Genomic DNA, 263,750 nt, shown 5'->3' on the forward strand with positions numbered 1-263,750 from the left:
GTAAACTTCTACTCTGCAAGGTGAAGTGTTGGCAACACTGATAAATACCTCAAATCAGGCTCCTGGAATGGGAAGCATTTGGCAAGCTTGTAAGAGGCAAAACCAACCCACAACACTTGAGAATAGAGCTTGTCCCTATAAATAATAAAAAGGAGTAGCTGCTATCTAAAAGTCAGGCCATGATGCAAAAATGTCCTCCAGGGTATTTATATACACTTGAAGGAACTGGAGTACAGCTGGAGCGAGTGTACAAAACGCCTGTCTGAGGCTAGTTAAAGCTTACCTGTGCTTTAACATGAGGGTGGCTGGGCTTCCACAGGCAGCGCGGAAGGCTGTATCCCTCCAGCACTCCTCCTTCCAGAGAAGGGGGTGCAGAAGTGCACAGCTTAAGCCTGTTATCCCATTTTCAGAAGTGATTCAGGCATCTGTGTCCCTTAGATTCAAAATCCAGGTGACTAGGCTTCTACATCACTGTGGTAGGTCTGGTTCTTCTACTTCAACTCTCAGCTGAAGCTATAAAAGTGATGTAAGTAAAAATTCCAAAATTTTGGGAAAATTTGGGTTTGGGTTCCAGCATGTGTTAAATGTGATGTGCTTAGTACTCAGCATCTGGGAAAAACAGGATGTCAGTTTTTGTGCTTCACTGTTGGTTCCTGGCTGAGGATGTTTGCCCTGAACATCCCTTTCTGCAGCTGTTGTCAACACCAACAAGGAATTACTCCTTCCTTTAGACATTTGGGAGAATATTGAGGGGAAGAAAAAAGACACAGATCATATCAGCTGTAACCAGTGAAGTCCAATTATATTCCTCAGACCTCCTGCCTCCAGGGTTTGAAAGTCTTGTATTCAGGTGAGGGTCTTCTCCCACTTTGCTCGGCCAGTCTGACAGAGAGACAGGCTTGCAGAAAAATGGTTCTGGGGACCCATGGTAAGGGGCAGACATCACATTTTAGAGTGCTGTTTTCCAGTTGTTTGGGACTTGATTGAAGTTGATCTTTACTACAAGAAAAACTCTTGCTATTCCCTTTTATGCACTGTCTTTATTTTTTTTGTTGTTGTTGCCTTTCTTTTCTTCCTTTCCTTATTGCCTTTGTTTTTTCCTTCCACACCATAGTCACCACATCCTTGAAGTGGGAGGAGAGAAATTAAAAGAAAACATTTAATATCTCAAGTGTTTTTAAGTCACCAGCAATTGGTAGAAGCCTGAAGAGGTCATCCCTGGAAATAATCCAGCTGGTGAACTCCTTATGGATGTCACCTTTCCAAGAGCAGTGCCATTTCCTCATGGTGTGGGTGTACTTATTTATTATGTCATTAAAGCTGTTTTCTTTCAGGCAGCCTTTAAAGATCTTCCCTGGGGATTCACCGGGCTGGGCAGCAAGCCAAGTGGAACCCCCTAAAGTTAAGTGCTCAGCTCTGTTGGACATAAACCACTTAATATATCAAAGACAACAAAAGTGGTACAGATCCAATTTGTTTCCAGTTGAAAAGAAATAACCGACAAGTAACACACTGAGCCCACCACAACGGACAAGCAATGCCATGGCAGCTCCCCCTTCTTCAGGCAAGAGCAGGGTGGTGCTCTGTGTTCATAACTACAAGTTGTGATTATGGGGACCCTTCACTCTGCTTGCCATGGCTTCAGGGAGGCCAAGACCAATGCTCTAAAATCCCACATTTTGTCGCTCTGATGTGCTCTTACTGTTGCTAATTACCATCATTGTTGCAAACCTTCCCTCTGCCCTGCTCACAGTGCTCAAATTTTGATGCTGTATTTCTTAAATGCAGTTGTCAGAGCTCACAGGATAGTGCAGGCCATAATTCACTGTCCCCAAGCCATGGGACAGCAGAGTCACACCTGGCACAGGTTCTTCCTCCTCTTCTGAGGTACTCAGCTTGCTTTCATAGAGGGATGCCACCATGGGTTTTGAAATTTTCTTTCAGCTGAGTTAAACTCAGTTGCTGGCAGGTTAGCAGAGTGCAACACACGGGGTCATCTGCAAAGCCTCTTAAGGGACAGGAAGAGACTCCCTGGATTTCAGCTGGTCATAGATCTAGCCTAAAGGAGGGACATCAGCAAATTGTGTACCCTGGCTCTCCCAGGAGAACCGCACTGAATGCCTGGGTGATGTTCTTCATCCCCATCTGAAGCCAAGTGCTTCAGGACCTCATGGTCTCAAGTACAAAGGATGTATCTCTTAGACTTCCTACAGGTTAGCTCTTCTTGGTCCTGGATTAGGTTTAATTCCTGGTCCATCTTTTGGTGTAATCTGCTTTGGTCTGTCCAATAAACTTCAGTCCTGAAGGCTGCCAGCTTCCCAGGAGCATTATTCCTGCAGTGCCTCTTGGATAGCAATGGAGTTACTCCAGATTTGGACTGGTAGAGGGCAGATCAGGATCTGATGCCTCAAGACAATAAAACCCCCCATTACCACCCCCATCTCTATTGGATGGGACCTCTGGTGCCTGGCGCTCCCTCTCAGCTGGTTGGGACAATAAAGGATACGCCCTACTTTGGCAATCCCAGTTTGCCTGGCTTCATTCCTCGCATGCTGGGACCCAGCAATACAGAGTAGCTGGTTGAGAACACCCGCAGAGGGAAGGGAGGCTGACCCCCTACACTGGCCAGCTTGGCCAGTGAGCCAGATCCTAATGAGAGCCGCCACCCAGAGAAGCAGAGGAGGATGCACATAAAGAGGCAAGACCAGAAACGTAATTGTCTGTGTTTTCGGTGAATAAAACATGGCTGTCCTTGCAGAGGGTGAGGTAATAAGGACCTCACTATCAAATATGTGTTTGCTCTCTGTTTCTTCTGGGCTTTGGGGGCTCATTTTGCAAAAGGGTATTTGTATAGCTGGAGCTGCCACGTCATAGCTCATGCTGCTCAGGATAACGTCCTGCTTTTCTTTCTGCCTGGGTTTTTCAAGTGTTCATGACTCAGCTGTAAATACATGCTCTGAAAATGAGCTGGAGTAGCAAGGATCCTTCCCAGGGGCCAGGTCCAGTGCTGGTTGGCTCCAATGGGGCTAACATATTCTTTTAGGATCCAGCACCAAAGGGCTGCTGTCTGTCCATCTTAACCTGCCTGGGGAGGACCAAGGGAAGACTTAGACTCCAGCAAAAATCCTGTGGCCACCCCAGTAAAACTGTACCACCAACCTGGCACTGGCAGAGTGGCCACATCGTGTCCAGCCAGTTCTGCCGGTGCTCCTAGAGTGGTAAAAAAAAGATCCAAAAGGGCTGAGCTGGCCACAGATTAGACCTGCACCCAGAGCACTCTGTGAGTACAGAAATGCCAGCGGGCGCCCCTCAAACAGGCAAGCACAGCAACGGCAAGCAAGGGGCAGCAGCTACCCTGCTCCCCGGCTCCACTGCGGGCACGCACTCTTTGGGCATCCCCACTCAGGTGTGGGATCTTGGTAAAGATGCAGCCTGAAATAAATGCAGTGTAAGCCTCCTTTTTCCCCCATTTTTCTCTAGCAACAGAAAAACAGAGGTGGGGAGCAACAGCTGGAAAAGTCATCCTGACGATGGTATTAGAAAGTCCTCAGAGACGGCAGGGAGGGGTGTATGAGCGGGGCACCTGCCTGCCCCTGCATCTGAGCAACTGTTGCCAGATAGTTTCAGTGCCAAACTGTAGTAGGTTTCCGTGTAACTTGCACATTAAGAAATCCTGATAAAAGTAAATATGTGAGTGTTAAAACAGAAACAATATTCTACCTGCACATAATCTGTGCGACTGGCACTGGCAGAGTACTGCAACACCTCTTTTAGTCCCTGTCCTATGATCAAGGCAAGAAGCATGCACTGATTTTAAAAAAGAAAAAGCCTGGCTAGGAAGAGCAGTGATGGCAGGTATGCAAAATAAATGTTAGATTAGGAGAAACAAAAAGGCGATGAATACAAATATGAATTACAAGTTAAGAAAAATTATGATAAAAGACAAAGAAATTTTTTCCTGTATCCACGGTAGAACTGAAGGGCATGAAGGAGAGGGGGTTTACATTAAGAGCAAAAGGTATTAATGTTTTCTAAGCGGTACTTAGTAACACTCTGGGAAGGTAGGTATGGTCAATAATTTTTTCATGATACCAGGGGTGAGGGGAAGGATGACCGTAAAATACTTGTTATGACCCAGAAACAAGAAAATGTTAACAAAAATCTACTGAAAAAAGTATTTTTGAACACCAGATAGGGACTACTTACATCCAAGGTTTTGTGGTGGTGTGGTGGCTATGCTATGTCCTATGGATCTTTATGGGGAGGTTTCCCAAAGACTCGGAGAAAATTAGTGTTCTATTAGACTTGCAGAGGGGTCCACTAGACAGGCAGGACAATTACAGATTTTCAGCTCACAACAATGGGCAGCAGGAACTGACTGGGACAGGAAACGCTTAGCAAAGAATTGAGGAGTAGTGTTACAATTTAGTAGCAGACCTGCTGAAAGGGACCTCAGGGTTGCACTGAATGCCAACCTCCTTGAGAGCTGACGGTGCGCTGCTCTCATTGCTCTGGGCTGCATTCAGAGGTGCAGGGCCAGTTGACTAAGAGGAGTTATTCCCTTGTGTCCAGCACTGGTGAGGGCAGATGTTGAATACTGCATCCCATATTGGGTCTCCCAGTTCAACAGGGGTGTGAAGAAACTGGGACAAGTTCAGTGAGGGGGCATGAAGATGGTCAGGACTGAGGGAACATGCTCTGCAAGAAGGGCCTGGGGGGCTGGGCTTGCTTTGTGCAGTGTGGGGGCTGATCTTATAGCTGCCTATAACTATGTAAAAGATGATTACAAAGGTAGTACTGCCAGATGACATAGCAAAGGGCAGTGGACAGAAAATGTTGCTTGAGAGGAGCTAGAGTGGGACATTAAGAAAAACCTCTTAATTGGAGGAGGGGTAGGGCAGCCCTGGAGGTGCTGGGGAGGTCTTCAAGCTTTGATGACAAAGCCATGCCTGACTGACCTGGCATTGGTGAAGTCTTTCTTCAAGCAGGAAACCCAACTACATGATCTCCTACCAACATTTCCTATGATTTTTATGATTTCAGGTGAAGAAATTTGCTAAACTAATCAGGTAATTTTTTTCAATGGGATTGCTGGTGTGACCAGTAGGGTCAGGAGCTTAGTCTACTACTGTATACTTCAGCACCCACATGGCTTCCCACTTGATAGTTTACAATATTTTGGTTAAGAAATGTGAGCAGTGAAGAAAATCGATGTGAACACTTACTGACTGACTTGGAAGGGGGGTAAATGAGAGATCTTGAAATGAAATAGTGGATGGGGAAGTGTAAGCATGCACAGCATTACAAAATGGTGTGCTTCGACAAGTTTCCTTGCAAAGAGTGGCAGGGGGATTTTTTAATATTTCTATGAATGAACTGGAAGATACACCACTGGGAAAGCCTGCAGGTGATCAAAAGATAGAGATAAGCATTAAATTAGGTGTGTTAGTGGTCTGGAGTGATTTGGTTCCCTGGGAACGCAACCCCAGCAAACAAGACATGGGTTTTACAGTGGGGTCAGAGAGTGCAGGCATGTAGGGGGATCAGGTCCTTTCTGAAACTGCAGGAAAGCAGGCAGAGATCCAGCCATGTGGTCATTGGAAAGGCAGATCTGAGCGTCATGCCGCAGCTGGGGAGGTCAGCGTGTCCCTGGGTTGCAGACAGCGCAGCCCTGGGGAGCTACAAGTGAGGGGGGAATCACTGCCCCAGCCCCTGCAGGAGCACCGTGCCCACTCCTGGGGTCTCTGAGTCAGCAAGGATGCTCAAACATTGGGCAGGATTCAGTGAAAATCCATGGGAATTACTGGACTGTTACATTTAACATCTGCTTTAGTGTCGGCAAGACTAGAGCCCAAAAAAGTAAAATGCAGAATTAATGCTAAGACGCAAGCAGTGGAGTATGAAAATCCTTTAACTTTAATAACTTAGAGCTGACAGGAGAGAAAAAAAAACAGAACCTCTTAATTTCATCCCTCCCCCACCAATTCTGCAGCTACTGATTGTTCTGCTTGAGCAAAACCTGATTAAGACTTATTTTTCCAGTCATTTGTGATCATTTGTTGAGGTTTTCTATAAATACAAAAATTCGTGAGTATACAGGGCAGGGAAATGCTTTCTAAAACCTGCAGTTTTCAAAAGAAATTAAAGCAAATATTGAAAACTAATCCTTGTAGCTTTTCCTGTGCCCACTTCTTTTGAAAAAAAAAAAAAAAAAAAAAAAAAAAAGCCAATGCATTTTATTTCAAAATAAAGAAATCAATAATTGCCAACATACAGGCTTTTTCTACACCCCACCTTTCTACCCAGAAAGAGTTTAAGTGACTGAATACAGCATGCTTTCCACAAAAAAGTCGTATTTTAGCAGGGCCATTAATAGACATTTGGATTTAACCAGTGCCAATATAAACATTTTTCCAAAATTCACCAGGGAATCAGGATTTTATCACCTTAGGAGCACTGCACGGTTCTGTGATACACTATGATGCCGGATAATGATCTAATAGGCCTCACTGACAACAAGCTGGCACCCTGCCATGGCTACACAAACCACCCTACAGCTGGGAGCATGAGAAAACCTGCAAAATAATACCTCCTGATTTCTCAGCTAATAGAACAGCATGGACTAATGCAGTTGCAGCAGTCTCATACAAATAAGGCATAAGGTGAGGTGCCTGAGCCTGGGCTTTACTACTGATGATTAATTTTTTTAATTTCAATTGACCAGAAATGTAATTGGGAAGTTGCTTCATTGTGCCACCTTCAAAATGAATGAAGGTTCACTTAAAAAGAAAACAGAATCATGCATTTTGAAATGGACTGGTTTAATACTGGTTTTTTGTTGCCTTTTGATTATTAATATTTCCTATTTGCAAAAATACAAGCAGAAGTCTGAAGGAATGTTATAGGTAGTAACAGGTTTTTTCTTCATGAAGAGAGGATATTTTAATTCACTATTTTTTAAGACATTTCATCCAGCTCATGAAAGTCTTCTATGTCACAGTAGGTTAATAGGGGAAGAACACTATTAACTGAATTTGTCATCATTTTACTCTTGCTCTGAGGTCTGTAAGGCTCTGCAAGACTTGCTTGTCTTCATTTCCAGGGCTTCTCATGGAAATTTCCCTTACGTTGAAAGTGGGTCATATCAGTAGCGATAGATATTCTTACTTGTCACTTGGAGTTTCAGATTCAAACTGAAACAACAAAGAATTTTTGCTTGAAATTTCTCAAGAAAAATACAATGTAACCTTACTCTGTTACAAAGCCATGTTGCTAATTTTACAGGTTTTGGATGCAAACCCACAGCTTTGTTGATTTTTTCCTGGAAAATTAGTCCCTCAAATCAGTGAATGTAGGCATGCAAGAGGAGACCAAGTAAGTGCTGCATAGGTTTTGTTTCCAGAACCAATCTTTCTCAGGGTCTGGCATCAGGTTGCTAGTATTTTTAGATGATTTACCCACATCTCCTTGTATATCTATTGTAATTAACCAGATGTAAATTAAAGAAAACCTTCCGTAGCACTTCTCACCTACTCTGTCCACAGCTAGACAGAGAGAATATCCCTTTCTATCCACCACTGAAAACGGTGCTGATTTTGAAGACGGTTGGGAAAGGCTGAAGCCCACTACCGAGGCACCCGCTATGGCACCGGGTGGGCAGCTGAAATGATCTCTCCCTTCCACCCTCACACACACAGCACCCACCCACCCCCACCCCCGGTGCTTCACAAACTCACTCCAGAGGCAGAAATTTCCAAATTGCTAGCTGTGCACTAATACTCAAAACTCTTCAGAAGGAGCCATCTGTGTTCTCCTGCTCTCCCAGGATGGCCTGGTAACACCAAACTCTTTTTTTTTTCTAGTCAAGAGGGACAGCAGGAACCTGGCTTCGGTCTTGCCAATCATGCTAGTAAAACCAAGCAAAACCATAGTCTGACCCATGAATTTAGGCAGCCAGCTCTATGGACACAAAAGGAGAAGACAATTTCTTTCAAAGAGGGATCATTCTGATTGCTTGCAACACACATTTTTTATATGGTTTGTAGTTTTTCCCTAATGTTGCTAAAAATAGCATCACATAAGGCTTCTTTCTAATACATTTATTTGTAAATCAAATAAACTCAAAACAAAAAAGAAATAAAAAATTAAGTCAGCAACCAGTTAGGGATGTAGAAAGAAGAAATCCAAATAGACGTATTTACCTGAGAGCTAAAAAAGAGAAAGATAATTGACAGTTTTCATTTATTAATAAAATAAGATTTCTGAATATGAAACAAGAAACCTCTGGCTATTGTAGTACAGATGTAATTTTCAAGGCTAAAAGCATCCTTTTGCCTTTTGGCTCACATGGTTTGGGTGTTAAAATTTAACAAAATCTGTTGAAATACTTCTCTAGCCAGTGGGCAGACACTCACCAGATGAATTTTTCCAGTAACTATGCCGGATGGGTTAGTCTCATAGCGGGCAGACTAGCCCTAATCATTCTCTCTACCTCTCTGAGCTTACCTTTTCCACTTGAAAGAATATAATAACCCTTCCATTCTTCTCTTATATCATCCCACAGTGACTCTTCAGTCACTTAACCACCTGGATTATTTTTTATTTTTAGTAAATAATAAGGATCAGAATAAGCAGGCATGTAAGGTTTCAATTAAATGTTTAAAAGGCCAGTGTTGTGTCTGATGTGTACTATACCCACTTCCCATAGTCCTTTAATGACAGTTTTAATTCACAGAAGATAAGCACCAGAATATATATGACATTGCCCTGACTCTTTAACAAACCCTCTATGTTAATCCCTAGGTAAGCCTGAGATTTTTATCAGGCAAACTTAAGAAATTGATAGGAAGGTTCCTACAGCAACATCCAGTCACTCACCCACCTACTCAGCACTTAAATTGTAATAGGTTCTTTCATGACAAGTGGTAATCTTCCTCTCCCCATGGCATCTCTGTCAGACCTCATCACTGGAGAACACAGGCACTGATTTTGCATGGAAAAAAAAAAATAGTGGAATGTATTTTATTAAACCATTTTTTCTAGACTTCAACAAAGGACAGGAGGTTCATACCTCAGAAGTCAGCAGTTAGAGAAAAATTTGACTAAGAGGGAACTTCCCTTCCCCCATGGCCCTGAGAGAAGAGGTGCAACCCTTCAGTGCAGAGTGGTGTGTGTGCAGCCTGTGAGAGTCCTGCAAGCCCCTTGGCTGAGAGCCTTGTGCTCACCCTGTCCCTGGCACAGCCCCCATTGCCCCTGGGGGGTATTTCGCCCAGGAATGGAGGAACTCACCCCAACAGTGGTATAAGAATCCCCATTGCCTCCAGGGCTTGGCTGAGGAGCAGTGCCTTTCCTGTGTCTTAGCTTGTTGTTTCAGACAAAAAGTCCTGCTGGGAAAGAATAACCTAAGAGCATTTCTCCTGAGGGAGGTATCAGGCCTGAGGATCATTATGAAGACATCAAATGGCAATGTTTTAGGTACCATAGCTGCTAGTAAGCAACAGGAGCCCTGTGATTAGTCTAATGCTGCTATTATAGGTGTTTCACTGTTTTCTGTCATCTCAAATGCAGTGTGCAAGTTCTGTGTGATGGGGAGCATTTTCGGCTTACAACCATGGGCAGCAGCTGCAGTGATACAGACAGCAAACAAAGGAAGAGAGAATGACAGCAATCTTTAATAAGATTTTTTGTGGTTAAATTTTCTGTGGTCTAACAAAATCTATAACCAAAGAGAATGAAGAATCAGATGAGTCAGGTCGTCCCAGGGCATCTGATGCTACCACAAGCCATTTGAGCTTTGCTTATATAATTTCATTGTCAAGCACAGCATGATGTTAGGCATGCACATATGTAATGCTGAGGCTCTCAGTTCCCAGGTTCCTTGCTCCATTGACCAGTGACATCAATTCATACGTTAAGGGAGAAAAATAACCTATTAAGGATTACTAAGGATTAGAGCTGGGTGAAAGAGAAATTTCAGCTCAAAATCCATTTCAAGCCTGCAGTTCAAACCTCTCTCTCTCTCTCCCTGGTCAAGTCTGAGTGCCTCAGGTTTTGACAACTGCCATATCTGGCTGCAGAAGGTAACTACTAAGTTTGGGAGGATCTGTGGTTATATGGGTGGTTTGCCCCTGTCTGAAATGAAATATCTATCCAGGGCTATAGTGGAGCCCTGTTCTCCACTTTTGACAATTTAAGACACCCAAGCACACTCATGATTTTGAAAAGCATTGCTCAGCTCTCCCACAAGCAGAGGCAGGCTGTAATTTCAAGTAACAGCTCATCAGATTCCCAGCCGTCACCTACTAATTAATCCACTGCAGAGCTCTTGCTTGGAGTCTCACTTTCAGAAATGGGCTGCCAGCTTTTCTGCCTTTTTTGTTATACTTCCCTGAGGAGCAATCTAACCTGAGAAAGCATTTTTCAGACCCACCAATATAAGCATCTTCAGTGGGGAAATACGAACCAGTGACCTCAGCCGTATTCCAAAATGGTCTTCATCTTCAGAGTTAAAGGGTTGAATAGTTTGATTGCATTAGATCCCTACCCCTGGCTGTCTTTCTGTCCAGAAGGCAAGAAGAAGACCAAGCAGCCTAGACTTTGTTCAGCCCTGGAGCCAAAAAAATCTACAACAAAACTCCCATGAAGACGTCCACAGCACAGTTGTCTGTGGGAAAGTAGCTGGGGAGTGATGGAGCAATGCAGGACTAGAGAACATTGCGCTCAACAAGATGCAAGGGTTGCCAGAGGTAACGTGGGAGAGCTTGGGGGAAAGCATGGTGCCGTGGGGAGGTGTGGGAATCATCTGGAGAGTCAGGAGGAGGAACCTGCCTTGTCCTGCTGCAGGGGACAGTGGTGGCAAGAGCAGCAGGGGTGGCTGCAGGGACCTCCTGGGACTGGTCAGCAGGGGAAAACCTGGAGCATCCCACCGCCCTGCCATGCCAGCCACGATGCTGGGGAGACCCTCCCACCCTGCCAGTGAGGGTGCTGTGCCAGAGCAGCAAACACCCCCACAGCGGCTGCACTGCTGGAGCGTGACATCTCGGTCCCCTGCCCTGTCTGAGGTGGCCTCCCACCTGAGCCAGCACTGCCCCAGGGGCTCCCAGCCCTCCTCCAACCAGTTCCTCTCTGAAGTCTCAGGATGGGCCAGCTGCCCTGGGCAGCTGCTGCCAGGAAAACCATCCCACCCGGGGGACTATCTGCCACCACCGAGATCCAGGGAAAAGCAGGCTAGCAGGCATCCTGCACACAGAGGGGTAACCCCATCACAAGCGGTTTGGAATTGGGATGCCCGCTGGGATCAGGATGCCCCCCCTCAGTACCCCGTTTTGAGTAGCTGCCCTAAAATCCTGCTGCAAATACAGCCTGCTGTCAGCAGGAGAGCTATTTACCCTCACAGCTCATTTATAATCAGAAAGACATATGGTCGCTTGTGCCATGCTGAATGAAGCATGAGGACCTGCCGGGGTCCACATAAGCACCCCCTGCTTACTTTGCTAGCTGGGGGGGTGCCTGGCATTGTGCACTGCTGGGGATGGATGCGGAACAAGGATTGGGGGATGATGCGGAATAGGGAGCCGCTGAGTGGAGACCTCATTTCTGATCACTGGGGAATTTCATGCTCCATTGGTACCACAACTTCGTGCAGAGATGAAATACTATGCAGAGCAAGAACCCCTTCGCCACATAAATCAAGTTGAGGAAGCATGAACAAAGCCCTTTCTGTACTCTTTCCCAACAGCCCTGCTGCTTTGCAGAGTGAATGCCACAAACCAAACTTCATGACTGAAACCTTTTGCTAAGAAAAGATGAATTTCATGCTTTTCCCAGCCTGGCTGTGGACTAATTCATGGGGCTGTCAGAGAGCTAACCTTTCCCTGTTAATCTGTCCTCCATCTTAATAAGGGTACAACAAAGCGAAAGTATTCTTAGACTTAAAAACAAGAATGCATTAAACGGCAGAGTATAAACCACCTTTCTATGGAGGGGGTGAACAACCAGTACCAATAACAATATTGAAAGTAGGGATTAAGCAGCAAAGCACTGAGGGAGCCAGCATATGGCAGCCTATTGACCAGTCCCATATGCAGCAACTATTGTTTCCTCCCCACTGTACCGCAGCAGCCTGCTCCCTTCCCTCCGCCCCTCACGCTCCCGCTTGCTTGCTTTTTTTTTGTTGGCATGAGGTCCCGGGCTGGGATCTGCTAAAACTTGACATTTACACATGAATTGTGCAACGGTGAGGCAGGGAGAACCAGGGTGACCTGGGCCACTAAGCAGTGTCTTGGTAATTAGGCTCAGAATTAAAGACCAGAAGCAGCTATTGGAGAAGATGCTCTGGGTGTGATGGTGGAGATGACTCTATGACAGCAAATCCTGACTTCTTGCTTTCTTGAGCAGGGTGGGGTTGGGTAAAATCTGATGTAACTGCTGAAATGCTATTTTTTCACATGGTGGCAAAGCTTGTCGGGAATGCATTTCCAGACCTACAGGCTTTTTCACCAAGCAGTAGCAGAAGAATGCAGAAATCTTCACCCTCCAAAATAAGCAGAGTATCTTCTGGTATGGGCTTGTCCACAGCTGGGGAGATCCTACTGGGAACCAGTCACAGGTGTTTCTTCGGCTCCTGGATGGATGGCGAGAGGATCAATCCAAACTGTGGATTGTGTTCACATAGAAGATGTTGGTTGCAAAGCCTGAGCCAGATATTCACCTGGGACCTACTGGCCTGGAGTGGCTGACGTGGAGCTGTGAGATACTTGTGCACTGTGAGGAGTTACCTGGCTGAGTCCTGCCCCATCTGCCCTCACTGGGGCATTGCTGCGATGCCACGTGGTCCTGGGCTGGGCCTGGCCATGCGATTCGGTCCAGATCCTCCTCTGCCTTTCCAAAGCGTGGCCTCTCCCCTTGTCCCCACAGCTCATATCCCTCAGCACAGGGAGGTCTGAGGTGTGGGGAGCTGCACCACTCAGCTGACTGTGTTGCGGGCTGCTCCAGGCATGGGGTAGACCTCCAGCTGCCTTGGCTGCCCCTGCAAACACAGCACTGGGGCTCCCCGGCAGCCACCAAAGGGCAGGACTGGAGGTGACAACATCAGAGGAACAAAGTCCAAACCCAGATGAAACCCAAGGTCAGGCACCCGTCTTTCCTTAGGGACTTGATTCCTCTTACTCAGCTGACTGACTTGAAGAGACATCATGGACAGAACTGGATCCCACGTAATCCTCTGTGAAAAAGTTATTTGTATGTCCTGCTGCTTGCAGCAGTTCTTGGCAGCTTTCACAATATAGGACCACCAAAGGACTCCCAAATTAATTAAAATGATACAGATATTTTTAAATCCTACAAGCCATTAATCCTAAACATGTTTCTTAGCCAGAATTCTACATTTATTTGATTTCTATCTAAACCCACAAAGTAAGCCTCATTCATCGATGAGATTTCAAGCTTCCTGAGCCAAGCTTGAGCTACAAGGCCTTTTATGAGCTTTTGGAGCATGTTTTTTATTCCCCACAGAACCACCTTTGCCTGCACTTTCCAGGCAGCCCTGCACACGTATTGAGAACCCCACTTTCCCTTCTGTGCACGCACAGCAGTTAAGCCAATATTGCTGCAAGTACAAGGGCATGTATATCAAGGAAAGAAAAGGTGCCCTTCCTGTCATAAGATTAGTCATCACAACCAGAATTATTCTATGAGACAATGGATATTAGGAAAAACTTCTTCACTATCCTTGTGGCCAAGCACAGGAGCTTATTGCCAGGACGGTTGGGCAATCTCCATCCTCGGAGAAATTCAAACCCCAACTGGACATTTCCCTAGGCAAGCTGGTCTCATTGGCCCTACTTTGAACCATTTCATCAGCTGCAGGTTGGCTCCCATCCTGGAAAAGTCTTCTTTCCCACTGGAGATGGAGAGCACGGGGATGCCACTTGCTTGCACGGAGTGGAGATGGCATCGCGTGCGCTGCACAAGCCCTGCCGAGGGGCAGCACGGGCTGGCTGGGCCAATGGCTATGCTCATGGTGTCACACAGATTAAGCCAGAGCTTGTTCGTGTCGCTCCTGGTCTGAGCAAGCCAGTGTTTGCCTGCAGCGTACCATGTGGATATGGCTTCCCTTGGTGGGGCCAGTCAAAATGCAACATGGGAACAGAAACAAGATGTGATTTTCTTAGTGCATTCCAGATCAAATGGGCTCAGAAAATTTTGGAGAGAGCAAGAATAAAGATTTAGCCACCACTCCCCTACTTTCTATTCTGGCTGCCTCCAAACCATCCCCTCTCTCTGAGTCACACACTATGCCCTCTTAAACCATAATCCCCCACTTTCACTGCCTGACCTGTTTTTCCACCCCTTATCTTCCAAACAGAAATCACACCTGATTTAATCCAAATGGAGCCCCCAGCCTCCAGCCCAAGACATGGGGTGAAGGGGCAGAGCAAGCCTGTCCCCAGTGCTCTCCCTCCTACCGACCATGCCCTATGGTGCACACAGTGATGCTCAGGTACCACTGAGGATCCGTGACACCGATACCACGGGACAGGAGGGGGCTGCACTGCGCAGGAGCAGGAGCTGCAGGCAACAGAAGCCACCCAGCAATGAGCAGAGGAGGAAACTGAGAACAAGGAAACCTAGCAAAACCAGTAGGAAAGAGACTCAAGACTTCAAGGAAAGGAAAAGCTACAAACTACGGCCTGTGAAATAACCTCCTTTAAAGCTTGGGGGTGAAATACTGCAAAGGCTGCTCAGGCTCCCCCAGTGCTGTACTTCCCAGTGGGGGCAAGCACAGGGAGCAAAGCCTCTGTGTGATTTATCCATTGCACACTGAATTAAGCTGAAGGCCAGCACGTCCTGTGAGCGCCGAGGACCTGTCAGCGGCTGAATGGGAGCATTGTGCCTCAGCTGCTGCTGTCAGCAGCCGGCTCCGCAGTCAGCAACCGTCTGCAGGAGCTCTTTTCTAGCGAGGATAGCTTTAATTGCTCACTCACTTGGTGGCATCCACGCAGGCTCTCATACCTTTGTGCTCCCCTTGCAGGGAGGGTTTTTCACCAGGATCTGTGCCACAGGAGACAAGAGGCAAGATCCCAGAGGCGGAATGAGAGCAAGCAGGGCAGGGAAGCCTTGCCTACACTACATGGCCTTAGAGAATGGATGTGAAAGCAAGAAAACCAAACCTGTGTTACAAATCCCGGACTTAGACCGACCCAGGCCTTTGAAGGGGTCATGCAAAGGTTTGCAAAACATCTGATCCCTTGAAAACTTTTTCTTTAGAAACAGGTGTGGTGGAGTTGTCACATTTCTTCAGTTTTTGAATAGAGGGACAGCAGATGAACATGTTTGAGCCCCCAAAACAATATACTGGGGGTGGGTTTGATGGGTAGAAACTCCATGATTTTGCCTTTCTTTCACCTCGTGTTTTATGTTATCTTAATTCAGCTGATTCATATAAAGCCTGACAAGCACTACAAGAACTACAAGAAGAACCAGATCCTTGGGGAGTCTTTGCCGGTGTCCTCTCTGCAGCTAATGGACTTGATGCAACAGGCTGCACTCAAAGGGAAGAGCCCTGTCTAGAAGAAGAGTTTAGTAGGGTGCCTTTATTCTGGCTGTAACTCCTCTGAAGTATCAGGAGTCACACCACAGATTAATTTGGACGAGGGTTTTGACTTGACCATCATTAGAAAGGAAGGTTGGTCAGGTCTGAGGCACTGCACTGAGACGCAAAGACACTGCATCCTTTGTAATGCAAATGTGTTTTCTGCTTCAATAGGCTTCAGAGAATGATGGACAAAAAAACATTGTACAGAGATGTCTGTGGCTTTGCTCTTATTCTCCTGCGATGTGTAACTTCAAAAGAAGGCACTTTAATTTGACAGATGGACATTTAATCATAAATAATAATGTATATTGGTTCTTAAGTCACAAGTGCACGGTGCCTCTGCACCTGTAGCCACTCTCCCTTACAAAGGAAACCTCCCCTCTTCCAGATCATCCAGCCCATTTTTTTTTTTCCATTTCCACAGAAAACCTGTCTGCCCTTCCAGGCAGATCCACCCAGCTGAGCTCTGCAAACGCCTGTCACTGCTTGCACAACAGGGTGCAGGGTGATTGAGAGATGGACTTATCAGTGTGGGGTCCACTTCAGCAGCGTTGAAACTGCCCTGAAAACCGTGTGAACGCATCTTGCCTCCTAATTGTTACAGATGGAGCAGGAGGTGTTACTTTGGGTGTTAGGTGGATGAATGGGTGGCTGTCCAGACTGAAAAGGCTTGTCCTGGGTGCAAATATTGTGACTTTCAGGCTACAGCTGGTTTTAGCCTGTTTCCCTAAGACAACAGGGCTTATAGGATCAGGCTTTGTGAGTTCATCTGCCACGATCTGCTGCCATTAACTTTTCAACTTATTGGCCAGTTTCAATCATTTTGACAGGATGTTGGAATTCTAAAAGTCATCTTTTTTTCTTCCAGGTTGTGAAAATAAACTATGAAGCAATGGAAAAAAATCCTGCCAATGTTCCCTCAGGTGAAAGATTGATAAACTCAGCTCTAACAGACACCAGATAACTGCTAGGAAGGATGGAAAGGAGAGGATGAAAGAGACTGTGAAGCACACAACTGCGTGGCAGTTGCTCCTTGAACTGCTCCAAACACTTTCCATTCTGATTCGCCTCTGCAAGAAATGATTTGCAAAAAATTTAATCTCTTCCCACTACAGTCTCAAAACTAGCAGCTAGGTTTTTGAAAGGGCACTCATGTTGCCTAAAACGTGGACCAGAAGCAGCATCTCAGGAGCCACTGGATGCCAAGTGCTCTTACCATGTTCATGTTCACCTCCTAGGGTAACAGGGCTTCCCTGAAACTCCCCAGTTGGGCAGGACGAAGCATCCCTGGAGCACTTGTCCCTGGCCAGCCAGAGTGCCCCACAATGCTTGCAACTGCCCTGTTGTGATATAGGGTCTGTTGGAGAAGAAAGTAGTATGGGGATGCTTTAAAGGGACTGCAAGATTTGGCTTGTTACGAAGTCTCAGAGAGATTTATCTTTCTTTTGGAGCACTTGCCTGCTAGTCACGGCCGTCTCGTGAGGAGAGCGGTGAAAGCCCCTGTCCTCCACTCACCCCTCTGCTCCAGCTGGCCAGAAACTCATTCACCTTACGGAGAAAAAGCAAACATGTCGTGATGCCAAATATGGGGAGCTGCAGACTGGTCATTTCCCACAGCTCTGCTGAATTCCCCAGCAAAGGAGATAACTCCTCTTCCCTCCTCGTCAAAAGCCTTTATTCCTTCTCGTGCCTCAGCCACCTTTGCAGGAGGCGTGGGTCAGCAGGCGCGTGGGCACCCTCTCCTGTGGTAGCACTGGGATGCTGGTGGGGATGCGGGCACCTCAGCACTGGACTTACACACTTGATGAAAACAGGGAACACAAAACTCCTTTGTGCTCTGTCCCTCATTTCCAGCACACTCTGCACTGGTTTCTGTTGCTAAAAACTATAAGGCAGTGTATTTTCACCCACTGTTGTGAAAAGTTTGAACAGAACATCACTGCCAGGCCATTGGCTGGGAAATGGCATGTCAAGTGCGCAGAGACCACAAGCCAGTGTTTGCTCATGTCCACCTGCCCGTGGCCGTCTGCTGCCTCTTGTCTCCCATTTGAATAATGAGGCTCCCTGGGGCAGAAACAACCTTCTTAGGCTGCCCTTGGTACAATAGAGCCAGAGTCGGGATTATTGACAATAATAAAGAATACAGTGATGCTAAATTCAGTTCAGGTGGACATGACAAACAGAAGAAGAATGGGACTAAGACACAGACTAGTATCTGTGTGTCTGTATTAGGAAAAAAAAGTGATTATCTTATATCAAGTTCTGTCTGGACCTGTGTGCATGGGCTCTATCCTGATCCTATCCTTCCCTTCATAAGTCACCAAGCATCATGACAGTTTCCACAGATGGACAACATGTGCTTTAAAAGGTTGAATTTACAGTCAAACAGTGAGGCAATGACATCCAAAGAAATTTAGGCTGCAGACTGGGAATGTTGTGTAAGGCCACCTCCAGCCTAGAGCTGAGATTCATTTTGGAAGGCACTAAAAACCACATGATTTGTGCTTGCAAGAAGCGTTGTTTCTGGTTTGAAAGGATTTAATTCAAGTCTGGGTCATGTTTTCTAGGCAGTCTGGAGATATTCCAGGGGATTCAATTTGTGATATTAGTGCTTGCTTAATACTGGGGGTATGTGTCCAACAGACAGGAAGCACTCTGTAACATGTCAGCTCTGTGTTTAGAAATAGGCTGAGGAGATTTAGAAATTTCATGGATTTGCCTGCTTTTGAAGTCAAATCAGCCTGAGCCAAAAAACTTTGAATGCGAGTTGGAAAGCCATTTCAGGGCTTTGTGTTACTGTCATGGGTTTAAGGGAAGCCCAGGAACAGCACCTCCACAATGCAACAGGCTGCTTCAGGCAGCGTTTGGCTCCAAAAATGTCCTAACTGAGCACCCACATTTCTGTAACTGTAGGAAAAAATTGGATTTGCCTCCTGATAGAGACCCAGTTCAACACAGTCTGACAATCTCTGTAAACTCTGCTCCTGAGCTGAGACCAGCAACACTCAGCACTACCTCTGCTCCCTCCCCTGCTGCAGCCCCAAGGGTGAAAGCACATTTTACCTGTTCCCCTTGCAGATACGGACAACACATCCATAGCAGGCGTGGCAACTTGGTGACAAATAATATTCTAGGTGGAGCACCACACCTACGTGCATGATGCTTCAACGACTGTAGGGACATTTGCTCCGGTTACTGCCCACACAAGCCTGCAAGCCCAGGCATGGGGCTGGTGGGCACACACGCCGCGGGGCTCTGCGAGAGGAGGATCAGTGGGGGCTCAGAGGAAAGCCAGCCCATGGGGCTAGGGCTGTGGTGGTGTTTTTAACATATCTCTCCTCCACAGGGGGAAAGGCCCCTACCACAACCGGGATAGCCCTTGACCAGAGTGAAGGACCACAAGGAGCCCCCCTGCCTATACATAGCCCATGTGTCTCCCACCACGGGGTGACACCACCATCCTCCAGGACACCAGCAAGGACAGGGCCCCTCAGCAGTGCTCTTTCACAGCTGGACCATGCTCCCAAGGGCCACTTACACCCCTCCAGCACCTCTAGGTTGGACAGAAAGAGGAGGTTCTTATTTGTCTCCCTTTTTACAGAGGCGGTACATTTTGTGGCACAAACCTCATATTATGTTGCTCCAAATTCAGACTCTTGTCCTAAGGGCAGGGGGGGAAGCACCAGGAATAACACAGGGGAGGCAATGAAGCATGCAACGTGGTCCTTGTCAACCAGCTCCCTCTTGTCTCTCTTTCTCCTTCCTTCTCTCTCTCACGAATGCACAAAGAGGTTAATATTTGGTTTAAAATAAAGCAGAGTAATTTAAAACACACACTTTGCAGGCAAACCAGTGTTCAGTGTAAACAAAGCATTAAACTGAAAAGATCCATATGCACTCGTTATCAGTTATTGCATTTTTTTTTAAAAGGAAATCTAATACATTTAAAATAAACCCATAGCATGAAACAAAATAAACTATGGTCTTGGTTAGTTTGGTTTGATTTTTTTATTTAATGAGGAAAAGAGCTCTGTGATAAAATAATCCTTTCAGAGAGAAAGGCCTGGGCAATGGTGAACACATCAGCCATATGTCGAGGGAAGATTAAAGTCTAACAAAAGTCTCTTTCCCACAGTTTTTGCATCATTGCAGTATTTCTGTACTTAGGATAGCCCAGAAAATCCTTCTGACAGAGGCCCCCCAGAGCCCCTGAAGCTCTTTGCAAAGAGGCAGAGAAGTTCTTTAAAGACCCACTGAGAAGTCCATCATTTTCCAATACTTAGGAGTCAAGGGAATCTGGTACAAACAGCCCACATTAAGCCTTTAGAAGGGGATCCAGACTTTTGGGGATTTGATACAACAAAATTTTGTGTGAAGCTTTATAAAGGAGCCAACTGCAGCTAACATCATAGCTCCCACAGAGGGCTGGGAGTGGGAGGAAGGCATTTACCTTCCAAAGTCTGACCATTTCTCATCTAAAAAGTTCCTTAATGTTGTGGCTGGCACCAGCATGTTACCCCTTTATCCCTTTTATCCAGGCCACAACCTGCTTGGGAGAGGAGAGAGTTAATTATACATGTATATTAGTTATCAGCCTTAGATAAATCAGAAAATTTGCCACTTGTTTTTTGTTTTGTTTTTTTGTTTGTTTTGTGGGTTTTTTTGTTTTTTGTTTGTTTGTTTGTTTTTTTTCACAACCTTCTCTTCTGATCAGAGTTAGCTCAAGTACTTTATGTCCTCATGTGAAGCCTCCCAGTTTATCCAGAGGAAGAGAATCCCCACTACAGGGCAACCCAGGGCCAGGCTGGGGTGTCTGCACCAGCCGCCGGAGCAGCCAAGCCCCAGGGCTCCCCAGCCTCCGACGCTGGAAATGCACCCAGAAGGGCACCTGGCTCTGCTAACCGGGCCAGGCTTCATTGCTGCTCCGTTTGTCAGAGCTTCCAGCATGGGGCATATGTTGGCTTTACAGCAGAAATCACTGAGGACCCAGGAGAGAAAAGCTGTCCCTGCGGAGCAGGGTGCAGCACGGCACTGGGCCCCTCAGGACTGGGCACACCTATCCCAGCGGTGAGTTACTCATGGTCAAAGAAACCACTTCTAACCCACTGCTCATATATATGTTGGGCAGCAGGCAGAGAAGAGCCCCTTTAAATCTAGCAGCAATGGCCTGGTGTCCAGAACCAGTTCCCGATATTTGATTTATGGTTCTGAATTTAGCGTGCACTATTACGTAAAGTCTAGGCTGAGAAATTTCCAAAGATACTGATTTGCTCTAATGAGCACTAATTTTTGCTCTCTGATGAGAGGCCAAGGACAGACTGACAATCCATAAAGTTCAGTCCCAATTCTTGCCTGCCTTGAAGCTCAGCTAGATTTCTGCTTGGCTCAGACCATCACCATAGGTGATGCACAGGTCCAGCTCTTACCTGAGTTATATGGGGTGGAGATGTCCTCTCTCCTGTGTGAATAACCAGGGAAGGCTGAGGGCACAGTCAAGTGCTGCTCTGCCAGAATTGGACCACTCTTGTCTAAGTATTTTTGGCTAGATGAAGTTCAGGAAGCAGTAGGTGTATAGACAATACAGATACAGATACAGATACAGATACAGATACAGATACAGATACAGATACAGATACAGATACAGATACAGATACAAGGGCAGTTCAGACACAGTAGCAATCAACAAGGTGAAAAAACTCTGAGAGACAGGAATAGTTGGGATGGGACAGATTTTTAACCCAGACTGTCACATCACATGAGCCTTTAAATCTTCCTCTTTATTTTATGAGTGTGCAGACAGAGCCAGTCATGACAACTGTGACTGAGCTGCTGGGAGCACGGCTCCCTTTTGAACAAAAACCACTCTGTGTTTTGTGCAAGATAGGAGCAATGGGGAAGATTGAAAGCAGGGAAGTGGAAGGTTTCAATATTGTCATGGAGTTAAATATTTTGACTTCGCAGGAACAGCCTTTAATGTGACTGCTTTACAAGGGTTATTATCTCTACTGTAACATGTTACTAACTAAAAAGCCAAAATTGACACGAAATGCTTCAGTCAAACTAAAATATTTTTTGGTATCTTTTATGGAGAACCGTGGGATTTTTTTGGTTAGGTTTGGTTGGTTTTGGTTTTTTGTTTTTTTTTTTTTTGTTTGTTTGTTTTTTTTTGTGTGTGTGTGTGTGTGTGGTTTTTTTGTTTGTTCGTTTGTTTTTCTTTTTGTTTTCCTCTCATTCCTATCTGGAACAAAAGGAAATGCTGATGTTCCGAATCCAAGGCAAAGTGAAACATTGCTCCCTTTTGCAACTCTCTGCAAACGACGCCGTACTCCGGGGATGTCTGTTTTACTGCCATTTGTATTTTAAGAGCTGGCTTATATCACCTCCAGCCCTGCCCACGGAGCTCTGCAAGCCTCTGGAGCAAGGAAAGCAGTAACTGGGAAGGTAACAGTGGATGTCCCAGTGTGATTGTTTGGTGGAGGTTAAGTGGGAAGAGAAAGGGAATCTGCACCAGACTGAGAGCCAGGGGAAGGGAATCCTGTTTCTGTCTTTACTGTGGGCAGCTGCCTGACTCTTTGTGCCTGCTTTCCCCTGCCCGCAGAGGCAGCAACGCTCACTTTCCATAATTAAGTGCTTCATGAGGCACAAGTGAAGGGCTACAGAATAACACAGTGGGGTAGATTTTGCCACCACCACCAGACATCAGTGCTCTCCCAGCGCTGCAAAAAGCAGCAGTAAGAGTGGGAGCTTCTGGCTTAATACCTGGGGGTGGAGGTTTGCACTTGCCTTCAGCATGGAAAATGCCCAGTTCTGTAGAGCAGAAACCTGGTGCAAGTGGACAAAGCTCCTGCTTCTGCTGTCTGCAAATCCTGTGTGTGAATGCAAGGAGGGAGTGGAAACACAGACTCCCACCCCCTGTAATAATTAAGTGAGAGAAGAGGGTAATTTCCTCTTGTCCTGGTGAGTGGTGGGGCTGTCTGGCCCTGCAACATCTGCATGTTCTTACAGTTCAGGGAAGTGTATAATCCCATCCTGAAAGAAAGTGGTTTCTTATGGAAAACCTAAAGATAACCCACCCTGGATTTTGCAGGCAGCTGAAATTGTTGTCCTGACAGATGCTAGCAATTAGCTGCAGAGAGGAGGCCTGCTTTGGGGGCTGAGGGCTGCAAGAGCTACCCTGAAACTTTGGGGTACTTGGACCATGGGGATCAGCTGCACTGCAGCTCTGAAGGGTGCTGGCTTAGACCCAGAGCTGTCTGAGAGTGGGGCTGGGGGAGGCAGAGGGAACCTTCTCCTCCAACACCTCAGAGAGAAATCTGGATGACCAGTGCCCAACCAAAACCCCCAATTCCCCTCCTCCTCCCCTTCTGACCCACATGTTGCCCTCGGGGATGGGATAATAAGAATGCAAGGCTAGAAACCCTGCATGGCAAGGGCATGATCATCCCATGCTGGTGAGGGCATCCCCTGTCAGGTGCCCACACTGGTAGTAGCTGGGACCTGGGGGCTCTGTAAGACCCAAATGTGGGGCTCTTCCCCAACCTCCTGCCTTGTCTCCCTTTTTAGAGGATGAAGGGGAAAGAGGAGAGGCTGATCCTCATGAATTCATGGTTTCAGGCTTTTCTGCCACAACGGATATTCCCTGTGTGCTTTGGTGACTCCAGAAATCATGGGTTTTTGAAAATAATAAAAGCAGAGAAAGACATTGTTGGGCAGGGGGAGTATTTCCTGGCTCGCCATATGCCCAGCTCCTCCGTGGGCACCAGGAGCTCCCACAGGCAGGGGATAGCAGAGCTGGTCTCACAGAGGATGGCTAGCAGCCACAAACCAAGCCTGAAACACGTCACTGGTCCCCTGCCTTCCATCTGCCAGGTCAACTCTCTTCTACTCTGCTGTCAATTAAAAAAGGCTAGTAAAGAAATATAGATTAACTCCTCCCCTGGTCAATGGTTTCAAGAATACTGGAAGGGGACTGAAAGACCCACAGTCAGGCTGTGGCCGGGTAATGTCACCAGGTCTCGCTGTCCCTTTGGGGAGGCAGCTCGTCCTGTCCCAGGCAGAATTTCACTTGGAAAGAGAAGAAATTAAAGTCAGTCTACAAAGTTCACCAGGGACCTCATTATTGTTAATTACTTTAAATGGAAGATGTTGGACACTCTGGTGGTGGGCAAAATGCACAGAGAGAGAAAGAAGAAAACACGATAAGGCTTAAAACCTGCTGGAAGAGATGCAGATTTCCCAGCAGGGTTGTTTGAAGGGATCTCATCTGGAAACCCCCTTTCAGCCCCTCGGCAGGGGAAGGAGAGGGAGAGGCTGGGGGAGAGGGGAGCCCACTGTGTCCCCCTTCACCCAGCTCCCTCTGGCCCTGGGGTACTGCCAGCAGCCCCACCGCCCCTCAAAACCCTGCTGCCTTCCCACTTTCTCTTGCACGATGACTCTTGTCTGAGACAGATTGCAACCTCCGTTATCTTTGGCATCATGCGGAAACTTGCTTTTCCTGACTTAGTTGCAAATTGTGAACAAAGGAGGGCACTTTTGGAGGGAAATGCTTCAGTAATCCCTCCGCCTACTGAAGGTATTCCAAAGAAGAGATAGTAAAAGCCTCATCTCCTCTGCAATTTGCAATTAGTCACACCAAAGCCCTGGAGAGGAATATGCCTGAAGGTGTGCTATGGGGGAGGATGCAGGCACAGTGACCCTAGAGCATCCTTCTGTCTCCCACTTCAGTGAATGGGAACCTGCCTCTTTTTATGGACCCATTTGCAGATGCTAAGTGTATTTGCATAGCCTGGGCAGGACATTTGTCATCTGCAGGAAAACTAAATGTCTCTGAGATTGCAGAAAATTAACAGGCATGAGTGAGGTATTTGATATATAATTTGCATGGATTTCACAATAATTAAGTTTTAGCTAGTGGTTAAGTTAAAACTCTAAAGTTAAAGGGAATTAGATGTACACTCCATTCCCACCAAGAGTGTGAGAATCTCTGAAAACCACCTTGAAAAATCAGGGAGGAATATTCCTCCCACACACACACACACACACACGTGTACTTAACTTTGATATGTGCGTATGGGCCTCCCAAACGAAAGCAGGGTGATACTGCAGTGGGGCTTGGGACTGGGAAATGCAAGCTGCAATATTCTGATGATGACAGTTCCCAAAGAGTCAAGACGCAGAGATGCTCATGATAGGCAGAGGTGACGTGGGTTTAACTGAGGCTCCTCCATGAAACAAAGGCACAGGTCTGCATTACAAACGTTGCCCCTAACCACAGGGGAGAGAGGAGCTAATTTCAGCCTATTAATATTTATTTAATGAAGGATGGTAACCAGATAGGCCCACTTTAAAAAGTAGTTCAGGGCACCTTCTGGTTCACACACATTCCTCTCCAAATCAGCTGCCAGAGCTGTGTTTTGTGGATCATAACTGGAGGTGTCACATGGATTTCTAAAAGCCTGATGCCCGGAAAGGGACAACTGAGAGATGCAAACAGAAATTCTGGCTGCAGAGCTGTCAGAAGGATCTCATGCAAGACAGCTTTTAAAAACTAATGCTGCAGGATGCAGATATACCTTTGCATCACCTATTGACAATACTAACCCTACAGAGAGTTACAGGCAGTGACAGGCAAAAGCTGTCAGGGAACATCTTGTTGTGATCTCTGATGGAAACAGAGAGATAAACTCACATTAGTTTCACATGCCAGTTGAAAAAAAGAACTGAAAGTAAGAAATAGAGGCTTGTACTATGAACTTAATTCAATAGGTAATCTGATGTTAAATACATTAAGACGATGCTGAACCAATTTGCAGACTATGAGAAGTTTTGTTATTATACAAAAAGAGACCTATATCTAGGAGGTAAAAAAAATCATTATTATAACATTAAAAAAGCTATGTACAACCTTATCTTTGATTTTTTTTTTTTTTTTTGAGGATTGGTTGTATCTAGAAAGAAGACAGTTGTTTCTGAAGGAAGTTTACTTCTGAAGGGTGATGGAGAATTGTAATTGAACTTGCTCAGCTGTTTGCAGAAGCTCCTAGCACATGGGAATATGAGGCAGCTCCTAGAGACTGTAACTCTGACAGTTGTAAAATGATTGCTTTTGAGAATAACCAGATAGATAAAGTCAACGAGCCACCTACCTAAGCCATCTCACTTCTATACTACCTACCTGTTTCTTCCCTCTCATTTTATGTTCCTGAAAAAGTAAGGCCAAGAAATTCTCCTGGAAAAAAAGCATTGTAATAGGATGCAGCTTTTGCCCATTCTAGCACTTGGAAATTGTGTTTTGATTTATTATGTGTGGTTTGGCAAATCTGCTTTTGCAAGCTGCAGGCAATTGTCTGTAGAAACCATGCTTGCTCTGAATGCAACAAGCACAGAGGCCTCTGATGGGCACCTTAGAGACCACCATGAATGGAGCCAATAAAACAGAAAGCCAGAGGAAACATTTGTGTTACAGTCCAGGAGGAACCAGACCTTGGTTTTATCAGTCTCCTCAGTTTTCTGTGATGGAAATATTCTTTAAATGTGCTTGTCATTAAGTCAAGGCAAACACATTCTGCATCCCCAGTCCAGAAAATACAAACTGTAGGCTGGCACATCTACACCCCTGGACTGTCAGTGTCCCTGATACAAGGCTCAGCCTCTTCTCCAGAGGAGAGGAAAGCTGATGTCGGGTGCTCGGTGGCTCATGCTGCACATGCTGGGGCAGGCAGTGCCCAGGAGAGCAGACACTTGGTGCCCCTCACATAAACATCGTGGGGTTTAGTACAGCTGGGGTCCAGGGTGCCTGAAAATCCTTATGCATGTAGTGAACTCTGCAAAATCAGTCCATGGTCTCAGCCTGGTCATGTACATCAGGTGTTCATGGGCCCTACAACCACCCTTCCTCCTAGAATCATTTCTGCCTGCCCGTTGAGGCTGGACCGACAGAGGCAACAGCCCTGGGTGTGAGCTCAGGAAACACATGCGATGTTTTTTGATCTGCTGCTTCTCTGGAAATTATTGGAGAGCTTATGCGCAGGGTGGTCCATGTGCACCAGCAAGCCAGGTGTGAGCAAACCCCACGCACCCACATTAGAAATGCTGTGGCTGGATAATTCTTCCCAAGCTCCAGACAGCCTTGGAGAGCAGGACCTGCCAGGACACAGCATATTTATGGAAGGGTAAAATTCCTCTCTCTGCAGGTCAAGGCCCATACAACATCCAAATCCCACTGAAGTGTATCCTGATCAAAGACCCTGGGACAGCATTTCAGCTCACTGTGGTTACATATACTGAGAAAATCCATGCAACAGGTCTCATACTGAGATGCCCATAGATGATGATGCTGACACAGGAATCTGTCCTTGATCCTACTGAGCTCCAGGGTGATTATTCCCATGGGTGCAGTTGCTCACGTGCATAAGTATGTGTGGGAAAAGGGCCTTTGGCTGGTGCCACTTAACAGAGTTTTTCTCACAGCCTCGACTAGGGTTTTACTCCTAAATCTCCTTAATCATCTCAAGGCACTCCCACATTCATTCCCTGCTTAACAGGGCTAAGCAGAGCAATAAAGAAGCCAGAAATGCAGGATGCTCAGCAAGGCACCCCAAGCACTGGACTACAGTCCTAAGTAGCAGTTATGACTTTTTCTGCTGGCTTATTTGCTGTCCTCACAGTTAAAGGTTATGGTTGCACTTTTTGGCTAAGAAATGCCTGGATTTTCTTTCTGACTCTGCACTGTTATGTATTGCCTGCTTCCAGCACAGTGTTCAGCTGTTGGTCACCACCTCCTTCACAGCGCAGCCATGGGGAAGGCTCTCAGTCCAAAATTTGGGTTCCTTGTTTGTAGCATCTTGATTTTTGAGGAAAGCAATCACTGTAGAGTCCTTCCAGAAGAGCCTCCCCTTCACTGTTGTTGGGAGGAGGAAAGGGCTTCCCTGTACTCCTTAAGGGAAGGACTCCGCCTCTGGATGCTCTGTTAGTGTTGGTGCTTTTGACTTGTGCCTGGACACAAAATTCAGCAAGAGTCCTCATTATCTAACCAACCCAAGAACACCTGGATCCTGTATTTGAGGGATTTACCCTGGTGATCTTTCCCCAGTGGGCTTGAGACATTACGGAGGAGCTGCACAGCTGGTTGCTTTTCCAAAGCAGCCAGCATCACTATGCCTAGAAGCTTCTCTCCCAGGAATGATATTTCTGCTGTGATGGTACTCGATAAGCAGACACGTACCTCCTTTCCTTGGCCAAGCCCGTGGAGACAGCAACCCTCCATGCAGTAAACAAACAGAAAAAGCTGATCTTTCCTACTCAGCACTGAGGTATTTACTCCATGCATAAGGGTCCTTCCAGAAACCCAGTGACCCCTGTGCCAAAGCACCTTACCACCTTTCCTCTGACAGATCCAAATGGCCCTGGGAAGAAGCATCACGCGCGTTTCACAGACTCTGTGGTCCCCATCAATCACTGATGTCAGTCACTCCCAATGTCAGGACATGCGTTTCGGCAACTCGCACAAGATCTGGCACACAAAGTCTGCACACAGAATGGCACAGCCATGGCGCTGGGGCAGAGCTAGCAGCTGAATTTGAGTCTCAGCAGTCCCTGTGAAGTGCTTGAAATGGGGGTGTCTGGATGCTCGATGTTACCAGTGACACTCAACATGGAGCTGTACCCTGCCACATGGGCAAAATCAAGAGGAGACATCATGCTAAGTGTGCAGCAGCTAAGAGTGCCCATCCACACCACTACCGCTGCAGGCCACCAGAACCACTGCAAGCAAAAGGTCTTCATGACAAACCCCCTTCACCCCCCACCCCCCCCCCCCCCCAAAAAAATCACTTTAAGCAGGCCACAAAGTCCCAAAAAGGCCACAAAAATGTTATCTGAAACACACAGGCACATCTGAACTCTCTTTTTCAGAAAGTCCATGTGAATAACTTTACCTGTAGAAAGGGAATTACTGCTGAGCAGACATATTCTCAGGACGTAGCCCCCGCTGCAGCTCTCTGACGTGTGGATTGTGTGAGGGTGAAGGAGGAAGCTGCTCGCACGCCCCCGGCAATCTGTCATCCCTGGGTTCAGGCTGCAGTGAACAAGTGCCAGCACCACGCACCATTTAATTAACCTTTCTACAAGTTGTAAGATGAGCCATCTCTGTTCACCATGAGATTTATTTTCAGCACTACGTGATGGCAATAGAAAATAGATACTGCTATTTAATGGGAAAGGGAGTGTAATAGGGGCAATACAGTTCCATTAGGGAAATTGGTTTAGCACAGTGTAGCGTTCTGATTCTTTTATGGTCTCCTCTAGCAAATTCATTCCGTTTCTCCTACGTCAAGGTTTCTGAAAAATACTCATGTCATATTCGTTTCTCCTTAGCATGCATGGGAAAAGCACCCTGGGCCCGTGAAGCAGAACTGCAGCGTCAGAGATTCACAGATGTTTCGCCTGCACCATATGGTGTGTTAGGCACCCTTCCCTGCGGAGCAGCTTCTCGCCCTGAAAGTCAATGTTTTTCCCACACATGGGAAAACCAAACGGAGTGGCTATAAAAGGGAATAAGGAAGAACAAAACAATAACCAATGAATCAGAGAAGACTGCTCTGAAAAAACAACCCAGAAAGAGAGTAAGTAGTCTTAGATGACATTGTGCACAGTGGTGTAAAAAGCTGGCTGCACACTCCAATGTATACTGTGAATTTAAAGCATGAGTGAAGAGTACATTAGACAATATGCTAAGCTGTATCCCAGCCATATCTACTATCGTCAGCTCAGTGCTCCAGCATTCAGGCACTTAACTACAGAGGGCTCTGGAGAAACAACTTTTTATAACTGTCTGTGTTTTGTCAGAGGGATGGAATATTGTCAGCACAGCTTGCAGATATCATTACTGGAAAACGTAGAGCATTTCTACAGCACCTTTCATTTAAATATTCCCAGTGCAGCAATGATTAATTAATTTTAAATTGTCAAAAAAAAAAAACCAAACCAAAACCAGAAAGCAAAAGTATTGAAGTAATATATGACTTCCCAAGTCCTCAGCCTATGTGACCTAACTCTGTCAATCATATAGACATGTTAAAAAAGATTTTCTAAGGCACTAATGTCAATAAGACATCTATGGTAAATCCTGTTTGACCTTTCTGGGGGCAATGTACCTAGCTCCCAGCTACAGCTGTGCAAGTCTTCCCCAGGAGACATATCCAGCCTCTCTTTGCTCATCGCTTTGGGCCATGGTTTAACAGCTTTCATAAATGTATTCCTGCTGTAGAAATAGCCCTTTAGGGCAGGACACAAAGAGCATCAGCTCTAGTCAGAGCTATAAGCTGAGCATAAAAAGCAGCCCACGCCATTTCCTCCAGACCCTGGGTTTTCATTCAAGAACCTGCCATCCAAAAACTGATGTAATCATCAGTCAGCCCAAATATCTCAAGTGGAGAAGACTGACCAGGAACAAGAGACATATCCCCATCTGAAAGCCTGTGGAGCTGCAACTGTGCCATACAATGTGAGATTGTGAGGTGGGATTTTTTTGGGGGGTGATAAAGCTCTTCAGATCCCAACAAGCTTTGGACCTGACCAAATCACAGTTGCTTCATGCATCTCCCATTAATGTGGCAAAATATCCAGGATTAAGGAAAAGAAAACACCCCCAATTGAAAGCTGTACCTGTATATAGTAAAATATATATATATATATGGTTCTCCAGCCCATGTAAATAGGAAATCCTCTGATCTTCATTGTACATATAGACCCTGATCTCGAGAGCCTTTGTCTATGGGCACATTGTTTTTTACACAGGGCGTTCCACAGACTTCAGAGGAACAAGTCATTCAGGTCTGAAATGGGCCTGCTGGTGTGACCAAGTCAAAGGCAGCAAATGACGATTTCAAGCCATCTTTCGGACATCCCAGGCTGAAGTGAATGCCTGAATCATCTCATCTCACGTTTTCACCATTGTTGGCCTCCAGCCCTCACAGCAGAGCCAATGGAGTGACTCTGGTGCAAAAGCGGAGTGACAGCTGAGCCCCCAGGCCCCCCACGCACACGCTGTCGGAGGGAACTGGTACCAAGCTCCACTGTGTAAACAACCAGGGCAAAGGAGAAGGAGTTGGTGGTGGGGTTAAATATCTGCTCTCTTTTACGAGACCACCTACAGAATGTTGCAAAGACCCCGCAACAAAAATAATCTGCCATGATTCCAGTGTTAGGCAAAATATAAACAAGTTAAGTGCTCTGTTAAAGAGAACATCTGGGAAGTTGCGGGCTGCACAGATGTTTTCACAAGTTGTTTTTTACGGAAAAGTAACCCTGCTAAGCTTCCTGCCTCTTCCATCTTGTCTCTCTTGGCTGTGTTTATCAAGCCAAGATATAAACACATTAAAAAACCTTTAGAGGCCCATCTCGCATTGTATTATTAATTTGGGATTGACTGAAGGTTGACAGCTGGTTTCAGTCTGACCCCTGGCTCTTTTAAAATCACTCCATACAAATAATTAACCAGTATTATGTTGATTGGATTTTACATGCATACATATATGTATGCAGTAGTTTGCCAGAAATGAGCATTAGACTAAGCACCTGGATTGCACAGGGTGCCCTGGGACCCTTGGAAGCTGGGAAAGGGGGCCACGATTTTGGGAGTCCTGGGAGGAAGAAGGGGCTGGATGTATTATCTGAAGCATCATTAGGTGAGGAATATTTATTGCCTGGGGTGGTACAAGGGGTCTGGTGCTTAGGGGAGCTTTTATTTTAGCATCAGGCTCCTACAGAATAGAAATAATTTAGAATTTTTATATTAAAATAACAATCAGAATTTTTAGAAGATAATTTGTCTTTTCTTAATTCTATATAAAAAAAAAAGTCTTCTGTCATTAAAATATAAGAAGTAAACTAGAGAGGCTAATTGGAAGAGCAAATACCAAGACCATCATAAAAGACAAGCATCCCTATTCCTTGAAATACATGGGGAAATAAATTTGTCCACTGGGTCACTAGGAAGCAGAGCAATTAAACAGAGCGCTCTTCTTATGGCAGAATAGGTATTTGATCCCTTTAAATGCTCATCTTTTCTGCAGAGGGTGCTGGAGAGGCTTACTACACTCAATTAATAAAAAAAAAAATGCACCAGAAGAACCCGAAGTGTTGAAAGAGGAGGTGCTGAAGCAAATTAGTAAGTACTGTGAGTCACTGGACCCAGATGGTAAATACTAACAAGACCTAAATGAAGTGTTGGAGACCTCAGTGACTGAACCAACAAAAATGTGCTCTCTCACTAAAACCGGTCCGTCTCTCAGAGGACTAGCAAGCAGTAGAGGCTGGGCCAATGTCTTCAAGTCAGCCCAAATCTGCAATTGGTGAAGGTCTTTGTCAGGGAACTCTACCTCAGACCTGCTAAACTGGTTGAAATCCAAACGAAAAAATAAAATTTGGAGGCACTTGAACGGTGATGATGGGTGCAGTGGGGTCTGCTGATGGAAGACCAAGTCTCTCTGCTCTTGTCAAACAGCCAGTCAGCAGCACGCATCCAAGGATGGTGGAAATGGTGGTCACAGGCAGTGTAGGTCTCAGTGCCATGGTCTCACTGGCCCCACCATCCCTGGCAGCAGCCTGAAGAAAACCAGGGAATTATTCTTGCCAAGCCAGATGTGTAGCCAGGACCTCAGGGTTGGTGGCTGCATTGGGTGCAGGTTGATACCACCAGGGATATGGTCACCACCATGGGGTGGTGGGACCACAGCCAAACGTGAAATTGGCTGGCAGTGACTCTGGCCAGACTGGGAGGTAGGAAAAACACAGGAAGATTAAAAAACCACAACAACTGTGAAAACCATTTGAGAAGCTTTATGGTATTTCACGACTGGTGGTGTAAGAGTGTTACTAGGAACACTACCAAGAGGTTCCTCTGCTTCATTTAATGCTTAATTTTTTCCTTTTTTTTGTGCTTTATAGTGTTGCTTCAAAAAACAACATGTGACCAGAGCATTGCTGTTGGGACTGTTTGGTGAAACCTGGGAGCTAGTGTTGAGGAAGAGCAAAAGAGCTGCATGATGATGAGATGATTAGTGTAACTTGGAAAAATGAAACAAATAAACTCAGAATAAGCAAGACAGCGGCTAGCTTCATACTAAATTATTTGCTGTCCTCCTCCTTGGTCAAGAGCTTTCTAGGCTGTCATCTTGGTGGGGTTTTTTGTCAGTTGCTGGGGAATGGGGAAGCCTCTACCGCATGGCCAACTTGAGGTGCCTTAAAATAAGTCTGATTTTCTGCCTGTGCTAAACACAGACTTCTTTTAGGATATAAGCTGTTTCCTCTGGAGAATTAAGGCATTAAAGTAAATTAATTCATAAACAAATATTCATATAAATGTATTTATTAAAAATATTATATATGAATGTTTTATATACACGGTATAATAAAATAATCTTTTTTTACAGCCTCAGATTACCTTCCTCTGTGATCAGAAGATATCCTCTGCAGCTTGGGCTCCGCTTCAGTCTAAATGAAGATGCAACAGCTATTCAGCCATTGACACGTGCCCTGTTATAAGCTGGATCTTGAGGAATTCCCAAGTTGTCTGGGTGGCCGTGGCCATGGGAAAGCTCTTGCTGGGCAGCAGCACCGTGTCCCAGTCAGCTCCTCACATTTTGGCAAACGGCTCCTAGCACCGCAGGCTGCAGGGCTGGAAATTCAAGCTGTGGGGCAACTTCCAGCCCCCCATTTTACTGTGCCTGGCAAGAGACAAGAGACACGTTGGGGCACGAAGCTCTCGGTCTCCAAAGGCCGCGTAGCTCACACCTCACGGCCGAGCGAAGCCCCAGCCGCTGGTAATGAAGTGGCAGTGATTAACCACGGCCCGGCAGGACGTAGAGAGGAGTGGGAAGGCAGCTGCCAGCACACGTGGGAGGGGGCAATGCCTGTGCCTTAGCCCCCGGCCACCACGGGGATGTGGTCCCGCAGGGGTGTTGTGCAGACGGGCTGTGCCTGTTGCATGCCCACCACGGGCACCTGGAACCAGAAGATGGGCTGGGATGTAGAAGTGAAGCTCCTTGGTAGCATCTTCCCAGCGTAACTTCTGTTTAAACACGGCCCTCGAAATAAATCCCTTGTGGTTTCACGCTGCAGAGTGCACAGAGCCTGAGGCCTGTGCTCCTGCTTGCTGGGGACAAAGACAGTTAATAGGAGAAGGTAAAGGAAAACTTGAAACTGCTTTGCTTCTGTTTGATGAACGACTTGTCACAACAGCAAGGAACCTCTAAAACCTGTGTATTTCCCTCATGATTTTCTCTCCTGTGGCAAAAATCGGGAGCAATCAGAGCAAGTCGGAAATTTAGGGGGTGGTGGTCACTTGTCAGCTCTCCATCATGGCCTGGTGACAAAGGGATTTGGCCATCTGTGCCAGTCTCATGACATTTTAAAAAGTCACAGCACTGTTTTTCTCCCAAAGGGACAAGCAAGAATCAATTCAATTTGCAATCTGAAAAGACAAATATCCCTTTCTCTCCAATGTAGGTGTAAGAAGAAAATATTGAATTCTGCCTTATTGACTGCAGAAGGAAAATAAATATTTTTTTATTTCTCTCTCTCTCTTCTTTTTAATTTTATTCTGAGGTGTGTTAGGCAGTTTTGGATTTACCCTGGTGCAAAGCAAAGTATGATCAGAGGCTAAAGCAGAAAATTTATTTACGGTTGTGAACATCATTTATCCCCAGAGATACTAAGCAGTGGGACCTTTGGTTTGCAGAGACATGTGGCACTCCTGGCTCTGTTTCAGACCACATGTCTCACTGTCTGCTGAGTCCCATGTTTGAATAAATCCCCAAAACTCCAAGACAAATTCAAACAAAGCCTCACAGTTTGATCAGGTTTCATCATGCATCTTGGAGTTGTGCTCTGGATGTTCAAAGAAATCACTAAATGGTGTGGACCTCCTTGCTGTCAGGGTCCCTTGCATATTTTATATAGCTGGGTTTGTCTACATTCGTCTTTTTTATCAGCCTTATGCCCAGAGAGCAGGTCTTGGCATTGGTGGCCATGGGCTGTCACATTTCTTCTGCAAAATCTGGATGAGTTCAGTTCAGTTTAGTTTTGCACCAGGAACAGACGTGCGGACTTTGCAGTAAACCTCACTGAATGGTGTTACGAACTCAGAGGTTTTGGTCTGGAGATTGAGGGACAGATTTACCCCAATGCAGCCAAGGGAGCAATACCCTTTTTCACGTGAGGGATCACGGTGTGCTTGGTCTGGGCCACGTGCTATAACAAGGGGTGATGGTTGTTCCCTCTCTGCCCCCCATCTCCAGGGTGGCTGCAGCCAGCCTGTGGACTTCTGTGTTCCTGGGGCCTGTGGGAAAAATGCAGAGAAAAGTGTTTCTCTCTTTAAATTGCAGCCATCTACAGAAAGGGACCATGCAATTGTTTGTGCCATGTTGAGTACAAAAAGGGCCCAGAGCTGAGGGCTGGTGCTGGGGGCTGCTGCCACCATTGGAACAATAACCAGTGGCAGCAAACAATAGCTTTTGTCTGCTAACAACAGTTAGTGACAGGGATGGGGGTGAGCAGCTCGTACTTCTTGTCTCAGTCTCATTTTAGGGACATAGAGCAAAAGAGATCCTTTTGAGGAAGCTGGAAGGACAAAATAACTTGGGAAATAAAGTGATTCAAAACTGTCAATGTCACTCCTTCATTTTGCTTTTTAAGGGTATAAGTAAACTCACGGTAAAGCCCAAGATTTCCACCAGAGCCCTCAGCTTGTTGCTTCCAGGCAGCTCTGTCTGTCATCTCCCAAAAAGCAGGTATATTTTCTAGTCTGGAGCACGTCCATGAACCAGTTCATATGTTGTCTCCACACAAATTTCTTGGGGAAGAAGTCAAGGTGGCTTCTTCAGGTGGCTTTGCCAGTGCAGCAGTCTCCTCAGCCACCAGCACTGGATACATTAGCATGTTTGTGGAAGGTGACTGGAGCTTTGTTAAAAATCCCTTTTAAAATCCATTTGTGCTCCCAAGTCTGTGAGAAATCGTGGCTCTGACCTCTGGGAAGCTGCACAGTGGGTGAGATGGGAGGCAATAACTAATGGTGGAGAAAGGTGACATTTGCACTAACATCCTACTGCTGCTATTTTGGGCAATGCAGGAGCTCGCTGGTAGCAAAAAGACCTGATTTGCATAATAATCTGTGTGCCTCCACACTTCCACCAGAATCATTTCTTGCTTAATTGGATGTAGTAAAAATGGAGATATCAGCAGGTCGCATCATTAGCCTTCCGGCCACTTACTCCCCGTGGTGCCAGTCACAGCCCTTGCTGTCCTGCAACGAGAAAATGCCAATGTGAAATGGTTACATGCAGGGGACAGCCCCAGAATGACTTAATTCAAGCCAGTTCATTCAGAATGACAGGGGTGCAGTGGAAGGGGGTAAACAAGAGCCACCCTGAACCTTGCTCAATACTCATCCCTGGCATCAGGTCTGATTCTCCCTCTTTTTATAGAGCTTGTGCGTGCACTTTACCTCTCTTGCACCTCTTATGGGGCTGAATAGATGGACAGACACCAGGAAATATAAAATAGCTTCTCTAAAAAGCTTCTTGACAACTATTCCCACTCTGTTTTTATGAGTACTGGGAGATGGACAGCTTTGTTCATAAGTAGACCTGCTAAAGCTGGGAGTCAGTTCAGATCCTGGCTGTGCCCAATACTTTCTCTACAACCTTAGGAAATCCTTTAAGCTAGTCAGGTCTCTTCCTCCCATCTCTAACCCGTGGAAGCCACAGTATTTTACCATGTTCACTTTGATAAAGAGCCATGAAATCTACAAATGGAAGCTGCTAAGGGTGTATAATTTTGAGGTCGGCCCAGCCCTAAATCACAGGAAAACTTTAAATCTGTTTCTCCAAATGAAAAGTAATCCATGCTATTGTTTTTTTGGATTCGTCTTTCTTTTTAAAACACAGCCACAAAACTTCATGTGAATTTGAACCTAATCCTCAAAGAAAAAGCATGTTTGCACAGCTGAGCAGAGACCCCACTGAAGATTAGTGGTGTGTTTCAAGCCGACTACAAGCACTGACCGGGGACTTGTCTCATCCATGAAAAACACCTGCCTCTTTGAGGTTCCTCTGCCTGCTGTGAGAACAGGGGTAGGCAGCAACTCTGCATAGAAAAGGATGACTCAGGAAGGCTTTTTCTGCTCCTGTAGCTGATTTTCACATGTGTTGTATATTAAAAAGGATATGAGTTAGATGCTTTCTAGTTCCTGATATAAAATGAAATTTTTATGTATTATTTTTATTGGACTCAGCAGATCCTCATTTTTTAGCCAGGGTCCTGTTGCATTAGGCACGGTACAAGCACAGGGCTCAAGAGATTACTGCGACCATAAGAGGAATGAATGAAGGATACCAATTTGATTTCAGCACAGGTTTTAATGCTCTGCTAAGGAGCAAAGTAAAGATTTGTAGCTGGGAAAACCATACACGTGAGGCTTAACCCAACAAAAAGGAGAGGTTGTCTGATGCAGTCCAGGAATTGTTTTCCACAACGTTTTCAGCAGGTGGCATGTCAAAGAAAAGTAGCAACTTCAGGCAGTGCCTGGCAGGAAGTTTTAGGGCAAAGATGGGCTGAAAAAGTGTGGTCAGATCAGTTAAATTCCTGAGGCACCAGCATTTTTAGTTTCCATAAATCATGCTCTTGTTGCTGTAACTGCAGAGAGCATTCACCTGCTCTCACAGGCTCAGGACCTTTGGGTGCTCACTGCCTCACAGGCTTCAGGGTGTCAGGGGCTATGAGGGTTGTGCTGCCGTGACAGTGGGATTTGCCTACAGGCACCATGAGAAATAAAGAAGTGGGATAACTCCACTGTTTGGGCTGTGTGAGAGGTGGGCACACTCCCTAAAGCCCAAATTAAAAAAAAAAAAAAAAAAAAAAGTTTCAGCTGCACATGCTCCTGGGTGTAAGGGGCACAGAGTCAGCAAGGACCAGCATGAGCGGGTGAGGTTTTGGTGGTACCATGGAAGGTTGGGAAACCTCTAGGCAGGGCCTGGCGTGGGGTGAGGGTGGGACAGGGCTGGGGTCCTGGTGCAGGGTGTCCCTAGCACCTCGAGTGTTGGCCCCAGCTGCCAGTGCTGGGAAGGAGCTGGCCGGGCATCAAGAGCTCGTTGGCCCTGCTGTGGCGAGGCTGATCCCCGCAGCACTTTTGGGGCAGGTAATGCCCTGGATGCACCTGTGGCCAGGCTATTGACTATGTTACCGGCCCTGGCATGAGGTCCTTGCTCCTTGTTTTGGCTTGAAGCACCAGAGGGAAGCGGGTCTGCCCACCAGGAAGGTGGGGGCCTTGAAGGGTGCTGCACTGCAGATCTACCCCCTGCAAGCACCAGCAAGCCTAGGGCAAGCTGGCGGTGCTCTGGCAAGCAAATCATGTGCATAAGGGAATTAATTTACCCCCTTCCTTGAGTCAGGGGAATCCTTCTACACCACCACACCCACGGTCCCTACACCCTTCCCTGACTCGAGCCCTGGGTGATCAGCACACCCTGCTAGAAAGCGGGGGACAGAGCCAGGGCTGCAGCAGAGACTGCCGTCCCCCAGCCTGCCTGCGGCCATCACCTCTCCTCGGGCGTCGCCTGGGCCAGGCAGACACTGTGCTCTGAGGACAGGCTGTGTTAACCAAGTGCTTTATTGACTTCTGAGGCCGGCGTAGCTCCTCGAGGAGGAAACCTCTGACCAATGAATCCCCAAAGCCTGCTTTTTTCAGTGATAAGCGCATACTGTTTTCTTCAGCAGTTAATGCCCGCGAGGTGCTTGAGAGGGCTGGTGACTGCTGTGGCTGCCAAACAGGACCAGGAGGTTAGGAAGTCTGCATGTAAGGTACAGCGTGTTTCACGTACCATTTCTTGCATTTATTTCAGGGGCTCAGAGAGTTTGGTTGCCGGCTGTTGCTACTGCGTCTGTGATCAGCTGGTGCATCTCCAGTCTCCTGGGAAAAGATTTCTAATGAGGATGGAGGCCCTGGGGCTACGACATGAACCAGAGACTGCTGTAGCGCAGCAGAGTAGATAAGATCAATAGGAAATGCAGATTTGCAACATGTTAGAAATATGACAGCTTCCACACACACCCTGGAGAAAGGATTTTTAAATCTTTTAAAGGAGTGGCAGAAAGACTACGTCTCATATAAGTATATATGTATTTATATATGTAGGTATGTACATAGCAGTAAGAAGCAGTCTGCCACCTCACCTCTGAAATATTTGCTGACGATCGTGGAAATCTTTATCGGGTTGGTCAAGTTACCGAAACAACTTTGTTTTCCAGCAGGAGACCAAAGCTGTAGGGATCCACACCAAAAGCAGCCCTGGTGCGGGGTGGGAAGCGGCTCCCAGCCGGTGCAGTCCTGCAGAGCCCACCGCAGCCCACGTGGCAGGTCTCCGTGTCCCGGCTCGCTCACCTGGGGCAGCGGCGGCTGCTGTGGCTCCTGATGGCTGCTGGAGTGGTCAGAGGTGAGCGTTTGGGTCTTCCTGGCCACTTTTAATTCCCCATCAGGTTACGGAGCACTTGACAAGCCAGAAGCTGTAAACTGAAATAGCAAAGTATGACCGAGAAGCGAAGTGCAAGCTTTTAACAGCCGGGAAAAATGACTGCTGAAAACATTCGCTGAAGGATGGCATGAAGTGATTGCCATCACTTGAAGCCTGTAGAATTCAAGAGTAGATCTTCTAAATCATCACTGAAATTCAGCCACACATTACTGAAGCTGGCGGAGTGAAAACTGAAGCTGAGTTCCTGGGTGGCATTATACAGATGGATTGACTAGGTCATTGTGACAGTCTCTCCTGGGCTTTAAGATCTTGAGTCTTTTGCTGTAATGTACCAGAAACACTGTGAGGAGCAATTCAGGTGTTGACATCTTATCACCTGGTCTATCAGCACCTGCTTTCTGGCTGCCTGCTGTGTTAAAGGTACAAGAAATACCACGGCCTACTTCAAATGTATTTAAAGTCTTGTTCGTGCTTTCTGTCACCTCCTGCCATGAGTTCGTTCCTGCTGGGAGGGGGGAAGATGCAATCTGCCTGAAGGCTGAATGCAAGAAATAACTGCCACCCATAAAAGTCTCCTTAGGAAAGTTGTCCCCCTTCCCACCACTGTGCCACAGGAGGAGGGCCTGAGATGCTGTAAACTCCCACCTGACTGCAGCTCCAGCCTACTAACACGTGCACAAGTATGGGTGGTTATCCATTTGGAGATACTCCCCCAGAAAAACAGGTTCAGGGAAACATGCAGTCATTTGCACTGAAAAAAGTCCTCTTGCACTGAGAGCAGAGCATGCCCCTCCAGAAGTGCGGGTTTCGGTTCTGTGTGGGGTGAGAGGGACGGACCAAGTGATTTAGTATCTTTCCATGATGTGAGCTGCAGATAAGCTGGTACTTCTCAAGGCCAGTGGCCACCTTCCCTCTCCCTTGGTCACCACATCACTGGGTGAACAGTCCGTGCTTCCGTGGCTGTAGCTGAAGTCACGGTGTTAGCCTGAATACCCTGTCAGAGGGTGATGGACTGTACCCCATCATGGTCACCTGTGCCTACAAGGAAGGGCTGGGGCAGCTCAGCTCTGCAAGGAGCCTGAGCCACTCTTGTGTTTGGTTTGGGGTTGGAAAGGTTTGTTCTGTGATTAACAGCAGCTGACGTCTTTTTCATGATTATGTTCTTGCCAGCAAAGGATCTAATGATTTGTCCTGTAACACGTGCATAACCAGCTCCTATGTGGGGACAAGAGCTGCCAGCCTGCCTGGCACGGTTCTCTGCTCCCGGAGCTGAGAGCAGTGTTCCCGGCAGTGCCAAGCTCCTCGGCAGCTCCTGGCCAGCCACCTGAGTGGGGAACTCACAGTTGGCAAGTACCCTACACATGTCTGTCACTTTTCCTAGCAGGAGCTGCGGTGATGTGTCCTGCGGCCCTGCAAGCCGAATACTAAATGCATCAGACAGTGAATTTGCAGCTAAAAATATCACCGAGCAATTTGCCTGAGAAAGCAGCCTGTACCCCCTGGTTGGCAGCCAGACGACTTTGTCTCGATCATCCCAGCTAGAGATGCCTTGTGCAGTCCTTGTGTAAAACCATTTCAAATATTATAGTGTGATAAAGTTGGTGGCAGACTTTAATCTCCTGGAGAATGGAAGTTGTGGGTGCTAAATCCTGGCACAGGGAAATGAGTCCAAAGCGTGTTCCTTCAGCAGGATGACAAAAGTGTGACCGCCAGCCCAGCTTTACACATTTACGTCAAAGTTTACGGTATTAAGCAGGTTGTCATACTGCAATCTCTGTTCACTGAGAATGTTTATGATTAAGAGAATAGCAAGTGAAATCCCCATTCATTCGTCAGATAACTGTATGGTCATCAATTGTCTCCTAAATATGTAATAATTATAATACATAACACTTGGGCAGTATTTTTCATCCCGGAATTTCAAAGCACTTCAATTAAACCTCCTAATGCAGCTGAGAAGTAGGGCCAGGAATACACCCTCTCAGTTAATCATTAATGAGTTTGGAGTACATGATACAGAGAGGTTAAAAATAACATTTTGTGAGTATAATGCATGATCTTGATAGTACGTGTAGAAATAATCTTGTTCACCGTTGGGCAAAGACCCAATGTTAGAACAAGTGCAAGGATGCCTCCTGCAACCTCAGTTTCCCACCTCTCAAAACCAACAGGACTGAAGTTGCATAAGCATCTCAGAAGAATTAGGGAAAAACTTGTTACTTTTATAACCTTTCAGGCACCAGGTGAATTTTGAGGGAGAGTGGAGTTTTCTACCCGCAGGCCACCTCCAGTGAGCCCCACTGACTTGCCCTGTTGTTCAGCTGCTTCTTCCACCCCTGTTTGGCCGGGCAGGAGTGGGCAGCCCTGTGGGGCTGGATGGCCCAAGCGCCTTGGAGACTTTCTGACTCCCAGAGGATTTTAGCTAACATGTGGAGGCAAGGAGGACAGGACAGCTTGCACTGCCAGCACAGCACCGTCAGCTCTCATCATGAGTCATATCCCATTTTCCTGCAAGCCCTGCTTTACCCAGGGAGCAGGTTATCCGAGACTCTTCTTGATCCTAGGAGCAGCAGAACAGATCTAACTCGCCCTGCAAAATAAGATGGAAATCACAAACTCCTAGTACCTCCAGGACCAGAAAGCCAATTAAAAGGACACCTTGCTGTATGATTTTCAAGCTAGTCTTGTGATTGTTTAGGATCGTGACTTACGTTTTTTTAAATACATGGCATTGGCAATCCAGCTTTCATTACCAAGATGAAGGCAGATTTAATGTACAAATTAACTCACAGATGCACTGAAACTATTTTTCTTTACCCTGACCCTCAGTCCCCAGCTAGATATAAATCCCCAACCATGAATCAATGGTACTTAGTGTTCTCCCGTAATTGGGCTGGAGCTTATCTCCTTCTGCAAGAGCAGCGGCATGCAGGGTGCAGTGGTTTGCATTTGTCACAAGAAAAATTACCTGTACGGGAAGCAGTGAGCCGAGGGACTGGGTAAGTGTGCTCTTGGTGGAGTGAGTTAATATTTGATGGACAGGTGATGGAGTAGGCTAATATTTGAACCTCTGGAGATTTAACTTCAAACACCCGCTGGGATTTGAGTCAGCTCTGATCTGTTACGGCCACTTGCCACGTCAAAGGACCTCTACACAACCGAGCAGACTTCAGTCAGGCTGGCAGTCTCACTAGCCATCCCCACCTGGCTTGCAGAGGGCACCGTGTCCCTGGTGACCTCACAGCCCTGTTCCTAAAAACCACAAATTGTCCCAGGACTGCTGTGACAGAGAAAGTGAAAGCAAATTGACTCCAACTTGTGGGAAAGAGGCAGATCCAGCTATGTTGAGAATGAGCTGGCGGGTCCTGGAGTTCCTGCTTCAGTTTCCAGAGTTCCTATTTCTAAACTACTCTTTTTCTCTGGTCAAAGGAGATGGTTAAAAGTAACAGTTCAGATGCATCCCCCAAGGTAGGAATTAGTAGAACTATACAGGGAAGTCTGCAAAGTGCTAGGCAGTGTTGCTCAAAGCAGAAAGGGCTTTGGGATGGCAGTATTACATTTGCTTTTCTCATGCTTTGTTTTTTTGAGGAAAAAAGATGCTTTTAAACAAAGATTTCTAGGGTACCTGTCTCTCCTTGAATTTGCTTTTCTTTGATCTGTATTCTTCTGCTTCAGCACAAAGCCAATCTAGTTTATTCCATGCTCTGCACACCTATCTCTCTAGCTTTGATGAATTTCAGTCAGAATTAGCAACCAAAGCTCCAACTCACAGAGATCTGTTTACTCAGCCCAAATGATCATAAAACGGGGACATGCCTTCTGGGCTTTAGCATCTTCTGGCCATTCTGTACTAGGAGAGCGTGCCAACCCTCCAGCTCCTTACTCTGCTATCAATACTCTCCTTGCATGGAGAGAACCCATGCATGAACAGAGGGTCACTGGAGGGACCTTTTGCACAGCTCCCAGAGGGGAACACTGCTGGAAAAGAGTCCAGAAAGGAAGCCAGGATGTGGAGTGGTTTGCACTGGGATGAAAAGGATGGGTTTGGGGTTTTACTGCTCTTATTGCAATGCTGCACTTCAAATGTGGCTTACTTAGCGAGCAGCATATGACCCATGTGTACCTTGTCACATCCAATAGATCTCACGTGAAAAGCTGAAAGCTCTCAATAGCAGCTGAGCCCCAGGGACTGTCACAAGGCTGAGCTACGTGAATTAAATAACCAAGAGCAAAACACACAGCTCCTCTGACAGAGCCAAGAGTGTGAGGCTGCTCCAACACTGCCCTTCTCTTTTGGCACCCACGGGATCAGACCTTCCCAATACACTCTCATTGCTCCAATGACTCCAGAGAAACTACAATAGTTTAAATCAACACTGTGTCTGGCTCTTTGTCTTAAATCTCCCACCCAGACTTGATTTTACAGACGCTCGGGGTCGCGGCAGAGTCCTCATCTATCACAGTCAGGTTGCTCCCCTCCTACCCTAAATCAAACAAGCCCAACTGAGGGCAGCTCTTTTGTGGAAGGCTTTCTGGGCTGGTCCCCCCCTTTTCCCTCCCTAATTGTTCGTTAATGTACGTAAATGATTTAACCAAATAGAGGCTGGATTTTCCCTTTCCCGTAGGAAGAGTACGTTGTTGGAGAAAGGGACAATAGTACAGATGGATTTATGTATATCTGATTCTGGGTAAATATTTACTCTCCTTTCCCTTTTCCGCACACTTCTCACCCACAGGAACAATGACAGATCCTCCCCAGCCACAAGGCAGCAGGGAAATATTATTATTCCCATTTTACAGATACACAACTGGGGCAAAGGTGACTTAATCTCAAGCTGGGGAAAGTCAGCAGTGCTTTTGTCACTGAGTCCAAGGGACTTTGGACAGGAGCAGCCGGAGTAAACAGCCAGAGCCAGGCCGGCTGTGGGCAGGAGCTGAGGTCCCTGGCTGTATCACCAGGCATCCCCAGGAATGCCACCATCCTCCCTCGGAGGCTCAGCCACCACCAGCCCGAGCCACGGTTCCTGTCCCCAGCACAGCTCCTGCAGAGGCTGACTTCAGCCCCTCTGACTTACCTTGGGAAGGTGCTGGGGAGTTTCATTAATTCGCATTTGCAAAGCAGGTTTAGAGCGCTGCCTACAACAAAGTCTTTGTAGCAAGAGCTACAGCATTGAGCAAGATGCAGGGTGCAAAACACTGATGTGCCTTTTTTTTTTTTTTAATCTTTGCAAAAAGGAAAAATCTATGTTAGGCTTTTATTACACAAAAACAGACTACAGCCACCCTTTTTTTCCCAGAATAACAATAATGCATTACGTCAAGTTAGTCAGTAGTTTTCACTAATCCGCAAGACATGCACTGCTGACCTCTGAGGTAATTTTGGATCATGCTCAAGCCAAATAAAGTCAGATTTGTGGTTGCAGGTGAGAGATCCTCTGAAAAACCATAAATGTAACCACAGTGTCCTCTGGTTTGATCTGAACTCAGCCTGGCCTTCATCAGATTTTCTGGCGCTAATCCAGAAGTAAAACAGATTAAGGATTTAGTCATTACACTAGGATATGATGTAACTCAGCACAGGTCGGTGGCTTTGTGAGGATAGTTAGCAGTCAGTTAGCAGTAAGTACCCAGGGCAGCAAACCATGGGCTACTCCCCTGGATGGTGCCTTGCTCCTTGGAGGATATTATGGGATTGACTGGAACCATTCGTGGCATGAATGTGTCCAGTGATCATGGGGCCATATGAATGTGCTCTTCTACAGGGCAGAAAATACCTCTGTGAAATGGTACACCTCATCTTCTGCCTCCTGAAGAGACAGCGAAGCGATATGTAGCTTCGGTGGGTGATGAATGAAGTCAAGGGAGAGGAAGACAAGCCTGTGAGGGCAGTGGCAGTGCGTGTGCCCGTGACATGATATGATGCCCAGAGAGTTGCTTGGAGCTCTGGCAGCAGTGACCCTAACGCCTGGGCTCTGCATGGTGTCTTCTGTCATATCCCCAGCCACTGCTTTTTGGGCTCATTAGATATATCTAACAGGGGTCCACTTACCCGCACTGTAATGTCTGAGTAAGGTCTGAACCTGTGTTAATCTTGAGCCTGTACAGAAAATATTCCCCAGCCTTTTATGACTACAGGTCTGCCTGAGAGCTAATAAATCAGCGTGGCTCCAGTGGAGTAACACAGAGCTTGAGGGAGCGCTGGGTGGGGAAATGTATATAAAAGGCAGTCCCAATCTTCCTTTAGCAGCCATTAATTACAGCCAGTGATGGGAATAGGAAACAGCAGTCCTGCTGGGAAACTGCTGCTTGCAACTCAGTCAGGGGAAGGCTGAAACCTGAAGATAGAAATGATAGGCACTGCGTAGTGGACTGGGGAGATATGTGAAATTTAAAAACAACCTCACCTTGAAATTAAAGGTTAATGCTTGTTTAAGCATTTGGTCTATGAGGTGACCTCAGTAGGGTGAGGCACAAGCCTCATCACTATAAGTCAGAGGCACAGGGAGAGAAAAGTGGCACGCATGGGAGCCCACCAGCAAATGGTGCCAGCCACAAGGAGAAATATATTGATATCAGCCAAGCAACATCCCACCTCCTCCTCCTCCACTTGAAGAGGCACTTGTGTTAAACAGCAGTCAGCAGGGACTTTGCTAAGGAAAGCAGGTTTCCTGGCCTTCCAGTCGGGCCAAGGCACTCAGAGAGGACCAGGGTGCTGAGCCGAGGAAGGTGTTGGGTCAGGGAGCTGGGAGGCACTGAGGACTTGGGCTGCTCTGCAGCTGCCCTTTAGAAACACTTGGGAAAGATCTTTTTCTATTTATCAAACAGGTTGCAAAGAAGTTTAGCCAGTGCCTCCACAGCCATTTGACACCAGTGACACTGTAATTATTAACAGGGAAGGAGAAGTGAGCAGTGTGGCAGGTTTGAATAGCGTTCTTATGAAAGCACATTCAAATCGGTGGTCAAATCATAGCCCCCCCTGCTTCACCTAAGCAACTGTTGCCAATGCATTTCCTCCTTCGGCAAACAACTTTCTTCTCACCAAGGTCTAAGATGAAGCACCTTCACCAGCCAGCTGGAACAAGCCAGGAGCACAGGTACAGCCTGTCCCGATGGCTCGGCGGCAGCTCCTTGCTGTGCCACGACGCCTTCTTTGCCGCCTTCCTCCCACCAGGGTCACCCTGCTCCTGCTGGTACTGAAACAAAGCTGTGAGGCAGCAGAAGCAGACATCCAGCTCCAAAAACTGGCATCATCCCATGTTTGCTTTTCCTGACATTTGTTCAGGCCAGCCATGGAGGCTCATCTGGGCAATATGCGTTATCGGTTCAAGGCAACTTAGTACTTTCTCTGGTGTGGAGGATTTGGCTCTCCCCCTCTCTCTGCTCAGTAAATTTCTACATTGGCTTAATCTGGTGTGACTCCATGATGGCTGGATTGGTCCCACTGCCTTTGGACCTCCTTTCTGACCGCTTCTGTGTTTGCACAGAACGGGAGAGTTTGGAGCCTGGAACCTCGTGAGGTCTCTTAGCAGATTTATGCTTAAAATATTTCTGGGCTAAGAAGGTGTTAGGCCCTCTCAGAAGTGTTCCCTCTCCCATCTGCTTTTTCATGTAAAAACCGGAGGTGCCAAAATCTGCTGAGAGAACTGTAGAGGAATGGCCAGAAAAGATGCCTGCAGTTGTCCCTCAGGTTCCTGCTCAGACAGTGTTTCACAGATGTGAAGACATGAGTACAGCCATAAACATTTTAAGACACACCTGCCAAATAGTTCTGGAGATTTCTAGTGAGAACAAACCTTGGATAAATGTCAAGGGAAAAAAAATCAGGAAGATCCTCATTTTTGGGTGGATCCAGTGAATTTGCTTTCTCTGCCTGTCTGTGATGAGCGCCCTCTCCTATAAGCTCACTAACATTTATTTAGCACTGTAAAGCATGAATTACAGGAATATTAAAAAGTATGTTTCTGTTGCACATGCTCTACCATTCTTTTTTTCAATGTCTCTTCCTATCACTCAAATGGGAGTTAAAACAGATGCAGACGGACTTCCATGCTCTAATTTCCCCATTTCTAGGTCCCGTTATGGTACCTGCATACCCTCACTGAGTAACCACCATGTCAATGGTGGCTGGAGGGAATAGGACTCCTTACTATTCCTGGGCTTTGGTTTGCTCATCTGTGAAACAGGGACAGTTCCTCCCGGGAGCATCTTCCTGGTGCCCTTCCCCTGGGCAAGCTCACGCTGTGCTAAGGGCCAGCGTAGGGCTCAGGATCAGGGGGAGCCCATCCGTGGGGATTTAAGTGTCACCGAAGCCTTCTGCCAACTAAATGCCTTTCATTATAACCTTGGCAAAAAAGCCCTGAGATGCTTTAACCACATCCAAGTGTTCACAACCTGCTGGGCAGAGAAATGGGAAAATACAAGGTACGCTGCAGCAGGGGCAGTGTTAGCACTGTAATTAAAAGGTAAGTCAGTATAGCTACATCAGTTATGGGAATAAGAAAAAAACATATTACCTCCCTAACCTACATTCGTCTTAGTGTTAGTGTAGCTATACAGGCAACTACATCTTGCTGCTGTTACAGCTTATCCTTGTCAAGGAATGGGTTTTGACTACACCAGCAGGACAGTCTGGATTTTATTTGCCAGGATGAGGCTGTGGTTTCACTGGGATAGCCCAGCAAGCCCTTTTCACCACAGACAAGCCCTAAAGCTGCTGGCTCTCACCTTGTAAGGGTGAATAGCCTTAATATATAACTTCTCCCTTCCTCTTGCACGAGGCCGTGCTGCGGAGAGGGGGACGGGAAAGAAGGGGGGTGTGAACCATTTCCAGCACCGAGCGCCCAGTCTGAGGTTAAAGATTTTCCCTTCTACAGCTGAGGGTTAGTTTTTTTCAGCCTTTTTGCTGTAGCCTGGCCAGGTCTCAATGCTCATTTCTCCAAGGGGTGCCCTTCAGGGAGTCTTGGAGATAGTCCAGCCTTGGTGGGCAGTCTGACCTGCTGCAGCCCCACCAGCTGTGCCCATCCAGGCTGCCCCCTTCTCAGAGGGGCTTGGAGTCCCAAGCAGTGAGTGCCCAGTTGTCCCCGCCTTGTTCTGGCGGAGAGGGAGCCGACCCAGGCACTGTTGCCCAGGTGCCCCAGGCCGAGGCAGGCAGAGTGCTTTGTGAAAACTCAGCTGCAGGTGCAGGGAAGTGGGTCCACAATCCTCTGGACAGCATCCCCCTGCTCCACCTCCGACCTGGCTGCCTGGTCTCAGGCAGGGGCTGAACCCCTTTTGGTCATTGCCTCCTTTCCTCGCCCATGGGTGAACCTCAGCGTGAGCCTGGTGCTGTGGCAGTACATACCTCTTGCTCCTCGCCCTCACTCAAACCCAGGCAGCCCCCACAGTGGTCCTGCTCTGACAAGGAAGCAGCGTCTAGACACAGATTAGGCAAACAGCTAAAGCACAAGACCAGAAACTGAAAAGCCAAGGGAAAAAAAATAGAGCTCCCCAGCTCTGTCCGCCACTGATTCCTATGAGATTTGGAACAAGGAAGGGAACTTCTTTATGTCTTTGTCTTCCTCACCTGTCTAGTATGGGATAATATTTCCCTTTCTGGCAAGGCTACGGTCAGAGTTAATTAGCATTTGAAAAGTGCTTTGAAATGGAAGATGCATTTGGAAAACTGAAGTATTATTACTGGAATTGAGTGAGTGGCTCCCAGGGTAGGGAAGCATTTCACTTCTTTTTCCCTGTGGGTGGAATAGCCTGAAGAATACTGGGATTTCTTCAGATTTATTCACTGTTCAAGCATCTAGTATGTATCAAGTATCTAAAACAGAACTCGGTTTGGATATTTATTCTATGAAATATTGGATTGCAGATACATGAAATCCAAGCTACGTTGTCCAGACAAATAAATCACATGACACTGGGGCTCTTCCCCTGCTGGCACCAGGTCTCCTGGCGCGACTGCCCGGGGACGGGCATTTAAAATCTGTTTTCCATGACTCCTCACACAGGATTTTTAAATGTACTCTAGGTTTGCCAGTAAAACAAGCTCTTGCAAGAGTCTCCAGCAAGCAAAGCAAGGGCCTTGAAACAAGTACATGTAAAAAAAAATCAAATGAATGTGCTTTGTTTGCTTGGGCTATGATTCTGCAGGATGTTTTAAAGTATTCATTTGTAGTCTCGTGATTAATCCTACTGAAGTGAGTGGAACTATTTCTGGGCAGAATCAAGCAGACGCTTAAATACCCTGCTGAATACAGCTTCCAATTATTATTTCATCAGCCCACATGCTCTTGTACTGTATTTTAAAGACTTCCTGTGTATTGTTTCAATGTCTTCCCCTGTACGCTTTAATGCCAATTGCTGCTGAGCCTAGGTTGGAAACACACCACCTCTGTTACCCATGAAACACACATTAGTCTGTAAAAAAATGTGGTTTCCATTCCAAGAAACCTTCACTAAATTAAAAAAAAAAAAAAAAAAGTTATGGGGCACATTTTCAAAGCCGTGCTGGGTTATGGGGGTAGCAGTTCTTACCTCCATGTCTCTCATTAACTTCAGCTGAAATTGCCTGTCTACCCATACAGTTGTGGCACAACACTAAAAATCCACTCTGAAAGAGTTGCCTTTTGGAAACAGAGTTGTCAAGTTCCTGTGTAGACACAGGAGCCGGGATTGATGCAGAGCTCATGCATCCTGAGCCAAGCTTATTTTGATTTCATGGAGTTGAACAGTGCTACCCCAAGTGACTCCTGCACGTACACAGGCAAATCATGCCTATTTTAAATGAATAAGGATGCGATGTAACTATCTAGTGGATCTCACTTGGAGATGAGAATTCAGGTTAAATCAACCCACTAATCCAAACCCAGGGGTTTCTTTCCTTTGGCTGACCCATAAAAAAATCAGTCACCGGCGAGTCTTCACTGGATCAACAGCCTCCACCTCAGCTAAAAGAGGTGCTGAACATGGGATAATCCCAAGATATTTAGACTAACTGCAGGTCCCCTCCCTGGATGAGTGTGTGTCTTTTTTGAGTCCTGGGGCAAGGCCCTCACCATAACCAGACATGGGTGAAGCCACCAGCCCACAGCCACAGCCGACAGCCTGCGCATGTGCTGCGCAGGGAAGAGGCCAGGAGGAAGATGATGGTCAGGGCTCTGGACTAGTTAGCGTGGTGGTTTGCAGAGTCACTACCTCAGATTTCAATTTCTGATGTATTGATTGCAAAGGGGGCTTCAAAGGCATGCCCAGATGTAAGGCTGCATGCTCAAGGGAAGGTGACAGTCATGGGCACTGTGCCACAGCTACCTGCGGTATCTGCCCACGTTCATGGGTTATATCATAGCACAGGCAGATGGGAGGCTCCTTAGCGGGCTGAGCTACTTACTTCCTCAGCAAGTGGGTGCCCATGGGCATTCACCACAAAATAGTGCCCAATGTGGCAAATCCAGCTCGGGACGCTCATGTCTACAGGACAAAGCAATGTTAGCTGCTGTGAGTGGTAGCCTGGGAGGTGCCCAGGCTGGCGGTGGCCCCCTCCTGCACTGGCCCTGCCACGGGAAGGCATCTGCACCAGCCCGAATCTGCTTGGAGCAGCTAGCACAGCACAGGGGTGCCACATGGCTCCCGTTGCAAGTGTCGTCAATGAAATCCCTCTTTTGTATTTTGCTTTCTGCTGCCTGAGGTTGAGCCCGAGCCCCTGTGAAATGTCCTCTCTGCCAAAGTCTCTGCTTCCCCTAACGATGCTGCAGTGCTCAGCTGGATGGAAAGCAATGTGAGCACTGGAACGGCTGCATCTGAGGCAGCTGCACCCCCGTTCAACTCAGCCTCTCATCTTGGGGACACTGCCTCCCACTTCAGCCCCAGAGGCAAAGATAGGTAGTCCCAGTTTAAACCCACTGCCCCTTTGTTCCTCTAACTCACAGTTTGGGTTGTACATGCCAGGGTGTGTTTTCTTCCCTCTCCTTACGAAGCTTGCTCCTGCTAGCAGTGACAGAAGTGCAAGCCTCTCTTATCCATGGGAGACCCAGCTGCTCGCTGTTAATGTTTAATGACAGCTCTTCAAGCTGGAGATATTCTCAGACTATTTCAGCTGGTCAGGTTTCATACAAACTGTTTTCAGAAAACATTGTAAATCTACAGAGCATTAAGTTATTTAGTAACACTGGGCCAGATTCAGAGGAGACTAAAGAAAACTTGATGTGACTTAGCTCTTCCAAAGGCTTTCTTACATCCACACTTAATATTTTTCACATATGCAAAACTCACCATCTCTTGCTGTGGTGCTTGTGCAGTAACAAATGTGTATGCAAGAGCCTGCACCAAGGGGTCAGTGCTGAACGGGACATGGACGCCCTCCCTGTCTCCCAGACAGGTTACTATTCTGTCAGCATAGTCCTGCACAAGGAGTGGCGTCAGATGGTTTCCTAGAGTAAATTAATGCAGCTCCATTATGTTAGGCCAACTGATATCAGCAGAGAATTCAGACAGCTAATTTTTAACCTTCTCCAATTTCCCTTTGGCTCATGAAACCATTTCCTGCCCCAGTCCTTCTGACAGTCCCCTGGTTCTCCTCCAACCACCTATCCAGTGGAGAGAGAAAGCTAAATGTGAAGTGTAGGAAGCTCAGAGCTTAAGGTCATGCGAATAGGATCTAAGGGACTCTAAGGAACCTAAACTGGTATTACTTATATGCCCACCCTTCCAGGAGAAAGGGTAGGTCAGATCAGCTCGGCTAGGAGTTTGAACCCTTAGACTGAAGTCTGCCTTCATTTAAATCTCATCATGGTTATAGAGGTATTACAGCTCAGGGAGAATGTGATGCCTCCGCTCTCCACTCCCACGTTGACCAAGGACTGCTCTGAGGTCCACATATTTTCTGCAGATATTATAGTCAACTCACATCCAAGAAAGACAATTGTAACTGAGAGCAGCTGCGTGGAAATTTCAAAGTGTGGGATAAGGCCCTGGCTGCCTTGATGTTCTGTGAAGACCCTGAAAAACCTTGAAAAAGTCATTGCTTTGACTTCATGAAGAAGGTGAGCTTGTACAAAGATTTAGGAAACTGTGTGCACGCAGTAGTGGGTTCACCGCAAGGGAGATCTGGGTTTGCCAGCCGTGAATGTGGGCACAGTGAGGGGGTCAGGTCTGTGCCTTTTCAGTGCAAGGACAAAATGGAGCAAAGGCTGTCCGAGCCATGAAGACAAGTTTAAAACCATTCCTCTCTTCTACATTCCCTCCTTAAAACCCTAAAGGCCATCAAATGTCTGCCAAGGCGTGTTCCATCCCTAACCGGGGAGTGGATTGAATGGTGACAATCTGAATATCATGGAGCAAAGGGCAGTGCCAAACTCCACCCTGGCAAGCTGTCTGCAACCACAAGTACTCCAGGCCCTACGTTTCTTGGAGACCCAGGGCCTTTGGTGTGGTCCTCATCATCACTAACAGGTCCAGGGTGGTCCTCCCCACACCCCCCCATGGAGCTGCTTCCAGTGGTGGGAAGACAGAGGTCCTCTCCTCTGTGCATGTAGAGCGTCCAGCTGCCAGATGCTCACATGGGCAAACCCACATTGTGTTATTGCAGGAACAAGCTGTGCCTGGAGATCGCTGCTCCTGCTTGCTCCGGGACATGCTGGAAGCACACAAGACAGCCTCATCCCTGCTCCTTATAGAGAACAGGCAGCAAGCTTCAAAGGTGGATTTCCATCTACCTGGAGCTGAACCCTTCAAAAGCCTGGCGTTGTTTGGACATAGAGTTCATAGTTTCAAACCTATGCCTGGTGTTGACTTTAGGTCACAGCAAGGGAGAGGCGAGCAAGCACAGTGCAGGAGGCAGGACCTGGCCAGAGTGGGCAGTGGGAGGCTGGTGCTGTGGGGCAGCTTCTGTGGACAACGGTTTTGAGACTGACTTTTGGCCCCAGGTGAAGTTGCCAGTCTCTGCTGAGGATGCAGAGGATATGCCCAAAGTGCTCTGCTACTCCCAGCCTTCTTTTTCCTTCCCTCATTCCTGCCTAAAAGCATCCCTTTTGTAGCAACAAGACACTCTGTTAAACCAGGAGTGTTGTCAGCGGCTACTGTAAGTAACCATAATAATCTGTAAGGCAATGTGCAGCTCTGATGTGCAAATGGGATTTAGGGGAGCCTTGCTAACGGGATAACACAGACAGCGTTTAAGCTGAGTTTCAAACTGATCGTAACGCTTCACTTGACAAATGTCTGGTTTTGAACTTTTTTAAGCCTTCAGGGCTTTAAGCAGAGAATGTCAGTCTCCTGCAGAATAAATCCTTAATGTTTTGGGCTTTCACTAAAGGAAAGGAAAAAAGCTCTAAGCAGAGAAGAAGCCAAAAAGAATATCTGATTTCATTGCTTTCATCATACACCACTACGTACCATTTATTTTCTCTCAGAAGCCAGGGGCATATCTTCTTTAAATATTTACCTACTTTCTTTCCAAGGGCATGTCTGTGGTACAGTCATCACACTGGTTTGTATTGTAGACATACCTGCCTCATTTTTGATCTAATACATCTAATACACCCAGGCTCTAATAGTAGCCTAATAAAACCAAGGTCTAATAGTTACAGTGTGAGGTCAGGGTAGCCTGCAACATCTGCTGGGAAGATCTTCAAGCCATTGCTCCGTGCCAAGCCAGCTACCCTAAAGCTGCACCGCACTACACCGTGGCTCTTGCAGTCAAACTGGGGACAAGTCAGCTTTACTGGGCATAGAAGTTTGGCTACAGGAAATCCTTCAGCCTCGTGGCTCAGTAATGCCTTTCTCAAATGGAGCCACATCTGCCAGGTTTCTCTCTGTCTCCACGTTGACCTGCCAATCAACCCAGACAAGCAGAGTCTGTGCTGTCTCCATTCCTGGAGGCTTTCAAGCCCCATCTGGATCAAGCCCTGAGCAACCTGGCCTGACCTCAAGGCTGGCCCAACTTTGAGCAGAGGTTGGTCTAAAGACTCCCGAAGTGTCCCTCCCAACCAGAATTATTCTGTGATCCCATGATCCTAACCCAGAGATGCCCTTCTTGACTTCTTGAAGGGCTCTGTCCACCTCTGTCCCAGCAACAACTACTCTGAGCATTTTCCACCTCAGTATCAGAAAACTAAAGGTGTGATTATATCAGAGACATTGTTTTTCCTCCCCTCACTTTCCCACAGGCAAGCAGTATTGATTTCTCCATCCTAGAAAGGAAACCAAGGCACACTCAGGTGCCATAAGATGGATCTCATTGAGGAAGTATAAAAAGTCAAAGTTAATGTATCATTGCAAGGCTCTATCTAGTTTGATTCATACTGTGAGCAGCCTTTACCACATCTTAATTGAAACCAGATTCCTGTTCAAAAGGACACTTTCACATTGTGACTGCAAACCCTGGTGCACAGCCCACTTGTCCTCATAATTGCTGATCACCTCAGCAATCTTCCTGCTGCTCTGGACAAATAATATTTTAAAATGTTTCTTTCAATTTTTGATCCTCATGTCTTCCTTAAGTTCTATCTGTCTTGCTGTGCATGATGCTATGTAGGTAGTCTGAAAGCCCCAGTCTTCCAGTATATGTGGCACAACCTGCAAACCAAGTAGAGGGTCAGGGCTTGGAAGCTATAGCTCTGTTCCAAATATTGCCATTGCCTTGCTTTGTGCAAGCTCACTTACAACCACCCCTCTTTCCACTTCCCTCTGCAGAGGTGGAAACAAGTAGCAGCCCATGGTGACACGAGGGTGTGAACATCTACATGCCGTCAGCTGGAAGGATGCAGGAGAAGAGCAAAGCGCTCTCTACATTATAAAGGCCCTTTTTCCTAGGGGAAGTGTTTCAGAAGCCTTAGGAGCCCCAATTTCAGTGGTTTCCATGAAATTTAAGAACGTATTCACTTAGCTCTTTGTAAAATGGGGCTTGGGTACTCTTGGGAAATTTGCCTGCGGCCTCTTCCCAGATTTTGCACTAGATTCACCTAAAATATCTTTACATGTGAGTGACATCTACACGTGAGCCAGACACCCTGGGCTCAGTTAACAGAGATAAAACAGGCATTTACAGGAAACAATTCATCTTCTCCTATGGTAGATACCTAAAATAGCCCACAGCAATCACAAAATGATTGCTTTCCTCCATAAACTATAAATTTAATCTGGAAAAGCAGCTCAGCCCTCAACATGTGTCGGAGGATTCAGTTGTCTGGCGCTTTTTGAGCTACCCTACCTTATCTTAGACATTCACACAGGCAGGCAGATATATACATATATGTACAGGATCCCACAGGAGCCAAAAGCCCTTCAGCAGGACACCCAGACATCAGGCAAAGGATCCTGGATTCATTGTCCTGTTACCAACAAGATGAGGGTTGCTACTTTTGGGGTAGTTGGAATAATTTTCCCCCATTGCACCCCCCCATTTATATCCTATAAGTTAACATAAATGGTCTGTGCTGAAACAGCTGAAAAACAAAAGTTTGGCCCACAGTGCTACATAACAAAGCAATGGCTAGTAAAATAATAATTGATTTTATGAAAAAGAAAATAAACCAACTGAATTTCATGGCATCATGGCAACTAACAGAGCAATGTGTGGGGCTATCACTCTGGTTCTGCAGATATCTACACCAACCAGGAAATGTATGCAAGATGTCACATTACAAGTGTTACATCATCAGGAAAAAATCTCAATGGTTGATCATGGCCTGAGGGGGATGTCAGTGTTCCCAGCTTCTGTGCAGATAGAAGTCTTATAGGAATTAACTCTTTCCTAGGTTACACACACTGCTAGATTTTACCAGTATTTCCTCCACCTTGTTTCCCTAAAATGAATCATCATTCTCTTACTTTCCATTTCTGTCTTTCACTCAGGTCATAAATGCTGTTAATTTGCAGCAACAGCTGTCTATCACAACTGCTGTGTGACTGAGGATTTTTCCTCCTCCACCTCACTAGCCGATTTCTGCTGAACACTGGATGTTCACTACACACGCCATTCCCATAGAAGGCGATAAATGCTATCTGGTAAACTCACCCCAGGCAGCCTCCCTGTTGTCTGGAGAGCATCCCTTTGTCTTATATGAAGAAACTCTCCCTATGCAACACCAAAATGCCTCACCCTGTGCTAATATCCAAAGCAGTGTGAACATAAGTCTGTTTTCCCTGAAACACATTCTGGGGGATGCAATGACAAAATGGGATTTTACCAACTCAGAGATCACACGCTATGGCTGGTTACTGCTGATGTTAAGGGACCAGTGCTGCAGGGATTGATGTCCACCAAAGCCCCATGCTTGGGCAGGGCAGACCCCTCCCAGCAACAAAATCGCTCCTCATTCAGAGGAGATGAATGTGGCAGTGCATTTCCCCAAGTTTCCACAGATTCCATGCAATACCCGGCCCCATAAAAGTGTCCTTTCTAAGTCAGGGGAACAATGGATAGAATATATTTCCTTCTCCTCCTTGACATTTTGTACATAGAGACACTGTTCTCAGTCTTCATCAGGTGTCAAGCCATCTGAGCTGTTCTTCCTGCTGGCTTACCGTGCCTTGAAACTGGAGTCCAAACAGTTCCTGCTATTAATGCAGTCTCCATCCTGTTGAAAGTTCACCTTTATGCCCTGGCCCAGGCTCATGCAGGACAGGAGGTGTCCTGTGAGAGAGAAGTGCCTGTAACCTCTTCCCTCCCATCTGCATCTGTTCTCAGGTATTTTGCATCCCTCTTGCTCTCTTGGTCAAGTAGGACACAAATTCCTAAGTACCTTGTTTCATTTTACTCCTTTTTTCTCTGATGAACTACGGTGCTACCCAGGCTTTCCAAGGTGTCTGTTGCATGGCCAGCATAGTCCACCTCCCCACTTCCATGTAATACTGAGTCTTACTTCTAGAGTTTTACTTCCGTGCTTACTTCTAGAGGTGTTCCGCACTTTTTTCCTCTTCATCACATCCCTTTCTGCACATCAGCTCCTGAAGAGACCATGTTCATATCGCCCTGATTTTTTTCTTCCTTGTGCACCCAAACACTATTTTTCTCCTCAGCCCTCACATGCCTCCCCCCTCTCAGCTCCTCAGCTGCTATCTCCTTTCAAGCTATGCCATGTTGCCTCCCTCCCTCCCTCCCTCCCTCCCTCCCTCCCTCCCTCCCTCCCTTTCTCTCTTCCTCTCTTCCTCTCTTCCTCTCTTCCTCTCTCTCTCTCTCTCTTTCTCTCTTGCTCTTTCTTTCTCTCTTTCTTTCTTTCTCTTTCTTTCTTTCTCTTTCTCTCTTTCTTCCCCTCTTCCCCCTTTCCTTTCCTTTCCTTTCCTTTCCTTTCCTTTCCTTTCCTTTCCTTTCCTTTCCTTTCCTTTCCTTTCCTTTCCTTTCCTTTCCTTTCCTTTCCTTTCCTTTCCTTTCCTTTCCTTTCCTTTCCTTTCCTTTCCTTTCCTTTCCTTTCCTTTCCTTTCCTTTCCTTTCCTTTCCTTTCCTTTCCTTTCCTTTCCTTTCCTTTCCTTTCCTTTCCTTTCCTTTCCTTTCCTTTCCTTTCCTTTCCTTTCCTTTCCTTTCCTTTCCTTTCCTTTCCTTTCCTTTCCTTTCCTTTCCTTTCCTTTCCTTTCCTTTCCTTCTTTCTCTCAAATTCAATTCTTCTATTCTCTCTAATACTGTGCAAGCTCTAAGTCTCCAAACAAGTGACTGACTTTACCCCAAAGGAACTGAAGTCCCCCCAGCACAAAGTATATACTGCACTGCCTCTGAATGTCTCAATTCAGGAAGCTTTGAGCTCCCATTGTTTGCAGTTCACAGAGTTCACCTGCGTTTTAGTCTCTTCATCTATTAAAGAAAACAAAGTGGAGAGGAGAGAGAAGGAAAAATACGGCTGTAAAAGCAGCAGTCGGTCAGAGAGCCCTCATGTTCCTGGTACCAGTTGTGGTCCAATCAATCAGTCTCGAACAGCCCACTGGAGAATAACTGCCCAACTTACCCAAATTTATTTTCTTTAATAACAGAATCCTCCTGTGACCCTGCGGTTATTGCCGACACAAAGCAAGGCCTGCTTGAGCCCGATATCTGTTCCCTTGCTCCCTGCTGTGTGCAGAGCAATGGAGCCATCGTCCCCTTGTTTTCTGCAGACAGCAGCTTTAAATCACCGGTGGCCAGTTCTGCCTGCGAGGGCTGGGAGGCACTTTCCTGCACAGGTCACTCACTTGTGACTTGTGTGTTCGCCCATGCATGCTCAGGGAGACGTCAGATTTTTCTCCTTGCTCAACAAATTAAAGGCCAAAATGCCTGCTTTATGGTTTGAGTGCTTGGCTCTACAAGGGCTGTGGACACTATTCAGGTGATGCAGGGACTGGGCAATCACATAGATACTTAGCTACAAAGGGAAAAGTGCTGTAAAATCTCTACACTCATGCTCTGGCCAAGTGGTGTTGCTAGCCAGGAGGCTGCTGTGCCCCAAACAGCCAGACATCAAGATTAAACAAAGGAAAATTGAAACTTTGGGATTATAAGGCAGGTCTACATCGTGGGCAGACCCTCAGGGCACATTATCTTGTGTTACGCATTTATTGCAAACTGTGATCCTTCTTTGGGGGGTGTTCAAATTCCTTGTGAGAAATGCAGAAGCATGTTTTGGGGGAATTCTGGAAGAGAAATCCTGCTCAGCCCTCCAGGTTCAGCTATGAGGTAGGTTTTTGGAAGGTAAATTAAAGTTCTTTAAAGGGTAAATGAAGATTTCTTAGAGCTGCCATAAAACCCAAATTGCTCTTTATGTTAAAAAATAAGTGACTGTAGGATAGGAGGAAAAAAATACTTAAAGAATGAAACCCATCTTTTTTCAAAGGCAGATTTTTCTCCATGTTTTAGAAACTTGGAGAAGATGCTCCTACAGATTTTATGCCAGGTTTGAACCCTGCAGTGCAACATCAGCACAAGAGCCCAAGTGCTGCACTACCTTCTTGCAAAGATTTGGTTACCCTGGAGGAATCTTCTACCGCTAGCTGCAGGGCTAAAGGCAGTCTAACAAAGCAGCACCCATCAGCTTTTCCTTGAGGAATCCCAGATGCTGGGTATAGGGCACACACACTGCCTCAGCCATTGCTGAGGAAAGGGCAGGACTCCCTCTGCAACGCTGCTTGGATGTACGGCTCCCCCCAGCTCCTGCCTCTCTGCCAAATGCCTCTCCCTGTGGAAACCAAAGCCTGTGTTTTCATCGACTGTACACATGGTCTCAGTGGGATGAGTTAGGGCAGGGGCTGCTGGAGCAGTGGTGCTGCCTGTCACTGAAAGGGAAAATTCACATGTTGCTCATATGACTGGTCTTTCTGCTGGACAGAACTTCAAGGTTATACTCCAGAATAATCTTTGATTTAAGCTCCCATCTCGGAGAACAGGCCTGCTGCCCAAAGATGGAGAGAGAACATTTCACCCACTGAGGAAAAGAGAGGTTTCTGATGCTTGTCTCGTTCAGTGAGAGGGAAGGCCTGGGTTACATTTTCTAGGCATGTAGGGTTAAACCAAATCCCATGTTACGGTCCATTGGAAGCAGGATTTGACCCTGTCGAGACAGTAAAACCAAAATGCAAATCAGTTTGGATACAACACTTCAGTGAGAGTTTAAAAATCCTTCCCCTTTAAAAAGCTGCATTTTTTCTAAAGCTGAAAGACTAATTATAGGAGGAAATATCTGCACTACACCTGTACTGGAGAACAAATTCTGAGAAAGTATAATCCACTCCAGAACTGTAGGAATGGCCCCACAAGGCAAAGTTTCAATTCAAACCCAAACCCTTGCATGGTCCAGGAGAGGACGTGCTTTCCCTGGGAGGGGAGGACAGAGCCGAGCCCCTGCCCTGCCAAAGTTAGGCAAGACCAGAAGTGAGGAGGCAGAGATGAAAAGCTGGAGCGCAGGGAGGGAAGGTCATGGTGGGGTGGAGAGGGGGTGCTCTGTAAGCCTGTAGTGAGGGAGCACGTGTGGCCTACAGGTATTTCAGGTATTTCCAGGTGAGGCAATGCAGTCATTCTCTCCTGGGCTGCATGGAGAGGGTGTGTGGTGCAGCATGCCTGGGGGGGTCCCGGGTCACATAGTGCTGCAGGGACTGGATGTAGCTGGGGCAGCACTTGGACCAGGGAGCTTGGGTCCGCATCCCCTGGGTAGCCATAACCCAGGGATCCAGGCAATTTAGGCTGGGCACATCCTGCTAACGGGTAAATATCCACAGCTGCTCCTGAACTCAGCAGGACGAGGGTCTTCTTGCCGGACGCATGAGTGGGCAGGATTGCTGTTGCTCACCTAGCGCTCTGCGAGCGGAGACCTGCAAGTCTGTCTGTGGGGACATCCTATCATCCCGTAACGCATGAAATAATTAATGGAGTTCAAGCTAAAAAGTTGGCACAGGCTGCAGACAAATGTGTTTTTTCCAGTCATTATCATGTTTGCACTTGGATGCAAGCCAAAGTGTATAAACCTTCCTGGGGACATTAATTGGCTTCTTATTGCCTGTCCCTCAATATGGCAGGGGGCGCGGGGCTGATGCTGTTTGGCTTTTCATAGGTTTGCTCAGTCCCCTAATCTTATGTGAAAATGATCTGGCATGAGTTCTGCAAGTCAGAATGACAAAAGTATAATTAATTCCCTGTGTGAAGTGAAAACAGCCAATTTTCCACAGCGTCAGCTTGAACATCAACAGGTCATGGAAGTAGTATGCAAAAAACAGAAAAAATTTGGACACAGACAGCAGATACACCAAATTTTTATAGGGAAGCAGTGCTTTATATGCCACTGGATAAAAATGTCAATACAGATCTGAAGTGCTCTTCATTCCCTGTATGTATTCAGCTGAAAGGCTGAAACAGCCTATAAAGACAGCCTCCTTTTCTGATCAGTAACTATCTCAGTGCAAGGAATCTGTTGAGAATGCATGTTCATGTGATATTTTTTTCGAGACACTACTATCTTGCAGACAGGTTCCCCACAGATATCTCAGCATAGAATGGAAATTATTTCTCTCTAACCAGGGATAGAGATGTAAAAGTAAAACATTTCTGAAGCCCAAACCCAACTCTTCCACTATCTAAGGCTTTCTCTCCCGATAGCAGACTCTTATGAACTTATGTGCTGTCTTCCTTCCCACCTTGTGTTTGTTCCCACCTTGCTGGTCAAGGTCTGGGTCCCTGGACCATCAGAAGTTCATATGCACAATCTGCGCCTGACTTAACAAACTCCGACAGCTCTCACAGGGGTCTTTATTCCTCTTTGATCCCCCAAAACTCATAGCAGTCATCACAGTCTGGCTGGCCCAGATACCCGCTGGCATGTCTGAAAGCCAGCTAAAATGGTCCCTGCTGGCTAATGCTGACCCTCCGACCACTGGCCGCTCTGCATGACCGATAACTTGATTTGGAGAGGATGGGTCTCCAACAGAAAACCCGAGCTGTTGATGAGCTGGGGAAGCTACGCTGCATTGCTTCTCATAACAAGTGGTGTTGAAAAGCACCTTTCAAGTCTCCATCCCGTTGTTTTGCTACAGGTGATTTGCAAAGCAAAGAAGAAAAGCCAGTTATGCTCAGATAGCGTTAAATACAACTTATTAACTGGGCCCTGGTGAGTATCCGGAACAGATGTTACAGATATACATCTCACCTCTCCAAAACCCTCTTGACACTTCCTGTTACATTTTGAGACAGTGGTAAAATTAAATATTAGCACCAATGTCACAAAAGTCGGCATGTGCAAACAGTGAACTAAGATGTCTTACTTTTTTTTTTTTTTTTACCGCTATACTTAGAATAATGACGAGGTAGCGCAGGTATAGGGTATATGTTGGCAAATGTGAATTCTTGGGTGCAACTATTCCACTATGTATTACAATGTCAGTGTTGGTGTTCTCAATGCCATTCTCCGTGACACTGCAAACCAACAACTTCAAGTTAAAAAATCTAATCAAGGGGCCATGTATTCACTATTTTCATTTCCTCTACCTGCATATAGCCTTGTTAGTGGGAATAACAGAGGGAGAAACCCATCTTCTTCCTTCACCCATTTCTACTTTACCCTTCACACATCCCAGAAGCTTCCCCATCATCACAGGGACCACTTCCTATGCCTCTCACTGAACAATTCCTAGCAAAAGGCCACGATAGCTCTTCATGTACATAAAATGTAGCAGAAATATTAAACCAAAGATCAAAGGCAGTTCTGTTCCTCAGATATTTTCCCTGACCCTTTAAACTGCTTAGGTGCAGAATGAATAATAAGGACCAGACTCTGCCATCAATTATGTGGAGTTAAATACAGAGTGGACTGTTGTAAATCAAGTTACTTTAGAGTTACACAGTGTAACTGGGAGCAGATTTGGGACCTGAGCCTGCAGGCCAAACAACCAGACCGCAAGGGGAAAATCCCATTCCTCTCCCTCTTCGTTTCACCTAAGCTCTCTGGCTCTTCACACAAGCAGCCCCATCTGCCTGCTTAGGAAAACACAAAAAGCTAAGGTCTTCCTAAGCCACCTAGCCAGAGCAATCCCACCTTCAAGCACAGCCAAATGGATCAAAGATAAATGAGTTTAAATTTAACTGTTGTGGCAACAAGCAGACCAAAAGGAGCAAGCAACATCTAATTTTTATCAGCAGCTATAAAAGGTGCAGGGGAAAGGCTTGAATTGCCCGGGTGCAATGCTTACTGGAGGAGAAATAAAACTGAAAGACTTATGTGTGGTGTAAAAGATGTTTGGGAGCATATTTATACAACAAATTCTGTCTCTTCTCTTTCTCTTCCCATTACGTGGTGTATCTCCTCGCCCTCACACAAGCCTAATGCTTTAATCTAGCTAAATATTTGCAAATTGGCACCACATCAGATTGAAACAATCAAGGGGAATAAGCAAAGTGATGCAAGTCATGATATACTTCTTATTACAGCGATAGCGTTTCACAAGATTACAAGGGATTTTCTGGGCAATGGAGACAAATCCAGCGCCAGCTTTATTGAGCAAACCTCGCAGATGCTTCACCCATTAACATGTGGTAGTGCAAACAAAGGAGATTATCTCCTTTTCCAAATGAGCACCATCAATGCTGCTATTCCATTTATTACACATTTTCCCACTCAAGTGTTCCCTCTTGAAAGTGTGTTGACTCCAGGGTCCTGGGTGGGTATTTGAGCAGAAGTCCCAGCCTGATTGCAGCACCCATGGAAGTTATCAGCTGGCAACACCACCCTTGGGAGTAACACCGCCAGCCAGGATGAGAAAAGGAGAAGGGGAAAAAAAGCAACCCCCAGCCCTTCCATCTAGGGGATTTTATGGACCACATGTCCTGAGAATCTCCACTCTGGCCCACCCACTGAGACAAAGCTATTTGTAAACACCAGATTGTGCTATCTTTTTGCCACCTTGATTGCTAATGAATCAGAAACAGAAGTGCCTGGGTGAGAAATACAAAGTGTCAGGGAAAACGAACTGCACAGCAACTTCTGTCTTCACTGTGGAAACACCCCTCTGAAGCCCATAGACTGTACTACAAAACAAATGGGGGCTTGCATTAAACCAGGACCCTGAGATCTAGCACTCTTCAGCGCCAAACACCTTTTTATCCTGTTTATTACAGAAATTACAACTGTCATGACTGCGAAGAGCCCCAGCAGCCCCAGGGCACTGCTCAGTTGCAGCCCTGACCCTGACTGCTGCCACTTCCATTTCTCTCTCTGTGACCTCTCTCCTCCTTTGGTCTTCCGTGTCCAGAGCGTAGGTCAAAATTTCAAGCCTCGTAAATGTTAAGACTCTCAGCTGTACAGTAAAGTGATGCAAAGGACCCATAAGAAAGCTCATGTGACATGTCAACTCACTTTGAACTGTCGCAGATTGATGAGGATCTGAGGCTGCTTCCTGATCAATCAGCCCTGGTTCACGTCGGAAAGCTTTACCAGCAAATGCAGCCCCCAGTCAGCACAACCTGGTCCCAATTAGGACCAATCTGTGGCACTTTGAAGGCATTTAGTGACTCCTTTGACTGACCATTCAGATGAAGAACTCAAAAAATCTGGACTGGATCCCAAACAATAACAGTGCTTATCAAGGCATCCTTCTGTCATCAGGCTTGCCAAGTGCCTCCTGTCTGTTTGTCATAATTTTTTTGATGTTGCTGCTCCCAAAAACATTGAATGTAACAGTTGCTTCTCTGGTTTCATAGGGGTAAAATACCTGATCATCTCTACAGTCTGCACCTTGCATCCTGACAGCTCCCAGTGCAACAAGGGGGAGTTTCACCTCTTTAAAAATTAGGTTAGAGTCCAACCTGCTTGTTTCTGTTGCATTTTCCTGCTAAGGGTAGCAGTTATAATATCATACTCCATTTTTTTCCTATCCTGGAGTAACAGTATATCCAGTGTCCCCATCACCTGAAGTCAAGAAAGAGCAGATGCATATTGCTGAAAGCCTGGGATTACAGTCGCCCAGAAAATTAGGAATATTTTAAGATTACTTGGCCAAATCTCCTCTCTGTGACCCCACTTCAAACATTACATTTGCACAAGTGCCTTTCACAACCAAATTTATTATGGGAACATTTTCAATTTCATTTTGATAAAATGTACTTAATTTCCATTCTAACTGGGTAAATGACACATTCTATGCAAAATATTTCTCCATTGAGTCAAAATCAGTTTTAAGTTATACTTTAAAGAAGAACACCCCTCTCTCAAAGCACTTTGGCAGGAGAATATTATTTTGTGCTGCTGCTCTGCCTCTGACCTCGGGCACCTCAAGCATTTGTGCCCTCCTAAGGGCAAAATGCAACTGGGGATTTGTGCAATCAGACCTGGAATAATGATAAGGGGACTTGCTTTTCACTGGGTCAATGATCCACAAACCTGTTGAACAATCCCTGGTGAACCACCCACCGAAGTGGCCAAAAACTTGTGTCACACCTGAAAATCTTGGCCTAGCATACTGGAGCCTTATAGTACTCCAGTGCAATAGGAAATTTTCACCATCCGTGTCCTCCGGATGGAGGGGATGATGTAGAAAATGGCTGCTTGACTTTCTTCCTTAGTAAGATCATAGATCCATAGAAAAATTTGGATCAGAAGAACCCCTGGGCAATTTCTCCTTCTCAGTCCTGTACTGCTCTCACAAGACTATTTCCCGTATGTTCACATGGAGGGTAGATGCTACAATAAAGAGTAACAATATGGCTTGTTGAGAAAGTGCCAGTCTGCCTTCTCTGAAGGGAAATCCTGCTGGAAAACTGCTGCAGTTGTAAGGCGTGAAGGCAAGCTTGGGCGTAACGGGGGTCCCAGGGACATGATATGGCTGGATTTCCAGAAAGTTTTTGACAAGATTCAACACCAAAGTTTGTTGAAACACCATCAGTAAAATGCTGGGCATTACCAGGAAGAGTTCTGAAGAACAAAGCATGGGACATAGACTTTGCCTGTGGCTCTGCTTTCTGCCCCTCAGGAGAGAGAAAGTGGGGTTAGGGGAGAGCTAGAGCAATGGCAACTGAAATGATTGAGAGGATGGAGTGACTGCCTAGGAGAAGACACTAAAAAAGGCTGCAATTCTTCAGCTGGGGAGGAAATAAGTAAATAAGATGGTGGTTTACAAAACAGAGGAGGCAGTAGATCAAGTCACACTCTCATTTACCTGGTCACCTGGCTATCTATTTACCTATAAACTGCTCTTCACCACCCCCTACAGTGCTGGAGTTAGGGGGGCACTTGATGGAATGAACAGGAACTCAGTTTAAAACAGAGAAAAACAAATGCTTCCTTATGCAACGGGTGTGGGACCTCTGGGGCTGGCTGTCCTGGGCAGCTGCGTGGGCAGACAGCATTGGCGAGGGAGAAGGTAAAGTCACGAATAAAAAGCTCCAAGCAGATACTGAAATGACCATGCAGGGATGTACGCATTGATGTCTGCCTTGTACAACTGCAGGCCTGAGTTAGATGCTAGAAAACTGATTGATTTAAACTTTAAAAACCCAAGGTTTCACATTACTTTGCATTTTCTGCTTGAATCCCTGCATATCTTCTCGGGTGTCAGCAGCCCAGGTTCTGGCCTCCTTCTGGGTTACCCAGCCTAGATAAACATACATGCTGCTGAAACTGTTTCCAGGAACACCTTCCTCTCCCTGCAATCTCTTATCTTCCAGAGGAGATTGTCAGAGGGTACTTCAAAGCCCTTTGAAAATGGCCAGGGCTCTGCCTGTAGCCCAGCAGATACAGGCGCCCTCGCCCCAAGATGTCAACAGCCGCCCCGCACGCAGGCAATCGGTGCCGCCTTATCACCACCGCAACAACGAGCAGCGGGAGAGACTTTACCCCCTTGCTATCACCACTCAATCTTCAGTCTTTGCTCTGAGATACGCTGCCTGTCTTCTCCCCAGAGTCCCCCAGGTGAGCTGTGGCAGATTATGAAAATGAGAGGAAAGAAAAAGAAGTGGTTTTGCTCAGCCCTGAGGAACAGGGAAGTCTGAGGCCTGCTGAGCTTGTAATTAAAATGTGGAAAGGCCATGACAGAGCTCAAAAGATGGAAGAATGGGATAGAGGGAGCAGAAAAATGCTGAACATCAGGCTTCAGGCAACACATCGTTTTGAATTAAAAATAAATGAGAAAATTGCCTATAGAGAGGGGAATGCAGGAGGAGAGGCAGCCATGGAAAGAGATCATGATGGGGAGGGGGGCTATTGTTCAAGCACTGCCCTCAGATAAATCTTATTCAGTGTCCCTCTGCCAAAAGCCTAAGAAGTGTAGTGAGGCAGAGGAAAGCGGGGCAGTTGTTTCACGGTGCTATTACCCCCACTGAACCATGGAAGACCACGTGCCTTCCAGGACAAAAGACAGGACTCTGTGCATGCAGCTTTCACTCCATCAGCAACTTGAAAATGGAAATGTGAAACACGAAAGTCACATTTCTGCCTGGAACTTGTTTTCTGCCATCATTAACAAGTAGTACCACCACAGGGGCTGGCATCAGGGACATAGGTGAGGTGGCCACAGAGGGCCCATGTCACACATGTGGCCAGGGACATCCCACTGTGGTAGAGAAAAGTAGCAGCTGTCTGGACCAGGACTCTGATTTATTCCATGTCATATTTATCCCATCCATATTTACCCCATTAGGCCCCAGCTACTAAAATTAGCATCCCAGAGAGAAGGATTTTAAGAGTTTGGAGTTAACTGAATAAATTGTGGACTAGGAGTCAGAAAAATCAGATTGGTACATGAGGAGATAGGTGATGACAACACACTTTTTAGACAGGCTGAGCAAAATAATTTGCAAGAGGTGTTGGGTTGGGATTGAATAAACCAAGTGGTTAAACCTGTCCTCTGATGAACAATAACCAAAGGACTCCTACGGGACTCTGAGGCAGACACTGAAACTAGCTCGTTTGGGTAATTAATGCTTATGCACAGAAATGGCAGGCTAAAATTTAGAGACACCTACTGAAGTAGGTGGGCTGGACGTAGTGGACCACCAAGAGCAGCAAAACTTTCAGGAGCAGTAGAGGATCAACATTCATCCCTCCCAGTGGAGTTAGGGGGAAAGAGCCATGTAGAGGCAGTGCCATTACAAGCACACCTGCATCTCCAGAACCTTAATAGCGACCCCTGCTTGAGTCTTTTTCAGAGTATATAAAGCTTTACAGGTCTGCAACTCTTCTGACCTTGGTGAAATGATTCCTCTTTTGCCTCCAAGTACTAAGATCAGGATCCAACCCAAATGCACAGACCTAAAGAACAACAGATGCCTGGGAACGCTCCTGCACCCACCACTAGCATCTGAATGGGTGTCTGCTGCAGGTCTCCTTGCTCTGTGCTGAAGAGCCAGAGCAGAACCTCAGGAGATTGGTGTGGTCCTCTGAAGACCAGCAGGGATGATCCTCACACTTCCTCCTCGAGACCTGTTTCTTTTGCTGAATTAAAAAAAAAAAAAAAAAAAAAAAAACAGCAACAAAACAAACCTGAGGCTGAATTTTAAAAGCTGTTTTTTCATACACATCACTGATTTAGCCATCCTGCTAAAACAGCGTGGGGAAATAAATTGATAATACTGAAGAATACTCTGCCTCAGATGGTAAAATTCATTAAATTACACAACTTCTTGTTCCCCAGGTTATACCACAGAGGACTACACCAAATGGGTAATGAACCCTCATCACATTACATCCTCCCACTGGCTGCCAGCAACATGGGAAGCTAAAGCTTCAGAAGGTCCTGTTGGATCTTGGGGCCCTGCTGTTGGCCTGAAACCCATCCTGCTCTTTCAAAAACATTAAAAACATTAGGACGACCGTGCTGGTTGATGCCAAAAGTCCACCTCATCCCATATCCTGTCCCTAGCCAGCACAGATGCTTGGGGAGAGAGTATAAGAACTGAGCAAACACAGAGTAATTTTTCCCTATAGTGTGCAGTGATATTTCCTCCCAGCTTCCAGCTATCTTCAGCTTTGAAACTTCCTAAAGAAAAGGCTGTATTTTTGTACCTAACAGCCCTCCTTGGGGCTTTTAATCTGCTTACGCCTGAAGTAGGTGAAAGTAGTTTCTATTACTCCTCATTTCCCAGGAGTTCCTTTGCCAGTTCTTCTGAGGTTTATGTCTCACTCTTTCCCAAGTAGTTTTTCCCCCTCTCCACCTTGTTGCATGGCAGGGCAACACTAAAAGCAGAAGTTGACAGAGGTCTCTTCTGTACAAACCTCCAAGCACATCGATTATCTACTAGAGCTCAGAAAGCTTGCTCAACTGTAAGGGCACTCACGTGCTGCAGCAAGGTTCAGTGTTTAAGCATAATACATATGGCAATATTTGGTCAGCTGCATGTGGTCATACAAAAAGGCCATCTTCTGTAGCAGTGTCTCCCTCTCTGTGGTCAGTAACTGATGTCTAGGAAGAAAATAAAAAGCAAAGTAAGAGTGTAGTGAAGTTTCCTTAGAGACACACTCTCCCAAAACTGACACATTTGTCAATGTCCCAACTCTAGTCAATGCTCAGTCATACCCTAGAGGTACATTCAATGCACAAAATACATGGGGAAAAATGGTAAAGGTGACATTTTTTTTCCATTAAAAAAAAAAATAATCATGTTTTCATGGAGCACTTTAATTTGATATGAAAACAAAATCCTTTCTTGGGAACTTCCATCCATCACAAAGCAGCAGTGATTTTAGCATTCCTGGAAAACCTTATGTACAGCAGGCTTACTACAGTATGCTCTTATCAGCTACAGCTGCCAGCCTATCCAGCATCTGAGGCAGGACAGCTGAAGGAACCTTTTGATCACAGCAGCACACACATGCCCGAATTTACCCTGGCACAAAGGATGACCTGAACCGCCTCAGCCCCATCCAGATGTTGGGATGTGTAGGACAGCAGCCCACCTCAGCAGAAAAGCAACATCCCACAGGTAGACAAGGGATTTTTGAGCCGGGATTTGGAGATGGTGGGTTCTGGGCTCTCAGTGAGAGCAGCCCCTTTTCCTACAAATTCAGCATGTAAAGGTGGGGTGACACAATCTCTAGCGAGCACACACCACCTTCACGCTGCCCAGTGCACAACCACAGTGGAAGTGGTTCTTCAAAGGCACCAGCAACAGCAGTGGTGATTCACCACGAGGTACTCACCAGAAAGGAGCCTGCTGGTGGGCCAAGCACTCGGGCAGGTTGCTGGGCTGCAGGCAGGACCAGGTGAACAAGCCTCCCAGCAGCCCCCAGCACATCAGTTAACAACGCAGAAAAGAATCCAAGACTTTGTTTCGGTGAGGAACCGACCGTGGGAAAAAAGAACAGAGTATCAATCTTCTTCCTTTACTTCGTGCAAGTTGCATGTGTTTCGATGGTTGGAAAATCCACCAGCCTTACAACCCGAGAGACAGGCAGCACAGGAGGGCATCCTGATATGCCACCCCGCTGTGCCTGCGACTTTCAGCTCCCAGAAAAACAAATGCAACAGTGACAGTTTACAAACCTTGGTCCACAGCAAAGATCCTTCTCCAGAGCATTTTCAGAGCAGGACCACTGGCTTCACAGGGATGTCCAAGGGTCTAAATGCTGCTCCCCACTGGGCTAACACAGCCCCAGGGCAGTCGTCACTGCACTGAAGGGTGGAAGGCCCTTGTGTCATGGCCACCTGGGGACTGGGCACAACCAACCTCAACCCTCTCATGTCTTGGCCCTAGCATGAGAGACAAGACCCTCGGTGCCAAGAGGGAACAGGCTCTGCTCTTCCAAAAATGCCCCCTGGCTCCCCAAGGGGCACGTGTGGCCCAACGTGGGGCAGGTGAAGCACCACCACTGGTCTTGGTGACCTCCCAGTTGCCCCCGGCTGAGCTGTGCTCCTCCTGCCACTCACCCCGCTTTCGGGGGCCAGGCACAGTGAGCTTACCCGTGCCCCACAGGGCCACATCAAGAGGCTGCCAGGGAGGCAGAAAGCTCACCATCGCACCCTCCCCACCCAGCCCAGCTTCCTGGGGACGGGGGCAGCATGGGGAAAAGTCTGTATTTTTTAACCAGAGGCCTTTTGCCAGGGCACTGGGTGCGCAACCCCAGGCTGGCAGTGCGGCTGCCTCCTCCCTGCTGGCTATCGGAGCGGTGCATGGCCAGGCACTGCCCTCCAGCCTCCCCGAGCAGGCAGCAGAGGCAGACACGTACACAGGTCAGAATTTATTTCCAAATATCTCATTTATATCATTTTCACATGAAATACTTCTTTCGGAATATAGCCTACACTTAGAAAACAGAAGAGAGGTTTTTTTTATAAGGCACATCAGATTATAGACTACATAGAGACATCTCCCCCTCACTTGCGCTTGTAAAATACTGGTGATTTAAAAGTAATATTTCTAAAACCTAGACCCTGTGTAGCCCCTTGTAGAGCAGTATTCGTAAAGTTATTAGACCTCAGTTTACACACACCTAGTTAAGGGCTATAACAAGTTGTATATACATCACATTTTCAGAAACAGTCACAGCTGGCTACATTTAAAAGTAATGCTGCTCCAGACTATGAAACAGGCTGCTTATAAAATATAACCCACTGCTTCCAGTATGGCGTGATACAAAGCAGTATGATCTTGCAGAAGAAACGCTGTTATTTTTGCAAATGGAAGCTGCTCAGATTCAAGCCTATCTCCTCCCCAAACCCACATTTTTGAACAACCAAGACCGTTTTACAGAGAAACAAAGCACCCAAGAGAAATCTGGCTTTATGTTTTTCTCCAGGATGACGGTATGACTGCATATCTGAAATCCTGTCAAAGCATTAGAGTAAGTAATATAAAGGCTCAGATGTTAACTTCATGACCAGTAAACATTAAACCATTACCAACCAGATGCAACCCAGTTAAATGCATCCAGCTTCTGTGCTATGGAAACTGTTTTTCCAGTCTGTTCCAGTGCAAAAGCCAACATATTTTTATTGAATCAGGCCCTAGGTAAAGATTTCCATCCCATTTTCAAGTTTTCAGCGATGGAACATTACCCATTCTGCACTCATTTCGCTGTAGAGGAGTAAAAAATACTGCCTGTGGAGCCTATGCCAATACAGCCCAGAATCCACTTACATACTGTCATTTTCTTTAATGGGCCAGGAGGTAAACTGTGGTCAGCTTTATCAATTCAAATGGCTTCCACAGTTGTTCTTTGTATCAGGCATTGATTCATTTCTGGTGAAAAAAAGGTTCCTGCTTTCTGCCACTGCAATTTAGTTTAAGACTATGAAAAAGGTCACTTCAAGGCTATGGCTGAAAGGGGAAAAAAAAAGTGATCATGAAATATCTAGGGGAAAAAGAAGTAGTCATGGCCATAAAAAGTCAGACAGACAGCACAAACTAAATGTCCTCTGCAGAATAAGTTAAAATACTGATTCTTGCAGAGTCACGTTATCCCTCTGGTCTCTCAAACTCTCTGGGGCTGGAATTAGGTTTAGTTTAGTAGGAACCATATCTAGTCAGAGAATAGGTCACACTCAACTCTGTACAGTGTTGATCACTCAGCTACACATTAGGCACATTTCAGTTAATCTGCTGGACTGGTCTGAGAGAGAAAAATTATCAGTTAAATTTCTGGGATGGCCTCAGCAAATCTCATGAGGATGAGCTTGAATAAGATTCAACCACAAGTGACTGTTGCCTTTAGAAGGGAAACGTTAACTTGGTTGAAAACAGCATCGAGAAGAGGACACAGCAGCCTCGGTTTCTAGAGTCCAGTTTGCTATAGATCTTGATCTGCCTGATTTGTTATTTGTTTAGCAGCCTTAAAAGGTAAGGAGGGGCATCCTGAAATTCTTGGCTGTAGACTTAAAACCAGGTGCAGTTTACATGGTGCTGCACGGATATTTGTTACATCTCTTTAAAAAAAAAATAAAAAAAAAACAAAACAAAACAACACAACATAATTTGCATTCCTTTCAGCTGAAATAGATGATGAACTGCCATCATGTCTGCAAAAATACAGAGGAAATCACCACTGCTCAAGGTAGCGAGTTAAAGCTTGGTCATGTTCTTGGGCTTCCGCTCGGCTTCCTGGGATGGGCAGGGGAAGGAGGACAGAAAGGACTTTCACAAAGTCAGGAGGTGACAAACGAGATCTCAGCTCCGTAAGGGATTAAGTTCCCTCACCACATGCTGAAAGTATTTTCATGACCTTTCCAACCGTGGCATTTGTGTATAGATTACACCTCTTGCATACCCTTTTTAAAGCAATCCCCAAGAGCGTTGGCTTGGGAAGACATGGAGAAGAGACCAGGAGTGGGGTTTTAAAGCTACAAATGTCAGTTAGGAGGCACAGTGTTATTTTCCCTTTGATCGTCCATGTACAGAGCTCTACGTTTCCACCGTTGCTTGCGCGTTCCTCCTGCGAAGCCCTGGCAGCAAAGGCCTCCGGTGTGGTCCTCTCCGTCACATACACCTTACAACACAAGAAGTTGAATCCTTTGGGCAAATCCTTCTACCTTTACAGACACGTGGTGCTCTTCTTCCTTAATGAGAGGTTTTAAGTCACGAAACTGGATGCTAGACCTGATTTATAGCAATTATTTAACTAAGAATCCTTCTGCCACCCTCAAAAGGGCAACTGAGATATCCAGTAGCAACATATACACATACATACAGATCTATACTATACACTCGTTACAACACAGAATGAGATTTCAGCTAATATAGCCTCTATTCGATGTCCTCAGAGCAGCACTCAGGTCCTTGCAATCCCTATACAAAACAGCAGTATTTTTTCCACCATGATTTGGAGAGGTTTTTCATCTTGTCTGGAGTCCTACACTTGGATTTCTTTGGTTGCTGCTGGGTATCCGAGTACTGAATACCAGCCACAATGGCCGCATCAAAGACCTCCTTGAGGTTTTTCTGAGTCAAAGCAGAGCACTCAATGTAGGACGTGGCTTTTATTTCCTCGGCACAGAGCTTTGCAGCCTCCTCCGAGACCGGCTTTTCTTTGCACTTGTCCAGCTCAATAAGAACTTTGACATCCTCCCGGAGGTCTGACTGTGTCCCAACCAGGATAATGGGCGCCTTGGGACAGTGGCATCGGATTTCAGGAACCCACTTCTCACTCACGTTCTGGAAGGATGAGGGGCTCACCACGCTGAAGCACAGCAAGAAGATGTCCGTGTTGGTGTAGCACAGAGGCCTGAGCTTGTCGAATTCATCCTGCATGGAATGAAATTGTGTTAGCACCCCATGGAAAGAGCACATCAGCCCCAGAGAGTGCCCTGATAAGCTCCCAGCTCTAGACTGCCACTGACCTTTGGGGAAGCTGAGGACCACCTACTGCTGCCCTCGAGAGGCACCCTGACATTGGCACCCAGACCACCCAACATTAGGAGCAGAAGTTGCCCGCACCCAGCCCAAGGTCTCACCCTGCATGGCTGCTAGCCGGCAGGCACCCTGCCACTGTCTGACACGCAGGACAAAGGCAGTGGCTTCGCCACATCGCTGAGATTTTCTGATTAACATCACAGCTTGTTTTGAGTGGTTAAATATTTACAATATTCCCTTCGCTCTTTGTACATGGACCCTCTGCTCTATTTCAGCAAAGGAGCAACAGCACGGGAATAAGTTATGGCACACGAGCAATAAAGCCAAAAATCAAGCATGGCGGGGAAAAGGTACTTTCCACAGGTCCACTTCTTACAGGGGTGAGTCAGTGAGCTGCTCTGATGCAGAGCGCCCGCATACCTCAAAACTGCTCTGCCGACACCCCTACCTCCCACATCCCTACCTCCAGATATGGGCAAGAGGGGAGCATACAAGTGGCAGCAAGAGCACCTTTTAAACTAGTCTGGTCTTTTCAACTAGTGACTGCTTAACAACATCCTACAGGATATGGGAATAATTTCCCTGCCATTGTGCCCAGGGATTTAAATCTGATGGCAGCAATAATGGCTCTCAATGTGCAGGCTTAACATGCCAATAGCATAGAGTAAGAGCTTTACCTTTCCCTCCCACCCATGCCACATCAAACAAACTGCAAACAGGCCTCCCGGTGCTGCCTTTCTCTCTTTTTTTTTTTTTTTTCCCCCCCCCCCATCTCCTTCCTTTTAGTGCAAACTCCAGCAAAGCAAGGCCCTTTTTCAGATTCAGGAACTAGCCACGAAAAAGTCAAACACCTCATGGTAACAAAGGCTGCTGATCCTCAGCAAAGAATGCAGCAAGAAGCAAGGGTTAACTCCAGGCAGGCTGCTTTTATGCTGACAGCAGGATAAAAGCAGGGTAACACTAGCAGTCTGAACAGGTAGGATTTGCCTCAGCAGCAGTGACATTTTAATTAAAACTGACTATGTTCTCAAAAGCTCTGAATTGAGAGTGCAAAGAACACACACAGCTGAAAACATCTCTCCGGTACCAGCAGCTTACTGCTGAATTGCAAGTTCCATGTTAATTTTCGAGATGTGAAATTTTGCTTTAAAGCCTCTGGAGGCCCAGGATATGCAGTTTAAAGCCCCTTGGAAGCCTCAGAAGTCTTGTTCCGCTCGAATGAATTTCTTCCAGCAGTATCTCTGAGAGAGACAGCGATTTATAAAACACGAGTCGAGAAAGCAAGCTTCATTAGTTCTCTTGATTCTCAGATTAAGCCTCAGAGGAAGCCAGAAACCCCGCATTTGCTGAGAGATGCTGCTCTGAACGACTGGGCCGTTTACAGAAAGGCACCTTGCCATGTAACTGTCTCCTTTTGCTACTAGGAAACCTCAAAAAGGCTCAATTCAATGGGTTTAAAAGCCAAACCCAGATCTTAAGGGTTTCTACAGAGATGAAATAGTGCCCTTTATATCCCACATACACTCCTGAAGTTTTAGCGGTAGGCACCTGACCTGCCAGGACTCTACACCCTTGTGGGCTGGTGATGTTGAAATACAATTTCCCTCTGCCTGGAATGCTTTTTTAACTGCAGACTTCAGCAGCCAGCTCACAGCAACAATTTTACCAAAGTATCCAACTAGGTATCTTCTATTCAAGACAACTTCTGTTGGTTTAGATAGCCCCTTTGTTTTTAAGTCAGTGACTCTACCCATTCCAGCTGCACTCGGGCAGCCTGAGCAAACACCTTAACTATGAACCCCAGTGCAGACTGAGCCTGCCCGTCCCTCCTGCACCTTGCAGCCACATTTCCACAGGTGCTGCCAGTCCACAGGCTGTCACCCGATGGCAATTTCACGTGCCACACTCTGCATATGAACACACGCAGCGAAGGTTGTGGCGGCACCAGCCTCTCTCTTCAGCAGGACACGAAATCATGGGACATTTCTGCTGCTTTACTTCCTATCATGACCCACAAAAGGCTGCTTGCAGGATTTCAGCTTTGGTTTGTAGCATTTCAGCTTTGGTTTGTAGGACACATGGGAGTCGGAGTCCTACACTGACGTCCAGGACTGCACAGCCCTTCAAACCCCTTTCCTAAGTAGGGCGCCCAGTTACAGCTCCTCTAAATAGGTTTGTATGTTAAGGCCACTGAGATTTTTCAGCCCAGCCTTATTGAAGACACAGATCCACAAAGCTGCACAGGAACCTAACTCCCACCGCCGTCAAACACTAGCAAGGTAGCAAAATACTTTTGGCTGCTCTCGACCATCCAGACTCAACCCTTGGCAAGCAGCGCTGCATGCTGCTCAGGGGGGTACAAGCCAGGGACTTGCAGAAAATACAGGTCAGTAAGAAATGGGCTTTGTTTATGTATCAGGTAAACCAAGAACTGATGAGCCATCCTCAACTCTTCAGGACTTAGATTACAGCAAACCTCAGCTTTGGTGCAGCAGCACTTTTTAAGGGGGTGGGAATGGCAAATATGAAGTCTCCATGGATAACACCCAATAGGACCTTTTTCTCCCTTCAGCTTCTGCCCCTCCAGAAACACAGTCTCAGTCTCTGGACACCTACAGCTGTGGATGCTTTGCATGCGTATATCCCAAACACTGTAACTCTTAAACCCGTAGTTATTTAGCAAAAATAAAGGCAGTAACAACCACTCAAAGAGGAAACCAGGTGGCCCTTGAATCCCCAGCATGTTCAGCCTTTCTAGTCAGGCTAAGCAGAGCAGCAGCGTGAGCCAGCAGAGCAGCAGCCTGTGCCCAGCCCCTATTCGGAGGCACAGTACATCCCCCACCCTTCAGGAGACACCAGGCAAAGCAGTGGGTTAAGCGGCAGTGAAAACGATAGCAGTTTAATAAAATGATCAAACACTGGGAATCCTTTCAAATCCATGCAGTCATTAGCAGGACTACTTTGCGCAACAACTTCTCCCCTCCCGAAACAACTTCTCCCCTCCCGCTGTCACTTAAATCAAATAAGTGGCTTCACTGACCTGACCAGCTGTGTCGCAGAGCTGAAGTCTCACTGGCTTGCCATCGACAGACACGACAGCTTTAGAGAGAGAAAGGAGGAGGGAGGGGGAAAAGCGTGGTGAGTCCGACTTTACACGTTTTTGATTAAAGAAAAAAAAAAAAGGAAATAAAAAGAATATTTACCACCCCTCGGCTCTTATAATCTTATCTTCAATTAGTTTAGATTTAACAACTTAAGAGAGGTGGAAGGGAGTCCATCGCTCACACTCGGGCACACACAAGCCCTTCAGGGCTTTCTGCTACATTTCGCTGCAAGATGAAGCGGGCAGGGACTGCGCTACCCTCAGCTGGCAGCGGGGAGAGAGAGCCAAGCGGCCCGGGCACTTTTTCTGCTACAAAGGGTTTACTTTATTAACCTCTTCAACACGCCCGGGACACAAAAAGCTCACCGCTGAACCTAAGAGAAACCCCAGAACGCCCGCCTTTGCCATGGCGAGACACGGCAAGTAGTCCAGCTTTCCTCTGAGGCGCTTCCCTCCGGCCGAGAGCTGGACGCTCCAGAGCGCAGAGTTCACAGTTAAAGCCCGGGTTTGGCCGCACGGCCGGGCGCGACACCAGCTGCCAGCCCGGCTCCGTTACACGCGTGATCCGCCGGTGCCGCGGGTTGCGGTGGCAGTCTAAGAAGCTCCGGTCGTGCCGGAGTAGGGTATAAATACATAACGAAATAACCGAAGCTAGAACCTCCCCCGCGGCCCCCAACAGCCCCGCCACGGCCCCGGCAGGAGGCACAGGCGGGACGCGCCGCTCCCCGCGGCGGCCGTCCCCCGTTCCCGCCGCCCCGGTCCCCGCGGCCGTCCCCGGCCCTTACCGGAGAAGTTGTCGAAGGCGGTGGGGATGTACTCGGTGGGGTACCCGTTGGTGGTGTAGCTCACCACCAGGCTGGTCTTCCCCACGGCGCCGTCGCCCACCAGCACGCATTTGATGCTGCGCCGCGGCTCGGCCCCCGCTCCGACTACGGCTCCGGCCCCGGCTCCCGCCGCGGCCCCGGCCCCGGCCCCGGCCCCCGCCGCCCGGCAGCGGCCGCCCAGCGCCGCCCCCAGCGCCGCCGCCGCCCGACCGCTGCGCACCCTGCGCGGGGGCACCGGCGGCACCTCGCAGCCGCCAGGCACCGGCTTGCCGATGTAGCCCGCCTCGCCCTCCTGCTGCGGCGGCATCCGCGCGGCCACGCAGAGCCCCGCCGGCCGGGGGGCGGCGCGCAGCCCGGGGCCGCCGGCCGAGGGGCGGCGGGGCGCGGCGGCGGGCGGGCGGTGCGGGGCCCCGGCGGGCCGGCAGGAGCGGCGCGACCGCCGCGAAGCCAGCCCCGGCGCCGCTGGCTCTTCCCGGAGGGCGGGCGGCGGCGGCGGCTCCCGGAGCGGGCGGCAACAGCGGCGGCGGGATCCCGGCGGCGCTGCGCTCGCCTCGCCGCGCGCTACCGAGTCCCAACCGCCGGCCCCGCGCCTCCGCGTGACATAGCGCCGCGCGGGGAGGAGCCGGCGCCGCACGGCCCGGCCCGGCCCGGCCCGGCCCGGCAGGCGGCGCCACAGCGCTCCGCGCCGCCCGCCCCGACGGCCGCGGGCAGGAGGCGCGCCGCCGCCGCGCGGGCGCGCTTCTCATTGGCCCGCTCGCCCCGCCGCTCAGCGCGGCCACTAGCCGCGCGCCGTCCCATTGGCTGATGCTGCGGGGGGGCGTGCCGCCTGACCCGTCGGGGCCCCGCCCCCTCCCCGCGCCGCCGTGAGGGAGCGGGGTGGCCGCGCTATAGCGGGGCGCCGCGGGCCCGGGGTGGGGGGGGACTCGCCTGCGGGCCCTCAGGCTCCCCGGTGCCGGTCTGGGCGCTCCGCCGGGAGCCGCCCCCCCCCCCCCTTGCTGCCTGCGGGGCGCCGTGGGGGGCCGCACCCCTCGCCCGCCTCCGAGATGGTGAAGCCGGTAGGAGTTAGCAGGGCGGGATCGCACTTAAGTTGGGACGGACGGGTGCTCTCGGCGTGTTTGCCGTGGCAGCTCCGTAAGTAGGCGCGCTCAACTCTCACCTGCAGGCCCGCGGAGCAATAAACTGGGCCACGTGCCGTGGGAAAGGGGGAAACTACATTTTTAGCACCGTTGAAATAAGTTGGCTAGGGAAAGTTTTGGAGTTGAGCACAGAAAATAAAAGGCTGCTGGAAAGTTTGGCTCTGCCCAGAATTGGGAATGTGATCAACACGTTTCTTCCGGGGACCTTAACAGCACTGTACACACGCGAACGATGCCACCTGGAGAATCTGGGATATAGATGTTACCATCCTCAATTTGCAGACAGCAAGTACAGGTGTCTTAAACAATTTACCCAAATCAGTGCTAGTAAGCCTGCGGCAGACTCGGGATCTCCCTTCACCATTTTGAGCATCGTTGAGTTCCTAGTGTGACCCGGAGTGCTGTTTCCCAATTTCCCTCACGGAAATGGAAACCCCCGTGATGCAGCTGGTTTGGTGCCGCAGTGCGTGTTACAGCTGCCCATCATGCCCCAGCTGCCTGTCCCATGCTCGCTGGGGGAGCTGGAAATGTCGGGCCTGCAGGGCTCTCGTCTTCCTGCTTCTATAAACCCTGGAGCTGTGTGGTCTGACCACCAAAAGCCCTGCCAAGGCTCCTACCTCGTGGAAATAAGCACTCGGCACAGCTGATCTTGGTTTTCTATGTGCCTTGGCCTCATCCGTGGGAACAGCCACTGTGGCTCTCGGTGGGGTCGTAGTGCTCATGCACTTAGACAACATTTTGGGCACTCCAAAGCAACGCCAGAGCCAAGGTCCTTCCTGACTACAGGCAGCTGGGAAGACCCCAGGTTGGATGCCCTGTGCAGGCAGTTGGAGGAGTGGGGAAGGAACAGCTCCCTGGAGCCCTGAGCCAGGGCGGCAGCACTCACCCATTCCCTGCTGGGAGCACAGCCGGGCAGGGATGGAGCACAGCAGCCAGCAGAGCAGAGGGGCTCAGTGTGACCCTCATGCCCATTACCCACAGGGGCCACTGATCCTCCTGTGGGACTCCCCAGTCCTGCAGAATTACATTCCCCTAAATGAACAAGGATGCTGCTTTCACGTATGGGAGTTAGCACCGGAGAGGGACATCACAGGGTACCCAGCTACAACCAAGAAGTGTTTCCCCATCGGGTGCTTTCATATATTGATCCCCTTGCCATGAAGCCTGACGAGATCACCCAGGCAGATGAGCTTTCGACAGCCAGAAGGATTAGAGCAGGAGCCTGCCTGTGCTCAGGCATGTACTAAAATAACAGAAATGGCTTAATTCATACCTTTGGTAATTTTGGTGCAAGTCCTCGTGGGGATGCCTAGGTTAGAACAAAAGCATTCTATTTTAATTTAGTGTAATTATAGCCTGTCTACCTAGAAAAGCTGAATTACTTTAACAATAGTGTTGCAGCTAACTTCCCAGAGTATGGATGCAGTTGTGCCAGGATAATGCTAATGTGGGGAAAAGGAGAAACATTATGTGTGTAGGTGCAGGCTCGCTTTGCAAACAGCTGCACCTGTAAGAAAGGTTACCACCACGGCAGCCTGTTGTCACGCTTGGTCCTGGGGTTGCTTTCTCCATAGCAAAGCCCTAAAGCCTACAGGCTCCACAGCCACCTGGCTGCAAAGTCACAGCATTTAATTCAGTATTAGGCAGCTTCAGCCCAGCAGATTTTTCACTGAAAGGGGTGAGATGCTTTTGAATGGCTACTCTGCTGTCATGGTTGAGGGTGGACAGAGCTACCTGTAACAGAGCTACCTGTTACCTGTGGTAACATCTTGAGCAAGGATCCTGTTTCCATAGTGGACGGCATGGCTTGGTGTGGGTATGATGCAGGTGACAAATCACACTTTTAATTAAAATCAGGTACCAATCCCAATACCAAAAATTGTTGTAGGTCCTTTTCCTTCAACTGAGCCAAGAGGAAAATGGGTGAATTGCACAGAGACTTGTGTCTCTTCTTCTGAATTGGAAACAATTTGCTTCAGTGACACTTAAAAGGTAGTCATGACCTACGTGTGACAAGGAATAACATCTTCAGTTATTTCTAAAGAACTGCCTGGAGCATGGAGTCTAGATGCTGTTATCTCTGATGCATCTGGTCCCTGCTGCTCTGTGCAGGGGGCAGAGCCACATTTACAGTCCATTGTCTCATTTTTATTCTCCATGGTTCTGAGTGTATACATAGCTGCATCTCTACAGAAGACACGACTATGCTAATGAAAGGCAGGTACGATGGGAAAAGGTATGGCTTTTAAGGTTCTAGTTCCCTTTGAGGGTTTATTCTTCAGGCTCTGAGCAGTGCCCAAGAAAGTTGTCTCCCACACACATGAGCTTTGATAGAAAGACTCGTTGTGCCTGAGGAGCAAAGCTGTCAAGAGGAGTCTCCATCTCCATGCCCAGATGTTTGTTTCCCTTCTCCTGCCAGAGCCCAGCAGTCGGTAGTTTTCCATCTCTAGAAATCCAGAGGAACTTTCCACCTCAGGGAACAAAAAATTGGAGAAAAGTCAATAGACCAGACTAGGTTCATAGCACATTTATGCAAGGAAAGAAATAAAAGGAGTACTGTAATTAAATTTTAACTGTATTTCACTCTCAGCAGCATCCCGTAAATCATGTACCTTGTTAGTACTGTAGAACAGCATGTGATCCTGGAATTCAGCATATAGTAAATATGCTGACGGTAAATATGGTAAATACCATATGCTGGTCAGCTTTGTCCATCTTGGGCAGCGTGTCATGGCATGCTGGAGTCATGACAGCAGAAGAATTTCTGTCCATTTTGGACAGTGTGCCAAGTGAAGGTGAACAGAGGTACTGCCATCTCTGACACTAGGGTGGAATATGACCTGAGGGCACCAGGATGCCTGAGCAATGTCACCTCTTATCTGCAGTGACAAATGGCACATCCACGGCCCATATCAATGCTGCGATGAGAACTCATTAAGAGAAAAGATGTACGATCACAAGGAAAACTCCTGTAGGTGGGAGGTGAGAGGGTGGGCAACATGCACTGGGTGACAATCCGTTTGAAGGGCGTTGAAGGATGATGTGAGAAAGTTCTTCATGCAAATGCTGCGAGCGAAAAATGCCACGTGCACATTTTTAAAGACCTTCCGTATGCAAACACAGTCAATGCATTGAGCTAAGTGGGCTCCAGTGAGATAGCTATAACAGTCTGCATTGTTTCTGCACTCGGGGAGGGGGGCGTGAGTGGATTCGGAGCTGTATGGTTGCCCTATACTGTAATGTACGCTACCAAATACAGTAGCCTTTTGTGTAAGAGGATGAGCTAACCGGTTGTTTTGCAGCAGGGGGGCCCGTTTGCACCACAGCAGCAAGTCAGAGCAGCTCCCAGGCAGCCGTGCTGGCGGTGGGCTGAGGGTGCATTGATGGAGGGATGCTGTAACAGACAGTCGTTGTCTCTGAAGCTTTCGGCCTCAACCCTATCGCACACACACATCTTACAGGTTTGAACCCAATTGTTTTCAGAGCTCTGAGCTGGGGGATAAACAGGCTTAACTCCACGTAGGTCAACAGGGTGGCAGTTGTCTGTCTCAGGGCTGAATTTGGTGCATTATCAGCCAGCTCACAGAAAAGCTCTTGCTCTATCTTACATGCTCACATTAGTAAAATATTATTCTTTGAGAAAAATGACAGAGAGAGGAAATTATTTTATCAAGACGTGAAGTAGGTCATTGTTATATCCTGGCTTATCATTTTCCCTGCGATATAAAAAATATGAACTGGATGCTAGCCTTGTAGAATGAAAGCTTTCTTTTTTTTTTTCTTGTAGGAACTTGAAAAGCCTGACACGGAGAGAGGCAAGGGAGTGAGGCAGCGCGCTCCGAGCATGACGTGATGCACTGCTGCTTGTCTAAGGGAAGGGTACAGCCTGCTCTGCAGGGCTGTCACCAAAATCCTGTTCTTTGTTGAGAAGAGCAACCCCAAGGTCTGCAAAAAAAAAAACATCTGTGATCCATCCCTTCAATTTCCAACGAGCAGGATCACAGTGAAACAGCTGAGCTGGCTGGTGGCAGGGGCGGTGGGGAGAAAAGAAAGGGGAAGTATGAGGGAGCAAAGAAAGGGCAACAACCTGGGAAAGAAAAAGGAGCTTGTATAAAGGACGACTCTGACCTGCTCTGACTCCAGAGAAGTACTTTTGAGGCTGTTCTTTGAGAATGAGGAGGGAAAAGTGCCTAAGAAATACAAGATATTGCTGCTTTTATTGTATATTTGATTTGTAATGTAAAATACATATACATATATATATATATATATATATATATATGTATTTGCCAAGAATTTTTTTAAAGAACATTTTCATCACACAAGATATCGATCTCAGGGAAGTTTTCACTACCTGGGGAAAGGGATCAGTAAGCAGCACACATTATTAACACAATAAACTCTCCCCACCCCTCCAGCTAAGTTCTGATTGAGAAGAGCTACCAAAAACTCACAGGCAAAAAGGATTGTTGAGATAAACCTTAAAAACAAAACAGAGTACAATTGCTTCAAGCCTCCCAAATTCCTAGTTAATTCAGAAAACAAATTAACCCTAACCTCCTATCTGCAGGGGAGCCACAGTGGGAGGTTATCCCTTTATCTCGCTTTCAAAATCCTTTTCAGCTGATCTGGGGTCACAGCTGCTGAAAAGTGCTGCATGTCCTGTATTTTGTGTGATGGTCACCAATTTGCCTGCTTGTTCTGGAGCCCCTCGCTGCCCTAGGGCTGTCCCACACCCCTCTGGGTGCACCAGAGGTGGGAGCTCTGCTCTGGACCGACCGCTCTTCCCAGTTTTCTCCCAGCTGGGTCTGAGCAGGGACTGAGATGTGGCCCCAGCAGGTTGCCTGGGCACTGCTGGGAACACAGTGGGTGCGATCTCAGTGGTGGCAGGTAAATATTTCGATGAGAAAAATAACAAAGATGCTGGTTTTGCCAAACATCTCAGTGAAGGAACTGCCCCTGCCCTGTACCACACTGCATTTCATTGTCCTGCTTACTGCAACTTATAACCTGCCATGCTATTCCTGCCCCAGGACCCCCAATTTACAGAGGCAATCTGGAAAGAGGAAAGTAAATCGAAGGACTGAGCTGGAGGAGAAGAAAACATGATTGGGCAATGTGCTGCATGTTAGTGGGCCTGGTGAGAGTAGCAGAGAGAGCTGAGCAGAGAAGCAGTTTGGACACACGTCTCTGAGGAGCCAGGGGCAGAGCAGCTAGCACTTGAAACAGGCGTGGTATCTGCAGCACAGATGCTCTTTGCCACACTGCCCACCAGCCCATATGGGAATCCCCTTACTAGTTTTTCTTGGCTGCCACAACCCCACCAGTTCCCCAGGTGAACTCCCAAAACAGCTGTCAAAATCCTAGTCCACCACACTCCTGATCTCTAGGGGCTCTTTCCAGCAGCTGGGAGAAACTTTCCTCCCTACTACACAACTCCATCCCTGTCAGGACAGACTGGTGGGTAACTTTTCTGCCACAGCCTTCCCAACATTTGTAGCACTCCTGGGAAGAAACTCTGCTGGCTGCCTCTGCCAGTTCCTGCTCCGGCCCTGAGGCAGGTGGAAGGAGGCAGGTTTTGCACATCTTAAACCCAAATGCAAACATTGCGAGAGGGAAGGGAATGCAAGGCAGCGGACAGTCCATGTCTCCCCTAGCCACAGAGATCCAGGACACTGAACAGCCTCATAATGCTGAGCAATGTCTTATGATGCTTCTAAAATATGCTGGGATCAGGCTGAAATGGTCAGTAGCCAGGATGAACAGATCAGTAGTCCCTGTAGAGCTCCACCACCTCCACACCGCTGTGAGATATCCCCAGGGGGCCACACATGTCCTTGCATGAGCCCACGTTTCATGGAGGGTGAAAGCAGCTTCCTAATGGGGGATTTGACTTCTGTCACCAGTGCTGGGAGGTGAGGGGGGCAGAGAGACGTGTCTGCTCTGCAGGGATGCTCCTACGCTTGCTTCTGCACCCACCCTCTACAGAGAAGCTTGCCCCAGTGAGTGGATCTGCACTGACCTACTTCTGCGGATGGTTTGGCCCGTGCGTTTTCAGTTGGTTACTTTTAAAGACTGAAAAACAATGACTGGTCCCAGTGTTATCTCTTTTGGAGCTGGCCGCTTCCTCTTGGTATCAAACTTGGAAGAACCCCATGGCCGCTGCTGAAAAGCCTTTTCCCTTTTCACATTTAAAGATCTTTTCTGAAAGCAGTTTCTGGGATTTTCTTGGTGAGGATTAAAAGGCTTGGAACAAGCCAGCGCAAGTGTCAGTTTTATTGAAAGTGAACAGGCTGTTCTTTCTTGATAGCTGCCTGACTTTGAGGGCGGGCATCGCAGGACAGCATCCACAGCCAGCTCTGGGACTGCTTAGCAGAGGGGGAAAAGCCACTGCTTTTGCTGTGCTGCATGGTAACATAGAGGCAGGAAAGCAACTAAGGTGATTCACTTGGTGCAGAGCAAACTCTGCTGTCCAAATCCCACTGTCCTGTCTCAAGTGTTGGTACATGGAGGCTCCCAGGTGCCTCCCTGATCCCCAGCTCAGCGCTCCGTCCAGCTCACCTCCCTGGCGTTGGCAGCCGCAGCCGGGGAGGAGCAGGTACTTCTCAGCATGCTGTGTTTCACTCCACCAGAAATCTGCTTTGGCAGAGGAACTGAAAGCAGGTTTGGGATACTGGAAAGCAGTTACCCAGGCATGATGTTCCTTTTCTTTTTCAGGTACAGAATGAAAATTTCAGTTCCTGGGTTTTCACACTAGAACTTTTCAGCCATAATAGGTATACATAATCAGACATAGAAGCCAGCGACAATGTAAGTTATTTTTTCCCTTTCAAGCATCCCATCCCGTCTCTACATGTGAGTCCCTTGCTAACTATTTTGTTAGCAGCCAGAGTGTTGCCTGGCCAGTGTACAAGGCCATGCTCAGGAAATTGCCATTCTAGTCCCAGCTTTCTTGCTCACAAACCTCCCTCTCCCTGAGGGTTTAGCTGGATTTAGAAAGAGTTGCCAGAACAGTACTACCAACACAGCTCTACAACCCTTCCAGGGTGGTTTATTTTCACTAGCCAGCCTAATTTAAAACGATTTTCTGAACAGAATGACATTCAAAGGACCCCTTTGCTAGATAATCTTGCCAGACTAGTGTCCTCTATTAGCTGGGGAGGGAGAAGACAGAATTCACATGCCTAAAAACATAGCTCTACAGCAAAACTTCTGTAGAGTGAAAACTGAGCCTCGGTTTATCAGTATATGAGAAGATACTTCTTATATGTCTTGAAGTCCTGAGATTAAAGATGTGAACAAGGGCAAAGCATTACTGGTAGATAATGTGATCCTGGCTTCAGACCTACTTCTTCTGCCGCTTTACAATTCTCCATACCTTTGACAGAGACTGCCAGAGCAAGATGGATGAAAATGCTCACACACACACGGCTCCAATGGTTAAGGAGAGAGGTTTTCACGGACGGGTGACCTCCAGGCTTTGAGTGCCAGCCTCTGTTACCTACAAATACAAACCACTGAAAGGCACCAGAGCTTTCCTGCCGAAGTAAAGGCATCGGGAGCGGGAGATTAATAGGTTGCCAGCCGTGTCGGCATGATAAGCCAAGCGAGGACCCGGGTGCTTTCAGTCAAAACTGGATTGAGACCTCAGCAGGGACACATGGCAAATCAGCCAGAAGCCACACATGGAAAACTGAGTGAGGCAGCACAGGCAAACATTTCTTATCTCTGCTTTATGTCAATAGAAATGGCATTGTAAAAGAGGCAGCAAAGTATTTGCTAGAGAGGAGGAGGGAAAAGTCCACAAGCTTTTTTGGCTGCACATGTGGGTTTTTAAATGCTACTGTTTTCCTTGGAAACTGTAATTGAAAATGAACAGGCAAAACATCACCCAGCGAGTTCTTCCAGAAGGCTGGTTGGTTGCTTGTTTTGGTGGATTTAGCTGGGCTGTGCTGGCAGGAATGCTGCCTACCACTGCTGTTGCACTCCAAAGGCAGCCGGGAAAGTACAACCTCTTAAACCAGCCCAAAACACAGCTGTGATAATTACCCCATCTTCTCTGATTTGCCACGAAATGGGGCTCAGGGGAGAGGCAGCCCTCAGAAATCTGGGGCTGTCTGCAAGGTGATGCTTTCTTTCCGCAGCCATTTCCCCGTTTCCCACAGCTTCTGCTTCTCCAGCAGCTCGGCCCAGTTACCTCCGATGGCTTTTGCTTTACTTTCTGCTTTCATTGTTTTCTTTAAAGCTAATTAACAGAAGAGTGGATAAGGCCCTGATTTCTTGTGTGGATCTTTTTTGTTGATGGTAATTTTTGTTTTGCTGAGTATTCTTTTTGCTTTTAAGCTGGGTTGATAATGCAAGAAAAACATCTTTCCTACCAGAGGCAGTACCAAGCAAGGAGAAGACTCAACGAGAAGAATAATAGTTAGGGAAAGGCCATGAGCAGGTTTCACCTCCTTGGTGGGGTCCAATTTTGCAGCCCCACCCTGTGTGGGTAATGGGCCCTCACTGCACCTCTGCTGTCAGTGCCCTGGAGCAGGAAAAGGCACAAATATTCCCACCACGCAAGAGTTGTGCAGGTGTCAGGGAGAGGTGAGCTGGGAAGAACAAAAGGCTGGGATAAATACAGCTGAAGCCTCACAGCCTGGATCCATATGGCCCCCAGATCCATCCCTGCCCCATGGAGCCTCAGGCCGGCCACTGGCCAGAGCAAAGCTCATCACCAGGTTGTGTCTAGGGGTGGGCTCGCTGCAGCTGGGTGGCTTGGGGCAGGGCCACCCGTCACAACGCCCGCAGTGAGCTGCAGCTCCCGACACCTCCCTCCTCCTGCCACAGATCCTCACCCCAGGTGCCCAGGGCTCTGCAGGGGCATTAAACTTGTGCCTGGAAACCCAAAGGTGCTCTGTCAAAAGGTCCAGTTGTGACTGTTCAGGTAGCAAAATAATGATATTGCTTATTAAAAAAATTCTCAAAATAGGATTGTAGATACAACATTGCTTTTTTATATAATGCCTTGATCAATGAACAACACAGATTCTCTGTGTTTGCAGTCCCTGACACCATGGGGATGGACATGATCGAAGAGCAGACACAGATGACCCAATAGCTAAAAGGCTGATCATCTCCCTGTTAACACCGGCATGAGGGAAATGAACATGGAAAATTCATGATGCTGAACTGCTTTCTGTTTTTCTCAGCGGAGGAACTTCAAGCAATGCAACTGCAAAGCACTGAGCACCCTCCGCTCTTCCTGACCTCACCAATTTCCTCTGCACAAACTGTCCATATGGATTTGATACGTGATCTCTGAGAGGCCCTGAGGCCTCGTATGTCCTGGTAAGGCAAAGTGTACAGGGTGGAGGCGCCAGGTCCCTGCCTAAGCTTTTGTAAGTCCCTAAGGGTCAAGTTAAGTGCAAGCCTGACCCTGTTCTCAGGACCAGACTTGCCCAGCGCGTGCTTTACGCTGCCCGTCCTCACCAGGCTGGGTTTTGTCTCAGCCACATTGCTCAGAGGAGGTAGCCCTGTCTCGCCCTATGTGGTCCCGGGCAGCTCAGCATCCCCACCAGACTTGGGACACATCTCCTTGGCTGGCTCATTCTCAGCAGCCCAAGGGGCTTCAAGCCCTGTGGCTGGGGCAGGAGGCTGGGAAACAAGCAGGCTGAAGGACCTGAAGGCTTCTCTGGAGCCACGTTGCCCTTTCAGTGTCCTCATGGGTCTGTTTTTCCCCTCAGACCCAGGGGCTGAGCAGCACTTCCCTGCCCTGCAGGGATGCTGGGATGAGCAAATCCATTAAAAGCTGTGCAGTACCCAGTCATCAAGGCTACAGCTACATAAATTAATAAGACAGGACAGGGAATATTTTATGCCCCCAAGACCCGTCAGCAAGCCCAGCCATCCCCAGAGGGATGAGCTCTTGTTCCCCTGGAGCAGGAGAGCTGTGCCCAAACCACCTGCCAGGAACCCTCCCTGGCCCACTCCAGCTCCTGAAACATGCCTGGGCATCGGCTGTGGGAATATTTCCTTGGTCTGGGACAAACTCATGCAAGGACAATGCCAACCATTTAACTGTACAGGCAACTGCCTGGGCCTGTGCCCTGCCTCCACTTTGTTTATTAGTTTATTAGTACCTTGCTGCTAGCCTACACTAGTACAGACAGAGAGCCTGCCATTAACAAGGGTAATAAAGGGCCTATGAGGGAAAAATCCAAAACGTTTCATCTGGTTTTATAAGAAAAAGGTGCTTTCCCATCTGGTGCTCAATCTCTTTTGTCCTGGTCACTGCGGAGCTGGGTTTGGTTGATGCAGGTAGTGTGATTTTTGCAGGGTTCCTAGCAGAGGGAGCCCTGGCTGCCGTGCATCGCTGCCATCCCAGCGGATGCTGCTGCTGTTACAAATAATAATACAGCCAGGTTTAAGACAGGCCTGCCTTGCAGAGATGTAATGCTCCGAGTAGCCAGCTTACTGAAGGGAACAAAGAAATGATTATAGGGTCAGGGAAAAAATAACAAAGAAAAAGCTAAAAGGAAACAAAGAGCCATTGACAAGAGGCACAAATTAGTTAGATCTCGAGTGTCATTCCCCATCTGATAAAACAAAAATGTCCAGAGCAACAATTAACAAAAAAATATGAGAGGTAGAATATCTCTGTTTAGCTCCAGGTACTGACTAAACACAGAGCTCCTTTTTTTTCCCTTGTGCTTTGGGTTATCTTAGGTCTTGGTTAATGTGGAGCTGCTTTCATGTGTGTGTGTGTGTGTGTGTGTGTGTGTGTGTGTGGTGCAGTCCCCATGGGTTTGGGAGCTGCCTTTTGTGAAGGGAAGCAAAGGAGCAAAGCGGAAGCAGAGGGAAGAGGAATGTACTTTGGCTGCTCCTGGGAAATACAGCTCAGGGGTAGGAATGAGCGCTTGAAAAGGGCTCAAAACTAGAGGCAAATCCAGCAGGTGGTTAGGGTCAGCTGATTTTATTTCTAGGCAGCTGGGATGTGCTGGTGTTTCCTGACAGTTGCTCTTCCAACCACACTTTTGGAAAACAATCCAAGGACTGTCAAGTTCAATGGCTCTGTGGTGATTTTCACTGACAACAGAAAGGAAACCAGACAAAGCCTAGGATACATTTCAGTGCTCTTGCTCCCTCACCGTAATATTATTTACATGTGTGGGAGTAGATGTGCCTGTTCCACTCACTTTTTCTCCATCCCCTTCACTGACCACCTCCTCTTGTCCTGTGGATCACCAGCGTGTCCCTGAAGCTCAGCCTGAAAACCACAGGACTGGATACCCTCGTGGGAGCCCTTTTGAGCCCCTTCCCCGTGCAAGGGTGGGCAGGTGCCCGGCGCTGGGCCCTGCCTGCGGCCAGGGCCGGCTCCTCTCGGCGGGTGAGGCACACACGGGTGTTGGGTGCTGAGCAGAGCCCTGTCCCGCTCGCGCTGCCGGCCGCTGCCCAGCAGCCTGTGAGAAGACATACTTGAGAGCTGTCAGGTAAACAGCAAGATCCTGCTAAATGCTGTTTGTCTTGGATTTCAGATTGCTCTCTATCAGAGAAAGATCGCAGAAACAACAAATGACACTTGCCTCTTACAGTTTAGTGTTTGGAAGCAGCAGTTGTTCTTACCTATATTATAACATTTACCTCTATCACAGCATTTCTGTATGGTCTCGCTGGAAAAGTCTCCATTTGGCTTTAAGTGATTCCTCTTTCCTTCCTTGATGGATCGACAGACTCAGCTGATGCCCTCAAAATTGGTCTGAATTCCTTCTACTTTTCACAGCAGCTAGTGGCATCATAGGTTATTCAGCTGAAGTTTGCCCAACAATCTTGTTGCCATGGCATGAAGCAGAAGGGAGAAGCCCTATCTATACCTTTACTGTGTTAGCTTTTGTAGTTCAAATAATTAAAATATCTTTTGTCAGTACACTGAGGAAACATGAACTGAAGGTGAACAAATAAAAATATAATTTTTTTTCTTGATGCAATAAGGACTGGATTCTGCAAACGCTTGCGCAGATTTCTTCCCCATTAACCTGAGCGCAAATGTTCCTGCGTTCAAGACCTCTCTCCCCCGACTGGAGCTCTTCTGCATGGCTTGTCCTTCAGAAGCTAAATGGCAATAATAAATTGTCCTACTTAAACAAGGGACCTATTTCACCTTTTCATCACACTCATAAAAAAACAACAGTGCTAAATACACCAAAGGCCTGGTATGCAAAACAGGTCCTGTGCACCAGACTGACAGGCTTCTTAGGGTTCTGTTGCTACGGTGTTATTGCCTTGACAAGTTAAAATATCCCTCAGCAGCCTCTGTGGGAGCCCAGATGGAAAAGTAACCATCAAAAAATAAGCAAATATTGTCTTTGACTACAGTCACTGAGCAGTTAAATTTTTTTTAAGCTTTAATCACCCTTGACTTCACGTTTGGCTGTTAACCCACCAACTGATCATTAACTGTACAGACTAAATGACTGATTTCCAGAGGATTGGTCCAAATCTGCACTGGTTTTTATTTTTTTTTTTTTTTTCCGAAGGACTTTAGTATCTTCCACCAGCACAAAGACAACCTATTGAATCCCTCGTAAGACTCCGGGGCTGAGCAGGGAGGTACTTGCAGGTTATCTGCCTAGAAACACGCTGCTCAGAGCTGATAAACACTGAAGCTCTATCCTGCTTTCCATTTAACACAAGCCTTGCTCAGCAGCAGGAGTAACCTGACTGAATTGTTGGGGCTCAAGGCTTGAGGTCTTTAATTGACATTCCCAGCTTAATCAACAGGAGTTCAGCTAGCCTGAAACCCAAAGCAGGATATTTCTGATATTTAGCCTGGTGCTTGTCCTTTTCCTATCAGGACAATTGCTTATGGATAAACGTAATATTGCTGCAGAAATGATCAAACGTCAATTTGACTTCCTTTTTTTTCACCCCCTCCAGCTTTAAAATGCCTATAGCTGAAATCTTCTAGCGGCAACTTGCTTAGACTGGTTAAAGACATCTGCTAATAAATGAAAGCAGAATTTTTTTTTTTTTTCATGAATAAACTCTTCTGACTCACAGTCTTTATCCTAAGCCACAAGACCATCCTTCCCTCCTGACTTAAGATCTGTAAGACCTAAGAAGCTGACTCTGACTCACAGGAGGAGGGCTGGGTTTGCACTGTATCTTCTAGGTGCATCTTTCTTCCAAGCACAACACAGACAGAAATAAGATGGGAGAAAGCCTCTGGTATACTGGCCTTGATTTCTCTCTGGGAATCACTGGGGTTTTGGTTGCTCCCTTCAGTATGAGAATTAATTAAGCTCAGATTTGTAAACAGTGTTCTAACCACCCCTGAGCTGACAGGCACAAACGTCAGGAAATATGTAGTTAGTTCCACCGGTACTGCATCTTTGAAGTTTAATTGTAAGTACCTCTGTCATACCAGGGGAAGTAGAACAACACATCTGGAACTGAAAGCTTCCTGCTAGACTTTTCACACTAACTATTTCCAGATTTTTTCCAGATAGGAGTTTTCAACAAAATATTTTCTAATTGAAAAATACAGATTCCTTAAAACTGTTGTTTTTCTTGTGGGAGCTACAAAACAAAACATGCCAAATACATTTCTCAAGTAAAAGTAATAAGGAAAAAGCTATGAATATCAAAGCATCATGTTTTTTCCATTGTTGACATTTAGAATAGTGTTTTCTTTATTCAAATGTCTTCTACAATTTGAATAATTTTACTCTTACAATGATAAAAAAAAATCAGCTTGAAAGGACTGAAATTAAATATTTCTGTTGACTCAAACTGCATTTTTACTGTTTCACTGCAAATATTTTCCATGGCTTGATTTTCTATCCCATTTTGTGACTTGAGGGACTTTTTCCATTTCAAGTACTGTCTCTCCACTGAAAATAGTAACCAGATATTCTGTGCCTGAATGAAAAATAGGATGAAGTTCCAGCTAAGACAGCCCACACGTGCCTTTGGAATATGTTCGCAGAGGAGCAGCACACCCGTGCCATCGCTTTGGGCATACAGCAAGGCTCTGCTGTAAGTCAGGCAGGAGAGGAGCACTCCGTCAGATCAAACACGCCACCAGCCTCCTGCAAGGAGTTGACAGCATGAGGCTCAGAATGACAAGAAAGTGGGCAGGAATCGATAAAAAACTGGGGCAGAATATTTTCCTGCATGTATTTATTGATTTTTCCAGTTGCAGAAATGCAATCATGTCAATGCACAGTCAGCAGGACGGATGTCCCAGTGTAACAAAATCACCAGGTTTCCAGTATTCATTTCTAATGCTAAAATCCTGCAGAAAAATCTGTTGCTGTGCACAGGGGGAGCCTGTTCCTGATGGAGACAAAGCTCACAGTGAAGTACCAGGCTGTAGCACTGGAGCCAAACAGTTGCAGGGGCAGCTGCTGCTGCTGCCTTGCTTTACCCACATTGCATGCCTGCCTCCAGCCCTGCGCAGCGGTGGGACCAGGGGGGCACCACTGACTCTGGCTGCATCCTGCGTGTCTGTAAAGCTGCCTCCTCAAGGCTGTGGCAAGCCCACACCGGAAAGATTTTTCCAGCTCCCAGGGATTGAAATAGCACCTTTGCCAGTGCAGTTTATAACAGGGCCTCAGGCCAAAAAGCCCCGGTATAACTACAACCACCTCCATGGTCACAGCTGTCATTGCCCCCGAGGGCAGAAACCACAATAAAACCTAGAACCTCCAAGGGCGGCAGCAGCAATGTGCCCTGGGCTGGAGGGCTGAGCTGCTGGGTGTGGGGCTGTGGGGGTTCTGAGCTGCAGAGCATTGGGGCTGCTATACGGCTTGAATGTTGCACTGGATGGTGGGCTGCGGGGCTGCAGGACTCCTGGGCTGTAGGGCTGCAGGGATGCTGGGCTGTGGGGACGCTGGGATTCAGGGTTTTGGGGCTGGATGCCAGGCTGTGGGTCCGCAGGGTGCAGAACTGGACATTTGGATGCAGGTCTGCTGCTGTGCTTGGCCGTGGGACTGCTGGGACACTGAGCTGGGGGGAATGTGAGGCTGCTGGGTGGTGGGCACATGGAAATGTTGGGCTTATAGGGCTGTGGGCTGGGTCCAAGGCTGGAGGGGTGCCGGTTGGAGGGGCTGCGGGGCGGGATGCTGGGCTGTGAGGCTGCTGGGCGGAGGGTGGGGAGTGTGGGGCTGCGGAGTTGCTAGGCTGGGTGAGGGGTGGCAGAGCTGCCGGGATGGGTGCAGGGTGGTGGAGCTGCCAGAATGAGGGGTTGGGTGCGGGGCTGGGTGCGGGGCCAGCGGGGGCCAGCCTGGCCTCCGGGGGAGCATCTCCCCAGCCACATCGCGGGGTGCGGAGCCAGGGTGAAGGGCTGGGGCCGCCGCAGGCCCCTGGGAGCTGCCCCGGTCCTGCTGCCTGTGTGAGGTGCTAGTGGGACCCCTCTGCTTTGGGGCCCAGGGGCTGCAGGGCGGCATCCTCTCCCCCTGCCCTGGCGATGGCCGCTGCCCTGCACGCCCGTCCCCTGTTGTGGCCGTAGCAGCGGCCTGGATTTGCAAGATCCCGACATATCGTAGTGGGTTTTTTTCCCCTTTCCCTTTGTGTCTAAGGCTGGAAACAAAGGAGCCTGCGTTTTCCACGGGAGATGTCCTGCGGTGCCATCAGGTTACTGATTTATACCATTAGTCACAGCTTAGAGATCACAGCATCACACGCGGGGGCTGTTTGTCCACTAGCTGGAGTCACTCACAGGACACCAAACCTTGGCACCATCCCTGTTTTCGGCTTGCTGTGGCTGCGTGCGTAGCAGAGCTGTGAGCAGGAACTGCACCCGGTGTCCTCAGCACCCCTCTTTTCCAAACATCAAGGCCTCCCCATTAAGCAGCACAACAAAATTGTGTTCAGCGGATCCAAGTTTCCTTTCCCCAGGGACCGCCAGGACACTTAATACAAGCACTACAAGGTCCCTAGCCACCCAGGGTGAAGCTATTTTTTATTCTCTTATCATACTTTTGCTTTTTACCCTAAAAACCCTCTATTATCAGAAATGTCCTGGTAAAAGTACAAATAGGCTGTGCTGCACTAATTTCTTAATCTTCTCGTGGATGAACTAAATAATTACTTAGCTGGTTAACTACTTCTCATCAAATATAGACGGTATCAGCCCCTAGGACACTGCATGCAGTACAGTGAGTTTCCCAGAGCTGTCCTGTGCCACTTCTGCCGTGTGAGCAGCACAGACAGAGCTCAGGGGGGTGAGATCCAGTACAGCACGTTTCATGCTCTGCAGACTACTTTTGGAGTCTTTTCAAGCAGCCAAGACCTGATGCTTGAACTGCTCACAAACAGCAGGAGGAAAACACACCATTTTTTACCCAATTTTAATTCACAGACCCAAATATTTTCCAGCGGAGGTGCAGACCATCTGTCATGAATTTAAGGCAACTGGCAACAGTGTTGATTTTCTTAGCTCCCTCTCCCCCTACAGATAACCCACAGATCCCCTCGGGGCCCGCAGACAATAAGTTGCAAACTGTTGGCATTGATAGATGAGCTTCCTCCCCTTCACACAGCCTGGAAAAGTGCTTGCTTGTCTCTTATTTAAACAAATTAAATATTCCAACCCCAAACAATGCTAGAGCTAATAATGGAAACAGGGACTGGTTTAGGATTTGAGTCTGCTACCTTCTGATCCTCTTCATCCCCACCCTTCTGCTCTGGCATTCGCTTCTTGGATTTTCATTTAATAACAAAGTGCACAGACGTGTGGATGAGTGTGTGCGTGCAGACTCGCAGTGTTAACCAGAACATGAGTGAGGCAAGGGACAAAAAATCATTCCAGAGGTATCAGTGTTTCAAACTGTGGCCTTGATGCAGGGTTTGAGCTGGCAAGGTGGGGAATTACAGTCTTTTCTACATCAGCAACAACAAAAAAATCACTTTCTGCCTTTCCTATTCCCAAGAGGCTCTTCTGCCTCAGCCAACCGATATTCTCTGTATCAGCTCCCAGGGATGGGAGCTGGTCACAGCAGAACCAAACATGTATAGCTGCAGCGCCAGCATGAATACGGGTATGCAGAAGCAAGGACACATTTAGTGCAGCAGCTCCTGGAGGCAAGCTTGGCTTGTGGCTCCCATATATGTGTGCCAAAGTACTTGTATGCACTGCAGTACAGACGTGTTCAAACCCTTGCACCACAAGATACTGGAACTATTTTAAGGGTGGGAAAGCATCTGGCTAGCAAACAAGCTTTGTGTGTTTGGGCCTGGCTCATTTCAAAACCTTGTTTCTTCCAGAATATTGGTAGTAATGAAAGTGCCTGCAGTAAAATACCCAGTAAGCCTCTCCTCCTCTATAGAAAGCGTAAATGCATGTCATTTTCCAATTAGCTCTTGCTCTGAGCAATTATGTTGATCAAATAATTGAATAAGTGACAGGAATGTGAATTCTGGAGACAGTTAATTTCATTCATCTGCCAGTTTATAGCTTGACTTGCATGAACACATAAACCAGGCTAATGTGTTATTTATAACTTTGAAAATACAATTATAATAGTCAAACATGAAGAGTTGTGTGTGCAGAGAGGAAGGTTTCTGCTAGTAAATTATAATAATAGCATAATGAGGGAGTTTGTCATTTCTAGGCAGCATGTAGGACAGGAAGCATGTGTGGCTTGTGTTTGAAAAAGCAAACAAGGTTAGTATCAGCGTTAGCAGGGGGGGAAACAGCCCTGACCCAAATGTGGGGCAGAGGGACAGCTGAAGCCTTACCCTCCTGTTTTGTGAGACATTGTGTATGTGCTACCCCAGGGGCTGTCAGTGAGGGCTAAACATCCCCCCTAGCTCTCCCTGCCCTGGTTACACGGGCACCTCTCTCAAAGTGAAGCTGAGCATTGTTTCTGAGGGAGAACCAGGACTGTGATCCTTTGCATGGAGGTGGGTGCAAAAGAGACAAACTAGGTGTTTCCTACTTTGGACGGGTCTTGGGTGAGCATCAGGGTGCTCTGGAAAAAGCTCCAATCGAGCGTGCTTGACATTATGGTATTGGAACAACCCCTGCAAACCTGGTCCTGTCTTCCATCAAAAGCATGAATCCTGCTTGTGAGTTTTCTTCAGAAATAGTAACAATAATTAAAAAAGAGCTCAGCAGGAAAACAACGCATTTGTTTTTCTTCTTAAAATTATCTTTAGATTGTCTTAACTGATTGTGTCTTTTATCTGAACCCCCTGTAGCAACATGGCCTACCTTCCAACAGGAACTAATTAGCAGAGATATACAGTAATAAAAGTAGTGCACAGGCATGAGCCATCGCCTCACAGGGAGTATTACCTGGATGAGAGCTATGCTGACTGCAAGGAGGAAATTTGTGCAATTAATTGCTTCCTGATTAAAGGTATTTTCAGTCTGGGCCTTAAATCTTCAAGGCCTAAAAACACATGCTGAGTTAAATACAGAATTTGCCCACAGTAGTCAAAAACATTGCCCCAGACAGCAGGATTCAGTGCAGTAATTTTGTTTGGGAATAAACACTTACCTGTCTAAGTGTATTATAACCTAAGCCAAGTACGTAGAAAGTGCTCCAGTCAAAATTAAGGGGACACAGAAGGTCTTGCGTGGGTTTTAAACAGTTTCTAAACCAGTTTAGTTGAACCCATACCATTTTCCTGTGAGGACACGATCTTACGGGAATTAATTTCATAGAGCGTGAGGCAACAGAGCCAGAAACCCCACAGGATGTCTCGGGCTGGAAGGCTATTTAAATGGTAATAAACTTCAGGGGAAAACAAAAAACGGTGAGTGATTAGAGGCACACCAGGAGAGGGGCTATTTGGTGTGAAGAGGCCAGGCGGCACCTTCTGCCTACTGCACACATCGCCAAGCAAACAAGACGGAGTTTAATCCTGCCGGGAGGGAGGAGACCTGTTTCGGGCTGGGTGGACAGCAGGAGGGAAGCACTGGCGGAGGGGGGGGTGCTGGGTTTGGGCAAAGCGAGGGAGGACGGAGGTGCGGGCAGGAGGCTGGCACTGCCACCCCTGCTGCCAGCCAGCACCTGTGCCGGGCTCAGGTGGAGCCACATCCCAGAACAGCAGCTGATCTGCCCTCGCTGCCCACGCACCCTTCGTCAAGCCTCACAGCTGTCCCCAAGGGCATTTCCTCCACCCCAACGCGGTGCCGGGTATCCCACCCGGTCAGATGAAGCAACTTTATTTTAGCTCGTCCAACTCCATTATTGCTGCCTCCCGGAAAGTTGTAATACTGGTGATTTATGGAGCCTACTGCCCCTGCTGAAGAAGGGGAAGGCTTTGTTTGGGACTACGATTTGTCACGCTAGAGTTGAGGTGTCACAGAAACACACGCTTTCTTTGCTCGTGCGCTGCCGTTGCTCTAGTATCGCCCCCCTATCGCTTCTTTGCCAGTTGGCTTGTGAAATTCAACAGAAATTTACTGATGCTCCACACATGAAAAGCACTTTAACATCTAATTAGCTCTGAGTATAGGAGTGGGCCTCTCAAATTCAGGGGGACATACTATGCTCTTCAGTGTGTGCTTAAATACCTTGCTCGATGGAAGTCTGAAGAACAAAGATCATAGATCTTTCCTTGCAGCTCTCCCAAACCCCTTCTCCCCACATACATTGTCATTAGCGAGAGCAGGCGGGGAGGTCTATGGCCCAAATTATGTTAAGGCAGATGCACGGACAGTTAACATGCACTTTGTTTTCCTTCCCTCACAAAGCCAATCTGGCACCTCTGCTGGATAAGTTACATTGCAGAGTGGGAAAACAAACAATCCTGCCAATTGTTAGTGAGGGGGAAAAAAAAGCAGAACAGGAGCTGCTTATCAGAGACCCATGTTTTGAAAGGAAAATTCACTGAATCCTGAGGAAGGAAGGATTCTTTGCAGAGCTTCAAGTACTTTTCTGACAACCCCATCCTGCTGGAGCTGGGGCAGGCAGCTGGCCCCTTCCTATCGTGAAAACTGGGTCTGGAGAACTGAAAATGAACATAACAACAGGAGTCCCCAGACTGAAGCAGTGCTGTAAAGCTGAAATTAAGAAAAAAACAAAACATGCTAGCCTTAACAAATCTGACTGGCACAGGCAGTTGTCAACGGATTGTGATTTTAGAAACAGTAGGAGTGACTCAAAGCCCAGAGAACTTTAAGTCTGGAAGTGTTTGAGGTAAAGTTTTCCCTCGGCCCACAGTTGTGCTCAGGGGTGTCTGAAGTTCAGATCTCAATTTTGTCCAAGTCTGCAGGTGTTTAGATTCACATGCACTGTATCGCAAAGGATCTGGCTAAGTGTATCTCACCTTCATGAGAATTTTGATTTTGACTGGATCAGTTTTCTGTGAGGACAGAGAAAGAACTGTGTGTGTTGGTACAACTAGATGAAGAGCTGCATGATTTTTTTTTTTTATTTTTTTAAAATAAATTGCAATCATCATTAATCCAAGCATCTATACGGACTTCCCAAGCAGCAGTGAAGTTAATGCTACCTGCTCTTCTCCCTGGTCCACCTCCCTAGCACACTACATTCAATAATAACATGCCAACCTATTAGCACATCTTCTCAACAGCTGCAGGGCCAAATTATATTTTGGGAAATCTAAGCCAATGCCTCGGAGTCCAGCTCCTGCCATGACATGAAGAGATTAATAGCTCAGCTTTCATACCTCCTTTTAGCTCTTGTACTGGTCTGTAAGAACAAATTGAATGCAATCGCACCTGCTCACGTACACAGCGGATGTTTTTTCCCTGCGCCGAGGTGATGCTCTCCAATGCAGAGCTCTTGTGGGACCCCCACTGGCAACCATGCGCCATCACAGCCCTCTTCGAGTAATTCGGGGAGCAGGTTATCTCTCCATCCTCACGTATAATCTTCTGCCCGGGTGAGAAGCGGGATGCTTAGGCCACCAAAAGGAATGCAGCCGTGATCCAGCTACTGCATGGGGTGGGAGGGAGGATAAATACCACAGGGTCACAGAAGGGTGATCTAAAATTGCCTTAAAGCTGCCCTGATCAGTCACGTAAACCACCGGGAAGGGGAATACTGCTCAGTGGTCAGCACAGGCGGGGCCTCTTGCTAGTGCTTGCTCTCTGCTGTGTCAAACGAGCACATCTGTCACAGAGACTCTGGTTCAGCCTGGAACCCTGAAGTTGAGAACTGTATAACAGGGCACGCTGAGGCCACTGAAGTTGTATTAGCAAAGTTTCCTAATTACTCAAGAGGTAATTACTCAATCAAAGTAATGGTGGCTCAATCAAATTCTGATCTATTAGTCAAATCTAGTCAGCATCCCTTGTAATTACAAAGGGCGTAAATCTATTTTCACAAAACCAGTATACTACATTCTTTCCACAGTTTGTTGTTTCTCTTTCCACTACTTTTCAGTTTGTGAGGACTGAATGCATATTACAGCTCTTGAACCTCCAAGGAAAAAGATGTGTCTACAGGCTACGCTCACAAAGCTCCTGGACAGGTAAGCCCCATTCTGGATTTTATTTTCTTCAGAGAAAACAAGACAGAATTTACAGAACTGCTAGTATTTTGAAGAGGAAGATAACACAATTAAAACTAAGAGTTGTGTAGCAAAGGGAACGTAAAGAGTGTGTAAGTTATGAAGATTGAGTGGTGAGGACCTTCTGCATTATTGTGCTGGAGTGCAAAACTGCCTTGTGAGCATGAGCTCTCATTGCAATTTCAGTCTGATATTGAAGTAAAATGACAAGAGGTCACAGAAACTCGGCTTTGAGAAGTCATTAAGATGAACACTGAACACCTTACAGGAGATGGCTGAAGCTGGGACAAGCAACTTTTCACATCTCTGCAGGGCCTTGCAGTCTAGCAGAGTGTCTCTCAGGTAGAACAGAAGTCACATGTTGGTACGTACCTTTAGAAAAAGTAGAAAGATGAGATCATCTGCAGGATGCCTGCCGATCATACAGAAACACAGCAGGAAAACATGAAGAATTAAATCAACACTACAAAAATTAGAAAACGCGGAAGAAAAGCACTACCAAAGAAGCAAAGAGTTGATCCTAACATCTGAATCTTTCAGTGCAGCATCTTCAATCCCCAATGTGCTACAAAAACATCCCAAGCCCCGCTGCGAGGCAGCACAGCTTTAATGCCTGTGCCTGCCCACAGCACACTGAGGTTTCTGTGGGCAAAACTCCACCTAGTGAGGAGATGGGCTGTACTGCACATTCGGCGTTCAAATTTGGTACGAATGTACGCCGGTGACAAAACAACTTCTGGGAGGCAACAAACCCTACTGCGTTACGCAGCCCTGGTGTTGATAAGGCCTCACATACCTACACAAAGTCCCATTAGAGTAGAGTACAGCCTCTCCTGATTTAAATCGGATACAGTGTCGAAAAACATTTCCTTCCAACTTCACCTTGTTAAGCCACAGGCTGACGTCCTAAGAATGTTACTGCAGTGACAACATTTGGCTTTCATCACCTGGCTGCCCCTTACACTCCGTCAACAAAAGGCTGACTTGAAGCTCTTCGACTTCACTGGAAATTTATTAGTAGACCTGAACTTTGAACCAACATCTTCCTTCTGATGATGATGCAATAAAAACAGAAATACACTACTAGTGTTGTATGCCCCAAAGTTTTAATACGTGACCCTCACTGTTCAGAAAAGTTATTGCATTAAATTCTAATACATAAATTCATCTGAATTAAGAAAAAAAAAATCTTCATTTTGCACATCACAATTTTGTCATAGCAGCTAAAGGAAAGCAGATTTTATACCCAATTTCTCAAATCAGGAAAAAAAAAAAAAAACAAAAAACCAAACAACTAGTTCTTCCCCAAATCAACAAAATTGCTATTGTATTATTGTATTATTCAGTAGTTACTGCAAATCCCTACTTGAACAACACTATCCTGCAAGTGTACAGCTCAGGAAAAGTGCCATTCCAAACTTCCGTCTGCACATATGAAATTTATTAATCCATGACTCTCATCTTATGTTGACTTCTTCTGTTAACTCAAGTAAGATACAAAACATGTTTAATTGCACACCATTCTTCTTAAGTTACTGTTTTTCTTTTATTATGACTTGGATAGATTCACAAGTTACAAACTATCAATGCTACCCATAGCAGTTTATACAAATTGACATGTGTGTTTGACTTGTGACAGGCATACAAACATGGTATTTGATCACCCAAACAAAAGGCCAGATTCCCTGATCCATTAAAACCGACATCCATGTAAGCCCACTGCTCCATGGATGATGGCAGAGGCAAAATCAGAAGGCCCTGCGTGCTGTAAACAGATCGATGAAGGGAGCGAGGACAGAGGCATAGCAGAGCACGTGGCAGAATTACAGTCTACATTTCACCCTCTGATGAGGATAAGATGTGCTACAGCAGCTTGCAACAGAAGCATCAGTAGGGCTCTCCTCCTATTCAATTTTATGCCAGAGCTGGAAATAGAGAAACTACAATTCAGCTTCTTACACAAAATCCTCAAGCATCACAATAATCAGTCTCGAGCTGCGGTTCTACAGCTTATCCTTCCCTTGCACAGGAAAAAAAAAAAAAAAAAAAAGTACTTAAGGCTCATCTGTATTTATTCTGCTGTAAAGAAAACAATAAAATATGCCTGTCTTCAGAGAAAAAAAGCCCTCCCTTCTCCTTCTCCTCCGAAATACCCGTCATCAAGGTGAGGGCTCACTTATAATCCACTTGAAAATATTTCTCAAGTTAAGTAAGGCCAGGTTGCTAGCTTTGCCCACTTTAAATGATGACAGAGAATATATTTTTTCTATGTACTTCACTAGGTTCTGGTATCAAAGATATTTCATTAGTGAAATAACACCTGTGTAGCTCTCTTGGAGATAACACGTTCACAGGAGTTCTAACTCCCAGTGTCCCTGTACCTTAAAATAAAACTATAGCTATTTCAGTGGTTTTCAACCAGTTTTAGCCAAGAGCACCAAGTTACCCTTTGAAACCGTTTTGTACATTTCTTTGTGATTTGCTAGCAAAAGGCCCAAACACTGGAAAGCAAGTGAGCAGAGACAGTAGGGCACGTTGCAAAATCTGACAGTTCAAAAGGCATCCAAACAGCAAGAAAACAAAAACTAGCCACTAAAGTAAAAACTGCACTGAACTAGCACTGTGATTAACAGGGAGAAATTAAGAAGCTCCAGTATGAGCAGTTACACAGAATGTTTTCCCATCAGTCTTTTGTTTGTTCAGGCAGTCACAAGGCATTCATTACCACGACACAAATTGCAAAAGCTTTCATTTGAAAGCATAAGAGGAATAGGATACTCAGTTACTCCAGTTAAGAATGCTTACTGAGAGTCTAATACAAGGTTACTTAGCTGTAACATGATTTTCTCACAACTAAGAAAGTCTGCACTAATGGAGAAGTTTACACAGGTTAGGAGATGACGCTGACAGCTTTCTAAAGCCCGCTTTTATACAAGACCTGGCTTATTTTAGTTTTAGAGACACATACTGAACAGGATAGCCATCATCATCCAATCCAAGCATACATGCATTTGCATAAACTTCCACCGATCTACATTAGAATTCCAAATCACATACAGTCCTTGTGTTTTCTGCAAAAAAAGACAGTTGTTCTTGGTTATTGCTGTATTACAGGAAACGAATACTAATAGTTGCAGGAGAGACAGAGTGTATTTTGAAGACCACATCATTTACAAAAACTCTCACACCCAGTTTCTTCATCCTGTGCTGCTTCTGTACAGCAAAACTAGCATTCTGCTTCTTACAGATGAAACAGTACTTTCAGACCCTCCACCTGCCCTGCACATCTCGAGAGCATTTATGCCTCTTCACTATAGTTTCTACCAGTAGGTAATGGCACATAATGCATTTATGACAGGCACCTCAACCAAGAGTGCATACTTCACCAAACAGACTTGACCCCAATGAAGTCCATGAGAAAACAAGGAAGGGAAACACAAAACGGAGGGTAAGAAATTTATTCTCACTTCTCTGAAGGGAACAAATGTTTCTGACAGCAGAAGGTTTGTTTTCAGGGCGCTGTAATTTAGGCCAACAGGCCAGCTTATTAAATAAAAGCAGACCCTTCAACCAAACACAAAAAAGCCTGCACAAAACCCCATTTTTTAATTTAAATCTGCCTCTGAAACAAATTAAGAAAATCTGAATGCTGGAGAAACTGAAGAGTCTGCATTGCTACCAAACAAATCTGACTGTGCAAATCCATGTTGTTTATCTGCAGTGCTGAGTCACATCTGGATGGTGGACATGCCTCACAGAATACCACACCCTGGGAGCATTTCAGCACTTCCCCTCCCAGCAGAACAGTGCCTTAAAAAATAATTCCTACAGTGACATGACGAGAAGTGATCTTTTCCTGCCATATGGTGTACGTATGTTTAAGACTTTCACAAACATATGGCCAAAAATTGTATATCATAGTATTTTCCAAGTCATAAACGCTACACAAGCCATTCTTACAGGAAATACTGTCCAAGGACATGTGACCTCGACCTTACTTCTTGCTCCCCTACACCCGCCCCCCCCCCCAATCCACCAACAAAAGCATTGCATCCTTACATGCTTTGATTGTTTGATTGTAAGTCTTCAGCTTCTGGAACGCAGCAGTTAGACATCTGCGTTTTCCAGGGACTCAGAAAACCCTATTTAGTTCACATATTCAATGTACAACATTTTCAGTAAGCACTTCCACACTCTGTTCCTATGAAGTTAGGTCACTTCACACCACAGAGGTGGTACTTTCTGGATTTACACGCATCAATCTTGAAGCATTTCTCAGATCCTGTAACTGCTTGGCTGGCTTTCCAACTCCTTCCTCAAATCTTTTTTCCACAACAGGAAGGACAGTTTCATACAGGAAGGATGCATTCTGCCTAATGAATGCTTTCTTCTCAGGGTCCTGTTCACACCGTAAACTGTAATCAACATGCTGGACAGCCACCAGGATGATTTCCACGAGACTCTCCAAAAGAACCATATGCAGCTCTGGAAAGTAAAGCTTTAACGCTTCCTCCAAGAAGGCCATAGTCTGCTTAGTGAAAGCTACTACAGTATAGCTAAGGTTGACCCAGCAGTCATCACCCGTGTATTGGTCGAAATTGCCTACCCCGCAGCTCCTCATCTCCTCCCTGAGTTTCCCCAGCGCCTCTGGAGTCATTAGGTTCATCCTTCTCCACATCTCCTCAGAGTTGCGGTGCTTGGTGGCCTCGATGATGATATCCTTGTAGCTCTGTAAAGCACCTTTGATATCCTTTACCAGAAGGGCATGAATGATGAAGGTGAGATCCAGTCCAATCTCGCTAAGCTGCTTGCAGTGCTCCTTAGCTACCTTGGGTATTAACAAAAAGTGAAGGGTGTTACTAGTGTGCAGGCTCCCTTTACATTTCACGCATTTACCAAATCTATCAGTCTCAGAAAACAGGGAAGCATTAGTCATACTTCACTTATTGCTCCTGCTTTAAGAAATTCCCTATCAATGACAAATTAATAACTGGAGGATAAATCCTGGCTGTCAAAAATGCTCTGGACAATTACATTATAACCCCAACACATGCACTTTTTTTTTTTTTTTTTCTCCCCTATTAGCAGCTGAAAGAAACCATAACCTTAGAAAGCTAGTCTTGCAAAAAATGATGGAAATGTAGTCCAGGACATGCTTGGAAAACAAACAAGAAGTCTTCAAACACTCATCATTCAGATGTAGCTTATGAAAATTTTAGGACCTCCTACTGGTTAAAGGCAAATTAAGAATAAAAGCATTTTGCATTTCTGATAAAGGCAGGGTTTTTTTTGCCACGTATTTTCATCTTAATGCTTTCCTCTGCTAAACTTGAAAAAAACCAAAACCAACCCCAAGTGAATATTAACCTTTCAACGCAGAAAACGTCTCTGGACATCTGCTCAAGAGTCAACCACTAAACTAGGGTTAGACAAGAGGATTTACAAGCTTTGCAGCCTCTGTGTCGGCTACCACGTCACACCACCCTCTTACCTTGACGCACTCTGCTGCAGTCGACAAGCTCTCTTTACTATCAAATACTTGCTTACTGAAGGCATCTACAAACATCCTCATGGAAGAGCGGGCCCAGACAACGAAGGCCGAGTAGCAGCCGTTGTTGCCAGCAAAGTCCGTCTCAAACTCTCTGGCCGTCTCCAGAAGGCTGGTGAAGAAGACGTGGCAGAGCTTGTGGATGTAGAGCAGCGTGGCGCCCTCGATGCGCAGCTGCCGGATGGCCGTCTGCACGGCGGCCGCCCGGTTCTTCAGGAAGAGCTCGCACGCCTTGGTGGACTGGCCCAAGCGAATGAGCTGGGACACGGCTCGGCGGGTGGCCCGCGGCCCTCCCCGCAGCGAGCGGTCTGGAGAGAGCTCAAACACCAGCACGTCTGTAAGCTGCCGGACCCGCTCATCCACCTTGGCCCGCAGCTCCTTCACGGGCTGGCTCACAGGCTTGTCCCCCAGGTACTCGTTGAGTTTATCCAAGAGGTCCACCGCCCCCTCGAAGTCCCGCTGAGCGATGCAGACGTCCAGGTCCTCAGGCAGCTCCTGGATCCACTCGAGGGAGAGGTCGACCACCTCCTCCTCAGCAGAGGGCTCTTCCTCCTCCTCCTCCTCAAAGGGGTTGGTGGATTCAGGGGGTGTCGGAGTAGGCCGGGGCAGGGCCTCCTGCTCCAGGCGTCGCTTCTCGCTGAGGGCCCGGTTGCGCTTGGTCTCCTCCAGCACCTCCAGCCACTCCTTCTTGATCTTGGCGTTCTCAGCCTGGAAGATGCGGCTCTCGGGGAACATGAGCAGCTTGAACATGTCCTTCATGGGGGGGTTGTCCTTGACGTTGACCACAGCCAGGCCGTCGAGGGGGTAGAGGGCATCGTAGCGGTAAGCGCCGCGGCGGTTGGGCAGGGCGGTGGCCACCAGCAGGCAGTCGTTCATGAGGAAGGCGTGCACCCGCTGGATCTGCGCCATGTGGTCAGCGTCGTACTCCACCAGGTCGCCGTTGTAGACCAGGTACTTGCCGGGGCTCTCGGGCAGGAGGTCGCGGCAGCCCTCCACCTTCTCCAGGAGGGTGGTGAGCGTGCGCTGCCGCCCCTCCTCGCTGGCCACCGCCTCCTTGGCGGACAGCGGCAGGAAGGGGTCGGCGGCGGCGCGGCGGGCGCCCAGGGCGGGGTCGTCGCGGTCAGCCTGGAGGAGCAGGGCCTGGGTGACGGCCTCCATGATGCCCTTCTGCTCGGTGAGGATGTGGCTGAGCTGGTACATCTCGCTCTCCAGGTAGCTGATCTCCCGCGCCGTCTCGATGAACTGCCGGTAGTTCTGGTAGACGTTGCGCTTCAGGCTCTGCGCCGTCTCCTCGCTCAGCGCCTGGATGCGCTGACGGTGCTCCTGCAGGTCGCGGTCCCCGTCCGACTGCTGCGACAGCTGCTTCACATACTCCCCCGCCGCGAAGCCCCCCGACTCCAGCTGCCGCCGCAGCCGGCTCCCGCCGCCGCCTTCCCCCAGCGACAGCGCCATTGCCGCCCCACCGCCCGGTGCCCCCCCCGCCGCCGCCGCCGCCGCCGGGGAAACGGCCGCCGCGCCTGCGCATAGCGGCACGTACGCCGCCTGCGCCAGCATCGCCGCGCCGACTGCGCATGCGCAGGCGCCCCGCCGGGAAGCGACGCGAGGCCGCAGCGCGGGAGGAGCCATGGGGGCGGAGTCACGCACAGATCCCCGACGCGCGCATGCGCCGGAGGACGGGGGTGGGGGGGGAAGGGCGTGAAAAGCGCATGGGGAGGGTGCCGGGCGCATGCGCGGTTGGGCAGAGAGGGTGCGTGTGGCACTCCGTGTGGCGCTGTGCGCGTGCGCTCGGGGGCCTGCCGAGGCGCCGCTCCCGGTCGGCGGTTGGGGCGGGATGGAGCGGGACTTTGTGCTGGCGCTGCAGCTCCAGGAGCTGTGGGAGGCGGAGGAGGCGGCGGCGGCAGCGGCAGCAGCAAGCCCTGAGGCCCCGCCGCAGCGCTCGCCCCCCCGCCCGCTGTCGGTGGTGGATGAGGCCTGGGAGCTGCTGGACCCCAGCCCCGACGTGCACGGCCTCTTCGTGCAGTTCAACGAGGCGCTTTTCTGGGGGCGCCTGGCGGCGGTCGAGGTGTCGTGGAGCCCGCGCATGACCCTGTACGCGGTCGCGGTGAGGGGGCCGGGTGGGCTCGCAGGGTAGCCCTGCGTGGGGAGGGGGCCGGGGTGCGTGGAGCGGGGGGAGGGCTCGGTAGGGTCGGGACGCTGGCTGTGCTGTGCTGCGTCAGGGCTGTCGGGAGCGGCCGTGACCCATCAAATAAGTGGCAGCTCAGCTCAACGTATAGCTGTGGGTTTTGAGGGAGGGGGGGAAGCTGTCATGTGTCCCTGTATGCTGCTCCTAACTGGCTTTGTAGGCACGACGTACTAGTGCCACAGCTTCTCTTCCAGACATTTGAATGTCCGGCTTTTCTAACTTAGTTTGTGCCCCAGGACACAGGTGGGTCGCTATCATTGGCCGTTCTGTCCTTCATTTGTTGCCTTTGGCAGTCATAAATGGCTTTTCCCATGGTGCAGGCAAAGCTGGAGAGATGTTAAAGTGGAATAAATAACTTGATCTTAAACTGTGTATGTTGAAACTTAAAAGGATATACTTAAATTGCTGTCGTTTTTCTTGTTCTCCGTTTTTAATCATAGCTTTTACAGCATGGCAAAGGGAAATATAATAGTATATTAACAAGACTTAGAATAGACTAGGAAGGGGAATATACAGGAGATCTGAGAATATATAAAAAAGGGGCTTTGAAGTGCAGGCTGCGGTTCTGCAGCTGATTAGCTGATGCAATTGCTGGCTGCTGGAGTCCTGCCTGCTTTTGTCCTCTGCTGGTTGCAGTACTCTTTAGACACTTGAAAATATCTGAATATTGAACTGGTAGAGGACTAACTCAGTAACAAAAAAAAAAAAAAAACCTAAGTGTTTTCTGCTGGTTTGGCCCACAGAAGTGATGATATGTGAAGGTTCAGTAAGAGTAAAAAGTTGGGGGGAGCTGAGGGGTGACATTGCAGCAACCAGCAGTTAAATCGGTGTTGCCTGCTGTGAACCTCCAGTCTCGGTTTTAAGTATTTCACTCCACCAGGAGTTCTAATGAAAACAGTCCTTTGCATCCTAAACAGGTTAGCTTGGAACTGTCCATTGTGATTTTTTTTTTTTTTTTTTTTTTTAGGATTGCTAGCTTTGAATTAAGTGATTGCAAGAGATGTAATAAATTATAATTTCACTTTTGCTAGATCAGTCACTGTCACAACTCATTCTAAGGAACTTCAGAGCTGCTTTTTTATTATTATTGCTTGATGATGTTGAGCTTTTCAAGTAACTACTAAAAAGTATTTTTTCATGTTCTCGGTTACTTAGCATGTGTTGGAAGAAGGATGATGTTTTAACTCCAATTCTCAGTTTTCTTCACGTACTACAGAAACAAACAGCTTTTAACATTTTCTTTCTGTGTCTCTTTCAGCTGTGCTGGAGTATGTAGATATGAAGGAAGAGGTGGAATGTGTTCCATTCGTCTAAGTGAGCCGCTCTTAAAGTTAAGACCAAGGAAGGATCTTGTTGAGGTATTTGAAGATTGCTCATGAACCTGTGCATAAAATGTATTGTGCCTCCCTGCCCCGCCATACAAACATTTTACATTTCATAGTGTGATTCTTGTATGCAGTGACTTATTATAGTAAAATAGTGGTGGATTTATTATTACATTTGTGTTGCTTGTGTTGCAATATCATGGTAATCTTTCAGTTTTATGTTTCTAAATGGACAGCTCTAAGTAGGAGTGTAAATTCACTTGTTTATTTTACTGACTTTACAAAGAAAAAAACCCCAACTTTCTTACTCCTAAATTATCCTCTAATATCAAAACCAAACACGGACTGAAAGCACAATCAAAAAATGGTTGTAGTTTCATCTTTTAGGTGAAAAGCCAACAGCAGAAAATAAGGATATAGGATATGACTGTAAACATAACTTTGTGTTGCTTCTTGTGCCTCTGTCAGGGCTGCTGCTTTGAGTTCACTCAACATTCAGATTTACTTAATGAACAGAAATGTTGTAGAGTTTCAGCTTTCTCATAAGTGACACTTGGGTTGTAGAGGGGATGATCTCAAAGATCTGACTTAAGTTTGAGCATTATTTCTCCTTTTTTGGAATATCATTTATTGTAGTAATATTCTCCATCATGTTTTGGTGATATGGGAATAGAGGTAATTTGGTTTGACAGGTAGATTAAGTATTACGTTTTTATGACCCAGGTTGAACACGCAAATGCATGAAAATAAGATCTGTACCAAAATAAATGTAGGCGAGTAAAATACTTCGTTTAATTTTGAAACCATACGTAATGCTTTTCAGTAAATAGCTAGTGATTTGCATTGTTTCAGACACTGTTGCATGAAATGATCCACGCTCTGCTGTTTGTTACGAATAATGACAAAGATCGTGAATCTCATGGACCAGAGTTCCGCAAACACATGTGCCGCATTAATCGCTTGACTGGAGCCAATGTCACAGTAAGCATAATCCACTTAACCTAATTTAACAGAAGTTTCTTCCTGATTTGGTTTTTTAGTATGCCTGATGTGATATGAGTAATATAGTCGTTCTTGTTAGACACTGCACAGTTGATACCAGGACAAACTTGCATCCAAGTGTATGCCAGTTCCATACTTACTTTGTTGGGGATGATGGTGGGATGTGAGGATGACAGTTGAGGAAGACATAGTGAGTTCTTAGTTGTGTAACTTTCAAGTATACTCTCTATAAGTACTTTACTTTAAACTTTTGTTTTAAGCTTGAAACAACTTGATACCAGGGACATAATAGATCCATGTTCAGAACAATATTTGGGACAGAGCAGTCTGTTTTAGTTACAATTTTATCAGTAGATGCTAATGGGTTGATAATATTTAAAAATAATGGATGTGATAAGATCAATTAAGATAACAGCTAGAGGGAGGATGCAATACTGGTAATGTTTACAATACATTCTAAACAGTACATCATTGAGGGTGAAATTCTAGATAGATTTTCAGAATGATTTTGTTGCAGTTCAAACAAGATAGCCAGGTCATATTCCTACACATCCTGTCTTTATTTTTTAAAGTTTTGTTTTAATGATAGCCAAACATTGACCAAATTTTGCCCAGGTTCAGCCCTTTTAACTGGCAGTGTAAAAATCACAGCAGTAATGGAAGGACTGGAACGGTAATGCGTTTTTTAAAAGATATTGTAGAGTTAGTGATACAAAATTAGAAACTTTCTGAATGACTGCTTTTTTTTTTTTTTTTTTTTTTTTTTTTTTTTTTTAAACCTAGATCTATCATACTTTTCATGATGAGGTGGATTTGTACCGCCAGCACTGGTGGCGATGCAATGGCCCCTGTCAAAATAGAAAACCTTACTTTGGGTATGTGAAACGTTCAATGAATAGAGCCCCCTCTGCGCGAGACTTCTGGTGGGTTGAGCATCAAGAGACGTGTGGGGGCACGTTCACAAAAGTAAAGGAGCCAGAGAACTTCTCTAAGAAATCCAAGGAGAAAACTCAGCCAGTAAAACTTCCAAATTCCGAGTCAACTAACAAAGGTACTCAAAATAATTATTTTCTTATTTTTCAAGCTGTTTTTGTCTATACAGTACCTTGAACAAATACAGAACACCGACTAAATGAGCTTTGTTTAGATATTACTGTTACTTATCCAACAGGGCCTGTTTTATTTGTGCATTTGTAGTTTCTTCTCCACTTAATTGTTTGCAAAAGGTTTAGTTTGCTGCACTGTTTTTCAAGCAGCAGATTTTTCAGGTGAAGGACATAAAATACAAAGCCCGTGATTTTTATAGGAAAAAGTTACTAACTTTTCTTATTTTATTCTTTTCTTATTTTGCAGGCAAGACACAAATGCGTGATACTCAAGATCTGATGCCTTTTAGTGGAAAGGGATATCGGCTTGGAGGAGGAGACAGTGGACTCTCAGAAAAATGCACAAATTCCAGCATCAGTATTAGAAACAGTGAAACACCTGTTTCACAGCAGCGTTCAGCAGTAAGGACAATACCAATCCCTAAAAATGAGATAAAATTTGAAAAATCACCCCATAGTGGCATCTTCTTTCCACTTTATACTGATGATGCCAGTGAGAAAATCAACTTAGCTTCAAATGATGACTTTCCTAAACCCTCTGTTGCTAATACAAAAGCTTACAAGAATGTTAGCAGATCGCCTGTTAAAATTGCTCATGTTAGGGAAGAAAAATCAAATCAGGGTTCTGCAAATGGCAAGAGGGTTATGCCACCTTATAACAGGCCACTGAAACAAATTCGTTTTGAGCAGACAACAGCAGCTCAGGTTGCATCTGAGAAAAAAAGTTCAGCATGTACTAATGCACTGCAGCAATGGCCAAAAATTGAAGACAAAAATGCCTTTGAAAACTATTTTGTTAAAAAAGGGAGTACTGATGTCACTTCAAGCATAAATACACCTGTGAAAACCAAAGCTGAAACTGTAGTGTCCTCTGCAAGTTCCAGCACTGCTGTAAGGCAGGATAAAAAAGTCAGTTGTCCTGTTTGTCAGGCTGAGGTTTTGGAGTCTAAAATAAATGAACACCTTGATTCTTGTCTTGCATAAAACCTTTCAGAAAGCTGTCTCAAAAAGATAAACCAGGGCTGAAAGCATTGCTTGAAAACTACTTTGCTCGGGGTTTCCTTAGCTGTGGTTACTTCCCCGTGTGCCTGTTCTGAACCGGAACTTAAACTACTGTCAGCACACTGAACAGGTTTTGTGGGGTTGCAGATCAGCACTCAGTGGGAAGCTAGCTACTGCTAGGTTGTGTTCCAAAGGATCAAATACTCAGGTTTTAGTAGGTGGATGTTTGTGCCAGTGTTCTTGCTGCAGAATCTGGGTGATTCAAGAGAAGGTAGATACTTGCTAAACTACGTATTTTCAAGACAGTTTTTAAAATTAAGACTTCAATCCTGCTAATTCATCTTAAGACTCCTTTGTGTTGCTTTAGGTTTTTTTAAGTGTTTCTGGCCATTCTTAAAGTTAACCACCTATAGCAGATAAGAATTCTTCTGTTCTCTGCAATGTAATTAAGTGGCATGTATTTTTTGAATAGTATATATTTTGCATAAGCCACAATTACACTCTCAGGTGGTCCTTCTCATCTTGACATTTTTGAAAAGATAGACGAGAGTGAGAATCTCAAATACAGTCTTTTGTCAAAGATGGGAGAGGCACAGGTATCAAAAGCACAGCAAAGCATCCATTTAGGGTTAATGGGTGGATTGTAGCAGGAAAAGAGAAAATCCAGAAGGACAATAAAGGTGCTAGAAAATTAAGCACAAGATATGTAGTAGATGAGGAGAAGGCCCTACACTTAAGGGCTCAATTAAGAAAACTGTCTTGAGGCGCTTGTTTTTGAAAAAGGATTTAAAAATGAGCTATAGTGTTAAAAGTTGGTGTGGTCAAATGGAAGCTAATGAACTTCAGTTTTATGTGTGTCTCTTGGTCCAGGATCCCAGCTGGATTGTCCACCCACTTTTTCTGATAGTTCGCACAAACTGTGTTGAAAGTTCACTAGTTTTTTAGGATGTCAGTATTCTGTGCGTGGTTAACTGAACATCATATCCTGACAGTAGTAAAAGTTGCGAGGAATATTGGTAGCAATACTGGTAAAGACTGTTTCTGGCCATGTCATAAAAGTGTCCACAATTTTTCAGTTTAACTTCCAGTGCTTTACAGGTCAAAATAGCATTAAATTAACATTAGCCGACAGTCTGTATTTTGCTGCTTCTGGAAGCCAGCCAGCTTGGTGGTTAGTATCCAACAAGCCACTTGGTTGAGTACTAAAACCATTGTGCTGTGAAAAGTTACGAATGCTAAGCAGATGTGGTTTTTATGTAAACTTTCTGAAATGTTAACAGTTCTCTTTCTGCACTGAAAGTATTTAACTAGTTGAACAGTTAACAGCTTGATTACTTGCAAAACTGATTATAAATATTTTTGTTTAAAAAAAAAAAAACTATGCTGTTTCAGATATTGTTGCTATAACTTTAAATGGCTGTATTAGCCTTGAATGCACGTTTGCCTTATATAATCAGTTACTTGATGCTCCCTTTTTCAACTGGGAAATAAACTGATGTGCAATGGAACTTGGCAAATGATACTTTAACTCTTTTTAAACATTGGTGTATTTTTTTAAATACTGATGCTACAGATGTTTAATGTGAATCAGATTGTTCTTGTTTATTCTGAATAAATTGGTATTTGAATTTTAAATTTTCATGAAGCCCGGGTTTCACATGGCAGTTGTGGCCACCTTGTGTTACTCACCAGTGAGCTCACCTGTATATCTAATAACAGTCCGGTTTAATAGATCCTTTCTGTATTAACACTTCTCCTTCTTAAATTTCCCTGTAAAACCAGGTGTTGATGAATATAGACTGCATCAACTTCTGCCTTCTCCATCGTATTTTTAGTGCAGTTTCACTTTTATTGCATTTCTGTGGAAAATTTTTACAAATACTGATTCTAAAACTTGATTTGACATGTTAATTTTCCATACTTCCTTCTTAAAACTGCAGTATCTGTCAGTATTCCCAGTGAAACTTGATGTTTACAAGGACAGTACTACTCAGAAGTATTTGTGCTATCATGTGTTTTTAAGATGAGGACTAGATTCACATTGTGAAGCACTTTTTCAGAGATATTTCCCTTACTATTGTTCTTATCAGTTTCCTGGTTTGTCTTTCCCACTGCAACTGATAAGAGTAAAGGAGAAGGGAGGATTGCAGGTATTGTTAAATGGATTGTTTTTTTTTTTTTTGATGTCGTCTTTTACATCAGGGGTGTTCATTTGAACAACAAATAGAAAACAGATGTGAGAATTGACCTGTAGAATTCAGTGAATAGTATAGCCTGTCCCAGTGGGGGGAAACTTAATCTACAGGCAAGTCCTGTCTCAAATACACAAATGGCCTGAAATAGATCTGTTTTCAAAACAGTCAAGCAATTATGGACTAGCTGTAGAAAAATACCACCTCTGTCCATGCATGTTTTTACAATGAAGTATTACAATGCCAAGATATATACAGAGATATAGGTGACAAAGAGCTGGGTGGATAGGTTTTGCAGTTGCTACCTAATGCAGGCTATTATAAACAGGTCATGGCCTTGTTTTTAGGGTATGTTACTGTGAATGCTGTTTCTGTAAGATTTTGCTCTTGAATATAGAATCCTTCCCACAATTCTAACAATGGTCACCAGTATGTTTTAAAAATATGCTGGTAAATTTGGGTCAAATATGAGAAATTTCATCTTCTGTATCAGTTGACTTTGTCCTGAGTGAGTTTAGATACTGTCTATAACAACACCAACTAGTAATGAATCTTGAACAAATGTACTTCACTAAACTGCAAAATAAGTTGCCTGACTGGAAATCTGAGAAACGAGTTAATTTACTTCATTTCTGAGACAAATCAGGTATGAGGGAGGTCAAACGTGTGTGTGCTACTTGTCAACAAACGGTTCTGCAAATTAAAGGCAAAAGCAATCTAATTCTGTAGTGATCTACCGCAATTGCTCAGAACGATTCAGATAACATTTCTAGAGGTTAAACTGCTGAAGTAGGGGTTTCTTAACTATTTATTATAACAAAGAGGCTGTTCCTAAGTTGCCTTGAAACTGGTTATCAGGCAAGAAATCTTGACGGTCGAATATTTTCAAGTATTTTTTACTTTATGGAAATGTTATCTAGAAAGTTTTCAAAATACTTTGTGAGTTCTGAGGAAGGAGTGGGAAGTAGAATTTTTTCACAGGGCTAATAAAAATTAATATCTTGCAAGAAGATACATAATAGAAATAGTCTGCTTTATAACATGTTTTAAAAGCAGTAACGTATATTCCTCTATACATTACTGTTTCCAGTAGTCCAATCACTACTTGTTTTCACTGGGGATACCTGGGTCGCATGGGAAGTGTATTCTTGCAGCAAGTTCAACCCTAATGCCTGTGTGTAAACTGATGAGCAGGCTGTTTAGGTGGAAGTACACTTCGCGGGCAGGGCAGGTGCTGCAGCTCAAACTGTGTAGGAATGAAGTTACCTGAGCCTCCTTTCTAGGAATGTTTTTCCAGAGTACAGCTAAATGTTTGGAACCTGCCACAGGACCAGTGTTAGCAATACAGAATACCAGGTAATAATATTTTACAAAATTGAAAACTAGAGAGGGCTTAGTTGTATCTGGTCAACATGTGTGATAGAGGAAATGGCTCGTAAGGACTTTCTTCTTCCTCGTGTTCTTCTGGAGCCCCTCGGTTCTGTTGTATTTCCCATACACACAGTATCAGTATACATTGTTAAGGTAAAGCAAGTTACACTGTAGTGAAGGATAATAGCAAAAAAAAAAACAACAAACGGTGAGTTTCTGAGCAGCGACACAGACCTCTAACGTGGTTGGAGCCATTTGTGGTGGTGATGGAATGATGCAGAGCGCTCTGGCTGAAAAATGTTAAGCAGCTGCTACTCCAGCTGTTTGCTTCATCACTGCTGGATCCAGCCATCCTTGAACACCGTGTCCGTGCATCAGCTGTTGCATTTTACTGCCTTAAATTGAAAAGTCACTGCCAGGTTGGACTGAGGTAATTAATACCTGAGCTCCATTCCCTCACGAGCGTGTGACTGTTGCTGCCTGGCCCGGCAGTGTCAGCAGTCAAACAGCTGCTCTCCAGCAGCTGCTCCTTACCTGCTAGCCAGCATTCGTGAATTTTACACTCTGGAGTAAAATACCCAACTTCTCACTTGCATCTGGATTATTACAGCTGTTTTGAAGTCATGATCGTAAAGAAACAATTGTTTGCATATGAACATAAAGACTCTACATTAAATTACCCTTAAGCATAGTTTAGGGGTAGACAGATGATGGAGGAGAGTTGTGTTCCAGTATGTGTGTGAAAATACACTGTGTATGTGTTTTTATATTACTTGTGTATATGGAAAAAAATACCAAGACAGTAGGCTGTGTGGAGCTTTGGGATTCTTCAACAGGCCATTAGGTGGCACTCCTTGCACTGAAGGAGTATTTCTTTCTTCCTCTCCAACCAGTACAGGGAAAGAACAGAAAGTGCAGAACCAGCAGGCTCCTATTTCACCTAGGCCTGCACTCAGGGCTGAGGATGGATCAGCAAGAACTCTGACTGGGCCACAAACAAGTTGATGGAGCCGGAATGGGGGAGAGGTCTGCAACTAGCTGAGAGGTGAGAAGTGAGTGTACAACTAACGGGGTTTTCTGTATTTCTTTTAGCTTTGCTGCAGGAGGGACTTATAAAGGCAGTAGCTCCTTTTTCTAGTTCAGAGCTCAGTGAATAACCCAAAAGGCATTCTTTTGTGGTCTACGTGTACCGCGTCCATTGCAGTGAAAAATCTATTTTTCTGTCCCTATTTGGCATCAACCCAGCTCCGCAAGAGAGGCAGGATGGAGCTGTAGGAAGTCAGAGGGGTTTATAAAACTTAACTCCTGTGCCACGGTTAAGCCAAGGAGGTGGAGCGGTGTGACAGGCCAAGGGAAGGGTAGCGTACTATAGGTGTGAAAGCTAAAAAAGGGAGATGGCCATGGCCTTAATCCCTCCATTACCTTTTAGCTTCTGCCAGGCCAGGCTGCTTTAAGACTAGATTAGGTTTCTAAGAACGTGCAGCAGCTTGGCCTGACTAGCTCACCCTGATGCTGTCTCATCCATCCTCTATTGTTCACATCACTTCATCTGCTTTTTTGTCCTAATAACTCTTAGACCTGACATTTCTTAAACTGCATAACAAGGCATGTTTGAAGGAGCAAAACCCAACAAGCCAAATAGTTGGCTCCCCCATTGCTTAATTTATAAGCCATAATTACTTTGTTTTGCTTTAAATGACATCAACCTCTGGACCATAGTTTCTGTGTTCACTGCAAGTACCTGCTCTTCAGAAATCTATTACTAGTCACATAAAAAGTCTGAGGTAAGATGTGGACTAGAGCTCAATGAAGCCCTGGTACAGTATCTTCGCTATAGGAATATGATTTAGTTGGGGGTTTTAATTCTTGTAGCTTCATTCAGCAACTTACTGATGGGAGGAACAGCCATGGGGCCTCTCTGCTCCTGCTCCACTCCCTCCCCACTGCATCGCTCCCCTGCCTTTGCCCTCCCGCTGACCACCCTGGTCTCCGCCCAGAAGCATCTCAGTAATTATCTGCTTTCCCAGAAGGATCCACTTGGTGGGTGTGCTGCCGCCCATATTTCTAAGTGGTTTTTGATTCACCGGGAGGGTGTGGGTTGTGTTTTTTAGATAGGCACAAAGCAAAAAAACCTGTGCAAATCGCTTGCTCAGAGGGTGCCAACCTGCCGATGCCGGCGCAGCCTGGGCAGCCCTCGCCTGCAGCCGGTGCGCGGTGGGACGCAGCCTGCCTGCAGCACCCACACGTGGCTTGAGGAAGCACCGGCCATTTTGTTCAACTCAAGGGCAGCACTCCTCAGAAGTAAGAAACAGCAGTTTGTTTTTTACCAATTTAAACGTCCCTTTATTTTGCACACAGTGTACCAGGTCCAATGGTCTTGGCCTGTTTAATGTGTAACCCCGCACACACTTGCTCTTTTACAGGCACTACTCCCAAGGCTCTTAGGGGCCGTGCTATTTATAGTGCACAGCACATCTTACACTAGCTGTTTTTCAACCAACAGCAAGACAAACTCGCTGGTGTGTGACAGGACCACACAACTTGGCACAGGCTGCTCCAGATAATGTGGCAGTGGAAGGATACTGTACAAAGTCTGGGCTGTTCTGGCAGATAGCAGAAACACATCCAAAGGGAAGAGTTGTCCTGAGGATAAAACACCCCAGGGGCTTCAAGAGGATGGCACCTCTACCAGGTGGGGTATGGAAAGCTGTGAGTGAGAGACTTCAGTCTTAAATCTCCTGTCTTCTGTGGGATATGCTGCTAAGAATTATTTGGGTTATTCCTTTGATTTGCATTTAGCGGTACCTATATAGGAAATTTAATTTAAACATAAGAAACAATTCTATTATTCATCCTTGAAGATACTCAAACCTCAACTGAACATGGTCCTGGGCAGCCAGCTCTGGGTGACCGTGCTTGAGGGCAGGGGAGCTGGACCAGACCAGACCAGACCATCTCCAGGAACCCCTTCGCACCTCGGTAGCCCTGAGTTTCTGCCTAACAACCCCAGGAGCACTTCAGGACAGAGTGAAATTACAGCTGAAGGTAGTTAAGATCCACCTTAGTTCTGGCACAGCCCAGGAGTGCTCACACCATCTCTAACCATCAGTTTATTGCCAGCTGCATGTTTCTCCTGCCCCCTGAAAGGTTTGGCATGGGCAGCTCCCATCACTGCCACCACCTGGACCATGTCCACGAGGGGTAGATCCCCCATCCCACACATCAGAGACTGGGGGACATCAGGCAGGAGCTGGGCATGTGCCAGGACACACAGACAGGTATGTGGAAGCTCTGCCCTGCCAAGCTGGGTGGCACTGCAAAACCCTAAAAGACTACTCAAGCTAGCTGGCAACATTTCCCAGGCAATTTGGCAGAGTTAAGAGGACACCACCCAAGAGTTCTTACTGCTAACAGCTGGGCTGACACTTGGGTCTTGAAATGCGGTTTTATTGAAGCAGACACACATCCCAGGCAGCAAGCGATGCCATGACTTTGGAACAATTTGCAAGGCGTTACAGACACAAGCATCCTCTCAGGGAATGAGACCTCCGTTTGGTGGAGAACTGCTGAAAAGTTGCCTTAAGGAGGCCCTCCTCTTAATCCCTTTATGGGGTCCAAAAATGTTACCTTCCCCCAAGACTTCTGCAGCGGAGCACTCCCACACTGAGTCAATGCTTTGCACCGTTAGCAGCTCAGGTACTGAGGGAAATGCTGCCTTAACTTCTTCAGGAAGAGAGGGATTGGAGGTTTCTGCTGCCGAGCAAGCATCCTCACTCAGCTTTGAGTTTTTACATGATGGGTTGATCCCAGCCCCGAGCATATGTTCACATGTAGCTGTGGATTTGTGTTGAAGTGATACCATTTTCAGGAGATTGGCAAGTAGATGTCCTGTTTGTGAATCCTGCAGCAATTTTCTGTCTCCTTGTGTCTCCCCCTTTCTTCTATAAAAAGACTAGCCAAGTTTGGCGAGCAAATGCTCCTGGATGATGCTAGCGTGGTTATATACACTGAATTCAATGCCAGCTGAAGGGTATGTCCCATGAACTGCCACCGTTCAGCTGTGTCATGTAAAATCCCACCACCTCTACTAAGAGAGGAGGAACACCCTCAGCAATTCAAGAGTAGCTTGCTTCTCTAAGATGGTCAGCAGCTTGCCACACTGAGCTTTTGTCAAGCAGAACCAACTCAGGGCAGGTAGCAGCAGCAGCCAGAGACTACACTACTGGCCACTACTCCTACCTGGTAGCCAGCCCTCCCTGGGCATTTTTTTGCAACTCCCAGCCAAGGGCTCGAGTAGCACCTGACCACCTGGAAAGGCAGGCACCAGGCTGCTACCAGCCTTCGTCCCAGAGAAAAAAAAAAAAAAAAAAAAAAAAACAAACCCACAACGTTTTCCTCAGCCATGTATTTCATAGTTTAATCCAACACCCACACAAGGGGTGTAGCACAAAAGCCTGTAGCATGGCTGACAGCATGTGGGACAACACTTGGGGAGCCAACGCAGCCTGGAAGGGTGTGAAAGCGCTGGGTTAGTGAGGGGCAGGAGAGGCCCCCACGCAGGTGCGGGAGCAGAAATAGCTCCCCAGCACACTGCTTGCCAGGAAGCAGAGCTGCTGCTCTCTGTATGCTCACGCCTGAGGAAAACGGAGCAAATTTGCAAACCTACCGTAAATGCTAGAGGTGTAACCAACCACCTCCTACTTCCCTACTCCGTCCCTGCACCAGTGGATGTTTAGTGGTAGATGAAGGTAACTTGTGAGTATCTGAACAAGACCTTACACCTTCATAATCAACAACAAAAAAGCCTCCCAACCAACCACGCATCCTTCGATTGCTACAAGCTAAAATAGTTTTGTGTAGCATAACATAGTCCACCTAAAATAAAGCAACTCGCGTCTTTGTCGTCTCCAGGACACCAAGAACATGTTTTCCTGCTGAGATGGAGAGGCCCTGTCACAGCTGGGATACCACTCACCGGCTCTTGCTTCCAGCTGTCCCTGGGAACAGGTTCCTGGAGCATTTCTGTACCCCTAGTTTTGGCCACACCAAGGGCAGCTTCCCCAAGTCACAGGCAGCCTGCACCCCCTGCAACCGGCCTGTTTCCCTGGATTTGTACAAGCCTGCTTTTTTACTGTGAAATACATGACCTCCTCGGTTGTGTCACTGCATGGTCAGGAAGTTGCAGCAGCTCTTTACTATATATAGTTGTTTTCTACTTGTGCTATATTAAAGGGGTTCTTTCAATCTAGAATGTTCTCATAGTGCAGGTGGGGAAAAATAGAAGTAATCAAAGAAGTTTAGAAATTGCTACCTATATCACATTAAAGAGTTCTACTTATAATAAAAATTTAGGACCAAAGAGAGTTAACTTAGAACACATGCCCAGCACCACATTACTTATTAATGTCGTGGCTAAGGAAGGGAAAGCGAAGGGAAAATAAATATGCCCAATCTGACAGCTCAACTCTTGCTCTTTGGTATCAGGAAATCCATCAACTAGACTCTAATCTCAGAAAACAGTTTTTGTTATTACCCAGGGCCCCAGTGTCCTTTGCAAAATGTTAGTGGTGTCCACAGTCACATTTTCCTTGGAGAAGCATCTTCTCCTTGATGTCCAAAGATGGTGCCAGGTGCTCAAATAAAAACTGTTCTTCTGAAGTATCTTTCAGTTCTAATAACCCAAGGTACTGCACTCATCAACAGCCAAGATTTTCAGGTTTAGGGGTGGTGGCATTTAGTTTGTTGCTGGCTGATGGTTTGTTGGGTTTTTTCAACACATTCACTCTCATCTTCACTGGATGGAAACACTTCTCAGGACTGCAAGAGCAGTTAATCAAGCTCCAAAATTCTGTTTTCCTTGTGTTTCTTAGCGTTGCCACTATGCCCTCTGCTATAATGCAATCTTTATTAATAGCTTTATAAAGCTTGCTTTCATACAGTAGTGTAAGCAAGATACATTTACAACCTAAGCAAGGGTCATGCCTTAAGATAGTTCTGATAATTTTTTTCTTGTTTTGTTTTTTTTTTTTTTTTTTCAACCCTTGCTTTCTTTAGGTAGTGAAATACCAGCTCACAACCCAATATAACATTCAGGTATTAGGGGTTGTGTTTGTGAGTAGGAGTCAAATCTCTGCATTTTAATAATTCTGGATTCATCTTTTATTTAAATGCAAAACCAAAATTGAACCACACCAGCCCTTGAAACAAGCCCAGGAGAGGAACTGGTTCCACCCTGGCAAACCACACTGACACACAGACAGGCCCACAAGGAGCACTAGCTCCACATGGTGAATATTCAGTGATGAAATTTTACTTCCCATCTCCAACAGCAGTTGAAAGAAATGATGGGTTTCCAGTTTAGACACTGCCCTGAAGCAGTGAGTCAGCTCTGTGTGATACTGGCAAGTTGTTAAGTCCATCTGTGCATTTTGCAGCCTTCCTCACTCACATGTGAGGCATGACACTGGTACTGGGCTTACAGGCTAAATGAACTGGTCACTTTTTTCCAGCATTTATCACCACATTATATACAAGGTAGTTGCAGTAAATTCTCCAGAAGAACCCATAAGCTATGACCAATAGAAGTTTAATCCCGAGCAGCACATTTAAGTAAGAGGGAAAAAAAATCCCCAAAGTCCAACAACTTACAGCTTGGAAGACAACCAAGGAAAGCAACTCCTAGTTCAAGCAAAAAGTTATGAACCTCTCATCTTCAGAGACAGAAATATACTCTTTTGCAATACACATCCATGAAGAAAAAGGATGGACAGAATGCATCAACAACTGTCTTTCCTGAGACAAGCACACTGTGTATTCTTTCTCTTCACAGTTCACGTTCCACCCCAAAGCAGCCACCCATAGCACATTCTTACTTGGCATGTGCCGTATTCCTCATACCCACCACACACACGCTTTATCTTGGTCTCATGCATTAGTCTCTTCCCATCCTACTTTACCATTTCTATTAAACTCCTTCCTTTCTTCCTGTCCTGCTAAGGACTTGAGCCTATCCCCAGTGGGGCGTTGCTGATTTGCATCTCATCTGCCCCTTCCACTTTTAGAGCCAAGTCTTATCCATCTGGGAGATACGGGACTTTTTTTCCACCCCCCCTTATTCCAGGAAAGGGATAAATGTGCTGTATATTCACTCAACTTCAAAGCTATGGGGAAAAGCTTGATGGAAATGAGTAAGTGGCAGCAAATGTCAACAGAGTGAATTCTCTGGAACTGTTTTTGTCTGGAAAGGCAGACAACCTTGAGCCTGCATCTGTCAGCTGCTATCCACTCCCACCAGACAGGGCCAAGCAACTCAGATTCAGCAAATGTTCCAAAGTGAACAGAGCTCCTGCAGCAGTGTAATAGCACACACAGACTTCAATGTATTTACAGTAATTACTTACATTCAAGCTTTACTTTATATCTGAAAAAAAAAATATAAAAAATTAAGTATTTTATATGAAAGCTGACAGTGAAAGACTAAAGTTTCTGCAGATCCATACCTACAACCCCACCCAAAAAAGCAGATGAGATCCAAATCCAGTTAAGTCCCATGAATTTCCTCAAAGTCTTGGTTTCTCAGTACTCATAAATTCCCGCTGCGTTTTTGCAAGTGCATGCAGCTATCTGCATATCTGCAGGCAAGGTACACGTGCTAGACTTCTGAGACTGAGCAAACTCAGTCTCAGAAGTCACTTGGCGCTCTCCCCTCTTCTTCAAAGCATTCAGCAAGCACAAAAATGGTACTTTCCCGTCTGACTGTACTTACCAGTAAGTATGACTTAGAGATGTGATCTTTCCACCCCCGACCTTAAAGTGATCAGCACAGCCAGATGTTTTAAGTAAGGTACGGGCTGTCAGCTAGCTTCCTCTCTGATTTGCAAGCATCCTTCTTTTGAGAAACACCCAAGAGCCTTCCTCTTTCCCTGGTGCAGCGTGTGACTTTACTATGCAAAACAATGCCCCTGCATATTGTGCTCAACAATGTGATAATTATAAAGAATCAGGTCCATACACAGGATGGTTGCAAGTGCTAGAAAGGCTTCTTCCTTGTTCAGTGTAAAACAAGGATGGGAAGGAGGCTATTTCAAGAGAACATGTAAGAAGTTATACAGCACTGAAGCATGGAAAAAGCCTCAAAGGACTTTGGGATCAGCTCGGTGCTCCTGGACTCAGGTTTCAGCCTAACACACTGGCAAGAACCATCACCTTAGAGCAGAACTGAGCACAACAGGTACCCAAGTGCCACGAAAGGTGCACTAAGGCTGGTGGGCTCCTCCGGAGACCTGGGTAACTCCTCCTGAACCAGCACGAGACAGACAAGCACACGCAGGGGGGCTCCACAGGTTATAGCAATGGCAGAAGCACAGCCAGCCAGGTATTTCCTTGATTACCACACAGTCATTATGAAGCTCATCAGACAGCTTAGGGAAGTTGTGTGGCCTCTAGTATGGGCTGGCATTGGTAGACTTTATTATTTTTCTGCCATCTTCAAAGTTATCATACTTCACTGGGAGCCACTTAAAACTGAAGAGCTCCCATTAAACTTTACAAATCCTGTTTGAAGGGGACTTTAATTTTGCACCTCACATACCTGTCAGAAAGTGGTAAAAAAATTAGAGCCACCTCTAATGTCCATTAGCACTCTCCAGCCAGCCTACACTGGGTGCTGTTTTTGAGGGAGAAAATTATCAGGAAGATTATCACCACACCCAGGTAACTGTAGGCAGAAAAAAACAAAAACCAAAAAAACAAATCAAACCCAATCCTTCTCCAGAGAAGAAACAGCTTTGATTAAAAAAAAGAAAAAAAAAAAAAAATCCAAACAACCCCCCCCCCCAAACTCTCAAAAATCACAACAAAACAAAACACCCCCCCCCCGGCAAAATCACCAAAAATCCACATGACCCCTCTATCAGAGGGCATTTATAAATTAGTCGCTACAGAGTAGTTTCGAAAGTTACAAATATTAAAAATAACCACAGTTTTCAAGAACCTTTATACATCATCTTTTTTAATTAGATTAGCTTTACAAGCAACTTGAGAGCTCTTTCATAATGAACACTGCTTTTCAAATTACACGACTTTATAGGCAACCTGTAAATGAATCCTGAATTTCTTTGCCTGCTATAGATAAAGGTCTCATATTTCACAGCCAGCTAACATCATGAATAAAAATAGCATTATGAAGCTTTATCCTTAACCAGGACTAGACACATACAGATCATAAGACAGTTTTAAAAAATAGTTTTAAAACAAGGACCTGCTTGGTGATGCTCAAGACTGAATATTCAACCGACATGAAATGAACAGTTTCTAAAGAACATGGAAGAAATGGCTGACCCGATTTGTTGACCCTATTGTAATGACTTACATGGAGTGAAAAATTAAGCACTTTTTAAACCTGTCTGGCAAGCACAAACCTACAGTGTGATTAGAATTTGATACGCCATGTAACTGCAGAAGTTTGAATTACAGAGGGACTGAAATGAGTTTAAAGGCTTACGCTTACATTTCTAAAACAAAACCAACCAAACCTCTGTTAAAGTAGTACTAAAGAGGATGAAGTATAAAGAGGTGGCTTTTTTTGCTTATTTCATCGGTAGTCTAAATGCACTGCAGACCAGACAGTAATGAAGATTTGCACTCCTTGGCCAGGTTGGCAGAGGCACTTACAGTAAAGGTATCCTGTCTGTTTTTCTGGGAAGAGGAAAGAGGGACAGAACTGTAAAGGGCAAGAACTTACTAAAAATAAAAAAGAAAAGTGAAATCAAAGCAAAACTGGGATTTCTGTTGGTTCTCCTAAATGATATACCAATACTGAATTTTTTTCCCCTTCTGTCAGTTTGTTACTAAACAATTAGCTTTTTCATGTTTTACATGAACAATAGTAATCTTTTTAATAAAAAATTACTGAGCTTTCCATAGAAAAGGTCTCTAATTGAATACAAACTATACAGATGCTAAAATTGTCACAAGTTGTAATATATACAGAAATATTTCTGTACACTCACATTGTTTTGGCTAAGTAAGGAAATAAGGGACAGATAGAAAACTGCAGTGGGTAAGTTGATCAACCCCTAAACTCCTGTAAATATGAATGCTGTCTTTTATAGGCTTGCTTGTGTTTTCTCAAGCTTTTAAAGCTCAGGACAAAAAAGAAAGAAGGAAAAAAAAAAAAAAAGCGTTCAAAACATCCATTTCTTAAAAATAAGAATATCAAAGCTTCCTCACATCTCACTTTTATTCTGTGATGTCCCCTCTCCTTGATAAAATGAAAACAATGTAAAAGAAAGTAAATGTCTTCTTACTAAACATATACCTCAGTATTGACCAAAGGGCAGTGCCTTTTTGGGGAAATCCTTCAGCACAGAGAAAACCTAAAAGTGTATTGCACAAAGAGCCTACAGTGATGCACTTCAGCTTCAGTGTGCTGACCATCTCCTTGATACTATATAATAGATCAAGGTGTCAACTTACAGACTGCACGGACACCAACATTTGAAAAGGAAATAAAAAAGTGAATTTTAGATATTCTATTAACTTATATACAAAGGAAAGGGGGTTGGCAAGTATTCTTTAGAAAACGGAGAAAGCTCAAAATTTTGTCAAGTATGTAAGGAGGTTCTGGGTACCTCTAATAGCCTAGGAAAGCCCTTGTATATTCTTGTAACTTGATGGTATTTACCAGGTCCCCAAAGCCAATGACAGCAACCGATAGTGTCAAGTTCACTTAGTGCCAGTCACTTAAAACAAAATAAAAAACCAAAACACACACACACCCCCCCCAAAAAAACAAAACAAAACAAAAGAAGAGACAGAAACTTCCCCTCTGTGGATTCAACATACAAAACCACAAACTGAATGTTACTAATAGCGAGATACTGATTTGCTTCTGTTAATAAGGTTCAAGAGGACATAGTCAAAAAAACAATACAGCAGCAATCTTTAAAAGTTAAGATTAGTGTGAGATATGATATAAAACAATCAGGTTTTTAGCTGGTAATTAAAGTGCTCCTTTTCCGACTTAAGGTGTAAAGAAAATTAAAGTGATTATCAGTTACTGGCAACCCTTACATTAAATTAGGTCTTTCATGGCAGAGGAGAACAGTATGAACAGTTTTACAAAAATAGATCCATGTTATTTTGGAGAAGACTGTAATTTTTTTTCTTTTTTTTTTTTTTTTTCAGTTTTTCTTTTTTTTTTTTTTTTTTTTTTTTTAAGACTCAATTTTGATAAACTGTACCTGATCGTACAAAAATTACCCAAAATTCAAACTTTTACCATATAAAAAAAGGGAGAGATGAATTGGATTCAGCTGGATGACAGGTCTGGCAAAATATAAGGATGGACAAATTCTATGTAGGGCACTTATTTATGTCCAGATGCATATGCTGTTTCTTACTGATTGCTTATCTTCTTCACATAAGCAGTCACAGGCCTGGAGTCACAATCACATAGTACAATGCTTCAGCAGTCAAAGAACCTTCTATTTGATGCAACATTGAAACACTGTTTGCTTCTTTATTAAAATGTTGGTTTGTTGTTGGTTTTCCTTTATCTTGTTATTCACATTCAAAAGTTAATAGATAGCATCAAGATTTATCAGGGAGAATAGCAAGGGGAGTTGCTAAATCAAAGGCTTATAAAACGTCTTTCCCAACTGAGTCAGAAGGTTTATTAAGTTCAACCCTCACACCTTTTTCACCTGCAGAAATATGAAAAGGAAATTGATATTATTTTTCAGCATTTATCGAAGTACACAGAATTGCTACATCACTTTCCAGACTAGTTTTAAGAGAGTGCTTTGAAGATTGTCTAGTGCATATGATCTAGCAAGATAAGTTATTTTTGTATACATGCTCTGTATCCTGTTCTTTGTAAAGTTAACAAGCCATGGCTAATCATCATCTCTGAAAGCGGGCACGTGTTTGGCTGCCCAAGTAGAAAACTGGATATTTCACATCATACGTGCAGTTCTGAAGCTCATCATCTCAGCCTTTATAAAAGTAAGCTTTAAGAACGGCCAGCTGAGAATCTAAAGATATTGTCCATTATTCTGTATCAGAATGTCTGAAGTTTCTGGGTGTTTACTTTTGTAAAGAAACTCCGAGGGATTTTTAAAATGCAATGTTCCATTTGATTTGCTGCTAAAAAAATAAACAAAACAAAACCACCGACCAACCCATACCTCTTCTGTCCTTTTTTCTAAAAATTGACCTAGATAACTTCAGGTACCCCCAAATAAAAGTTTGACTATCAAAACATTAACAGACACAGCATCCCACATTCCAGAAAAATTCACAAATAATCTGCATGGCTTTCGTTAGACTGACATTAAGCCAAAAACGAATAGTTTTCTGGTTTATGACATTTTATTCTAGAATTTTATTATTTGATTGCCAGTAGAAAAGAAAAAGCATTTTGCAAAATTCTTACTGCAGATACAGAGCGAAGAAGGCAACTTTAATTGCAAACGAAAACTGAAATCACAACGGTAGGATAATATAAATCAAGTACCGGGCAACCGATACTGAAATTTAAACAGCCCCCTCCAACCCAGCCTTCCTTCCTTCAGTGCCTGCAGCTTAGGGGGACCCTGGAGAGGAGCGGGGTGGGGAGAAGCACCTTCCCTGCAGACAGGAGCCCACCAGAACCACTTCCCTGCACGGGCAGCAGCTGCAGCTGCACGGAGAGACCCGGCACAGCTCTGAGCCGGCACGGCTGGCCCCAGGAGCTGCGCGGTCACGCGCGCCTGCCGCGAAGCCCGGCCTGGGGACAGACAGACGGCCTTCCTGCGGAGACCGGGCGGGCGTTATTCGGCAATTCCTGACCGCCTGGGAAGTCACGGTGCCTCGGCGAGCCGCGGGGCAGCCCGCCCGGCCGCAGCCGGGGGCACCCTCGGCGCTTCCTCGCAAGCCAGGCAGGAGCGGCATCGCCCTCACCGCTCCCCAGACACACCGTGGCACTGAGGGGCACCGAACGAAACCGCAGCTTCGCTGCCACCAGGCAGCTCTGGGGCTACTGGGGAGCTTCAGATGCCTAACCGCAGTGGGTGGAAATGTCATTTGGAAACGGCTGGCATGGGTCTTGAACATCGCCAGCTTCAGCGCTCAGGACAAAACCGCGGAGAAAGCGGCCCTGTTCATGCGTGTGCTTGCGGCACACCCAATTTTGCCTTATTTTTTAATCTACTGTGACGAACACAAAATCGCGATGGCAATTACAAGCGTGACAGAAGTACTAGGCCACTTCTCCTTATAATGCTAATTTGAACAGGAAAATTAGATCAACTTCCTCTTGAGGGAGAAGCCAGAAAAGAAAAACAGATGCTAGATATGTGGAATTGGAAATGGAGGAAGTAACTCCATTCTTTGATTCCAGATTTTAATTTTAGGCTTTTGTTTTTCCAATATAAAGATTCTAGTCAAGTTATATTCACTTGTTGAACCACTATATTCAATCAAAGCTATTTTCAGGGCTCTCAGTTCTGCAGTGCCTCAGAGTCTCTGGTGTATTTACCCTCCACACCTCAGGGAGAAGCTGTATCCCCCATACAAAAATACTGAGCGGTCTCAGAGGAAGTAAGTGTGAGCAGGACACAGGGCTGACCTCGTTTCCCACGTCACTGCCTAGCAGCTCAACCACTGGGTCACCTTCCCTGTAAAACCTGACTCTTGAGTTACACTGGTTTTCTCCCTCTTTTTGTGCACATGGTGGGCCAAGGAGATGAGGCTAGACTACTTAGCTATTCTTCCAGGAAAAAAAGAACACAGAAGATATTAAGAAGAGATTACCTGTTAGATATTTTACTTTAGCTCGTGCTCTTTCATCTGCATCAAAATACCACACTGTTATTGCGTACCTAGTGAAATGGATGAAAAAAGAACTCCTGAACTATGAAGTAAAAACACAGTGAAGCACTTGACACAACACACAACCTAAATGACATGATACTTCTGCAGTCTGACAGAAGAAAGATTTCATAAAGCACAACAAAGCAGGCAGGGTTTCTTTTCAGTTAATAGGTGTAGTCTGAACAGTCACTGGAAGGGTGACACTGACAGTTGTAAGTTTACACTTCTTGTTCCTGATGAGTTGCTATTATGGTTCTTGCCCAGAACCTGTAATATAGCATCTGTCCGTATCACCTTGCCTTGTGACCTCATATTTTACTTTACTCTGTCAAGTCCATCATGAGTAACACTGCAAGAACCTCTTTTTTTGGACATTCACCGTAAGGGAAAAATAGCTACCCCCTTCTTACACAGCTTCTCTGGTTTTCCACTGCCCATAAAGGATTTTAGTATAAAATGCCAGCTACTGAGAAAAGACTTTAAGGAGGTTTAAGTAAATGGCATTTCACCCTCTGACTCTGCTAGGAGCACAAAGCGGGAGGGGATAGCTGTCCAGGCTCCCAAAAGGCTGCAAGAGGACAGATGACCTGCTGATGGCAGTTTCAAGTTGCTTCTTGCAAAGGTACTTGTGTTATCTTACAGCCCCAGACAATGCTCAGTGCTCTGGCCATCAAAATGTGTTGCAACATGGGCAGCAGGAAGTCTGGATCAAGGACTCTAAAGATTTACCTGTTAACACTATCTGGAAAGGCCACTCAAGACATGGGGGCAGTGAATGCAGGTACCTTTAGCATCATCCACTGCCCTACACTGATAACAAAGGGACAAAGGAGATACCAAGTTTCCCTGTGACTCAGGCTGGGAGCAAGTCCAGAGAAAGAAAAGATCTGTGCATCGATGGTCCTTTCTGCCCAGTAGCCCCCTCCCAATTCCCAAACTAGTATGTGGTGGCTTAGTTTGAAAATTACTATTTTCTAACAACTCCCTCACAACAAGAGGGGAGGTAAAACTGAAGTACTGATTCAATCTTCCAGTAACACAGTAAGGTGCTAAGGACAAAGGGAAGGGAGGAGAGTGTAAAGCCCTTACAGGGACACAATGAAGACAGCAGCTCTTGGCTAAGGTGGGGTCTGCTTATGGCTCTGTGTGCTTCTACCCAGTTCTGTCAAGTACATGCTTAGAAACTTCTGGTGTTTCCAGTCCTCCCTCCTACCCACCCAAGAGGATGTTTTCTCCAAAATAAGAGCTCAGACATCAGTACAAACTCAGCAGCACAGCAGCAGTCTAATCAATCAGTAGGGAAAAAAAAAAAAAAACCAAACACCTTCTGGTCATAGTGCAACTAGAACTGTACACAGAAAGACCTGGGATCAGGTCATAATTCACAGTGTCACTCCTTTCTCAGTCGGATTCGCTCATTTCTTGATAAAAGAGGCATCATGCAACACACAGAGTGTGCATCAGTCCTACCTTGTAGCAAACGCTGGCTGTACTTCATGAGGGTTGCGGCGATCAGACCAGAAGAATAGCAGTCTATCGAATTTGGGTTCAATATCAGCGAATTGAGCTTTACCTTCTGGAAATATCCGAAGGATGCCTCCACTCACCTACAAATTAAATATTTTAAAACAGTGCTTGAAAACAATGTCTCATTGTATTTAAAAGCACTGAATATCACTTTTGAAAATATTTCAGACATTTGGAACTGAAATAAAAGCCTTTACCAGATTCTACAGAAATTATGAATCTACAGCTTTTCTGTTGGTACATTCCATTCAACAAAACTTTTTATATATTTTTCACTGAGTGATTTCAGAATGCTTGCCAACATTAACCTTCATTCATGTTTAAGCAAAAAGCTGTGGTTTCAGATTGGTGACGAAGAATATGCCAATACAGATGAGACAAACATTGTATTTCACATCCAAGTTTCACCCTTTCCCATTAAAGAGATCGTTTCATTTAACATCATTAGAAGTTTATGGCATGTTTCTGTAGTTAAGGTGAGGAAGGACTAGGAAACATCAAGCTAAAGCTTGAATCTGTGCTACTCCTGGTCAATTTAGACCTCTTCCAGGCTGTGAAAAGCAGCCTAAGTAAGCGGGGTTAATTATTTTTAAGTTGCATTAACTTCTTCCTACTGATGGTATCGATGATGTTAAATCTTACTACAGATAGTCACCACAGGCTGTCATGTCATACAGTGCAAGCACTAACAAGGTAAATTGATATAAATGACTGGTTTTTAATTGTGATTTAAATCGGAGAATAAGAAGTGACGATTTAGATCAATTTGTTCTCCTAAAGAAAGTTTGAGGTTCTTTCTTTGCTAACCAATACACTTGGAAATATATTAATTTGTAATTAAAATAGATTTTGCAGGAAATTAAATAACTTTGTTCATAAATTAAATATCCAGTTAGTAAATTTTTCAGTTATTGTGAAAATGGAATTTGCTTGACTTCTACACTCTGGTATTACTTTTTTTCCAGAAGAGAAACCAAAAATCAACTAAAAATGCCCCAAAGCTACAGTTTAAGACGTTCAGTCCAGCAGAGATGCTATCATGGCAAAAAAAGGCTAGTAATTTATTTTCTAATTGAAGGATCAAATTTGATATTTCAAAGAGCAAGTCAGGAACAGAAAGCGTCAAGTGCATCCATTTCTGACTCAGGTTTCCGATCTACCAATTTTATGGGAGTTTGTTATCAGCCTCATTATCTCATCCAGCTCTTAAAAGCAACGGACAGCATTCAAGAAAATAAAAATTAAAACAAACAAAAAAATCTCTCAGCTGCAACCTCTGCTATCCATATCTGGTGTACCCAATTCACAGAAACTGATTGCTTACATGCTCTTCCACATGTTACTTCCTAAGGACAATAGAAGTATCAGTAGTTTTATCTTTTTTTTTATATATACAAGAGAGAATAAACTTCTCCATAGCCAACTGCACAGCAATCAAGGAATAAACAAAGCTATCTTTGCATTACTCTTTCATGCTTTCACTATAGCCAGCTAGCTACATCCATTCTTCATATCTACCTAGTCACACTGAATTGCTAGGAAAATCCTTATTAAAAAGATACTTTATCATGGTCACTACACCTATGGAGAGTTTAGAGTCACTGGTAGTAAATGACTAGACAACCTGAACTGTGTTATAAATCCTTATCTATTCTACATCCTGTATCTATGATGATGGAAAGACCTGTGCTGCTTTGAACTATACTGATATAGTAATAACCATAACACTTGGCTTATTTAAAACTGCTCCCAAGATACAGCATCTTTCTTCCTATAAGCATACTCAATTAAGTAATCTAGTCACACAAACAATAAACTCAAGATTCAAGAGGAATATAAGGAGAAATAAACTAAAAGCAACTAACTTTCAAATATTCTTTATTTACTCTTTGTGTATGTGTACAATAAGTTGCATAATTAGGTATTTATGAAACTTGGATACTAGTAGATACTTACACATATAATTAAGAAACATACATGAAAAAAATGCAACTTTCCTTCAGTCTCATTGTCAAGGAGGTCCTTCTGGCATCATTCTAACCATTGAAAATAAATGCCTCATCTCCAGCAGCTCTTACCAACAGCAGAATCAGGGGGGGAATGATACCCACAGTTAACGTCATGTAAGAACACAACCAAGGGACAGATATAGGATGTGAACAGAGACCTGTAGCAAAGGTGCATTAGCAAGTATAGGTAAAAAAAAGTTATAGAAAAAAAATCATTGCATACCTTGGCATCCCAGTCTTTATTAAGATAATATATACATGTAACACATCTTCCGTCTCCATTTGGATTATCAACATGGCGCACGTATCCTGTCCCATTGCCTGGATAACAAGCCACCATAGCCTAGAGTCAAAGAATCAAATACAGTAATTAATTTTATCTGTAATAATTCCTAAGTAATTGATACATAAGCAACAGAAAAAATACATTAGAAATAATGGGGAAAATAATTTTTAAGTCTGTGTTTTCTCTCTAGTTAAAAACTACTTTGGAATACAAAGAGATGTCTACAACAAAGGTATGAAATACATTGAGAGGAATACTGTTAATTAAGGTACAGAAGGTGGGTCTGCTCCCATGTTGTGACTAATCCTTCAGATTTCCCTCCCTTGAGTGAAATACAAGAGAGGAAAAATGTCTTGTGTGTAATTAAGTAGCATGATCTTCTCCTTGTGATGTGAATACTTGTTTTCCAGACTCAAGTTCACAGACAGCTTCCCCCCCCACCGTGTTTCCAATGCAAATTCTTCCTTGAAAAGTAGTGTCAAACTTTATTTTTAAGAGACTTTGTAGACACGACCATTAGCTCATCTTACTCAATCCCTCCAAGTACATTCTTGGGTTTGTGTTTTGTCCTGCACATAGGAGGTCTTTGAACCTTTGCTGAAACAATCCTACATGTACAACAAAAACATCCTTTTTAGTCAAGAAGTGAGAAATTGAAAACAGACACTGAACAGTAATCTGCAATAACCTTCTGAGATCAAATGATTCCCAGTACAGTAGCATAGTTAAGTTCCCATGCTGCACTTAGCTCAGCTGACTTGAAAGACCCCTATAGAAAAGGCGGTTTGGTTTTTGAGTCTTCAGACATGCAGACGTGCGTGTGAAACAAACTGGCCATTTTGCTAACAGATGGCCTGATTAGCTTGATTAGCTATCAGTTCACATGGCCAGTTTGTTGTATGGCACGTCCCCATATCTTTACTCATTTGCTGGAAACAGTAATCATTTCGGGTTTTTGAAAGAGATCAAAACAAAGTTTTCAAGGCCACATCACCTGCTGCCATCACAGCACTCAGATGTCTGCAATGATAATATCCTATCTGAAAAAAGCCGTAAAATGAATTTAAAAGAAAAGCAGGAAAGTGAGTTTCTACCAACACTCCAATACTCTACTGACCCTCAGTGAATGTCTGCTGTCTAAAAAACCCCCACAATTTAAATGCAATCATTCCAGTCTAGATTTAGCCTGGTTAAGTTAGAATTTCAAGTCAGACCTCTGGTTTGCAAACTCTTTCACCTCTCTTACATTAAATACCAAAAATAGTTTTCCCACTAAAGTGTTAACTGTGAAAAAGTAACCCATCACATTAAATTATCAGTATAAAGCAAAAAAAAGGCACTGAAACAGTTGATTTGAAATACTTTTAAACCTCTTTTCCCCCTTTTTAAAATTTTAACAAATAAAACTTTCCAGTTTGCATTATTTGCAAGAAACTGTGCTTTGAACAGGCTGGGAAAGTTTAAAGTACTTGCAGTTCAATCAGTAGAATAGTTGTATAGCACATGTAAGCAGAATGAATTTCACTACAGCAGCAAACATTTTAAAAATATTTATTTCCATATATACTCTACTAGGGGAAGAAGCAATTTTTTGGTAGCTCCTTCCAGGCAGAAATCAGAATATAGTATTTGCCAAACAGTAGCACCATGGTTATAAAAAAAAACCCTAAAAACTAAGCCAAACTTCATTCACATGAGATGGAAGTGACTACGCTGTATGAAGAGTACTCAAATATTTTTGTGATTTTGAGATTAAGCACTTCAGCTTCTCAATCCCTTTACTGTAATCATAGTGTAGTCATCTTTACAGATCTCACGTTATGTAAACATATGACACATATCAAGAAATGTGACCTAATATTCGGCAAAGTCATTACTTATCAGTTTTGCTGCAGGAAAATAAACCCACAGAAATCAAAACAGTGAGTTACAGATACCAAATAATGTAATACGAGTTCTGTAATTTCCTTTCTTATGGAGAAAAAAGGAACAAAACAAAAGCGAAGCTGGGCTGGAAGAGGAAGATAACTGGTTTCCACTGAAAGCTAACCCTCTTGAAAAAAGTGCCACGTACCACATGAATCCTATCAAGGTCTCGTGGAACACCCACAGTGCTGAAAGCAGATCCAGGTCCAATCCTGTCACAGCACGCCTAACTCTCCAAAACACAGCCCCCTAACAGGGGCTTTGCTGAGAAGTGTCATGTGAATTAAACTCTGACATTAATTCTTGCTCAACATCTGCATGAAACAGCTACCAGAACTCATTCAGAATGAAGAAAACATTGAAACCAAGTAGCTAGAGCAATGTCAATTCTCACTGAGATCACAAGGAGTTTGGCTCAGATACTCAAACATCTTCAGGCACATAAGTGACCTAAATATCTGTCACTGAGCTAAAAAACCCTAATGTTAAGAGTTTAGGACAGTTCCCAGGTGCCTCTGGTCAATACAAGGTTTTTTCCAAGGTCACGACTGGTTGTCATCTGTTCCTCAAAAAGATAATTCTGCAGTTATAGGATGCAAACTTATGCTTCCCTTGCCACAGTTTCCTTTATAAGGTACTGAAATGTGTACTTGTTCTCTTTGCTGAAGGGAAGTCAAGAAAGGAATCCCTAACATCAATGTTGCTCAAGAAAGAGGATCAGCAGCACTTTGGAAACCCTGGGGAAACGCCAGTTGTCATCAACTTCACATGAAGAGCAGTCATATTCAGTATCAGAAACTTTTCATACAATCATTTGAGTCTAAAATACTATCAATGTTTTTCAAAACGCTCTTGTTTTTTTAACTGTAGTCTGAAACTTCTGCTATCATCAACTGCAAGAGACGAGAAACAGTTTTGCTGCGATAACTTATCTAATATGTATTTGTTATAACAGTAAGAATGACTCAGCCTTTAGGAGCAAATTGGAAAGCAAACAAATTTGCAAATCGGCCAGTGTAGCATAATATACATTGCTTTTGCCAGCTACTGTGACAATTCCCTCTCCCCAGTTGAACTATGATAAGGAAAGTCACAAAACTTAACAATTTACAGGACATGGAAAACACATTGCTTTGTGAAACAATATGAAGCGAGTTCGTGTCAAACTGTCATGTACTGCAAGATTTCCTACATGAAATGAACAAAAAAGTGACCCAGGTAAATAATGAAGTCACATGCTTTTGTTGTTATTTTAACATTTTACAGTATAAATAAGCAAGCAAATGCATGTATGTCAAGCAGAGAAAAAATTTTAGGTTTGCAGCTTTTTTTTTCCCCCCTTCTGTTAAACACTGTTAATGGAAGTCAAGAGAGACAGGCATTTGAGTCCAGAGCATCTAAGATTCCTTAACATTTTAGACTATGAACAATAACATTGTTAGCTCTCCAAAACACAGAGCTACCTGTCTGATCAGTTCTCCCATAAAAGTAATTGATGAATTCAGTTCAAGGTATTACTTGCATTTTCTTAATAGACAAGGAGGTCTCCCCTTTTGTGCTTCTTGGGCATTACAGTTTTTAATCTTAATTTCTGCAAAGAATATATTTAAATCACACTGGATTTGTTCACCCAGTATATTCCTTTGCAAACATTTTTAATATTAACCTTCTTTAACCCAAGAGCACTCATGGCTAGCACATGAGCGCTGTCCTGAGATAAACTCTGGAATTAAATGAGTAACCCAGAAAGCACAAAAGTGCCCTCACCACTCTGCAATGTGCCCAACTTGTGTCTATCAAACCAAAGTACTTGCACACTTAAGCTGTGATTGCTCACTCACATACAGATGTCCTACTTGCAAATATTTAACTCGAGAAAATTAACTTTAGGTCATCAGCCCAAACGAGCAACATGAAGTTGCTAACAGAAGAACTAATTGCAATCACAGATTTTTTGCTAAGCATTCACATCCTTAGTGTGTCAGCCATTACTCTAGTTAACAATTAAAAGCATGAAGGTAGTATCAGAGGGAATAATCCATAGTCCATACAATTTTGTTCACTATGTAAAGAGTCATCAACTAAAACACTCAACCCTGGGAGGCACAGAACATCAGTACAGCTGAAAATGTGATTTCATTTGGGAGTAGCCTCAACATCCTTTCACAGCGAAGTATGGTTGCCTCACCCATACATAAAGAAGGAAGACCTGCAGGGAAACAGACTGAAGCTTTTCCTCTGTCCTCTCCATTCCTCTCACAGCTGGATTCCTACAAGTTTAAGTATTGTTCCTTCAAAAAAAGGAAGCAGTAATAGCAAGCTCTTAGGAAGGAGGGGAAAACACCAGTTACATGACAACGTAAAATTCCTTAAGGGGGAAAAAAACAAAAAACAAAACAAAACAAAAAACAAAAACAAACAAACAAAAAAAACCAACAACAACAAAAAAACCCCACAAAACAACAACAACAAAAAAAAAACCATAAAATGGAGAGAGTACATGTGTTCTGTCATACTAGTTTATTAATGTAAAATAACTTTACTGTTTAGTTCGGACTAAAAAAAGCTGCATCAGTCAAGGAGATGTCACTTTTGCTGTTTGTCGAAGGAACTGCAAATCTCAGTGAGCAAAACAAGATGTCTAAACGCAAGACCGATGACTTCCTACCAAAATTTATCAGATGTTCTCACAAAGACTTCACTGGAAATCCTTGGCATGGGTCATCTGACATTATTTAAAGAAAGAAAAAAACACCACAATGGAATGAAGGACCAAAGCAAAGGAAAAAAAAAATCTGACCTCTCTCAGTTTGGTCCATCTGTGATGTATTTCTATTTCAAGAATTTGTTCATCCCTGACAAAATACAGTCCTGAGGAAATACATTTCAGTTTACGCACACGTCAGTATGATTTTTCACAAGGTGTACAAAATAATCAAATTGAAGGACAAAAGGCTGTATTGTTACTACCTCGTGTAGAGCAGTGTCAAGATTACCAACTTAAACATGCTAACATGGTATTGCTTGTCTTGTATTCGTAACTCTTCTCCTACAAATTCTTCACAAGCAGAGACAGAAACTTGCAACAGAAAGAAAGTATCAATGGGGAGAAACTTCTGTCAGCCTTAGCCAAAACAGAGGAAGCTGAAAGGGGTAAAATAAACTCTTTGGGACACAGCTAATCCAAGTATTTCCATACTAACTTTCATCTGAGTAAAACTTTATGCTGATATCCTCCATGATCTAGTAAGCAAGGATAGAGAACCAAGTTTTCACACAAGTTAACACTGTGAAACTAGAAAAGCTGGAGAGAAGTATCAGCCCCTGCAAAGATTCCCTCAGTAAAAATCCATGCCTTGCAATCACTGTCAAGTGGAGAACCTGCAAGAGGAAAGAAAACTACTACTTATGGTCTTAAAAATTAAACAACGCAATAGTTCACATGTCCCCAAGAGAGAACAGGAATCTGTAAATTTGAGTTAGAAGCTAACAGACTGACGCATTGCAGCAGCTTTGAATCAATTATCTAAGCCCTCTCTCCTAATATGAAGTTACCACCACAGCCATTCAATTTATCTGTTAACAAAGGAGTATGAGCTATTATTTTATGTTGCTTTTTTTTTTTTCTGCAAATATGATAAAACACCCAGCTGCAGATTAAAAAAAAAAAAAAAAAACAGAAACAAAAACAACCAACCAACCAAATCCAACAACACAAAAAAACCCAAACCAAAATTAAACTACTTCAAATACCAGCTATTCGGTCATCTTTTGGCAAGCACAGAGGGAGCAGCTCTTCTAGGAAAAAACAACTGAGGGCAAGGACAACACGCACGGGTCACCCCTCTCCTCTGGCTGCAGAAGGTAGCAGCAGAAGTTTTAACAGGAAAGCAGGCTTGGCAAAGCTGCCAGCTCTTGAGCTGGCGAAGGGAAGGCAAGCTGAACTGAGAACTGAGATGAAAAATGAGCTCACATAGGAAGGGAGAGAGGAAAAACTGAGAGCTGACATAGCTGCTTACACTATAAATAGAATCAGCACATGGCTATGTACATAGATTATATCTTCCATGAGCTTCTAGGGAGTTCAGAAACTAATGGTATCCTGACCTCCCTCCCTCCTATCCAGGCAATGGCCAATACAGGATTTCTACTTGCTTTGATAGAACCCTATTTCATAAGCATACAAAATCAAGCAACGTAACATACCATCAAAAGTCTGGCACAACAGATTAATACATTTACTATGTTGTTTATTTCTAACTTGCCAATTAGGTGTTGATTTCTCAGACTGAGGTTCAGAGAAGGCTTTGCCAACCTAGCAGTTCAGCAGCAGGCTCTTCAACTTCTCTTCAAATTAAACCACTGCTCTACTCTTGTCTTCAGTTTTATGTGACATTTACCTGCTTACAATATTCACTTCACACGTCCAAATAAATTGACACAAATCAGAAGGCAGAAACTTTCATGCTGTTTCGGTGCCCATGTTCAGCCCAGCACTCTAAGGCCAGAAGATCCATACGGACTTTGAATACAAACACCTTGAATGTAACTTAGCCAACAAGCTCAGGTATTTTTTGCTGTAGCTACATAAAGTTTGGTACTCCCCCTTACAGTTCAATTCTAAGTGCGCTCCCAGCAGCAAGATCACACAGAGCTGACTTCCAAGTATCATTCCTTTTACTCATGCATGCCCAAAGGCTCTAAGAAGTGTTCATGAGCTCTTGAATCACTGAAGAAATGTGCATTCAAGTTTGGCTAATTCACCAGTTCTTCCCAATGGCAAAGGAAAAAACCCAGAACTGCAGTTGCTTAAGTCTTGATAGTCAGGAAATTTCTGTGAATGTGGGATGTGCTCACACTTTGACAAATACATCTAATAAACAAAAAACTTACACAGGATAGAGAAGCTCCCATGAAACTATCAAGCAAGAGCCATTAAGCAGGGCAATCCGAGAAATGCATCTCAAAAGGTGAACTGATGAGCGACTAAAACCAATGTTATGGGCAGACATAACAGGAAGACCTAAAATACACTTCCCAACAGCTGAAGTCCTGCAGCCCCCACTGCTACTAAACTGAGATAACAACATTTAAACATTAATGAGGTTGTCCCTGCTCTCCTGTACCTGAGCTTGTGAAGTTGCAAGTCTCAAATCTCCAAAGGCAAAGAGATCACCGAGTCAGTTTATAAGCTTCAGGGAAGAAAAAAAAAAAAAAAATTGTTATCTTCCTTAATAGTTAACACACTGGCATTTTCCAGGCTACTAGTCAAGTTAGGTAGGACATGCCTGTTGCCCAAATTGTGCCAGTTTAAGCATAAGATGCTGGTTTAAGACTGAATCAGTGAAATCAGTGCAAATACCCTTGAAGTCACACAATCCTATGAAGGCCTAGCTTCCACTAACTTAATCTAACTGCTTATTAGGAAAATAAATTAGGAAAATAAAACTGGGTTTAAATCTGAGAAAAAGTACAGAGTTGTGCACTGGCTTAAATGGAATATTTAAAAAATGTAAAGTGTATCTAATGCATCTCTGAATATAAACAATGTCTTCAAGCCTAAACCACCTGCATTCCCTTAAATAAAATATTTAATATGAACACATTCAAGCTATGTTAGTGCTTCAAAGCACTAATAGCTCCCCTAAGGTTCAACATGACACATTCTGATAGTTTTGATATCAAAGTCTACTACAAACTTAAAAATTCAACAACCTTGAACAAACAAACAAACAAAAAAATCCCCCAAACCTAATTGAGGCTTCCCACGGAAAGTAGATGAAAAGCACTGTCACCAGGGGCAGGAAGTGCTCTGTTAAAAGCCTAGGAGCAAACACAACACTTGACTTTACAGCTGAAAAGGGTTTAAAGCATACTTTGATTTGTGTCAGCCTAAACTTGTCTACATTATGATTAAATAAGTTGACCGGTACACTTCAGATCCAAACAACTGTTGAATCATGTAAAATGTGTTTGTAGAATTGGCTGACCTCCACGGATAACTCCCCATTCCTTCCAAGAGAAGCAGACTTGTGACTCAGTGTTTTGGCACCGTACAAAAAATTGACAGAGAAGTCGGTCGATCAACGCAATTTTAAAAATTTAAGAGTCTGTTTTTAATTTAACATCATAAATGCTTTGAAATTAATAATACCATTTAGAAAATAAGTACTTTGAAACTTTCTTCCCCAAGATGGAGCAGAATGTTCTGCTCTCGCATAAGATTAGTCAACTTATTAGTTTCATCACTAATCATTCAGAAAGCGTGCAGAGAAGCAACAGCTTTAAGAACTAAAAATAACATAACACTAAAGCAGTCTACAACAGTGCACTAAAATAAGTCTCATTTAGTTACATCACTTTAAATATATTCTGACAGTAGTTTGTGCACATCAGACTTCCTGAGCCAACCACATGACATCAGCAGGCACACTGATGGATGACACATGAAAAAGCATGGTTACCTATTTTTAGATCATTACACACCATCAGTGGATTTGTTTAGTTGTGCGAGATCTACTGGATGGAAACTGAGCTTACATTACCTTAAAAATAAAGCATGTGCACTAGCCCAAAGTTCAAAGCTGGACACTTTTTATACTTAATACAGGAGAGGCTGGGGAGGAAGAAATCATAACAATTAAGGGTGGTGTGGGCGAGGGGTGATTTTTTTTTTGTTTTTAAACAAAAACTTACTGTAATATCTGTGAAAGTGAACGGCTAAGAGATTTGCAGTTTGAAGAATATCACCCATCATCCCTACCAATCTCCCCCCCAAAACTACACATACTGAGAAGCCTGGAACTTTTTCCCTCTAGAAGATAAGAAACTGTACATGACAGTTATGCTACATACTAGGAAAAAAAAAGGACTGATTTTAGTTACTTCATTTTTTACTTAAAACTATAGTTTTTCTTCTACTTTAAGGAGCAAAATAACCATATAACTGAAATTTAGCTTGAAAGAAATATATCTGTACATAATTTTGAATGTTGTGCAACTGCATGGTAATAAGACTGCATGTTTAGTACTGTGGTTAGCCAGATACTTAAAGGTACTTGTGTACTGTAAGTATCTTAAATTTACTGTATCTACATGAACATTTACTGAAGTGTCCATGTCAAGGTCTCAGCTACCACCTCTAGATTTTAACCACAGAAGTATTTATTGCCATAAACAGTATGTTGAGGAAAATTATTTTTAAAACAGTTTTTTAATGATATTTGCAAGGGGATGTACATAATTCAGCATGCCCACAGCATTCCACACTTAACACCAGACACTATAGCATTCGCTCCTACTATTAGAATCCAGACAATTCTTTTTAATTATTTATAAATTTAAAAAAAAAAAAACAACAAGTAAGTATTCACTGAAATGCTAATAGATAAAGCACTGCTTTAATTTATATTAACACTGCATGAAAGTCTGACTAAAGTTTAAAGCCAAATAGCAATGAACAGTCTGTAATATACCTTCAAGTCACCTACAATTTAAACCCAAGAATGCTGACTCTACCCATACTCTTTTTTATGGGCTTTCACATATAAACTGTCTTCATCCAAGCCCTTCTTTACAATCCCACCGTCGCACCATAATAGGGCCTCTCTCCCATATGCTATAAAACAGCAATTGGGGTTTTTTTGGTTTTAACCAGATCACCCAGTGTACCCAGTCCAAACGTAAGCAGTCATTATACAATTCTGCTGGCGTTCCAGCTGTGCTGGGCTCCCAGCACTGCTTGGGGAAAGCCCTGTGGAACATCTGTGGCCACGCAGAGCTACAGGCTGACCACGAACACCAGGCGCAGGACTGCTGACGTTGGCATGCGAGTCAAAAGTGACTCCAGAACCCACCCCACCCCTTCCACGTATGTCCCCACAGTGCCAGCCACGTTATTTCAGGTTAAGGAGGCATGCTGCTGTGCCAGGGAGGCTGCGCCGGTTTGGTGAAACTCCTGGAGGAGGGCAGTTCAGGAATGTGATGGATTTGCTCTAGGAGCACGCAGCCACGTGAGCATGAGAAAGATCTGAATGTACCCAACATGCACTCCAGGCAGCAAGAAACACCTGAGGAAACTGCCCTTCCTTGGCCAGCCAATACAAAAGCTCCACTATCTTCTTAACTTCGAATTCATCTGACCCTACAGCAAATTTACATCCATGGCAGCGATAGGATCGTCTTTAGGTTAGGACCTCCTGCAGAGAGCTCAGCTCCCTAGTGCTGCTCCAGCAGGCTTTTTTTCCAACTCTCCCCATCAGTCACAACCACTTATGCCCCAAGAGACCAGCATGATGGAAAAATACATCGCCCTCACACCTTGGGAAAAGTAAAACGTGCTGCATTACCAACTATCAATTGATTAAAAGGAACCCACCTGGTTTGTTCCAAGTCCATTTATACTTGGCACTAGGAAATTGCTACAAAAACAACCAATCTAGGCAAAAGTTACCTACTTTCCTCCTTGCCACTACTTCAATAACAAAAATAAATATTTTATATATTCACCAGATTATTCACCCTTCCTAAAAGGCAAGTAGGATTCTTCACAGATTGGCTCTTTTCTGTGAACAACTAAAAAACCTGTTGATGCTATCTGTCAAGGCTCCTGTCAGTTGCTATGACTGTCTGTAACTCAACAAGTATCTTGGTTAGAAGTAGGATGCTAACCTCAAACTCCAAATTTCTCCTCTAAAAATCACATGGTGATGGAACCCAAACTCCACGCAAAGGGATGATGTAAGCAGAACAGCCACACTGTACAAAACCTGACAGGAACAAGAAGAAACCCACTCTGGAACAACTTGCCATCAATTTTTTTTTTCCTCCTTCAAATCATTGAGAAGAGCACAGAACCAGGACCTCTCTCTCCAAATGCTCACACAGAAAGTTATAAATCCTAACACCGGCTGAGTTAGCATGCAGTCAGTACTTAAACCTTCCCAAAAGCATCACATTTAGGAAAAAAAGAGGGAAGCACACTGTTTTACATACCACCCAGAAACAATGGATTTCAAGACAGGATATGCACACCTCTTTCTCTCATGTTTCTGCAGAAAAGTTTTTCTGGATGTCCTTAAAAACCCAATCATCTGGAACTTTTCTGGTAAACCAAAGCATGGTTAGGGCTTTACAGTCTACTGTACTCACTGGGGGGAGATCGCAGGGATTAGCAGGAAGTAGTCTAGATCAGAGAGGCGCCACATCAGACGATGAGGACTGTTCCATAGGACGTATTTATGCAACCTACAGCCAAGATTTGCAGAGCTTAAGTTTTATTTTTCAAAGCCTGTTCTCAGCTTTAAGTTGTGATCAAAAAAAAGAAGAAAAAATAATATATAAATAAATATCTGCAAGAACATAACTGATGAAAGAAAACCTGTTTGCCTCAGTCTGCAAACACCCTGAAACAACTCGAGGATATGAAATCATAGTTTTTAGCAACAGCAGTGGAAATTACTGATGGACAGATGATGTACCGCGAAACTAAAGGAAGATGAAGAAAGAGAAGCAGACACCAGAAGGAATAGCAGCACTGACAAGTCTGTATTATCGTATGGGGAAAAATAATGAGTATCATGAGAACTAAGGAACAAGTAGAACAACAATAAATTCTGCAAACTACTAGATTCCAGATTTCTATACAAGAAATCAACTTCCCCTTCAAATCAGCAGGCAATCACTTCAGGGTTAGCAGAAGTATAGTTTTCAGCCATAGACCACATTTTAAAATGAAATTTCTACATCATTACTGAAAATAAACAACAGAACTCCTAAAACATGTATCTGTTACTGTACACTAACAGTGGATAGTAGTTTTTGAACAGGAGACAGCATTTTAGGAGATTACCCATGGGCAGCCAACTGATTTACTAACTTCTATTCTGTGTAGTAGATGGGCCTGTATCTCTACACTAAAGATACTACAGACCCCAAAACTCACTTTGTAGCCTCTCTAAGGTTTCATCTGATCAGAAGTGTGCAAACAAAGAAGAGGAAAACCAATTCTGAAGCCAAAGAAAGGCGGGAGGGAAGAGAGGAGCGGGTAAGGACCCATGGACAGAGGAGGCACTTGCCAACCACATGCTGCAATAACAAAGGAAGCAAGTTCCACAGCAGAGGTTTTAATTGCAACTGCCCTGTTACTAACCCCAATGAAATGAAGCTGCAAGCACTAATGACTGAGATACCCCATCAGGGATCAGCTATAATTGCTTTTCTGTGTCCTCCAGTCCGTTAATCAACCACACTACAAAACATTTCAGACCTCAGAGGTTACTCTCAGCACAGGGAATTGCAACTCCAAAGAAGAAAAAAGCCACCGCTCCACACACAGCACAATACTGTCATGCTCACAGCCACCCACTGTATGCAGAAGGCTGCTCACACAATCTGTCTCCCAGATAAAATGTTCACATGGAGTGGCCTTGCAAAAAGCTAACTACCTTCAGCCTGTCTGTATCTCCCTGAATGGCAGCTCTGCCCTCAAGCATATCAACTGGTCCCCCAGCTTGGCACACACACAAACCCTAAAGTGCCAGTAAAAAGACTGCAATACATTTTATTCCCAGGATCAATACAAGCAATGCTATGCAGCTATGAGCAAGATGATTTAAAGATACTCCAGAAAACAAGAATTCAATTCCTCTGTAAAGGCAACCTTAACTGAGGATTCCCAAGCCAAGATAACCCTTCCTTGCAAATGATGGGCAGATGATGAAAAAAAGCAAAAAAGATTTTTCAAAGGGAGAAATCTCAAAGGGACTCCATCTTCCCATCACCAGCATATTCCATTTCCCACCGAGTCCCTGAAGAATTCCTCTGCTCCTGCTAGAAAGCTGTACCCAAACTCAGGGGGAAGAGATAAAAAAAAAAAAGGTGTTTTGGAATTTTCACTCATTCAAAGGCAATTTTTCTTTGAGGTTTCACTTTGGAGCTATTACTTGTTGAACTGTAGTAGCTGAAGTCTCACTAGTGAGGAAGGATCATTTGTTACTAGCTTTGCCTTTTAATGGGTGTGTACCTTCAAAGTAGCAGGATGTGAGTGTAGAAAGAGTAAAAGGCACAGTAAGAAGTCAGAAACAACCCTGCAACATTCATGTTGCTATATGAGAAGACTAAACTGAAAATAAAGCTAGTTGATAGGATCTTCATTTACATTTCTTGTCCTCCAGAAGAACACTATTTTCCATGTTTAGAAGGCTCTTTATAAAGTTATAGGACTAAATAGTTAAAAATATGTTTATCTTATTACTATATAGCTCACAACATAATTTTGGAGTAGCCTTTGGCTCATGAGAGAGACCGCTCCCGTTTTCTATTTTCACTAAGGAAAATGACAAAGTCAGGACTCCAGTCTAGGAACTCCTGTGTTGTTCTTGAGTCTGTGCCAGGTGTTAGAAGGCCTTGGGGAGTCACTTCATGTCATTTTCTCCAAGCTATAATGGAGATTTAATAAAAATTTACTCAAGGCATTAATTTTAATGCAAAAATTGTAAATTTTTAAGTATCAACTATTTTAAGTATGGATCTTACTTCCAAGGCATCCCAAAGTACTGGAACAGGCAAAGCAAAGAGCAATAAAATAGTAAATTGCAACAGGAATTTCACTACAGCAAACCTCTTCTCAGTGAAAAATGATGAGTTACCAGCAGGATCCCCACAGGACCTGTACTTGTCATACATGACCTAGGAAAAGGGAGTGAGCAGCAGAGTGACAGTGTTTATATGGAATATCAAAATATGTTGCATAATCCATCCTAGCCCTGACTACAGAGTGCCTGGATGACAAAATGACAGGTGAAATTCAGGAAAGAGTAAGTGCAAAGGAATAGCCTGGGGTTCGGAGGAAGCCTCCTTATACACAGTGATGGCATCCCAAACTGGATAGAAGAAAAACTGTAGTAAATAAATACAGGCCATTCTCCTAAGAACATCATCTTGGCACAGAAGTAGAGGCAACTAAAGTGTCATAAATCATTAGACAGGGAAAACTAACATAGAATGTATCACTATGCTAGCACACAAATTCGTGATGCACTTTTACATTAAATATTGTAATTCTAGTCGCTTTACCTTAAAGTGGGATTAGTAGAACCAGGAAAGCTGCACAGAAGGGCAGCAGGAATGACCAGAAATATGGAACAGTACCCACCCAAAGAAATACTAAAAAGACTACAATTCTTCCGTTCAGAAGGGAAAGAGTTCCAGTTGAAAAATGTATGGAAGTAAATGCCAGACTTTTAAAACCATGAAGAAAAAACAAAACAAAACAAAACCTACCAGGAAATGAGTTTTCACAATACAGAGTCTAGGAGACACTGAAATCACCAGGCAGTAGATTTTAAACAAAAGGAAGTTCCTTTTCCATCTAATCAAACTGCAGGACTCGTTGTTACAGGATGTTGCAGAGGCCAAAAGTACAAATGGCTTTTAAATCAAGATTACATAAATTAATGACAAATATGTCCATCCATCTGTGCATATTACAAGCAGAGGTCCAGATGCAACCTCTGGCTCAGAGTTCCTGGATTGCCAGAAGGTGGATGGTATATAAAAACACAGTTTATTTAAATTTTAAAGTTTCATATACACACCCATTATTGATTATTTACAACAAATGCATAATGGTATGAACACAGATGACAAATACTCATGTGAAATGGAGATATCCAGTAAGGAAGAACTCCTATCTAGCAAACAGGAGAAGGCAACCTGCTGGAATCTGAAACTAATTAGCCAGAGTGCAAAAACAGTCTAAGTTTTGAGCAGAGTGGGTCATCAGCATTTGAACAGTAATGATGGCTGGTTTACACTGTGTTTCACTGTATTTTAAGTTGTGGTTTGGTTGTTGCATTTTTTTTTGCTTTCTGTTTGTTTGTTTGTTTTTTAACAGTGAGACTGGGTTCTCTTCAAAAAGACATGGCTTTAACCCACAATTCAGGGATGGTGTAACATCTAGTTCATACAGAAGGTCACTTCAGATGAACACAACTCCATCTGGCTTCAATTTGCGACTAGATATAGGGCATGGATGGTCAAACTGGCATCTCCTGACAGGCACGCGTCTCTTATCTTTCGACCGCAGTCCTCGTGGAAGATAGCCCATCGACAGGGCGCCTGCAACTGCCGAGTACCTGGCAGAGAGCAGCAACTGAGGCAAGCCTCGTCCTCTGCACCCCTGCCAGGGGCAGCCCACCTCCTTCAGGACCAGCTCCTTCGCCCTCCTCCTCCTCTCCCTCCACGGCAAAGGGACCCGCCGCTGCAGAATGAGCTCTCCAGGGGAGCAGGGACAGGAGGAAAACTGAGCAGGAGCAGCAAGCACATGTAGGGAATACAGATGAAAGATGGTTAGAAGCTAAACAGGGAGTGAGGTTTGTAACTTAAGAGCTGCGGGTTTTTTGATTTATACAATGGCCTGACAAAATATATGAGCGTGACTCTTACCTGTTCAAAGGTTCCCTCCTCACACTTCTCTGAAACAGTTTTTAAGCAAAATGCCACCCATTTAACATTAAGTAAAATAAAACTAAAACGTACTGAAAATAATCTTGTCCTGATGTTTGTTACAAATTTGCTACATAAACTAAAGTAAAAATATGGGAGATATTAAAATAAAGCACTTTTTGGTAGTTTGTGGCTTTGAAACTGCATATTTCACTCTTCTGTCTGTCTAGCAAAGAAAGGGCAACTATCCCTGGTGAACTACACCCCCTCACTATAGAAGAGGTGGCAAAATCATACGTAACTTTAAAATAATTTTTGAGAGAAAGTCTGAGCCCCCCTGTAGATAAACAATTAATTTAAATTTTTTAAACTTTTACTTAAGTCAGTCTTGTGAAGTGTACGCATGCTTTAAATCAGCAAGCTATCCTAGGACAGGACTGCATAATGGGCATACGCACATCCGAACTGTGAAACAGGCGACGTAGGAGAAAACAGGCAACGGTCCAGTCTGTGGTACAGACTGTAGACTGACCACCTGGATGACCAAAAGGGATCCAAGCCAGGAATATTTCAAACTGTTACACTACTTACATATCCGACCACAACGTTCCTTTAAGAAACAAATGACCACTAGTAGGAAGACAGACTTCTGGTCACTTCACTCAGAGATGCAATAAGCAGGACTTACTACTGACTGTGCCACTGCTGGAAAAAAACCTATTTTAACAGGCTACAAAAATTGGCTTGTTTTGCATCTCCTCCACTCCAAACTGCAGTATTTGTTTTTTTCCACAGGAGGGCTGAGGTTGTCAGGCAGAGATCATCTGCTCCAGTCCCCTGCTCAGAGCTGGGTCACTCACAGCAGGCTGAGTGATCAGCAGTCAGGTTTTGAGTATCTTACATTTAAATGGAATTTCTTGCATTTCAGCGTGCCCACTGTCTTGTCACTGGGCACCGCTCAGAGAAGCCTGGCTCCCTCTTCTTCACTCCCCCCACCAGGTATCTGTACACACTGATAGGGTCCCCTCGCACTTTCTCCTCTCTCCAGCATAAACAGGCTCTCTCGACCTCTCCAAGTACGACCTGAAAAAGCAAATCCACTATTATGAAGAGTGCTACTGACTGGCTGATGCTCTGTCCTATAGGGGCTAACGGAGACACAAATAAGGTTAAGCCAGAGGTATGATTAGCCAACATCTACTTCGTTGGGCATCCTATAATATGCCAGCTGAAACCGAGTCAGTTTAAAATGCCTTTATCAACTGGCCGCAGTTTCCTTTCTCACAGCAGCAAGGCTGCGTGCCAGCTGCCTGAACAACAATGCAGCAGCCGCTGGGACCGGCAGGGCCCGACGCCTTCGGCCCAGCACCGACCACACGCTGCTCGAATGCGGCAGAAGCTGCTGAGGGAACGTGGCGACCACGGCGAGGGCAAGCTGCTTCAACAGGACAGAGAACAGCAACAAGAAAGATATATTAGCCAACTACAAACTGCTCTGGAAACCTTTCACACATCGCCACCCTGGATTTCTCTACAGTGCAGAGAACTTAAATACATGAGGATTTCTGCTGCAAAATTAGCATGGACCAAGTTTTTGATCCATAGCTATTTAAATGCCACACTATCACAACAGTCAGGTCTGTCTATTATTGTAATTTTTTTTCGTTTCATTTGACTAGTAACTTCAGGACTGTTCTAACTATATAGCTGCAGCCTTTTGAACTATGCAAGCAGGAAGATAACCGACACTGGCACACCAGAAGGTCAGCAAGCCACAGCAAGAGCATGCCCAGCAAGGAAACCTACAGCTTCTGCCACTTCACCCAGGATTTCAGGCTATCAACAGAACAAAGTGATGTGGATTGGCAACACAAGCTCCTCCTGTAAATAGATTTAAAATATCTTTGTAGAAAAAAAAAAAAAAGCACCCCAGCACAAGTCTTCATCCAGTTTACTGCATTTTAAAACTTCTTACAGTCATCTGACAACCAATGCAACAATTCCTCCACCCTGTTAGGACCAGCTTCCTGAACTTCCTTCGCTGCGTTCACCTTTGTATGATTTTCAATATAATGCTTGTTTTTGCTGAAATAAGACAAGGCAGTCTCAGGCTCTGCTCTCACAGCAGCATGCTGTGGCCACATAGCAGCAGCATCTCCTCGAAGTTGTATGTCATTTGTACAGTCTAGAATGCCTTCATGATCAAACTATGTGCTCTGAGCTGGGATGACCCTAAATTAATGTGTAAAATTAATCCTCTGGTATAAAATAGTGTTTTTAGTTAGGCCCCATTAATTACCCTACAGATATGGCCTTTGTCTCTTTGTTAGAGCACTATCCACACAACGTATACATAACTGCTCTACCTTTACACACAATGTCCACACAGACGTGCAGGCACGCACATTTCTACCCGATTCCTATTTATAACACTATATGCTAACAAAAATACTCTTGAGCAGTTTTAAGTTAAATGCCAAAGAACAAGCAAGTCTTCAAGTGTAAAGAGCTGTTACGTGCACAAAAGCATTACTCTATTTTGACAGACACTGCCCTGGAACAGTGAGTGAATTCGCTTTGGACCTGAAGGTTAGCACTGTCACTTACCAGCTAATTCTGGCACAAGCCTGCACTGAAAATATGCTTTATCAGCTATCGTTAACCAACAACCTTCAGAAACTGGAAGGAGTTTACAATGATTTAACAAGCACCAAATGACTTTTTCAAAAGGCCATGAAGACCAGCATTAGTCCTCCTTTCAATGTGTCTAGTAAGTCACAAAGGTGGAAGGCAAAAAGGGTATCACAAATAATGATTACTCCATGCAGTAGCAGATGCAAAGTCAAATAACTTTACTGTTCTGCTCACTGAAAATACTGCTTTTTTCAAAATACTATTTCTTTAATGTAGTGTAAAAAACATGCCTATGACCAAAGATCTTGCATCCATACATTCTGAGTAAGCCTATTTCCAAAAAACACCTGCAGAGTCCTTGGACTGTCCACAGTCACTCCCTTACTGTAAAGTAACAAGATAAAGCAGCACAAGAGACAAGGAGCCCCATGAGTGTCCCACTGAATCAACCACTCACAACAGTCCCAAAACGAATTTTGAACTGAAAAAGGGGCTGTCTTTGTACAAGAGCTCTCCAAGGAGCCTAAAGAACACCCATTTAGTTTCTGAATGGGCAAGAAGAAACTGCTCAATAGAGAGTATCTGTCTCCCTTTTATAAAAAGTCTCCTTTCTGCTGCAGCAGAAAGCCTTCATTAGAGTTACAAGGTTGAATGTAGCTTACTAGCTACGAGTATACTACCCACGTATCTACAGGTACATACATACATACTAACAGTCAGTACAGAACAACATGGCAGAAACTAGAAAGACAGCATTTTGCAAAACTCCAACAGCAACCTAGCCTGTTCAAGCCAAAAGCTATCAGATATTAACCAGGACAGTCTAAAAACCACAACTGAATTACAAACAGGTAAACGCAGGCAAATATCACAAAAGAGAATAACATGCTGCTGATTTATTTACAGGAAATAGCTGGCAACCTATTTAGAAACTAAGCATCATCCCGAAAAAGGGAAAACATCTCTCAAACACCCAGTCAAGGTTACTGATACAACTAACCCAGAGATTTGAGGAGAACTGCTGTTCAGACAGTCCTATGACTTGGCAGGACATCACTTCCAAGGAATTTCAGTCCAAGAGGCCACTGGCAAGGGAAGAGAGTTCTTCTTCTCGAGCTGTACAGCTATGATGAGAAGTATCCCACTTCATTTTTGGTAGGTACTGAATTGAGCACATTCTGCACAGGAGAGGCAGCATAGCACATCAAAGCAGCACCACAGTCAGAAAAATCATTGATACTACTGACAGGAAAAAATTAAATTAATTACCCACAGTGTACTGAAATCACTGATGTGCACAAACCACAAGGCTACGGGATCCTAATGTCCAGAATATCCACAACTCAAAAAACTAACTACAGCTGCACAGTCAAAAATGACTGGGAAAAAGCAAGCAACAAACCAACACAGATTTTCACAGAGCCACCCTAGTGCACCAGGGAACAGCAAGGAAACAGGACAAGAAAAGTGAAATAGTACTGAAATCGCCCATTTTGGAGCCCCTGAAGCAGATCGAGTGCTGGGCCTGTCACAAGGGGATGTGGCCGAGCAGGGACCTTCCTCACAGCAGCAGCCAGCAGCAAACAGTAGCAAGCTGCAGCACAGTGCTCATCACAGAGGATTCCAGTCCAGCTCTCTCTTGAAACTGAAACCAAAAATGTCTTTGGTGCTAATAAAATTCTAGAATGGATAAGGACAGCCAACAAACATAAGAAATCTAGCTAGTAGGTTGGTTTTGAAGCTGGGGGTGAGGGGCAGAGATGGGGGGGTGGGGCGGGAAGTAAGTTTTCATTTGGAGAAAACACTTTTTTTCCTTGTGCATGTTAGAGGGTGCATGGTGGATAGACCAGAAAAGCTTCTGTATAAAACTGTCACAAGTAAGATCCCTGGAGGACAGAAGAATGCATTTCTGATAGCAAGAACTGAGTCGCACACCCAATACGGAAGAGCAAAGAAAAGAAAGGTTAAGAAACAAAAAAATATATAGCTAGCAAAGATTTCTTAAACTGTATTCAAATTTTCACGGGCAAATTTTGGGATAATCAGTCCCTAAGTGTTAAACTAAGGCTGTAGTTTGGCAAACACTTTAAGCTGGCATAAATTTGCATTGCTGCTGAAAGAAAGTCTCACCATCTGCCAGTCCGCTGTGCCAGCACAAACATCCGAACACTGAAGCAGGAGCACTTCTTTTGCCAGTTTATTTTTCAGATGGATCAGCTCCCCAAACCAGTTCACAGGATGGCCATGTAAATACTTGTGCTGGCAAAGAAGAGTGACTACTTCTCCAGCAGCGCCAGCCGAAAAGTGTTCATTGAACTACTGCCTAAGATATGGAGAATATAGGTACGGAGAAGTTCCTAGCAGTCACAGGCAGTGCTCCCCGCCCTCAGACACACAGTATTCATATCACACTTCAAAGTTACACTCACCACAAAGCTGCCCCTCAGAAACTAGTCTCTCTTTGTAATTTTCTCCAGTAGGAGAACCTGACAGAATCTCGGCAACTTTCACGTTTTCATTTTCACTGGCCATAAACAAGTGTATTTTCCGGATGCTGTGCTTCTCGATCAAAAGATCATTTGCATTTATAAGAGACAACAGATGGACTATTGATTATCTGTTCCGTTTGGGACCCAAAATGTTTGTACGTGAAGAACAACAAATGAAATTGTACTCATCACATGTCAGGGCTCTACTCCAACAAGGATATAAGAACTGTGGGCTGCTGAGGATCCATGAATCATCATACAATCCTTCGCTGGCCAGTACATTCGTCTAGAAGAAAACATGATGGCCAACAGAAACACTGCTGTCAGGAAAATAATCAATAAGGATGAGCATCAGTCATATCCTGTATCAAGGTCAATCAACTGCTGGGAAACAGACCTAGCCACACTTTCCCACAACTCAGTGCTGATATAATTGGCTGAAGTCCAATTTCATAATAAGCATACAATTTTATTTGGGTTCACCCAATTTAGGGTGAGAAGCAATAAGCAAAGCAGCGCTGGGCGCGTGGGGAGTCTCAGCTCTGCCACACGCACCCCGAGGTCTAACAGCAGGGTCTTTTATACTCCTGCACCTGCGTCCTCACCAATCCCCGTTTACCAGAGAGCCGTCCTGCTCCTCCTTCACCGGATCATTCGAGCTGCTGGGGTACATGCCCGTCCCCTGTTGGGTCCTCTGAAAGTCTGGAGGTCTCTGCCTCTTGGCGCGCTGTTCTCCTGTTGGATCTTTTGAAAGTGGCAGGGTTTTGTCTCTCCGCAGGTGTTCCTCAGCAGAGGTTGCATCAGCTCAAGGCAGAGTTTCTAAGAAGCGGTTACATTGTTCCAAGCAAGAAGCAAGCTCATCTATATTTTACTCTTGCATATTCTCGATTTGATTCCAACATTCATCACAATTATTATACAGGTTATAGTGATCACACATCATTTCAGACCCACACAGGGTACAACAATTACACTTATCGCACCGTATTTTATTTTGACACGAATCATGCCTATGTTTTCCACAATTCCCCCCTTTGTCTTTGTTTATGTCACTGATTCGTTTCTTGGTTTCTCATTCGATAATGGCTTTCTATGCTGCCATTAACGTTGGGGTTGTTTCAGTTTCTAATACCATTAATGGTGTCTTACTATTCTTTATTTCCGATTGCATACTTTGCACCACCGATCGTATTAACTGAGTAAAACATGGAATTATATATACAAGGGATAATTAACAACCCTCCAAACATTCCCAAGAGTACAATACCCACGTTAGTAATCCAATCACCATTAAAGAATGACCTCCACGATCCTAAATTTCAATGTTAAAGCCATTCCACGTTTGCACTGAGACATGGGCTACTTTCTTCATTTCTCTAACCAGTTCATCTATAACCCTTCCTTTGCCATCTATTTGTATACAACAATTGGTGAGATTAAATATCCCACAAACTCCCCCTTCTTGTGGCAACAGGTACTCCAATGCTAAACAATTTTGGTATATTGCAGTTCTTATTTTTGTATTTTTGTTTTGCAAGTTGAAACAGTTTTGTTTCCTACTGTTTCAACTACTGCTTGTAGCCGTATAATTCTGTTTAACATGTATATCGGAGTTCGATAGCCCCAAGATCCATCCTCTGCCCTTGTCGCTGGATCATAATAGGCTATTATTCTCTCTGGAGGCCATTCATTATCTTTCCAATTCCCAATTTGTAAACCTCCCTTGTATCTTCTCAACTTATCAGATTCTGTATACACAGGGACCCCCAATCGTTCTCCCCTACCTACTGGCAACAAGAAGAACCTAGGTCTAATTGTACCTATTATACATGACCCAATTCTTTGGTAAAGCTGTGAAGGCTATTTTTCCACAAATCCAATAGTGTCCCTCCAGTGCAGGCCAACCATTAGGTACATTGTTCCCATTTGTCCAGTTGGCCACTTGTGGATTTATTTCCACTGGATCCCCCCAATTATCCCAATCCTTCCTCATTTTATTCCATATATATCCTCCTTCACAAATTAGATTTCCCACCGGCTCCCCTTTCTTGGCTAGGTGTTGGAAACAGCTTCTCCCTACTATATTAGTTTGTAAAATCCACTGTTGTCTTCTATCCTGACTATTTACCTTCCAGATCCTAGGGTCAGTTATATTACTCTCTAAGGCTTCCCAAGGCTAGTGTTCTTCCTGATTTGTCCCTCCACACACATAACAATTAGTTACTTTTAGCGCTTTTGCTATATTTTCAGCAAGGTTCACAAACAGATTTTTAGCAACTGTGGGAATTTCATATTGGACTCCTGTTTCCATTTCATGATAAAACGAGTTGAATAATAAACGATGCTGTATGGTTTGCCTTACTTCTTCATGATAAATTATTCGGACTATGGCTCCTGGATCGTAACCGGAGGCCCAGATCTTGATTCCGAAATCTGTTACCTTTTTCGTTATTCTCCAAGACGAAGGATCTATAATTGTTAGATTGACCAGCGTACAGTTATAAAGTCCACAAGCTGAACTTGCCTTTATCTTTTCCAATTTGGCCTTCAGATAGGGACAATGATATTCATAGCCCCAGTTAGCGGTTGTAGCGGTTGCCCAACACACAGCCTCCCATGTATTTCCACACAAGTGGCCTCCGTGGACCCTGGATGCAATGTAAGAATTTCCACGATTCGTACACATGTATTTTTCGGTTTTCCCGTATTGTCTCCTCTGATTTATATCTCCACAGTCAGCTGAGTAATAGTCCCTATCAACCGCTTGGCAGACATCAAAAATGACCGATACCAGGGAATTAGGACTATAAACTGCCAAAGTTTTCCATCCGTCATATTTTTCTTTATCTTTCCCTTTCTTTATGTATCCTTCTGTTTCCAATTCTATCCAATAGAGAGTTGGAAGTATTTCAGAATCATAGCACATGACCTTGTTGGTCGAAAGATCCTTACAGAGTTCATATTTGGTTTGATTATATATGCAATCACCCATACCATGATCTGCCCTTTACATTCATAGTGGGTATGGTAGACTATATCACCTTGCATTGTTACAGCAATACACTCGCTGCAATGGTCGGAAGAGGTGTCCACACCTTCCCACAGGGTTCCAATCAGGACCCACACCAAGAGAGGTCCGGTCAGGATCATAATGCTCAGCGGTCACCGCCCCAGGGGGTGCAGACCTCAGCAGACCTTGTCAGCTGCAGCACCGATTCCCTCTGGCCTTGCCCTCTCCGGCTTTTACTGGGGTGTGCCATTCTTCTCTTTGTGGGTGATAGGAATTATTTTACTCAATACAGGACTTCCAACACGAACAAGGGCTTGGAAAAAGTGGGGAAAAGCGGGTTCCTTTTACTAAAAAGTACGTCTGCTTTCTATACGCTGTTCAATTAGAATTTACCTTTCTACAGAACTCAATATGAACTTCCCTCAGCCGTTACATCAAGTCCTTTTAAAGGTGAGTTTGGTATTTCCAGATTCAGTTACGACCCTCCATTCCTTTATAGGTCCCTTCACCCTTGATGCTCGCTAAAAGCCTTGTTAATATTTTGCCTATCACGGGCATTTTGGTTATTCCAGTTTGGGTTCTGGTTAGGCCATTTCTGTTCTCCAGGAGGGCCTTGTTGGTGCCTTCTCTCCCACATCCTCATTCCCACTTGTCTAATCATAGATCTTTCTTTGGCCGTAAATAATGTTCCTAAGATAGGCTGCATTTCCTCCCAGGTATAGGTATTAGGACCTAGGAACTGATCTAATCGTTCAGAGACTCCCAAAGTATCGTCTAATAAACAACGCATTTCCTTTTTAAAGAGTTGCACGTCACCTGTATTTAAAGGTACTGTTACAAATCCAATTCCTCCTGTGTCTCCTCCCATCGGTACCTCTCGAAGTGGGGCTAGGGTCACTGCTTCTTCTTCTTCATGAATTTTATCCCTCTCTCTCTGTACTGTTTTGCTCCTGGTGTGACTAGAAGGAGGAGAGGGTGGGGGAGCCAACGGAGAGGGGTCAAGAGGCAGTTGGGGATATATTCTCTCCTGACGGCCTTCTGTGTTCTGCCTTATATAATGTGGGGGTAAATTGTCTAATGGCTCCCACGATAACGTGTTTGGTTTAGCTTCTATTTCTTCTGTCTCCTTTTCTTTCTTTTCTTTCAAAGGAAATAACGAAACCGATCTTTCAGTTTCTGACCCTTTCCACAGTGCAGCGTATTCACTCTCTTCCTGACTAAAGGGTTCTTTACTATTCACGTATAGATTCAATGCCTGACAGATCCAATCATCAAAAGATCGGCCAATATAGGTGATCGGGCTGAATTTCCTCTTTTGTCCATACTTCCATACAGTAACGGACCATCTTTTCCTTAGTTTTCCCTTTCTGAGATGGCCAGGACCCCCAGTGCTTAAGCACTGTCCCAAGGGGACTACCTGGGGGATACCTGGAAACTCTTTTTCATTTTTTTTTTCCTTTTCAGATTTTGACTTATTTTTGGCCCATTTTAGGAATTTTGTGGCAATTCCTATCGCCCTTGCAGGGGGTTAAATCCAGGGAGTTGAATCCTTCACCCACCCACGTATCCCTTGGGAATTTTGTGGCAATTCCTCTCGTCCTTGGTTACCAGTAAGAGTGTCTTGCGGGGGGGTTGAACCCTTCACCCACCCACGCATCCCCCAGGAACCGTGCTCCCACCCATGAGTCCTATAGGATCCGCTTCGGTCCTTCACCGGCCAAGTCCCTCGCGGGAGTTTGGAACCGCCGTTAGAAGACCTCCGCACTCGCTTCGGAACTCAAATCCTGGCTCCCGAATTAGCTTCCGTTTCCAGTTAGAGGTTCTGTCTCAATCACACTCTCACGTACAAGCAACCGAATCCCACTCAACCGAACGGCATCCCTTATGCTCACGACTCTGTCGTGTTTGCTCAGATCTTCGTGCACCAAAATTACGGGTAATTTATACTGCTGTCTTTCCCTTGGAGCTCCAACTCCTTTGGTTATTGCCTCTCTTTTTGCTCGTTGATCTCCATAGATTAACCCGGACTGCTATTCCTCAAGCCACCATTTGTGGGGCGTCCCCTGAGGAACAACAATTCAGGAAACCACTTGGAGATCATGTCAGGGTCACCAAAGTGTTATAATTGACTGAAGTCCAATTTCATAATAAGCATACAATTTTATTTGGGTTCACCCAATTTAGGGTGAGAAGCAATAAGCAAAGCAGCGCTGGGCGCGTGGGGAGTCTCAGCTCTGCCACACGCACCCCGAGGTCTAACAGCAGGGTCTTTTATACTCCTGCACCTGCGTCCTCACCAATCCCCGTTTACCAGAGAGCCGTCCTGCTCCTCCTTCACCGGATCATTCGAGCTGCTGGGGTACATGCCCGTCCCCTGTTGGGTCCTCTGAAAGTCTGGAGGTCTCTGCCTCTTGGCGCGCTGTTCTCCTGTTGGATCTTTTGAAAGTGGTGGGGTTTTGTCTCTCCGCAGGTGTTCCTCAGCAGAGGTTGCATCAGCTCAAGGCGGAGTTTCTAAGAAGCGGTTACATTGTTCCAAGCAAGAAGCAAGCTCATCTATATTTTACTCTTGCATATTCTCGATTTGATTCCAACATTCATCACAATTATTATACAGGTTATAGTGATCACACATCATTTCAGACCCACACAGGGTACAACAATTACACTTATCACACCGTATTTTATTTTGACACGAATCATGCCTATGTTTTCCACAGTGACAAATTCAAAACCATATAGTAATACCTTAGGAACCAATTAGATCAGTAAGTTTTCTATGAGGAAATAAATTCAAGTTGTGATAGTGAAATAAATCCCCAGCATGATACAGAAAGATCTCTGTAACTGAGCATGCCACAAGCAAATTGTGGGGAAGCCCCCTACTCTATAGACGTTCCTCAGCCCGGATCCTCAGGCGCAGCTCTCTGGCCCTCTCGGACCCGAGCGGCAGCAGAGCCCCGCACCCACCTCTGTGCTCACTTTCCTTCTACCTGTGTTCTGCCATCATCACCACTTTCCAGCACCTGCTTGGCTGCAGAGTCCTTTAACTCTTTACTTTTCATCTGTCTTATTGATGCACATGCTTACGGTTATATTTTGCAGAATAAGATATAGCGGAAAGAACATCCAGAAATCTTGCTTGGGTCCCCTGTATGCTATTGGAGACAGCATCTGCAAAACTCAAACTTAACCTATCTTCATCCCATGTTCCCCCTGCCCCCTCTCACTGCTACATGGCTGCTGACAGCTTCAGCTCTATCAGCTAATTACTGCTCCTCAGTTAAACTTTCCTTTCCTTGGTAACATTAATCCATGTTTGTAGGAAAGTTGCAACATAAATAAATGGCCAGAGCACAGAGCCTCTTCTTCACAGAAAACTTAACAGCAAGGTATGAGAAATCCACTCACCTTCAGACAATTATTTTCTACAGGAGCATTACTAACTTTGAAAGAAGCTAATTTAATAGGGCACAGTCAGACTAGTCAGAATCCAGAGCCCTCTAGGTCTTCAGGAAACTCCAGGATGCTCTAGCACGCAGCATCACATTGAACACAGATGAGCATCCAGCGAATTGTAAGCATCAGTTAAAGTACTTCCAATCAGGTCACTTTATTTTGAGGTTGGAGGTAGGAAGAGAGTAAGAGATGAGCAATTATGTAATCCAACAATTTCAACAAAAAGCAGAAAAGCAGGCTTGCACAACATGTAGCTAAATAAAGCACATTTTTAAGCCACTGGTGGCTGAGAAGCAGCAAGTGCCACTGGCCTACTGGTACCGACAGGAGAGCAATAAAATGCAGTAATTTGAACTGCAGGTCTTCTGACAGGTTACAAGGAGTGGGAATGAAGTGAAAACTAAAGCAAAGTAACAGGAACTGTCAAACTGTCTACTCAATCTCCTACCCAGAAAAGGCAGGGGATAGGGTTAGGAGATGGGTGTTGGGAAAATGTTGCAATGCAGTGCTGCTGCACAAGCTGTTCCATCAGCTCTGTCCCCTGTATAGCCCCAGCCCAGGGCTGCATGCACAGTCAACTGAATAGAGCATTAATAAAATGTTGTAACAAAGGTAATGATGTGCCTGACAGTTCAAAGGATGTTGATGTATGAGAAACTGGCCCTTAGCTACCGAAGCAATGGGAGATCTATCATTGTGACTACTAAGAACTGAGACGTACAGAACTTGAGGTAATCTCCCTTGAAGACTAAAAGAAAGAAGAAACAAACAACGAAGTGGTCGGACTCCAGAACAAGATGTGAAACCCACTGTCAAGATAATAATGACTGATAAAGTATAATTCTGTGTATTCTGGATTAGGTAATGCTTTGTAGGTGCATAAATACATGTATGCGAACTCATGTAAGCTGTCACTCTCTGCGGAGGTGACCCAACGCTGCTGGACCTGAATAAAATCCTAGAGTAACCCACGACGGAGTTCGAGTCTCCTTTAACAGTTTTGGCACCCCAGATGGGACTCTAGGCTGTGACGGGGAGGACGAATAAAAGAGGATCCCGATATTACATCCTACAAACTGCCGGCTACAGAAAAGTGAGTTCAAGTCTCCCCTTGTCTGTGTTTGTGGGTTGGAATAGGAAAGGATCACTCTGAAATACCCCTCACAAAGAAAATTGCAGAATGGGAGGATATCCTTCAGTACCTAAAGGATCCCCCTTGGCAGAATTATTAGCAAATTGGAATAAACTTTCTGGGACAGCAGGGTTGAGTAAAAGTAAAATTATAGTGTTATGTCAAGATGACTGGCCATTTTTAACCAGAATTAGAGGGGCAGGTCCCCAAGAAGTATGGCCACCTGAAGGTACCTTCGATGAAACTAGGTTGAAATGTTTGAGATTGATATTAGAAGATAGGAATCCGCAGCAGATGAATTATTTATTTTTATGGCTGGAATGGGCCGATTTGAGAAATCGTATGGCTCTAAAGAAACCTATGAAAAGAGAAGAATTAATTGCCTTCCTTGATGATCATCAGGGAAAGAATCAGAACCAGAGTTCCCATCCACAATCAGAAGGGAAATCTGTTGTAGGACAATATCCTATGGTAGTGGAATTTCATTCCAATCCTAGAGTAGGCCCCAACTCAGGACCTGAAGTTCCTCCAGTTATTGCAGTTTCCACACACCAACCCTGGAAACCTGGTGATTTAATGTTGTGGCAAGAAAAAATGCCGAGGTTAAGGGACAATGCTGAAAAATGCGCTAAGTTTTTTTTTTTTTTTTTTCTTCTTTTTCTGACAGTAGCTTGTCATATTCAGAAGAGACATGAATCAGGTTTTCAGTGACTTCAGTGAGCTCCTGCTGCAGTTCGTCAGTTGTTTCCTTCAATGCCTCTTACGCTTCTAAGAGTTGATATTCTTTCTCTGAAATACTTTCTTTCAGCTCCACAATAGTCTCCTGATGTTGTCTGAGAGAGCAATGAGCACATTTCAACTCCTCCTGCATCTCTGAATTCTTGCTAATTGTTTCCTGTATGGTTTCTCTTAACTGCTCTCTCTCATTTTGGAGATTCTCTAGTTGTATTGTAAGATTACCATCTCCACTTTCTGTCAGAGTGCTTGCTTCCTAACATTCAGGCAATTTTGGAATAAAATTGCTTCTCTCCAGTTTTTCAGATTCTCTTTGACATTCATTGGCCTTTACTTCCTCCATTTCATGCCATTTCCTTTTTGCCTGGCTCAGCTCTTCTCTCAGAAGAAATATTTCTTGCTCAGTAGATTCTTCTTGAATCTGAGGGATCTTGTTTGTTAGGCTGTCCTCCAGAATCTCTGACCGCCTCTGAACCTTTAACAAAAGTTCTTCCCTTTCTTCAGCCTTGATCTTCTCATTGCTCAGAAGTTCTTGTTGACACTTCAATTCCTTCTCAGTTTCGAGAATCATCTGCACAAGGACTGCTGCTCAATGGATACCACCCGATCCCCTTGTCTCCACTGCTGTGAAAATATGCCTTATCAACACTCTCCTGCAGGTTCATCTCCAGTTTGCTCTTCTCTGCTTGAAGTCAATCTAGTAAAGATGTGGGACTTCTGAAATCTGCAGCCCCCATAAAAATTAAGACTAAAGGTGGTATACCCCCAGCAGTTAAGCAGTATCCTATCGTAGCAGAAGCTATTCCTAGTATCACTAAACAAATACAGAATTTTTTGGATAAGGGCATTTTAAGACCTACTGTTAGTCCTTTTAATACTCCCATTTTACCTGTAAATAAAAATCGAAAGGATGAGGATGGAAATCCTGAGTATCGGTTTGTTCAGGATTTACGAGCTGTAAATGAATATGTAGAACCCCCACATCCAGTAGTTCCCGATCCTTCTACTATCCTTACAAAAATACCAATTTGGGCGAAATACTATACTGTTTTGGATTTGACCGGAGCTTTCTTTACAATACCAATTGACCCTGACAGCCAGAGTTTATTTGCCTTTACATGGGAAGGTCGCCAGTATACCTGGACCAGACTTCCTCAAGGATTTACTGCTTCACCAACTTTGTTCTCTCAAATATTAAAGAGAGACTTACAAGATCTGGAACTACCGGCTGGGTCAGAATTGATACAATATGTGGATGATTTGTTAATTGCAAGTAAAGATTATGACAGTTGTGTAAAAGATACTAAATATGTATGTCTTAGATTATATGAGAAAGGACATAAAGCATCTCTCTCCAAATTGCAGTTTTGTGAGCCTGAGGTAAAATATTTAGGGTTTATACTAGCCGAAGGTACTAGGAAATTAGATCCAGATAGGGTACAGGCAATTCAGGAAATCGCTAGACCTTTGACTAAGAAACAAATGAGAGCCTTTCTTGGACAAGCTGGATATTGTAGACCGTGGATACTGGGTTTTTCAGAGATTGCAAAACCTTTGGTAGAGACTACTAAAGATGTGAGCCCAGAACCCATACCATGGACGGAAGAATTGGAAACAGCTTTTATGTCCATGAAGACTGCCTTGGTAAATGCTCCAGCTCTTGGGTTACCAGATTACAAAAAACCTTTTAAATTATATGTAACAGAGAACAGAGGAATTGCAAAGGGAGTATTAATTCAGAAGCATGGACCCTACGAACGTCCTGTAGCATACTGTTCTGTCGCCTTGGACCCAGTTGTCGGGGGATCTCCATGCTGTCTGCGATCTATTGCCGCGGCTGCTGAGCTGGTGGAAAGGGCAAGGAGTGTTGTGCTGGGCCATTATCTCATAGTTGCTGTTCCCCATGAGGTTGAACTTCTGCTGGCCAGGTATGCAGAAAAAGCACTCTCTGCACAAAGGACGCGCGGATATGAAATGATCCTTTTGCTGGCGGAGAATGTCGGACTTGGGAGATCGGGGACTCTTGGCCCTGCTGCCTTGCTCCCAGTGGCTGGGCCTGGGGGATCGCACGACTGTGTGGCTGTCTTGAGAACCGTAAGCAAGACTAGAGAAGATTTGAGGGACACTCCGGTGGAACACCCTGATTTGAGTCTCTTTGCTGACGGATCTTCCTTTTGTCTTCACGGTAAGAGATTTGCGGGCTTTGCAATAGCTACTGAAAAGTTTGGTCTCATTGCTGAACCCTTGCCACCGACATTAGGAGCTCAAGCTGCAGAGTTGAGGGCGCTAACCAAAGCAGCATTGTATGCTAAGAATAAACGAGTTAATATTTACACTGACTCGAAGTATGCCTATGGCATTTGTCGTGCGGTCGGTGCATTGTGGAGAGAAGGAGGCTTTCTAACATCTGCAGGTGGAACCATTGCACATGGGTCTTTGATTGATGGCTTGTTGTTGGCAGTGCAGGGGCCGAAGGAGGTTGCGGTGATTTATGTACCTGCTCGTGCGAGGCGCGCCGATCAGCTTGCGACAGGTAGTTTTCTTGCGGGTGCCGCAGCACGAGCCGCCGCTGCTGGGAATTGCCCCATGACTGAAGTTGTGGTTGCTAATTTCTTTTCTGTCCCAAACCCCGATACCCTTTATCGCGATGTCCCGACCACCGAAATGGAAGAGTGGAAGAGGACGCAGGCCGTGCGGGATAGGGGGGCCTGGACCCTGGATGGTAAACCTCTATTGCCCGGAAGGTATGTGCTGCCGCTTGCGCGTTGGTACCATGAGAAGGGGCATGGAGGTCCCGAAGCAGTAGCCTCAAAGGTAACGCAGCTATGGGCAGCACCAGGAATCTTTTCAGCAGCTAAGAAACTGACTGAAGGATGCTCTTTGTGTAAGAGATATGGAGATATAAGGCCAAAAGTAACGCCAGGGAAGAGGCCGCCAGCAGTCTGTCCTTTTCAGAAACTTCAGATTGACTTTGCGGAAATGCCAGCCGCTCTCGGATATAAATACTTGCTGGTAATAGTAGATCAACTCTCTGGGTGGGTAGAAGCTTTCCCGACCCGGAAGAATGATTCAAAAATAGTTGTAAAAATCTTGCTTAAGGAAATCATTCCTCGATATGGCGTACCTGAGGTGATAGACTCTGACCGTGGACCGCATTTTACAGCATCTATTTTATTACAAGTTTATGTAACCCTAGACATCAAAGGACAGTTTCATACTCCGTATCACCCACCTTCATCAGGGCAAGTAGAAAGAATGAATAGAACAATTAAGGAGAAGTTAGCGAAAGTATGCAGTGAAACTGGATTAAAGTGGCCAGAGGCATTAAATTTAGTTTTATGGGATCTTAGAACTACTCCAAAGCAGCCGTTAGGAATTAGCCCAGCAGAGGTCCTATTTGGACGAATTTTAGCTGTACCTGGTTCGTATATTTCAGCAAAAACTGCACTACTGGATGGAGATGAGAATGTCACTCAATATTTATTATATTTACAAGATTCCTTTCAGAAAATTAGAAAATATGCATATTGATACCAAGGTGTGACACCAGAAGTACAGGTTCATGATTATAAAGTGGGAGATGAAGTGTTGGTAAAAACATTTAAACGAAAGAATAAGATGTTGCCAAAATAGGAAGTAAGCCATATGATGCAAGTTGTGCAACGAGACAATGTATCCTGGGATGTTAGTGATTTATGGCAATGGGCTACTTCTTGGATTCCTGATTTTCCAACTTTAATCAAGAAGATTCTAATGGTAGTCGTTTTAGTCATAATCATTTTGATCATGGTAATGTTTGTATGTCAGTGTTGTGTCTCGTGTTTATCTCGTATTCCCACCAGACCCTATTGTATCCGATAGGATAGTGAGTATCCTAAAAGAAAAGGGGGGACTGTTGGGAAAATGTTGCAATGCAGTGCTGCTGCACAAGCTGTTCCATCAGCTCTGTCCCCTGTATAGCCCCAGCCCAGGGCTGCAAGCACAGTCAACTGAATAGAGCATTAATAAAATGTTGTAACAAAGGTAATGATGTGCCTGACAGTTCAAAGGATGTTGATGTATGAGAAACTGGCCCTTAGCTACCGAAGCAATGGGAGATCTATCATTGTGACTACTAAGAACTGAGACGTACAGAACTTGAGGTAATCTCCCTTGAAGACTAAAAGAAAGAAGAAACAAACAACGAAGTGGTCGGACTCCAGAACAAGATGTGAAACCCACTGTCAAGATAATAATGACTGATAAAGTATAATTCTGTGTATTCTGGATTAGGTAATGCTTTGTAGGTGCATAAATACATGTATGCGAACTCATGTAAGCTGTCACTCTCTGCGGAGGTGACCCAACGCTGCTGGACCTGAATAAAATCCTAGAGTAACCCACGACGGAGTTCGAGTCTCCTTTAACAATGGGCGTGATGGGAGCAGAAGCAGGAACAGCTGATAGATGAGATGTCCTTTTATCCAGTGATTATTAGGAACCCAGTCCATGACTGGGATGTCCTAATATTACTGCAATACCAGTAAAGGATTCAAACTTCAGATTTATATGAAGTCTTACGTGATCAGCAGAGTCCACAATAGGGGAAAGAAAAGCCTAGCAAAAAAAAAAAAAAAAAAAAAAAAAAAATCGTAGAACTGACCCCTCTCTTAACCCCTTCTCAGCCTCTGTGTGAGGAAGGAGGAAGAATCTTCTCACCTGGGTGAGATTCAGGAGGGTTTCATCCCCTGACTTTGACAAGCAGATTTACACCTCCATTGGCTGTTTAAGACAGGACAGGCAGGAAACAGAAATACGTGCACATACAAATGTAGTAACTGATAAGAAAAAAAAAAAAATATTTTGGGAAGAGACGGAAGAAGAAAAACCTAGAAAATAACAGGAAGTAGGAGAAAGACACTACAGCTCATGTATGCAAGCATGTGCCACCATCTGCCAGAAAGAAGAAGGAATCAGAATCTGGAAAGAAAGGGACTAAGAGAACAAAAACAAGGAATGCAGTAAATCAGGAGTTCTGAGATGAGTAAATAGTTAGCCATTCTCTTATACCTGCTGCTGTACTGTTCGCACACCTCAGACAGTTGGCTGGTTTATACCTACTGCTACGTAGATACCTTTCAGGCTGGAGAGTCATCTACTGATGGTCAAATCTAGGCAGAACCACATCAGTTTAAGTAGATCAGTTTTAAGTAGCCCAGTTAGTCTACAGAAAACCCCTCACAGACACTTTCAAATGTAAAATCTCAGGTTTCTTACACTTAACATTTTATCTTATTTCATGTCCTTTACACTAAGAGATGGGCCCTGGTGAATGTAGATCAGTTTAAAATAGATTCCATTAAAACAATGTAGTTTTTTCCCCCAATAGTTTTACAGGCTATGAGATGCATGGTATCTCAAGACCCACTTATTTTCCCCTTTTCATGTACTGCTTCTAGACACTTTGTAGAAGTGATGGCAAGTTCAGTGCCAACACCAACAGGTATACCAGTCAAGCCTTAACTAAATTCAAAGTTATAATGTAGGTATCATCTCTTCCATGTTATCAACAGCTATTTTTCCCCAACACCAAAAACAATTAGCCTTGATCAACAGCATCGTTAAAACCTTTGATCAATAATCAATTCATTTCTGTAAAAGTACACAGCTACTAGTTAAAACACAGAGAATAAAATTCTAATTTTTATAGGTATATTTACTTAACAGAACATTTTTGAAGACTCAGTAATAGAAAGAAGGTAGGAATTTCAGCACACTGTGGAGCGGATTTATTTATGATTCATTCCCTCTAATAGGATATGCTTGTTTACAGAGCTTGAACTAGATCTGGTAAAGGTTAAAGATTCCATAAAAGCTCCTACGACTCCTGTGACATAATGCCAATCCTTGCACAACATCCAAAACCAAAGCCAGTTTTCTAAGAAGACACTACAGTGAATCCAATAACAATATTTTAAATATCTGGCTGCAAATGGTTTGAGTTTTTTGCTTGTTTTTCATTTAAAGGTTGAATTAAAAAAAAAGAAAGTTAAGCTTAAAAAAAAACAACCAAACAAAAAAAACCCCACACCTTGAGAACTGCTAATACAAAATCACCTTCTCCTCAAAGCTATAGCACTGCACATTTGATTTCTCAATAAATGACTTTTTGAGGAAACACAGACTCTTAGATTTCACCACCCCTGATCTCCTCAGCACAGCTACATCCCTGACATTTATGAGCACAGCCCAATTCTAGCAGGTCCTCTGTTGCATGAGGTGCGATACCAAACTGCAATTATTTAATACCGTGCCAATCCATCACCCAGCATTGGTAACATTTTAGAGAATGTAGGGGGATCCCCAAGGGCTGGAATTCTTTTGCTGGTTCAGATGCTGAGGAATTACAAATCTAACCAGTGATGCTGCAAATTGGTTTATTTAGCACCTTCAGTGAAATGGTACACTAAGTTCTCAACACACCAGCTATGCAAACCACAGTATTGCAACATACAGAATAATTTTACTACTCCTGGGTGCATAAGGGCTCAGTTAGTCTTGAAACGAAACCAGTAAGAATAAATACTACACATGGATCGTTCCTTTTAAGAAGTCTTTGCTGTGAATGCAAATCCAACATACCCATCAAGATTTGAAAGCAGAGCGTATTTGACTAAATGAACTGAGCAGCTGTCACCGTGCAAAGTGCACTAACAGAAAAGCTCCAGAGTAACCTGTTACAGCTATCATGGTATCTCTACTGCACGCCCATCTGTGCTGCCAAAAATAAAATTATACCATGACTCTGACATCAACGCAACCAAACCTCAACTCAGAAAAAGCAGGACCAAGAAGTGAAGAAAAATTTACTTCAGATAACCAAGAACTGTCTCTGTGTTTATTTTACATCTTATTTTCTGCCTGTAAGGAGCCAGAAGCTCTGAAGAGATGTACAGAAGTTTCCAGTTCCAGACTGCTCCCCTCACCACAGCCCTTCAATTCAACCTACTGTGGCATTAATGGCAGAGGAAAGGTGCAGTTCTCCATGAAACTGCAGAAGATGAGAGATATGAAAGTCACATCACCCCTATCCCTACTGACTTTACAGAAAAGCATTCCCAAACACTGACAAACCCCACGTTTTAATGGGCCAAACTCTTCCACTGACCTGTCCATCTCTTGTCACCAACTGCTTCTGTTTACGCAACTTGGGGCAAGAATCTGTGAGAGCGACTAATAGTTTTCATTCAGCTCTTGCTGAAACTTTAAGCAATTAAGCTTTCCTGCAGCACTACAAGCACTGCCTTTTGTGGCAAGATAAGCAAGGGAGGGTGAGAAGACAGAAGGTAATACATTTCTGTACCACCAAAGACTAAAGCAGTTGCACCTTTACTGATCTGCTCCCTGCACCAAACAGAGAGGAATTTCAGCCATGACTGAAAACCAAGTGGATCTGAACAATCTTCATTGCTTTACTGTTGCTCCACACAAGCATGCAGCACAAATAGATTTTTCTCTGTCTTTCACAATTATCAAAAGTATCCATTACTACTTAGAAAAGTAAGATATAGTAGTTCAGGAATCACAGAAGTTACTCAGGATTATAATTGCAAAAGATCTTTTCTAAAGATCTTGCATGTTATTATTTACAGAAGCATACCACTGCACATAAAAACAGAAGCAGTATTCCTCTTTGCTGCATAAAATTGAAACCCAGCAACGCCACTGGTATTTTTAGAGTGCAATTTTGAAGCACTGGAGCCTCGATGAGGGATTGTCCGAAAGATATGTTGGCTTAGAAAAGTCCAAGCTAACAGGGATCTAGGAGGAATCTAGACCATGTTCCCGTTAAAAAGTTTTAGCACAGTACTGGTTCAACTACAGCTACGCAAAAACCACATTAAAAAAAAAAAAAAAAATTCCCACCCACTTTTCTTTATCACGGGAGGTTCCCGTGCCCCAAACAAATCCAAGGCTGTTTTTTGCCTTTCAGTTTCTCCCCTCCTCCCTCCCTCCCTCCCTCAGCTTCCTACCAGCTGAGATTCTGCAGCTGCAGCAACAACAGCCTGTCTGTGACAGTGCAACCACCACGGCCGGATGGTTACTACCAATTCACTAGCTTCCTTATGCTTTAATAGAGGTAGCAAATTGTGAAGGGGCTTTCCTCCTCCCCTTATTTTTTTTCTAAACTGAAAAGATACTGATGAATATTCATTCCTAGTCCTTTACCAAAGGCGTGAATTTCATTTAAAGGACTAGAAGGGAATTGCAAATTAGGCTAGCACAATGGGAGATTTTTCACTCGCTCCTCTGGTTTCAAAATACAGCTAAAGAGTAAGATTTTTCGCAGAAAGGAGACTTGCTGATAGTTAAAAAAAAAAAAAAAAATCTCTCCCTAAAGCCACCCTGCTCCTCACGGCTGCGACTCTGCTGCCCACTGCCGCGCCAAGTGCCAGGGGCCGCACCGTAACTCGCCGGTCCCGGTGCCCACCGGGGCGCTCGCTCACCGATGCGGATCTTCTGAAGTCCGGCACTCGGCAGAGCCGCGTTCCGAGCCAGGGCCGAACCAAAACCCGGCCTGCCCACGCCAGGCTGCAAACGCTACGCGCACCGCGTTTCACGCTGCCCAGCAGGCGCGGCCGCGGGGTGGGTGTGGGGGACTGCTCCCCCCCGGGGCCCACGCGGAGTGTGTGTGTGTGGGGGGAATGACAGGCACACGTTGCCCCCCGCTTTCCGGAGCCCAGGAGCGCACCGCTTTTAGTTTCTTCGTGAGACCACAGAAGAACCTGCATTTCAATATTCATCGCCTGGTGGATAAGCTTCCAGGTCAAGTTTCTTAACAAAACGCAGGAATATAAATGAGATCGCTTTTTGTTTGGTTGGTTTGGGGTTTTTTTTGTTGTTTTTTTTTGTTGTTTTCTTCATTCCCCCCTTTCCCCTCCTGCTCTGGCAAAGCGAAGAGGCAAACCAACCCTTTCACACCTTCTCGCCGGGCGGGGGGCTGGGAGGCGGCCGCGGGCGCACACGCACACACACACACGGACAGACAGACGGACGGACGTGCGCACACGCACGCACGCCCACCCGCGGACAGGCGCACACGTGCGCGCACCCACGCCGCTGCCCCTAGAAGCGCCGGCTTCGCCGCTCCCCTCCCCCCCCCCCCCCCAAACCTCCCCCCAGCCCCGGAGCTCCGCGGGGCCCGGCTCCCGCACTCACTTTCGTCCTGCCGTTGATTCTGTAGTTGCCCAGCTTGCCGTTGCAGTGTCGGATGAGATCGTCCATGCTGTTCATGAGGAGCCGGATGGTCTGGCAGCCCGGCTCCTTGCCCTCCACCCAGGTGATCTTGTCGCCGCGGATGTCCTTGGAGGAGTCGCTCTTCTGGCTGACGAGCTGCCCGTCGGTGAAGCGGCCGGTGTGGTGGAGGGCCCGCACCTCCTGGGCCACCAGCCCGCCCAGCTCCTTGCCGAGGAAGTCGTCCACCACGCAGATGCCGTGCTTGTTCATGCAGGGCACGATGTACTCCAGCGCCAGCCGCTGCGGCACCAGCGACTTCGTCTGCCCGTTGGGGCGCAGAGCGGCCCCGCCGGGCCCCGCCTGCACGCCGCCCGGGTACAGGTTCGACTTGTCCCGGTACAACAGTACCGCCTCCCCGGAGGGCGACGGCGACTGGGCCGGGGCCTCCGTCTCACCGCCGGCAGCCGCGGCGGCGGCGACGTGGTTGTTGGTCAGCGGGGCGGCCTCGGCGGGGGCCTCCGGCGGCGTCGCTGCGCCCTTCCCCAGCGCGGCCGCGGCCCCGGCCCCCGCCGCCGCCCGGCTGCCGCCTCCCGCCGCGGCCCCGGCGCTGAGGGCGCGAGCCGGCGGGGGGTGCCCGCCGCGGGGCTCGGCAGCGCCCCCTGCTGCGCCCGCCGCCGCGCCGCCGCCGCCGCGGCAGATGAGCTTGTGCTTCTTCCAGTCCTGGCGCTGGTGCTCCTTGCTGCAGTAAAAGGAGTTGCGGCAACGCCCGCACCGCAGCAGGTTCTCCATCTTCCCGCACAGCTCGCAGTACTGCCGGTCCCGTTCGCTGCTGCTGCTGCTGCTGCCGCCGCCGCAGCCGCCGCCGCTGCTGCTGCTCTCGCCGCCGCCCTGGCCGGCCCCGCCGCCGCTGTCATTCGCCATGGCGCTGGTGGTGCCGCCGCAGCCCCGCTCCGCCGCCGAGGGGTTATGTAAGGAGGCGGGCGGGAGCGGCGCTAACGCGGCCCCCGCCCGGCCGCGCGGGGAGGGAGCGCTCACTGCATCATGGCCGCCCGGGCTCCGCCGCGGCCCCCGCCACCTTCCGCCGGCCAGCGGCCTCCCTCGGAGCAGCCGGGCGCGGGGCTGCCGCGGGGGGCCCGCGCCGCCCTCCCTGCGCCGCTAACGCCGCCTCATCGCCGCCCCGCCGAGGGCGAGCGGAGGGAGAGCAGCGCCGGCGGCGGGCGGGGGGGGGGGGGGGGGAGGGAGGCTGCCTTCCGCTCCCCGCCGGCCTCTCTGCCCGGTGCGCGGCCCGGCGCGGCCGCCGCCTCTCCCCGCCGCGCCTCCGCCGCTGTGTTGGGGCGAGGAGGAGGCGCCACTCCCGCAGCCCGCTTTGCACGTACGCCACTTCCAGCCCGCCAGCGCCGCCGGCGCGTCAGGCAGGCGGGGCCGCGCCGCCGGGCGGGCGGGGCGGGGCCGGGCCGGGCCGGGCCGGGCCGGGCCGGGGCAGGGCAGGGCAGAGCAAGGCGTGCCGTGCCGTGCCGTGCCGCGCCGGGCGGAGGGGGCGGCCCGGAGGCCCCAGGCCCCTCAGCGCAGCGGCAGGCCTCAGGCCTCAGGCCTAGGCCGGGCCCCCAACCCGCGGCGGCGGGAGGGAGCGCGGGCGCGCGGCAGCGAGTCCTCGAGGAGCGCGGCCGCCTCCGCCGCGGCCCCACGGCGCTAGGAACGGGGGAGCGAGGGGGTACCGGTCCGGGTCGCCCGCCGTCCCCCCGCGGGCGGTGGGTCGCCCATCCGTGAGTGCCCTTGTCCCCGTCCTCAGTGGTAGCTACCCCCCCCGGGGTGAGGGGAGGGGGTGCGGGCCCGCCGCTGGCGAGGCGGGGGCAGCGAGGAGCGGGAGCGACGCCGGGCTGACATGGAAGCCGGGCGCTGAGGCCTTGTGTGACAGGGAGGGCGGCGGCGGCGGCACCCGGCCGCCGTGCAGGGCCGGGTTTTGTCACTCCCCTAGTCCCCGAAATATCCCCCCCCCCCCCCCGCCCCAGATAGCTGCCAGAGCGGGGCGTGCGCTGGCTCCCTCATAAATTACCCGTGGCTTTGTGTCCCACCTAACTCGGCAGTAACGAAGGCCGCAGTCAGGCCGGTTAAAAAATCAAAAAAGCAGGCAGAAGAAGCAGGTGATGCGGCCGCTGAAAGGAGGAGAGGCCGGGAATTGGGGCCAGCGCGGTGATCAGTGTGGCAAAGGCCCTGAGAGGAAAAAGGAAGCTGGTTTGGCAGAGCGGGCGCCGGTGGAGGGATGAAGATCCTAACACAGTCACGTCGGCTGTCAGAAGCCACGCGAGGACCTGAACTCCTCCAAGGTGATTGATCTGGCTTCGCCATGGTGTCGCTCGCTCGTGATAAATGTTAGGAAGGCAGAGCGTATGCTGCGATTTGCCGCGATGCAGCCCAACATGGTGGCCGGTGCCTCAGAGCCTCGTGGTGAGCCAGAGCAAGGACGCTTGCAGGGCTGGGGGTTCTCCTGACCACCCCCTCGGAGAACCGTTGAGTGAACAGACAGCAAGTGTTCGCTCTGCAGGCTGGGCTGGTGAGAGGCAGCACCTGCACTTGGTGTGTGCCACCTGTAAGTTAAGCTCATCCATTCTTAAGTCCCACAAGTGTCGAATACAGGAGCTAGCATGCGGGATCTGCAGGTAGAAAGGTGAAATGAAGCCTCTGCTTGGTAAACCGTAGGCTGCCACAGGCTTTCGTGTGATTTTGGACAAATCAGTTTTTCTTTACCACTGTAGAAGAGGAATAGTAATGCTTTTGTTTCTTGCAGGCTGCCGTGAGGCTTAGGACTGCAATATACTTGTGTTACAGTGTGATGGCTTTATGTATGCAATTAAAATGGTTTGGTTCTTACCATCTCTCTATATAGACCTCGATTTAAAATTAACTGACATAGCAATAGGACTTGGAGGAATGTTAGGAACTGCGTGTACTACGTGAAGGATGTAAAATGAGAAACAAAGTGTGCCAAGGCTACAAACGCCTGCGGTACATAAACAGAAAATGAGAAGGAAAAACAGGGTGAATTATTAGAAAGGCAAAAGGAGTACTGGGAGGACAAGGTCATGAAAGCCTGAAGGATGGGATTTCAAGGTGAATGTGATCAGCAAGCTCCAAGGCTGAATTAAAAAAGAAAAAAAAAAGCTGAATGAACTGGAAAAGCTGGGAACTAAAACCAGATAGAGTGCAGATTAGTAATTTCTTTGTTCATTGCTCTTAAAGAGAGGAAAGTACAGCGATAGAGGCAAAAGGAAGTGGGTGAAAAACAAGTTTTAAATCCAGAGCATAAAGTGGACAGATTTTTAATCTAGGTTTAATGAGAATTGTTCTTTAACGACAGGTATATGAAGTATGTCAGAAATACTAGACTAGGCATTCTAGCTTGCTTTAAACAGAGTAATGCAACTGAATTCCTTGGATTTGCAGCATTGTTAAACTGGGCTAAATGAGAAGAGAGACAAGGCTGTTATTTTAAAAAACTTCAGAAATGCAAACAATGATGTTTTGCCAGAAAGAAACCGAAGAGTTAAAGACCTTTTGTGTTTGTTGTGTACTCCTTCAGCAAACATAATGGAGATGAAAGTCACGGACTTGAAACTCAATAGTCCAACTATGAAACAAATAAGAAAAGGACCAAGGTACAAATACGGTGCCTGGCTAAAGCCTAATGATAGTTATTAATTCATGGGCTAATTTGGCTTCAAAAATCTTTCCCACATGTCTCTTGGGATGCAGTTAAAGGTTTTGGTCTTCATTTTTACATTTGATAATGTGCTGAGCTACTTCAGGTTGTCTTGACATATTGTTCCCCAGCATGGTCAATAGAAATACCGAATTCAGCACAACCCATCTTCAGGCATATGAAGCATTTGCTGTATTTTATGATGATAGCACTTCACCAGCGGCACAAAACAATTTAATGAAGGCTGTTGTCCAGTGACAAAGCTGCAGAAAAGAGTGGTGGTGATAAGGAAACTCTGGAAGACAATGAGCGTTTATATTACAGTACTGTCTACAACATGCTAGAAATGTTTTCCAAGTGTATAAAGACTCTATTCATTGCCAAACAGCTTGTTCCTTAAAAGACAGCATAAGGACAAAACACAACAAAAAGCAACATACTACGGTATACAGAGCAAAATGACCAACATGATGGTTGCCAAAACCGAGGGGGAAGGGACTTCCTCCTCTTCCTTTTCTGCTGGTTCTTCTTCCCTCACTCCCTAACAGGGCATTTCCAAAGATAGCTAATTTCTTGTCTGTGTCAGTGAATGCTGGAAAAGAACTTGGTCTGGTGACTAGGTAACGGTGAAACATATTGCTTTGCAGAGAATGCAGATGAAACGTCTTTAAAGTAATAGCAGTCATCATGAGGTTGTTGTGGGATAAACTTAATGGAAGGTCATAGTTTTTTGTCACTGCTTAGATATGGATCTGATATGTTTATTAGAAATGCAAAAAAAAAAAAAAAAGGTTGGTCAATGAATAACTTTTCTGTTTTCAATAAGTAGTAATAATAGCTGCATTTATACCATACTTTACATATTTTGAGTACTGCAGCGGTAAGGTTGTATAAGCAACTGAAAAAGAATCTTTGAAGTCCAGGGAGAGGGGGGGGAATGCAGAATAACAAGATTACGGAAGTTTAATTCACAGAACAAAATCTGCTTAGAAATAAAGTTTAAATAAAAAGTACTCTCATCTTCAGATAGTTTTGCAGTGAACAGGAAAAAAGTCCTTGGGACTCCAGGCTGTTTTTCACAGCTGCCAGAAGGCCACTTGGAAGCTGCATGTGCTCCTGAGGTTGGTGGCAGTGTGAGGCATCAGTCAGACAGATGTGTGTCCATGGCAGCGTTGTGATTTACTTGGAAGTTGGGAAGTTGTAGCATTTGCTCTCTTCCCCCCAGACCACCCCAATATGTTCTTCAGCCTGACTGCTCTTACTCCACTTAAACCATCATTCAGTGATCTCAACAGTGCCATTTTTCAAGCTTGCTTTTCATACTAGCAAGTGAACTGTAACAGGTTTGCAGCTTTTCCAAATAAAACTAGCGAACTGTTTGTCTGAGTTGGATTCTCTGTTAAACTCACTTCCTTTCTAATCAGGACAAACTGTACAAAGTACATCCACAAGGCTATGCAAGTGCTCCTTTGTTGAACGCACGCTCTTTCCTGAGGTACTCAAAGGGTTAGTGTGGTTTATTCATCTCCCAAATACCCTGCCCCCTGTTTCTGCAAAGCACAGAAAGGGTCACCCATGGGAGGTGATCAGGAAGGTGTAGGGTTATTGACTGGCTGTGCTAGTGCCCACCAGCTGCGGAGTCCCATCAAGTCACGCTGTGGCCAGCACAAGCTAAGGGGTCTTGGCAGTTTTCAAGATCCAGGCTTCAGCTCTCTGATAACACCAAGAGCTTGATATTCTCTTGTCACAGTATGAAGTGGGACACAGCCCTTGGGACAACAGAGAATCAGACTCAGAGCCCTGAAAATAATCCGCAGTACCCTGGACCACTTTCCATCCCTCTTAGTGCTTGTTGATGCCATTGTAGAGTTTCCCTGAAAGTTTCTGCTGAAATTAACAGACTAGTTTGGTTGTTTATCACTGAATATCATAATGCTGTAATGTTTAAGGGAAAAACCTTTCATTATAATCTGAGATTATAAGGGTTGGGCTAAATTATAAGGAGAAGTATTCTCAATTGCTTTGTGTAAACTTGTGTTTAATATTGTGTTTAATATTGTGGGATTCCTCCAGGCTCTTCGTCTAAAATTGGTTTTGCTGTCCTTGATTCTGTCTGAAATGATACATATTTGCTTCTCTGGGAATATAGCCTATTTTTATTACACCAAAAATATGGTTAGGGTTGATCGAGAGAGATTTATATATATTAAAATATGTGACTACTTTAATAATTCTATTCATAGTTAAAGAAAAATTAATTATACTAATGAAGTACAAGGCAATATGCCTTTTTTTTTTTTTTTTTTTTTTTTAACTGAAAATGCTGCTACCAGACATCTATATTTGTAAAGCTGTGGAAATGCACCAGAGCTTAGAAAATGCTCAAGACTGACTCATTCCAGTTTTGTCCTTGTTTTAAACTTTGTACTATGGAAAGTTCAAAAGCTTTTTCCACATCGTGAGGTTTCTCCAGAGGGAGTATTTCTGGCTTTGGTTAGAAAAGAACTCCCTCTCTTGCTAAAGATTGACAATTATGTACATGTTTGGCCTCTAACTTAAGCAAGCCAGCAGGCCCTCGGGGTGCTTAAAGTCCAGTTATGGACAGAAAGTTACTTTTAAAGAACATTTTTTTAAACACTGTTTGAAATCCACACACTGATACAGCAATAAGCAGTTTTGAAAAAAAAAAAAAAAAAAGAATTCCTGTTTTATCTGTAGGTAGGTCAAATTTATCTGAACTGGTCCAGAAGCTTTTCTCAGTTTTCGTGCAGACAAGTCTTCCAGCATGAGAACAAGGGACTCCAACATAGAGAAAGTCTCTCCAGCGCTTCTTCGTAGGGCTAAAATCATAACATGACCTTTTCACTTTGCATCTGATACGTGCTTCCTGCCCCTGTGTCATCATGATTCAGCATCGTGACATGCTGAAAGATCATCAAGGTGGAAACAATGCCGAGCAGTGTTAGGATGATGTGGCCTGCCATGATTATTTGGCACGTACCTGATTTATTGCACATCATATTTTCTCTTTCCTTGTCTTTCAGCTGCCAGGCACGTAGTTCTCTCTTCTGCCCTTGCCCTGCCTTGTATTTGGAAAGGAGAATGGGGATGCCCTGGGGTGTGGGCACGAAGGACAGTTTGCTTTGCGCCCCTTGGTTTGGGAAGCTGGAGAACGCCTCAGCTCACGCATTATGATATATCCTGCTATTTAGTGAGTTACAGTCTCCACTTCTTTTTCCTGATTCCCTAGAAACTATTACCCAGAGCTCAGGAGGGGAACTCAAGAGCTGTTCCTGAAGCCATAAAGATGTGTTTGTTAAAAGACTGGTCATTTTATCTTTGGGTCAAGATGCAGTTTCTTTTCCCTTTCTTCAGCTGGCCAGTACAATTTCTGATATCTCTAAATTATTTTTCTTACTGAGGCACTTGTACCAGAAAGAGAGAGTCTAAGAAAGAGCAAGCTTAAAACATTTTCTGCAATGAAAGGAGAAACCTGTCTCAGTAATTTAAGAGAGGAAGGAAAAGATAATAGGGAATTTTTGAACTGATAAACCTAGGTGTTATTCTTCAATACGAGTTAGGGTTTGATTTTATTGTTTGATGAGGCAATTTCTCGAGAAGAATGGGGGCAGGCTTCATTTTTGTTTGTTTTCTAAGTGAACAGTACACACACACACACAGACACACAGACACACACACAGACACACACACAGACACACAGACACACACAGACACACACACAGACACACACACAGACACACAGACACACACACAGACACATACACAGACACACACACAGACACACACACAGACACACACAGAGTGAGGCTGCACAGTGAGCCTGGACCCTGAAGAGCCATCACGGTGGGTCTGGACGGACCCGGTACAGCCCGGCACCGCGTTCTCCTGCGCTCCCCGTTGCTGTTCTGCTGGGGCACCGTGCCTGTGCGCTCCCACGCTCCCCTCTGACGCATGTCAGGACGATGCAATGTCCTGTCGCTCTCCTCCATTGCCCCCCTCAGTGTCTCCCCCCACATCCCAAGGGCTTTGTCATGCCTTTTCTTGCACTTCCATCCTTCCTGAAGACACAGGCTTGTACTGCATGCCCTTCTGTTGGCCTTCAGTCCTCCCCTTGGGCCCTTCCGCAACCCTTTCCTCGGTCGCGGTGCATTTTAGTCATGGTGCTGAGCTGCTGCCCACCAAAAGGGGTGGTTCTGCTCCCTCCAGCAGCATGCACCTTAGCACCACGCTTGTCAAGCCCTTTGGTGAGTCAGTTCAAGAGAATAGTTTTCTGTTGAATTAACAAGTTGGATCGGCTTACTGAGTGGTTTGATGTGGTGCAAGAGAGGGTGTGGACCAGCAGGGCCAGGAGTCAGGGAGGGAAAAGCAGGACCACCCAAGTCAGAAGAGTAAGCTGACTCAGTCATGTCATGTAACTTCACCCTTATTTACTTCATATTATATAACTTGCCCCATTTCTGCTTTCTCCCTAGCTGAGCGAGAAGCCTTTCCTTTTTGAAGCTGTATTGAGAGAATCAGCAGATCCAAAGTGCAGGATATTCTATACCATGACAGGATAATGGCTGGCATCAGCCGATTCTGCTATCTAAGGATGCGGGGAGGGGTGTTTTAGGCTGTTGATTCTGTGAACAGCATGCCAACGGACTTACATTTTGTAAGTTTTGGGGGGTTTTTTATTCTTTTCAGGTTTTAGTAGTTGAAAGGTTCTCTCTTTTGATTAAAATAGTTCTTGAGATTTTAGAACTGAACAAATGTGGCATTAAAAACTGTGACATTGATGCACACTCATTATGATGATGATCTGTATCTTGTTTCCTGTGCTAACAAGCACAACCCTCTGTGCAAATACTCTTAGTCCAATATCAGAGTAAGATATTTCAGCACGTTTTAAAGCACTTCCCAAGCAACTTATACCAAGGACAGATACTAAACCCAGAATGCTAGTAGTGAATACATAGTAATTTAAATTCCTATATTAGTAGGAAGAATTGTTGTCTTCCCCCTGCATGCTCTAAATTGACATTATTCATTTTATCTCTTTCAATGGACAGTCAGATGGCACAATGCTGTTAGTGAATCCAGTGAAGCATAATGCTGGAACTGTGTGCTGGAGAGCTTTTACAAAGCATTACCTAAATATTAGTCCCAGAAAATTAAACTTACAAGGAGTTCATGCAAGCACACAGCTGAATATGAATTATTAACATCTTTGGTTTGTTCTTGGAGTGCTGGTATGTGCTACAGAGCTGTAATTAGGGCTTGGTTGCATCTGAGTCTTGCTATCATGCTGCATCGGTTTGTCACTGTTAGAATTGCTACCCCTGAACCTGTTCCTTGCTCACCCAGCTAGCTAATTAGTGACCTAGAGATAAGGTGGCATTTATTGGTACTAGAAGAAATGGCCTTTCATTTTTATGCAGAAGCAAAAAACAGGTCAGCAACCAATTTACACATTCTTCATCCACCCACAGTGCAATGGAAGATGATAATGCTTATCTTGTCAGGAGGTGGATTTCACTTTTTTCCTACTGTTTCATTAGGCTTACATTTTCTCCCTGGCATTATTCTGTCTTCTGTTGTTGTTGTTTGGGGTTTTTTCGTTGGCTGGTTGGTTGGTTTTGGGAGTGTTAACAGACTGTGTCTAATGCTAGGACCACATTCAGGAGTTTTCACTAAAAAACAGATTCCTAAAAGGGTTCCTCAGATTACAGTTTCCTCACTGTGTGATATAGAAAGCGTTTGAACTGGAGGAGATAGGCAGAGAATAGATAGAGACTCTATCCTCATCTATTTACCAAATGGTATACGTTGTTGAAATTTGGGTGGGAGGCAACACTCCTTCCTTGTGCAAACATATCCTCCAATAAAAGCCATGTGCTGTGGGCAAAAGTAGTTAAGGGCTTGCTGCTTGCTTTTTTTTTTTTTTTTTTTTTTTTTTTTTTAATAAACAACAACTTATCAGTGTGAGAGGCCAAACATGGCTAGCTCATATACACACAAAGGCTCGTGTGTTTGTGGATATGCCTACTCTGCATACCCAGCCTGGTTTATTTTAGCTAGGGTGACCATTTCTTGTCTATTTTAAGAAATATTCCATATTTCATTTGTGACACGAGTAAAAGAAACGCTGAATCATATCTTTGTGGAGCAACACTCAGCAGTGCATTTGTTAATGGAACCTTATTTTCAATGTAAAAATATCAGCCTCAAGAGACTGAAACTCTTAAGAAAAAACTACAGCATGAAACTAAAAACAGTTCTCCCTCTCTATTATCTTAAGACAGCACTGAATCGCAGACCTAGGATAAAAACCAATTGAGAACATGGGTTCATGTTAGAGAAACTGCCCCAAGCCTGTGATTTTGCATTTGTAGTCCAGATATAGATGAGACATGTCAGAAAGAAAACTTCTTCCTGGGTTCATAAATGCCAGTGTATAACGTCAAATGCTTGCCTGGTGCACTGTATGTTTTACTGCAAAGGTTTAGTGAATGCTGTATTCAGGGCAAAGCTAGGAAGCAAGGTAGCAAGCTCATTTCCCTTTGTAAGCCTTCAGAGCAGCTAGATGGGAGCCCTTCCAGCAAGCTCTCTGGAAACTTTCATCTAGCCTCAGCACTCTATAAATAGAGGAGGTCTTCATCCCCGAGGAGGTTTTGCAGTGCCATTCTCCAGGGGAGTGCCGAGCTCCGGCGGAGGCAGCGGAAGGCGAGTTACGGGGCGGGATGGTGGGTCCAGAAAGGGGAACAGAGTCTCCTTGACTGTGAGATGAGGTCTGCGGACAGGTTGAGAGGAGAGTAAGTAAGAGGGAAAGGTCTTCCCAAAAATGTGGGGGAGGGGAGAAATTCCCTTAGGTCCTATACAGAAACTACCGCCGGCAGAGTGGAAAATGCAGCCACAGTGAGCATCAGCTGAAAGTGACAGAGATACCTGATATTCCCTTGGTCAGTCAAGAAACCCTCCTGAAGAAGAGATCTTTCACTCTCCATAACAACTGGAGAAATGGTTTCACTGGGATCAGTGAAAACAGCAATAAATGCCGTAAGAATTACTGTAGTTTACCATGTAGAAATTTTTTAATTGCCCTGATGGACTGTCATGAGCCAGATAATATGTGACAGAGTAATCACAAACATAACTCTGGAGTAGGTCCCAAGAGCAAAACACTTGGAACTTTGTTTCTAAAAAAATATGTAAATATAGAAGAAAACTAGCTGACTGCTACAGAAGTTAGAAAAATCTGTCCCAACGCTCTGCATTTTCATTGATGTAGGTCCCTTGATTGTGACATCAGATTAAAAAACATTGTCTTCCAAAATTTAGCCACAGTGTATTTTCCAAGATTTATCTACAGTTTAAACTGGAGCAAAAATTTTGTTGAGGTCAAGCTTCATGTATTATCTTCAAAAGAAATAATTTTAAAAAATAGGATTGAAAAAGGAAGATTTCACTCTGACTTTCTGATAGCTCAGCCTCATGGTAATATCAAAATCTCAGTTAATATACATTTGAAAGAGGAATACTCCATTACCTCTCTGGTTATTTGGGGAAAAAAACTGAAAATATAAAAAAGAGTCTTAATTTTGACTAAGTGCAGTAATTTGGAGCCAACAGAGCTAATTTGAGAGACAGCATTCTGTCTACAGAAGAATGAAAAATGAAAGCAAACCATTTTCCTGCTCACAGACTGCATATTGAACACACTGGGCTATAGTTAAGTTATTATGTGATCCCAAACACCTTTGATATGCAATCTTTAAATGTTTTTCTTCCTGCCAGCAGAGTTTCAGAGTTAAGAGAGATCTTTATTTTGTTGATATAAAAATAATATGGAAATTATAATATAGGAACACTGAGCCATTACCTTACAAGTTTATCATCCCTCTGCCTTCCTGAAAGTGTCACCCAGATACAATTTCTTTAAAGGTGAGGGAGGTGTGCTTTCCATGCCAGAACAGTACTTCTTTCAGTGTACTCAAGTTTTACAGTAGAGTTTTAAAATCAGAACAATCTGATCTATGATGGACTAGAAAGTATGATACAATGTTCTAATTATAAGGTAAAGTACAGGGAAAAAAAGCCCAAACCCAAAACTGATAACAAATTACTTGGTCATATGTATGGCTTTTAAGTACACCATGACAAAACATGTACAAATAGGAAGGGGTTTCAGACAGTAGCATCCATTAGCTCCCAAACACTTCCCTTTGCTTTTTGATGACAATGAGCAAAATCATTGTAGCCTATCCTAGCCTGCTTCAACTGATTTGTCTACTACAATCTCAAAGGCCAGAGTAGAGTGAGTTTTCTTCATGTAAACAAACCTGTTTACACACACAAGAGTAGTCACTCTAATGTTGGTATAATCCCTCTGAGCAGCTTCACAGAAACCTTAAGGCTGTACTCTTGAAGTGGTGCACAGGCACCTGAGATATGCACAGTGGTTTTCAGAATATTTTGTTAGTATTTTGCTAAGTACCTGAAATACATTGTTCATAAATTAGACCGGCTGCGTGCTGTTTTGCTGTGAGAGTGCCTGAGAAGGGAGAGTCCAGAACTTGTTTCCAAGTGGTTTATTGACTATTAAACTCATAGCCAGATAAAAACAGCAGCAAATAACCTGATCCATGCATTACAACAGCGCACAGTCTCACCTTCTCTCTCCCTGCATCGTATTTCCTATCTAGGTCACTGTGCAGTGCAAGACTGTTGGTTTACCAGATAATGTTTCCACACGTTAACCCAGACACGGTGATGACAGGCACGTTTTCAGGCTCTGCATGCAAACCACCAGTGTCCTGAGCCTGCTTCTGGCACGTATTTTACCTTCCTCCTTGCTAGTTTGGTACCTGGTACATCTTACCCAGTCTTATGGATGGGGTTGGCTATACTGACATCTAAACAGCTTTGTAGATAAAGCCATCTTGCCATCAGCCTGTCAAACATAAATTCCATCACAACCCTGCAACTGGTATGTAATTAAATGTTCTCCTGCTAGGCATACTCTGGTTTAACGAGTTTTATGAGTCATGGCAGCAAAGGGAAAGGAGAGTTCCCAAAAACAAGAATGGGCACAAACACCCCCTTGATAATCATCTTATTTAGAGAGAATAAGGTTCTCGCTTGTCCAGAGAAGTGAGCTCCAGGTCTCCTTGAATCCCTTGTCAGAGTATCTCACACCGATGCTCACTACGGAGAAAGTGATTTTGCAGTTCTGAATTACATAAAACTTGGTAGTACAGACGCTTGCAAGGAAGCGGTTTGAGTGTGCGGCATCTTGGTTTGAGAGTGCTTGAGAAGGAAGGAAGAGGTGAGAAGTTGCAAATTCTGTGCTCTCATAAGTCCAACCCCAAACCCATCTACACCACAGGACACATATTACAAGGAGAGCACATCCCTCTCCTTTACATTGCCAGGGCCCAGCAGTCAAGATCCCAGAGTTCAAAGCAGCACCAAGACAACTTCTTCTTAGTTGCAAGCAACTAGGTGCATGAGAATCACTGGTGCGAGATGACAGCTCAGCATCATGGCTCTCCTGCCCTGCTGAGGCAGAGGAATGCACACCGTGCATCGCCAGGACCGTCCACACCCCCCTGCTTTCACACTGCTGATGGCTTTGCTTGCCCCTGGGTGGATCTCTACGCAAGCCATAGACAACTGCTGAGGCGGGGAAGAGGCAGGACTGTGTGGGGATGAGAAAAGGTTGGGCACATCTGGAGTTCCTCTGACCAGACTCGCCCTCTCGGTGTGGCTAGCACTGAAGACAAGGAGCCATGGAAAACAAATGTCAGCTGACGTAGCTTCTGGGTGCATTGGGCAAATCACCACAGAGGTGTATAAGCCAATCTTTAAACTCCAGGTCTGTCGGCTGAAGCGATTACCACCGCTTGCCCAGCACTCAGGCACGCATACCCCCCGCCAGCTTTCCTTGACCTATTTACTAGCCGTGAACTAGAGGCAGGCAGATCTTGCCTTTCAACTGCTTGAGCTAGCGCAGCTCGCTCCAGCTCCAGAGGGCCCAGGGAAGCACGCACAAGCAGTTTTGCTGACAAACTTGGGAGGGTAGTTGTAGTTAGCAGGAGAATGGTGAAGAGCCCTGGGTGGTGTAGACTGGGGCATTAACCCTTCAACTACAGCTGGAAGAAGACTTGGGTCTCCAGCCCAGTTGTGCCCATACGGGTGCATACAGGCTATGCCTGCCCAAGCAGGGCTTTGAGGTAGGCTGTGCTCTCCCTTCCTCTCCCCATGCCGCTTCAGGAGGTGCTGCAGCTGCCCCTGCAGCCCACCTGCTCCTCCTGTGGCAGCCCTTGCCTCTCCCAGGACTGAGCACCACGTCCTCATGCACAGGCTGCTCAGACCACGCTGAGCTGGCACATGTCCGCTGCTTGGAGCAACACACAGCATGAATGACAGGGCTCCCTGCTGTCTCCCAGATGGGACAAGGATCAGCCTTTGCTGCAGCCCCTCTGCTTACCTTGTCCTTTCACCTTAAGCTCTTCATCTATCAGGGTCCTGTTGCAAATGCCGAATTAAACCCTTAATACTCCTGAGCAGGGATGGAGGGTTAAATCAGATGAAAGATTAGAGTACCTGAGCAGGATATATGCTTAACTAAGGGCCCTGAGCCTAAAATTGAAGTCCAAATGCCCCCAGGCAGCCGGCTACACCCCTGCTGGTGCCAAGGCTTGCTAGGCAGCTACCTGTGCGAGCTGTCCCTGTTTGCGGCAGAGCTGCTGCTCTCTGGGCAGCTTGGCACCTGCCTGTTCAAGAGCAAGACACCGGCCTCATTGCTGGGCATCCTAACCCACTGGCAGGAGAAAGTGGCACATGAAATACTTGGAAAACCCCTGCAAACCTGAGGCAGGTGTCTGACCTGCAGGAAGCAGCGGGATTCACACATAGCCTGCTGCTCCAGACACAGCCAGCTTCTTGTTTCTCCCCTTTTCAGTCCTCCGGGCAATTTTTGAGGTAGCCACCAAAGCACATGCTTGAGGTGCTGGCAGAAGAGCGAGGCCTGTGCAAGCAAGAAATACGGTCCGTACACAAGTGGGAGGTCTGGCATACAGCACCTTCAGTTTGTACATCCCAAGAAAAATGAAAAACCAGTAAATAAAACTGTCTGCTTGTTTTGGCTCAGGTGACTGGAGATTGAGACTATGCAGTGTGAATTGGTATAATTTAATTTTCACTCCTCTGTCTTTTATAAACTGTGAAGTTCATGCTGATTGTCTGTATCTCATATGACTTTCTCAGTCTTCATAGGCTTCAGTTCTGATCTCTTTTCAAACTTTGATATATCCATGGTATTTTTAGTCTTGCAGGCTATTTTTGGATAATATCTACAATCTATGGTCTTTTTTTAGCTAGCCTCACAGCCAAAACCATGCCAGACTCTCCTTCTCTTATACCTTGATTGCTGAACATCCTTTCTCTGGTTGTGAGATGCATACACGTTTGCCCTGCGGATATTTATTCACAGGGCTGCTGCAAAAGTTGTTCTCTTTGCTTGCCATTTTGTCACCCCTTTCCACTGACATCCTTATGTCAGCAGGAGAAGCACTCAACCTAATTTATACAAGCCCATTTATATTGTGACTGGTGGCATTACTCTATACAAGCAGATGGACTTATTTGCACACGCACAGCCAGCGGTTGGAGCGATTTTGCTGTGCCCCAGGTTGCTGCAGAAAGGAACACAGCTGGAGGTGGCCTGCTGCTGCGACATCCCCGAGCCCACACACCCCTCAGGGCTTGCTGAGAATGAGCCGCAGGCCACTGAACTGCTGGCAGCGGCTGTTTGTTTCCAGCACCACCTTTCCTGGTGTCCCAAGGTCCCATCACAGTCACATCAAGGATATGCACCACTCCCATGATGGGCAAGAGAGCCTGGAGCCCTGGGGAAAGGCGGCTGCAGGGTGCCAGAATAGCCCTGCCACCCCCAGAGCAAATTCCTCCTGACAGCAGCCTAATTGCTGTGAGCTCCAAGTTGCCTCAAGAAACAGGTTGTCAAGGGGAGGCTGTAGGCCAAAGGACCTGATTTTCATTAGTATAATCCATGATGGGCCACACAGAAGCAATCTGCACATTCAGGTAGCCCAGAGCCCCTTCTTCCCTGGTAGATCGCCTGCTAGGATCCTACATAGACTCTTTCTTTTTCACCAGCTCTCCTGCCTCTGCTGAGATGCTGTGCGATTTATCTGGGGCTTATTTTAAGAAACAGTATGGCACTGATCTGCAGTTTTTCTAAGGTACATGCTATATACATATGGAAATACTGTAAAGCTACTCTCAACAAGTACAGGTTTAGTTTCTCCTAATTTTAAACCATCAAACACAGCTGCTTGTCTTGCTTTCAAAGCCTTCTGAGCCTATCTCCATTATCTCCATGACATAATACAAGGTGAAATCCCTCCTTCAAGGAGATGCCCCACACTGCCCCATACTTAGATTTTTATCTTTGCAACTTTGTGCTCTCTACCACGCCTTATGCTTTCAGGAGACATCCACTTCCCAAAAGCTCCTTAGACCTGTCCGCAGCCAAAGTGGCAATGGCAAGTCTCCTGGTGTCCCACTGTCCCTTGGGCTGGCCAGGCAGTGTTATCACAGTGCTACTGCATTTCTAAATGGGTATGACACTACATGGTACCACATACAGAATACTGCTCAACTTCTCTGCAAGCTGCAAACGAGATTCACTTGCATCTTAGAAATTAAAATAGACACATGTAGGCCCTGGGTTCATGTAGATGGTTATACAAATATCCCAAGCCTGATAAAAATAATGAAATAAAATATTCTAGGGTTTTTTTTGTGAATTCTGTTCTCTTATTGTCACACAGAATTTGCCTTGCAGGCTAATCTAGGACAATCAATCTACTTAATTTTGGTTTAAGATAGTAGTTTCTTTCTTCCCCAAACCATATTCCAATGTTAGTATTTTACAAAATATAAAAGCTTAGACATTTTATCTTGTCTATGCTAGAAAATGCTACTGTTGCAACAATGCAGAAGTAATCATCCGCACCTATTGTGCAGAGAGCATAAAGACATTTTATAATAGAAAAGCATTTCCCAAATAAGAACTGAAAGAAATTTAGCGGTATAAGTTACCTCTCTACCATCCAAAGTAGGGCTTTCGCCAGTATAAACTAGTTTGGTTACAAAACATCACAGTTCTTTCTGCAATTATTATACTAGGAAAACTAGTAGATCCAGACTGCCTATGAAAACATGACTGCAGCAGCCACCAATATCCTGAGGACTTGTTATGCCAAAGTCAGTCCCGTCGTAACTCTTGGTTTCATTGAAAGTTATTCCAAGAATGACTTTGTCCCACTGGACTGGATTCGCTTTCATAACAAGAGTATAAAGTGCACTTCTAAAGTTCCATATTCCAGGAAATATGTAAAAAGTAAAATATTTTTCTTTTATGGTTGGGGGAGGGACTGTGGGGTGCAAATGAGTCATTTCTGTATTGCTGCAGGAATTCTGCCACCCCAGTAAGTATCCAACCTCCCACCAGTGTGCCGCCCTCCTTATTTTGCAGGCTCGTGAGATTTTTGCAGCTCTGGGTGGCCTCTTTTTCCCTCCTAGATAGCGCAGCCAGGCCTCACAATCAACGCAACAGTTAACCAGAACTTTTTTTTAGCTTGATAAATATATCTGCGTGAAGGCATTGGGTGGCACGTGTGAGCCCAGGCGGGGACGGGGTGCGGGCTAGGCAGCGCGCAGCCCAGGGCTGAGGCACCCGCGTGCCAGGCAGGAGGAACTCGCTCCCTCCCAGCACGTAAGCGGTGGAAACCTACAGCACGTAGGGCACAGCCGTGTTCATTCCTCTCAGCTACGCCACTTCCCAGCCCCATGGTTTCCACCCACTCGTTTCCACCAGTGCCCAGGTGGCCTGGTGAGGGGCATGCTAGGTTACCTGTGAATGGATGGACAGCTTGGGGACATCCTGGGCACCTGGCCCCACACTCAGCCTGGGCTCCTTCCCCTTTGTGAGACTTACCTCACTGTCTGCTTTGCTGTGTTGTGGCTTTTCTAAGCTTGACAGAGGAATAAAAGCACCATTTTCCTTGCATCAGGAGAAACGGAGCTGCTTCTGGGCATTGAGGCAGCAAGAGACACAGGGAATGCTAATGTGAGTCAAATTTGGCTGTCACCACTGGCAAAGTAAGCACCTGAAATGGTGGTGGTTTTGCTAAGTATTTTAGCAGAGCTTGGGAAGCTGGAATGGGAGGGTACAAACTAGGGTCCCTGCTCCCACCTCTGCAATTTCCCCTTCCTGCGATGGTAGTAGGACAGCATACCCAACTCCCCAAGGTCTTCTGCCAGCTCCCTGTTCCAGCTTGGCCATTTCCATCTTCCTGTGAGCAGTGTCTGCCAGTCCCAGTCCTGGCCTTTTATCTTTGGAGTGGCAAAAGTCAGCTTTGGCAGGACAGACCCAGCCAGGTGCCCTGAAGTGCAGTGTTCCCTGGGTCTGCTCCACCAAGCACCTTGGCATGTTTTTGATACCTTCACATACGATTAATGCCAACCCATTTTACTTCATATTGCAACAGCCTAGGAAAACATACAGTGACTGGAACTCACCTAAGAGGATGGTAACATATTAAAACCCATTTAAATCAGGCCTTTGCACTTGTCAGTCAGATGTTTTGCATGCAGCCAAGTGGTGCTCAGGCAGCATAAGCAATAGTGCCTACCTGTGCAGTTTCATATGGCTCTACCTTTGACTGTCATTGCTGTTTTCTCTTAGGTTTGGGATGCTTTTTAGAGATGTTGCTCCATTGCCAGGGTGTGTGCAGGTCTGCAGGATCTATAGCGGGGAGAACCCACTTCACAGACTGACTTCTGGCAGGAGTTTCACACATGGTCAGCTCGGACTGAACGTGTCTCTGAGGGTGCCCCTCACCACACTGGGCACTGCGTAGGCACGTGCAGGGGCACAAAGCAGGTGCAAACCACTGCCATCCGTATGTGGAAATGACTTTGCTCGGGTATCAGGGGCTTTGTCACCTGGGGTGTTTCACCTCCATGGAGAATCATGCCTTGGACTTCTTTTCATTCCCCTGCTTGGGTGAGAGGGAGTTTGCTGTCAGTTTGAAAACTTCAGTGGGTTAGGAGCTCCCTCACATGCAGCTCAGCTGTCCTACCTCAGCAGCAGCTGCCTCCAGGAGAAGGGGAGAGAGGGAAGTGAAGCACAGACACTCAACAGCTGTGGGACTCTACCTGTGTGGATGAATTAACTGCCTTTGCCTGCTTTTGTAAAAAAAGGTTTATGCATTTCAGTGTCTGTCCTATGCACATATTACTCATTTGTGAAAAGCCTGCCGGTTATTCCCCTTTGTCTGTTGCACCCAACTGCTGTTTACCCTAATCTGGCATTTGGAAAAATCTTGTCACCCAAATTACATTAGCAGAAGGTGAAAGTAAGCAAGGAGGAAACAAGGACAACTGCATATATTCCATGTGGGTAGATTACTTGTTCTTTTCCTGTGGAACAACTGCGGATGTTTTTCTTAAAAAAAAAAAAAAACAAAAAAACACAAACCACCAACCAACCCCCAAACCTCTGGCTAACTACCAGCTTCAGCTACACCAGCCATACCCAGCCGTATGCATGTAGCTGAGTGATGCACCCCCAGAGCAGGGCACATTCCAATTACTTGGCTCTTTGGGATTAACTGTCCCTGTCATCAAGTTGGCTTGGACTACTGTTGCTGTTGATCATGCAGTGCAAATCTTCCTGAGACAGACTCTCAGGCTATTGATTACAAAAGATAGCCATTTCGACAACCATCACATAACAAAATCCAAAACCTCAATGTTGCAGACAGTTGTTGCCATAGATAAGAACTGTTTATTGATCACAGACAGATATGAAAATACGCATCCTTTACACTAAGCGATGTTGAATATCTAGTGTAGCAAGATGAAAGTCATCATTCTATGATTTATGCCACTTGGGGGAAAGCGCTCTGCCAGAACGTGGGAGGATGTACCTTATCTAACATCCTACCTGACACGTAGCAGCTGAGAGCAACAAGCAGGAGGAGAATTACAACGCTTCTGCTTGTGAAACATCATGCCTGAGGAGCAGAAGGGTGTGGATTTACCCCCACCTCATTTTAGGTGTCTAAACAAAGCATCAGTGTCATCACAATCATCCTGGGTGCTCCCTCAGAGCAAGATGCAGTTCAGATTTTAGGAGGGATAAATTGCTTTCTGCAGGTATCTCCCTCTCTCTTGACCACAGGAGACGAGCTACACTCCTCACCTGGGAGGAGTCCAGCTGCAGAGAGGGAGCAGGCTGGCAGAAACACTGCCTGAAGGGAAGATGCTTGTACTTGTTTGGAGCCACTCTTAAGGAAGGGAAGGGGGAAATCCTAAAAGACTGGCTCAGGATTTCTCTGGTGGCGGGGACAGCCGCAGCCAGCAGCATGTCCAGCAGATCCTGTTATCTCCAGCCCAGAGGTGTGCTCAGGAGGAAGGTTGTGCTGGGACAGTCCCTATGAGATGAGAACTTCCTGTGATGCCAGTCCTGAAGCTATGCCGATTTACACTAGGATGAAAATAGCCCTCGGAGGTTTTACACTAGTGAAAGGTCATCCAGGCTGGGACATCAGGGCCAATGTATAAAGGAGCAGGTGAAGTAGCAACCTTTCTCCCTATGCGCTGGAGCTCTGCTCTAAAGATAGACTCCTGAACTATTTATTGGGGCAATTGTGTGTCCACTCTGCCTAGGAACAGGTTCACCTCTGAATGCTGTCACCATTAGAATATGTATTGGACAGTTTTGAGGAGTCCTGGGCTCAAGCCAGGATTGTACTGTGCTAACAGAAAATGTAAAATATGGCCCTGTCCCATGTTCCCTGCCTTCCACGAGCTTGCTCACAACATGTTCCCGGTTAACGCTTTCTATGAAAACTGGGCAGATCCCCTTCTCAAAACCCACGGGACTCCTCGGTGCCAGCAGAGCTTATATCCACGTAAGCTACACAGATGGACAAGTTCAGTGCACCTCCTTGGTGCCAATGTGTGCAAAGGAAAAGTAAGCTTTTACTTTCACAGCAGACGCTGCTTTTCTGGGGGTCGGGGGACACCCTGCAGGTATCCACTCCTTCCTCTGGCCACAGAGCTGCCAGCAAGGAGGAGAAAGAGCAGAGAGGAGGTGGCTTCAAGGAGGATTTGGAGAAGTTCCAGTTATTGCAAGGCCAGTACCAAGCTGAAGAGAAAAGGTGGGTGGTTCAGGAAACCTGGCGTGGCCAGCAGTGCCAAGGTGACAAAGGGCATTTTCCTGGCGGTCAGCCTCGAGCTTGCGGGGGGGGTAGGCATGCAGCTGCCTGTCAAAGCAGTGGAGGTGAAAGTGTGCATCGCTATGAGCACATGCAAAAAGCCAGTCCCTGGGAGATGATCAATGGCTTTGGAGGTCTGAGGTGCTCCAGATGTGTTGGCTCAATTGACAGAGCTCATAGTCCTATTGCCTGACCCACACTCTCCTCTGTCCCTTCTTCCCAGAACTAGGCTTTGGAGTTCATAAATACAAAAGAGTGCTTCTGTGATGTGCTTTAGCACCTGGCCATCCACCATGGTCAACGTAGTGCTTTTAAAGTAGTTGGGACAGAGAGCAGTAAGGTGGAAGGGGCAGAAATGCCGCACAGGGGCTCAGCAACCTGCCTGCCACAAGAGCCTGCTTGTTCCCCGGTGCCTTGGCAGAGGAAGCACCTGGGCTGGAGAAATGAGCCGTTTAACTACTGCCTAAGATCAAAATGGAGAGCTCCTTTGGAAAACTGGCAGGTATTAAGCAATGCCCCGGGCAGCTGGAGAAACAGAAGAGGATTTTGTGTTTTGCACAGCGCTGTGAGAAAAGGGAGCGACCTCCCTTGAGGGCTGGGAGACAGAGGTTCAAAGATTTGCCGCCCAGTCTGTGCAACCAGTGAGACACCTGCTTGTGAAAGACCAGACTCCAGGAACGCCTTCCTGGGACACCACCGGCAGCTGCTCTGAGGACAGGAGTGGGGACAGAGATGGGAATTGATCCCTTGGAGCGCCGAGCCTGGCCCGGGTCGCTGCAGGCAGCCACGTGGTGCAGACTCTTTGGAAACTAAATACGCTTCATACCCAAAATCAGCAACATTTCCTGATGTCTTCCTTTGTGGGAAGCCTGTTTGGTAATGCCTCTGGTAACTAGGAACTCTACTCTCATTTCAGGACTCAAGTCTGTTGATGGCCCGTTTGCAGTCAGATGGTTTTTGGTCAGATTGTCCTAGAAGTTGAATAGTTTGTCTTTTTCCTTCCCATCCCCCCACAGTGTTTGTGGAGAGAAATCGTAAGCTCTCTCATCCTTTGCTTTGCTGAAATTCTTCCCATATCTCACAGGACAGGCAGTCCATTCCCTATAATTTTCCTCTTCACAGCACCTGTTATAGTTTGAAGGCTTTTTGAAAATAGAGCTAACTAGAATTGTATACAGTATTCCAGATGAAGTTTCTCCAGTGCCTTTTTTACAATGCTATTAGCATAATTTCCACCTCTTTTCTGTCCAATTTTTACTATAGCATTTGAGTCTTATTTGTATAATATCATCTTTCTGGGATCTCTGCCTGTGATATCCATAACTACTTGAGTACGGACAACACCCTCCAGCTTTCTGCTGTTGACAGATTTCATCACACATCAGCCCTGTTTCACAACACTCCTGTTTTTTCAGTATCTACACTGTTAGTAAAAATATCGAAAGCCCTAAGACTGATCTTTGTGGAACCTCCTCATCTAGCACAGCACCGTTCCAATGTTACTTTCTTATTCCCTTCAGGCAGTTCCTCACCCCTTTACAATTTGCCTATTAATCTCTGTCTTTTCCAGTTTGCCTTTTAATCATCTAAGTAGTGGCACTGAATCAAATGTTTTACTGAAGTCCAATAGGTGAGACCTACCATGCTTCCTCTGCCAAAGAGATTGAGTTATCACATCTAAGAAAGATAATTGCTTAGTTCGGCATGATCTAGTTTTGAAAGACCCATCTTGCATCTTATCCTGTTTCCCAGATACTCATTACATGCAATTTGTAATTATTCATTCCTCTAAATTTGTTCTAAAGGTCTCAATACACAGTTGGCAGATATCTGGTGAGGACATGTTCTATACACTTTCTCATAAATTAGATATGCAATTTTTGTGTGACAGATCTAAATTATATGCTATGCCTACTTGTGCTTTCATCAGCTTTTAACATGGTTTATTTTTAACTCGCAATTTATCAGTCAGGTGAGTTCTTGCTTCTGAAGGGGTAGGCAGATTGACTGACCTTAATCAGGACATTCTATACAAGCTTTATGTGTTTTCCGGTAGTTTATACTTTAGTTCTCAGGTTGTGCACTGTGTGAATGCTTTATGCCTTCAGACTCTGGGGAGAATGGGTTGTAAAATTTGCAGAGTTGCTTGGTTGACTGTAGAATATAAGATTAGTGTTTGAAAAAGGTGAGCAAAACAGCTATGGTAAATGCAGTGTTTCTTCTTGGAGTCATTCAGGTTTTTTGAGAGCTGTAGTGTTGCAGGAGCAGTTCAATGTCAGGGGAACACAGGAATTTGTTTTCATCAGAGAGATGCTTTCCCTGCCAAGCTGGCAGCAGCTGTAGGTGAAGCCTTAACAGGGAAGCACTTTCATAGTCCCTGTGTGTTGGAGAATGGCTCAGAGACAAGGGTCCTGAGCCCACCGAGCAATTGTACGATCAGAGCCTGCTCTAGCTGCTGATGCTGGGCCTCACTAGGGTTTGCTTGCAGCTGCTCGCAGCTGCTGATACCTGAGGAATGTCAAGGACGCTTCAGCCCTGTGTACCGTGGTGTGTCGAAAACAGGCTAAGGGGAATTAGGAATAGTGGTCTGAGAAACCTAGTGTTATGGTAACGGTGGTCTGAGAAACATTGTGTTACGGTACTGTTGTGTATCGAAAACAAGTCAACAGGAATCAGAAATAGTAGCATGAGAAACTTAGTGTTATGAGAAACTTGTGCTGTAAGCTAGCTGCAAGTAGGTGGACCGTGTGAATACGACCCTTAGAGCTTAAGCCAATCAGCTAGTGACTAGTAGGCATAATTAGTAGAAAGATTATAAAAGGCTGTAATGAAAATCAATAAACTGAAGCACACTTTATCACTCATACTGAGTCGGCTACGTTCTTCCTCCTTGGCCTGAGTCCTCAGCTCGCCCAGCCCGGCACCTGTGCTAGGAGGGGAATGACTGAGTGACAGAATAGTGACCTTCACCTTCTGATCCCTTTCCATCTCCTTTCTGACACTTTTATTTTTTTCCTTGTTTAGGGAACTCTTGTAATTTTGGAACTACAGTAATGTTCTTCACCGTGGTCTTCACAAGCTCTCCAAACATCTTTATTCTCTACCAAGATGCTGGATGGCAGTGAACACATGTATGCTTGAGGTTTTGCACACTGCAAGGGCAGAATTCACAAGGCGAGAAAAACCAAGTATACCAAGTATTGTGTAAGGCTCAGTTTTCCAGCGCAGCAAAGATAAAGTTTCTTTCAATCCTCAAGCTGTTTCCCACAACCATTCTGGGGATCACCTCCACAGCCTGCTCTGAGTTATGGGAGATTCTGGGGAAAGGTCATTTCTAGATTTCATCCTGCACCAAGCCTCCATGGTTCATGGGCCTAACATCTAGTGATCTCTCTACCAATTAGCTGATCCACTGTTTCAACCATCACAGGGCAGGAGGTGAGGCAGGGCAGGAGTGAGGGATTTCCACCCGCCCCTCCTCCCCAAGGTTAAGCATCTAACTTTAATTTAACATCCTAGTGGGGCACAGCCCAAGATAAGAGTTAGAGGGGATGCTGATGGCCAGCCTAGTGATAGTGTTTGCATTTTCATAAGTGATCCTGGTGTTGGAGGGTGTGTTCCCCAGTCACATGAGGAAACAACAAAGAAAATATATATTTGCAAGGGTCAGGGGGAGGTCAGCGGGATGAGCATTGCAATTATTTGCTAATATGGGCCTCCTAATGTTCTCTCTATACTGGAGAATATGGGCACTAATAAGCTGGGAGAAGATAGCCATGAGCCTGTGGATTTAGAAATACACCAAAACACTTTCTGCCTTTTAAACTGTATTTCAAATTCCCTGCAAACAGTCTAAAATTTCACTGTCATGGGTATTTATGGGATGGTTAGGGCACAATAATTCACGTTTTGAAGGGTGCTGTCTATATGTACTTGAGATATTGCTGTCATATATCCAGTCTAATCCACTTCTCTCACTGCCAGGTACATAAGGCAGATGTCTGTCATCACCAACCAGTTCTATCCCAAACCAGTCCCTTGAAGATGTTCAAGTTGCTGACTTGCGATGTTGCTGCTTTAGTCATTATTGTGTTTCCTCACGTTCCTCAGGGTCACCGTCTCTTCTTTCCTTTTCATGTCAAAACAGGGCTTGTTGAAGGACCTGGTTATCTGGCACTCTCAAAACATGGCCAAGGTCAATCTGTTTTCTCCATTGTACTGTTTGTACAGCTGTGGGTAATCATGCAGGCTCCGAAATCTCAGCATTCCTTTTGCTCTCTGGCTGCTTTATGATCACTGTCCCCCACAGGCATCCGCACTGAAAGCACTTTGATTTCTGGGAAATAGATATGTTCTTTCGAGACTTTAACTTGTACAGGTGTATGTGTAGTGTATTTTTAATAACGGTGGCTCAAAAGAGCTTACAAGGAGGCTTAGCATTGACACTGATGACTTCCATATGGGATGTATTCTTCTCATGGAAATAAAGAAAAAATTCTACTCATTTTGATATCATGTTCTTAGACCAGTGAGTAGAGATGTGCATGACATCTATAGGTATCCTCAAAGGCCCCCTGCTTCAAGCTTACTCTATATTGTTTATTACCCTTACGTAACCTGTGGTAAAGCTAGAAACCATTAATAAAGACATTTAGCATTAAAAAAGCATTAGGATTAATGTTTCAGTTATTACAGTTTTCCAAGTGAGTATTGATTCTCTGGGATTTGTTGATATACATAGATTTTCCTGGAGGACAGGAAAACAAAAACAGCCTGACTTTTTAAAGCTGAAGTTATAAATGCATATCAAACCTTTATTAGTTTGCTCTCTGTGGCCTTTGCACTGTGACAGAACTATAAAATGTTTATCTGTAATGAGCACCGTTTTATTATGATTTCAGTTTTACACATTGGAGCTCATCACACAGCACAGCAGTCAGGGAGAGCAGGGCCAGAATTCTGGAGACACCTGATCAAGTAACAGACACAGCATTGGCATGTGTACAGTAGCTTCAGCAAGGAGGTTTTCAGCCTTACCATCCTCACCATCTTCAAAGACATCACCCATGACACAAAATTACATTCTTAGACTGACACCTCTTGACAGAGTCTTCTCCAGCTCATTTTCAATGGATAAAGGTCTGTAGCAGTACTGTACTTCATCTACTTCTCTTTAATTCTTTGTTTTGATGCAGCTCCTATACAGAGACCCTTTCCTGAGGCCCCACATAAACCTTCTGGTTTCTGTGCCTGGACCAACACATTTTTATTTTTCTGCAGAGTATGAGGAAGGCTCATGAGCTCCCTGTGGCACAGAGGTGTCAGGTAAAGTCTGTTAGTGTGATGCCAAGACATTGTTCCTAGAGCACCTGGGTACAAAGAGGCAGAACTAACTTTGTATTAGCATTTAAACAACAAGGTGAAGCCTGGTCAGTGCCAGTCACCGTGACCCTGTGGAGCAGAAGAAACTTGGATGAAAGTAGCAGCTAGGTGTGGGAAGGTATAAAGCTGTGTGGGAGGGTAGATGGAAGACCATCAACACAGTTTGAAGCAAAGGCTTCTTCAAATCTGTAACCAGTACCCCTTGCTCCTGACACCTTGTAATACAGTTACCATAACTAATGTAGTTTTATAAGGCAAATGGCCATTCTCTGTGACCAAGTTGGTCAGGTATCAGTCCCCTTTCCCCTCCTCATCAGGCCTGGAAGGTCCTGCACACCAGGCAGATTTCTTCTCCCCCTCCCTATCAGCCTCAAGGTTCCCGGGCACCGGGCTGACCCCTCCTTACCAGCCTTGAAGGTCCCAGGGACCCAGCCAGCCGGGCTGTGATGACCCCAGCACAGAACCAGGAAGCACAGCAGCTCTCTATATAAAATCAAGCAGTTACAACTCCCAAGTGGGACTTGGACTACAACTGCTGCTGGGCAGCGAAACTCATGATCCCTTAGCGGTCAGGGATGCCTCCACCATCGTCTGCTTCCTCCAAGGACTGAGTGACTCATATTCTTTTACATGTTTTGAGTCTATATTATGATTGCTATATTGGTACTGCAAGCCAAGTATTAAGATCTGACCCGAGCTGCAGACGGTCCAAGTGATTAGGAACTGTAAACTAATCTGTGCTACAAATTTTGTGCTATGCTACTTGCAAAATTGTGCTACACTGATTCTGACTATAAAAATCCTGTGCTATTCTGGTCATAAAATTGTATGTTATGCTGATCATAAAATTTTGTTTAAAAAATAAAGCTTTAATTGTAACTACAACTTAGTGCTGTCATCATTCCACCCAGGATCCCAGTAGTGTTGAGTGATAAATCCCCTTTCACATAAAATCTCTCCTGACCCAGCTGGGAATAAATCATCTAGACGAAGTGCCATCCAAATATCTGGTGCAGGTGTAGCTATTTTTGCAGCAAGGGAACCAGATTTACTCTGGTATAAATATAGTAAATAGCTCTTTCTCCAATCTAATAAAAAGCAACAGATGGCTCTTCAGCTCTGCGTTGTGGAAGGGGCCTACTAAGCGGAGCGGTCAACTACAGAGGAAACAGTGTCTGGCAAAGTTGAAGAAGGTCCCTGAATCTGCAGCACCAGCAGAGTGCATGCTCAAGGAGGCACTTCTTAATCTCTTTTTTTCCTATAATCTCCACAGCCGCTAATGTTAGTGTTGCAGAAGCCAGAGGGTTTTGCACCAAAGCGTGGAGAAGGGATGGGCATCCAGTTTGTTTCTTCATCCCGCAGAACAAGTGAAGCTTCTTGCTGGGGTTTGGAGTCTGTCACTGGGAGTGGTTAATATGAGGTGTGCAGGATAATTTATGCGAAGAAGGTTCCCCTAACCTGTCATTTCTTGTGTGGGTGTGTTTTGCCCTGGAGCAACCTTAACTGCTTTTTAACAGAACTTTTTGGTGGGAATTGTTAGGAAAGCACTTCTCTAACTACCTGGGCCTTGCTGTGTTTTTTTGGCTCTACCTATACCGCAGCATAAAATATTCTGTACATTGGGAATTCTCAAGACCTGATAGTCATCTCAATGGCACCCAATTTAAACAGAACTATTCCTGATTTACATTGGCATGAATGAGGGTTTTCCATATATAATGTAATATTTTCCCTCTCTCAGATGTAGATACAAACACCATTCTCAGACTCCTTCTTATAGAGGGTTAACTGCAGGTGAATCAGATTAACTATTTTTCGAAGAGCCATTGCCTCCAAACTGCAGCGTTGAAGAGGACGAAGAGCATGGAGGAGAATATGTATTTGGCACTGCTTATCCTGGGGGTAGTGAGGGCCGTAGGTACTGAAGAGCATCAGAAACTTTTCAAGGTCGGTAAGGCTCAGATAAGGTACTTAGGTATGTGTACAGAAAAAAAAAAAAAAAAAAAAGGCAAATTCTGCTGTTATCCAACCAGATTTACCATTTCTGATGAGAACTGCACCTTCAGGCTCCCTCGTTTTTGTGACTCTCATAGCCGAAGGAAATGTTTTGGTTTTGCTTTGTTTGCAGCTCTTACTCCATCAGCACCTTTTCCCAAACTACAACAAACTATCATTTTAGCCCGTACCTTTTCTTTGTCTTGCCATTACAGCAGAAAAGCCCAGCATTTAATCGAGTGGGCCAAACAGAAGCAGCTAGAAATATAAAGGATAATATCACTTCAGTTATAATTTGAAAGGGGCTCGGGCACAGACAGGGGTATCGGAGAGATGAGGGAGAAAGGTTAGTCCAGGCACTTTATTTCTACTGCATTAAAGGTGTTGGGGTTGATGTAGATGCAGAATAAAGATATTCTCACCTTGAATTCCTGCAAAGCAATTCTTTCATGTGGTTGCCTCAGTAGAATGAAATCTTTATGAAATAGCCAGCACACCCACCCAGACATAAGCCAGGCACTAACTGTTCATGTTTAGAAACAAACTTTCCCCATGGGTACATTATTCATAGTCAGTCACTTGCCAGTTTTCCCTTGGAAGATATAAACTAAACATTAGGAATAAAGGCAATGCACAGTTGGATCTTTTTTTTTTTTTTTTTTTTTTTTTTAAGCTGGATGCTGTAGCAAACCTGTAGGTTCTCTCTGTCAATTTTTCTACTCGCTCATTTACAAGTCAGCTAAGTCAATGGTGTATTCCCAAAGTCTTCCCGCTGATCCACTCAAAGGCTGCACCATGGTGTATTAGCACCTGGGAGGATCCTGCCACTTCCAAGAGAAATCCCAAATTCAACTGGCTGAAAAACATTCACAACTCTCAAACAATATTCCAGGAAAAGAGGAAATCATCCTCCCAATCCATCCTGCCAAAAGACTATGGGCATCTCTGTTGCCTGAGAAACATAACAGGTTGTTGTTATAACAACTAGAGACCAGCTGACCTCCCGCTTCATCAACCAGCTGCAAAACTCCCTGGTCATGTAACAGTCTCAAATCGAACATCTGACCTCAGTTTATGCAATTCCCCTATGACCATTTCGTAAGCTTTTTGTCACTTCACTCAGTTGTTTGTTGAAAGCATTCACAGTTATGTCGGCTAATGTGAATGTTTCAGTATGACAGATAGCCCTATGGTTAAGCCCTTCATCTCCAAGGCAACCTCATAACCTTGCTCTAAGAGTATGTCACTTCATGAGATAAAATGAAAATCAAAAGGATATGTAGAGATAATTCCAGCTCTAACTATCCATAGTGCTATTGCTTTAGCAGAGACTTTAGGAGACATTCCCAGGCTCGTTATTTAAACACGGGAGGGGAGGCCATCGCAAAGATAGCATTTGTCTCTAAAGCTAAAGAAGCCATATGGGTCCATGAAGAGTACACCGAGCTCTGCCAGTAAACCCCGGGATCTTAAACAGTTTCCAAAGAGCTACATGGAAATGACTGAGGGCATGAAGATATGGTGATTTCATGTATCTGCCAAATCACTTGCGCCCCACCTCTGTACAACTCCATTACCTGAAGCTGTAGGTGTTGAAGCAGCTTCACGAGTGTGGTCCTTGAGTTGGACCCGCCACCACACCTGGGTCTGCCCTTCACAGCGTTCAGCTGAGTCGATATCAGACTTGGGCTTTTCCAGAGCAGGGAAGATTCATTCTCCAGTTCCTTGAGCACCATTTCAAGGTGGTCTCTACTGACAATACTGCAGCAGAGCAAAAGCCTCACTGAAGAATACTGCGTAGGAGTGTTATTAAAGTAGGTCATTGCCCAAAGCGGCAGACTTCAGGGATAAAATGAATGAAGTTCCTACCTCCTACATTGGTTGTTGTCAGTTGGATTGCCTACTCAAAAAGGCACAGATCATATCTGGTCCACCTACTCATGCTCTGTCCTCACAACCATGAGTCTTAAAAAACATTTTTTTCCATATGAAAGCCAAGTTACTGATCTTGTCTTAGTGCAGTGCAGTCATATGCAACCTATATGCAACATCTCAGTGCGACCTTAAGTCTCTGAGAAAACCTTGTTGGTTTGTGTTAGCTTGCTTGGTTTTTTTGCCCTACCCCAAATCCTTGCATCTCCCTTCTGTTACCATTTACTCCTTCACATTTGTGCAGGTGCCATTCTCTTCAGGCATAAAGAAAACGTAACTGGAAGGGGAGGGGGAAAGATGTAATTACCAGCTAGAAGAAAGTGAAAGATATTGCAAATCACATGCTGCCAAAGAAGTTTAATATTGTCACATTTAAATGGTTTGTCTCAGAAAAAAAAAAAAAAAAAACAAAACAGTTCTTATTCATGACAACATCTCAGGGGTGTCAAGCAAGCCGTTAAGTATCTCTGGGCATGTGCAAAGCATCACTAAGTCCTACAGAAATCAGTGGAAGACCAAACCGCCACTCCCCACAATTGGCTGAAAATTCTCCACTGCTGGGAAACATTCGATTGCCAGCACTCTTTCCACTACCATGTGACACTGACATAACCAAAAGTACCCTGCTTTTTGTCCAAATAGCTACTGAGAACAGGGAAATAGCGGAGTTAAAAAAAAAAGAGTATGTGTTCCTAAGTGTGTGCAGCGATGACACTGACACAAGTAATTTCATGTTCTGATTTTGCTACATAGAAAGCAGAAAGCTCCTGTGCAGCTGGTAGGGCAGCAGTCAAGTTGTTGCACAACTCCGTATGTAGATCAGGTCTGAGGAAGTTCTGCTGGGATCCTCTTTGTACTCTGTTTTTCAAATGCGATAAACATCTGTTTTCTTAGATTAGGAAATTGGAAAGAGGTTTTGTGTTACACTTCTGAATAATTTTGAACACTGCATGACAGAGTCATGTGTTCTAGATATTTGGAAATACCAGGTTTTAGCAACTCCTGCTTGGCTGCCCAGAAACTGTTTAAAGCTCATTGTCAAAGCTTTACTCCTCTACTATCTGTCTTAGGTGATTTATTGTCCTCCTGAACCTGTTGACAGATTCACCTGGTATTCGAGTTTGCTGATAGTTGCATTTGTTTATTTGTTAAACACAAAGAACTGAGCCAGCCCTGATGTCCCTGCTCTGGAAGAACTCCCAAAGGCTGGGCTCTGCTAACATTGGACTCTGAAGCATTCCCATCTCACAGCTGAGCTTATCTGGTTTCTAGTAAGGTGAAAGTTCCACCCAAAATTTTTTCCCTAGTCAGGATGTTTATTATCACTCTTGGATGCTCTTTCCCTCTGTCAAATCAGATCGACCAATTGACCAACAGATTAAAAAATTATTAAGGGTGGGGAGGAAGGACAGACACACATGCACACCCACACACAAAGGCTGTGAGCAATCCGCCTTTGTGCTCATATGGGCTTTGTTTCCTTGGGAATCCAGCTACTAAAACAGTCAACAGCTGTGACAAGAAACAAAATCTAGCAGCAGAGGAACAAGACTGATGATTTGAAAGCCTTTTGGTTTTGGGATTTGCAACACCCATCTCTTTTTTTTAAACACGTTAGAGGAACATATCAGGATGCGTGAGCAGGAAAAAAAAAAAAGCATTAATAATCCATTGGGGCAAGCAGTCTTTTTGTAGCTCATCATCATCATAAGAACTGAAGTGTCATCAAGTGCCCTCTGTGCAGGGAGATATTTACAGTGTGCGTCCACCTCCCCGTGCTCAATCCTGTCATGTCTCCTATGAACACTCACACTAAATCCCTAGCAGAGGAATCACTATTTTTACCATGCCTGACAAAACATGACAAAATAGCCTGGGTTCAGAAATTAGCGGTCCCAAACCAGGCCAAATTAGCAATCCGCAGTCCCCTAACGCCCCTCTCCCTGCCTGCAGACCAGGGACCTCTCTTCTCCCGCCGCGGCCACTGCCTCCCCGGTGGCAGCAGCTACATCTGCCGCTTCTCGAATTTCTTTTCCAGGTATCGGGTGGTTTCACTATCAGATCTTTTCGGTGTACAGTTAAGTGTCTCCAGTTTCCAGGTCCTGTCTCGCTGCCAGTTAGCATCCTCCCTCTGGCCCCCTTCGCCCGCCGTGGCCCCGCTGGGCGCTGAGGGGAGTAACGCGGCGCTCGGCGCTGGCTACTGTGGGCTGCTGACGTGCTACGGCTCACCTCGCGTGGAAGGAAAAGCACTGCGGTCCTGAGATGGCGGGGAAGTGGGCCGGAAAGGGGAGGGAGGTGGGTGAGGAGGAGGCGACATGACAGCCACCTTTGCGGGTCCAGGCTGACCGAAGTCGACGGACCCAACGCCGCCACCCCGCTCCCCCTCTGCTCAGCTGTTCGGGCAGGGCGGTGGCAGGACACGCCGGTTCCCAGCGGGGGCTGCCCCCGCGCGGGGCACCGGCCGCCCGCGGCCCCGCTCCGCCGCCCCCCGCCCCGGCACTACATGTCCCGTCGTGCAGCGGGCGCGGGAGGCCCCGCAGCGGCGTCGCGGGGTAGCTGCCCGCCGAGCCGCCTGCTCGGAAGCGCGGCCCAGCCCTCGGCGCTACCCCGATTTCGCGGGCAGCGAGCCCCGATATCAACACACACACACACACCCTCACGCCGCCGCAGCCCCGCACCCCGCTTCCCACGCCGCGGGCGACGGGCCGGCGCTCTCCGGTTGTGCGGCACCTTGCCGCCAGGCAGCCGCGCGGGCGGGGGCGGAAGCGGGTTGCCGAGGGGACGCGGCCTGGCTCGGCGGCACCGAGATGAGCGGCAAGGAAGGTGACGGCGGCGGCGGCGCGCGCGCGTACCATCTCCTCCCTCCCCCCACACTGCCCCGCTCCGTTCCCGTCCCGGCGGCGGCTGGTGCGGCTGCGGCCCCCGGCGGGGCGAGGCGAGTGCCGCGGGGCCGCCCGCAGCCGACGGGCGCGCAGGGGTGCGGGCGGCGCGGTGCCCGCCGCCGCCGAGGAGCGGAGCGGAGCGGCCCGGCCCGGCCCGGCGGCTGCGCGGGCGCTGAGGGTCCGATTCCGCTCCGTGAGCCGGCGGGAGACAGCGGCGTGAGGGGGCGGGGGAGCACGGCTCTGCCCTGAGCCGGCGGCCACGGAGCTGCCCGCGCGCCGTTTCTTCAGAGGCGCTGTCGCTGTCTCGCTTGGGCCCTGCAGAGGTGTCTGGGAACGCAGGTTTAGAAATCTCCGTCCTTGCCGGTAAGAGAAGCGGTTGCTGCAGGCAGAAAGCTGAGGATGCGTCAGGCCTGTAAAGCGCCGGTGGCCGGTAACTCGCTTTCGGTAACGCAGCGCTCGCTTTGTGGCCTCCGTGTTGGCTTGGCCTAGGCAGTCACACAGACCTCCCTTCGGCCAGAACGTAGACCCCACAACAAGGAAGCTGGCTTTTTTAATTTTTAAAGTTCAGGCTGTGTTACTGCACTCTGGTTTTCTGACACTCGAGTTGTTGGTTATTCAGGGGAACCTCTTCTCTCTGTTTCTCACCCTGCCCCCAGCCTTCAGGAGAGCCTGTTTTTTTTCTTGTAGGTCATTACGATGTCCCTAACTTCCAGAATACTGCAGTGTATTTAATTCTCTGCACTATTTCAGGGGTTGTGTTTGGAATGTTTTAAACTGCTACAGGAAAAACAAAACCCTGAACTCGTGTGCTAACAGAAAAGAAGGAAAAAATGATTTTCAGTTTCCTCTTTTAGAAAGTAACTACGCCCGCTTCTGGTTTTGGTTTGGGATAATAAACAATTAAACGGAAACATTTTAAAATCCAGGGAGTTCGTCTGTAACTTTTAAGTAGCTTCCTTTTGTTCTTCTTTTAAGGAATTGAGAGAACTCCACATATTCAGAAAGGTATGCTTGTATGTAAGAGTTTGCCAAATTTGGGCTTCTGTTAGGAACCCGAATCATACAGCTGTCACAAAAAGGATGTAGCAAGAGGGAGGAATGGTTAAAACATGAGTAACACAATGAGTTAGTCCTAGGTGGAAGAAGGACAAAAGGAAGAAACAGTACAAAGTGTAAATCACTAGTAAAACACAGTCCAAAGGAGATGAGTTCTCTGTGGGGGTTTGAAAAGGAAGCCTAAGGAAGAGGCATCTAAGGCCAGTTAAAGAGAACAGCTATATTGAGGTGAAAAGAGAAGAAACTGGTTAATGGACAGAGTGTAAGGACCAAAGATGCTATTCTGCAGGAGCTAAACCTGCATACCTGGGTAATGGTAGTCCACTTATATTGTGCCTGTCTTCTTTTTCTGATTATTGAAGACCCGTGACATAAATAATTACAGTAATGATAAAACTTGTAGTTTTAATGACTCCTGTCAAGCTGAATATCTAAAATAATTTTGAAAGAAAAAAGGGGAAAAAAAAAGTGTCTAATCCTGTAGGCCCTTGCTCACACAAGGATTTCCATACAGCCTTTCTCTTACAGAAAGGAAACATAAAAGGGTGTGAAGACCTTACCAAAAAAAAAAAAAAAAAGGCTTGCAATCCTACCAAACTCATCCATTGATATTGGTAGGATTTTTTTTTCTAATTTTCACTGGGAGTTTGGTGGAAAAAGTAGCATGCTAATGTGAAGATGAGGTGAGTTGCTAATAAGGTTCATCCAGTTACTTTATCTTGTAAAATATGTCTAAAGTCAGGAATTTTCTGAAGACAGAATTCTGACACTGCTTGTGCTCTGGCACAAATACTTTGTTTTTAAATATATTTTGTGTGTGTATCATCTATTAATAGGATCAGGTGGGTTCAGAAAACGAAAGCATGACAATTTTCCACATGGTCAAAGAAGAGAGGAAAAAGAGAATGTTAATCCATCTTCAGCTTTGATGACGTCTTTTAAATGTAAGTAAGCATTTGGAAAGCCAGATTATAAAAACATGTGGTGTAGAAATTGCTAGGAAATTACTAGTATTTAGTGATGGAATAAACCAACTTTCTCTGGAGGAGAAACTTGAAACTAGTTGGATTCATGCTTCATACATTTAGAGGCTGGTGTTTTGCTTTTTGTGCAGTAAAGTTCTGAGAGTGTGTCGTGGTTTAGGCCTGGTTGGCAGCCAACCACAATGCAGCAGCTAATCACCCTCCCTTCCCCCTCCCCACCTGGGAATGGGGGAGGGGATTAGAGGGGTGAAGGGAGACTCGCAGGCTGAGATAAGAACAGTTTAATAATGGCAATAAAACAAAAACAATAACGATGATGGGGAGAAAACAAAAAGAAATCTATAATCAGGCAATGTACAGCGTAATTGCTCACCACCCGCTGACCAATCCCCAGCCCGTTCCCGGCCAGTGACCCCGAGATACCAAGATCCCGCAATCGCAATCCTGGAAGTGAGAGAGCTCCTTCCCAACCACCCCTTCTTTATATAGTGAGCGTGACGTTCCATGATATGGAATATTTCATTGGCCTGTTTGGGTCTGGTGCTGTGGCCGTGCTCCCTCCCTGCTCCCTGTGCCCTTGCGCACGGGCAGGACATGGAGAGTCGGAGAGTCCTTGAAGTCTCGGTAGCAGCTGAAAACATCAGTGTGCTATCAGCATTCTTCCCATACCAAACCCAAAGCTAAATCCAAACCACAGCACTCATCTAGTCCCTGAAAAGGAATATTAACTCTATTTCAGCCAAAACTAAGACAGAGTGGGATTTCACATAGCTCTGCCTGACTCATGACTTGCTGCCTTTTTCATCCCCCTCCCCACCCCCTTGTGCTGAACCCAATGCAAAACAAACTGCATAAGTGTTCAGCCAGAGAAAAGGTGAAAAGGCCCTTTGCTGGCAGAAAACTGTAAGACCTGCAGAGGTGTAATGCAAAATCTGAGCCATGGGGACAGGAGGAGGAGATGGATACCTTTGGAGAGTCTGAGAAGGCTCTTAGCTGTTGACCTTAGCTCTGGTGCATAGATGACTAAGCTACTTTTTAATGTAAGTCTGGATGCATTGATTTGCAAGTTGGTAACTGTTTATACATGCACTTTCTAAAAATAAGAGTTTGGCTAACTAATGTAGACCTGTATGTAGACACTTATTTCAGTTTGAGTGCCTTTTTAAAATTAGCTTATATTTAGGTTTCTTTAAATAAGCAAGTGTAAACTTCCCTCCAACCAGATTGTTTTTATAGGATTTTGCACAAAAACAGATTTAACCTCCAGTAAATCTAGTTGAACCTTCTCATTAGACAAGCCCTAACGAGGCAAAGCTGAACTTCAGAAATGAGAAGCCTTGACAGAAGGAAGGAGGTGTGATACGGGGAACAGATTAAATCTTGGTGTAAAATTTTCCCTGTCCCACCTATTATGAAGCTAAGGAGGGTGAAGAAGAGCTGGATGGCCGTTATAGGTGGTCGCTTCAACATCATATAGCTTCCTTGCTTTCTTTAAAATGGATAGTTCTTTTTTTCTGTGTAAGTCAGCTTGGCAGATGTTTCTTTGACCCCTGAACTTTTATATTGAGTAACGTACATACGCTCATGCTTGAATTGAGTTGGTGCAACTGTACTTTCAACTTCAATTTGTCACCCTTAAGCATATCAGTTTACCATAAGCTTGCCATTAATTCGAATTCAAAACAACACTTGTTTTCCTCCTTTCACATGAGATCCAGTCAGCAGTGTTTGCTTAATTTCAGGAAGGCTGTAAGGGACACAGTTCATTCAGCTTTTCAGAGATTCACTCTTCCTATTGTACCGATGCTTATAAGCCCCAGATAGAGATGCTGGTGGTCCTTGTCTCTATGTCAGGCACAAGTACTAAGAAAAGGTGTGCTCCAGGTGGCTTATAATTGAGCACGCTGTGTAGGTGAACTGGAGTGGCACACTATTTCTATGTGTGTTGCCTGAATCTAAACAACTTGGTGTGTGTAATTAAACGATTATACACATTTTGCTCTTTATCATCTCTTTGGAAGAATGTCGTACTTGAAATGACTTAGTTATCTCTTGGCACCAAAGATTTCTAAAAAATTAATGAGAAATTGTCTTCTACAATAAAAACTAATCAGAAACCAAGGAGCATTCAGTTACACCTTTTTTTTGCTTAATACATTTAAAATATGACAACTCAGTGATACAGAGAGTAGATAGTATCTTGGTTTGTAAGGTTAAGATTTATTGTAATTTTTAATGGTCTGATTCTGCACTGTCAAAATCAATAGAGTCTGGGTCTTTGCTTTCAGTGATAGATTAGACAATAAAGTGGAATGTGTGGAGGAAATGGCTGTCTTGGTGTATTAGCTTGGAGAATCCCCTGAGTTCTTATCCTTTTCCATTTTAGGCAACAGTACAGTAGGTTTTCTTGCATCCTTTTAGGCTAAAGATTACTGTATTTGTCTGTGCTTTACTTCAGGTCACAAAACGCTTCTAGTAGTTACTAACTGGTTTAAAATCTAACATAAAAGTTTAAAAGTCACAGCTGTTCAGAAGAGATTGGGGGCATTGATAATATTGTAGGTCTTCAGAATAGTGAATTTCTTGGTAGGTGAAATTTGTAAATGGTCATTGGAAATGTCATATATGGCATCCTATGAAGAAAAGTACCAGTCACCCTTGCTGAAGTTCCTGTCACTATCATCCCAGGGAAAATTTCTTCTTGATGATAATCCAAGGGTGGACTTAACTCTCAGAATTTGGAAGACACAGCAATCAGACACGTGAAAGATTTAAAAGATCAGTGTGTGCAGTTGTGACTTAGAGTTTCAGAGGAAGATTGGGGAGAACAGAACAAAATAAGAGAAACCAAGTTTTTATCAAGGCAATGAGAAAGAAAGGGTGTTTTTTGTAGTTTCATCTAAACTTTGCTTGCCAGCAAATTGCTACACTTTACTAAAAGATATCCCCTTGTCAGACCCTGTAAAAACGTAACCTCTTAGTTTATTTTCACCATTTTCTCACAGGGACTCTTTAACACCTCAGACAGTTATGCAGTTGAATTTCTTATAAGTATCTATTAATGGTTTATTTAGTGGAATAATGGTCTAAAAAAATGCTAACGGTATCTGTGAAACATAATGTTTGGCTGATAACGAGATACACTTCCTCTATTCTCTGAGTTCACTGTAGTTAGGGAGAATTTACATCAGTAAGTTAGAAATACTATTTTAAATAATTGCTCTCGCTTTGTTTTAGAACTTTAGTTCTTAGAGATAGTAAAATACTTGACTTAGCCAAGTCTATTTGGGATGTGAAATGCAACTTTTCTTTTTATTAAACAGTGCATTTTTAACAATATACGTGTCTTAGTCATGCCCTTAGTAAATGACCTTTTTTTGTTGTTTTGTTTTAGAGACTGGTGAATCTTATTCACTAATGATTGTAGGCATTTATTTTTTATTTTGTGTTGCTGAATTTGGGTTAAATTTTAAATCAGTTTCCTGAACAGCAGTATTGCAGAACAGATTTTACTAGTTAAGTGTTTTACCTTTAAAATTGCTTGGGCTGCCTTAAAGCATCATCAGGGTTGATGTGTATTTAAACCTGACTTATTAAACAAAAGTAGTATTAATGATGAATTTTGCAGCTGTGCCCCGTGCAGGAGCACCTGTGCTGCCCACCTTGGGAAGAGGCATCTGGGGGAAAAGGCTGGTGGGGCTGGGGCTCGGAGCCTGTAAGCAGTTACTGTGGCCCGGGGTCTCTGCTCTTCCCCTGCGCTGTGTACCTGTGGTGACCCTGCTTGTTACTGTGATGATTGACTCTGCAGCATTTCAGCTGGAGCTTGACACCAGGCATGATAAATATGAACGACTTGTGAAGCTCAGTCGTGATATAACTATCGAAAGCAAAAGAACAATATTTCTGCTCCACAGGTTTACCAGGTGAGTCACACTGAGCGAAAGTGTTCATAGAAACCTAGAAGCTGCCTTGCAGTGTTTGTGATTAATAGCTGGAATGTTCTGTTGAGAGGAATTTAATTAACTTCCTATAAACATCCTTTAAGGTGGATGGGAGCTAATGAATGCACACTCCAGTTAGAGAATTAAAAGATGCTGGTTCAGGTTTCTCAGTTGGTTTTATTGATGTGTTAAACAGGATCAGAGTAGTAGAGTAACAGCAAATGAGAGCTTTCCAGCTTTCAGCAAGCTGGGAGAGAAGAGTGCTCACCCTCCTTTCAGGATAGTTACTTCTGCAGTTACTTCACCATTTTGTTTTTTGCAGCCCTGCCCTAGGTCATCAATGCAAAGAGCAGGTGACCTGGGTTCTGTTTACTTCAATATATACTGCAACCTAAGAGGCTTTTGTGTGAAGTTTTGAGCTTTTACATGCTTTCTGTTCTCATGAGCCTTCAAGCAATCTTTGGAAGCCACAGACAAACTAGAAGAATTAACAGGAAAATTTGAAGCTTTGCATAGCCTGTTGTATAAAATGTTTACTGTATGTGTCAAGCATTGGTCTTACATGTTACAGTTATAACAGCTTCCTTTTATTTTTAATTAAATTTAATTTATTTTTTATCATCTGTCAATGCATTTCTGTTTTAGTAGTAACTATTTATAGTTACCATAGTAGTAACAGTTATAAATAGGGATTATGAAATCGCCCTTTTTTTGACTTGGTCATCTTCTGCAAAGAAACATTGTGATAATTCTAGTAACCGCTACAGCCTTGACTGTAAATAGCTGCTCCCACTGCAGGGACTGGATAGCTGGGAACTGGTAGAGGAAAGGACAACAACAAAAAACTCCTCTTTATTCTGAATTTTAGATTCCTGTTTTGTAAGACATTCCTGTTGTTGTGAGAGTGGAAGCTTTCCATGCTGTGTTTTTATTTCCTTCTCCTTAGCTTTTTGCTATTATTGTGGCTTCACTTTCAGAAATCTGTTTGCTTTTAAATGTTTTCTTGAGACCAGCCTATTAGTAGTTCCTTAAACAGAGTATGAATTAATATACCATATAGATTATTTGAGGATGAGAGAGGGGGAAGTTTAAAGGAAATTAGATAAACTACACTTTAAATGCCAAGTATGTATTGTGATTGTGCATCAGATATTTCAGCTGTTTGTGAATAGCATAGTCCATAATTACTTCCTAAAAAAAACCTAAAAATCACATATAGGTCATGTATTGTATTTTGCAATACTGTAATGTATTGCAAAATATTATTTTTTTATGTAAAGGTTGAAGGATTTCTGCAAATACCACTAGTTTTCCAGAATACTTTTCTGAAGTCTTTGCATATGTTCTTACTTGAACTATAATTAAAATTCTAATCTGGAATAATCATCATGCTACCAAAACTGTGTGTGGCTGGTTGATTATTTTCATGGTAAGAATTTACAGAATTTCAGAATCCGCAGTAGGTATCAATGAAAGTTAAACTGTTTCTCATTTCAGTATAGGCTTTGCTTTTTCCTGAAGCCATTGAAAATGTATTGGTTAGTAAAAGAAAACGTGTAATATTTTTTAACTGCTTGCTCATGATCTGAAAGCTGCTCTTTCAGTTCCTGTTTTATGATTGCAGTGCTCCCAATGGGGAAGAAATACTAAATGAATCTGAAGTCAAGCTAGATGCTGTCCGACGGAAAATTAAGCAGGTTGCACAAGAACTGATTGGAGAAGACATGTATCAGTTCCACAGAGCTATATCTCCAGGTAAATTATTTTAAAGTAGAGGAAGTAGGCTATTTTGCATTAAGCTCAGTTTTTCTTCATGTAGCAGTGGTTCCTCTTCATGCCACAGGTCTGAGTTTGTCACATTTCTATGATTATTAGTCAGGACTCAGATTAATCTTTGCTGTTAGCAAAGTTAGCTCAAATATTAGAGGGGCTATTGCCCTACAGTCTTCTTATCATTGCAGTTAAACAAAGATTTTAAAAAGGAGACTACAACTGGCAGAGTTTGGACCCTGACCTAGACTGAAGCTGGGAGTAGTTCTAATGAATGTACTGGCTTGTCTTCTCTGACTGAGAGGAGTATGTTCAACATGCTCTTTTACCCCACCTGAAGGGTTATAACTTCTGGGAGGGGAGCTGGAGTGGCTGTCTTGTGAAGTTATCCTATTTTGAGGTTATAAAGTTCATGAATTAAAACCCTTAGATTAGTAATTTCTTTCTTCTAAAGACTCAGAATGTGTTTCTCCCTCTGTGTTACAAGCATTAAATCAGAGTTTACATCTGTTTCAATTACATCTTTTTCTGCTTCTCTCTGTAAATAACAGTCCTTATTAACATCCTTGAGATATTTCATGACTTTCTGTCAGATCATATTTCTTTGATGAATCTTTTCTGACAATCTGAATCTTACCTCAAATTGTTATGTCTTGTTTATGGCAACACATGAGTAAAATATGTAACTGCTTCTTTGACATCTTGGCCACGGCATGAGAGTGTCTTGTGTTTATCAATCTTGTTTTAAACACATTGGAATTCTGTATATCTTTCCGTGTTCAGGCAGGACTTCTTCAACTGAGGAGAGCTGAAGATTTGCCCTGAATGATTTAATTGTTGAAAAATGTCCATAGGATTGATTTGCTAAACCAGGAGCAAATACTTCTATATAATTTACAAGACAAACAGTGCACAGGTTAACTTGTACTTATGTCTTACACAAACTTAGGTTTGTTAAGAGTGAGGCAGCTCTTAAGTGAAAGCTCAGATTGGCACTTCTGAACCAGAAGGAGTTTGCCATGCTAGTTTTCAGTGGCTCTAATTTGGTTCCACAGTGGAACTTGCCTGTGGAGCATTGGGTTGTTCAAATTAAATATAAGTAGTTATTCTTAAAGAGCCACTTAATCTGTGTTCATCTTGCTGCTATTTATATCTTAGTACTGTAATGAGGCAATGAAAAGAAAGAGAACTCAAAACTCTGACACTACAGATTACCTCCAACTGTGAACAATTCTAGTCCAAGTATGTTATGAGTGTCTTGACATGCTGAAAATGTGTTTGGATTTTCATTTTAAGTACTTTTTGTGAAAGCTGAAAGTCCTTGCATTCAGTTTTATGAACAAAAATTTTTGAAAGCTTCACCAAGACTTGTAAACCTTGTCTGAATAGCCCCTGAAGTTTGTAGTCCCATGGGAGTCACAATGCTGTCTTGCATTTGAGGTCTGCTGCCTCATGAATGTCTGTGAGACTGCATGATAGAAGCTCTCAGCTTTGCCAGGTGAGCAGAATTGTTACAGGGTAACCAGTTACCCTGCATCAGCTGCTTCACCTGAATTGTCTCTACTTTGTTAGTATGTGGCTTTGTGTGGGCAAATTCAAAGCAGCATACCTGCCTCTATATTTACTGAAGGGCAGCTTGACTGGAATTTGCTTGCATTCATCTCAGTTGTAATAAGAGTATGCCTACATAGCAGACATATGGAAGCTTCCTGCACAATAACTTCTGTGTGTATCCATGTCTTATAAAACAAGTGAGCAAACCTGATGCTAGGTTTCTACTTCCAGATTCTCTCCTTTGAGTAAAAAAAAAAAAAGCACTGTTTTTTGTTTTTAAAAAAATACATTTTTTCCAACCTGAATATTTAGATTTTTATAATATGAAAGATACGTAGACTTAAGCTAGCCATAGCAACCTGAAAAGAAATAAATTAATGAAAAAATCTCTGTTCAGGTTTGCTTTGTATATTTGGTAAATATTCATACACAGTCAGCTACACTGTTTCTCCTGCATAATCAGTTTCCGACTTGCATAAAGATACCTGTTAGTGTCCAAATGGACCTGAATAAACTCTTTAGAAGACAACTGAAAATATGCTATCAGAAACAATTCAGCATTTCTAAAACTTTCCCCCATTGTTTTAAGTCTCAGCCTCTTCAAATTACTAAAATGTATTTGTCCATTGTAGAGCAGGCCAAATTTCTATAGACATCTAGTAGAGGAAGTTGGGGGCCTGCTGCATGTGTATGATGACTCAGTGCAGCCGCAGCTGCAAACCTTTTAGAATAGAATATTTCATTCAGAAGGGATCTACAACAGTCACCTAGTCCAACTGCCTGACCACTTCAGGGTTGACTAAAAGTTAAACGTGTTGTTGAGGGCATTGTCCAAATGTCTCAACACTGACAGTCTTGGGGCATCAACCACCTCTCCAGGAAGCCCGTTCCAGTGTTTGACCACTCTTGGTAGAGAAATGCTTTCTGATGTCCAGTCTAAACCTCTCTTGGCACAGCTTTGAACCAGACCTATGTGTCCTATCATTAGATCCCAGGGAAAAGAGCTCAGCACCTCCTTCCCCACTTCCTCTCCTCAGGAAGCTGCAGAGAGCAATGAGGTCTCCTCTCCAGAGAAGCCCAAAGCCCTTAGCCACTCCTTATAGGACATTGCTTCCAGCCCTTTCACCAGCTTTGTTGCCCTCCTTTGGACACACTCAAGGACCATCACATCTTTCTTAAATTGTGGGGCACAGAACTGCACACAGTTATATATACAACAGCACATTCCTAACATCTACGTGGGACTTGGAGTGAGATTGTCATAGAGTTAATGGATTTTCTTACTGCAGTCTTAAGGCAATTTAAGAGAGTGACTCTTACTGACCTCTTTAAGTATAAAGAAAGGATGACAAAGGTATTAATTAGTACACTAAATAATAATGGGGAGGAGAAGCAGACTGTTGTTCATCTTCCCAGCAATCAGGTGTTCAGTCTCAGACAAATGCCTGAACTTCACAGTTTTGTGGACAGAACTAAAAGATAGAAATATGCAGCCCCCCATTGCATTTCTGGAGTTAGAACTGGGAATGGCTGTACTTTTACCTTTTTCCTCTCTTCAGGTGAAATAAGTAAGTGGCAAATCTGTGGAATCTCATCAGTTTTATTACTGCACTCTGGGCTGCATCAAGAGCAGCATGACCAGCAGGTCGAGGGAGGGGATTCTGCCCCTCTGCTGTGGTGAGACCCCCCCTGCAGTGCTGTGTCCAGCTCTGGGGCACCCAACGTAAGAAGGACATGGAGCTGCTCGAGTGTGTCCAGAGGAGGCCATGAAGATGATCAGGGGACCTGGAGCACCTCCCTTATGAGGACAGGCTGAGAGAGTTGGGGGTGTTCAGCCTGGAGAAGAAAAGACTCTGGAGAGACCTTATAGCAGCCTTCCAGTACTTACAGGGGGCTACAGGAAAGGTGGGGAGGGACTCTTTATCAGGGAGTAGTGATTGAACAGGGGGTAATGGCTTTAAACCGAAAGAGGGTAGATTTAGATTAGATCTAAGGAAGAAATTCTTCCCTGTGAGGGTGGTGAGGCACTGGCACAGGTAGCCCAGAAAGGTTGTGGCTGCCCCCTCCCTGGAAGGGTTCAAGGCCAGGTTGGACGGGGCTTTTAGCACCCTGGTCTGGTGGAAGGTGTCCCTGACCGTGGCAGAGGGGTTGGAACTAGGTGATCTTTAAGGTTCCTTCCAACTCTAACTGTTTCTATGATTCTGTGATAATGCTGCCTGGCCCGAGATCTCCCTGTTGTTTCTGTAATTGGGTAGTTCTTGCCTCATTAAGAAGACTGTATATAAAATCCAACTGAAGTAAGTTGCCTTCGTTCAATTTCTGTAGGTCATCCACAGCATCTACTTAAATTCTAGCTATTCAACATGATGTTCCTCTGTGAGGGGAGTTTGTGCCAGCTGGTGTCCATTGTGCGTGTTTTGTAAGGGCATGTGGTAGAATGTATGTCTGTGTCACTGAGAAGACAGGGAATGCTTTTAAGCATTATTTAAATGAGCTTGTATATATGACAAGTATGAAATGCAAACTTTTAGGCAGAGCTTTACTTTTACCTTGTTCATTAAATCCTCCACTCCAGTTAGTCATTGGGATGTCAAAAAAAGAAATAGGCAGGCGTCAAGACTTGTAGATCTTGATCATGCTGAAACTGGAATCAAGGAGGTGTCAAAGATGTGAAGATGCTTGATGTCAGGATTAGGAGGCTGAGATAGCCTAGAGACATGAAGAATGAGGGGACAATTGGATAAAGAGCAACTGTGAGATGGAATGTTTTATTTGCCCTGCCTCGCACTGTCTATGAAGAACTGTAGTTGGGAGGAAAACAGTGATAAATTTAAGAATGTTGCTTTTGGTTTTCTTTTTAAGTCTAGTGTTCTTTAATTGTTGCTTTGCTTTTTTTTGCAGTGGAAAAAGTTTGCATGCCTTTTTGAAAATAAATGTAGCTATGAAAAGTGCTAGGTCTTTTTGTCTTTATGTATTTCCTAGAGCTGTAAGTCTTGACCTTCCTTTCACCTAGTTTTCAATTCTGACTTTGTATTTTAAAGAAATTCTGGAGAAATAGTTAAAAAGCTTTTAATGAACAAAAACATTGCCATTAAACTGCTTTTTTTTCTTAAAAAAAGAATAAAGAAACGCCTATGTCCCATATCTCAAAAGCAGCATGTCCAATTAACCTCAAGCTTCCTGAAAATATTCTCCTTTGTCTTGAAACCAAACATGAAACATCCTCCTGTTCCCCACCCTACCTCTTACAGAAAGAGTAAAAGGGATCAAAACTGGGCTTATAATGGCAACCATAGTAGCAGCCTTTACTAGGGAATCGTGACTGTCTACATAATAAAGCTGCCTAATACATATTTTAGTCAGTATAATAACCGTTAGCCTATAAATAGGAGAGTACTATGAGTATAATGCTTGGGAATATTGTTTGCCACTTGTAATTGTTAAATGCTTTTTTTGGGGTTACTCCAAGCAGTTGTTCTTTTGACTTGAAGATAAAACAATTCTGGCAGAGCACTAAAGGAGTTTCATGCTTTCCCTCATTAAGAATAGTGCTAATGGCACGCAGGACGTTTCCCCAAAGGACACTTGCATGAGCTCAAACACTGAGTATAGCACTAATTGAACAACAACAAAAACTGATGACTGTTTTCTACTCGTTTCTTAACAGTACAGATTGTCCCAGGGGATGATTAAACAAGCAAACAAAGAGATACTGAAATAATGAAGTCTTTTTTTAATGTGGAGCTCTTCATTTGTTATGTTAGAATGTTCTGCTTTGTTGATATTTTTAAAGCTTTACTATTTGTAATATAGAATTCCTGCTCCTTTACCCCACTTTGCAGTGTGTACCTTATATATCCTGTGAGGAAATGTGTACTGTTTCTTTAAAATTGTTGTGAGACACTGTGCAAGAGAAGGACTGAAAAAGATTGTATGAATTTATGAAGGGGAAGAATAAATTTTTCAGGATTTTATGTATGTATATATGTGTTTGGGTATTTTTATATATGTATATATTTACCTCTGAAATACTAAGGAAAATACCAATTTTATACAGGAAAGACTTGTATGGGCCTTAAAGACAAGAAAGAGGGTGCTCTTCAACATGTTAGGATTTATGGAATTATTCTAAGCATGTTCTAAATCTACTCTGCATAAATGCAAAACTTGTGTTATGCAGAGGGAAACTAGGATAGTTCTGCTTGATAGGTTGGCATTTGGTGGAGTTGAATGGCGTACCTTTTTAACAGGATTTTGTTAAATGAAATCTCTAGCTGTTTGAAGATTTACTCAATTTTTTTGTCCTGTAACAGTAAGGGTGTGAGAGAGAATTGTGAGGCTTTTGAGGTGTTAAACTATTTTCTGCAGGGCAGCATGACTGAAAAACCTCTTGAGAGTGGTAGCTTTAACTACATGTTGATGTTTCTACAATGAGGTCATTAGATTCTGCTTGGAGCCAGTATAGGTGTGGTATTATCTTCACAGGTGATAGCTGTGCATAAGACAAAATATGGAATCAGAAGCCCATAACTCTTTTTGGGCTTCTTAAGTAGTGTGGGGTAGAGTGATGACAGTAGGTGCAACTGGAGCGTGGTTGGCTGACCTTTCCGTGTGCCTGTGCTAGCAGCAGTGGTGAGTGGAGTGGTGTGCACAGAGCAACTCATTAGCTCTTTATCATGTCTGCACTTGCTCTCAATAGGATTAGATGACGAGGCTGTAAAATGTCAGCACCTTGTCAAAACTATTGCTCTGACTGCTTCTGATGATGATGATGTGGGAAATTCATTGTAAAAGTTCAGCATTGACGCAGTCAAACACATCATTTATCTTGTGCAGGCACTATTTGTGTTCTGAGAAAATGATATAATGGAGCTTATTTCTGTCTCCTGCCTTATGCCATTTAGGGTCACTTTAGGTGTGTAATCATACTGCAGCAAACTGCATTGCTGGATTGGACAAAGTCATCTAAGCCTGAGTGGATGAAGAGGAAGTACTTTAACTGTGCTAGAATATAATTTTTTAACTGCAGTATATAGCACCACCAGGCATGATGCTGTAATAAATGCTATGGAGATGACTGAGGTCCATCCAAGCAGGCCAGATTTACATTACTGATTATTTAAGTAATACTGGGGGTTTTGGTGTTGTATGAAGGATTCGGATTAGGACACAAACTAAAGGAACTATCCAAGTAATGCCTTCTGTGTTACCTGGTTTTTAGTTCTTAACTTTTTCACTCATAATACATCTCATGCTCAAGCTGTGCTAGCTATCTTTGTTTTGTAGACACCTATGTATTTCTGAAATAACTATTCTGCACATCAGGAACAGTAGAAGTAGGACATTTTTTTTCTTAAGTGTTTAAAAACTGTAATAGAAATAGGTGGTATATTTAATTGTAGGTTGGTAATACAAAGGAAAAACTTTTTACTGCGTGAGGAAGGTATCATGAACTGTAAATATCTCACCCAGGAAAAGACTTGAATACACCTAAAACTTGAAAGGAAAGCTATCCGTAGAGGAAACAAGCAGGTTTCTGCAAGATGGTGGGAAAACATAGCAACACAGGAACAGGATGTAACTGAAGAATTAAACTTAATCTGTTCGCTCTTGTGGGTGAAGGGTAAAAGTGTCAGAAATGGAAACAAGTTTCCTGATTATACTGGAAAATTAATAGATTTTGGAATGAATAAGCTAACATTTATCAGATTGAATTTTGTTAATTTGTTTCTCCGTTTTGTTACATTTTCTGTTTCTCTGATGTTCTCATACCACCAAGTGTGCCAACAAATTCTGTCAAACTGATTTTCTTGACCCTGTGAATTGCTTATTTGAAAGTTGATACCTTCAGATTGTTTCATTTCTTTACCCTTTGATTATTTCTAGTTCATGCCTTTTTTCTAGGTTCTTCCAGGGAAAGTGAAAAATCAGCAACTTTGAAGCATCTCACTTTTTACTTTCTGCTGCAATGTTTGCATGTCCATACACAAAATCTTAAAATAAACTTGGGAAAATGAATGTGAATTCAGACATGACCAAGCAAGGTGTGCACTATGTGAGCATTGATTGTCAGCTGATCCCTGAATGAGCCACTGAGTTCAGCATAAGCCATAAATCCAGCAGTTGCTGTTGAGGGCAGCATAGGTCTGTAAGGGAAGCTATATAGAGTCTTTTAAAGATGTGTGCTGTGGATCCGGCTGAATAAAGATTGTCCTTTTCTGGCTCTAACTTAAGAGCTAGCTGTCCTAAAGTCCTGCAGTACTATTATGGCAAATACTGCAGTTGTTTACATGACAATCTGAAACTAGTGATGTTGTTTGCCTTTTAATTTTGTTTCATAGCTAGCAAATGGAGGAGACCTTGTGCTCTGGCTCAGGAATTTTTTTTCAGCCCTGCAGCTGTTAACAACAGTCAATCACAGACCAGAGCTCTCCAGCCTTTACAGGAACCAAACACAGGTGGAACATGAGAGAAGACCAAGAAAAATCTATGAACCTTATTTATTTGTTTGTTTAAAATCACACAGGAGAATGTGTCATAGAGGAACTCCATTCCAGGAAGCAATTAGTGTAGTGCATCATGATTAGGTTTCTGTTTTGCAGTCATGTGGTGGGAATTAGGGGTTGGTGAGTGGTGACGTACCTTTTTTACCATATCACCAGATCTATATTTCTGGGGATAAATGGCCACCACTGGTACTTCTGACACGCTAGTGGATTGGGGCTGTTGCATGGAAACATCATCTTGAGAACTTTCACTGGGGTTTGAACTGACAAAGCTGTGTTGTGATAGGTGCTCTTCCTTCTTTGATCATTGAACATCCTGGCTGAGTCAGAGCTTCTTTTCTTTGGTATCTTGAACACTTGCCTTCAAAGCTGTTAGTAGTGTAAAATTTGCCATCTGACTGAATGACTTTTGAAAGTCTATACCAAGGGAATGGGAGGTAGTCAGAGGGGTCAGGAAGACTACTTGTCACAGGAATAGTTTGGGGGTTTTTTGTTTGTTTTTGAGGAACTTGTGTAGAACATTGGCTGCTCTTCAGAATTACTACATTTGGGGGGGGGAAATAAACAACAAAAGAATGCTTCAGAACAAAAAACTTGGTTACAAAAGTAACCATGGTACATCCCTCAGGTCTTCAGCTAGAAGCAAAATGAAAGCTTGTGACACAATGAGTCATCTGCAAAACCCAGCATGTGTCATATGTACACATGTTTCTAATAACAATAACAAAAAGGCTTAGATTAGACTCTTCTCTGCAATGAGAGATTAAAATAATATTTGCAGTTTTCTACAGGGTTTTTATGCCTGTTTGGGGAAATAATTTAACTCACGGGCACCTGTGCCTATTAAGTAGGGAACCTATATTTGTTTCTGTAGTTATTGGAAAAACAGTTTAATCCTGGGATTACATTTTCCCTAAAGTTGGTATGTATTCAACTTTAAACAAAGTGCAAACAATAGTAACACTTCAGTATCTGAAATATTTAACTTCAACACATGCAGCTAGAAGGGAACAGAGCTTCTTGGTGGTCATAGACCTGTCAAATAGTAATTGACTAATCAACAAAGCATTCAGGGTTAATATGAGAAATTTGCATCAATTATTGATAGAATAGTAAACCAATTTAGACAAATCACTGTTAGATGTAATATACATTCTTTATGTATATTCCATTAGTAATCAGTTCAAGATTATTTAAAATAAGTCTTTCTGACAAATATTCACAGCTGAGTTTGTACTGATTACAAAAGTAATTTCAAAACTGGATTGATAAAATGGAGCAGCTTGTTTATGTGGATGTGGACTTAGCTGTGTTTTTTCTCTCCCCTTTTCCCTTAAAAATTCAGACTACTGGTAGCCCTATCTGCCGTAAAGACTCAGTTTTTGAAGCATTAGTCAATGAATAGGAACAGATTTCCCACTCCCTGCCCCCCCCCCCCCCCGGTTTGTAAGCTGTTATGGACATTTATTCCAGTGCTTTTACTTGTATTTGCTTGTTAGGCCCATTTTATAAAATCCATCCCTGTGTAGAATTATTTTTTTAAGGCATTTTCACAACAGGATGTCCAGAGCATGCCTGTCTCAGAGCATAGTTGGCTTTATGCTCTTCCAGTGTACCAAAATAAAGTTAACCTTTGACTTCATGCACACAATCAGCAAAGCAATTAGACTGTTTCACAGACTCAGTTTTAGTGTAATTACTTAAGTTTTTGTTACTTGTGGATGGAAAGAGACCCATGAATGGAGGGAATCATTGACAAGTCTGCAGAGAACTTAAATGAAAAAGACTGAGGTGTGAATTGTAAGTTTTATCTTGGAGTCATTGTCATATTGAAGCACAACTATTTAATTTGTGTATGAATACATTAAAATTTATTGCTTGTACTTGTTTCAGTTGATGTACCTGGTTAATTATTTGCTTATTTCACCAGTTCTCTTCACTGATCAGTATGCTTGTAGAAGTGGCTTCCTTAAGTCTACCATACTCCCAGAAGTCTGCAGAGTTTATTTAGTAGTGACAATGGCTCTCCATTTTTAACTTTGTATTTTCTCTGTTTGGGATTTCCACATGAATATGACTTTTTTTTTTTTTTCCCCCCTCTGGGTTGTAGTTGGGGTTTTTTGTTTTGTTTTTTAATGAGAAGGTAACTTGCCAGCTTAAAACATGATGATAAGATAGATCTGTGGCTGTGCTGTTTTGATTTTGTAATGAATTTGCAAGTGGGTAGTTTCACATGACTCGCCCTGTAAATAACGTGCCCCACCCTTCATATAGTGATCCTGGAAGAAACTTGCTGTGTTTATTTTCCTGCCATCTTTCTGGTGGCTGCTGTTGGCCTGTGATTCCTGCTGCACGGTTTAGGGGAGGAGCTGGGTAAGGCAACAAGTTGTCATCTGCTTGTATCCTCACCATCAGCACAGACTGCTCTGTGAACAAAGAGATGCAAAGAAAGAGGAAAGAAAGATGACAAAGGGATAGAAGGAAAAAGAGTTTGAGAAGAGGTAGGGGGAGAAGAAGCTTATTTGGGAAGATGGCAGGTAGCATTGACATTGCTAACCTTAAGAACTGAGAGGCACGAAATCCATTTTAACTAATTTTTAAACCATTGAACAAATATTTAAAGGAGAAAGTGAAGTGAATAAAATTTTAGGAGGGAAATCTCACCTCTTGTTTGTTCTGTCATTCTGGGTTAAAACTTCTGTGCATGCATGCTTGTACATCTTGGGTGGAATTAGATTCTGTTTACCCTAACGTGAGTCCTGCAATTAAGGAATTTCTACTCTTTACTCATTTTTAAAATAGAACTGTCTTTTCCTACCCCTTAGGCATTCATTTGACTCTTGGATTGAGTGCTCCAATGACTTATTTTTTGGAAGAAACCTGATTTCTTGCTAAGTTTTTGCTTAGCATTTTTTTCTCAGAGCTTGCACATATGTAGATAAGGATAAATATCTTGAATATCAGTTTATACAGCTGGCAAAAAAAGTGCACAAACTTTCAGGCACAAAATCTCCTCCTTTATAGGTAATATGTGCTCAGATGTCTCAGCATAACTTTCTACTTCTTATGTAGAAAATAAATTTTCAGAATATAGAAGGAAGCTGTTATAGTGGGTCAGACTTGTCACTAGTTGAAGCTATTTATATAGAGTAAATGGAATAAAATATCAAAAATACTTAAGCATTTCATTACCGTCCATCTGTAATTTTAAGAAGTGCTAGTAGAAATAATACAGCGCTTTTAATTGTGATTTTGGTCTGTGTACTAGGAAAAAAAAAAGTACATAAAAGGCAGTCTTACAAACTGTTCCATTACTGGCAGCTCAATCTGTAAATAAGTCAATTTTGGAATAAATCCAAAACAAGAGCATAAGGGGAAAGGTATTGTTGGATGGTGTAGTGAAATGAGATGGATTCTTTCACCTTGGGGATTATTTGCTGCAAATAGCGGACGTCCTACCATTAAGCTAAAACATAACATGTTTAAACATCCTTCTACCTGCACGTGGTAGCACCTTATTTCAAGGTCCTGGGTCACTGAAATGTCATGTTGTAGCTAATTCTGGAAGAAGGGCTTTAACAAGGAAAAAAAAAAAAAAAAGTTGAGTATGAATCTTTTTGCAAAGTAGTTGTTACCAGGATTGGTTACCAGTCTATTTGTAATGGTAATGACTTTAAATGAGGTTTTGTAAGGCTTACTTCTAAATAATAGGAGATAGATTCCCTAACTGTGAAAAGGTGACAGTAGATGACAAAGCACACTGTGTGTGCAACATTCACATGGTGGCATTAAACAGGAGTGAGAAGAGTGGAGCTAGGGTGGGATGGCAGGAGGAAGCAAAAATGTGTGTGTGTGTGTGTATACATACATATAAGTGTGCTTATATTAAAAAAAAAAAAAAAACACAAAACAAAAACAAAACCAAAAAAACCCCAACCAAACAAAAAGGCATAAGTGAACTGAGGAGCCAGACACTTATCCTGGAAGAGGACAAAACGTGTGGAGAAGTAGTAAAGTGGAGCAAGCTGAAACTGGAAGTTATGATTGATCCAGAAAACTGTTTACCAAAAGGTTCGAGAGCTGATTTGATCTCTCTATGAACTTGGGAAAATGCCAAGTTGATTTTTCATATGTGGTATATGTGGTAGTCTTCTCCACAGATAGCAGAGACTGATTCTCAGAGCTGTTGTCATGTTGTGTGCTGCTGTCTCTGGTAGCTTACGGCTTATCCATAGAAAAAGCCAAAATTTCGTAATGGATTACTGACTGTATTACATGAGAGGGTAAGGCAGGAAAAGAATGAGTGATGAAATCTACCTCTCTGCAACTTTTGAGGTTATTTATCTTAGATAAAAGCTACTCAGGATCTTCTAGTGTACTTGTATTGCTTGTGCCCAGAATGCTTTACCTGAATTCAGTTGATTAAATTAACCCCTGTAACTGGCCTTGCAGCTCCCTGTGTGTGTTCTGATTTGTGAACAGCTGTGCTGAGCATGGCTTTGGTTGCTGGATGTTTATTCTGCTTTTCCCACTGCTGCTGTACAGCAGCATAAAGGGTGCAGGCTGAATTGCCATTCTGAATTGCCTCCACTCACCTTGCAAATACATATTTAAAAGGAAGAAAATACAGGTCACTCGTCATGCTTTTGGGTTGTAATGTGGGAAGCCTTCTACAATTGAACTTTCTCTTGAAGTTATCTCTAGTTTTTTTTGGGGTATTTCCACCCTCATCTGTTATTCAAATCTATGTTCTCTTCTTTTTGATTTACACTTTTTCTTTGATCCAGATGAAGTCTAAATTTGCTGCTTCTTGCATATCTCTGTAGGTTGCGGTCTGGGCCCTGTCGAGGTCAGTTGAGGATTTTAAGATTATTCTCGAGGAACCAGGATTCTTTTGGTTCCCTTTTGGTACCCTTGGGTACCTTCACATTTTCTCACTTTACACACTGGCAAAACTATTGTCTAATCCTGGCTGTCTTTCAGCATGATACAGCAGTGTCACCTTTTTGCTTCTCTTGAAGTGAAACCATCCCCTTAAAATGGCTCAGTGGCTCCACTAGAGCCATCTCTGTCATGTTACAGTCTGTTCCTTTAATGTCCTCCTTCAGTGCTGCTTTGGCCGTAGGTCTGATGTATGTGTGCATTGGTTTTGTCTTCAAAACTTTTTTTATCTTAGGTTGTTTCTGCTTTTTTTCCACCCACAGTGCCAACTTCAGCTTTCTGCTTGTGAACTTTTCCCGCATGCTTTCCCCAAATCTCTCTGCACATAAAAAAACTGACAAAACCTGTGAAATTGCTGTCTGAACATTTAAGCTCTCTTTTAGATCTTACCTTTGCTACAATGCATACAGAAAATCACCATCTGCTAAGTAGGTAGTGACAGGTAATTGTGTCAAGTGGCTGCAGATGGCGTGTGAATCTGGTGCAAGCTACATTTGTTATCCCATCTTTTATTTCCTTGCCAACATACCAACTCTTTTTGTCCCCCCTGCACATCTTGTTTTTAGAGTGTAAGTTCTTTTGGACAGAGCTGTTGTTGCGCTTACTGGACATCACATCCCAGTCTGTTTTGGTGGTGGTGGTTTTGGTTGGTTGGTTGTGTTTCTTTCTTTTGTTGTTGTTGTTGTTTTTGTGTTTTTTTCGGTTTGCTTGTTTTTGTTTTTTGTTTGTTTGTTTTTTAATCTGGAGTGATTTGTAACAACAGGTGCTTTTTCCTGAACATGAATTTCAACTAACCTGCCTATTTTAAAGAGGCTGTTCACGAATTCCCACAAAATAGAGAAGTGGGAAATTCAGTTTTAAACAAGTGTCTACTGTTGCTAGTCAGATGAAACAAAGGAAACTTCTTTTTTCTTTTGTAGTTGAGCTGCCTTGCTTTTGATTTATCTGCAGTGTTGTTCTCTGCATTGTGTCCCGTGTCTTTGTGAACTCATGAAGTAGTAATCTGCACTCTCCCATCATACAAATGCCATATTTTAAAAGCTCTATTATCATAGAATGGTTTGGGTTGGAAGGGACCTTTAAAGGTCCTCTAGTCCAACCCCCCGGCCATGGGCAGGGACATCTTCAACTAGATCAGGTCGCTCAGAGCCGCGTCCAGCCTGCCCTTGAACGTTTCCAGGGATGGGGCATCTGCCATCTCTCTGGGCAACCTGTGCCAGTGTTTCCCCACCTGCATTGTAAAAACTGTCTTCCTTATATCTAGTCAAAATCTACCCTCTTTTAGTTTGAAAACATTAGCCCTTGTCCTGTCACAAAAGGCCCTACTAAAAAGTCTGTCCCCATCTTTCCCGTAGCTCCCTTTAGGAACTGGAAGACTGCTATAAGGTCCCCCCAGAACCTTCTCTTCTCTAGGCTGAACACCTCCAACTCTCTCAGCCTGGCCTCATAAGGGAGGTGCTCCAGCCCCCCCCCGATTGTCTTCATGGCCTCCTCTGGACCTGCTCAAGCAGCTCCATGTCCTTCTTACGTTGGGGGCCCCAGAGCTGGACACAGCACTGCAGGGGGGGTCTCACCAGAGCAGAGCAGAGGGGCAGAATCCCCTCCCTCGACCTTCTGTCCACGCTGCTCTTGCTGCAGCCCAGCATGCAGATTATGTTTCAATTCGCTGGATTATTTTAGTTTTCACTTTTTGCTAGTAACCTTAAAATAGTCTCACTTAAAGATTTCTAAAAATAAAGAGTAACTGTGCATGGGTTATTGCTGAAAAATTCAAATCATTAGGTTAATTCTTCTGCTGTTTTTGCAGGACTTCAAGAATATGTTGAGGCAGTCTCATTTCAGTATTTTATCAAAACACGATCTTTGATTAGTGTTGAAGAGATCAACAAACAACTAATATTTACAGTGGAAGACACAGAAGAAACAACAAACACGGTAAAAGTTTTTCTTTTCTCATGTGACAAACATCTTTCTGGGATGGAAGTGCAGTGAGTAGGCTTAGTCACATTTTTGGCATCTGATTAAATAAGGCCAGTTAGTGGAATGGTATTAGATATACATGTGGGCTTTGACTCACTTGTTCAAACCATGCTTTTTATGCTGACAAGTAGTAAACTAAATCCATGGGATACAAGTTTATAAATTTCATGTCCTTTTTATTCCGAACCAACTGAACTCCTTCTGGGAGGGGGAAGATCCAGGATAGTGAAATAGTAGCAAACAAATGTAGAGGAGGGATTTTTACTGGCTGGGACTGCCTCTAAGGCAGTGTATAGTGATGTAGCAAAAGTTGGGGGAGGCAAACGAATCTGAGGCAGAATGAAGCCCATGAATGAAGTCTTACTGCTGGCTCTGAGCTAGTCACAGGAGGCACCGCATCCAGCTTCTGTTAAAATGCACTGCATATGTCTTAGCTTGGTCATTTGTAACTTCCCTGGAGTTGATCTTGATGCTTCCTCTCAGAGGACAAGCTTGTGTTCCATCACACCTCGGCCCTAATCGCGTATCTGCTGCTTCTTGACTTGCCCATACCTCTCCCTTGTCCTAAATAGAACTTTTTGCACAGGGACAAACTGCTGCCACCGACCACAGTGAACTGGGTACAGTTTGATTGTTGACATGGGACAAGATGTGCATTTTGTAGTAATGTACAGGAGTGCACGTGCAGTGTACAGTAGTGCACAGCACTACTGCTTTAGATGAACTCTTGAGTCTGCTTCTGTTGCAGAGACTCTGCTGTAAAGCACTTCTTATTCGTTCTTCATTCTCTTCATAAGATATTTGCAGAGAAGCCAATTTTTTAGCTTAAGTTAATTTGTTCTTACCAGAGGTAAACCCATTGTGGCACACTGGTTTTAACAAATTGTGAAGTTGTTAACCCCTGCATACACACCTCAGACCAGATCTGTGAATTTGGGTCAATGGCATGCTACAGGAACAAGGGAACAGAAAGAAACCCGCATTGTCTTCCACATTACCAATATTTTGGCCATTAAAAAGTATTTGAAACTTGGATATAGGAGCAAACTTGTAATTTTGTGATGAGTGTTCTCCATGAAGTATTTTTTTAGCTCTTTTAATGAGTTTGGTTGATATAAAATGGGTCTGAGAGAACTATACCTATCAGCTGCTTACAGAAAATATATTTTGAAATTGAAGATACTATTATAAAATGATATGATTTGTTTTCATAATGCAGATTATTTTTGATTCTTGATTGCTTTGGTAGCTTTGGACAGACCAGTCAGGGAGAATTTAAATCTATGAGTCTGAGATCTGTCAGCAAAAAAAAAAAAAAAAAAAAAAAGCAACTGCAAATAAATGTTGTTACAAAGACGATCTCAAGGGGAAATGACGCTTTCATACCTTCTGGTGGGCCTGAAGGAGATTAGTACTTCTGAACTCAGACTGTGTGGAAGTGCCATGCAATTTAATTTTCCAGAATGTTTTTAATTACCAGTTATGTTAAATAAGTTAGTGTGTACTTGAACCATTATAGACTGCTTTTTCATTGTCCTCAGTACTGGAATTTGTTCTGTTCTGTTCGCAGACCTCCCATTCCCACGACAAACAACCGCACACTTGGAGCCTGAAGGTAACACCTGTGGATTACCTGCTGGGAGTGGCTGATCTAACTGGAGAGCTGATGCGGCTGTGCATCAGCAGTGTTGGGAATGGTGACATAGACACGCCTTTTGAACTGAGCCAGTTCTTATGTCAGATTTATGATGGTTTTACTTTCATTGGCAACACTGGACCTTATGAAGTATCTAAGAAGCTGTATACCTTGAAACAGAGTCTGGCAAAAGTAGAGAATGCCTGCTACACGTTAAAAGTACGGGGATCTGAAATTCCAAAGCACATGCTGGCTGATGTGTTCTCCACCAAAACGGAGATGATTGACCAAGAGGAGGGTCTTTCTTAAAATAAGGAGACTGTTGCAACTCAGAAGGGAAGAGGACTTAGAAAAAGACTTTTAGTTATAATTTGTGGGGTTTTGACCCTTCTCAAAGCTTTTTAGGTAGAGACATTTTTAGTTTTATCTATGAGAAAATTGTTTGCAGTGGTAATTTGTAACCAAAAATACTTTTTATGATGTGCAAAAGAACAACCATTTGACTTTGTCCTCTCGGTATGGAATTTCCTGTATTGCTCCATTGTATCTTCTTTCAGAATGACCAAAATTTCCACTGCACTCTACACCAGTGACTGTTTGTTGTGTGAGTCACCTCAAACTGTTGTGATTGCTGATAAGTTTTCAGCAAGCACAGCAGTGGGAAAAAAAAATGGTTAGGTACTGTTGTTTAGCATATCCATAGGTTTCTGCTGACCTGTTTTCCAAGTATTTGGGTTCCGTACCGATCTGACACCTAAACCAATGCACCTACATATGTGTAAGTTCATCTCTTGACTTGAAACTGCGGTGGTCTCAAAGGTGCCATGTGACTAAAGTTATCTCTGATTAATGCTTTTGAGCCTGAAACTGAAGCTAAGTCAACTTTTTACCAATTGATAATGAAGCTAATTGCACCAGGTAAATCACTACTGTGCACTCATTATTTTGGGGCTCTGTTTAAATTGAACTCTGTTCAAGTTAACACTGATACTTCACAGTTTTGACATGAGCTAGAAAATCCACAAAGAAAAAGTAAATTGTGGAACATATTGGTTTACATTTTTTGCAGTAGAGTTTAATGCAGAATCTGACATCTTTCTGCTTGTAGACAAAAGCAGAAGACCTACCAAGTATGTTTAACATGAATAATTTGGTGTTAGGACAAGCAGGTTTTGGTCAAAACAAATGCAGTATAGTGTTGGAAGTCTGTTCTCCATTGTTTGTGCTGCCCTGAGGACCTCCAGTGGGGTTGAACTGATACACGTGAAAAAGGGCTAGCCAAGCTTTAAATATCTGTTAGCAGGAACTATATCATGTGCATGTTCCTATGGAAAGGAAATTGCTAACAGAAATAAAGCAGACATTCTGACTTCCACATTTATCTTTGAGGTGGGTATGTCACCGTTGGCAAAAAATCAGGGCTTTCTGCCGGTGTCTGAAGTTATGAAAGTCTGATAATGTACATTATGCTAAAGGAAAACAGATAAAACAACATGATCTTTAGACTCCAGGAAATAGGCCTCCCAACTGCAATTGAAAATACTGCATGTTTTTTATTTCCACTTCCATATGCTGTGATACAGCCAATATTTTTCCCATGAGCATGTCCTGAGTAGCTGGGATCATCTGGTATATGGATAGGAATGGGTAAATACATTTATGTCACATTTTTCTATTGTTTCCACATAAAGCAATATGTGGTGGGTTGAACAAGGATTGCCTTTTTTCCTATTGTTTAATACTATTGTTTACAATAAATTCTGAAAAGCAGTCACTGCCTGTACGTTGGTCCTTTTGCCTCTCTGTCCCAGTGGCAACAGTGCAAGTTTCCCACTGTGCAGGCCTTGGCTTGGAAGTTTCACTCCATTCCTGTACTCATACTTTCTAATCCTGAATCTCTTTTCTCTTTCTCACTTAACTTTGTTCTGTGAAGTCCAAAAACTAGTTAGGATAGAAACTTCATGTGATCCTCTTGAATTAGAAAAAAATGCCGAGGATGCAGATGGCAAAACAAGTTTATTGCTGGAATAAATCTGTAGTGGTACCCATGTTTTTACATCTGTCCTTGGTTTTTTTCTCTGCTTTTTTTTTTTTTTTTTTTCTCATGGGTGGAGAGGAAAGGAAGGAGAAGGATACTTACTAATAAGGAATGGTTTTGTTTTGTTTTGTTTTCCCAGAAATGTATGCATCTAGTATTTCAGCTGATGCAGGTAGGAGTATAGTTCTCTGTCTTTTGACACAACTAAATTTACTGCAAGTAATTACTTGTTGAGTGTATGTGTGTGAAGCGAAAGCAGATATTGTTAGAGGTATTGTGTGATACTAAACAGAGGTCTGTCTCTTGTCTGTCCTAGCAGCTATCAGGTGGAATTGAAAAATTTTCACGTCACAGTTTGAAAAGGGATGGGATGAACGCGCCAGCGCTCGGCCAAGTGCTGTTCTATCTCTAGCCATGGAACGAGCACACAGCAGCCACTGCTTTAGTCAAATAGCTGCTGCTTTTGTAGAGTCATTCATTATTTTTAAATTACAGATGTCTAAAAAGAGTACGTTTTTCCTAGCAGTCTCTGTAAGTAGAGGTTCTTTCAAAAAATACATGTTGGTTTTAATGATTTTGAGATTTAAATTTTCTGTAAGGCAAGAGAAGACTTTTTAATGACAGACATGATTTCTAAACTTCAGGCTGCCTGCCCACAATCAAAAGCTGTAATTTCTGATAGGGAGCAAAGTGTATGTGTGGTGTATTAAAACACCAGCCCAGATGGGAAATGGCTAATGGCCTGCAAGCCTCCTGCTCAAGGAAATATTTTCCCCCAAAAAACAATTACACTGTAGCTATTTGAAAAGTGACAGACATTTATCAGCAAAACAAGCTGCTAAACAAGCAATGGCAATTTTCCCATTTCTTATCCCATTACTCTGTGGAGCTATTGATACGTTTGGTCTACAGCCAGAACAGGACTACGTCATAGCAGATGTTTCACCAGGGCAGCTCTGCGTGCTAAAAATCATTTGCCTTTCTAGCATCTCCTTTCTCAGAAATGATTTTACTTCACGGGTTCACTTTTTTCCTGACTATTAATTTGCAGTGAGGAAAATAAACCCAACCACATTTAGATTCCCAGAACTGCCAGAGAAGTTATGCAAGAGAAACTTCCTGTTGACAGGACATGTGCCTGTCTACTTCGAGTCCTGCTTACTTGGATTTTCAGTGAGTTTATTGGAAATCAAAAGCAAAAAAAAAAACCCAAAACTGGAACCTATTATAATATTTAGCATATTAGGTGCCTTATGGAATTCTATGGACCAGAATCTGGCACTGCCCTCAAGGAGTTTGCAATTTAAGACCAGGCAAAAGAGTAGCCAAGACAAACAAAAGGAAGATGGTAGAAGTGGGAGTAGATAAAGTGACGGGATTTTTACCAGAAGACTGTGTGTGATAGTAGGTTGGTTTACCACTTCCCATTTTGAAAAAGAAACTTGTCAAAACTTCAGAAAGTCTGGAATGCGACAGTAAAGGGTTAGCTGGGAAGGGCGAAGGCAGTGGAGAGGCAAAATGGAAGGAAGTGAGGTAGAGACAAAGGGGGGAAGAGTGGCGAGGAGTGGGACAGCATGGAGGAAGAGCAGGGTGAGCTGCAGGACAGCGGGTGCACATGTGAGTAGGGTGGGACTGGGGAGGACGTGGGACAGGAAGACGGCCCCGCAAGAAGTTGGAAACAACACATCGAAACCAGGTGACTCAGCTATAAAAGAGACTTGGAGCTGACCATAGGAACTGAATTTTAAATGACCACAAGGTCCCCAAAGCATCTGTCTGTCTCCTGGGGTCATAAATAAGGGGAACTTGATTTTCCGAGCATCTGGGAGCCTGCGGGTCCTGGACTGAGCAGGGTTTGCAGGCTTCCAGCTGTGCTGTCACAAATCAACAATAAACTCAGACCCCATACCACCCAACTTCCCACGCACGTTCCTTTCACTCCCGTACTGTTAGCCAAAAAACCTTGACGTGTGCACTACCACCCTTTGCAGCTGTTAGAGACATGGTTAGATACAGGTTTTAACATAAAGGAATGCTTACGGTGACCGGTGTTTTCCCCTTGTGTGCTGTTTACATGTCCTTTTCGCTGTCGTTGCTGCTTCAACCCTCTCTCTGTTTCTTCCCTTTATTGATCCTTTCTTGGGTTGTACCGTTCTTTGGAGCCATTGCCCATGTCCATCCCGTGGTTTGGTTCTTTCTGTGTTTAGCTGGTATCCTGGGGTAAAACATCTCCATACGGGAAGAGGAATTGGTTGGTTTCTTAGGTAGGTTTGTCTACTTGCACCTCCAAATTTGGCAACAGTGCTCTGGGTGTCAGGGGGCAGGTCTGGTACACCTGCACGCAGCCAGGGCCTGGTGCGTGTGTCCTGCGGCAGCCGTGGTGCCGTGTGTCAGGGTGGGTGGGTGGGCAGATCTCATGTTGCTTTTGCAGGTGAGCAAACCTTAGTTATTCTGAGGTTTGCAATCACCACGAGCCAAGGTAAACTGCCTACAAACATGAAAGAAGTTTCTTCTCCAGTTCTGAGAAAGGTTGTCTTTGAGGAATATTATTTCCCACCGACTCCACCTCTTTTACCTGACCCATTATCTCTTTGACAGGCCTGTTTGCAGAATGTAGCAGAAGAGACTGGCCTATGACTTCTTCTGGAGACAGTCAGTGCCTCCCTGAACACTGGCCAAAAGTGATGTGATGGCTCCTTTCTCAGCTCCTCCCACAGGCCGGGCAGGCTGGCTCTGGTGTCCCTCCAGCCACCCAGGGGGGCTGAACTCTGAGCCTCCACTATTGGATTTTTGCAGACCAGTGACTTGTGGGTTTATCCTCTGTTTTTTTTTGTTTTTTTTTTTTTTTGTCTAGTGGTGGTGTTTTCATGTCATGCAGATGTTCATTCCTCCCAAAGAAAGAAGCTGTTGTACATGCTTTGCTCCACCACTGCCACAGTATGTCAGATGACTTATTGAGCCCATCATAAACTGTTTCTTGGCTACTAGTGCAGTGCAGATGACATGGGACATCATCTCTGGGCACTTCTCCCACAGCGCTGTGCCTTCCTGCAGGCTTGCAAGTCACTTTTAATCTAGAAGGGTCCTACCACTTCCATTTATTTCTTCCTCAATGTCATCTCCTCTGAGGGTCCCAGCAAGAAAAATTGACAAAACTGATCTGGAAATAGCCCAGGTTTTTGTTAAAATGAGCTCTTCCATTCATGGGGACAGAAACCAGATGGATGAAGGATGCACTTGAATAGACTACCCTGGGTGTTTTGATGTCAAAGAATATTGTTAAGTGCTGGCAGTCTCATTTTAGGAGAGAGTGGAGGTTGTTTCTCGCTTTGCAGCAAAGACTGTTGGTAGGTATGCTTTGCTTTGCATACCTCACACCTGAAGGGAAGGGTGACAGACAGGAGATGCCAGGGCTGTGAGGGAAAATGAGTGAGATGAAGCAGTGTAAGGTCATATAGAAAATCAGTCAGGAGCCTGGGGTTAGATGTGGCTCTTTCAACTTCCAGCCCAGCTTCCACTGCTGCCAACCTGAGCTCCTGCTCTCCAGAGTCAAGGCAAGAAGCTGCTCCACTGAGATGTGAAGGCTACTCGCATGTGCAGGTGTGTCACCTGCCACGTGTGTGTGTGTGTGTTTGTGTGCCCGGTGTGCACGTAACAGCATTAGAAATGCTGATCACAGAATCATAGAAACAGTTTGAGTTGGAAGGGACCTTAAAGATCACCTCGTTCCAACCCCGCTGCCACGGGCAGGGACACCTTCCCCCAGCCCAGGGTGCTCAAAGCCCCGTCCAGCCTGGCCTTGAACCCTTCCAGGGAGGGGGCAGCCACAGCTGCTCTGGGCACCCTGTGCCAGTGCCTCAGCACCCTCACAGGGCAGAATTTATTCCTTATATCTAATCTAAATCTACCCTCTTTCAGTTTAAAGCCATTACCCCCTGTTCAATCACTACTCCCTGATAAAGAGTCCCTCCCCATCTTTCCTTTAGGCCCCCTGTAAGTACTGGAAGGCTGCTATAAGGTCTCCCCAGAACCTGCTCTTCTCCAGGCTGAACTACCCCAACTCTCTCAGCCTGCCCTCATCAGGCAGGTGCTCTGGTCCCCTGATCATCTTCATGGCCTCCTCTGCAAGACCTGCTCAGGCAGCTCCATGTCCTTCTTACGTTGGGCACCCCAGAGCTGGACACAGCACTGCAGGGGGGGGTCTCACCAGAGCAGAGCAGAGGGGCAGAATCCCCTCCCTCGACCTGCTGGCCACGCTGCTCTTGCTGCAGCCCAGCACACGGGTGGCTTTCTGGGCTGTGCGTGCACGTTGCAGGCTCACAGTCAGTTTTCCATCCGCTAATATCCCGAAGTCCTTCTCCGCGGGGCAGCCCTCAATCCACTCATCGCCCAGCCTGTGTTTGTGCTCGGCATCGCCCCGAGCCGTGCGCAGGACCTCGCACTTGGCCTTGCTGAAACTTCAGGGGGTTCGCACAGTCCCGGCTCTCCAGCCTGTCCAGGCCGCTCTGGATGACATCCCTCGGTGCCAGCCCTTCCTGCCCTCCAGCGTGCCGACCGCGCCCCCCAGCTCGGTGCCCCCGCCGAGGCTGCGCGGGAGCCCGCCGGCCGTGTGCCCGACCGGGACGTGGAAGAGCACCGGCCCCCTGGGAGGGCCGCTGCCCCCCGCTTCTCCCCCCGCGGGCACCGAGCCGTTGCCCGCAGCTGCGGGGCTCGGGAACGCCCCGTTCCTTGCCGCTGCTTTCCCCAGCGGATCCATTTCTTCGAGCCCGTTTACGGAGCTGCGTGGGCGTTTGCGCTGCCCCCCACCCGCGGCGGGCAGGGTGCGTGCTGACACCTCGTGGTGCAAAACGTTTCCTTTGCTTTCGCCCCCCGAGCCCTTTTTCCGGCCTTTTCAGCTCAGCCTTTGCCCTCCGCGGCTCCCGCTCGATGTGCTGTTGCAGGAAGGTTGCTTTACAGAAGCAAAGCAATCATCAGCAAGTAATTTAGATCCCTTTTTCTTAATTTGAGCTCGTGCAGCGTCCTACCAGCTTGCAGTTACACCGACTGCTCCTAAATCACTTGGGCTCAGTCAGGATTCTTGCCTCTCCACAAAAATCTTTTCTTGTCTGTTGAATGGTGGGGGAGAGTTTGCCCGGGCCCTACTCCAAACGTGCGTTGTATGGGGAAAGGGCAGCCGCAGGCTTTCGTGGTGAGACCTGAGTTTGTGACTAAATCACGATGCTCATTGTAAAGAACATAGACGGTTTAAACCCAATCTTAACAGAGCCTGGCTCTGCAGGAACTGATCAGAAAAATCAGGGCAGCTATAAGCTTTCAATGTGTTTTAGATATATGTTATACTTTAACTTCTCCGAGCCTGCCTTCTTACTGAAAGGATGCGTGTTTATCCATTATTAGCGAACACATATTTGTTCTGCCACCTAGTGTCCAGCTCTAGAAATACCCCAAACAAGCTTCTATGAGTGAGTTACAAGTTATTTGCTGGTTTCTCTTTCTTATAAACACGATGAGTGGTGCAATGTAAGCTTCATTTTTAGACATAGGTAGGCCTCTGATAGCAATAAATCATACTCAGTGCCTTCTACTATTCGAAAATTTGGAGAATAGCAAGGAATAGCATATGTTTATTTTATATCTTCTCATATGTATGTATGGTGTTTTGAAGACAAATAAATAAAAAGCCATGAGAAAACTTCAGCTAGATGTGTTCTTGCAGACTTGTGAATTATACAGATACTCTTATTTTAACTAGTATTTTTAAGGACTACCAGTGCTAATAAGGATTTTTAGACTGGAGTCCTAAATTCCTTAATTTATGTTATAATCATGCTACCCACATGGGAAAATGCAAGCCTTACTTAGCTGTTGAACTCCTGGTATAAAATAAAATGCTCCTGCATGTGTGAACGTGCCCGTGTTCTTCCCTGCCGTGACTATGGGTGCCCCAGAAAACCCTCAGGTAGAAAGCACAAGTGACTTCACACCCTCGAGATACTGTCTGTAGCATAAAAGAAGTGGCTGCGCTGCGCTCTGAGAGCAGAACGGGGCTGGGGTTGGTGCTTAAGCCCTGGGACATTGCCCAGTGGGTGCTGAAGGAGATTTGGTCTCTCTCATTGTCCTAATCCCTCAGCAATCCCTTGCCCTGTGCTGCTTGGGGGTCTCCGGGCCAGGAGAGACCTGGCGTGCACCACGGCAGGGGGATGATGAAGCACCACAGTGGGCTTTTAAACCAGAGTTGTTACTTGGATTGCCCCAGTGGAAAGGCACTGATAACAATCACTTATAAAATTGCATCAATAGACTTAAAAATGGTGCCACTGTCACCGTGGAGGTTTATTTATTCTTCTAAAGGTCATTCAAGGGTAATTTAAGGGTCCTTCTACAGGGCCCATTCATTACCGAGTACCTTCCACAGGATATCCACCCTGGGACAGAGAGCCATCGAACAGCGCAGATCTCCTGTTCTTACACCCACAGTTCCTGCTTGTCCTACACCCAGTGCCGGTGTGGTGGGCTGGCACACTGGGAACGACCGGGCAAGGCTGGTGCGCCTGGACACGTGGCTGCAGACATCTATTGCCACCCAGGCACTCTGCAATACAAAATTAGCCCTGTTTTACGTTCTGTTGTCACAGTCATATCTGAACATCTTTGGCTTTTTGTAGCTTAGCTGGGGGCCAGATACCCTATTAATGTAAACTGCTTTCTGGATTACAGCCATGGGAGGAAGGAGATGCTAGTTTGTTTTAGAGCAGTTCCTTTGCCTGTGGAAGATCACAGGTTTTGGAGGGATTTCTGCCTTTTTCCGCCACAGCTTGACAAAGAGTGAGATTTCTTAGGAACCTCTGAATGTGTAAGACCCAACTTGCATTGTGTAGAAAGATAGTAGAGAGTTGGAGTCCTCTAAGTCTTTTGAATAAACTCAGGTGAGATTCCAGCTGATGTCTTCAGTAAAAACACTTTGAAATCTCTAGCTCTGGTGGTGAAGCTAGTGGCATCCCTCACCTGCTGAAGCTCAGCAGCTACATCCTGCAGCTCAGCCTCAGGTCAAAGCTCTCCCTGAAGTCATCAGGAGCTCTGGGCTGCACTTGATGCTCCCTCTGGGCAGCAGGAAAACCTAGAGATAGGCAGCTATGAAGGTGTCGCTGCACCTTGGCAACCCTTCCCTGGCCTGCCTGTGGCCCTGCTTCTTTTCTGATTTTCATGTCCTTTGTTTTTGGGAATCGCATTTTGCTGCAGGGTGTTACCATGGGGGGTTGCTGATGCAGCACCTGAAAACAGAACAACTGGTATATGAGTACATACTTGTATTTTTGCCCTGTTCCCTGCACTCTTCCCTCCCCACTGCCCTGTGCGCACACACGGAGCATACCCATAAAGATGTGGAAAATGAGGTGAGCTGCTGGGTGAGAGAGTTTGCTCACACTGAGATATCCGCTGTAGTAAAGACAACAGTTGACTGAAAAATGCAGAACATTATGAGACTGCAGAGTGACAGGATGGGGGGAAACAGATTGAGTGTAGGTAGATGTGAAGTGATACACACGGGGAAAAATAATCTTGGTGTATCCCCTTCAGGATCAAAATATTAGGATTTTTTCCATGAAAATATCAACTCAATGCTTGTCAGCAAGCAAAAAAGCCAGTCAAATGTTAGGAATTGTTAGGAAAGGACTAGAAATAAAGATGAGGATATGCTGTATAAATGTCATTGTATGGGTCACCTGCTTCTGCTTTTGAGTGTGACTCTGATCCCTTTATCTCAAAAAGGATATAGCAGAACTGGGAAAGGTCCAGAGAAGGGCAGAAAGGGTGACCAAAGGTAGGGAATAGTTTCTCTATGAAAGGAAACTATGGAAGTTCAGTGGGCTGGAATCCTTCAGCCTGGAAAAAATGATGTTAAGGAGGATATAATAGAGGTCTACTGAGTAATGTGTGTCATAAAGAAGGTAGGTATGGAGCAACCTTCACTGTCTCTGTCAAGGCAAGGACTAGATGCCACCAACTGCAGCTGGACATAGCCAGGCTCAGACCAAGCACCAGGAGCTGGTGCCTCTCACAGTGGATGGAGACCTGGAGAGCCCCTCACCCATGGGTGCTGTGTGTGCCAAAATCTGGAGCAGGCTCAAGGTGGGGCTGGGAAAGCACTTGGAGAGCATGAGAGCCACTGCAGGCTACTATTTCAACAAACCAAACCAAGCTGAGGAAGCTCCTGAGCCCCTTTTGGGCCCAGGCTCCTTTCAGGTGAGCGCTGCTTTCGGCTGGAGGGTCACCCCTCGGGGCACTTTGCCCCCAAGCCCCAATTCGGGTGAGCACTACCCAGATGGGCAGGTAGTGTGCACACCCTGGGGGGAAAACAGCCTGTGCTCCTGGCCAGCTGCTGCTGGTGGTGTTTTCCTCCTTCTTCCCGGGAGGGGGATGCTGGAGGTCTCCCGAGAGGCCTGTTTGTGCAGAGGCAGCCACAAACACGGGGAGTGAGGACGTGGGCATGAACTGCTGTGGCCATACTTATGCTCTTACATGTTTCAGCACAGGGCACTAGAATTTAAACAAGGTTTCCCAGGTTATCGAAGCCAAACACTTCCTACCAGAGCCAGCTATGTCTTACACCTTTCACCTCAAGCTCCCCCAGCAAACTGGTTGGGTTTCTCACGCAGGGCTCGGGGCTGGGAAGAGGTCAGGGGGAGGGTGGCCACGGCTCCTAAACACAGCGGGGCACGGCCCTGAGAAGCGGTGGGGACCCAGACTATGCATGTAGCAACGTGCAGGAGAGACCACTCGGGCACCTCAACACAAAGCTGCTGCTGGACGTGCCTCAGGCACAGCTCTGCGGCGCAGGTAGGACCATTGCAGCATCCCCCAGCTCTCGCCTTGCCACAAAACTCGCACCGCTTGAGCTAACACAGGTTTTGATGTCGATGTCCTTAAATTGTTTGTCTGCTTGTAACAGGCTCGCATTGATTTAGGCTAATTTGGTTAACCAAAAAAAGGGTTGTGCTGATTGCTCTAAATGGATTAAATAGTGATTTTCGTTAAACTGATGGCAGTCTTGTGTGTAGACAGGGCCTGGAGCTTTGTAAGCTAATGACTTGGCAGTAATGCAATGAGTTTTTTTAGACAGCTGAGAACAAGCTGTTGTTTTAAATATACGACCATAAGTGTTACTATTCTAGTAAATGGTCCCAGAACATGATATTTCTCCACTAACTTAGGCTCCTTCTGAATCCTGGCAGATCATTTTGTTAACTCTCATTTTTCTGATAATAACTTGGCAAGTACTTTTATCCAAATGGATTTTGGATTAAAGCCAAGTGCAAAACATGGAAAATTTCCATTTTGGGGGCAAGATTTTCTAATTTTTATTCACCTTCCCAGCCTCCTAAATTTTCCACATTTTTGGCAACGGAAAAAAAGGTTTTTCTTTGTTCTTTTTATAAAAATTCAGATAGAAGAAAAATGCAAATGAGCCCAGCTCCTGCCAACAGCAGGGACCTTTCCCCACAAGTGAGACCTGAGAGGAGGACAGGTCCAGAAGCAGCTGGTATTTAATTTCTTCACTCAGAAAAGAGCGAGGGTGAGATTAGCCCTTGGCCATTAAATCTTTTGTGCCCATATTGTCTCAATGGGAAGAAACCACTGTGTCTGCATAAAGTCTTTCCTGCCTGCCTCTGAACCGGCCAGCTGAGCTTCTGCCAAGTGAACCTGCTTTCACAGGTCTTTTATCTATCAAACTGAAAATCCCATTTTGATTCATCTGCTTTCTCTGCTGATGTTTTTGTCTCCAAGTTGGGAATGAAATTTGAAAAGAACATGACTCCAGACGAATGAGTCACTGAGCCTTGGTTATCTTTGATTTGCAAGGAAGCCTACTGAGATACTGAATAAGCCTTAGCTCAGAAAACAAGTCTGGCAGGCAGGCTGTGATCCCTTTCTGCCTTAGGGAGGTTTATGGAACCAGAAGCAGAAAGTTGGTGACAAGAATGAGAGGAGACTTGATGCCTCAGAGGACAGAGAGAACAGGAGGAAGGAAAATCTCAGGGCTACCAACAGGACAGTGACTGGAAACTAAGAATCTGAATTACCTGGAAGAAGATAACCCAGTGTGCACTAAGACAAATTTTGGGCAAAGAGGTTTCTACAGCACTAGTGCGTGTCAGGTCCTGGACTGTTTTCTGCATTCCTGGATCCTGGAAATCGGATCCCAATAACCTGGAGCACATGTAGATGTGAAGCTGTGGGAGAGGGACAAGACACAAACCAGGCAAATCAGAAGTTAGAGCATTTCTGGAGGAGCTGGGTTACCCATGAGGAATAAAAAACTGATTCTTTGTCCAAGACGTAGGCCAAAGAGATCAAGGGAATCAGCACAGTAAAACCAAGTGTGTTCTGTGTGACCCAACCGCAGCAGCTTGCTGGGGGTGGTGGCCAGTAAGGGGTAGGGAAGGGTGAAAGCACAGTCACAAGGCAGTCCCGCAGCCATAAACTTGCAGTCTGCTTGTAACCCTGTAGCAATAAGCACTGCAGAAGCCATCCCCGTCCTCACTGAGCCCTTCCAGAGCAATCTGCCAGTGAACGAATGTGGTTTTGCCCTTCCTTCTAACCTGCAGCATGTCCCCAGCCATTTATACAACCCCTGAGCCTGTGACTGCACTCATCCCTCTCACATACATCCTCAGTGCCCACACCAGGGTGTATCAGCACCGCAGGAGCACTGATGAATCGTCCTTACATGAGGGAAAGGGATCTGACACTCTGCTAAGCACTTACAGACTGTGGCAAAGCAGGACACTGGATCCACATGCCTCCCAGACCCCCATTCATTCCCATTCATCGCCCAGGATGTAACATTCAGCCCCCATAAAGCAAACCTCCACCAGAAGCCAGGAGCTCTTCCCCATCTTGTATCCAGCTCTACAGGCCCACCGAGCAAGTCTCAGTGGCTGATCATGGAGACACCTCACCGAAGTCCGGAGGCTTGGGGGTAGAGATATTTGTCAAATAATAATTACAGTATCATCTTCCTGCCTTGAACACCTGAAATGTAGGTGACCAAATCTTAACCAAACTGATCAAGACATTTGCACAGAGCTGATGGGACAGCTGGACTGAGAATAAGGCCACTTAACCCCTTCTGCCACTTGCCATCAGGTGGTATCTGAGAGCTCCTTCTGGACAGCTTCAAAGCTATTCCAGGCTCACAGCAGAAAATGCTGCCCATGAGGGATGCCCTTCCCTGGAACACAGCCCTCCCTGGGCTACAAGTCATAAAATAAACTCTCAGATCAGAACAGCTGGCTTTGATACAAAAGACTACAAAGCTCACAATGAGTAAAAGAATATCCTACAAAATCCTTCTTCAGACTTCCCTGAGCCTCTTCCATGAAACAATTAGTGGATGCTCTTGTTTTGAACTCTGTGACTCACTCCTGTAATTCAGTTGTGGCCTGTGATCACTCAGTCGTTTAATGTGGTGCAGGGAAACAGGCAATTGTGAGAATTTCCTCTCTCCCTCCCTCAGCCTCTGTGGCATGTCGCACTGCAGCGCCATGCGACCGCAGTCTGGATGCTCGCATCCCAGATGTGCCGCCTCACCCTTCAGGCAACACTTCCTCACAGTATTAAACAGTGTCCGGGAAGGTGTCTCAAAGAGAAAATGCATCTCACTACATTTTACAGTATTTTGTAATGCAGCTGAAAGCGCAGTCCCTCTGTCAATGGTCTTAATACTTAAGTTGTGGCTTGGCCCTACTACAGTTTTATTTCTAATTTGGTATCTTTGCTGTGTGTACATGTGTGTGAGTATTTGTAAGAACTCCATTAAAGATAATAGACTCTATTAAAGCAATTACACTGGCTACTGTATTCCATATTATTTTCTATTAACCATATTTAACTCTGCCAGTCAGCAGTATAGTTACTGTTATGAACTAGCAAGTGATTTTTAATCCCTTGATTTGCATAACATACACATTTGTCTCATTTTCCAAGTACGCAGTAGGTACAAAAGACATTTAACAATTAAAACAAAAGCGTTTCCAGAGATTCTCAGCACCCACAGAATATGTTTGGAGGCTTCTCTGTACTTACCTTGCCTAGGTCATGCTGTGATAATTTTGGCAGCAGAGCAAGGAAAAAGCCCTGAATAATTTGCCAACTTTTTCATGTCTGAAAGAGAATGAAAACAGAAAACTAAAAAAATTCCTCCTGCTGGTACCACGCACCAGAAACCCTGTCCTGTGTCCATTAGAGAGTGCTGTATGTTTGTCATGGGAAAAAGACTATTTAATTCTCTGGCTGCTGACTACCAAGTGCTAAATTTCTGTTGTTGACAGGAATGGCAGAAAGGGCTGTTGCAGGAGCGGGCTGGATGAAGCAAGCTGCAGTGTCCTTCACTCAGGACTCCCCCCAGCCCCCGGGGGTGGCTGAGCCAGTGACTCCCGCAGCCACGGGCAGCAGCTGCTCCTTTGTCAGGGTTTGGGGACGAGGGCTTCTCCATGTGATGCTCAAGCTTCTCGCTTGTCTGCTTTTGGCTTCCCTCTGCTTGATCTCTCCTCTCAGACACTTTCCCCACCTTGGTCTCTCTGTTATTTCCCTTTGGCGGTTGCTTTCCCTCTTACCATTCATCTTAATTTCTTTCCACTTCTTCCCCTTTTCCTCTTTTAGCTTCCTTATTTCTCTTGCTCTCTGACAAACCATATGCACTGCTTTCTCCCTTTCCATTTTTCCAAGGGCTGAATCACAGCAGCTCTGTTTGTGTGGCCATTTGTATTGCCCAGAGCCATCTCCCACGGCTTGGGGTGCTCAGCAGTGGAAGGTGACCTTCCTTTGGCTCCCTCTCTAGTCAACGGGGACAGACGAGGGCTTCCAGAGGGTGACTCAGTTTTAAGGCTGTTGAAAGACCTTGTGAAGACTGATCTCCTGCCATGGTTTGCCAGTAAGACCGACAAATATCCTAAATTATGAGCTTTGAATCGGGGGCCAAAAGTTATTTAGTACAAATCCTGTGTTGTGGTTTGGGCCTGGTTGGCAGCCAACCACAATGCAGCAGCTCTCTCTCCCTTCCCCTCCGGCAATGAGAAGGGACAGAGAGCCAGGCTTGGGGTTCAAGATAGGACTGGGATGGGGAAAAATCCCCCTTTTATGATCACGAGCAAAAGGCAGACTCGTTAGGGGAATCAAAAAAGAACATACATTTATTACAGACACTAACAACACATAACAGAGTAGGACAGTGAGAAGCATTGCCACATCTTGAGAACACCTTCCCCCCACCCCTCCCTTCTTCCCGGGCTCAGCTCTGCTCCCGATATCTCTACCTCCTCCCCCAGTGGTGCAGGGGCAGGGAATGGGGGGTGCAGTCAGCGCTGCCACTTCCTTCATCTTCGGTGAGGGGAGTGTCCGGAACTTGTTACCCCCTGCTCCATCGTGTTCCCCCTCTCACAGGAGACAGTCCTCCACAAACTTTCTCCGACATGAATTCCTCCCATGGGCTGCAGCATTCCCCACACTGCTCCGTCATGGGTCACTAACTTCCTCCGACTGGATTCCCTCCCACGGCTGCAGCCCTTCCCGAGCTGCTCCGGTGTGGGACTCCCCCGCATGCTGCAATCCTCCCAGCGCTGAATTACAGCAGCGGGGCTGCCTTTTCCCATGAGACCCCGGCCTTCTTTGGGCACAGCACCTTGTTCAGGCGAGCAGGAACAACAGGCCATAAATCAATGTCTGCTCCACCGTAGATCTTCATGGGTGGCAGGGGGGGCTGCCCTGCCATCTCACCACAGGATACAGGGGGGTCTCTGCTCCGGCACACCTCCCCCCTCCTTTCTTCCTCCGTTCCTCCACTGACCTTGGTGTTCATGCAGCTGCAGCAACTCCTCCTCACCAGTCCCACTGCCCGTCACCACGTCCCTTCTTAAATACGTTATCGCAGAGGCGCAGCCGATTGGCTCAATTTCCCAAACAGAAGTGGAGCTGGCATGGAGCTGGGGGAGCTTCGAGAAGCTTCTCACAGGGGGCCGCCCCAATAGCCCCCTCTCCTGCCACCAAAAATCTCCACCACTCACTCAACCCAGGACATCCTGCTTTTGCACGGTCTTTTGGCACATATCGGATGGATGGAGAGCACAAACCAGAGCATATTCCCTCCCACCAGTGTTGCCCTCCCAGGTGCCAGACTTCTGCCTGCACCCTGATGGTCAGCACAAGTCGCACCTACAGCACAGCAGCAGACTTGCTGACAGAGCCTTGCAACAACTTTCCCCCACCCCAAAGTCCTGTCTCTGTGCTATAGACAAAGCATTTGGTCTAACTTCAAGAAGGCAAGTGAGAATTTTTGCTCCTGTTACTTTTTTGCTCTGAAAGTAAGTAACATGTGAGGAATAAGGAAATAAAAGTGAAAAGGGAAGCAAAACTTTCATTCTCACCCAACCATTTAAAACCACTTGTCTGTACAGTTTCCACAGCTTTCGTTTCACCAGGAGAATGCCTCCCAGGGGCTTACTTCAACATTTTGAACAGAGCCATGTTTAGCCTTTTCCATAACAAATCACACAGGAAGCATGAACCACAAATGCAGCCTTATCTCCACCCAGACATTTGTTCCCAAAGAGATTTTTCCAGTTCTCTGTGATCAGACCAAGGAAATACAGGCGACATTGTAACAACCCTCCCAGAGTTTCTCCATAGTACACTCTATTGTATGCTGAGGTTGCTGACAAGCTGTTATCTGGTAAAGGACTATTTTGTACATAGAAATCTGGTCCTGTGAGATTTTGTCAATGGCTTTCCTAGGATTTCACCCCCAGTCTGGATCACAGCTTTTATTGCTTGCTGATCCAGGAATGCAAAAAATCTGTTGAAGTTGCATGCTCCCTCCCTTTAGCTGTGCATCTCTGCCCTTCCCTTCCCTTTTAAACACTTGTGGGCACAGAAGGGACAACAGCTTTCCCCATGAAGGTCCCTTGTCCCCAGGGCAGGCTTGGTGGGACACTTAACCCTTCTCCACAGGTCACTGGCAGAAGGAAAACTGGGTCCTCATCCACATGTTCTTTGACACATATAGCTCTTGGGGAGTATTTTTGGTTAATTTTATTACTGCCCGCAGGACATGACATAAGAGAAAAGTGTAATTCCTCGGCCTTGTGTCTGACCAAGGTGGCTGTTGTGGTGGTGCTCACCCTCTGCCCCTAGACTGCCATTTCTGTGTGCAGCTGACCTGGTGGCTTTCATAATCAAATTTTTATTAGCCTGTTAAGTAAAATGCTGGCATTGAGCCACTGGCAAGTTGTAAAGCTGGCCAAATAACTGGAATAATAATTCACTCATATTGAATGTGGTCCATTTAAAGGTGGTGCTTATTTCCTGAATGGAAATTAATGTCTTCTAAGGATTTGGTTTAGATTAGTTCACTGCATGGTTTGCTTCAGCCCTATAATTTTACCACTGATACCTAAAGTAGGTTCATAAATAGAGCAATAGAGCTTTGGCTGTGATAGGAGATAGTGCTATGCACTAATGTAAATTATAAATGTAGAGTTAGAAAAGCTAACAAGCCCAGCTGGCAAACTTCCACATATTATCTTACAATAATTGCTTCCAGCCATTTTTTGTACAACAGAAGACAGGTTATTTATATTATATATTTAGCCTAAAACTGTAATAACATCCGCTGGCAAAGGTATTATCTGATGGTGTCTGAAATGGAACCAGCTTTCCTCTTTTCAGGCATTAACAAATGAAAATCTTTGTGTCATCTCATGGCATTTCCTGAATTGAAGAATAAAATGAGTAGGATTTTTAATTCATATAGTTTATTTCTTAAAAAGTAAATCTATTTTTGACAAACAGGTTTCCCAGAATTGTTATGTGTGGTTTGTATCACTGACCAGAGAAATATTTCCTTTATGATTCTAATCAGGTAGAAACAACAGTACCACTAGCAGGAGTGACTCTTGGCTTAGCACAGTCAGAAAAATACCTGTGAACAAGCAAGGCATGTGAAGGTCACAGAAGAGAATATATTTTTTCCTCTTGCTTCAGAAATCCCTGGATGCCTGCTATGTTGCCCATCCGCACATTCCCAGGCAAGCAATACAGTAGTGAGGATGTGAAGCCAATGATTGGAAGCCAATTAAGGAGACTAATAGGGGTATGTTTTAGAAATCTTAGGCAGAGACAAATCTTAGTGATGGCCAGGCTCACTGCTCAATGTAGCTGCTCCATCTGCCAGTGACAACAAAGAATAAGAAAGCAGGAGGATGGTACTTGGGATTTATGAAGACATCTCAGGTTCTTGCCAGTCCTTTGGTAACTTGGGAGGATATCATGAATATTAAGAAATAGGTTGTCCTGAGTTGCCTGATCCCCGCTCAGTTGCAGGTCTTGGCCAGGGAAGTCTCTGCCAGTGTTTGGGTTAGGTGACAATTGGGTCCTGGCAGAGGTCAGGCTGTGCTGATGAGAGGCTCCTTCTCAATAAGGGAAACTAGCCCCAAGGAACCCTAGGCAGGTCGGCTTAACCTCTGCCCTAGGGAAAGTCTCTAAAAATAATTTAATTACTGGTAAGGAACCCAATCAGTTGTGAACTGAAGATGCTGAGGTAGTAAGTGCAGAAGGCGTTAATGAAAACAAGCCTTGTCAGGACTGAGGCTCAGTATTCGTTGTCAAGAGCACAAGTTTGGTGGAGATGTGCCATCATAAATGTAAGAGTTTTTTATCAGTTATTTGAAAAAGGATGACACGACAGCCTGATTACAAAAAAAAAGAAAGAAAAGGTAGAACTATGTAAGATCAAAATATTCAGTGGTATGAGACCTGGTGGATTGAAAAGGTAGAGTTGTCCAAGGAGAAGTGTTAAGGAGTGGGAGTTACTGTAGTGAAGTCTGCAGGGAGCAGTATAAGACTTACTGCTGTTCAACATTTTTATCAAGATCTGAGGGTAACCATAACATTTCTGCTAAGAAATTGGATAGTGCAAACACTGCCCAGGTGGCAAATAATGATGAAAAGAAGAGTCACCTAGAGTGGCCCAGATTGCTCAGTAGAGACCATCCAGGCAAATTACGTCTTAGTACAGTCCTAAGATATCTAGCTGAATTAGATATCTAAAAGGCAGGAATAGAGGCTGTACTTACAGGAGGTGGCTTTCAGAGGGTAAGCAGTGACTCTGAAATGCTTTGGAGAGGCCAGAACAGAGAAGCAACTCAGTAGGAGCTCCCAGTGTGATGGGAGAAAAGGTGTTGACTGTCTTCGGGTACACAATTGGTGAGAAGTGGGTAGCGATCAAAAGCCCCACATGAAACTGTTGCTGGAATACATATCTTGCTGGAGTGTTCCCACTGAAAAGGAACACTGAAGAATTTTCTGCCAGCACATAAAAGAGTCACAGAAATAATTCAAGAACTGGAAAAAAAGGCCTTTCATCAGCTGCTGTAGAGTTCACCTTATTTAGTTTATTCAAAGGAAGAAGATATCAGCCTTTATCACCTAGGGTATAAACACATACCCTGTGGTGTAAAACCCCACAGTGGGATTCAATCACCTAAATACGGTCACTTAGAGCATGTTAGATGCCAGATGTGTGTGAGTCCTCCTTTGGACAGAGGGAAGGATGAGATAAACTCTCAAGGCTCTGCTCAATCCTACATCTGAGAGTCTGCTGGATACACCACAAGCTGAGAGTTAGGCACGGTGTGCACTCCCTGGACTAAGCCCTTCAGTTTTCCTATGTCAGTGAGTTCCTCCAGATGCTCTGCAAGCTCTGCAGGTGACAGAAGAGTTGTTTTAACAGAGCAGCAAAAATCCCTTGCAATCGCTCCTAACATAGCCACACACAGCCAGAGAATAACCTGCAGTACCTGATGTAAACTCCAAGGACAGTTTCAGCACAGACATACATGGGTCAAGTTGAATTTGAAACCAGCACCCATCCTCCATCTGGAGACTCAATGCACTGGGTTTTCAGTCCCTGGACTGTGGTCCCGCTCTAGCACCCCTTGGATTTCTGGCGTGCAAGGAACACGCTTTACATATTTTCACTTTTAATATCTTGTATTTCTGCTAAATACATCATTTAAATGCTCCTACACATATAAGGTGTATTGGCGTGAAAATTGGAAAAAGAAAGGCGGCAGGAACGCGTTACTGCAGCTAACACATTCGAATGCTCTTCGCGGCCTGGTGCATGAGCCCCCCTGAGGGGCCCGTACAGCCCGGGGCACCCACCTTCTCCGCGCCCGCCGCCCCTTCAGGCGCGGCAGCCATGTTGACCATCTGTGGGCAAGTCACAGGATCATTCCCCGGCCCGTGTTTTCACCCGCATGACAGCACCAGTGGGTCATGTGATAACACTTGTGCAGCTAGCCAGGGATGGAGCGTGGGAAAGCCGGCGAGAGCAGCCACGTCCCTGTGCTGCGGGAGGGGACAAGCTATTGCCACAGGCCCGCGAAGGTGGGAGGTGTTTGTGAGGGACTCCGTGCCAGCGTCTCTGTGAATGCCCAGACCCCAGGCCTTCCCCTCTATGTGATTCACTCAATCCACACAGGAAAATGGATGTATACAACGGCGGTATACAATCATCATCCCATGAGTAAGATGACATGTTAAAGGGGTAAGGTCTATTAAAATGAATGCTACAGCCAAATAATGAGAAGTTCAAACCTAAATACACAGGTGCTGTGGAAAAAAAAACCCAACTTAATAATGTCAGCTCAATAGAAAATAATTCTGTATCCAGATGTAAAAAGATGAATGCAGGAAAGGTTGTTTACTTAGTGGCTGCATTGTAATGTTTAAATCCCAATTTGTGACAAGCAGTAGGTATTGAAGAGTGTGAGACAAATAAATTTGATGCAATTTGGGATTGGGGGGCATTAGTACACTAAAAAGGATAGTTGCTGAGAAAAATATGATTATTCTGCTGTTTAAACCACCAGTGCTCCTGCTTTCATTTCTCCCAGTTTTGTTCTTAGCTGATCTACTGACTTAGCCTTATGGCTGGCCCACACTACTATGAATAAAAGTCCCTAAAATCAATTTTTAAAGCCTGGAGAACAGCAATATGAATCCTCAGCTTGTTTGATAGTGATCAGGTGTCTCTAGGGAAACTAATTATTTTCCTGGAGTAATTTAAGATTATAGAGAGGCATTCAGCCAAAATAAACATCCAAAGGCTTAACTCTTTTGATTTGTATATCCACTAGACTGAGACTTCAAACATTTTTGAGTTATCTATAATATATGACTCTTAATCCCATAAATATTTTGAACTGAGTGGTAATGAGCTATCAGCTTTATTCTCGTTTTGAAGTCTATGCTGACACCACTTGAGTCACTATCTTTGGGACAGGATCAGAAAACGATGCCAGTAAAGTCAACCAGCTGATCCGTTACAGCTGTAGGTGAACAACGAAAAAAATTATTCTGGAAACTGAAATGTATTCACCTGTAACAATAATCACATTAAAGTCTCGTCAGTTTATTTCAGATTTGCATGAGTTTGTTTTAACAAGTTCTTTAAATCTTTTTAACCAAATCCTGGTTTAGCTGAAGGCTCTGGGAGTTCTGTGGTTTAATAACTGGGACTGGGACTTTTACCTTCTGCATTAAGTGCTCGAATTTATTTTATTTACCTGTGCATTATGAAGATTACCCTTATGCTAAACACATCACAAAGCATGCTCCAGAGTTATTTTAAGTACCCACAGAGTTAACTAAAGCACAATCAAATTTAGAACATAGGGCACGGCAGTATATCTAAGCTAAGCACTGATTAGAGGTGTGCAAAAAAATTTTGCTTTGGTTCTGTGGATGAGCTAAAAAAATACATACTTAAAACTTCTTTGCAGATTAACCCCAAATGCAAAATTTTACTGTTTTTTGATGGGAACCAATCCTTTAGGGATGAACTTCACCACTGAAAGTGAAATGAGTTCTTCTGGTTTTGGACATTTAAAGTGAAAATGAATGATAAATGGAAGAAAATGTTAGTTTTCACTGCAAAAGACGCTATTGAGGGGAAATAAAAGGTGGTGAGCTGAGCTGTGAGGGTGTGCAGCTGAAAAGGAAGCAGCTCAGAGGTTGTGGCTCTGGCACAACCAGGCAATTGAAAAGTATTGTCCAGGTTCAGGCTTCTGCAGAGGGCAGCAACGTAGGGAGCAGGAGTCCATGGCCACAGCAAACCACTGACCTGACCTGCCATCTCCCTGCCTCCCAGCCGGAGCCGGACACGGTTATCGTCACACCTTGTCCTGAGTCTTCTGGTGAGATCTGGCAGCTTGTCTGGGTGCCCTACCTCCCCATGGACTCCACCTCACTGTGGTCTGTGTCATCCCATGCTGCTGCTCTGCCTTCGCCACCTCCTCCTGCCCTCCCACCTCATTGCAGCTTCCCCAGTCCATGCTGAAGACATGCTTCAAAAGGTGCCATGTACATGTTTTTTAAAGTGAAGGAGAGATGATGAGAAGAATAGCTTGAGAAAATCTATATCAGAACATGAGGGCATGAGCATGACGGTCATTTACTCTTCTGCTCTGTGACAGATGTTGTATTGCCACATGTGAGCCTAGCTTAAAAAGACCAAGATGTCTCGATCCTTGAGAGATCAAAATAAATAAGTCTAACATGTCTGGGCTTTCTTCACTTTTATGCTGGGCAAAACCATTTTTTTTTCCGAATTTGATTTGAATGTGCAAGTAGAGTTGGCTTCCCTTCAGGAGCATGTTTTGGTGAATACATTATTTACTACTGGAATAGAAAAGGTCTCTGGTGTGGCAGTGACGGGGTAGAGAGCAAAAAACAAAGATGAATGCAAGAAGAAGAAAAGCAGAGTTCACAGCTGAGCTATGAGATGAACCAGAGGTCATAAGGGACAGAGCTACAGGAAATCTGTTCACTATGGCAGCAGGTGCAGGGGGAGCTCTCAGACACTAATGTCAATTGGAAGTGAAGGTACCGCACAAAGAAGCAGCTATGTGTAGACAGTGAGAAGCAGAGAGGCAGAGATGATGAGTGGAAAACGGAGGGGGCAATTTTGAGCTGGCACGAGGGCTCAGGAAGTTGTTTGAGAAGGAAAGAGACAGCAGCACTGCCTTCAGTACACAGGAGGGATTGTTAAAATTTGGTGGGATTTCTGATGCAGCATGTAATGCTGGAGTTTCACAGTGACTTTCAATTGGAGAAGGGTTTTTGGTGAAAAAAAACCCCAAACATGTTTAAATCCACATCTGTTCCCCGTTTACTGTAGAGCCAGAGAAATGCTCTTGCCAGCACAAAGCAGGCAGTAGCATGGGGGAAGGAAGGCACAACTGGAGAAGTAGTGGAGAGAGTTGGCAGGACAATTTCTTTTGGCAGCTGTTCCTGTATATGCCATCATAATGAAAACTGGAAATCTAGAAATAGAAAAATACTCCAGCTCCCTCCTGTCTAATCTAAAATAGAAGATAGCCATGTAGTATCTGTTGTTAGGTATATTCTTCTGTGTAATTTCTTACATGATCCATCTCACTCTAGACACCTAAGTACTACTCAAAAATGCACTAGGGCAAACTGTAGGTGGCTAGATTTCTTTGTAAGCTCTGAATGTCTCACCATGTCATTTGAGTCAGACCTTCCATGAAGGGCAGAATTCCAACAGCATAAAACCCCAAGAATACTATTCTCACCTACTAGTGTTTGCTTCAGAAGTCTATCTGCTTCTTGTCTCTTTTCCTCCAGGTATGCTTGTCTCTTTTCCTCCAGGTATGCTTAAAGTCCTCTGTAGAAACTGTCATCTCCCTCCAACTCCTTTTCAATGGTCTGACAATTGAATAAGGGTGATTGTCCAAAATCAGCTCCTCTCTTGATAAAGGAACAGATTGCCATGCTTTATATATATATATATATATATATATATATATATGTTGTATACACACATGCGTACATGTATTCGCACATACTGCTGAATATCTACTGAGGTAATAAATTACAGTCTGCTGAGTATTCTGTTATGGTGGGACTTTTTTGTTAAATATACATATTGAAGTGAGTACACATGAGGTAAGTCAAAGTCACCTGAAGCAGAAGTGTTGAAGTTTGGGATAAATTTTAACTCTTGGAGTAGATTTGGAGCAAATGCAAAGAATCTATTCACGGGGCTTCTTTCTGGGTACAGATCATGATGTTCTTCCTTTGAATATTAGTTTAGAGAACAGTTACCTTTGGGTAGCTTTGGACTGATTAGTGTCTCAAGAACCTCTGCTCTTCAACGTATAAGCAGCTGAAACAAGACTGCTGCTGATACTGAGTTATCTGAGGTAGGATGAACAAGGGCTGGCTGCAGAGAGCTGCAGAAGGACCGTATGAGACTGAATGACTGGACAACCAAACAACAGATGAAATTCACTGTGTATAAATTGAATCGACACCTGCCAGTAAGAACATTCCTAGCCTCTAATATAAGATGAAAAGTTCTGAGATAATCACTACCACTGAGAAGGAAACTGTGGGATTAGTTACATATCAGAAAATATCAGCTAAGTGTGTGTCTGAAGTCAGAAAAAAACAATCAAATGTTACAGACTATTTGAAAAGGAGCACATAGTGCAACAGGAAACTGGAAGATGCCACCATAGAAATCCATAGCTAACCTGCACCCTTACTTAGCTCTCTCATACCAAAAAGCAGAAAAAGAAAAAATTTAGAAAGGGGCAACAAAGATAATCAAAGGTCTGGAGCAGCTTCTGTACAAGGTCAGTCTGAGCAGCTTTGCATTGCTCAGTTTGGTAAAGGGATCACATGATGTGATAGCACATGTGGAAATCATCAGAGGCATGGACACATTGGGAAAAATCTCTGTTTCTTCAAGCACAAAAACCTGGCAGCTCTCAAAGTCAGCGAGACATAGCCTGGCTCAGAGCGAGCACCAAGATCTGGTGCCTTGTGCAGCTGGTGAGACCTGGGGAGCCCCTCACTTGTGGGTGCTGCGTGGGCCAAAAGCTGGAGCGGGCTCAAGGAGGGGCTGGGCAAGCAGTTGGAGAGCATGAGAGCCACCGTAGATTACTGACCCGACAAACTGAACTGAGCTGAGGAAACCCCCAAGCAGACATTGGTCAGAGAGTCCAAAGGGGAAGCGGTGTGTGCGTGGCCTTGTTCCCACTCTTGCTGAGGCAGCTGCCCTGGGTTTGCGTTGGAGGCAAGGCCATGCTAGATGGGCCCTTTGTCCGCACCAGTACAGCTGCCCTTTTACAACAAATTTCCCTCTGGCTGGTGGGAGCTAGCACTGACATCATCTGAATCAGATGCACTATAGCAAGGTCCAAGGAAGAAGGAGAAGGCTGCATGGCTATTTTTGGCATGTGAGCCACAGCTGCTCGCTGTCTTTTCTCACAAGTCAGGAAGGGCACAGACTGGGACATGAGGTCAAAACTCCCTTAGCGTGTCCTGTATTTCTTAATAAATGGGCTGAAACCAGAGAACATCAGTAAGCTGTCAGTTGTTAGATAAACCTGGGCTTTTTTTTGGCAACTTTTCTGAATGTTATGAAAACTTCCCTGTGCACAAGATGGTATTTTTAACTTACAATAGCATCTGATGCATCTGAGAAGACAAAAGCATTCTTGAATACTAGGATGGATGGAGGTCATCTTGAAAAGTGCTGATTTCATGTACATGGTTAATACAGTGGATATGATGATCCATGATCGAAGCAGATACTATTTTGGAAAGTAAATAAGAAGCTGTAATCAGTAGTCAGTCAAAAACTTATATAAAACTCGTAACTGTGGGTATTACTAGAAATAAAACCGACTGTCAGTATGGAAATACTGGGGATAGCAAAAGTGATGCATGTGGTAAATAGGGAGGAGAAGATACACAGGAAATGGTGGAGGACAAAAATTATTTAAAACACATTTTAGGAGATGGGATTTTAGCAGAAATTCATGTTGTTGCAATGATATGTAAGTTCAAGGGGACAGCCTCAGGAAAGGTACAGTGATCTTAGAAAAAGGACTCAAATTAATTTGTTGTACATTGTTGTGGGTTAACTTTGGTAGGCAGCTGAGCCCCATGCAGCTGTTTGCTAACTCCTCCCCCCATCCTGGGGGGACAGGGGAGGATCAGAAAGGTGTAAGTGAGAAAACTCATTGGTTGAGGTATAGACAGATTAACAGGTAAAGCAAAAGCTGAGTGCACAAAGCAAAATAAGGCATTCATTCACTACTTCCCATCGTCAGGCAAGTGTTCAGCCATCTCCAGGAAAGCAGGGCTCCATCATGTGTAATTGTTACTTGGGAAGACAAATGCTGTAGCTTTGAATGTCCACCCTTCCTCCTCCTTTCCCCCAACCTTTACTGCTGAACATGATGTCATATGGACATATGGTCTGGGATATCATCCCTGTGGTCATTGGGTCAGCTGTCCCAGCTGTGTCTCCTCCCAGCTCCTTGTGTACCCCCAGCCTACTCGCTGGCTGGTCCATTGTGAGAAGCAAAAAGGGCCTTGAGACCGGTGTAAGCACTTCTCAGCAGTAACTGAAACATCTCCATGTTATCAACACTGGCCAAAAATCCAAAACAGAGCCCTAGATGAGCTACTATGAAGAAAATTGCCCCTACCCCAGCCAAAACACATACATATATATATAAATGATAGCACGATGCAACACAATGAAAAAGCTGTGTTTAACATCAAGCGGTGTGAAGCCGTACAAAAGTAATGAAAATGCATACAGACCACTGGCTACTTAAAGCCAATGAGTACCATATTAATGCTACGCATGCCTTGCTGAATTCAGTTGAGTATCTGACTGAGAACACAGTGCCAGAGTAGGGCTCGCAAACACTCACATGACAGCCGTAAGACCCAAACAATGCACAGTAAAGCTAAATGTGAAACCAGATCGTTTCCCAATGGGATATTTGGTATATATACTTGGTATAGCCATATCCCCCCGATGCTGGGGGGCTGCAGCTCCCCACGATGAGCAAGAGGGAGGCCGTACGCCTCTGTATGTGTGGCAGAAGCGGCTCTTTGGTGCGCTGGTCCCTTCAGGCTGATACAGGAGAGGAGTGGGACTGCAGCCGCTTCCTCTTCCCTCCCAGCTTCACGCCGGTGTCCTGCAGAGCTGGGGGAACAGCGACCGGGCAGCCCAACACCGCTACACGGGCGGGCGGGCGGGCACCCGCCCTGCCCTGAGCGTCCCTCGCGCCCCGGGCCTCCGCCGGGACCCCACGCCCGGGCCTCCGCCGCGGCGGAGCTGCCCCAGGGCGGCGGAGCTGCCTTGCGGCCCGCCCCCGGCTGGGAGTGGCCGGCGCCACAGCCGCTTTCCGCCCCGGTGGGGCGGGTGAAGGGGAAGGAGGAGGAGGGGTGTTGGGGGTGTGGATTCGGGATGTGGATTCGGGATGTGGCGGCCGCAGCCCCGGGCGGGCGGTACCGACAGGCGGCGCCGCGGCGGCGGGGGGGGGAGGCGGCGGCGGCGGCGGCGGCGGCGGCGAGCTCAGGTGAGCGGGGGGCGGCCTGAGGGCCCCGCGGCTGCTGAGGGGGCGGGCGGGGAGGGGAGAGGTTTCACTCGGCGTTCCCCCGCTTCCCTCTCCCCTCCTCACGCAGCCGGGGCAGGTGCCCGGCCAGGGAATCGGTTAACGGGTCATGAAGCCCGTGAAGAAACGGGGTGGGGGGGCGTGGGGAGCGGGGTTGAGCCCTCCGGGGGCCGGGGCTGGGGCCGGGGCCGGCGGCGCTTCTCCCGGCTGTGGAGGTGCCGGGCGGTGCAGCTGGACGCTGCCTTCGGGCGGGGGGGGCCGGCAGCTCTTGGTGCTGGGAGTCGTGTTGAGTACGGCGGGAATTTAGGGGTTTTTGGGTGAAAAAAATAGAGATCTTTCGTGTCGCAGCCTGGAAGTTTTAGGATTTTCTTTTTTTTTTTTGTTTAAGTTCTCAGTGGTGTTGGCATTTATTTCACAGTAGTTTAAGAAACTGTGTTACAACATTGAAATAACATTCTTTCTGTTACTTTTAACTAAAAAACCCAAAATCCTTCAATTTCACCTCAGTCAGTGTGAAAGCAGTTGCATTGATACAAAGATGTATAATCCATTTATTTTTAAATAACCAACTGCAAAGATGGAAATAACTGTGCTCTTAGAAAAGTCGCCCATATAACATCTCCAAACTTGGCTTAAAGGAGGAAAAAGGAAACTGCTATCTTAATGGAGAAGCTGTGTGTATATACTTTTATGAATAACTGAAATTTACAAGACCACGACCTCTAGTGTGGACGAGCAGCCTTCCTTCTCCTCCAGCGCAGCAGCCAGCCAGCCAGCCTGAGCTAGGGCTGCCCGCGTTACTGACACTGGTGCTGGTGAAAGGCTGGATGGAGCCGTGGGGAAATTCTGGAAAAACGAAACAAACCGAACTTCACGTTTCCCAGGAGAGCTGGGGAAGAAAGTCTTGTTGCTCACTGGGTGCGTCTGCTGCCTTTTGTTTTTTTTTGGGATATGCAAGTCTCCAAACTCTGTTAGTCCAGCAAGACTTTCTGCAAACTCTTCAGTTGTCCTTGCCAGCGGTTTAATAGAAAACAGTTCATTCATGTTTTGGTAATCCATGCTAATCTTTGTGTACAAGTGCTTGAGTAACTTTTTGCTATGCTTCTGAACAGTGATTGTTGTGGTTTAAGCCTGGTTGGCAGCCAACCACAATGCAGCAGCTCTCTCTCTCCCTTCCCCTCCAGCAATGAGAAGGGGCAGAGAGCCAGGCTTGGGGTTCAAGATAGGACTGGGATGGGGGAAAATCCCCCTTTTATGATCACGAGCAAAAGGCAGACTCGTTAGGGGAATCAAAAAAGAACATACATTTATTACAGACACTAACAACACATAACAGAGTAGGACAGTGAGAAGCATTGCCACATCTTGAGAACACCTCCCCCCCACCCCTCCCTTCTTCCCGGGCTCAGCTCTGCTCCCGATATCTCTACCTCCTCCCCCAGTGGCGCAGGGGCAGGGAATGGGGGTGCAGTCAGCTCTGCCACTTCCCTTATCTTCGGTGAGGGGAGTGTCTGGAACTTGTTCCTCCTGCTCCATCGTGGTCCCCCTCTCACAGGAGACAGTCCTCCACAAACTTTCTCCGACTTGAATTCCTCCCATGGGCCGCAGCGTTCCCCACACTGCTCCGTCATGGGTCACTAACTTCCTCTGACTGGATTCCCTCCCACGGCTGCAGCCCTTCCCGAGCTGCTCCGGCGTGGGACTCCCCCGCATGCTGCAATCCTCCCAGCACTGAATTACAGCAGCGGGGCTGCCTTTTCCCATGAGACCCCGGCCTTCTTTGGGCACAGAACCTTGTTCAGGCGAGCAGGAGCAACAGGCCATAAATCAATGTCTGCTCCACCATAGATCTTCATGGGTGGCAGGGGGGGCCGCCCTGCTGTCTCACCACAGGATACAGGGGGGTCTCTGCTCCGGCACACCTCCCCCCTCCTTTCTTCCTCCATTCCTCCACTGACCTTGGTGTTCATGCAGCTGCAGCAACTCCTCCTCACCAGTCCCACTGCCCGTCACCACGTCCCTTCTTAAATACGTTATCGCAGAGACGCAGCCGATTGGCTCAATTTCCCAAACAGAAGTGGAGCTGACGTGGAGCTGGGGGAGCTTCGAGAAGCTTCTCACAGGGGCCACCCCGATAGCCCCCTCCCCTGCCACCAAAAAACTCCACCACTCACTCAACCCAGTAACTTTTTGCTATGCTTCTGAATAGTGATTTAAGAGCTCTGCAGTGAAGTGCTTTTATAATAAAGGCTTTTACAAAATGCTGCAGCACATATACCAGCAAGCACTACTGGTAATTAAAAGTAAATGAGAGTTTTCAAAGAAGTGAACAAGTACATTGTGATGCATTATTTCTGGTTTTGACCTTTTATATTTGTTCATTTACTTGCTAATTTGCAGTTGGCCTTATAGTAACTCATGAAAATGGGAGAAGTTCTACTTTATTGAACTTTTCTTGTTTAAATACTAAAGTCCCTTTAAGTATGTTGTATGGGTATTCCACAATGTTGTTAGTGAAGTTAAAAGTTGTGGTTCCTTCTAGAAGGGCTTTGATGGTGGTTTTCCAGTTGAAGATACAGTAGATTTTTACTATTGATAAGGCTTTTAGGCACTTATGAAACAGAAAGGTAGGGGTGTTTAAAAGAAATATTTGATTTAAAAAGAAAAAGACCTGAGTTTCAAGCCTTGTGGTTACTTAAAATGTTGTGGTCATGGTTGGTTGAGGGAATGTAAATGAACCCCCAAATGCTTATGAACAGTGTTTTGTACACTTGAGATTAAGACCATGTCCAACTCTTGTATTTTTTTTTTATTACTTCCAGTGCTCATACTATCAAAGTTATAAATTTTTGGTATAGTTGTTTGAGATTGTGTGTTGAAAATAACATGTTCTCATACATGATGCTGAAGATTACAGTACAGCAGCACTCCAAAGAGCAGTCAGAAGCAAGTATTGTATTGCCTCTGGTTTCTTCCCTCTTTAAATTTAGATAAATCAGCCTTTGTTCTCTTTGGTAAAGTGAAGTCAAAAGTTTGGGCTGAAGCTGCTGCTGCTGGAATTGTAGTGGGGCCATGTAAGAAAAGAGAATTTATTAGCACCAGGATAAATTAATTGTGATGAACAGGAAGACAGAAAGCACTGCAAACAATATTTTGTAATCACAAAAGCGAAAACCCTAAAGGTTAATTCTGACTTTGTTCACAAATTAGACACACTTGGTTAGGCTTTTTTTTGCTCACCATAACTTGGGCCTCCGACAGCTACTGAACCACCTGACCTTTCAAATGAGATTTACTGGAGTGTGTAACACCTTCTGAGTGCTCCTCAGGAGTTACGATTTTTTTTTCATTTTAGCATTGAGTTTCCTTGAGCAAATCTTTCTAATTGAGCGGCAGACAGGCTGCGACCTTTTCTGGTTTCAGCCATAATGCATTTTAATGACTCCTGTGCAAAGGTGTTTTCTTACCTCTTTTGGAGTATCGGCCTCGAAGGTGAACAGAAAGGAACCTGCAGAGTCGCCATAGTGATTTCCAAGTTCATCCCTGGCATCTTGTGTCTTTTTCCAGAGAGCAGCCCTTTCATGCTGTGTCACTTAGATTAGGATTGAGCCCAGGGTATGTTGTAATACTATTCAATATTCTTGAAGGAAAACTGCTGCAAAACCCTTATGTATTCGGGATGAATGTGCCCTTTGTAAATCAGCAGTCACACGAGGAAAAACTTGGCCCTCTGGCACTGAACAAAGGCTCCGGTGCCTATGTTAAGCATGGTAGTATCCTTATTTGGAGTTGTTTACTTAATTCTGTGTAATGTTAACTATTTAACACTCCATTTTCTTTTTTCTTCTCTTTTAGCATATAGGCACAGATTCCATTAACTGCTCACCTGTAAAATGCTTTCAGGGAGAAGTGTTTCTTTATCAAGCCTCCTAACTACTGCTGCTGTGGAAGCTGAGATCTGCTATCGAAGTACTTTGTTTGTTAAACATGAGTTTTCTGTATGGAAATTGAATTAGCTATTGACATGGAGTTACTTCCCTATTTATTGATGTCGAGGGTGTAAAGTGGCTTAATGACTAATCTGAAGTCTGCAGGCAGAGGGGTGAGATCATGAGCTTGCCTCAAGTAGCGTTCCTTTGTTCAGTTCGATTCCTTTGGGGCACACATAATTTGAATTCTGCCTCCCCTTTGTACGTACTGTACAATGCCGCTCTCTCTGTTTCGGACCCTCCTTCATCTTACAGCTATGCTTCCTTCTAGCACATCTCTTATTATCTCTGTGTGATAAATTTCTAATTGAGACCCTGCTGCTTAATGAGTATGATCGGTGGCACTTTCTATTCTTTCTCACCCCCACCTCCTTTTCCTTCCTCTCTTGCTGCCTTACAAATAGGTGTGTTAGTTGTGTGACCATGGTGTCACAGTAAATTGTCTAGTTACTCTGCTCTTTTTGCTTTCTGCCAATATGTTTATTTGTAACAAGTGTAAAAAGAAAATTTAGATTTTGACTTGAAAAGTAAATAGTTACTTCATAAATAGCTGTGTATTGAGAATTAGGGATGGGAAGCGGAAAATGCATTTTCTTAATAGTGCTTAGTTAGCTCCTTTTGTTTCAAAGGTGTATGCATTACCTGTATTTATAGATTGAATAAAACAGCACCCGAGTCAGAACTGCAAATGTAACAGTAATTTGCTAAGCACAGTGTACATATGCTCAGATGATAAAACCTTGGAAAAGAGCTGTGTGGAAGAAGTGGCTGCTTTGAAACTAAGAGCAGAATGAATGTGATGTGTGTGAACTTTCTCTGTTCTCTGCAATGGCAAGAGAGTTGGTTGGTTGGAGTGCTTTAGTGGGCACAAGTTGAAAGGTTTCTTTTGCTGGTCTTGAGAGGTCAGCGGGGCAGGAAACTGTTATAGAGGAAAATCTCTTAGTAGAGCGACTCTGAGGCAACCTGTGGAGCAAAAAGTCAGGAGGTTGATAATGCGTATTGCAGAGCTGAGTAAGAATGAATGAGTTAGTATCCTTGAGAGAGGCAGGAACTGGGAGTTGGTATCACTAGATTTTCGGAATTGTTTTGCAAGTCTCCAGGTCTGTGTAAGGTGAGGCATGCAGTATCAATGTAGCTTTTCAAGACCTTTTGAAATTCTGCATAATAATAGTAATGATAGAGGAAAATTAGAATCAAATTATAGTGGTGTTTTCAGTGTGCCTGTATATAATGAAGTTTGAGAATGGTTTCACAATTTTGCTGATTGATGGAGTGAACAGAGTAGTCCCCAGCTCAGCTCATCTATCTGGCAGCACTTTGAGTTTAATCTGGCAATCAGGCCTTTGGATCTGAAAAGTATGTTGGAGCATTAAAGGAAACCATTCTTAGGGTCTTTTTGTTTTGTTTTTGGAAAGCCATAAAGTCTTCAGAGAGCTTGGGAAGTGGAAGGACAGTTTTTTCCTGCCTAGTAAGCTACTTTCTTGCTGTTCTAGTGGGATACTGAGAGTATTTTGTTTCCCATCTTTAATGATGTGGTGGTAAGCCTCCTTTCCACTGACGTATTGATTTAGTTTTATGGATTATCACTGCTGCAGATATACAGGCATCTGGAATGGTGCTGGTGGAGACTACTTGCAAGGCCAAACACTTATAGCCACAGGCTTTTCCCTTACATTGTGGCTATCTAATTCTTGTGGTCTGGTTGTTTCCCTTACCCCCCCACCCCAAATGTGTTACTTCAGGGAAACGCCCTGAGGTTCCAAGGAAGGAGTATCACCAAGTCTGTTCAGTGTGGTAAACCCAGGCAGCCTCGGCCCCATAATGTGTCTGACGCTTTGTTGCGAGAGCTAAGATGATCATACCAGGAAGGGCTTGTTTTCCCTTGTTGTCGGAGACCGTGGCTTTGTGGATGTGAGCTTTCCCTTCTCTGGTATGGTTTTGGCCGTGTATGGTTACTGAGGCAGGGACGAGGTTGAATTTCATGCACTGGGCTGAGTCCAGGTGCTTCCTGTTGCTAATGGCCCATAGAGACCCAGGTGATGGGGGAATGAGCAGCACAGCTGTTTGCTGGGGCTCGGCTGTTCCCATTTATTGAGCAGTGCATTAATCTGTCAGTATATGCACTAACAGCTCAGGCTGTGATCAGCAGGAGCTGAGCTGTGGATCAGTTGCATTCTCAGCTTTGCTCTTGAAGAGCAAGACACATCAGTCTCGGGAGAGCGGGGCAGACAGCTGCTGAGTTTGGTGGTGTTTTACATTGCTGTAGTAAGATCTCCTTAATTTTAACATCTTTGTGGTTGCCATGTCCCCAGGGTGAATGACACAGAAGGAGTGCTGACATCTCTGCATCAGCAGAGATTTGGAGTCTCAGGGGCATGAGATGCTCTCGGACACCCTGGATGGTCCCAGGCTGAGCTGCCACTGTGGTGGGGCAGCACTATTTTGACAGGGCGCTGTGCTGAAACTGCTCTTGTCTGACCAGAGCGCTTGTTTAGGAGAGCAGTACATTTTTATTTGCTTAGCACAGTGAAAATCTGAAGGACAGCCATGTTGAAATTGTGTGACAAGGGCTGGTTGGTGTTCCCTGGAGTGTAGCACCAGTGCAGCTGATCCTCCGTGTGGTTTTGTTCCCAAACTAGTTAATAATCAACAGGTATTGTGTTTCCCCTTCCGGAGACAGCTGCTGTAGTGTTCCCATGCTTGTGGTCCACCAGGGTCTTGCACAGACTTGGCCATGGGAAGAGCTGCTCCAGTTAATGGTTCTCTCCAAGCAGTGCATCAATTGTGGCTGTCTGCTTCCTGTGAAAATGAAGATGGGGGGAAAAATCC

General features: G+C 45.0%; 5 protein-coding genes and 2 long non-coding RNA genes across 7 annotated transcripts; 3 read left to right on the forward strand and 4 right to left on the reverse strand.

Moving 5' to 3' along the window:
* Positions 1-70,706: 70,706 nt before the first annotated feature.
* On the reverse strand, positions 70,707-78,097 carry RHOU (ras homolog family member U). Its single transcript, XM_033009583.2, has 3 exons — positions 77,717-78,097; positions 76,869-76,927; positions 70,707-73,720 (listed from the first exon to the last, which is right to left on the reverse strand). The coding sequence occupies exons 1-3, from the start codon at positions 78,060-78,062 to the stop codon at positions 73,265-73,267; spliced, it is 861 nt and encodes a 286-aa protein (XP_032865474.2). The 5' UTR covers positions 78,063-78,097; the 3' UTR covers positions 70,707-73,264.
* Positions 78,098-101,895: 23,798 nt separating this feature from the next.
* EXOC8 (exocyst complex component 8) lies at positions 101,896-107,416 on the reverse strand. The gene is made up of 2 exons (XM_009973661.3): positions 105,860-107,416; positions 101,896-105,196 (listed from the first exon to the last, which is right to left on the reverse strand). Exons 1-2 carry the CDS (start codon positions 107,366-107,368, stop codon positions 104,588-104,590), a joined length of 2,118 nt encoding a protein of 705 aa, XP_009971963.3. The 5' UTR covers positions 107,369-107,416; the 3' UTR covers positions 101,896-104,587.
* Positions 107,417-107,677: 261 nt separating this feature from the next.
* On the forward strand, positions 107,678-114,046 carry SPRTN (SprT-like N-terminal domain). Its single transcript, XM_033008938.2, has 5 exons — positions 107,678-108,004; positions 109,357-109,456; positions 110,276-110,404; positions 111,209-111,476; positions 111,779-114,046. The coding sequence occupies exons 1-5, from the start codon at positions 107,748-107,750 to the stop codon at positions 112,513-112,515; spliced, it is 1,491 nt and encodes a 496-aa protein (XP_032864829.2). The 5' UTR covers positions 107,678-107,747; the 3' UTR covers positions 112,516-114,046.
* Positions 114,047-125,089: 11,043 nt separating this feature from the next.
* Positions 125,090-173,189, reverse strand: EGLN1 (egl-9 family hypoxia inducible factor 1). The gene is made up of 5 exons (XM_042796222.1): positions 171,799-173,189; positions 133,710-133,829; positions 131,421-131,557; positions 129,891-129,958; positions 125,090-127,801 (listed from the first exon to the last, which is right to left on the reverse strand). Exons 1-5 carry the CDS (start codon positions 172,735-172,737, stop codon positions 127,737-127,739), a joined length of 1,329 nt encoding a protein of 442 aa, XP_042652156.1. The 5' UTR covers positions 172,738-173,189; the 3' UTR covers positions 125,090-127,736.
* A 95-nt stretch (positions 173,190-173,284) lies between these two features.
* LOC116965575 lies at positions 173,285-199,095 on the forward strand. Its single transcript, XR_004409483.2, has 2 exons — positions 173,285-174,140; positions 195,853-199,095. It is a non-coding gene; the product is annotated as an uncharacterized LOC116965575 (long non-coding RNA).
* A 5,612-nt stretch (positions 199,096-204,707) lies between these two features.
* On the forward strand, positions 204,708-231,156 carry TSNAX (translin associated factor X). The gene is made up of 6 exons (XM_042795853.1): positions 204,708-204,960; positions 206,912-207,019; positions 210,867-210,981; positions 212,624-212,754; positions 227,578-227,705; positions 229,321-231,156. The coding sequence occupies exons 1-6, from the start codon at positions 204,945-204,947 to the stop codon at positions 229,693-229,695; spliced, it is 873 nt and encodes a 290-aa protein (XP_042651787.1). The 5' UTR covers positions 204,708-204,944; the 3' UTR covers positions 229,696-231,156.
* LOC122153709 lies at positions 220,812-234,073 on the reverse strand. The gene is made up of 2 exons (XR_006165580.1): positions 233,465-234,073; positions 220,812-223,255 (listed from the first exon to the last, which is right to left on the reverse strand). It is a non-coding gene; the product is annotated as an uncharacterized LOC122153709 (long non-coding RNA).
* Between the last annotated feature and the right edge of the window lie 29,677 nt (positions 234,074-263,750).

Source organism: Tyto alba, unplaced genomic scaffold (genome assembly GCF_018691265.1).
Source record: "Tyto alba isolate M040663 unplaced genomic scaffold, T.alba_DEE_v4.0 Super-Scaffold_22, whole genome shotgun sequence".
NCBI lineage: Eukaryota > Metazoa > Chordata > Aves > Strigiformes > Tytonidae > Tyto > Tyto alba.

Coding starts and splice junctions, on each gene's coding strand:
- RHOU (XM_033009583.2), bottom strand. CDS start 78,062: ATGCCGCCGCAGCAGGAGGGCGAGGCGGGCTACATCGGCAAGCCGGTG. Junction 76,928..77,716: donor CGCCTTCGACAACTTCTCCG/GTAAGGGCCGGG, acceptor CTCTCTCTAAAG/CTGTCGTGTCTGTCGATGGC. Junction 73,721..76,868: donor TCTGCGACACAGCTGGTCAG/GTCAGTGAAGCC, acceptor CATTCCATGCAG/GATGAATTCGACAAGCTCAG.
- EXOC8 (XM_009973661.3), bottom strand. CDS start 107,368: ATGGCGCTGTCGCTGGGGGAAGGCGGCGGCGGGAGCCGGCTGCGGCGG. Junction 105,197..105,859: donor CTGCAGCAGAGTGCGTCAAG/GTAAGAGGGTGG, acceptor TTAATACCCAAG/GTAGCTAAGGAGCACTGCAA.
- SPRTN (XM_033008938.2), top strand. CDS start 107,748: ATGGAGCGGGACTTTGTGCTGGCGCTGCAGCTCCAGGAGCTGTGGGAG. Junction 109,457..110,275: donor CAAGGAAGGATCTTGTTGAG/GTATTTGAAGAT, acceptor GCATTGTTTCAG/ACACTGTTGCATGAAATGAT. Junction 111,477..111,778: donor TTCCGAGTCAACTAACAAAG/GTACTCAAAATA, acceptor CTTATTTTGCAG/GCAAGACACAAATGCGTGAT.
- EGLN1 (XM_042796222.1), bottom strand. CDS start 172,737: ATGGCGAATGACAGCGGCGGCGGGGCCGGCCAGGGCGGCGGCGAGAGC. Junction 131,558..133,709: donor ATAAAGACTGGGATGCCAAG/GTATGCAATGAT, acceptor TTTAATTTGTAG/GTGAGTGGAGGCATCCTTCG. Junction 129,959..131,420: donor CAGCCAGCGTTTGCTACAAG/GTAGGACTGATG, acceptor CCATTTCACTAG/GTACGCAATAACAGTGTGGT.
- TSNAX (XM_042795853.1), top strand. Junction 207,020..210,866: donor TTTGATGACGTCTTTTAAAT/GTAAGTAAGCAT, acceptor TTGACTCTGCAG/CATTTCAGCTGGAGCTTGAC. Junction 212,755..227,577: donor CCACAGAGCTATATCTCCAG/GTAAATTATTTT, acceptor CTGTTTTTGCAG/GACTTCAAGAATATGTTGAG.